General features: G+C 33.6%; 13 protein-coding genes and 1 long non-coding RNA gene across 21 annotated transcripts; 4 read left to right on the top strand and 10 right to left on the bottom strand.

Annotated features, from left to right (window-relative positions):
• Positions 1–6,038: 6,038 nt before the first annotated feature.
• Positions 6,039–86,019, bottom strand: LOC119080715 (serine/threonine-protein kinase NLK2). Its single transcript, XM_037189197.1, is given in 9 exon segments — positions 6,039–10,585; positions 10,588–10,616; positions 16,024–16,117; positions 16,223–16,424; positions 16,485–16,883; positions 16,956–17,148; positions 26,815–26,870; positions 29,498–29,627; positions 85,786–86,019. Coding segments are annotated over 9 exon segments (1,479 nt in total). The 5' UTR covers positions 85,983–86,019; the 3' UTR covers positions 6,039–10,406.
• Positions 85,988–108,599, bottom strand: LOC119080669 (ubiquitin-protein ligase E3B). 2 transcript variants are annotated; one of them, XR_005088365.1, is made up of 15 exons: positions 108,423–108,599; positions 107,996–108,185; positions 106,816–107,683; positions 106,559–106,748; positions 106,251–106,496; positions 102,751–102,919; positions 102,574–102,692; positions 102,050–102,505; positions 101,677–101,987; positions 101,497–101,612; positions 101,308–101,437; positions 101,079–101,243; positions 100,934–101,011; positions 100,068–100,875; positions 85,988–86,124 (listed from the first exon to the last, which is right to left on the bottom strand). XR_005088365.1 is itself a non-coding variant. In XM_037189100.1 (14 exons), exons 2-14 carry the CDS (start codon positions 108,154–108,156, stop codon positions 100,669–100,671), a joined length of 3,216 nt encoding a protein of 1,071 aa, XP_037044995.1. In that variant the 5' UTR covers positions 108,157–108,185; positions 108,423–108,599; the 3' UTR covers positions 99,473–100,668. The 2 variants fall into 2 exon arrangements, 1 of the variants encoding a protein (XP_037044995.1); XM_037189100.1 differs by lacking the exon at positions 85,988–86,124 and having other exon boundaries at positions 99,473–100,875.
• Positions 108,600–112,439: 3,840 nt separating this feature from the next.
• On the bottom strand, positions 112,440–113,327 carry LOC119081115 (sensory neuron membrane protein 1-like). Its single transcript, XM_037189858.1, has 3 exons — positions 112,994–113,327; positions 112,697–112,845; positions 112,440–112,637 (listed from the first exon to the last, which is right to left on the bottom strand). Exons 1-3 carry the CDS (start codon positions 113,325–113,327, stop codon positions 112,440–112,442), a joined length of 681 nt encoding a protein of 226 aa, XP_037045753.1.
• Positions 113,328–114,004: 677 nt separating this feature from the next.
• On the top strand, positions 114,005–119,692 carry LOC119080668. Its single transcript, XM_037189099.1, has 3 exons — positions 114,005–114,023; positions 116,321–119,459; positions 119,530–119,692. The coding sequence occupies exons 2-3, from the start codon at positions 116,336–116,338 to the stop codon at positions 119,643–119,645; spliced, it is 3,240 nt and encodes a 1,079-aa protein (XP_037044994.1). The 5' UTR covers positions 114,005–114,023; positions 116,321–116,335; the 3' UTR covers positions 119,646–119,692.
• A 5,342-nt stretch (positions 119,693–125,034) lies between these two features.
• On the bottom strand, positions 125,035–132,674 carry LOC119081147 (tyrosine-protein kinase Src64B). 2 transcript variants are annotated; one of them, XM_037189894.1, is made up of 7 exons: positions 132,135–132,674; positions 131,848–132,064; positions 131,661–131,782; positions 131,458–131,589; positions 130,865–131,336; positions 130,603–130,800; positions 125,035–129,305 (listed from the first exon to the last, which is right to left on the bottom strand). In XM_037189894.1, exons 1-7 carry the CDS (start codon positions 132,337–132,339, stop codon positions 129,053–129,055), a joined length of 1,599 nt encoding a protein of 532 aa, XP_037045789.1. In that variant the 5' UTR covers positions 132,340–132,674; the 3' UTR covers positions 125,035–129,052. The 2 variants fall into 2 exon arrangements, with proteins under 2 accessions (XP_037045789.1, XP_037045790.1); XM_037189895.1 differs by having other exon boundaries at positions 131,848–132,061; positions 132,135–132,662.
• Positions 132,675–136,036: 3,362 nt separating this feature from the next.
• Positions 136,037–138,685, bottom strand: LOC119080641 (adult-specific cuticular protein ACP-20-like). Its single transcript, XM_037189055.1, has 3 exons — positions 138,587–138,685; positions 136,585–136,887; positions 136,037–136,519 (listed from the first exon to the last, which is right to left on the bottom strand). The coding sequence occupies exons 1-3, from the start codon at positions 138,599–138,601 to the stop codon at positions 136,190–136,192; spliced, it is 648 nt and encodes a 215-aa protein (XP_037044950.1). The 5' UTR covers positions 138,602–138,685; the 3' UTR covers positions 136,037–136,189.
• A 3,412-nt stretch (positions 138,686–142,097) lies between these two features.
• On the bottom strand, positions 142,098–159,399 carry LOC119080650. Its single transcript, XR_005088360.1, has 3 exons — positions 159,229–159,399; positions 156,131–156,135; positions 142,098–142,112 (listed from the first exon to the last, which is right to left on the bottom strand). It is a non-coding gene; the product is annotated as an uncharacterized LOC119080650 (long non-coding RNA).
• Positions 145,811–148,928, bottom strand: LOC119080637 (phosphatidylcholine:ceramide cholinephosphotransferase 1-like). 4 transcript variants are annotated; one of them, XM_037189047.1, is made up of 8 exons: positions 148,608–148,927; positions 148,471–148,541; positions 147,145–147,338; positions 146,748–147,079; positions 146,400–146,689; positions 146,169–146,344; positions 146,030–146,082; positions 145,811–145,965 (listed from the first exon to the last, which is right to left on the bottom strand). In XM_037189047.1, exons 3-8 carry the CDS (start codon positions 147,286–147,288, stop codon positions 145,875–145,877), a joined length of 1,086 nt encoding a protein of 361 aa, XP_037044942.1. In that variant the 5' UTR covers positions 147,289–147,338; positions 148,471–148,541; positions 148,608–148,927; the 3' UTR covers positions 145,811–145,874. The 4 variants fall into 4 exon arrangements, with proteins under 4 accessions (XP_037044942.1, XP_037044945.1, XP_037044943.1 ...); XM_037189050.1 differs by lacking the exon at positions 148,471–148,541 and having other exon boundaries at positions 147,145–147,306; positions 148,608–148,928; XM_037189048.1 differs by lacking the exon at positions 148,471–148,541 and having other exon boundaries at positions 147,145–147,494.
• Positions 152,621–157,053, top strand: LOC119080649 (cuticle protein 19). Of its 2 annotated transcripts, none has more exons than XM_037189063.1 (4): positions 152,621–152,846; positions 152,923–153,027; positions 156,644–156,836; positions 156,903–157,053. In XM_037189063.1, exons 1-4 carry the CDS (start codon positions 152,835–152,837, stop codon positions 156,977–156,979), a joined length of 387 nt encoding a protein of 128 aa, XP_037044958.1. In that variant the 5' UTR covers positions 152,621–152,834; the 3' UTR covers positions 156,980–157,053. The 2 variants fall into 2 exon arrangements, with proteins under 2 accessions (XP_037044958.1, XP_037044959.1); XM_037189064.1 differs by having other exon boundaries at positions 152,623–152,862.
• A 5,938-nt stretch (positions 159,400–165,337) lies between the features above and the next one.
• LOC119080640 (glutathione S-transferase 1-1-like) lies at positions 165,338–166,402 on the bottom strand. Its single transcript, XM_037189054.1, has 3 exons — positions 166,031–166,402; positions 165,603–165,951; positions 165,338–165,403 (listed from the first exon to the last, which is right to left on the bottom strand). Exons 1-2 carry the CDS (start codon positions 166,370–166,372, stop codon positions 165,640–165,642), a joined length of 654 nt encoding a protein of 217 aa, XP_037044949.1. The 5' UTR covers positions 166,373–166,402; the 3' UTR covers positions 165,338–165,403; positions 165,603–165,639.
• Positions 166,403–170,969: 4,567 nt separating this feature from the next.
• LOC119080639 (probable serine/threonine-protein kinase samkC) lies at positions 170,970–186,703 on the bottom strand. Of its 2 annotated transcripts, none has more exons than XM_037189053.1 (5): positions 186,445–186,631; positions 183,536–183,770; positions 175,629–175,822; positions 174,689–175,145; positions 170,970–171,475 (listed from the first exon to the last, which is right to left on the bottom strand). In XM_037189053.1, the coding sequence occupies exons 2-5, from the start codon at positions 183,554–183,556 to the stop codon at positions 171,380–171,382; spliced, it is 768 nt and encodes a 255-aa protein (XP_037044948.1). In that variant the 5' UTR covers positions 183,557–183,770; positions 186,445–186,631; the 3' UTR covers positions 170,970–171,379. The 2 variants fall into 2 exon arrangements, with proteins under 2 accessions (XP_037044948.1, XP_037044947.1); XM_037189052.1 differs by having other exon boundaries at positions 171,040–171,475; positions 186,551–186,703.
• A 29,218-nt stretch (positions 186,704–215,921) lies between these two features.
• Positions 215,922–223,144, top strand: LOC119080642 (larval cuticle protein A3A-like). The gene is made up of 5 exons (XM_037189056.1): positions 215,922–216,128; positions 217,560–217,656; positions 220,592–220,660; positions 220,726–220,887; positions 222,916–223,144. Exons 1-5 carry the CDS (start codon positions 216,024–216,026, stop codon positions 223,080–223,082), a joined length of 600 nt encoding a protein of 199 aa, XP_037044951.1. The 5' UTR covers positions 215,922–216,023; the 3' UTR covers positions 223,083–223,144.
• A 4,051-nt stretch (positions 223,145–227,195) lies between these two features.
• On the bottom strand, positions 227,196–230,510 carry LOC119080644 (cuticle protein 8-like). The gene is made up of 4 exons (XM_037189057.1): positions 230,351–230,510; positions 230,129–230,212; positions 228,110–228,275; positions 227,196–228,034 (listed from the first exon to the last, which is right to left on the bottom strand). The coding sequence occupies exons 1-4, from the start codon at positions 230,360–230,362 to the stop codon at positions 227,721–227,723; spliced, it is 576 nt and encodes a 191-aa protein (XP_037044952.1). The 5' UTR covers positions 230,363–230,510; the 3' UTR covers positions 227,196–227,720.
• Positions 230,511–236,345: 5,835 nt separating this feature from the next.
• LOC119080648 lies at positions 236,346–237,002 on the top strand. The gene is made up of 2 exons (XM_037189062.1): positions 236,346–236,849; positions 236,894–237,002. The coding sequence occupies exons 1-2, from the start codon at positions 236,521–236,523 to the stop codon at positions 236,955–236,957; spliced, it is 393 nt and encodes a 130-aa protein (XP_037044957.1). The 5' UTR covers positions 236,346–236,520; the 3' UTR covers positions 236,958–237,002.
• Positions 237,003–245,709: the final 8,707 nt, after the last annotated feature.

Here is a 245,709-nt window from a genome sequence, read left to right as displayed (position 1 = left end):
TATCGCATTAAATACTGGATTGCTTTGGAACTGATAACAGATGGTGCAGCAGGACAATATAAACACATTTTCGTTCTTTGGTTTCGAAATGTAACACTTTTTGTCGTTCATGTTTGAGTTTGAAAAACGTATCAGAATACAAGCAAACTAAAGAACGAAACACTCGACGAAAACACTTGTTTAATATTTAGTAAATCAAACCAGTGTTCATAAACTCGACTGCGGCTCGCATTGAAATAATCACATTTGGGCAGTAAAACACCTCCAACGAGGGATATTTTTCCGCTCTAAATGAAGGTTACAAAATTATGTGCGTTAGCGTTAGGAAAATTCCTGCTTTTCATCAAAAATAGCTTCATCCAATACAACACATTCCGTTATCATAAAGTTCATCCCATCTTTAATTTTACGGTAAAAACAATTAGTGCGCAAAAAATCTTTTTTCTAAGATTTATTATCATCGAACACATCAAATTCTTTAAGTAATTGGTTTTTAATTGTATCCCTTCAGCAATATTTGTATTTAATTTTTGTTTCTTCAATATTTTCTGTGTAATTTGTTTGTGTAAAAATTGTGAAACAACTGGAAACAACAATATGCCGATGGCTTTTTTAACTTTCTCTATTTTCTGTTTTTATTAAATTGTAGTGGCTAAATGCGGTAAAATTACTTTGGACCATTGCTTGAATGTACATTGATGACTAAGTTCTGCTTTTTTATTATATTAAAAGTACAAATGATAAACAATATCATCACATCATTTTTGTTTGTTAGTTTAGCATTATGTTACTGTGTTCTAATTTTTTTTGTTTAGAATCATCTTTCACTGACCACGGATTATGTACTACTGTGCGTATATTTATTTCTTCATTTTATCTCTGATCAAATGAAAAGGAGAATCAACCAACAAAGGAGAATCAACCCTTTCTGGAACTCATCTTCATTCTAAAACAACGTTTTTCATTATTTATTTTTATAATTCTAAATAACTGGAAACTCTTCAAACGTACATACCGGAGTTGTGCTTGATCACTATTATGCTCAAAATGAACTCAGCCTTGTCAACAAGAATGTTGTTTGTAGTAACCGAATCTATCACTTCTTTTTCTGTAAATATTTTGTGCATATGATAAATCTTTTACTTCATCAGTTTTAACATCTTTTTTCGTATATAAACCCGATGCCAGGTAGAGTTCATTGATTATTACTGTCGAGTCGATAACAGATGCTAATAATTTGTCTTTGGGTTCATCTTTAAATTCAATGATACATTCTAAATGACCAAATAAATATATGCACGTCAGCTGGATTGCGGTTTTATGGACAATTTATGTAGACTGTAGCACGGAATACAATATCAAATAGTAGCTACCAAAGGCTAAGCGTTGATTATAAAATATTTAAATTTCCATGAGATATTTTAATCATGTTATACAATTGCTACCGAAACGTCTATTCGTTTGTCTATAACCAACTATTAGTTATTATTTCATCTAAACAAAAACACATTATACGAGCAAATTGAATTGAATCAAATTTTTTGTTCAGTACATTTAATGAACTTTATCATTTTCTATAGTTTTCAAATTTCTTTTGTTTTGATTTACTTCATATGAAACCGAAACTTGTTGTAAAACCTTGCTTTTCTGGTAATATCTGACCGAAAATTCACTCTACATCCCTGAAAGTTTTTCAGTGTTTTTTCTTGTGTGTGCTAAACAATGAATTTTATAAAGTCAAATCTGACGAAATTTCTCTAGAAGAACATGCACCAAGATTCAGCTAATTTCCAGGAGACAGAACAAGTAGTAAAAATAATCTTTCTGCAAAATCGGATTTCTTTTAGCTGATCTATATCGGATTGTTAGAACTAGACCCGTGAAATTGTCTGAAACTCAAATCAAACAAACATTCTACGAGTAAGAGTTAAAAAAATAAAAATCTTGCATATTTTGATAAGAACCTTCTCTCATACTAAAGTATAATTTAAAATTGGATGTCATTTCGTCAAATAAAGTTTTGAATGTTTTTAAGGAGTAAATATCTGCCTGACGACTCTTTAAATTTTACAAACGGCCTAGTTACGAAGAAAATGTGTTCTAAATTGCTCTTTAAGTTAAGATTTTTAAAAAATGTGCTAATTTATTGTGCTAAACAACACACAAAGAATACAAATCGAATAACTCACATTGATTGATTTTGTTATTGAATTTTTGTTTTAAATTAATCTTCACATTCACACTGTCTTGTTATGCATCTACGTTTTGTTTTTATCTCAAAAATTATATCATAATGGAGGACATATTTTTCTTACATTTTACATTTAACGTTTATTGTTGAGGTACAGTGATTTTATTTTTCATTTTTTTTAAATTTTCCTTTAAATCATTTTTTTTAAATTTTATTCTTTTTATTAATTATTGTTTATGCTCCTATTTGATACAGACACTAATTAATTATATAAAAAAGTTGTTTTTTTTTGTGTTAATTATTTTCATTTTTATTTTATTTTTATATTTTAAACTCTAAACAGCCATTCAGATTTTTTTAAATGAATTCATATTTATTTTAATAATATCTTTTTGTGTATAGTAATTTTTGTGTTGATGAAGTTTTCATAATATCAATTTTTATCTTTGCAAACAGGCTACAATCTACCATTTATTTGTTACTGTTTGCCTGATTTTATCGTTCAATTTATTGGATTGTACATATAAATTACAACAAAATTTACATTAAATATTTTACTTCATTTAAATATCAATAAAGGCTACAATGTGCTCTGTTTATTTTATTTGTTGCTAATTTGTTTAAGTTTACATTGTCCTTTTCAGAACTTGCTATGTCCTTTTTATTCTCAATATAACTTTACAAATTTTACACGTTTCCAGATAAATATTATTTTTTTAATTAATTTATGTTTGATGCATCCTATTCCATTAATTTTTACATAAAAATTTTTCCAATTTTTTTTTTATTTTTAAAGTTTTTTAAATGCAACTGCTGGATTCAAATATTTTGTCCATTAATGGATATTTACAAAAATAAACGTTGATTATTCAAGCGTGTTTTTATGAAAAGTATTCTAAGTGTAGGGGTGACCAAATAAATCGTTTTCAAATTTAAAAAAGCTTTACTTCCTCTTCCGACTTTAGGCACGTAAATATAAATTATTCATATATCAGACCAGACAAATTAGTACCAAATTTAAGTTTGCCAATTTTTGTTTTGATGTAGGTGACTTTTTGGGAAACGCACCAACTACACTAATAATATTGCTAGAGTAAATCAGTAAAATTAACACAAAACTTACCACTTCCGTTAATCTTGGGAACGCCTAGTCTTCTGCTATCGACAATATCGACAAAAATAAGTGTTGATTCCCGATTAACATGGCCCTTTATAGCAAAATTTAAGTTGAAACAAATAAAATATTAAGATAGGCGAGGTTCACATTGAACAAAAAAGAAAGAGGTTAAACTGTCATATGGCCGTTTCTAAAAGTTAAATCAATGCGATTTCGGATTTTGGATGGGAAAAATGGAAAAAGTGTGTTATATTCGAAAAAATGTCATAAAATATGTTGGGTAGATGACTGGTTCTTAAGCGAAGTTTACTTTTGATTCTCGCTGCACCACTGTTAGTTTAACTTTGTTAACGATTTTTTTTTTGTTTGAAAGGTTTGATTTGATCATTATGCGGCTTCTTACGGACTTCTCGGTATATATATAGGTATTACTTGAGAACATTAAAGCGACGACCTAAATCCAAAAGTACTTGTACTTGTAGTCACTTGTACATTTTTCTAACAAAACCTTACCATATTTTCCAAATTTTCTCAATTTTTTTTTTTAAAAAGGTAAGTAAAATCTATGAAATCGTAGGAAAATTTTGAATAGAATGAAAAATGTTTCTCTTTAAATAGTGTGTACGGAAATTTTCAGTAATAGTCACCTCTGTCCATATGTTTATTTAGACACTTGGGGAGTTATTGCATGAGCCGAAGGCGAATGGTATAACCCCAAGTGTACTATTACCAGTATCTGTATCAATGCAGCTCCGCCTGTATCCGTAGATTTACATCCATTATACCAGTACTATTCCAGGTAATGGTTCGCAGCGTCCCATCACATTTAAAGATAGTGAAACGTGAACATGTAGAGAAAAACGAAACGAAAACCAAGAAAAACCAATAAAAAAAACCAAAATTTTCTTTTTACAATTTTGTATACGCAGCATTTATTTACTTTTCGTTTGATGAACAGAAAGAGGACAAAAATTAAAAACAGAAAATTTTTAAAACTAAAAAAGATTTTTCTACCAAAAAAATACACTAAAAACCTTTCATTGCTCTTCGAACACAATCATTTTTTTTGTTTTTTTACAATTAAACTAAAATAATTAAAATAAAAAAAAATTAATTAAAGAAATTTGAAATTATATGTTGGTATAGTTGGTACGCTAAGACTTTATTTTACTTAAGGTGCCATTTCGAAATATAAAAGGGGAAAGGAATATCTTTTTTTGTCGATATTCCGTAAAGAGTTAATATATAATGCGTGTCTGTGGTGTCTGAGAGAGTTGGCATGGATATAAATATTTACAGTGTTACGTGTCGTCTCTGATCTTTTGATCTTTCATTCTCATAACTTTATTATTATTTTTATGGACAGAGGATACTTAATTTGATAATTATTGTTACAAAATATTTTGTTTTAATTTCACAATTTTTTTTAAATCTTTTGAAATTAAATTTTATTTATCTTTTAAATTTTATTTCTCTACTTATGTCGGTAAATCACACAATCAAATATATGTATTTGTTTTCCAATAGACGTTTGATTTTTGTTTTCTTGTTAGTTGTATTTACACATCAATTGATTAAATTTTTCTGTTATAATTTCTTTGCTTTTATTCATTTAAATGGGACAACATTCTACTTTTCATTAATACTTTCGCGAAGAAAGAAAATGTTTGGTTAAAGGTAGAACATCTAGTCCCATTATATTTACTTCTCCGTTTAATGCAACAAACTTCTTTTTTTATCTACAATTTTGATAAAATTAAATTTAAATTCTGTGTGTGCTCTAAATAACTTTGCCCGATATAAAAATAATAATTTTTTTTTGTTAAGTCTTGAATCCACTAAATTTTTCTAAAAAAAAGAACATTAAACTCTTACGCGCTAAAGGAAATAGTTTACAAGCTATTAAAATCAAATTAAAAAAAGACAAAAAAATACTAAAAATACTTTTTATTATTATGCAAAAAGCGATGTGATTCTGTGGAAAATTTTATTAAAGAAAAAACTAAAACATCAATCGTGTTAACACTCGAATTTTGGGTGAATTTGATCAGCCGATCGGAGCATACAATAAATTGATCTATGCTGGATCCTAGTCCTACAGTCAGTGCTGATCAAATCCCGACACGCAATTCAAAGTGTCAACTGATATTTTCCGACAGATCACTAACTGAGATCTATATGAAAGATTGATTGAGAGTGATGTGAAAAGACAAATTACAAAGAGACTTCTAATTCACTTTTCACACAGGCGTTTGCGAATTTGTTGTTCAACAAATTTTTTTCTTTTATTAAATTATACAAAAAAAAAATATTTTAAAATTTTAAAGGATAGAAAAGTTTTCATCTTTGTGATATTTACAAGAAATTTGTTTTCCTTCTCTTTAAATTAAAAGAACAAAAAACTACTAAAACTTTATTTGAGTTATTGTGTATGCTGTTTGCTCTATTCCTTCATTTATTAATTTCACTTTTGAATATAGTTAAATCCTCCATGTGGTTGACGAGGTGTTTTATTTCTTTTATTGTTAAATCAAAAGAATTTTCACTTAAATTTAAAAACTAATTTTCAGTTCTTTTTTCTTTGTTAAATTTTATATTTTCCATTTTTTTTAAACTCATTTTATTTTGTTTCTCAGTCTATTTATAATCAATAATCATACCATATCTAGTTTAATAGAAATAAAAAGAAGTGTGCGAATGAAAATGAAAACTAGAGAATTTTTTATTTCGTTTCCTATTCCTAGCGTTACACATTTCTTTTTGTCTTTCATTCTTTCTTGTTTTCCCATATTTTATTTGGTTCCAAAAATATATATCAATTAACATCTAATCGCTACGGTTAAACTTTCATGCACGGACTGAAAACAGGCAATAACTTCGAATTTTACCATTAAAATTTATTGAAATTTTTTCAAAGTTTTTCTTGTAATATATTTGTTAGGTTTGCTATCATAGACATTTAGATTGAGTAGCAAGATTGATTAAAAGTGTTGCATGAACATTGCAAAATGTTGTACAGTATTTTAGACCCCATTCTCCTAACTAAATTTTGACTTTTAGCTTCACATCAGTTGTTGTAACCTTTTGCAAACAGTATCCATCTATTTATCAAGTCTATTACTTCCTTTGATCTAAATTCTTTCAACAGAGAATTATACAAAATCTTCTATTTCAATATTGTTAACCAGCAATTTGCTATATTACCGTGATAAGCCAAAACATGGTATCGCATTTGTATCTTTCCTTTTAAAGAGCTTTCGAGAGCTTACTTTGCAGAAATATTTCACTTTTCCAAAGGAATCGTATAGTAGCTCAAAGCTTTCGAAAGTTCTCCGAAGCACACAAATAATTCAGTGATTTGGCTCAACAAGGCAGTAAATAGGACCGTATTATCCAGAGTTCATGGGTCGTAGATGTCGTTTTCATCAAACATCAGGAGCGATAAATATCCTAGTCTGCAGAGGAATAACTCAGATGTTTCTCGCGTCAATTGACCGAGTGTGATTATCTTACATCGTCCCGGAAATGAGGTCTGAAAATAATTTCGCATATATTGGTCTTTTCTCAGCGGCGAGAAAATTAAAATTTTGTTCCCGTCAAGCAGGCGAGAAATTTTGTTGATAATTTCAAATTTCTCACGAAAAGTGACGGAATGACATTTTGTCCCACTTCCGCTTTGAAAAGAGTAAGTAAATTGCAGGTGGGTACGATTATTGTTTGCAAATTGTGCGATTACTACAATCGTGACACAATTCAAAAGCAAACAAAGTCCCACTCACTGGTTGTAAAATATAATTCACATTCAACCTACTAAAATAGTGACGGGTTATTTACTCTATGAAATCTATTTCGTTTATTTGTTGTGTATCTCTATAAACTGTATTTTTACGGGGAATAACTATCGAATTGGTTAAGACAACATTCAGAAAAATTTTGTCGAATATATTTGAATGAATTTATCGTTTGTGAACATTATTTTTGCGTCACTATACAACATTCATACTGTATTCGGCTGATTAATTAAAAACGAATAAGTGCACGCAAAAATACACTGAACTAGCACAGAAGGAAAAAAGAAAAACTGAAAGCCTACACTCTATGTACACTTTTTTGTAATCGTCGCATCACATTCCAAATTCAGGATGAACTTAGATGTGATGCGAATTGATAAACTGAAATGAATGAAACAAATGAGTGTTCCAAATGATCGAACATTTTCTTTTTCTTTGCAAAGTGTATACACAAAATCATTTCTATAATTCTAATTAAGACACGCTATATTTAGGTACAAGATAGGTATGTATTGTAAAAATATTTAAATATTTTAAAATTTTACACAATTTATTTTTTGTTTACATTTTTTATGTTTTACACTTTTTTTTCTGTTGTTGTTGCTGTCTATTTACTTGTTTACTTTAGTTGATTTTCATTATTTTATTTACTTTATTTTTTTTTCATGTTTTCAATATTTAAAGAATGTTTTGTGCATCAATTAATTTCAATTTGTTATTTTTGATCAAATAATATTTGAATGGAACAATACAATTGTTGATTTATTTCTATACACGAAGCTCTATTTTTAGTGTTCCGATAATTTATGTTGTCAAAATGAAATACAGCAGTCATTCAATCGAAGAATAACAATAATCTCATCATTTTTCAACAGTTTCCGTTTCTATTCCTATTCAGCGTTTTTCGATATTCTCCCAAAACGTTTCGGTTATATCGAGCTGCTCGATAACGTCAATTAGTAAAAAAACCGATTACAAGATACAGTCACCTCAAAAAGTTTTGTTTAGAAATCCCCAAGGCTTCCAATCATTTGCATTTCGAACCCTGGATAACTGTTGAGATTGCAAACTTCGAGAATTAAAACCCTTTATAATTGTGTTCTTCCTGAGTTGCATTTCTTGAGAGTTATAGCCTTGAAGAGCCTGATCACCTTGAAGAGCCTGACCACCATAAAGAGCCTGACCACCATGAAGAGCCTGACCACCATGAAGAGCCTGACTACCTTGAAGAGCCTGATAACCTTCTGTAGCCTGACTACCTTCTAGGACCTCGATATTTCTAACTACTCATTTCCTTATCTTTTTCCTTTCTTAAGTGTAAAGATATTTTTTTTCTCTTTCGAGTTTGTTGCTATCTGATCAAGTTTTAAGATGACCTCGCGTTTCAGTTGTTTTACGTATGGGAATAATTTTCTGATATATACATTGTTTAACTATTAAAATGATTTTAAGGACATTGCCGTGTTTAATCAGTATCTTTCAAAGACAATTGAAAAAATTGTCAGAGTTTGATTGAACGAGAGCCTATTTGCATTTATGTGTAAAGATTAAATAAAACACTTTTTGCACTTTATCCACATCCAAGTTAGTTTCACATTTTAATAAAATTCTAAATTGCTTTTTTTCACCAATTTATTTACAAAGACAAAACTAAGATTTCTCAATTTTATTCCTTCCAGTAGAATAATGTCATGAGGTTCAAATAACATGGGCAGTGTGTCTTTTTCGTTAGAGTTTCAGTTTATACAGTGTTTCGGTTAAATGGTCTCCATTTTTGACTTAAGTATTTGATCTTTTCTCCTCGGTACACAGTTTTTTTGCGCGTGAATTTTCGTCAACATTTTGTCAACTTTTCTGGCTTTGAAACTGAAACTATGTATGTCAAAGACAATACGATCATAATCAGGCAACTCTTCCAGTCGAGATATATTTTCGCAATGACTGTTTGCTCTCGTGAGGGTCTTATGTTTCAGAAGTAGTGTCACGTAACATTGCTTATCGGTCAGTCGTTCAGACATTACGAACGGAGAAACCAAATCGGCCATGTCGGTCTTAGATATGAAACCGAATTATCATCCCTTTCTTCAGAGAATCTGTTTCAGAATATCTGTAGAGATTAAGTAATTTGAGTGAAAGATCACAGTGAATACTCAAACAGGTCAATTGGAATTGATGGTGAATTTACCCGAAAGCTTTTTCATTATTTAAGAATTATATTTGCTTACGTCGTTATCTATTCAATGCACTTTTCTTCGTCCGCTTCAAAAATCACAAAAATTAGAAAATTGAATTTAAAATTAAAAGAAAAAAGAATTTTAAACCTAAATACCGAAAGGATTACTAAATTGGTCAATCCTATCAAATAAATTTTCGTTTTATTTTATCACAACATCTACACTCTGTCCTAAATTTCTGTCGTATCTTGAACACAATTTTTCAAAGTTGACTTTTAAATTTTGCTTTTCATTTTTTTTTACAAATTTTTTGTTAGAATTTCTCTTCATTTCCTTTTCGCTCTCATAGAAAAATATATTTTGTTTTTCTGAATTATATAAAAATCATCAAAAGAAAAGGAAAATTTTAACTAAATTTACGAAGACAAACAATTTGTTTTCAATTTCAGTACACTAAACATTTCGTTTCCTTACCCACCCCCAAAAAAAGCTTAAACCCTTTCTCATCTTCTCCATTAACTTCGGTGTCTATATCATTAATTAACTATGTCTCTAAATTTGTTAAAAAATTGAGGTAAATTTGGCAAAAAATAAGTTGTCTACGTTAGCTGTATAATAATTATCTTGTCTTGTGTCCTACCACCGTTTTTTACTTGTATGAATTTAAGCGGATTCTCATTTTTTTAATTAACTTCCTTTATTTTGCTTTGTTTAAATTCTTTAAAACACTGAGCACACAATAAGCACTGCTAATAACTATTAAACGGCGGTTTACGTTTTTAATATTCCACATGGGACATTGTTGTCTTCCCATGACCTTAATTCAAAATCTATCTGTTTAATAAGTGATGCATCCAGAATTTCTGTCCCGTTCCACCATCTGCAGATGGTTTACGTTGTTCATGTATTTTCGATAGATCAGTTGAAAGTATTTAAAATAAATGGGAGGCAAAGATGCATTTTAGTCTGATGACGGAATGGTTATCATATATATTCACACGATTAACACAAAATAGACAATACAGATTGTGTTGAGATGATCCGACATTATTTTTTTGGTCAATATTTCAATAAATATATTCACTGATGGAACAAGTGTATCAACCGGAAACACTGTCCATTTCTTAATTCAACTATTGATGAGATCTGTGGAAAACGATGACACTTCTTTCATTGATGTCTCTTTGTTGATTCTGAATTTTGATGGGTAAATTCACCTTCATTTGAATAGTTGTCGATGAAGGTTTGATTTTAGTAAATTTTAGGCAGCTATCGCCCCGTTGTGATGTCATTCCCATTGATGTGGTGACGGTGGTAGTTCGGAGGGATGAGCAACGTTTGAGCTAAAAAGAATGCAAAAAATTGAAAAAATGAATAATTTTATGGATACGTTCTGGGTATGAAAGGTGTGACGACAGCGGCGCTAAGATGATGGTATATTTGATTTTATATTTGCTTTTGTATCATTGTTCAATAGGACAACCTGTCGAATCTATAAAAAAACGACTAATCACCAGTTATTCTTTCATTGGTAGCTCATAAGCTTCATAAGTTGAGATCTTGAGAGATAATCTTTAATGGAATTAGTTTGTCATCGTAATGACACTGAAATATAACTCAACTTGACCCACCGGCCAACATTTCGGAATATCATTAATCATCTGTTATTGACATTTAAAGTTAATAATTAGCCATGAGCTTGTTGGTCTTTTATATAGTTTGTTAAAAACATTGAAGTACAAGATTCACAGTTTACGTTAGAAGAGAGTTAACAGATTTGGGTATTAAAAGAGATGGTAAAGACACATACGAAGGCAGTGGATATTTTCTATATAAATAATTTTCATCTCAGTTCGTTACCTGCCAATGCCTTCGTGATCAACTCAAAGGTGTATTAAATTCAGGTTTGTAGGAGGTTAATATTGGTAACTACACCAAGCTTACAGTGTCCATTATGTTCCACTAATTTTAACTTTCTTCTAAAAATGTGTGTGGCTTCAGTTGTCCAGAATACAAGTACGGTTTTCACGTTTTTAATGTACTTTTATTCGACGCAACCGTTCGAAAGAATGACCACTCATATAAATTAGAACTAAATGGTAATCTTATCACCATCATCTCAACGCGTCCATCGTATGTACAACCTTTTGTAATTAATTCTGGAATATTTACAATAAAATAAAAAAAATGAAAGGAGCGACATGAAACGTGCATGTGGTTACTGAATCAGTTTAATTAGTGACGTTATGCTTTATTTTTAGTTGTTAAGATTAAAAGATAAAGTCAAATGACAGTCGATCTAGGATTAAATGAGTTTGTTTTAAATTATGTCTACAAGTTAGCCGCTATCGAAACTTCGACAGAATGCTAGTTAGTCGATTATAGTGAAGTTTCACATGTTGTGTAAATATATAAACAATTAAAAATTCAATAAAAACTCTCTATAACTTTAGCACACCTAAGACCACAATGAATGAATGAGTGAGTGAGTGAATGAATGAAGTTCTACAAATTATAATGTAATTATATCAATATTTGACGAATGATCACAATGGTAAAAAAAACGAAACTGTTGAGTCAACATAAAACAACAAAAGATTAAATTTAAAAAAATTATAAAAAAAACTGACCTGAACCCCCCCAAGCAATAAAGATCACGCGGCACACAAAAATACAACGGGCAATAATACGACTTTAAGTGCAATCTTCATCGGTGACGTCATACCGAAACAATCTTTTGGTTTTGGTCTGGAATTGAATGATATTTTTTTGTGTTTTTGTTTGTCTTCTTTCAAGTTTTGAATTTGGAAAAACATTTCATTGAAAACATTACGTATGCAACGACTGATGATCTAAAAACCCGTTCAATTCCAAGTTATTGTTTTTAATGATAGGAAATTAACGTTACGGAGTCAAGAACAAACAAAAAAGGAAGAAGACTCAACGCAATATAGTTCATGCAATGAAAGAGTTTTACATGCAAAGGCATGGTACAGACTCCAAAACGATTACAATTCAAAGAAAATTCTTGGAAATCTTGTCAATATTTTGGTTAAAAATGACAGAAAAATCCATCTACCTTCTGTCAATAATTAATTTCATTCTGCATTTTTTACCCGCGCCACCGATATAAGAATACCAGATAGACAAATGTCGAAGAACAAAATCCATCCAATTCAAAAACTTCTAATCAATACACAAAATACGGAACATAAGACGTAAATGATTTTAAACTAAAGCAACGCAGCTGAATTAGCATGCATTCAGGCTGAGTCTTAAGGTCTCGAGAGAGATGAGTTCGTGGTAACAACTTTCTATAATTAAATCAGCAAAAGGAGCGCCATAGAATACATTTTTCAAGTTTTTTTAAACGAATGTTTCTTATTACCTACATACTTTCATGCATACCGTACGCCTGAATATTTTAGCAATGACTTTTAATTTACATTAAACTTGCTCTAATCAGATGATCCCGACCTGACTAAGAAACTAAGAAAAAACTATTTTCGACTCATGGAAAATTCTTAGTTTTATCACCTATTTTCAAGATCATGCTATTTCGGCATGACATACAGATAAACTGAAAAGAAAAACTCCCTTTCGACCTGTTACCTGATCTATCACTCAACCCTTTTACTGGCCGAATATGGCGGCTATAGTTAAAAAAAACTGTTACGAGTCAGCCTGAAAGTATTCGTTTTAGCAGGAGTCATTCGGGTGAGAACTGATGAAAGTCCAGATAGGCGAAACCAGACAAGCAAAAATTTGAAATAGTCTAGATTTTATGAAAGAATTTAAGGATGATAGATGATTTAACGTTCTCTTCGGAATATTTGATCGACAGAAACAACATCGATATTCAGAGAGTCGGTCTCAAAGTTTAGTTATCACACAAAATTCATGGACCATACGATTACATGTTTTGATGGATGCGAATTGGTTACATGAATTAGATGAATTTACATTTTCCCAAAACTCAAAACAGCCGGTACACATACACATTACAAAGCGGTTTAGCAACAATATAACCCAACACCAAAATTAAAATAGCAACAGTTACACAAAAAACAAACAAAATTATCGACATAATAAGGGTAAACCACTGTGGTTCGTAAAGTTTGTGAGTTTGGCGATTCCGTACACTTTTGACATAAAATATATGTGAGAAATGTCAAAGATTCACGAAATTGCCATACTTACGAACTTTAAGAACCATAATGGTTTATCCCTAATATTATATCAGTATGGCATTAAGGATAGCTACGAACCGATGGGTAGTCACTAAAAATTCTAAGTTAGTGCGAACATTATTCATTATTATTGTTCAGCTTGGTTCTACGGTAAATTAGTGATCTACCCTTCGTTCCACGGCCGAGAAATCCACATCTTAGGGTGACTGGGAAGTTTTATCTTTAATTTATTTATTTTACTTATAAGCGAAAGTTAAAGTGAAAATTTTGTGACAAAAGGGATGTGATGAGGATAGGATAAAAGGATAGGGGTAATTTGCACCTAGATTGTCCTTTGTTAGGCCGGTAGGTAGTAATATTTATTTCTTGTGTTAAGAGAATCTGATCAATTTTTTTTCCGGTGACATGAGAAGCATTATTTAGGTCTTAGGATATTATCTTTGGCTTATTTAAAATGTATTTTCAAGGGTAATTAATTCAACAATATGACGCAAATTAGGGTGGCTCATTCTTTCGGATTTTTCTTTTTCTTTTACGAATTTTTGTAAATGAAATTCTTTTGCAATCCGAGAAAATAAAGTTTCGACGGACTTAAATCTGGACAAACAAAAATTCGGACGATCATTAATGAGGGTATTTCCTTACACCGTTTGCGAAGACTATAAATTCGTAGACAATGAATTCCTAGGCCTGCAGTTCACAAATTATCTATTTCGGATTTTTGTTTGTGCCAATTTTTTACGACATTTTTATTACTGTGGCAGAAATCAATGTCCCACCCGTTTAGACGATGACTTTAACTCAATCGTCCATACTAGGGATTTATTTCAACTATTCGGAAAATGTGTGCCACCCTAATATATGGCATAAGAACATTGTGTAGTCCACATTCTGGAAGTGTTTATCAACAAATTAAATGACTATACTTAAAATCACATGACAAGCTAAATTATTTTGTTTTTTGCGATAAATAAATGTACAGTAAATTAGAGTCGATTATTCAATAAATTTTTATCTAAAAGACAAGAATTATTTACAAAATATATTTTTCCATTATAATATTGCATCCATGGATCATCCAGCTAGTTAAACCATCCATGATTACAAACATTAAGTCAATAAATAACAATTATAGTAAATGTAAAAAATAATATTGCAAAATGTGTGTGGGGTGGATTGGTATTCGAAATGCAGTGTTCAATTCGGTCAAAATATGAAAATTGTTTCGAATGTGGCATGATACGGAATTGCAACGGAAGGAATTTCATTATCGTTCGCAATTCGGATCATGTAATGGGTACGAAGACCAAAGAATGTCATTCTTTTTGAACGTTCAGAAGATGTTATTCCTTCACACGATGTATGTTGCTCAGATATACAATAAAATGATGTTATTGATATAATCGAATATAAAAAAATGGTCATTGTAGCACTATAGTCAATAGTAATCGATCAACCTTGAAGGGTAAATGTTAAGCAAGTCCTTTTGTCTTAGCTTCCAAAATATCAAACATCGACACATTCTGTGTCTGAATTGTTAGCTCAAAAATTATAGCTAGGAATTTTTCGTTGTAAGTATACTGTTTCTTGTCGACAATTTCATCTGTTAACGACAGCGACGACATAAGTAAGAGTTGACATTTGACTGATGCCACTTTTATAATGACATTTTTGTGTAAACAAAAGAAGTAAAGATCAGTCTGTGGAATTAGTTCTTTGATCAAATGAAGTAATAGATCCGATATTTTATTATTGCCGTCTGATAAAAATGTGATCTATTAATGAACAAAAACCTTACAGTTATTTATAAGGTAAGCCAGATATTGTCAATTATTTGGGTCCAGAATCAAGTTCAGTCTTTCGATTGAACACAGGGTTTGACAGGATTGACAGGAATATTTTTTTGGCGTTTTTTGTAGCAAAATTCACATTTTGACGCTGCATTGAAAATTAAAAGTAAAAAAGCGAAATGAAACCAAACATTTTTTGTGTTATTTTGGTCCGAATGAGCATGTCTGAGGTGATTTTTTTCGGGTAAAAGTTTTGGTTTTAATTTTTGAGAACATGCAAAGATCTTCAAACGAAAATTGTTGTTAGCCAAAAGATAAAATTTATGTAAAAAAATGTCGTTTTTTTTAAGTGAAATTATGTGTGTTGATGGGTGAACGAATTTGTTAAAAATCAAAAATTAGAGAAAAAAATTCATTTTGGTGATCATAAAATAAAAACATTGAAAAAATTGATTTGATTTTAAAAACAGAAACAAATATATGGCCTTTGACAAAAAACAATTTGGGACAGACCTAGGCGCCTGGAGTTGATTTTCTTGGAGTTTTGATGATGTGTAATTGATTATCGGTTGGATGATTTACAGTTGCCATGGTGGGTAGATATAGATGCGAAGAATTTTATTTTAATTTTTTTTTTTCACTTTTCGATTTTTTCTTTCTTTTTTTTGCTTTTATTTTTGATGATTTATGTCGAAGTAGCTCGGTAGTTTTTTTGTTTGTTTTTATGTATTTTCTTATCGCATCACTAAGTAGAAATCCATCCTTCTTACCTAGCGAAGCTTTTGAACGCTGCACTCTGTGGATTAATGCACAATGGAACCCGACCGGTTTGTAATTGTTCGGCAATAAATTTGTGCATTTCCTCTGTTGTGTTTGTGATTATCGTTCGGAAAGAGAAAGAGAAACAACAAAAAACCAAATCCATTAAATTAACCGTCTAATTGTTCACAATCAATGTTTCAACCATACCTTTAACTTGCTGCACTGACGTCAGTTTTCGTTCCCACAAATCGTCAAACAACTGACTAGCTGCTGGTTCGAAATCACCAGTGTATTGGCGCATACTTGACGATGTTGTGAAACAACATTTACACATACATGAATGATATCGCAGTCTTCCTTCATCGAGGTAGGGGTGAGCAAGAGCATCAGTGACCGATATTCTCTTGTCCTGGAATCGAAATTATTTTTCAGAAAATGGAAATTGATCGAATCGAAATGTTAGCCTTACCGGATCAAAAACTAACATCTGGCACAGTAAATGTACAGCTTCATGAGTCGCATGCGAACTGAGTGTGTAGAGAGCGGATAGTGACGGTGGTTTCGGTGCTCTCCGTAACATATGAGTTCGTGCTCCTTCGCACGCATGTCGCATATCAGCCAGCAGTGGTGTACCCAATAGTTCGGTAATTAATTCTAATTGCTGCACAGGACTTTGTGCCTGGAACAGTATCCGTCGGCCGAGCAATTCACCGAATATACATCCCACCGACCATACATCAACAGCGGCAGAATAATGACGAGCTCCCATTAAAATTTCCGGTGCACGATAGTACTGTGTCACGACCTCTTGGGTCATATGCTTTGAGGTGTCTGGTTCTTCAACGCGGGCCAATCCAAAGTCACAAATCTGCGGGAGAAATACAAAATAAAATCGGTAATCGACGTCGCAACTAACTTCTTAATAATTGATCGTACGAACCTTTAAAACACAATTACTGTTAACGAGCAAATTTCCTGGTTTGATGTCCCTGTGCAATATCCTAGCCGAATGTAAATATTTAAGTCCACGCAATATCTGGTACAGAAACACTTTGATGTGGTCGGCTGACAAATGCTGTGGTGAAACTATAATTTTATGCAGATCTGATTGCAGCAGTTCTGTTATCACATAACTGTTGGTATCGTAATGGGACAAAGTTAAGGAAAATTATATTTCTGGGTTGAATTGAATTAACTAACGTTTCCCGTTATCACACACATCTCATTCACACTCATTTGTTGCTTGCGTTATGAAGGTACTAAGTATATGGCAAACGTTCCACGAAAATAAATTTATTCAACGAAAATGAGAACATGACCTACGAACCGCACGTAGGCAAGGCAATATATAGTAAGAAACTTTAACAATGCAGTGAATCAAAGATCATTTTCATCTCTTATTATCACAGTCCCTTATCGTCACAAAGACCATGGACCATGGTTCATTTCTCTTTTATTTTGTTGTTTTGGTTAAGTTGCTCCAACATATACCTTCAACCTGAACAAGTCTAACTTAAGAAATCATAGGCTTTGAATATCTTTTCCCTAATTTGTGTTAAAAGGCAATATTGAAATTGCAAACTGATCGTATAACGCTCATAGCATCCCAGCTTAATGTGAAGAAGTCAAATAAGTCGCTTCAAATCAAATATACCAACGAAACACTTTATGGTATTCGTAAAGCATTAAACTTCGTCTTGTTTAAATAATAAAAAAACGCAAAATAATCTCGTTGTCACTTTAACTACGAGTCGAAAGGGAATTTATGTCTACCCCCAAATTGTATACTTCCCGTTTTCATATTTAAACAAGAAGATTTATTAATTTTTTAAGAGGCAAATACGATTTTCAATTAAAAATGATGAACATTTCCCTGTTGTTGTGGATGCGAATTTTATGCGAAAAATATATTATCAACGTAAAAAGTTGCTACGTCTCTTTGTTCATGTATCACTTTACGAATTACGAATATCCCAACAACTCTGACGAAGATATTTTTTTTTTAAATAAACAAATCGAGTTAACATTATAGCTGAGGATACGAGGACACAGTGTACACTTTATCACAGCCAAGTGACATGACGATAATAAAATAAAAAAATTACCGTTGAAAAATGAAAGCTGTTTTTCCCTATGAAAACACAGTCATTTATACATCAGAAGAAAGTCAAAAAAATATCCAGTACAAAAAGCTAGCAATGATATGGATAGCTTGAATAATGTCGGCGACAAATTTTTTTTCGATTTTTTTCTCATACTATTTTCTTGTGACTATGGCGTTTTCGTTTCCTTCTTCAGCTTTTTTTGGTAACAAGAAAAATTTCGTCGAAAATTTTCAATTTCTTTTTTGCCACATCAAATGTGTGGTGTACAGTCATCATATTTGATAAAATGAAAATGATGAGGGTGGTTTGAGGGAATATAATACACGAAAATGCGAGTTGAGAAGATATTTTCGGTTGAAGAACAGAGTTTGAAGATGTTGAACATAAGAGATTGTTCACTTTACATTTTTTTTTACTTCTTCCTAAAAGGAGAACGGTGGTGTGGCTGGTTGGTTAGTGTAACATTTTGATGAGTTGGTTTATGGAATATTGAATACTCGGCTTTCTCGAATGTTGTTACAACGAAGTGAATGAAAAATGTAAAATTAAGCTTTCATGACATTGACTTGTAGGTTTGGGTATTAAAACGAAAAGTAAAGTAATCAAACGTGGCTAAAATTCATTTTGTGGTGGAGAAATTAAAAAAAATTTCGAGCTATTAGCATCAATGTTCAGCAGTATTTTACTAGGTGAGAGCTTTACAATAAAGATTTTCGATTCCCCGTGTTCTCTTTTATAATCAGAAAAATACTCTAAGTCCAATCTATACGAAGTCGTAGCAAATAAAAGGCTACAGCAAGTTCTGTTTAATTGTCTAATTAAGCTGGAATAGAATACATTTATTCCGAGAAATTAGCTGTTACAATAGGCTTATAAAACTTTCTTGTCTGTCCCAAAATTCTCCTTTTTTATTTTTCCCTTTGTCAGACATAGAGTTCTGTGAATGCAATAGAAGAAACAATCATACGTACACATAAAGCAAATTAGAGCTACAGTTACTATGTAATATTGCTATTCAATATAGCGCGGCCGCGTCGCAGCTTCCTTTCGACCGTTGGCATAACAAAACACGTTTTTTTTTCTGTTAGCAGCGAAAGTCATGCTATTTATATTAATGAGGATAACACGGCCTGTTAGGCCTGTTAACAAAACTATACTCCGACTAATATAAAAGGGATTTCTCAACCCAGTGTATGACAGAGAATATTTTTTTCAATTTATCTTTATCTTCTACCAGGAAAAAACATATAAAATACGTTTTTACAGAATGTAGATGAAAAATCTATATGAAAGCTCCATTTTCTCTATATATTTTTTATGGCAATATTTCAGCTTATGCCATGAAATATGTACACGACTATACACATAAGCAATTTAAAATTTATGAAATTTATTACAACGAAATATGTTTTAAAGTGGAATTGTAACTTAAACAATGCGAGAACATTTTAATGTGATTGTTTCATACAGCCTCGATGGGCATTGGAGTGGGACAATGGGAATTATGGCTGAAAAAGTGATATTTTGTTGAATTTTTTATGGCTTTTTTAGTGTTTATCATGAAGGACCTAGGGAAAGTTTATCGTTCGAAACGGATGCAAGTTATTTTTTAATTGATGTGGACTGACTGACTTTTCATGGAAAAAGCGAAGTATGTGTACATTGTGTAGAGCTCTATATCATCTAAATATACGATAGATTTCCCATTTTCAGGACGTAACACGCCAATCTTTATGTTTACTTTGTATTAACGTAGAAAAATGAAGATGTCGATGAAGTTTTATAGTTCATTAAAAATGCGGTCAGCGTTTAACTCATGAAACTTGTTTTGAGGACATCTTCTGATGGTTACAAAATATATTTCACATTGTGTCAAAAAACCTAGTTTAATAGAGAACAAATTTGAATTAACCTGTTTAAACAGCAGCATGTTGAGAAAATTTTGTCAAATCATAAACAAGTTCAGGTCATTTTTTACTCCAACACCACACCCCAATTACTATTACAAAAAGGCCAAAAAGTCAATATTATGATATGTTTTACGACATCAAACCACCTTGGACATGGATCGGTCGTCATGTTCTGGAGGATAACATTACAACCGGAGAATAAAAGTGGCATTAAAATTTTGTGAGCCGAAAGAGGAGAACCGTAAAAGATACGACATCCAACATGTCACCACCTCTAAAACGAGCGCGAAGCATCCATAATTTTCAATTTACAACCATAAAGTGATAATTTTAGTTGCCTTTAGGCGCTTTTAAATTGCAATTGGTTAAGTGATAAATATTCTCCACGCTTTCGTTCATCTCGGTCTCGGTTCGAAGGAAGGAAAAAAAAAACTTTTACTCATCGGGGAAAAACTATATACCTACTATATGCATACACAGTGCGTATGTTCGAGTTGAAGTATTCGTTTTCTAATAATTTATTCTTCCTTTTCCCAATGACTCACTCTATGTTCTCGCATACAAAATGGCTTATGTTCTATGGATTTTGTTATGTTATATAGATGTACAAAAAAGCGACTTATAGAACACGTCGTAGGTCGTGTCGTATAATATTCGATATAAATGGATGGCGCAAATATATATATTGTATAGACGTAGCAGCAGAAACACCAGTGTGTTTAAGGGAACATTTTTGGGGATTGGTTTTTCAAGTACATTTAGAGGGCAGACGTCTCTATGTGTTTCTTTATACGTCCTTTGTACTCAAAGGATATATGAATGAAAATGTATTGCGTACGTTAGAACTTATATAGACTTTGTTTTCAATGGGGTGGTTGTCATTTCGAGAAAGCTTAGTCGTTGATGGCTTGATGGATAAGTAAAAAAAAAAAATTAGTGAACTTGTAGAATTAATGCGAAATAAAATAATTGTCGCGTTGATGGTATTTAGTGTTTCAGGGTTTTTTTTTGTTGGTATGGTCACGCCACATTTTTACCTTTCAATATCTGTTTGTCACAGAACAGGCTATTCGAAATCACTAATACTGGCACGCCGGATAAACAAATAGACCGCTCACTCTCACTGATGTTCTAGTACTTACGAGTACTCACACCATTTACTAGAAATTAATTAAAAAAACGTGTTGTACAGAAATAACGTTAACTGCTCTTGCTACCTGAAAGCTTTTCTGATCGATTGTTCTAATGTAATTTATCTTTAGTGTTACCTAAAATAAACCAAGAAAGACAACTTGCGGTCAATGTGGTTCTTTTACAACCCTTAGAAGATATTTTCTCAAGATATCGAAATATTGTTTCTGGAATTGGAAAATATTTGTGAAAAGCGAAACCTATAGTTACCCGAATTTATGAACTCTTTGCAGAAGACTTTTCCTCTTCTCAAGACGTTGTACGAGTCAGGTAATACCACGTTCAAATATTTTCGAAGAAATTTGTTCCGAAAACATTTTTTTGATTATTCATGCCATATACGTGGTATCACATGTCGTATGTTTTCCCTTGAAATATTTATCATCAAACGATAGTACATGTCACCAAAGCTCTATGTCCTGTCACAAAGGAAAATTCTTAAAATCACATCATAACTAAGTATTTGAATGTAAAAACCAGATCCAGCTTTCACACAGTCATTGCGGTTAGTGCCTTTCATATTTGAATTGTAGCATTAATTATCTTTTGTCGGGCACAAAACATTCTTTAATATCTTCTCATTTTACTTCCATAACCCGAAAGCGAATGTTTGTTTTTGGCTTATACAAATTTTACCAGACATTTTCATATTCATGCACACAAAATGTTGCTACGAAAAATTTCAGTAAATATGAAAACAAAAACGTTAACCCGAGATGTATAATAGATATACCTATTCCACATACACTTTAAGTATACCGTATAATCTAAGCAAATTTTTATATGAATGAAATGCCAAGAAAATACGACAGAGCGCTTTTAAGTTTCATTGAATGAGTCACTGGATTTTATGAGTGATAAATGGGAAACCATTAGCGATTAGCCTAGTAAAATTTATGAATGGTGAACTCTGAGCCTAGAATTTTATATGTCGTTATTCCAAAGAAAAACCTCAACCAGGTGAGACATGAGAAACCTTTATATATTGAAATTTTCGAGTACCATTCGTATTGAAAAAGGAACCAATCCATACTTTCATTATATTTACGCTCCTCAAAACTTTACGAAAACTGATTTGATCAATCGATACCGATGCAAAAAATATCTCGCGACAATCAATTGAACGCAAATATTTACTAAAGGTTATGTTGAGGTAGGCCAACCAAATAAAACCTACAACCGCCCATAAAAATTCGACTTTCTTTTTATTGTCAATCAAAGCGAAACACAGAAAACAAAACAAAAAAATCATTTTCCAGTGCGAATATTTCGCATAGTCCTTCAATACAACACTAGGCTTACTGTCGCATATATCCACAATCTATACATTTATTTGATTCGTTTTATATGGAAAGGAAAATGGCTGAGCGATTTATTTTACTCGAAAAAATCCTATTTCCTTTTCACCATCGTTTCTGATCAGGGTTCAAATATTTATGTATAACCGAGAAGTTTTCCTATTGACTTTTCAACAACAAACTGTACCTATATGTCGGCAATACTCTTTATGCGCGGAACAAAGTTCAATGAATTTTTGATTAAGAAATTTTGTTGGAAGAGTCACAAAGTGTGTGAAAATTGTGTATTAAAGAATAACGGATAAGATTGATAACAGAATGCTTTGTGACTAAATGGGCTTCGGGTCATATTGGGGCAACTTATTGAAGGAAAACCTTGAACAGTCCTAACTTTGAGGACAAATATTGAAAACATTTTCATTCGTTTAATTGTAGAAAACAATTAAAAGTAATTATCGTTTACATCCACCGCCGATTTAGACTGTGTCTCCAACCGGATCTTGATTGGTAGCGTTCATAGAGAAAGTTTTTCCTTCTTTTAAATTTCAGTTCTTCTGTAGTAATCTAAAAGTAAATTTGTCTATACTTGGACTATTTACTAAATTACGTAAACTCTCCAGTCCCCATTTACTTTAGAAAATTGTTTGAATTCCAAAAAACTTTCAGAAACTATTTACCCAACGTGCTAGTCTCGGTTTTGGCAGTGTTTATGTACTCTAATTTGGGTGTAAGCTTTTCCATTGCTAAAAACAATCGTGTACCGTTAAAATAAATTCGGAACCTTGTACAAAATATACAAAGTGCACAGACAGTGTTCATTTATAGTTTCTTCTTTTGTAAATTTATTTTCATAATAAAAGTTTCATCAAAATATCCACGTTCTTTTGATTGGATTATTTGCAGTCGAGTTTTTATGCATTAACAAAGGAATGGATAATCATTTCGAAAGTGTTGTTAAAATAAAGTTTTTAACTCAATTTCGTTGAAACCTTTTTTTTTCCTGCGGCCCAGCAACACCAGAATAGGGTGTGTGCAAACGAATGGAGAAGTCGTTTTTATTTTTAAAAACCGCAATTTACGTTTACACAGAATTATGCTCAATCTATATTAACTATGTTTGGATTTTATGCCTGAGTTTTTCCATTCCCTTTTCAGCGATGCTATACGTCACAGGTTTCGTTTAAATTTTATTTTTCAACTGAATATCAAATGAGTTTCCTTTCGTTTTTGTGTAATTCTTTTCCTTCTTTGCTTTATTCAGAAAGTTTAACACACGACAGGAATAAACTTTGTTTACATTTTAATGATTTCGCCTAATGGGCATTATGGCTTTACATGGAATCACGTTGAAGTGTATAATTGTTTATTGACTATGACTAGTCATCAGTTATGTCCAGGACATCAACGACTACAATAATAAGCGATGAGTTCTGATCAGCATTATCGTCTTAGCAAAATTCAGAAAAAGTTTAACGATCATGTTGCATAGTTACGAATAACCGACGATTTTTCTATATTTTACACATAACACCTTAGCTGCCATATTGTAATAAGAACCGTACTATGTGAGCGTTGATATATCCCTAACCCCTTATCTTGTATACCCCAAAGATATACACAAAATAAACTTTTCCGAAAATCCTATAACACTTTTTGGCCATATATAGCATTTGATTCAATTTGCTGTTATTCGACGTCAGACCTAATATTTTCAGTCTTTTCTTAGAAAAACAAATGAATTAAAATTAGAGAAGATGTTATTGAGTTGGCGAAAGGATCTTTTTGAGTTCACGTATTTTATTGTTGGGTTTTTTCTTTTTGTTTCTGAACTGAACTGAACAACATTGTCTGGAACGTGTTTTCTACGTTTTACAAACGTCTCTTACTAACTACTAGCCTTCTAATACAACCTACTGGTGTAAACCTAAACGTTTAGCTGATGGTAATCAATCAGTAACGAAAGCGTTAGCGAAGCAACCATGCGTCCATTAATCCATTTGGTGTGTTAACAAATAAATTTCATTTTCACGAAATAAATGTAATCAGAGAATGAATTTTTTTTTATTTCATCGAATTTTACCGGAAAATTTTTTACAGTTTTCGTCTGCACGCAAATCTAATAAGTACATAACCGAAAACGTCTGTTCCGAAACGCTGTTAAAGAAAACGAAAATCGTTTGCACGCCAAATTTGTCTGTGATTTTTCTTCCACACATCTACACACATTTTTCCCCGAACGAACGAAATGTTAAATTTGCTATGCATAAATCGTAGATGGAAAAATAAATTGAAAAATTGCGACGATAAACCTTATTCCGTCATCGTTTTTTTTTTACAATGTGATTAAGGGTGTTTTTATTAACATAATTTAATGATGGCTGATTCAATGGGGATTGTCGTTTTTTTTTTTGGACTATTATCTTTTTTTATACCTGGACTGAAGGTATCAACCTTGTTTAATTCACTGAAAGCATGTCACAAGTGAGCTAGTTAATTAATTATAAATGAATTTTTGATCGTTTTTTTTTTAACTTTATCGAAACGTGAGAGGAAGAGTGTAATCGTTATGGAGCGGCATTATTATATATCTACGTTACACAATACATAAAAAATTCGATTTGCATAGGCACGCCAAAAAAAAACATTTTGTATCCCTGGCTAACGGTTTTAGAGCCTTTTTGTATTCTGAATAAATGTGCTCACTGTTATCACAATGAGGGGATACCGGTAGACATTTTCCATAATTTATTTAGTTAGGAAGTGAAAATTAACTAAATAAAAGTCAATTTTACTGGAAATGTCTGAAAAAATATAAAATCAAATGAAAGTTAAAATAAAATGGGTGGATGCCACAAAATCTGTTAAGTACTGTCGAATGTTGTTATTGAATCTGAAAATTTTAGAAAAGGCAAGCCTATCTCGTTCTCGTATCATTTAATCTATTCCTCCTTTTGTTTAAAGTGTCGTTTATTGTTTCAAGAAATCTTTTGATTACTTACTTTTACAGTACGTTTTCCTATATAAGACGTTACAAAGTATAAGTCATTATTTCAGTCATCGTTGTCGATACCAGATGACAAGGCGTTTCTGAAAGGTAATTTTTTTCAGCACAGTTCACTCAGGAAATAAATGAAACTCGCATCTAAATCTTAATTTAACATTCATCCGTGTCCTGCTTCTCGTTTGTCCCTAAACATACATAGAAATGTTCTTCGACAACTCATCAACTGACTGTTTTAATTAAACTTTTATTCTCTTTCTTACCTATGCTCACCGATTTTCTTCGTTGAAAGAAATTTATTGATACTTTGGGACTATAACAAGCGGTATTTTACCAGGATGTACTATTCCGAGGAGTATTCGACGTGTAGAAAAATTTACCAAAACATCAACATTCGCTCTTAATTTTCTTGATATTTGCCAGTCAATTCGCACCGATATTATCTATTTTTCCTTAGTTCCTCAAATTAACTTTTCATTTACCCAACTTTAGAGTAATTCATCCATTGGTATTTACTCGAGTGGGTTCCTGATTAGACCTCAAATCGTATCATTATATCGAAATTGATAATTGCTTGAGTCACCTGGTTTGCAACCGAATTATATCTCGATAGAAATCCACTCATACAAATGCTACTAATTAATCTCCACTATGCAAAATCAGTAAGTCACTCAACTATTTAATGGTCAATGGTCACATACTTTAGATAATAATAAAAAATTACCGTCAACCACATCGTTAAGAATATAAAATCGTTTAACGATACGATTGACTTTTCTGCTTACAATCAAAACCTCTTCAATGTCAACGCAATTTTCCTGGCTTTACTTTGAATAAATAATTTTATTTTCGACGCACATGTGCTCATACTCATACATGTGATAAAAATATCAAATAAAAATAAAGAAATGTTCCTCAATAAAAGTGTTTCCATACGCAGAATTTATGTTTCCTGAATGGGTTTATTTTTTCCATTGAACGTACAAACAATCTACGATTTTCATTTTGATATGACGCCACTACCGAAGTAAACAAAAAAAAATTGATTAAAAGTTGACTTAAACCTGAATGAAACACAAACGAATAAAAAACTGAGGCCATTCAACTGCTATTGACGATTAAGACGCAAATAAGTGACGAGCTGCTGTTCTTTTATGTAGTAAACTCTATACTACAAATTGATGTAAACTATTTGGTCTACATCACAAGTCACAACAACCTTACTATTTCGGAAAAGGTCATTCTCACATTACCATCTGTATCACAACTAAATTATGAATTTGAAAAAGGATACATTTCTTGGAAAAAGTCCAGATGAGGTGGTTGAAGAATGTCAAGTGCTGATAATACCTGGAACAAAAAATATTTTCAATTAGTTTTAAAATCAGAAAAGTTCAATAAATGAAAAGACTTTGAAGGAAAAACTAGACCATCGGTAAATATTAATGATAACACCCGAAATGACCTTGAAATTCGTAGGAGGTGAATAGCTTTTGTAATCTGTAAGACGCAACCTTAGGTTAGGACCTGACCTGAAGCCCTTTACGAAGCTTAATTAAGACAATGAGAGCGAAATAAAATTGGCCATTTGATTGACACTTCTCCACGAATTTTCTGGTCCTTGGTAAAATCGATTCAACAATTTAAATGTCCTTGCGTAGTCATAAATTCATAAGACCCCAAAAATTTAATTCTCATTGCCACCGCTCACAAATAATTTTCACAATCAATGTAAACAGGTCCACCGATTTCGATCTTTATTCATGCAAAGTATAGCCCGAGAGCTTACAAAACTAACAAAACCCATTGTTATTACCGTCGTCGTGTTTCAATTGTCTTATTTTATAACCCAACCCGAAATTCCCCCACAACGATACACATTTTAGCTAATCTCATTACATTAGACGATGGGAGGCAAAAACCAAGACTCTTACAATTACTCCATATCATTCTATAAGTCGAATAGATGCAGTCTCCAAAATTGTAAATAAATTCCGAATTAATGGGAATCAACTTGATTCAATCAAGTGAACGGTTCGGTTCAAAAAAAAAAATTAAACACAAAAAACAACAATTAAATGAAGCATAAAATTGATGTCTTAACAGCTACATCATTAACAATGGCATTACGCCTTCTTACACACTCAACTCTCAATTCAACCTAAATCCACAGCGTTTTAATTGTTCTCACATGCTGCTAAAAATAGTTTCTGAAATGCTATTTACGTCTTCACTTTATTAAAACCATTCAGTTTTTAGTGTAGCGTTGTGCACATTTTACTATATTATAATATAATCGCCGTACGAATGAAAGAAAGAAATATAAAAAAAACTTGCTCATCATCGTGACAGATCCGTTACAAATTTTTCAAAACGAAATAATTCATATAATTCAGACGGTGCGTCTAGAATCGAAAATTTATTTTTACATCTTGTGAATTATTGCGTTTACCGACTTTTTTTTCTCTTCTTAAAATTTTCTCGTTTTTTTTTTGCCTCCCATATAAATTGCGAATAATTTATCAAAAAATTACGTTTCTGTACGATTTTATTATTATTTTCAGAGGCAAGAAATTATTTTCAAAGAAAATCATCTGAAAAATAAGCAAAAATAAATGTCGTGTGCATACGCCAACAGTTTAAAGACATTGAGAAACACTTTTCTTTGTTTATTACGCCTATAAAGTGGATATCAGATGTTGGGTGTTCTTGACTATGTCTGACTGATGTATGTTCACTACAAAAAGCTAATCTGAGTTCTTAATATTTTTGTCGATGTGAGTAGTGAGTAGTGAATATAAAGAAAACTGCTCACTGGTTAATAATATATGTCCACAGCGTCTGACGAGGGCATTACCATTTTGATTTATATTTATTGATCTTTGTTGTGTTTTTAAACGATGAGTTTTTTTCTCCTGTAAATTTATAAACGATCGTGTTTGGTGTGCCTTCTAAAAATGGTTTTAATGTCACTTGAGGTCGTTTCTTTTGTTAATTTTAATGGTTTTTTGGAGTTTTTTTTTTGTGTCACCATTGTGGGAAATTCATGGGTTAATGAATGCAAGAGTCTGTTGGCTCTACACATTTCTTTGTTGAAAATTCCAAGTAATCTTCTTTACATTAAATTGTCAATAAGTTATTCACTTAAAAAAAAGAAGACTTACTGACTGAGTAAAAGGTTTACAAAATCAATTTTAATAAATTATTTTCACAAGACAACGGACTCTGTGGAACGAAGAAACATTTGATAGATTACAACTCATAATTACCGTTGCAATTTCTTTCGTGTCTTCTTTCATGATATTCTACAAAATCATTGTTGCCCATGCTAATAAATCGTTTAATGCCTGAAACGTAAAACTCATCGACCTTTCGTCTAGTCACGATTACTCAAGGCTAATTAGATGTTACGCTGTTCTGGCAATAATAGGAATGACACATACTATCATGGCTTATCATTAGGACAGATAGGTAGGTAGGTACCTAGACATTACAGACATAAACTTCTACTTTTAAGTAGCTATCTAGCCATGTGATCATTATTTCTATCCACCTGCATGTGCATGTGTAGCATTTAAAGTTAAGGACTTTACGGATGCTTGAAAATTGAAGTCATCGAAAATTGTAATCTTTGAGAATGGTAGTTTTTGAAAGCTAATGTAACTGATTCCACACGAATTTCATTGAAAAAATGAAACTCTAGATTTTAATTTTCTAAATTTTTGTCAGGCGCGTTCGCAACAAGAATGAAATACTAAAACAAAAAATCTAGATTTTCATTGCTAAACAAAATTTTGTGTGGAATCGTTTACAAACTACAACAACTCTCAAATCAAAAAAACATGTCGAATTTCACTTTCTCCTTGTACTACGGTCATTGTAACGTACGATAGAGAAATGTAGTCAAACCAAATATGACGTTGCCGGGAAGTGTTGTTAACAGCTAAGAACCAAATAAATAAATTTTTTCTACTTACGTTTTCGTGTTTGAAAAAGCACAACATTTTGAGTTCTCGGAATACTCTTTTGGATGAAACAAGCGATTGAAATACATTTGGAAGCTTCTTAAGTGCAACACGTCTACCATCTCGAGGATCTGTGACAGCCCTGTAATAAAAGATAAAAAAAATTATTAATTAAAATTCAAAAAGAGAATTCAATTTCAGAGAGATTTGGAGATGAACTTATACATTAATTATAAATAGCAAACTTTTGCAAAAGCATTTGCAAGTCTATTTACTCACAGAACTCATTTCAAATCATCCAATTTATTTGCGAATAATGTTTATTCAAAATTCAGTTAATTAAACCGGAGGCGTTCCGAAAGACAGCCACTAAAGCAATTCAAAACACAATAATAATTGTAAATAAATTTTCCGTTCCGAGCCTTTTCTGTACAATCCTGTGAAATGTTCTAATCAATATTTGGCACAATATTTTGTTTGGTTTATTCGTTTATAGGTTTTGAACAGTGTGTTTGGATAAAGCCCATAAATATAAACTTCCGGTTTGAATGTTTCATATTTTTAATGAAATTAGTGTTTGATTCTCAGTTGAATTAATACGAAAAATTGAAACATTTAATTGGCAAAATGAGCATGTTTATAATGAATCAATTAGTGTTTGTTAGTTTCGAGTGGTTTACGTAATATGTTCAGTGACCTGCGATGAAATAAGCAAAATTTTAATTTTATAATCGACACTTGACCAGGGCCTATTGTCGCGAATTATATTTCAGGAAAAAACTGAAAAAACTTCACAATTTTTCGGAATTTTTTCTGAGAGTTTCGGAGTTTCTAGGATTTTTAAGCATTAAAGTTCCAAAAAAAACCCTTTACTTGACCCCACAATTTTTAAATTAATTTTGCATCTTAAAGGACGCATTCACAGGTCGCACCAACATCATGATTTTCCTTTAATCACTTCCCTGCTCATATTTCTATATTAATTGAATTTTGAGCCGTTCGTCAGTAATACAATTATTGTTAGTAGTGAATAAATTTACGATGACGTGTTTTATTCAAGTTCATTTTGTAAGACACCAAGAGTTTCGCTTTTTATTAATATTTTTGTGGGTAAAATTTTATTACATGTTTTATGAGTGAAGACGGTTATCAACCTCCATAAAATATGAATTTCGAATATCGTCCGAATTTATATCACATCCTGACTTTTTTCAATTTTTCATTTTAAAAGATAAATATTTTGCTCCAAAATTTAGATATACCTAAACCTAACAGCGACTGGTAGTGAATATGCTATGTCCGTGTTTTGAAGCTTTTAGAAATATTAGAAATAAGAAATAGAAAGTGCGAAATGAATGTCTCACCCCCGAAATTATAAGTTACAGGTGGTCTCACAGTTATCCGTTTTGTTTCCATTTAATAGGATCATTCCTTTTTCTATTGTTTAAACAGAACTGTCAAGTTATTCGAGCAATTCGAAATGAGTGTAACTATTGTCTTTAAACAACAGAGGCACAATGTAAACGGAATAAAATCGAACGACTGTGAATCCAATTTAAATATTAGAAAATTGTTAAAAACAACATCTTGAGAGTTGGTAATTTCGATCGGGACCTCTGGACCACCCTTCGAGTCACTACCATTCATAAGGTATTACGCTTTAAGCTACATATATGTATACAAGTCCGAATTAAGTGGTGAAAATTAACATTCTTTACATACATTTACTCTGCGCACATGATCAACAGTCATTGGTAATATAATAAGAAGATTATTTGTTCAGTATCTGAGTCGTTTTCCGATGATATTATGAAAATATTTACATTTTTACGTTTCAGTTATGAATACAATTATTTAAATATTTTTATCCATTTCAAATGGAAGACAAGTCGGTTGGAGTAAAACTTTATATTATATTGGATGAAGGCATAGGAAAACAAATACCAAAAACAATATTTTTACTTAACCATTTTTCAAAAAAAAAAAATGTTTGAGTAGACAAGTGGTAAACTGGTAAATGATCGATCAAATAAATTTTCTGTTTTGTTGAGTCATCAAAGTGAATTATGAATGCATTTCCATAATTTTTTTCTTCTCTGCCTTAATCTTGAAAGTCTCCAATTTCGAGTAGGTATAACTTATAAAATTAGAAAGAATATAAAAAAAAACTCATCAAATATTCCAATAATTGTACCATATTGTTATCGTCTTTTATATACTTTATGACAATAAAAAAAATTATTTGTTAAAGTCGAAGAAAAAAATAGAAAAAAAGTTATCCTCACTTCACTAACAATTTATAAAAAACCGATTTTTCAACGAAAATCTGAAAGGAGGAAAAAAATTGAACATAAATAATGTGGTTTGATGTATATATAGATACATACATGCATCCATTACATACGTGCTCTCTCTCAGCTCATATATGTGATGGGTCGTTTTCCATTTTAAAATCAAATAATTCTTATTACACCATAACGTACCTCTCTTCGGTTGATGCTGAGTGATGTGCGGTCATATAAATTTAATGATTTTTTCAACGGAGATAATGCCTTTTCATGTATGAATTGTATAGTTTTGGTGTAATAAATGTAATGTAACAAAGACGATAAAATTATAATACCCAAAGCCATCGTTCATCTACTTATCATTTCTCATAAAACGGAATAATTTTTAATAATTTATAGATCTTTTCAGTGAAATGGAAATAAGAAAATGACAAGTCAAACAAATCATTTCTGATTTAAAATTCAACGAATTTGATATGGATTTGAGGGCAAGCAAGTCCATTAATATTTATGGTTACGGGGGTATCATTAGAATGCAAGTGTTGTAACTTTTGTTACGTAGATGTAAATTTTGGACATTCCGTATAACCCCTTTGTAAAATACTAAATCCGGAAAATCTGAAATTTTGTTGGCAAAAGAATTTCATTCGAAAGTAAATAATTTTTGTTGCACATTTAACGATTCTGTATTACTGAAGACTTTGGTATTAGTGTAAATAGTAGGAAACAGACGCCAGCCAATAGAAGGAAGTAATACGCTAATAGATGCCAAAACAAGGTTATATACAATAACTAAAGGGAAGTAGAGCCAATAAACGGAAATGGGATGGACAGAATTCTACCACAGATCGGTTACTATTCTACCCTTCATTCCTACAGAAGTCACTATAATATCGTCTGTCCTAGTCCTATCCTTTTCAAAGTAACCATCGGAAAACTACAAAGAAAGTTTTTATTTAAAAATATCAATTTATCAGCGACCAGGAATGATTTATTTACTATCATGATGGATAGCCGGTACTGAACACAGAAATGAGTCTATTACAGAAGTAAAACCAGTTCAACTTGATGCATCGTACCGGTCTCGTAAATAAAAAAAATTATTTTACAAAATGTTTCTTGTCTTGTCTAAAGTTCTTCTGTGACTGATATACTCGTTCAGACTTTAAGAAATACGCTGAAGCATTGAGGCGGAAAACTTTTATCACCTGGTAACATAAAAAAAACATGAACAAACCAAACCACAACTTAACAACAACAATAATTGAAAAAAATTAATGAAATTTGAGCTCAGTAATTGCGGCTGCTTCCTTTAAACAATGGTTTCAATTCGAATAAATTTAGTTTTCAATGACACATTACAAAAACGAATTATTGACCAAACATTTACACTGTTTTTTTCGTCAGTGCGTTCATGTAACTGTATGCTACCTAAGCTTAGGGGTAATCTTGAATCAAGCCAGTAAAGTTCTCAGACAATTGTTACGGAAACTGAATAGTGTAATCGAACAACTAACGCCTTATGTTGCATTGAATTCTACAAAATTTTGTATTTTGCATTGGTAAATGCTTTTAAAAAGAAACACCACGGTGTAAAGCAGCCAAAACGCAGAGGAAGAGACAGAACGTGCTGTGCATATTAGTAAATTTTATTATTACAACAAAACATAAATATTAAGCGAATGTATATGGAGTGGAGCTATACACACAATGTGAAGTATATTTACCATGAAATTGTGTATACATGAAAGGCGTTTATCATTTTTCGAATTTCATCTCTAAACTGTTGTAATGTGGATAACGTTACAATAAGACAAGAGAACAAAAAAATGGTAATCTAATTTTCATGGAAAACAAACGCTTAACACATAAAAATGAGAAAAGAAAAAGAAAGAAATCTGAAAGAAGATATGGTCGAAGTCATTAATTAAATTTATTATTATTTTTCGGTGTATGCGGTAAGATGTTCGTTCGAGTTACACGGAAATCTGTGCTTGTATCGCAGAACGATTTTTCTTATCTGTTCGAAACATTTAAAAAAAGAGTTGTTCGTCATTAACGAATTATGTTGGTTGGTCTTTTTATTGTATCATTAAACATTGACTGTGACCACGATCATCATCTGTAAAATGTGCGGTATTTTCTTGTGAACGTTTATCGTCGTTGGATACTTGCACAATCGAGCCATTAATAAGCGATGGTACTCGAATAAACTTTTATATATAAAATGCACCTGTTCGTCGTCTTTTTGTTTTAATCCGAATCATTCAAATCAACTGTTCAAATATGGTTAATCGACAACATCCTTCGATTTCTTGTCTTGATAGACTAAAGGAATATCTCTTTTCATCACAAACTTTTTTATTTAATACTGAAACTCAGGTAAATTTTCGAGAGTTATAAACAAATACCGAAAAAAGATCACAATTTATTTTCGACGAAAGAACTGGTTTGACACAGACAGACAAATTTGAATATAAAAATGTTGAAACTCCTTTGTCCAAAATTCAGTCAAAACTTTATATCTGGGTTTTCGTAAGATACCTGGATGCGAATGAACGTGGGACGAAGAAGGGAATGAGTTGTCAAGGTATAAGAATCGTTAATACATTTTATATTGAATGAGAGACACTTGAAAACTGTTGAAAATGTGATTATGTAGTGACTACCAAACACTTAAAATGTTTGAATAGTTGTCAAGTTGTTTGCTGTTAATTTATGTCAAACGCAAAATGCAACTGGAGAAGCTTTATATCCAAGTGCAAATCCAAAGCATCTGTTAGTCTTATCACCATCCATTGTCACTAAATTTGCACTCATTAACTTCATTCTACGTCGAATAAAAATTGCATGAACGGCAGGTGAAGATTTATATAATTGCTAGAGTTCAGGTCAAGGGCTATATTTGCTTTTAATGTGTAATATGATGAATGTGAGGGGATGAAAAGACTTTATTCAAATCCGTTTAGTGGCTAGTGTGTCACGTCCACAGTAAACGGTTGAATAGTCGTTTCACCTCTGCTGTGAAATTTGAGAGTCCCGAGTTGAACATTTGGGATACAAAACAAATGGTAATTGTTCGGAATTCATACGAGCAGAAGCAGATATATATTGCACAATAAAATGGACAGGCCGCCGTTCGGCCGCCCCCAAAACCACATGTGTTCTTTTACGAAAAATGGCAATTTAAAACTCAATTTATAATTTGCTTCTTTATCTAGCTGAATCCGTTGAACTTGGTAAAAACATCGCATGCAGTTAATTGACGTCCCGTTTCAAAAATATTGCTTGATTTGTGCACCTTTAGTTGTTCGATTCTGTTAAACAAAAAGGTATTCATTCGACGTGATATGTCTTTCGGCGACGAATATAATTTTTATTTGCCCCATCGATATAGCAAAAGTTGTTTTTGTTCGGTGCGTGTGCCCAATCAACTGATATTATTCTATTTGTCTGTGTATTATGGTAGGATATATATGTATAAAAATTGAATGAAGGCATTTTGGTCAAAATAAATTAAAGTACAAATTGACGTCTCATTGTACCATGTTCGTTGAGTAAAAACACTAAGAGCATCACACAAAAATGTCATGTGCAGTCTGTGCAATGTGTTTCAATTCATTTAACTTTATATATCTGGCACAACGTGACTGAAAGATTCGTTCGCATTTCATGTGGCAGATGTTTTTTGCGGCTTATCGATTTGTTTTTATGCAAAAGGATTTCCATTTGGATGTACTGAGCTGGTATAAATTTTGTTAAATTTTTGAAATATGAAAATGAATTTACTTTCGTGTATCAGCCGGCACAGCTCGGTTCATTTGAATTGAATGTGACACCGTAAAGAAAGAAAATTGAAAGGAAAATTTACCGGATAAGCTTTTCAGATTGCGAATATGATTTTATTACTGTGCATTCACACGAGGAAACATCACCGTGTTTGGGGCTTTATCCATAGAGTGTAGAGATGAAATTTGGTTGTTTGAAGTTTGCAGATAAGAACTCAACTCAAAGAGCTGATTTTCATTAAGATTTTTTTTGAAGAAAATGAGAACGTAATGAGCTTAATGCTCTCCAGGTTTACCATAACAGAGAGATAAAAAGAAACTAGCAAACTTGCACATTTTATTCCTCAAGCTTCGTTCAAGTTTTCATGTTAGTTGGAACAAGTAAATTTTAGAAAAATGAAAATTGCTTCTTACAATTGCTTCTTTTAACGTAGCTCCTTAGAATTGTTTACATACTGGAGCTACGCGGGTCGTTGTAATCGATATATTTTTTACGGAAAATAAATGAAATGACCTAATAGGTTCACTTACTGAACTAATTGTTCCAGTGTACCACAGAAAATTTTAATCATTTAATCTATTATGGCATGCTCTGTTCGCTCCTTCAGTATCTCGTTTCTAATAAAAGTGTCTCATTTCAGCCTTACTATCACAATTTTGCATCTTTTTCTCCCATTAGATACAAAAGCACGTCTATTTAAAACGTATAGAAAACACTGACTATTCGACTAACAGAAAGTTACTCTTAAATCGCATAATCGCATAAATTATTGACAACTTTAAAAACAATTTGCGTAACATTGACCCAATCTTTGCTTCTGCTTCTTATCAATTTCTGACAAAACCAGTTGTATTTTTAGCTCATAAATGTGGTTCAAGCCATTAAAAAAGCAAATTATGCATCCCAGAAAGCATCTGCACGTCTGATTTAATTCTTCTTTTTTTTTTGTTCGCGATAAATTAATACCGCCACACTTGATTATCGTATCGTTTTTTTTGTATTGAAATAGTGTAGACAGACAAAATAAATAATCGAAGTGAACTTTTAATGCTTACAAAGTCATTGTTCGTTTTATAGTTTGGTGGTTACGTGACATGAGATCGTATTAATCCAATATGCGGGATTTGATGGTCGCTTTTATTTGATGTATTAACATAAAATGTAAACGAAATGGTTTATGGATACATTACCACTGATATTGTAGTCATTCGTAATGGTTGGATTGTCTTCGGAAATAATTAGCGTGAATGACTCTACACGAATTAATAAAAGAAAGAGAGAAATAAAACACCATTTATGCATTCAATTTCGCACAGAAAATGTAAATTTTTAATTCTGTATTATACGATCATACGAACGTCTTCTGTGGGAAATGGGAAAAGTATTATGCTAGTTGAACCGTCAGAAGTGAGACCGTTATGACAATCCTCTTTACCCGGGGCTTTATGATTAAGTAGATTACTTATTCGAAATTAAAACTACTGCTTCAACATAAACCATTTAAGAATTCGGAAAATTGAGAGTCATTAGACAAATGAAGTAGAAGATCTTCAAACAAAAACTAGACGATTATTTTAACAAAAGAAGTAACAGATTTAGTGATTATATCGTCATAGGTTTGCTCTGTTTGTAAAAACTTAATTACCCGTACCTCGCGCAAACTTATTTCGTTTATGAAATAGTAATGATAGATTCGTGTGTATAAGATGATTCAAGAGTTTGAGTGAAAAGTTTTTTGATTTTTTGTTTATTTTCCAATTAGATTTCCCATCGCAAATGAAGGAGTCTCTTCAAATTTTCTTTTTCTCACCTCATTTACGGTAAGCAATAAGTCTTATTAAGTATTGTAATTTGTAGCCACTAACAATAACAACAACGATACGATTCTAACACGTTATAAATCTCCCGAATCGCTTATTCATACAAGGACTACTATCTTAAATCAAATTTGCATATTTCACTACAGTATCTGAAGAAATACTGGGCGATATAAACGATTGTACGAAACTTGAACAATCTCGATTATACTATATTATATAGTTACATGCTCACGTTTTATTTGAGTTTATTCTAGGAAAACCTAAATTAGAATATGTTTCATTAACAATGCGGAATGATGATTCAACACAAAAGCTGTGTAAAGACAACAAATATAAACTTTGAATGGGGTCATGGATCTCAAAGCTATACTCTACTGATATTTAATAAAACTATAAATTACAAGACTCGATATCTATATTGAAAGTATATAGCAGCAACGACAGGTATAACTTTCCATAAACTTCTTGTTGTGGTGCATCCACTTTATATGGAAGAACAATCTACGATGCACTTGAGTAAATTCATTATGAACTGCAAAACAAGTTGCACAAGCAATTTATGTCTCGTCTACCATGCACTGCATTATATACACTTTTGTTGAAATAACCCCTAAGACATTAAACGTATCGATTGAAAGTTTTGCGAAACTATTTTCGAAGCGAATTTGTGCATCAGTCGTTATGAAATGTCGACGCTGTTCGTCAAGGAAATTATTGCCATGATAAACAGACAGTGTAGAAGTGTTAATAACCGACTGATGAACTCAAACATAGTCATGAAATTTTAGACGAGCATATTAATTAACTTTGCAACGTTCTATATTTTCGACCAATTTTGTTTGTAAATAAAATTGAAATCAAGTTACTAATCAAGGAAACACACAGGAAGTGTTGTTGGTCTTGAATTCTATACTCTGACTAGCCAAGAATATATTTTAAAGAGGAAACTTTATCTATTTGAAATAGGAGTCGATAATCATTTTTTTGTTTTGGTAAACAAGGTCGACAGGTCCTGAGCTCCCCACTGGCACACTAGCTGATTACTTTATACTTTATATTACTTTATTGATCACAAACTTCGAGCAAAAAACTCTGTGGAACTAAATAGTTACTTAAACTTCGAACAATAAGAAGGTTACCAAGTCAATGAATTTAGTTAACATTCGATACACAGAAGAATACACGGAAATGACCGTTTGCTTTGTTGGTTTTTCTGTACCACAATTGACAATTTCTTTTTGCTTTTTTGGTGGATTTCTGGCTAGAAGGCTGGAAACGTGTATTTATGTGTTAACGATAGTCATAATTCTTTTGGCTTCATGCCTCTTAAACTGTCTATGGTTATCATTATCATAAAATGCCTATAATTCTATACGGCTTTGTGCAATTCGTTCCACAAAGCTGTGAGTCCAATTGAATATATATGGATTACGCACGTGAGTTTGATAAGATAAGAACGATGAGTGTCTGTCAACTTATATTTCATGTTTATGTCGGATCGTCTTTTCGGTTGCCGATCACCGTACAGAAGTGCTCGTGCAAGCGGCTATATTATGTAATTGTGATTACAGCCCTTTGCCTCGGATACCGCAATAATTCGCACTTATATGTTCTACACCCAGGCCCGGACTGGCCATATGGTGAATTCGGGGAATTCCCGATGGGCCTTTTGGATTTTTGTATGAGAATTTTTAATTTGTGGGCCTTTTTAAATTGAGTTGCATGTAGCCCCCGATGGGCTTTTTCGAGCCAGTCCGGTACTGTACACCGTTTACATTACCTTTTACTATCAAAGTTCTCGCTTGCAACAAAGCTTAATTGAAATTGATGAAATTTGTGCTCCTGTGGTAATTTCATTTAAAAACTTTTTAATTTTTCAAATAAACGGTAAATAGATTTCACAAAACTCCAACCCTCCAACACAAACAAAGTATTTACTCGTAATTTTATGGTGCAACTGAATAGATCAACAAATTAAATAATTTTCCGTTGATAATTGACGGGAATGATGTGAGTGATAGTATATCATGAATGAACTAACAAAACCTACTGCACCTTGTGAATGGGAAAATGTTTTCATTGTTTAAAGTTTTATATTTCAATTAATGTCCCAAACACTTCGTCTCCCTAAAGCACAGCAGCTCCGACTGTAGAGTCAACTTTTAACGAGCACTGTTGGCAGGTACATGAAATGCTTTTTATGGCAAAACAATGGAAAATCACTGCACTGATGAACTATCAACATATTAAGCAAATAACATTGCAAATATCACGTTACAAAATTTATGAATTCGAAAATTATTTAATTGATTTATAGGTAAAAAACGAACGCGAGTTTTCAAACTATCATTAATTCAGCAGAAAGTCGATTAAATTAGCGTAATTTGTCAAAACCTGCAAGCTAATTTACAAAATATAATTAAACGTATGAGTTTTAGCATTAAAGTGAGTAAACGTATAATCAACGGAAAATGTAAAATGTTCTATTAACATGTAAGGTAACATGCTGAACATATATGCAGTCTTTGTAATTATTTTTATAAAGTTTTTCACGCATACAAATATTAAGTGCCCATACTAATTTATGCTAAATAAGTTTTTTTTTCGAAACAACAACCTTTCAATGGATTCTCCCACAAATCACTTAACTTCAGATATCGTTTTTCTCAACAGAACAAAAAAAGCTTTTCTTTTCACAAAAAAAAAGTTGTACACACAAAAGAATAATAAATTCCTTATCTGGAACATCTAAAAAGAGATGAGAAATCCACGAATATATCACGAATACTTAACGCTAAAATGAACTTGACTAAGATGATGTTGGACGTCTTATTGTCGGTTGTAGTGCTGCTTTAAGAATTTTTTAATATTATGTATAAAAATTACTGAAGGCGTCGTTGAAAGGCATTTTCGGATCTTAGTTTGCTGAAGAAATTATCCTATCGCTAATAGCAAGAACACTTTGGTCTTGTTGTATCCAACCGAAACGACATTACCACCATCACCAGTAAGCATTTTATTTAATGACATTTAACAGCTCGTTAAATCAATTTCAGTAATTCAGTATCAGATATGCTCTGCCTGTACAAATTAAAAGAAACAGATCGAGAAAAGCGACATGGGTACCAGACAGATTAATTGAACACTAAGGATAGCAGAATTTTATGTTTTGATTGAGCATTTTCTTCGAATAAAAATTTCTGAACGCAGAAAGACTCACGCTTCTGTTTGCATTGATTTTATTAATTTGTTATGATTGATGATAGCCGATTTTAGGTAGAATAAACTGGTAAGTCGTTTAATATTGGAGAGTTTTTGTTATTGAAAATTTGCTCAATTAATTTGTGACGTTCTTAAGGACGTGACCTTGGTGATCTGTACTCTGTCACCAAGATAACGCTTTTAGTTAGATTTGATGATGAAATTAACATAGTTCGAAAAAATCCTGTGGTTCGTTAGACAACATCAAAATTAATGAAAGGTTTATAACTAGCACGACGTGGTAAGTGTATAAATTACCTAAAACCTTATCCTACAACCATTAGAAAATCTACCTAACAAGCTCCAGTACAGAGGCATTTTCACTTTGTAATTTATAGAACTTTCTTATACCCGAAAGGTTTGTGTGGGAACTTCGTTTTAAAATAACACTCTCCATAAGCCCTGGGTACACATTTATATCCAACCCACATGATACATTGTACAATTTATACAGAGCAATCGCTATATGAGTACAGTTTCAACTAACGACAAATATAGCTGCAGGGCATATAATGTTAATACACAAAATTGCATCCGAGACACTCGACTGCGGCACGTTCGAACAAAACTTTTCCACCCAATAACTTTTACCATTTTCACATAAATGGCGTCCAAATATGCGTCTCGACGAGTTTTTCATATCCAAAACTGAGTTCGTAGTTCGTACACAACCAACAAAGTTAAATTTTTGGTGACGACGACACGGTGAACGAAATTGTGTGTACCTAGCCAAGAAAACATGTTACGGCTGTGTATATGAACACATGGAACATTTTATTCGAATGAAATACACGACCCCAAAAAAGGAAATTATGAAATTATTCGTCGCGACATTTTCATTTTTTTTTCGTCGTTTCATTAAAGTTTTACGAAAAAAATGGATATCACGATAAATGGAAAATAAGGTTTTCCCAACTAGAGTTTGAGGTTCCATAAACATTTCTAGAGAGGTTATTCCTATGACTTTGTTGTAGCCTTCTCAAACTTGTATGCATATAAGTTCGGGTATTATGAAACTATTGAACATATACAGTCTACAGAAATGTGTCTGAGGACAACGTTGTCTTGGTTGCCAGGGAAAAATTATTCAACTCTAAGATAAATGAGTTTTCTTCGGAAAATGGATTATGGACGATTATGATATATAAATCTATATAACACAAAGAAAACGGATCAACTTTGAATTATGAGACCGACATCATGCTTGCATCATTTATCTCAATAGAGTAGAACAATATTTTAACAAATCCTCCTTTCGGACAACCTCATGTAAAGCTTTATTCAGCTGACTTATTCGTATAACGAAATTTGCAAACTCAATTAACTGTAATGCTGATGTAGTCATCCGTGTATACAATGACAAATGGATCTTCAAAGTAATACGGAACAGCAAAACTGAAATTAACAGCTTTAACAGTAAAAATTCATAAAGCGGTAAGATTCACGGTAGAAAAAATGATGATGGCTGATAAAATGAGTTAAGTAATTAGAACGCTCGTCAATTGCACCGTTATACATTACACAAGAACTGCAACTACTAAAATATTAGACTTAATCAACGACCGACATGTTCAGTCGTCTCAACGCTAAATTGAGACTTTGAAAACTAAAAAAGCTCCCAAGCTTCCCTTGGTGGCTTTTATGAGAGATAACTTTCGAATTTTAATATGCAATAAGGCAATAAAATCATATACGAAACAGGTGTGCCAAGAAGTCACATTGCATAACATATTTAATGGTATGATGTGTGATTGGTAAGTTTTGAATAGAATTTTCACTGAAGTTCTGGGTGAGTCAGATCTAAACGACACTTTTTTTAAAAAATGGAAGGAAATAAAGCTCACAGAGGAAAATGTTAGTGCTTGGATCAGCTGTAAATTTAAAATTTAATAAAACGACCGTGGATATTACGTCACTATTGGTAAGTACGATTTTCGTTATTTAAGATAAAGAGAGGCAGCAAATTATTAGGAAATTATTATTTATTCAGCAAATCTTTCTTTAACGAGACGACATAGCCGAGGAGAGACTAAATGAAACTTATTAGTTATTTCATGAAAGTTTAATGGGTACAATATTCAAGTAAAAATGTCTCCATAAATTAATATCCAAGTATACGTCGCTACGTGTTCCAAGCTTTTACAGATAAAAATCGATGAAACGTCGACATTCTACACGTCTCAGTGACATGAATGACATAATAAAGACGCTTTGAATTAACACCTTGAATTAGTCCTTCATATTAAATATACAGAAGTCAATATTGTAGGTACGGATAGTCATCTGTTATCGACAACATTGACAAAAATGAAGCACTGAGCTTAGGCTTTTGTTCTCTTTCACAGTAAAATGTAGAGTAAAACTAAAGAAGTACGGAAGAATCAAATGAAGTAACAGATTTAATCCTTATTTATGGCATTTATAGAAGCTTCTAATAAAGTGTCTGCAGATGGCTGTGTCATTGATAGCCAGTTCCCCAGGTATATGCTATGATTGTCATGAAAGCGGAGAAAAATTTTCTAATGAAATAGATTCCTTCACTTACATCTTGAAATTCGTCCAGCCAAAAAGAACCTCATTATATTTGGTTGTTAATGGACATCCACAGAAACGAAAGATTTGAATCAATTCGCAAAACTGGAAAACATCAGAATCAATACAGGGAAAAAACTAATCGTCTCACAACCACATACATTCATCCAGTAACTACACGCATAATAGCAGAGACAATAATATTAATTTATGAATTATAATAAAATATATATTAACAGCACATCACGAATACCATCAGCTTTCCAATATTACATAAAATCGATTTTTGCTTCTGCTTCAAATTATCACGCCAGATCGGTCGATGTATCGGAAAAATATTCAAATTGCATGTTGAGGCAATTAACGTTAACGGCTAACCATTTATGATTGGAATAATATTGTTATTGCTATAATTCGCATAACACTTTTTAATAGGAATATGAGACAGAGTCTGCCGGCAACAGCGGCAACAACACCAGCAAAGCAGCACCGGCATCGGCAGAGCATAGACAGCATAATGCAATTTTGGAATATGAAGCAATCGAACCACATTAATTTATGACTTTTTTTCCAACCATTTTTAATTAATATTGACACATGTTTTGATGATGATATGGCAAACATTGGTATAAAAACGATCAGACGGAAAATAAAACGAAATTGTGTTAATTCCTAAAATGTGCGACTATATAAAGCGGCTATGAATACAATATATATATACAGTGTGTGTGTATAAAGCTTTGCCCTACAAAAAATTCCGAAGTTCGTCGTTTCTTTGTACTCAACGAATATTTATTTTAATAATTAGTAATCAGTATCATGCGCATAAAATAAAATTTTCAGCGAGAAAATTAGTTTTCATTGTTTATGCAAATAAATCGCGCGCGGGGGTATTTGTAATGATTTGTAATGTTACAGTTTGAACAAAATGGTTTCTTGTGTTACTTTACTTCGATATTGATGTTTGCACTACTAACATATTTTTTCGAAGCATTAACGTAGGTAGATTTCAGATATTCGAGATTCTTTGGAAACAAAAAGCCCGACCTCGATGCAAAATCTTTATCATAAACAGTTCTTGCTGAGAATTATACATGGCATATTTGGTATCATTGGAAAGCTTAGACTTCAGGCTAACTGTTACAAGGTATGTCGTGTTGAAATATTCCAACCGGCAAGGTATGGGAATAGCCAAAGTTCACCGAGGGTTGCAAAAAAGTGACTTTTCTGAAAATGTACCAAAAGAGACCACTTTCAAAAAAAAAATATTGCCATTCGAAAGAGCACATTAAGTTTGTCTAGAAACGCTATTAAAGTGCTGGATCAAGAACTTCGTCGAGGAGGCATCACCCCTTGAAGAGGTGGAATTTTAGACTTTCAGCTTCTATTGCTCTGCGACCAAATGACCGAGAGCAATAATTTTTACATGGTTGTTCTTAGAATTTGTCCCTCTACCGATTCCAGTTTCAAACACTCGTCCAGCAACTTTCGCGGAGCCAGGCGACGATATTCCTAGTTCTCAGAAACGGCTCAGCGGTTGCGCCCGCAACATGTGCCGTTGGATAGTACACGCCTCCCCTAACTCAGCTATGAAAAGAACCGAGATGGAAGTCGACATGTTTATTTAAAGTTCGTTCAGCCCCACCGTGCCAAGGGACATTGTTAAGCTTAGTCGGAACGTTTACAAATTACTTCAATTCTGAAGAAATTTGAATTTTCGTTTTATGTCAAATGATTGTCAACGAATGTTCTTGCTTGTCGAATAAAAAAAAAATAGCGCCTTATCTCAAGTATCCAACCACTAGGTGAAATGAGCTGGTCATACATTTTTCCACACTAGCTGAAAATTTTGACAGATGACCCACACAGTTTGTGTCAAAATTTCATTTCACCTGGCATAACCAGGCCGACTTTACTTAAATTCAACCAACTGCTGAAACTGAAATTTAGTCATGTGCTGCTGCAGAAAACAAATTCGACATGCGTGCGTACAGCATTATGAAGATAAATTTACCTAAAATTTGGTTTGCATGTGTTTTCGCGAGTTCGTATTACATTCTGTGTTTTTATAAATTAGTTCTCACCTAGACCTTGTTGGTATTAATAGTCTGCGAATGGGCGTGAATCTACATATTCCATTTATTTCCTGATGATTCAGAAGAATAAGTCTGAACTGTGTAGATATTAGACAAGCGGCTTACCCGATTAAAATGTCCACACAACATACGCGATGTTAATTGTTTCATTCACATAAGGCTCATCACTATTTCATAATCATCAATTCAAAATCATGCGCTTTACATTTCAACACAAATCTATGTCTATCAATAAAATGTAAATACGAACTGAGTGACACCTTTTGCCATATTGGTTTCACCTTCATCTTCAATATAAATCTTCTCGTTTCATCAAAGAACACACGTTGAGAACAATTGTATAAATACCATTTGTGATTTGTTTAAGGAAATGGAATTGAATTAAAAGCGAGAAATGTTTTTCATTGGGTAAAATAGTAGATCGTCGATTAAAATTAATTAAAATCATTGACGTGAATTTAATGAGACACTGCACCATCATTTCGTAGTCATTCACTAAACAGTTTGACGAGCATTCTCATAATTGTGGATGTTTGTTTGTCTTTTAAATATAATTATAATTAGAAAAGCATATCTCGTTAGTATAACGTAAGTTGTCATAAATGAAATTGACTATGAAAGTTCATGTTAAATTCATATTAAACTGTGAGTACACAAAGTTATTATATTGAATAGGTGTAGCCGAGCTTTTCGTCTCATTAACGCCACACATATCATGTTATATAAGTGAAATTATACGACCAATTCTTATGTGTATTCCTCGTGTAAATAAAGCATTTAGAACTTTTAAGTTAATGCTCATTTCATATACGCTTGGCTTTTGTTATTACAAGCATACAGAATTAATTAATTTTCTACCAGAGCATGAACCGAAGGAAAGAAACATTTCCACTATTTCCGTTCTAAGATAAAGGTTTCTTTCATTTCACCATGATTCATTAAAAAGAAATTATTTGATGATTACTGAGTAGCTCAAAAGAGTTTGTCAATTGTTTATTAAGTGCAATGTCATATCATATTTATTAAAAGTGACCTTGACATTGGCTACTTACCAGTAAATCGAAATTTATTGGTTTTGTATTTTGGACGAAATAGGTAATTGTTTAACTATATACCCAGAAAAGCTATCTTCTCGCTAAGGCGAGGGCTTTGGATTCGTTATAAACGTTTCATCTTCATAACAAATTCCATCAGACTTTAAACTGATAGAGAACGGGTGCATTGTTAATCTAGTACGTAGATGTTAATAAATATTAGGAATCTACATTGTTGATAATAGTATCTTATGCACCAGCTCAAATTTTTCCTAATTTCGTTTCCATAGAGCTGTGCGATGGAGTACACGATGTAGGACTTTGTTCGAAGGAGAAGGATTGAGGGATCGTTTGTGTAATAACTGCACAATAACTACCAGTGCCAATGCCGATCATTAATTTTTGCTAAGATATAACTGCTTGGGCGACCCTTCTTATAAGATTACGGTAACACCAAAATGATGCACTTGAGGGACATCCTTAACTACACTTGCTGTGTCTATTGGAAAGGTTGGAAGGAAAGGAAGTGCATCGCTGGCACCAAAATTTTATTGACTGCTGGTACAATGGGCCTACTTGCATGTTTTGGGGATCTATTCCTGCTAAACGCCCTATTTAATAATACTGATAATGATAATAATCCATAGAGATTGGTAATCTCTTTGCCACTGTCGCCATGACCTGATGAGATGTGGTTTCGTTTTGAACAGTATTATTAAATGCAAGACATTGTAAAATGTTTATCACATATCTCACAGTTCGAAACAATGACAGAAACAGTTATCAATTGATTATCAAGAAGTAGCAAGCGTTCTGATTCGTGATATTTTTTCTCACTGCCTATGTATTTAAACAGAAGAAGCTCAAGTTATAGCTACTTTTCAGACACAAGTTAAGTAAAGTGCCAAGTAAATAATATCGACAATAAAGCAAAACAGTTGAAAGTTGAAATCTAATAATTCCACCACTAATATAGTTCCACAGGCACTCTTGTCTTATTCCATTTTTTTTTCGTTCTCCAACGCGAGTTCCTCTATTCACTCAAAAAAAAAGTTATTGAAAACTTTTACTGCCTCGGCTTCTAGAAAAACTTTTCATTTGAAATAAAACAACGAAAAATTCAATGCACCCAGAAAAAAAAATTATTTTTTTATGGAAGGGTTTTATGGGAAAAAAGGGAAGAAGAAAATGTTTTTGCTTGCGGATTGTTTTTTCATAACTGTGGGTGATAGTTTAAAATTACATTTGTTCAAATATTGAACATGGAGTATAATGCGAATGAAATGCATACTTTGCGGAATGCATTAGAATTTTATCGATACTGAAGTATGCAAATGTATCAATAAGCGAACCGAGCATTTCACTACTTTATTTACCTATCAATCACATATATGCAACGAATTTCCCATAAAATTCTATTCACAAAAGAGGTTTTTTTCGCTCGTTTCATTATTGATTCCACCGTACATATATCGTACACAAACACAAGACTTCGTAAATGGAACAAATCTTTATTGAAACTTTAATATTATTAGGCAATGCACATTTGAAATGTTAATTTTCTCCTATTGACAAACTGCATCGAAGCGTAGTTTTATTCGCATTGAAAACTGGAAACTTTTCAAATAAATTGAATAAAATTGAAGAGAGCTGAGACATGATTTGAAGATATTGATAAAATAAATCGGAACGAATTCAATGACAGTGAAGCATCGGTGATAAATGTTCATTCGAGAATGATTTTGGGTTTATTGTACAATTCATACAATGAGATATTGAAGACTGCAGGCAATAAATTTAATTTAGAAATATTCACTGTACAACGCAAAAATTGTGACTAACTTTTCTTTGTGTTTAAACATCACAGGTAGATATAAATACGCGAAGGATAAAATATCCCAACCGAATCCCAATCCAACTTTTCAAAGGCCAAAAATAAATTCGTTAAATTCCATCGATCCACCACATATGCTGGTAATTCTAACTCAATTCTTTGTGGATTAAAATTATTAAATTGATTAGAGCATAAAAAAAACTTCATTAAATTTATCCACTCACCAGTAACATTTATTACTATCTGCCTTCATGGCACAACATCACAAAATTTAGCTATCAAACTCATGTGAACGCTATTTTTAACCAGAATTGATTAAACCACGAATGACATATTTATTAGTGCGCATTAATGGACAAAATTTAATTGTTACCATGATATCGATGCGAGCACTGGATTCAGGACAAGCTGAAGTATAGGCATAAAAACTAAATTATTTATCTGAAAATTAATTTGAACTATTCAGGCTCATAAAAATCGTTTCATTTTACTTAATATATTGAGTATAATCTTCAGTTGTACTTCAACGATTACTTTGCTGTTTCAACTTCTATTCGTAAAATTTGTTCTTTTATCAAATGTGCCCAATCTATCTTGAATTCTTTTCCCTAGACACTATGACCACAGTATACTGTTATTCGTTGATTATGTTGTGTAGATTTACAATTTTTTACCGACATGGTGATGCGATAAAAAAATCTTGTATGTAACCAAAGGTCGGTCAGCATGCACATCACGCAAAAGCTAGGTCGAAATACCCACACAAAACTACATTTGACCATGAATCGCTAGATGAAGTTGCGTCCTACTATTTTTTAACTATTTACCCGATCTGTATATCTTACATGCTATTTTTGCGTCCTTCACTGCGGTACTATTTTTATAAGCTTCAAAAGTAGATTCATTCGTAGGATGTTTGTTGTGATTGACATTTTCCATGTGCTATGGTGGTGGGCGCAATTCATTCAGAAGGAGTGAGAACCATGCATTTTCCGATTTAAAATTCAGACGGCATTGAATATGGAAGGAAAAAAGAAACTATCGCTGAAACTGTAGCGCAACGCATCGCAAATGTTATTCATATTGAAACTTGCAAGACAAAGAGTTTTCGGATATCATCTTGTTCTGAATTTCTGAAACAAAATTTATGGTTTCAAGAGAACATTTATATTTTCCCATTTTACCAATGCAACCGAAATAATTTATGAAAAAGTTTTGTCATTCAGCATCAACATCATAAAACTTTAATGGATTTCCCGGGTAGTAAAAAATATTAATTTCCGAAACGAGTATTGATCCGATGGAACATTATTGCCAAATTGAGATATACATTCCAATAACTGACATGCCATTAAGTGGCATATTAATAAAATCATTCCGAATAACTGAAATCGTTCTTCTTCCATACATTTCATGATTTAATCGAAATATCAAAGCAATCAATTATATTGGCAGAAGCTCCAACAGCGACAGCATGTGTGGAAACAACACTGCAGCCAATAGATTGTCATTGTCTCCGTTCTAATTTGACTCGGAAATTGTTACCCAAAAGGATGAGGTTGTGAGAACCGTTAATGTGGAAAATATTGCCTGTGGTGATTCAAATTTTGTAAAAATACTTCCACAGACTATGACTGAGACTGTCTGCACATACCACTAAATGATAAGTGAAAATATTAGCAGGTCTTTCGATATCTAATACGTAGGTGATTTGAGAAGGAAAAGGGATAAATTCAACGCTCTTCTATACTAGCAAAAGCGGTAGTCATAGATAAAATTTTCAATAAATATGTATAGAGGTCGACGATCTACAATTCATTGTCGAGGCCAAAAACACATAATGTATCAAAAGCCGCAATTCGTATTGAAAGGTTAACGAATATCAAAATTCATGCGAAACGTTTGATGTTTTCATGTTCTCATAATGAAATCCTGCATCAGACAGAATGCCAAATCTGCAAACGGAAATGCTTATGTGTTTACGCATTCCTTCATTCTCATATTGTTGTTGCAAACTGTACGACACAATATAATGTTGGATGATGGTGGTGATGATTCAACAATCAACAAGAGTCTCTATCTGGGAAAAATTGTTTTGTAGCGTAGTGAGAAACGGATTTTGATGATTCACAGAATGGTGTGCGGTTATATTTATATTATACAAATCAAGTGAGTCCTAAGTTCGTCATGATAAGATAAGATGTTAGAGAGAATGCAGGAGGATAGCACACATTTTGTTTCATTTTTTATTGAGAGACAAAGATTGCTTAGAACAATACAAAGTTTTACTAGTTATATGTCATGGTTTCCACTGGTTTATCGATACAGAGCCCTTGTAAATTTGAAATTCATTCATGTACATTTGTCGATTGTTCCTTTTCCGAGGCAGAAACTGTCAAAGTAGACACTCTCATCACGTAGTCTATCGATTGTAATTAAGCTTCTGTAAATGCCCCACTTTGGTCTGGCATATTCCGCCTCATGTCTCCATAGGTTAATTTCGTTTTTTATCACAGACAGAATAACCTCATCGTTATCGATTCTGGAGAGCTCAAGTTTCTGATTTTAATACCGTTCGATGGACACCATCCTCGTTATGGATGACTTCCAGAAATGTTTTTCTACCCCGACTTCTTGCGTTAAGTGTTATTATTGGTAGAGCATCATTTCCTCCGTTTATCTTAATTTGATGTAAACAGCAAAAGTTTGGACTGACTTGAAACTGGGAGTCGAGTCGAAAGTTCCACGACAAGGAAACTGTTTCGCCAGCATATCCCTTTAAACTGTCTTGAGCTCCTGTAGGTGGTTTTATTTCGACTCTTTGACGATCATATCTCTTACATCTGTCATTGTCCGAATAGATGTGGATATGAAAAACGAAAACAGAACGATTCAATTCTCCATCCTTTTGCTGGGTAATGTGAGGCCCAAAGCTATTGTGAGGACAATCTGTGAGTTCAAGTGCATTCCCTCCAAAGGTAGAGTTAATCAAAGCGTATGGATTCGAACTATCATTCGCCACCAACCAAATTCTTGCATGTATTACTCCAGTGATCATTATGGCGACATAATATGCTAATTTTAGTTGCATTTCTTCAGATGGGAAAGTGATTTCATTAACTATACCTCTTATGTTCACCCGTAAAACACTTAGGAATTCTACTTTCGCCACTTAACTACTACTACTTTAAGGGGTCGATTCAATTAATAAATTGTGAAAACTTAGTTAAGAGAAAACCGCAAATGAAAAAGGAAACAAACTATCTAATGAGATGCTGACGTACAACTAAGAGCATGTCTTACAACTCGAGCGGAAGTTACTACTTTGATTGTACTCTACGAAAGCGCTTACACATTACAGAGTTTTAGTGCGTGATAAACTAATGACTGATATATAACACAGTTGAAAAAGCCATATCAGACAGAGAAAGCAACGCTCGTTAAACATGAAAACATTGACAGTGAAGGTTGCACGAAGCTCTTGAAAATTTACTGATAATGCTTGAACCTTATATACATTTACAAGTTGTGACCACACAGTTATCATAAAGTCGTGTTGCTTTCAACAGCAAAATAATGAAAGTAATGAAGTACAAGATTTCACAGTCAAACACCACGCGATTACTTGATCGAAGGTGGTAACATATTTATTGATTGTATGCTATTATATTGAATATATTTCATTCACACTTCCTGAACTTAAACCTACAAGTTCTTCAACTGATTGTATTACAGAAAATTCGAGAGAACAAAAAAGATTAAATGTCACGTTACATCATCGATTTTCTGTGCACATGTGAAAATTATTTCAACAACCATCGACAATAATGCATTTGCGGATACATAATGCAATTTTTCATATAATATCCAATCTATTAGGTATCCACTTGATTTTTTTTCCCTCTTCGTTTTCGTACAGGACGTTCTTATGTTACCGAGATCGTTGACCGAACGCTTGAGCAACATTTTTCGCATTGATGCTGTCATACAAAAATGAGAATCGTGTTACAGGATAGTAAGACATTTAGAGGAAGTCCTAGAACAGTTCAATATTACAACAATGTAAATGTTATGTTCGATAAGAGTAAGAGACGCTTTCATGATATTGTCTTATTTTTTTTCAAACCGGATAGAGGTTGAAAGGTCGGTGAGAAGGTTGTGACGGGATAGTAAAAGAATAGCATGCAATATGGTTGTTGTCATTGTTTTATATGTGAGTTCACCTTTTATGGACATGGAAGAATTTATGATAAACGATTGAAGTAACAGATTTGAAGATTTGTTGAAAATGCCGTGAACGAACGACGTACAGAATTCGATAAGTATCCTATGAGTTGTTTCTACAGATGAAATGTTAACTCACAGTATTTTTTTAAATGAAATTGTAGAAGGTCTGACGAGTTCTGGAATCGCGTTACTTTCTAGGCTACCTACTGTTTTACAAGCTTTTAATCTAAAAATATTTTTTGCAAGATTTACGATTGGGTTCGATCATGTGACTGGTATACCGTAGACATTACAACATTAATTTAGATTCGTCTGGACACAATTTTTACTGTACATTTTTTAGCAGACAGAACACAAGGTCTCACCCATTTTTTCCGTCAGTTCTTTCAGATCAATTAATATAAACGTCAGCGAATTAAAATTAAATTTCATCGTTTTCAGATCTACCATCAAGATCGGCATAACAGAAAGGCGAATATGATTGTCGTGAATGATATATATGCGTTTTTTGTTGTTGCTGTTGTTGGTTTCTCAAATCTCTTTGTTACAATCGTATCATTAAGTAACAAAACCATATTATTATGTGTAGAACCCAAAATCTTAGAATTCTGTCTGATGACATTCTATATAATGTATTTATACAACGTACACAATGTGCTGTGCACATATTAATATATATGTTGTGTTGTTGTTTATAAAAAGCACACATCAGATTGAAATAATTAATTATTATTAATCGAGTCCGATTGAGTCACATATTTAGAACTAATATATGGTTAAATTGCCAACATGGTGAATATTTATTGAAACAGACAAAGTCGATTTTATTGTTTAATTCATCAACGTCTGCACTTTAATTGAAATGGATGCAAACGTGATAGTCGTCACCTTGTTTATGCACATAATTAATACTTTGAATGTGTCAACTTTTAATCATTCGAATGCCATTGATTGATAAATTGGTGGAAGCACTTGATATGATAAGCGGTTGCGAGATTTGCATTTAAAGTGTTAGTCGGGTCTTGTGTATATGACAGACCTTATGAAATAATCTTCTTGCGTTGGAATTGGTCTAGACTCTGAAGTTATGGTTTGAAAATGTGTCTCTCAACAAAAATCTTACCGAAGATGGTGAAAGTCAAATCGCAACAAGTACATTAGTGAAACACAAGGCGCGTTGACGCAAACGATTTTTTTATGTCATATTGTTTAAGAGAAACTGAAACGATTATTTCTAAAGTCTTATCAAGATGTTACGTTACATTATTCAGCCACGACTTTCATCAAAAGATGACGAACAAGAGAGACAGTTTCTTTTACTGAATAACAACAACAGCAACAGAAAAACATTGAACAATCAAGTTGCAAGTCAACTCGTGCTATTCCAAGACATATTCTTTTTGGCTTGTCGAAACAAACATAGTCTATAAACTAATGACTTTCGTTCGATTTTCCTCTTGTGTACTGAAAAGCCAATTTCAATTTATCTAAACTTTACCTAACGTATCGTTCGTGACACGAACATCCATGATAAATACGGTGCCAGACCCATCGTTTCGGCCGAACCCATAATTTACAATCCCAATCACATTTAACCAATAACAAACAATTTTCAATGCCAATTTTTATTTCATTTTAGTTGCACACAGTTTGTTGTATACATTTTGAAATCTTTCTCTTTTTTGGCTATTATTTCAGTTAGTCAATGCAAGCAAAAGACAAACTTCTCGACATACTCCCAGGACAATTAAAAGGTTATTTAATCTTAGCATATAAGAATGGGAAAAGCCTCGCAGAGTATTTGAAGATTTATGACGATAATTTAACTTCAATGTCTCGCTGAAAAGTCTGGCTCAAGTTCAAGAACCGTCCAACAACATTAAACGTGCAAAATACGTCGTTAGCTTTTCTGTTTACAAATAATGTTTTCGGCGTTTTGAATAACCAATGAGTGCGACATATTTGAATGCACTAGATTTGGACGATGAGGCGGGTGTTTACGACTTCAAGTTTAATGGTTTTTCCAAAATTTATCGTAGGGTTGTTGTGGGGGTGCCCATAAACTTTGTAGACTAAATAATTCGAACTTTTCTGCATATACTATAAAATACGAGGTTGCGAGCCAATTTCGCTGATATACCATCGTCGCACAGTGGGTGTGAGTTTGGGAATTAGTTCGAAGCTAGCATTAGATACACACACCCTCTCTGAGGGATAAAACTTTTAACCAAATAAAATTCCGAAAAATGGCATTTTTGGGATTCCAGTGTTGTTAAATCGCTTTTGGTAGAGGCTGGTCAAAAATTTGTTTTAATTAAATTTTTGTCAAATTACAAAAATGTGTTAAAGATTGTGGCTCTAATTAAATTTATTCATCAATTACCAAACCTGATCGAGACAGCGGTCTGATAAATTATGTTGCAAGGCCATCGAATAAGTTAAAGTTAGTTTAGAGTTGATTTGGCATAGAATTGAAATAAGCATAATCAAGTGCTGCTGCTGAGAGTTGTGGAATTTTGTAATGAATTTCAATGAAAAAGAACTTTCCATGAGTCCAACAATTATATTCCATTATGCAGAATCAATTGTAAGTTGAGTTTGACGTGAGGAACTTTTGCCATTTTGGCCAAAAATAATGAGTCTTCGGTTTCTCCTAATCGTTTGAAGTTTCTTAAACCACATAAAACACTTGTTGAAATTGCATTTCTTCGCCTTGCAATGTTAATCTTTCGTTCCGTTTCATCAAAGAAATTACACTTCAATACCAGTTGGAATACGCTTATTACAATCACTGAATACAAAAACGTAATACCCACATGTCAAATTACTTTAATTGTGTACAAATACGCGGCAGTTGTTGTACATTTATGCCAACTTATTCAAGAAAAAATATGAAACAATCAAATAAATAAGGTGATACCCTCTACAACTTGTTTCCTTCTCCTGCAAGTACTTATTACATCCTTTCAAATTCATGCAAAAAAAAGAATCATAAATTACTCTCGCACATGCAGGTTCTTTGGTCTCATAAATTATTGTAGCAGAAACGAAATTTTTTAAATTACAAAAATAAGCAACATACTTTAACATCTTAACCACCTGTCATAATTTTCAGCTACACGGTGTTACCTGGAGAGCAACGTATGTTTTCGGATCGAAATAATATATGAAAATGGAATATTTATTTCTGTTGTAATATTTCAATTCTGATTTTTCAAAGAAAGGTTTTACTTTTCGCATATACGTCGTGAGCGGTTTGTACACATTTATTGTGTTGATTTGAACAGACTGTCTCAACGTCAAACAATGAATAAATAAGCGAGCAAAGGAGTTCGAAATAAGTGGCCATTGATATAACAATTTATTGAGGTCAATTTAGCGAATGAGTTAAATTATCTTGAACTAATTCGATTGAAAAATTTGCAATTAAGCCAATGACGGAGCTATGAAGAGAAACGAAATCGTTCACCTTGAGATATGATGAAATTATTAGCACAACACCGAAAAGAAAACGTTATCACTCAATTTTCGGGGAGAAGACGTATATAACATTGCCGGAATATGTAGTGAAACATCTCTGAACTTCTGCAAAATGTAATTAATTTGTTTAACCTGAATAATAGTATATTACTTCCGATTATTGGGACCATTTGAAGGCTGTATTTTTTACGTTGCAATATGGCAACGGGCTACCCACATATATGTGTTGCTCGGCAAGCCTCGACTTCTTCGTGACAAGTGTGTAATATATTTATCAGTAGTACTACACATTTTTTGATGCTACATTACGTTTTAGTGGTCATTAATGTAGAATCATCTGTTATTGACAGCTACAAAAAAAATGAGAGATAGTCGTTCGCTTATGTGTTCTTATATAATAAAATGTAATGTCACAACAAATGAAGTAGTAGATTTTGATTCAAACAGTAGGCAACACTTACAACAAAAAAGCACGTAACAGATTTAATAACCACATAGAAATACGGCTACTATTTCGAAAATATAACCATTTGACGAAAAAACGATCCAGCAAAAATTGTATATCAATCAATGGTTGAGAAAATGTGAGACGTTATATTAAGTGTTGTTACACTCACTAAATAGCTCAATAGAATTAAGATAATGGCCGATATTGAATTTTAAATCTAATTTCATTTTCTACTTGCAATCGCATTCACATACAACATCTATGCCGAAAATTCTCTATTGGATTACACACATATCATTTGGATACACTTGACCCACTTTAAATATTATCCGCCCAAAAATGATAGAAAAAATTTATATAGAAACCAAACAACATGTTGACTATCAATTAATTGATAAAAACACTTCTCCACCGAAAAACTCAACGAAATTGCCTTGTAATTCGACACAATTTTTGTGTGCACGAAGCCTATACATATTACAACGCTGAGAGTTAAAGTTCGTTTTTATGGCATAAATCGTTGGTTTCTGATTAATGTTCGTTTAAATTCAACAAATAGATCAAATAATTTCATTAGTTCGATATGTTTAGCTTCAATTTGGGGTAAATTGAGACATCATATCGACAGTTCGTATCGTTTTTGGCTGTGTCAGCCGAAGTTAAACTCAATTAATTCGATTACATATATATACGTCCTCTCTGTGGTTACATAATTTATGTTCTCAAATAATCCAACATTATTTCTTATTGATGATCGACAGATTCTCTTTTTATTAGAGACGTTAGAGACATGAAGTGCATTCAGATTAAAAAAAATATTTTCCTTTTAAATTACATTTAGCTGGTTTTGTATTATGTATAATACTGTTCCATGTAGGATGGAAGCACTTTGTACATTTAACTTAATTATATTTTTTTTGAAAGATCGACAACCGAATGGTGATGGCAATAAAGTATTCGAACACAAATTAAATGGAATATTATACGACTTGGTCGAACAGATGATCAATCAATATGTAGTCATTACCTTTTCGTGCATTTTGAAATACTCATACCATCGAGACTGTATACACAACAACAGTATAAACGTATAGAATAACACTTTTTTTCGATGTTCGATTTATATGTAACATAATTTCCCATAAAAATTGAATTAAAATTTTTATCTAAATGGTTTGCTTTTGTTACCGTTCATTATAATTTTCTGCTTTTTCATCGCGAGGCGGTACATTTAAGTTATATTCAAGCATTTTTACCGAAAGCCGAATATGTCTGGGTTGTTGATTTTATTATTTTAATTTGGAATTTGATGGTTTGAGTTGAGATAGGTTATACTTATTGATTTTGATTTTCTTACCCATTGAGAACGAAATTCAACTCTTTTCTGGTATTTTATTTCGGTATGACCTCATTTTGGAAAATAATATCAATTTTGATGGATCTATGCAGTTCAAACACTCTAAATGTAAAGACTAGTTAATGCACACAAACGGAATCTAGTGAACTACAATGACTGTCTGCTGATCGATTTTCTTGCCTAATACGGAGTCACTTTTACATCTATTACATCTTTGAAAGACATCAACGTCAAAAATAAGGAATGAACTGTAGGTAATATTTCAATTAACTCAGGAAAATTTCAATTAACATTAATGAAGTAATAGATTCTGAATCAATACGTTGAACATGCTTCAAACAAAATAAATAAAAGACCAAAAAACAATCATTGAGGTGATATGGCTCTGTTGTCTGCGTTTTACGTATACTCATAGAAAATCTCAAAGAAAACAAAGCACAAACGATCTGTACAAAAGCTCAAAAGGAAATGGCATACAATAAGCAACCTACTACTTTTCTGGCGCTTAACTATAATGTAGTCAGTTAAGGGTAAATTCGCTTGCAAACTCTTATAAAGTAAGACTAATGAAATTATATAACACATTTTGAGCTTTCACGTGAAAGTTTAAAGGAAGAGAAGTTTTTCTTTGACTGGTATATCTAGGAACATATCCAGTTTGAATGTGCCTACAGTAGTAGGTTGCCTAATCACATGTGTGTGGCGTATACAATTTTTTGAATTATGTACAGCAACAAACAATGCAATTAAGAGCGCCTGTTGAAAACATTTGGAGTTGTAGTAAATGCGAGATAAGTGGTTTATTTCATAACAATTTCTTTAAAATAATAATTGCACAACAGTTGCTTCAGCAGAAGCTGCGACAAGTGTGTTCATTACTTCAACTAACAATTTGTTTATGATAGTCGTCAAGATATTAAATTTTTGATTAAAATACGATTACAACAACGACCATCTAAACTTTATGTTAAGTGGATAGCAGTCATGTTCTTACCACTAGAAAGGTGTTATCACTTTCCTAATTATTATTCAGAAGCAATTAGATTTTTATAAGATGATCATTTACTCCTACGAGAAAACTACAACAAGACATTCATAGAGTGTTACCGGTCTTAATTATCAAATTATTTAATCTTCAATCTCCCACACAAGTCTGACGAGAAAATAGTCTACAAAAAAAAATTGAGCGTAAACATCTCATGATCTGTTTTAAATAAAATGTGAAACGAAAATGAAAATATCAAAAATAATTTTTGAAGAAAATCTTAACCTTCCACATTTCTAAAATCATTTGGTGAGGCGAACGAAACGCGACTCATATTGAATGCCTGGTACCACACCACGCACTACACACTAACAATTTTTTTTTTATTTCGATTCGTTTATGTTACACGACCCAGAGATTAAACGCTTTAAAAATGTTGAGTGTGTGATGATAATGTGATATTCCATTCATTAACATTGAATCTGGTAAATGTTTGTCAACACACAGCACATAATATATTATTGGACAAATGTGTACTTGACACTTGAATGTATGAAACCGTGTAACATTGGCCGTTTGACAATGATAGCACACTGTAGTACATTACTGAAATATTTTTTTTTAAAGTGATGTTATATTTATACCTTTTTTAAAAGGAAAATGTTTTTTTTTGCATTTTTCAAGCTTGTTGACCAAACATTTACATGGTATTGTTCGCTTGTTCAGCAGATAGTTTCAATATTGGGATGACTGCAATTAATTGATTCAGTCAGATCACTTTTGATAATATAGAAAGTGGAACAAATGATTTATTTTCGGTAGAGACAAACGAGCGCGAGTACCAATTTTTACAGGATGTACTTAACACGATTGACAGTTTTACATGAAAATGTTTTGAGGGCATGGAAATTTCTGTGATAATGTACCGTTAGAGATTCATCTGAATGTGAGGTTGATTTTCGATCAAACAAAAAGTTTCATGTTTTCTAAAACTGATCTTATAGCTTTGTAAAATTCAAACTGATCGTAAAAAGTTTTCGAAATGTAAATGTTTTGTTAGAAGAATTTAAAAAAAACTTCACACACACAAATTGAGTGAGTTTCATTTAAAAAATAATTAAAATTTATATTTTCTTTTCGTAAATAAAAGAAACAACTAACAAACCGAACTAACTAACTCAACTAATCACACAATTTACACACACATTCACACTTGTTTCACTTAAATTTAATTTAAATAAATAATTGAAAAAGAAGTATATGTGAGAAGCATAAACAAGGAAAAAAAAGTAGTTCTTTAACTTGCTTGACTTACCAACCGTAACATTCAATTGATATGAACTAATGTTGCAAATTTTATATGACCATGCATGAGACACTTACCTGAAAAGAAGAAATTAAAAAAAAATTATTTTATTTTTCTACACATAAGGGGAATGTATTTCATAGATCAAGATGCGAAAAAAAAGTATTCAGAGAGTGACGTTACGTTGATTGGCTATTTAACTTAACAAGTAAACTAAATTCGACTGAAAATCCAATTTTATATCGTTGTACTTACACTATCGAGCAATCAGAGAAACTTTATTTTCTTTTCGTTTTTTTGAGTCTTTACAGATAATAACTAAAAAAATGAGGGTAACCATTTTACATGAAAGTCTTATTAGGTGTGCATGTAATATTTTCATTGACAATGTCATTTCTCGAAATGGAAAATATAGGTTCTCGACTTCGTCTCGAACCATTTACCATTCCTCCAACATAAAACACCCTTTACAGTTCGATAAATTTTATACAGAACCAAATGAGTCGAACAAAAAAAAGTGAATTTTCTCGCCATAGACCTAACGAGTGAGGACCAACAATAAAAAACGGGGTAGTTTGGTGAAAGAATTAATCGATGAAAACAAATCAACGAGATACAGAAACAATTAAATTTATTCAGAGTAAAGTTGCCACATTAACGATTGCCTACGGCATGTAAATGCAAATTGTTCTCTTTTTTGTACATATCTTCGACGCCTGTTATGCAAATTATAATTTCTAATGTGTGAAAGATATTTTCATAAGTAGACGAGCTGTGAGAATACATTAATGTTTAATTAAATGTAAAACCATATAGCTCAGCGTCAGCAACATCAACTAATCGCTGAGAAGGAAAATGAAAACAGAAGTAATTCATTTCAGTGTTATCACGTCCACTAAATAATCGTCTTCCGTTTTGCAGATGTAAATCTAATAATTATTGTAGGTCAAAACACAAAACTTTATTGTCCCGATAAATTATTCAAACTGAACATCACAACAGAAATTCTAAGCAGAGCGCAGAGCTTTTGTGTGAAGTGTTTCATTCAAAATAGCGCCCCTAAAACACTGAAATTAAAGTGTATGACATTGAAAAGGTCGAACAGACTCATCAATAACGCAAAATCAAATTGAAATTGTGTAAAAGCTTTTCGTCGCCTTTGCAACCAAACGAAACGTACAAAACTGATTTTCACAACAAATAACTACCCCTGAAAATTAACTAACAAAATATCCATCATCAACCCTTAAAAAGCATCAAATATTAATCCGGGAATATCTACATCTACAACCCGAACGAATAGTTTCATTTGAAGTTCTTTCACCTAACACGTTTTATCCTCCTCAAAGTGAGTCTCAATATTATTTCTCTCACTGGATGTACGACTGGGTGTACATGTGGTACCGAAAATATACCCTCCAACAAAACATCATACAAAATACAACCTACACACGATACGCTAACTGAATAGCAAATGGATATTCACATTCACAAATAGAATCACCCCAAAAATGTTATTTCGGAACCCCTGAATTAACTCTAATATTTATAGAGAAATATCCTTCTCGTTGTATACTCGACGCAATAATTCGAATTTCGTTGTGTGAGAAAGTTCATTCACACTCAAAATATATCCGTCCATGTACCACGAACACATATATAGGGAAGTCTAACTCATCTTGAATTTTAGTTATCGCATCCACACAGTTCAGCTCACGCATTGCCAGTGTATTTCGATGCACATTAATTTGACCGTAACTATACTGTAGAACTGTAGACAGTCTGTGGTCGAATGCAATTCTAGAAACTAACAGCAATTAGAGAGGCAAGAATTTTCCAGAGGAATGGCTGGGCGCAAAGAAATTAGCATATTTAGTGAAAGGGTGAATGGTTTTTCATGCGATGGGGCTAGCTATGTTAAGTTATTGGTCATTAATCATTTTGTGCATATGTTGAATTATTTCAAGTCATTCGTTGAAGATTAGAAGTGATAAATATTCCGCACATAATTTTCATCGATTTTGGGTTTTGGTTTTATTAATATTCCAGTCACGCATTTCAATCATCTTTATACTCACAAAACAACAAGATAAAGCATCGTGTCGATCTATCTTTGGTCAACTGTTCGCAGACTAGTCCCAGTTCTTAATAAAAGGTTTTCTGCCTGAGGTGTTCTATATCGAAATGACACCATAAACCGGGTTGGCAAAACTCGGTTTGATTTTTTCACCAAATAAATAATTCTCGTTATTATTGATGTAGTCTTGATAAATAAGAAACTGAATCTGTCACGTGTTTTTGTATTTTTTGCGATTCAGCCAGCAGTTACACGCATGTGATCACTTAAAGGTTCAGACGTCTAAACGAAAGTTTCCATTTTTATGTGGATTTGTATATAGCAGCTGGGCGGTGTAGTTTATCAATCATTAGAGAGGCAAGGTTATTTTAAGTATAACTAGTACATTAAGGTGATGGTCAAATTTGATAATAAATAAAGTGCTTCTGTCAAGGTCCTACTTCTAAGGGCTGTCATCGGGTGCGCAATATAGGCATAAAAAAGAGTCAAAACTACAAACGGCTCAGAGAGCCAAACTACCTCTAGGAAATATTTAATCAAACCAATGGACTTTAATTTTACTGACGATTGCAATTTTATAAAAATAAGAAAGTAAATGCATCAAACATTAAATCAATTTCATGTTAAGGGAATAAAACCTTTCAATTAAAAGAAACATCAATTTACTTCCTGCAATGTATTCAGTCATTCAAATTGTAGTTCAATATTGGTTTCTAAAAAAAAAAATCTCACGAAATTTCCACTTTACACATTGCTTATAAACCAACCCCTTTAAATATTTTATAAGGCAAGAAAGAACCGATATTGCATTTTAAATCGTCGAAGTGATCGACTATTGCTAAAGAATTAGCTTTTATCTGCACACATTTAAATTCTTGCAATTCTTTCGGCCAGCAAAAATTGCATTATTATACAGCAACTGACACGATCCAATATATCACACCAGACAAAAAAAAAACTTTGATGAACTAATTAAACATTTCTCGCCTCCTCGACGATTAATATATTATGTATGAGAGATGTGTTTCAACAAAAAACAAAAGAGGAAAAAAAACACAACAAGAAGAATGTTATGCGTAAACAATATATGTATAATTTAAGTTGGGACAAAGTCATTGAAAAATACTGTGCATATGCACCATCTGCTATGGAGCTGGTTTTTTTTATTAAATACTTTTGTTACTCTTATGTACTTGGTTAACGTTAAAGTGTGCGTTAAACCAGCACTACCACTGCCGATGGTGTAATTGAACTTTAATATCTACAGCAACTTTATATTCTCTCTTTTTCATTCGCTCTCTCTTTCTCTATCTGCCTGCTCAAACGTAATTAACGTACATAGGCTATCTGGTTGGTTGCGTATTATACCAACTGTGCGAGTACTGTATATTATATTGGGTTAATGTTTATTATTTTCAATGCTATTTGTTATCGTAAGCTGCGAGTTCTTTGTCGCGATGGAAATTTATATTTGAAAATTTTTGTTGTTGATTTTTTATTGTTGAAAATTTCTTTCGTTCTTCTGCCCATTTTTCCAAATGGGTTTTTGTTTAAATAAATATTGAACTTGTTAAAATTTATACTTCCGCTCAGAAAAACACGACGAACTTACGTATGAATCGTCTTTGAATTATCTCCATACGTGACAATAATGCATAAGATGCTCCACACCACAGAACATTCATTTAAAATTTAAAAATAATCTCAGGTTTATTTGTCTAGTAATAATTTAGTGGCTTTCGGGAAAAACAAAGTGAAGCGTTGAACTAAACAGATTTCCAAATCATCTTGGATTTGAGGTAAATCTACCATCATGCAGTGATTTCTGGAAAACTGTGGGGTATTTCCATTAGAATATAAAGAAAAAATAAACCATTTAAAGTACAACACGATTTAAATCACAAATTTGGAACATAAAATACATTTCTAGCGGTAAATGCTTTGTAAATCTAAAGGGTTTTATTTAACTCTAAATCCAATCGTATTTGTTAATTTGATTCGAAGTCAACTAACACACCAATAATTAGTAATGGAAAACCATTAGACCATTCAATTAGAATCTATTGAGAAGAACAACGTACACTCTGTTCTGAATGTGTAAATAAATTTGTCATTGTTTGTCACCCAAACCCAACTTCTATAAGAAATTGGTAATTTCTTCAGAAAACGATGTCCAAAGCTCTCTGAACAAACAGATGACTGTTTCGCGAATGACTCGAATTTTAAAAAGTCCAACTAAAGATCGTCTCAGTTACGTTTTTTATACAAAATCATTTGTTATATTTCAGCCTGAAGAGTATGCAACCGAATGCAAATATGAATTTAAACAAATGTTAACCTAAACAAGACGTTTTGATCAGTTCCAATAGACACTTCTTTGAAACGGTTGGTCATCTGTTATCAACGACGACGACAAAAGTAAACGTTGAGCTCTGATGTTAGTTTAAATTATGTATGTTTAATGTTATGACGTAATTGATTTTGTATAATAGGTTATCCAACATTTTAAACAAAAGAAGTACCAAAATTAGAGATCATATTGCGATACTTTATCGCAAAGAATATAGTCCTCTTACCTCAGCCTCAAAGTACTTCGATTATATTTAGTTTAACATTGGTTTTCGTGACTCTTTATAAGTTTCATTATGTTCGATATAGGTGGAACATTATATATTTTGACTTGTTAGTTCAGTCAAAATGTAAATTCCCTTTGAACTTCTTTCACATTCAAACTTATTAATGGTTGGTCATCAATCATAGGAATGAATCAATAAGATTTTTTCTGATTTGATTTTAACTAAGAACTTTAAGGTTTTACTTCATCTTCAATATGAATCAATCTGATATGTTTAGTTTCAGAAACATGCGAAGGCGGAGCGAGGCCTCAAGCATCGATACAATATTAATAATTGTAAAACCATTTTGAACAGAAAACAAATCAAAATTACATCGAATTGCTGTCATAAAAGTGTCCATAATCTTTAACATTCGGATTTTTTTTTTAAAGTGTAATGTGTGTTCTCGATAAAAGTTTCTATTTGAAAATAAAAAATAGTAAAATACATACAGCATTGATATGAACATGGTCTAACACAAATAAACTTGATTAAGTCCCATTCATTAACAAAATAAAAAATGTATTTTTATGGCGAGTGAAATAAATATATTACGCTCATTAATATTATAATCAATAATAACCTTTTTTTCGGTAGAAAACTTACCATTCGATATCGATAAATGAATTCACTCACATCTAATACTTGACTATCGAAATCAAATTAAAAATAATTGAAGGTGAAAACACACCTCACTTAAATAAACAAGTAAAAAGAGTGTATTTTTAGTCTATGCGGCTCTAATGAATATTTTTGTTTCTTTATTTGCTTTTGAAAAGGGAATTGGGTATCTGTTAGAATTCACTAAAATGTTAATATTTGTTTAGCGATATTACACATTTTGAATTTTATGATTGTATCAATTCGGGCTATAAGATTAGAGTACAGAAATATTCACAGTATTTGAATGAGTGTAAAATTGTAGATAAATGTAGAGGCAATTTCAAAATTCTCTAACAAAATTTTTGTGATTTTATTTTCTTTTTCTTTTTTCTAAATTATGTTGAAGTAGAGATAGGTTCAGCAAGGCCGCAACAACGGTTGCAGTTACGAAAGAAGACTTTTACCAAATACCACTATTGTAAATTCGTTCTTGAAACTTTACTTTCAATCGATGCGCACAATGTACCCTAATTGTCAATTAGGCTACAAAGACTGCAAAACTTCAAGTTATGTTCATTGATTCATCAATGCATTTGATTCCTAAACTTGAAAAGGATTTGTGTACATAACAGAAGATTCCTAAGGGGTCGTTCACAAACGACATCATGCTATAAAGTGGCAATTAGGAATAGTGGTTCTGTGTGGAGTTGTGACTGTTATATTGCATTGGACGATATTCGACACTATGTGCATGACGACTGGGTCTTAAGAACTCAATAAAATAGCTTGACGTTTTTTGCGAACGAACGCACGGCCCCTCAACTAATGAAGACCTTCCGTTTCAATATTTCTTACTTCTTAACGCTCTGTTTCGAGTTTGAAATTTTCCAGCAGAAGTTTTTTAATTAACGCTTGGTATGTACGAAACACTCGCATAGATTAGACAGCTACGTTGATGAGTTAGTCAAGAGTAATTAGTAATTAGTAATTATTGATTTCTGTTACAAATAATGGAGTTTAAGAAAATTATTTTAGAGAAGGACATGTTTTCAGTAATGAGAGTTGTATTGATTACTTATTAACAAAACTAAATCCGACAATAAAAAAAATGTAAGCGCCACTATGTCATTAAATGGAATAAAAACTAAACTAAACATTACATTTCCTTTGAATTGTAACATTTCCAACTGTGACCTTACTGGAGGTTATGTACATCTGATTATCACTAACGATGCGTGCTCAGAATGCGTTGCTCTTCGTATTTGGAGATGATGAAAACAGACTCGACAATAAACTCGTTAGAAAATCATACTCCACTCCGTAATACAGTTTACCATTTCGTGACAATACCTCTAACAGAATTATTAACATGAAACGAACATATACACATGTGTGGAAAAGGATATAACTTAAAGAGCATTAACACAGCAGTCATCAACCAATGCAGCAACTACACAACGAGTATTATTTCTCTTTCTCTATTTTTTTTTATAAAACTTATTATATCCGATGGTTCATGAACTTGCACGTAAAAATGAATCTTTTCAGTTCATTGTCAGTGAAAAACACTAAAAAAAAGATATTTCGTTGCGCGCACACCACATCAAGTGTATAATAGAAGATAGCCTTGAGTAAGTTCAACGTTTTCGAAGAAATAATTGTATTAAATTCGTATTAAAAAGAGAAGAAGTGAAATGAACAACGTTTTGTTAGCTGCACACACTCCATAAAAAAATGTGTATAATATGAAGAGACCCACTAAGTGGTTCAATTATTGTAGTTCAGTAATTATAATACGAGATATGAATTGGCAGCAATTTGTTGGTTATGCGATTCAGATGTGTACGTATATAAATATACAATGTAATAAGCTGGGATACCTGCATTTAAAAGTTGATTAGCTCGACAATTAATGAATTTTAAAATATTGTTTTTGTTTTTCGCTGATAAATTTACACAAATGGCATAACGTTACAACCACGTAAATCATTCGCAACTTTTGACCCCATTCCATGGCATACACGAATAAAATATATCGGATCGGAAAAGTCAATGGACTAATAATTTTCTTGCCTTTGCTAAGCTGTTATTTATATACACCCATTCTAGATTAACTTTAAATTTAGGTATGCACGTACACTACATGCTATGCTCGATGCGTGTACGACTATAAAGTTCGGTTCAATGAAGTAGAAAATTGATAGTACCTCCTCTATAGTCGCACATATTGTGAGAAAATGTGGCAAATATTTATTATTTGCTAAGGGAAAATTGTGAGAATGGAAAATGACCAAATAAGCAATAATGTACTTTATGTGAATTAGGGTCAGTGAAACAATATATGGACATAAAATGTAATTGTATTGGTTGGTAGGTGATTGTTCGCTGACAATGTGAACAGAATGACGTCCGGTATTTCTTGTTCCTTTTTTATGAGTGACTACGTTACATAGATTTAGATTTTTTTTTTGGCCGGTGTTTGTCCAAGTTTCGTTCTTGATATGATATGATATGATTGCTTTATTAGTTATAAAAACTACTCAGAAACACATTTCATTTAATACTAAGGAAATTTACAACAAATTAATAAAATTTCCTCTTTCCGATTGATCCATGTATTGACACTTGATACACATGTCACGTTAACTTAATAATTCCAACTTCTCTAATTACTATTTTAGCTCAATTATATATTTCGCACATGATTTTGCATTCCCCATTGAAGATGATCATACAGTACTCGCTTCGTGACGGTTATACGTACATTTAACTTTCCTAACTTTCAGAAAATAACCTTTCCGAAACAGCAAGTTATCTAGGTAATGAGCTCTAGTTAATATCATGTTAATAGCCAAAATGTACTTGAAATTGATGAAGTAATAGATTTTGTATCACACATTAGACTAAAAGTATACAAATGAAGTAACAGATCTACTTATTGTGGCATAACATGCCATTGTCATTTATTAAAGGTTTTTCTATCATTAAGAATTTTATAGTAAAATGCACTTTGTATCTTTGGGTTCTTCTGTTTTAGTCGCTACGGAGAAGACAATAACGACACAAAACTTTCAAAATACTCAAAATAACATTCTATTCAGAAAGATTACTTTATTTGACTTAAAAATGCTTTTGCAAATGTCCATTGGGATGTATAGAGAACGCCTTTTCCACTTCTGTATGCTAAATGAGCTAACTGTGATAATGAACTTTTAAATTCTCAAAAGTGTCAATTAGTGTTGTTTATAAAGTTTAAATGACACAGAACAAAATAGGTACCCGGTTACCACATCAGTGTAATAAGCCTTGTAGCTTTATTTCCGACAATTTTTTTTTTGTCTAATTCAATTATTTCCCACGTTCGAAACAGAGGAATCTGGATGGTTAAAATAACAGCACCATAATCCCTTTTTATACTTTGTAATTTTGTGGTTTGTTACATTATGATAATGATGTGGATACACACTCTCGAAATATATAACTCTCTGCTCAGCAATAACATTAAATTCATATTAAATACAGTAAACTCATGTAATCTGATGAGTTCAGATGAAAGATGATAAACTTTAATATTACTCTTTTAAGGGTTGAAAATATTGATTTTTTTTGGAAGAAACCATCATTGCGATTAGGTTTTTTTTAAAAGAACAATTCAGAAAAAATGAATTGCTTTGAAAAGAATAATTAGGGGATAATTTGTTCATTAGCTGAGCAGACAATATGAGAATAGGCATTCGTCTCCGCTTTAACGAGTCAACTTATTTTCGTAAAGGATGGCATTGTCTGTGGGGATTTATCTTTTGACTTTCGCAATTTTTAATGACCGTATCTATTTTTAATGAATTTTCTGTTGCTTGAAAGTTCAAATGTCTGTCGAGAAACGCCCTATCGACCTTTATTTTCCTTGAAGACATGCTAGTAGGAGTAGGCACATTGAACGAAACGTAAATTTCACAAAAATTTTTTAAAACAAATTTGATCTGTAGAGACAATAAGTTTGTCGAGAAATGTCTTATCGACCTTCATTTTCCTTCAAGCAAGGCCAGTAGACACATAGAACGAAACGAAAACTTTAAATATTGATCTTCTGAGACAATAAGTCATACTTTCTCAAATCATCTGCTATCGATATTTAGCATCAAAAATTGAGCAGGTAGCTCCGATAAATGTGAATTTGAATAATTTGAAATATTTAATCTAAATACTAAGATCTATTAATATTACCTAAGGCCAATCAGGCTTAGGATTTTACATACTCATTATTTTTAGCACATTATTTTTACTCTTAAGTTACATTCCGATTTGAAATCTTACATTCAATTGATTGATAAAACCCCGACCCAATTGCTTATCATTATTGGCAATAATAAAATAGCTTTCTTATACTTAAATTTCAATATTTCCACCTCCACCTCCCCTGCTAAACCTTTCTTTCGGATAAGGATTACGCTCTATAGAAAATACGATAGCAATTTTATGATAAAATCTCGTTCAATGTCTAATAAACGAAATTAATTCGATAGAATTAGTATATGATGAAAATATAGGTCTTCATGACATAACAAGTTTTACGTAAAACTTTGTGTGTATAATTTTCTGTGAAGCAAAATATTGGAATACATAACAATTGCTATACGAAAAATTATGTGTTCATTAATATTATCAGTTTTGTGTAAATGTTTCCGATACAATACATATTGTCATATACAACACTCGATACCAATCTCGACTGTGTTTATCGTAAAGACGTAAAGCTTTCAGTAAAATGTTCCTAACTCAGCGTCATATTTACAAGCGAACCGCTACACTTTCCCATAGTGTTTTGTGCACGGTTTTATAGTTAAATAGGTCAAGAATTTCGTTCACTAGATTTTTATTTCGTTTTTTTTTGTGTAAACCGTGTATCAAAAATAAACTAACGAATATAAGAAAATGAAGAAAAAAACATTTCAGATGAGCTTTATATCTGGGTGTACGTTCAATATTATAGAAGCATCAGCGCTTTAATTCTGTCTGTTTACATGATTTATGATTTTTCGGATGTTCGTTTCATTTTTCACCGTATGCAAATGCTATGTTAATCTCATTAAAGTTTCGTCGTGAATTCTCTCACATTTTTGGACGATATGATGCATTATTTAAACGAGGAAATATGATTAGGAACATAATAAATGCATGAGCATTTACTTTACATGCTGAAGACAATGTTTATGGACGGAATACAGTGCATGGGAATATATTGGGGATGTGTATACAGTTAGCTTTCCATGCTGCGCTCAACCATGAAATTGTTGGATTTGTTGCATGAGATTTTAATTGAAAGTAATTTAATTTAAGGAAATTTGTGTACGGATTTGTAATGAATACATCGAATAATTAGCAAACTGATAACATGCAGCAGGAACTGTTCGCAGAGAGGTTTAATGCTATTTTATTTCATCAGTTATAAGATAACTTGAGTCTGAGAATTTCTATTACTTCTTGTACCGATATGGGTAATGGTATTCTTATAATATCAAGTGAATTGATGGATCTCTGAGATCGCTGAAATAATGAAATTTTTCCCTTTAGTCAGTAGTGACTGATGTAATTTTTGTGGAAAAATTGAGTGACTGATTGATTAAATGAGGATCACCCCTAACCGCTTTTGAAATTATGAATTCAACAGCGACATATTTCAAGAACTCTTTTCTTTACATATCATACAATAACTTACAAATAAAAGCTACATACAATGAGTAAATGATTTCGATGTGCACATCTAGCAACAGCTGCTGAACTTTGTAACGTCTTTGTGTTTATATTGTTGTTCTTTTTATACATGTCTGTGACGGGTAACAAATGCTAAATGCAGATCTTACTAGCAATGATGTTGCTACATGTGCATACCGAGATTATTTACTCCCAGTACGTACATGTAGCTGCATGAATACTGTTTTTATATGAATTTTTTGTAAACTGAAATCTAAAAAAGACGCAAAAATCTACACGGAAAATCGGCCTCTACAAGAAAGCTCTATTAACATTTTAACGAGATGAGGGTATTTCGTCTAACCTGTCAAAGCTAAGCATCTCGTAATAGAAAAGTACAGGAGGGGGAAGAAATATCCGAAATTTTCACACAATTAACTTCCACACATCCATTACACATGGTCATATTCACTTCTTAGCACCATAAACAACACAAAGCAATTTTGACAGAAAATATCTTGGATTTTTTGTGGTTCCTCTTAGCTAATGCCGAACATTCGACTTTGAAAGACCTGCTGCAAATACGAACGATTCTTCAAATTTCTGAATTGATGCATTAGCCCACAGAAAATGTGAAATAAAAATCTTGAATTCTCATTTTTTTTTGCTTAGTGCTGATTTTATGTTTCAAGGTAAGTGGTTCTAAATATTATTATTTACCTGAAGGCAAAATAACAAAAGGTAGATTTTTATAAGACGAAGAATAAAAAAAAATGAAGACGGAATAAGCACAGTTGTATAATGGAAGGTAGATCTCTTAAAACTTAAATGAATAGAGAAGTTGAATGCTGGTAATAATATAGAAGCAATGCAGCAATTTATATTATAAAAAAATTAAAGTTGCAGTTTATAAGGTTGAATAGTTCTGTCTGATTTTGTTACAGTGAACGGCACGAAATAAAAATCTACTTTTCAGAGATGAAGGTGAATTTTATGCATATACATATACACACACCAACTGTGGATGGTATGCACAATGAACAATTTATTTATTGTCATATTTCGATATTGCATTTATGTAACTAGACGAGGCTTTAATGAACAACATAAATTGTTGCATCAGGTATTTCATAATGCGCAATGAAACTAAAAGGAGATTAATATTTAAAAAAAAATAGAAATATCCACACAAGTATCTGCGGCATCATCATAAAAATCATATTAATGTCATCACTAGCATATGGCAAGAAATATATAAATAAGATGCATGCTGTAGCGCAACAATCAAACCGTCGTTTTGTGAAACGATTTTCTGAGTTAGTCTTGAACTGTAATGAAGTAATATAAGACGTTGGAAAGCTCTAGCGTACTTATCATTGGGAAGTAATATCACACTAGATTTGTTTTCGGAATAATCGTCACTTAAAACGGTATGGAAACAATCATTTTATACGTTACCGATAGTGACGACAAATAATATAAGTGATGGACCCTGACTAAATGCTTTCTAAATACCAAAATGTACGTTCAAACTAATGAAGAAACAGATTATGTATCAATTTACTGAACAAAAGAAGTAATAGATTTGGTCAAGTTTGATGAAAAGTTTGGAACCCTATTTTGTGAACAGTTATGATTCTCGACGTGTAATGAGATTCTTGATTGAAATATTTTAGTGACCCGTTAACCGTTTCTTATGTTCGTTAAGGGTCAATGTTTGTATATTCTGTGATTGATCTTTTGAGATTTATTATATGTTTATGGGTGGGTGAAAAGATTGTGATTTAACGAAGAAGTTAATATAATAATACGGTTGATGGTTGAATAAAGAAATAAAATTCAGAAATGGCAAAATAAAATTTAGTGAAGGAAATTACGTCAAATTCGAATCGAACAGAGTTTGAGAAGTTGATATTGAAATATTATGACTGTGGGGGTGTAGAAGTAGTGCTTCATTGCTACTGGCCGAAGGAATGAACGTCAACTGATTCTCGGTAGCTTTTGATGATTATATTTAACAGTAGACATTCTTATCAAGCTCTCAAAATATTCAATGGGGAAGGAAATACTGAAAGTAAGTTCTCATATACCCAACCGTACCAGTTGTTCTCACATACCCAACCGTACCAGTATACAAAGACTGCTTTCAAAACTTTTTTATTTTTCCATTGGCGGAAAAAAAAGCTTTTGACTAGAAATACATTATATTTCAAAAGGCAAAAGAAAAGTTATCGACAACAACTTAATCAACACAACACGATACCATGGCATGACATTTAAAATGCCATGTCCTCTCTCACAGCTGACCCTTTCAGAATCAAATAATTGATTGAATATATACACAACATTCCTCATATCCAAAACGTTATTACATTTTATCAATACCCATAACGTGACAAATAGAAACGTTGCAAGAAGTTTACACATTGGATTCATTGGATTTAAAATGGCATCAGCCACTTTTCGTTTCGAAAATCGTTACAAATTGGAAAAATATTTTTGTTAAACGTTGTGAATGGATATGTCGCAATATTTCAATAAAATGTTAAGTGAAATGATAATGCCGACAGTGACTGTCATGGACAGTGGGTTTGTTAGTCGGATTATTTTTCTGGCAAAATCGTATATCCTTGACATGTGAAGCCAATTCGAGGAAACATTATCTTGTTTACGCTGAATGAAAACGTGTTCGCATCTGAGTCAATGTGATTTGAAGTCCACGTGACTGGAATTGTCAAAGCAACAAATAAACTCAGTTCAAATGTTAGCAATATCGACTGTATCTAATAGTGCAATGGTGCTAACGAGAGGATATACCTGAATGAAACGTGAAGTGAGCCTTCTTAATCGCAAGCGAAATATCTGAGAGTTCGAGGTTTAACAGAAATTATTATTTTTTGATTTTCTCTCAAATTTCTTAAGCTTTAATAAACGCTCAAGATCAAAACGCAAAAAAGAAATTTTTACTATTTTATGTACTGTGAGTGATACTTCATAAAGCTTGACTAAATGTGTCAACCCATCTTCGCATGTTCTGTCTACTCGTACATCGTCGAGACACAAAAATATAAAATGTAAAGAAAATCAAACTTCAAGGTGAAAACAAATTAGCAAGAAACTAAACCGTAAACGGATTGCATTATTTACAGATTCGGTAACATACTTATATATGACCAGACCATACAGACCAGCTTTTTCTTTATCAACATTTCTATTCATTATTATGCACACGAAATATATACTTGCGTAACCGTCTATCTCTCGTCTATCAATTATGTTTCAAAATTGAATAAAAAGTCATCATCTCAAAACCGCAATGTCACAGATGAAATATTGTATTGTAAATGAACGTTGATCGCATTGTTGCTTTTTCACGTATAGTATGCATACATATGCCAGCGTTATGGTATAGTTTGTACTCATTTTGTATAGTTCAAATTAAAATGTAACATCCGTCGCCGCCGGTGCCCAGATTTACATTTGAAAATTAAAATATAAACATGCGCGTCTCGTGTCAAAAAGTGTGTATGTTGTATGAATGAAAAGTTTCGGACATGGAAAAAGGCACAGTCGATAATGGGTGGTTTAATTTACCGAATAAAGTTTGTTACATTGAAGTTTTGCGGTTTTGACATCGTAACAGTGTACAAACAGAGAAGTAAATTAAATATACAAAACGAATTTCGATTAATTAACCTCGGCATTAAGAATGGTTTACGGAATTCTAAAACGTTGAAATGAGATCTGAGAATTTATTTATTTATTAACACCAACGGGTAGAACTCTACTGGCGAATCCAAGAACAATTTATTACTTTAACATTTTCATCAATTACATCGAACAATATATCTAAGCAAAGCGCAGCGAATCAAACACATAAGCTAAAAGCGAAAATTAATAAAAGAAGACTCAAACAAAGTTCAGCTGATGGCTCTTTTCACTTAAAACACGAAGCTCGAATTCCTAATTAACAAATCAAATAATTCTAAAAGAGTAAAATCCTAATTTTCACAGCAACGAGAAGAAGCACAAGTCAATGTAGAATATAAGTTACAAACATAAAAAAGTCAACGTAATACGACAGCCTTTAGGAAAACGAGTCGACCATGAATCGGGCGATAATAATCTTCGAACGAAGATTTATAAACTCGCTTAGTCGGACAGCCTTAATAAAAGGTATTGTCGGTAGAAAGGACGTTTTTAAAACCGGGATAAGTTGCAATTTCGATGTCTATTTAATTTACCTGTTTCAATTACAGTGTGTTTATCTTTAGAAAGCACAATTTTAGATTTATCAGAGTCGATGAGAACCATCGATGTTCCCAATCAATTAATTGCATCCCAGTCTATGATATTTTGGCGTGGAAACACTTTGTTGATTTGTTGTTCATCGATGTGTGACTTTTACAACTCTAAAATATCTCAAATATTTTTTTTTATGCATGACGACGACTGTAAAGACAACATGATAAATTGAGAACTTGGAAATAAAATTTTTGATTATTTGTTTGTTCAGTCCTGTGGTCTCTAAGCAAGAGAGGTCCATTGTTCAAATCTCGTTGGTCGCATAAAACAAAAATTGTATTAACAAGTTCTAAATTTCTCATGTCGTCTTTACAGTCTTCATGCATAAAAATTGATTCCGACATCTTTCAAAAAGTCCAAAGCAAAACAACATCCAGAATAATCTCAAATATGTTCCGACCTAAGAAAAGCCACTGTAAACCATTACACCGCAGACAAGTTTTACGAGTGGTGATCAGGACTATTAGAGGAAAAGTGTTCTCTTCATTGCAAACAATTACCTGAAGGAATCATAAACATGAAGAAAATCCGGCAACGAGACAATCAAGTAGTTTACATGAATTCTGTAATTGAAGAGCAAAAACGCGAACAAAAACGATACAATAAAAGTAGAAGACAACCTCAAACATCTAGGACATTATTGTCATTTCCGACTTTGACTCTACAATATTGAACCGCGTCTCAATATGTGTTCTACCCGCCGAAGGCAATATCTCTTTATTAAAAAAATCTGCATGCATTGAGGAAGTGTTTCTCATTTTATATTCTAAACCACACCTGAAGAAAATATTGATTTTGTAATTTCGTGAACATTTTTACTATCCGATTCGCGTATAGGTGCAGCCATTATAATGCTAATCTTCATTTCTAACATTAAATGTTTATAATGAAAATTGAAAAGCTTAAAAAGAAAGATCAAAACCAAATTTCCATAAAGAATGTTTGTGCATCCTTATCCCAAAATTATTTTCAAAGCAAACATTGAATCGTTACAGATCTCCGTTCTTTATGGCATAGATCATCAAACATTTAATTTTTTATTATACGAGAGACATTCAAAAATACTTTTGTTGTCTCAAAGACATCCTCTTTATAGTCGAATGTTTTGGTATTTTATTCTATTTAGGAAATTGTTTTTATCTTCTCTCTCTCTCTTTTCGTTCGCTTTCTCCCAATCCAATGTTTGTGTATATTTTAATGGAGGATAGGTAGATGTAATCTAAACGACTTCATTTCGTGTGTATAATGAGAAAAGAAATCAAAGACATTCTTATCGTTCCCATCCCTTATATCGTATCCACTGTGTATATATTATAATACACCAGCATAATATCATCCACCAAAATTATTCCTGAATTTTTAACGATAAATTAATGGTACAGTGTCAGATCAATGGGTCGTTCACAATGTTGTCTGTTTTAAACGTTCGTTGTACCAACAAACAATATTGTAAACTAATTATTTACGAATGAAACGAAACCGGTCTAATCGGTCCAATCAACCCTAATAATTAATTCAAATTCCCAACATAAAATGATTTTCGTTGTGGTTCATCGAAAACAACAGAAAAAGAATAAATAATTTCTCGTATCTCCTCTAGTTCTTTTCATTTCACTACTTATTGCTCTCCGATATGCCTCTGTGGCTGTACGTACAATATTATACAGAAAATATTTAATAGTGTGTCTCGGGTCGGACGTGGGGTATATTGAACCCATGTTATTTGATGCCGGGTGATGTGTTTGTTGTTCGTCGTATACCTTACGAATTCTCTATCTGAAAATATATTTTTTTTCCGTTTTATGATATAGACTGTTGATGCGCAATGTGTTAACGCGCAGACCCATACCGTACAATATTACTGAGGGTTCATATATTTTATAGTCTGTATGGTAACATGGTATGTATTATATGGTAGATTTTTGTATACGATGATGGTGTAACTGTGCTTCAAACACATATATTTATTTCAGAGAACCGGGGAAAATGACGACGAAAATAATAAAATTAATGATTAAACGATTTATTATATTTATTATATAACCAAAGTATCTCAGAGAGATTTTCATTTTAAATGCCAGGCCATTGCTGTTTCGTTTCTTTTGTTTTAATAAATAAATTATTTTCAATAATATAACGTGTGATTTTATGGGAATTTTCCGAACCAAAACACATTTTGATCTTTTACGACCTAACCTGCACAAGCGGTCTGCTTTTCATTTAATTGTTTGTTAGGTGATATTGCTTTGTGTTCAAACAACTTTCATAATCGAATTTTGACATTTCTATAAGCAGCAGCAGGTAGCAGAGTTGGAAAAGTATGTATACGTTTTCTCCCAACACGTTGAAGTTAATTGCGGCTTGTCAACTTTCGGCACCCTAGTAGAGGTCCTTAGCATAAAAATAGTTCACTTTATAGTAGAATGGTGCGCTTTGGACCAGTAATTAATATTGGTAGCCTGAGTCCAAAAAGATTAACACCCCTCAAAAAACCCCACCCCACCACTCACAACCCCTCACCAAAGATTTTAGTGTAAGGGTCACTTCAATGAATTATTGTGAAGCGTCTGTCAATGCTAGACTGTCGATATGGGGCTTAAACGAAAGGTAAGGGTTCATACTTTTTTTATATGGCCAAACGCTTTTCAATTTCTCCATTTTCCTCATCAATTTTCCGAGTTTTCCATGAAAATCTATGAAATCTCAAATATGAAGGGTAGTGAATACGTTAAAAAAAATTTGTGTCTATATCTTTCTGCAATTTGGTTATCCAATGACTTCTTCGCTAATTTGACGAAAAAAATTTAAATAATGTGCCATAGACTAGGAGATACGCTCAGTTTTCCACCACCAGAAAATTTCATTGAAATACTTTTTTACATAGAACTGATTAAACATACGAGCAATGTCATTGAATTTGCGAGATTATCATAGGAGACTTTACTGACGCATTTATTGAACTCTAGGAGAAACCCATACACCATTAACATCACATCACCCACCACCCACTCCTCCACTATTGAACAAATTGTAGAAAAATTTTAAAACAGAAAGCAGACTATTTATGAACTTACGAATTTACGCTGTAAATGTTTGGAATATTGCCTGCAATACCTTTTTCAAGGTGACAGTGGAAATAATTAAGAGTAAGTACGTAAAATACTACATTTTCAAATAAATATCGTTGTACAGTTACGCTGCAAAAATGGTGCAGAGGCAGTTTCTGTCTACGTAATAAAAATGATTCAAATGTCCCACATTCAGCAATTCTTCACTCACATTCCACATTATGTGGTTTAATTATTTGGATATCTTTTATGAATCAATTATATTACGATGATTTTTGATCGATGCACACAGATCTTGTGATCCATTGTACTACCCTGTCATCATAAAAATTTTGTATCCGTTGGACATTGGATAGTGAGATTATCGAGTTTTTTATCAAAAGCAGTTAAGTCCATCATTCTCTTAACTCTTCTAACGTTGGAAGAGGAAATATAGTTGTCTCTTTCTGTCTCACGTTCTATATGGGCAGCGGACTTAACTGCTTTTGAAAATGGTAGATGCTTGAAGATGATTATCGCGAAATAGACCGCCATAGCCGCATCAGACCAATAAACAAAACCAGCCGTGGAGATGATTCCATCAAACTTTCTAGGAACGAAATAATCTCCTAACATCTCCAAACATCTGGTGTACCACTAGTAACCACACTCTTCATTTCATCTCCAACTAACACCATTGCCTTACTCCAGGAGAGCAAATAGGTGCGTATGACTAGCTAATTTCTAGGACCTACAGACGCACCTCGCAGTCCTATGGAGATGGCTGACGTCTTAGGTCTTCGCTAATGATAGCTGATAAGACAACATTATTGCTCTGATCACTGTCCCTATCATATGATTGAAACATTTAGTCCAGGCTTATATTTCACAAAACTAGCCTGTTCGAACGTCACGTTTCTTTGCATTGAATCAACATAACAGCCGAGGCCGGGCACAAAAGCCACTGGCGAACTAGCCACCTTCGAGACCATGATCTTCGGTGCCAAAAATAAGTGACAGCGTGTCCAGATATTGTTTTTTCTGACGTATTTGTTATCGTAATATCATAATGTAGATACATTTATTACGGTATCAGACGAGTATTTTTGATGGTAGAGCAAATCAGATAGTTTCGAGCTTCTCAATGGTAATGTTCCAATAAATCAGTTGTAAATAAAATAAAGAGAATGTAGTGCTACCAGAAGCTTCATTCATAAAAGATATCCAAATAATTAAACCACATAATATGGAATGTGAGTGAAGAATTGCTGAATGTGGGACATTTGAATCATTTTTATTACGTAGACAGAAACTGCCTCTGCACCATTTTTGCAGCGTAACTGTACAACGATATTTATTTGAAAATGTAGTATTTTACGTACTTACTCTTAATTATTTCCACTGTCACCTTTAAAAAGGTATTGCAGGCAATATTCCAAACATTTACAGCGTAAATTCGTAAGTTCAAAAATAGTCTGCTTTCTATTTTAAAATTTTTCTACAATTTGTTCAATAGTGGAGGAGTGGGTGGTGGGTGATCTGATGTTAATGGTGTATGGGTTTCTCCTAGAGTTCAATAAATGCGTCAGTAAAGTCTCCTATGATAATCTAGCAAATTCAATGACATTGCTCGTATGTTTAATCAGTTCTATGTAAAAAAGTATTTCAATGAAATTTTCTGGTGGTGGAAAACTGAGCGTATCTCCTAGTCTATGGCACATTATTTAAATTTTTTTCGTCAAATTAGCGAAGAAGTCATTGGATAACCAAATTGCAGAAAGATATAGACACAAATTTTTTTTAACGTATTCACTACCCTTCATATTTGAGATTTCATAGATTTTCATGGAAAACTCGGAAAATTGATGAGGAAAATGGAGAAATTGAAAAGCGTTTGGCCATATAAAAAAAGTATGAACCCTTACCTTTCGTTTAAGCCCCATATCGACAGTCTAGCATTTACAGACGCTTCACAATAATTCATTGAAGAGACCATTACACTAAAATCTTTGGTGAGGGGTTGTGAGTGGTGGGGTGTGGTTTTTTGAGGGGTGTTAATCTTTTTGGACTCAGGCTACCAATATTAATTACTGGTCCAAAGCGCACCATTCTACTATAAAGTGAACTATTTTTATGACTTTTGTTGTACAAGGACCTCTACTACCCTGGACTTTACTTAAATCGTCGAGGAATGCCTCCAAATAAATTTCTAAAAATCCAAAACGGAATTCTAGATTTTTAGAAATTTATTTGGAGGCATTCCTCGACGATTTAAGTAAAGTCCAGGGTGCCGAAAGTTGACAAGCCGCAATTAACTTCAACGTGTGGCCTTAAGTTAGTTGAAAACAAAAAATGTTTGCAGCAAATGATTTCTATAAATTTGTTTCATTTTGGTGAAATTAGCTGAAATGTCTCACATACAGTCCAAATTTAAATCTTTTGAACAAGGTCCAGCATACAGAGAACTATTTTCCGACGTGATCTATGACGCGGAATTATGTCTTCTTCTGACAAAAATACAATTGACGATTAGAAAATGGAAAACGTATTTCAATGACTCTAAACAGATCCCATTCAAAAGAAAAACGTGTCCTTCAAAATGCTTTTAGTTATTTACTAGCAACGTTTTTGTAGTAGGCACGTTGTGGACGCAATTCTGCACAGATATAAAAATTCTTTTCGGTTTCGCATTTAACATTTGATTGATCCAGGTCCGATCTCTACGAGATTAGTACTATTTGCATTGGTTTTAAGAAACAGCTAGTCATCTATCATCGACTTTAATAATAAAAAAATAAGCCAAGAACCTTGGTTAGTGTTCTCGTAAATAGAAAATTGTATGTTAAACATAATGAAGTAAAAGATTTCTTATCAAACGTTTGATCAATACTTTGAACAGAAGTAGTAACAGATTGACTTTTTATATGACGATACATTTTGCTGTCTATAAAAGATTAAATGATAAAGAGTTTTAGCTAAACGTAAGTATTGAACCACCCTACATTGTATCCATGCATGCTCCATATTGTAATTTCGTTAAACGAATAAGAGTCATGTGGGAAAAGAATGTGCTACAAGGGAAATATGCATAAGACGATGTCAAAGCATTTTTGTAAATATTTTTTAAAATTTTATAAATGAAGAAAAAACTACGTCACTAAGTCGGAACGGATGGCATAGCTTTATATTTCCGAGTGCATTCCTGTCGATGCGTTGTTCAAAAAACGTTTATTTGATCATCTGTTTAAAGAAATCAACCTTCAACGATGAATTGAAGATAAATTTAAAAAAATAATAATAATTTCATATTCATGGCCACATATGGGGGACGTAAGCGAACGTGAATGTCACATCGTAAATTGGAAACGAATATGATTTTCAGTTTCTATCATATAAACCCATTATTCTGTCTCTTATGAATCCCTTTTGTTTCTCCAGACGACATATCGTTTGTATAATAACAGCTTATACATAAACAGTACGTTCGTCGCTACACCGACCGATACATACATATACACAATGTATCCCCCAATCCCCATATATATATACCCGAACATGTGTCCTCGAAAGTGCCAAATCAGTAGCATAGGCAATTTATCAATCGTTTTCTGAGAAAAGTTATTGGATTCTCCGAAGAAGTTGTAGACGAAATTTATCTACTTTCTATGTGGTAAATCGATAAGCATGAAAATGTTGCCAGCACGAATGGAGTAATAAAGTTCGGTTAAGGATTTTCTCTCTCATGTTTATGTATTAAGTTAAATGTATCTAAAATCTGATCAATTCAACAAAATTCGTTGTTTGGATTCCCATTTTTTTCTCTACTTTGTTCTCGGGGTTAGATCCAATGCATATTTAGTGCGGTTTGTGGGATTTTTAAAATGCCAACCTTTTTGAGTTAGGGTTTGTTTTAATCGTAATAACTGACAAAGCCTATCTTGATCGACCACATAATGGATGTTTATTTATAGTCGAAACGTTAATCGATGATGAATATAAACTCCGGCACCCAGACATTCTATCGTAAATTATATTCGTATAGTTTCCGACAGCGAAATGGGTTCAGTTTAGAAACAATGTACATTGCAGGTCCTTTAACGCATTTTAAAATACAATTCTGGTTACCACTTAAAAAACAATTTTAACTAAAATGAACGTAAATCTCATGGGTTTGTGTTTTGTGAGTGCTACGTGCGAAATTAAATTAAATTATTGTGGAATTGTGTGTGTGTATACTTGAGACCAACAAAAAAATTTTGTACGAATGGTGATTCAGACGATAACAATGAAGAAAAAAACGAAGAGAAAACAAGTCGAATTTGTGGATTTGCTAAATATCTTGTGAACTGAACGACTCTTTGTTTCAACTACACGTATTGCCAAATAAGTTATCAAATTTCAAGTCCAGACATACGGAATAGCCGAGTACGTGTTATGTTATATGGGGAGCGTGGACATTAATAAAAATAAAATTACGTCTCTTTGGACGTTCGGCTTTGTTATATTATTTGGGTAGATCATGGGTTATTGACTGAGGTTTGTACATGTAGTTCACAGAAATGATTTTTTTTTATCAATGTCAATGTGCTCACATCTTTTTTCAGAATCTTTATTAGATTTAAGCAGACCAACAATTTTTTTTTATTTCAGCAAAAACATTTCATTAGCATAGTTACTCGAATAGAATGACCAAATGTTGAAAACGACTATCATTAATTGGTTGCTTGATTTATGTTTATGAACAATAATATTACCTGGAAATACCATAGACTGTTGTATCTCGAATTTGAAGTTTTACAAGACCAAACAAGACATGACAAGATTTTCTTGCCAACACCAAATGTCTTCGTCAAATAAAATTTTTGCAAATTTCCTCCTTTACCAATCACATGTAAATTTCTTTCGTTCTTCAAGTAGCCAAAGAAAATGTAATCGACAGAAAAAGAATACACCGTACATCCGCCTTTACTTCACACAGTCATAATTCAAGCTCCATCTAAATATTAACCGTACAGGTCACCGATGAATTCATAACATCAAAATCATGTTTCTTTTTCTAAATTTGGTATCAACTTCAACCGACATTATAATAAAGCAGCATATTAGCATACAACACACAACGATCTTGATTATGTATATACATCAATTGGCTATCAGTGAGTGTTCATGAATTTTTGATGTACTCGTAATTAGGTTTTATGTTGAATTATTGTAACAGTAAATGAGATGAATATAACTGATTACGATCCACAAGATTGATTGTTATTAAAAAAAAGTGTGTGTTGAGTTGGTTGTAATTTTAAATTGCAGAAAGTTTAAATTGAATTTTTTTTCTACTTTAGTTTAGTAGGTGGGATCATTATGGTTCTCATGGATGATATCTATGTTTCCGATTTGATTTCTTAAGAACAAGTCGAACGAAATGGTCTAGGTGCGGCTGCGACAAGCATGCAGTGCAGTTATTGTATGTATTTACATTTGAAGAGTAATTTTTCATCCGCGTCGTGTTGCATTAACGAATCCAACCATGAGCTTAAGTTGTGAAAAATATCGAATTTTCAGAATCCAATTTCAGAATGAACTTTATACTACTTTTAAATTAGATCAATCGACATCGAAAATTGCAAACAACGAAAACAGTATGTTCGATAGAAAGTACTACCTCAATGTTGGAAGGTACACGAGAAACGGAAACTGAATGCACTTTGAAAGTAATCCAATATTGCTTGATATGATTTTCTTTCTTTCCTGAGGACACATAAATTAAAGTGACTAACAGACATAATCTGGGAAAACGTCTAAAAAAATAAGAAACTAAAATTCGAACAGTAGGTAAACACAAGTGTAAAATGTTTAATTAATCCAATAGAACAACACAGAGAAATTTTAGAAACCAGAAAAGCACACTGAAATAATGTTACAGTATATATAGCTCAGACATGACAGCCGAAACTTAATTAGTTTGTCAAGCGGTAGCACAGCTGAAATCGTGAAATCGATTCTCAGCTGACTTCCACTCGCTTTTATACAGGAGAGGATGCCTTTTTGAATTGAAAATGTTGAATGTAAAAATGCAAATAAAATGGTGCAATATGAAATGCTGCTTTACTTCAACGGTTTACGAACGTCTTGACGGAAAGGACTTTGAAGCATTTCACTTTAAAAGTAATTTTTCCTTTGCATACATTACAGTTGAAGTACATTGAGGTACACACCACTTTGTACTCGGTTGCTTTATTTAAAAAATGGTGCAAGAATTGCAGGTAAAACAACGGTTCGGATCACAAAAAGAGAATTTTGAGTGAAGCCTAAGATTTTTGAACATAATTGCGCACGGAACATGGTAACATGCATATTTTGCTAACAGGCACCATAAAATGACTGCACATATTATCCGTAAGCATAGACTATGGCTAAGAAAATTGCTTGTATGTATATGCCACAACCAACATTTTGTTTTCATATACTGTCACGTCTATCCTAAAATGAAATGTCTCATCTGCATACGATAAGACAAAATACCCAACAGTGTATTTTTGTCAAATATGAAGAGCATCGATAAAGACTTCATCCACAAGCATTTGCTTTTCAAAAAAAGTTAAATAATAAAAAGTTTCACTCGTTTTATCTTATCTGAAACAGCATTTAGCGCACGTAAAGCAACCGAAGTTATACGTTCTGTTTATACATCCGTCATTTATGTAATAAAATCATAAAACTATCGAACCGTCAGTATCGTCATAGTGAACATTTTCAGAAACCTGTAAAAGGGGTGCAAGAAATTTCACGTTTGTGTTCGACGACAACACGAGTACAATATTTATAGGTCGAACCGAAAAGAGGCACAACGTTATGTTATATGTATGCACAAGAGAATATAATTTTCATTTAAACACATAACTATAAGTTGAGAGAAAATATAATGATGACAAAATATTGTAAAGCAAATATAACGTTCGATAAACAGAAAAGGGGGAAAATGTATAACGCACACATTTTTCGAATATACATGTTAAATGTGAAAAACGAGGCACCAAACACGTGATGAATGCTAGATGTTTTAAAAGGTTTAATGATACAACATTGGCCGTATATATATTTCACGGAATTGATTTTCGAATAAAGCGCATAAATAATGAAATGTTGAAGAACATCTACGGTATAATACAGTCAACGTGAAACAGAATGTAAATGTAAATTCGAATGAATTATTTATTTATTGAAAATTGCCAAAATTGTCACTATTAATTAGTGTAACAAATTAAATGTTTTGGAAAAAACACATAAAACATGTAAAAGGTAGAAGATTACGCACATTAAGTGGTAGCACCCTACTGAGGTTTTCTAAATTATGTGTAGCGTACACAGTATAGGATAAAAATAACCTCGATTAATCACTTCCATAGTCATTGTTGAAGTAATAGCCAATCTATACATTCTTGCACCCACCACATCATCTGATACTTTTTAACGAAAACTATTTTTGTAAAACAATTGGCACTTACCATACGACACCAAATGCTCCATATCCGATCGGTCGATCTGGTTGTACATCTTGTGGTACAGCCGGTGGTTGATAAAATGGAGCTGCTGCTGCCAATATAGCTCCTTGCGGTGCTCCAGCAGCGCCTCCCTGTACTAGTGACATCGAGACACTCATGGACACCCTTGACTGTCTAGTTGGACCGCCGACAGCCGCCATTAGCAATATTCCGAAATGACAACACAAAACTTTAAGAATTTATCAAATTCATTTATGTTGGGCGCGGACGATTAAGATCAATTTCGTTTTCGGAAATAGGTTCAAGGGATTTTACGGCAAAATTAATTGAAAATGAAAACAACTGAAAAATATGAAGAAAATGTTGGGTTTGTTGGGTCGGTATTTCCGCTGTTTTCTTTGTTGCTTTAGATCTGAAATTGAAGAAAATTCATTTATTAGTTTGAGAAGCAAAGTTCATTCATCAACAGTGATACGTTCTAATTGGAAGCTTTTGTTATTGCTATAGCGAAAAACAGCAGGTTGGATAAATCAAATTCGACGTTAAGTTGATTCTCTTATTGTTCTACCTGCAGAGAAACTTAATAGACAGTCCTTTCGTCTATGTATATACAGGTAGAACAGTATAACAGCAGATGTATTCAGTATTGTTTTCCTGAAAGCCTTATTGATCAGATTGTTTTCAATCAAATATTAGGTAAAAGCTATCACTTCAACATATAGTTTTACGTTAACTAGAAAATTGTGACAGATTTAACTTTTTTTTTGTCAAAGTGGTCCTTGATGAATGATGATGTAGTTATCATTACCTGGTCACTCACATTTATTAAAGTTATCGAGAGTAAGTGATACTTTTTTAAGCTCTTGTAAATATAAAAAACTATAAGTTATCCTTAGTCAATCTTAAACTTTGTGTGTCTACGACTACATAGGTCTATGCTAATAAAAATCTGGATGATTTCCGTCTCTTATCGCATATTAGCAACGCTGCTTGTTCATGAAACAATCGTAAAGAACGCAAAACATATTCATTAATTCAAAAAGTTTTATGCGAAAAGATTCGTCTGATTTTCCAACACGACTAATTAACTTAATAAGCAAATTTTCAATGTCATTACAACTCGTATCTTCCAATAGCAACGAATTTCCCTTCATTTTTCATTAGCCAACCCTGGCTACTCGAATTTAATTTTATTGTTTCATTTAATTTATTAGTATATAGCGTTTAGCTTTGCTGATAGAGTTCCTGTTTATTATTTTGATTATAATACGGTTAACGTTATTTCGTTAATACCGCTCCCCTCCTGGTCAAGGCTACTGAGAAAGTAGGTGTCGGTTGCTAAAGTTAAAGCTTTCGTGAAAAAATCAATTGTAAAAATAGTTGTGAAATCAACATGGCTGGTATGGACAGGTTGTATCTGTTAATATTGAATGAACGTTTTTATTGTGACAATTTAATTTATAAATTTCAGTTAATTTCCTATATTAACCAGTTACAGATGGTTAACTGTCATCTGTTTTCGACAACAACAGCAATAATAAACGACAAGCTCTGGCTAATAAAGTTTTATATAGGAAAAAGTATGCTCAAAACAAATGAAGTAAAAGATTTCTGGAATCAATATCTGAAAATTTTAGATCAAATGAAGTAATAGTTTGAATAGTAAAACTGTTACTATACTTGCCGCCTGTGACAGGTTAAAGTACGTAACCATTGATAGCAACAAACGGTGAAAAGGATGACGGTGTATTATCAAGCGCCGGTGTAAGTTTGGATATGATAGACTTTAGATCGACCAGACCACGAGCCTCTCAAAGAAAATGAAAGGATATTCGTACGGTGATTTGCTAGAAAATCTTCGAATCACCAGTGACGAGCTTCATATTATTGATCTCTTCAATGACCTATTTTTGACAAATTAAAACCATTCGTCTGTCTCCTATTTGTGCCGTTACTAATTATAACATAAATTATTGGTTACATGTTCCTCATTGTTCTGTCTTTTTATGATGGCACCGTTAGCCATTCAAACTAAGTCTAATCCTAATAGTTTCAGTTTTAAGTATAATGTCCTACTCAATGAAAATAAGACTATAAATCTTACACCAGGGCTTCCATAAATCCAGAAGAATAACAATAAATTTTGCATTACAAAAATATGAAAGCAAGAAACTTTTATTCTGTAATCGAAGCACTTCTATCTCGAATTGAGAACTAAATGTGAACTAAGCAAGCCACACATTTTTTTTCTTTTGCTTTTGCATTCAAAAATAACACTGAAGTATGTTCATAGAACTGAGTTAAGTCTGATCAACTCTAGTCTGTAAAAAAAAGTAATATCATCCAATATCCCGACCTCGATTGCAATCGCATTATTGTGATTCCAACATAAAGCCAATTGTAGTAAAGAGCGATGAAATTGTGCAATTTTTGCATATTTATTATTTATTATAAATAAATTGTGCCCGCAGTTGGTAACGTTTATCATATCACATTTTGCATTGTAAATATACACACACTTAGTGGTTCGAAATATAAACGATGAAAAAATAATAATATTTGCATGGCTTGTATGCGATATTTTCGTTTCGATTCTTGAACGAATTGATTGGAAAAAGAAGTACTTTGAGTAGCTAAATGTAGGTAAAATGATAGGTCTGTGATAGGTGTTTACTCTGAGTTGATTTATTTATGTTAAAACATGTTGAGAAAATGTTTTAACTTTCCTTTATACCGCGATTCATAACACAAATATATATTAATGTTAAATGGGAGCATTGGATCGGTTGGTAAATATAGTTTGGACAGCTTGGAATACAAGTTGTTTCGATTTTTTTAACCACATTTAGGAAGGGTGAATTTTACGTGCTTAGATAGAAGAACGTACTCATAGAAGTGGTTGAGGTTCATTATACACCCTAATTTATTCACAGGATTCAAAATTCGTATTTCTTTTTCAAAAAGGAATGTTACAGTGTGTTCATCTTTAAAAAGCACAATTTTAGATTTATCAGAGTTTTAAAAGTCATCGATGTTCCCAGTCAATCAAGTTCTTCCCAGTCTATGATACTTTGGCGTGAAATTTGAATTTGCTGAGGGATTTTCAAATTGTGTGCCAAAATATCATAGCCTGGAAACCCTTCGTTGACTGGGAACATCGATGACTTTTAAAACTCTAAAAAGTCTCAAATATGTTCTGAACTAAAGGAAACCCACTGTAATATGGTCTCTATCGTCATAAATCCACACCCCCTAATATAATACCCCGTAGAATATTGACCGACTCAAATCATGTGATATATTACAATCGTAGCATCTAAACTATACGAGCGTTATGATAAACTGGTGTAGGGAAGATGGGTACATACAATGTCCGAAAGAAATGAACCATCATTTTCCACACAAAATAATTTTCCCAGTGGGTTTAATTTAAGCTGGGACCTGGGACAATTTTCCGAAATTTCATCAGTTTTACCGACAGTGGCGTATTTATTTGTTAGTATTAAGGCTATTGACAAAACTTAACTTTACCAAATATTCAGCATATTTCAGGGTATGAATTCAAGAATTTGTCTATTAATACCAACATGGTATACATGTGTCCCATCTAATTTATCTTGAATTTTATTTATTAAATTTCACAGAACATTTCAAATTATGTGTAATATCGAAAATTACAATTCTAAATTATAATAAACGCACTAATTATTTAGTGTTCCGTTGATCTTAACATACTTATGACGAGTTAATTGCATATTATTTATACATCTCCTTAAATTCTGGCACTGTACCAATAAAAATGAATTGCCTACACGTTCAATACTCTGCCCATAGAAATATTCACCTTTGTCTATTCAATACGATCTAAATTTGCGGTTCGGAAGTATTTACTATATATGAGAGTACATGTGCGTAATGAGGCCAAACACTTTTGTGCAAGTTATTTTTAATCGATAAAGAAGCATATTTTCGGAAAAAAAACTTGCTCACCTGCATTTATCGTGAAAATGTATCGCTGAGTGTTATCGTTTGCGGATTGAATTTTTTAATTAGGTAAAATTCATTTTTAGATATTGATTTTCGAAAACGGTGTTACATATAGATAGAAATAGCGCGACAGTGTATTTTTGCAGCATTGATTTGAATATATAAATGCAGAAGCAGACAGTTGCTATCTGAACAAAGAGTCCTTTGGAAAATGATTTGGATGAAAAATATGATGTTATCTAACGGGACAACAATCTCCTATTGTATTTAGGAAAAAGGAAAAATATCTAAGTGCAGCCTTGCTAAATTGAAAGAGATGAATTTATTAAACTTGAAAGAAATCAGGAGTCTGTCGTAAAACTTAAGTGAAATCCTTACACAATTTGGGTAAAATTATTTGTTTTTTGTTGACTAAGTAAACGATAACAACTGTCTCTGCTTCGACCGTTGAGTGAAGTTTCACAATTTCAAGATGTTTTCTATCATTCTGTTATCACTTAACTATGTGTAACATTCACACCAAATGGATATAATATCCGTTCTAACCTGTTACAGACTGTAAGTATAATGTCCACGACCAGTATTATAATCGGGTCTATTACTTCCATCGATGATCAAAGTATTTGAAATCGGTTGATTTCAAATCTTGTACTTCAATTTTTTTAACATTCATTTTACTGTATTACCCAGAGTTTGTCATTATTTTTGTCGTCGTTATCAATGACAGATGAATAGCCGTATGTTTCAAAATTTCGGACAGCGTTTTCTATTTCCATTCCTGCCTTCTCTGTGAACTTTAAGCAAATATGCTGAACTCTGTACTAACCCAACAGCCTCTCACATGATATAGAATTTATATTTTTTCAGACAATCATGCTCATTAAAATTGGAGGTCCCTTAGTACGGGACTGATCCTATAGGCGTTCAAACGATGCCCGACGATTTTTCGTATGAACAAAGGGTCTTTTACAAATTCAAATCCGGTACTGAGATCCTTTGTCAGCCCTTGTTGATTTACGTGAGTATCTCAGTAATCGGGTGAAGAACGACTGCTCAATTACAAAATTTCCCTCTTCCTAATGACCATAGCTTCCTTAACTCGGGAAAAGATAGATTATCAGAAACATCATTAGGGGAATACGAATCAATTTTTCACGTAAATTCAATTGAATCACTTCGCTGAATCCTTATTAATTTTTCAATTAATTCAACGCAATGTGCACACCCAATATACATACCAATTTTATAAAATGAAATAATTTAAATGGTTTGGGGTATAGCTAATGCACCTGAAAACGTTTTTATTGAAAAACGTGAGATCTTTTCAGTTGCTAAGTAACACTGCATTCGTGTAAAATTGGATGGTGCGCGAAATGAAAGAAAACAAGAAAATAATCCATCATACATCAGTAAATAAAAGTTTGTTTTTTTTTTCTTTCGTTCGGAAATTTATCCACCGTCTCTCAATAATACATGTATTCAGAGGCAGGTAAGACAATATTTTTTATGAGAGAGAAAAAAATCGTAAGATCTTTAAAAAAAACCATTCAGGGCAGGTATAAAAATTCACTAAATTTGTTAAAAAATTTTGTTTTCAATTTTTTTCCTTTACAAATATTGACTGCCACCACCACCACAACTGTATACTGTCTACAGTCGTGCCGGCAGCAGATGTTTGATATCTACCGTAAAGGCCTGGTTTTAAACAGACTTTAAATGTATATTCAAAATTTGCTCACCTTTTTTCATGCATCCACCAATAATATTAGGAATAATCCTTTGTTATCCACTATAATCGAGACTATGATTCTTAATTTATTAGCAAACTTGTACACTAATTACATACACATACGTTAAAGATAAAACAAAGAATTCGTTTGGGAGTATTACACTTAGAAATTTTATTTATATTGCAACAAACAACGGATTTTACCTATGTGTTAGTTGCTTGCATTGATTAAATTTATATATTGCCACACACAAGACACAATTCACAATGGGTGTTATTTTTCACGAAATTCAAGTTTGACAGGTCTCTTCTAATGAAAAAAAAAAACTTCATCTGTATCCTTGTCTCTAGCAGAGATTTTTGTTCCAATATTCCGAAAACTCTTTGTTTCGTTCACAATTATTTACCAGTTTACTGAAGTTTACGCTTTATTAGAACATGCTTAAGAGGTTATAACAAAGGTTTTTTGTGCACTTATCATCAACAAAGAGTTCATTTTTTTCCTGTTTGTTTCAAATTATTGTTTTTTTTTATTATTCTCAAAAGCTTATTTTACACGAACATTTAAATGTAACTTTGTTTCTTCTGGGTGTGTGTTTGTTGGTACGATCTTGATGCACTTTTTTTTGTCTCGGTACAAAAAATTCCTCCTTCGTTTCGCTTTTCTCTTTAATTCACTACTAATTTGACAGTAGAATGTTTTGCACTTATGGCCACTAGTATGCCCATAACAGACTTGAAACACTACAACCGATTTGTTGTAAATTTTATTGATAAAATTTCTAAATATCTGTTTTTATTATTTATCCCGTGTAAAGCGAAGCAATGCGGTCACGATCCGCACAGATCGAACTCAAGTCAAACACTGAAAAACTTTTCAGTTCGACAAATTGAATCGGCTTTAGTGAATGGGTTTCTGTCAGTGTGTTGGTGTGGCTGTGTTCTGAAGGGGAAATATATGTCTGGCTGGGACCGAATGACAATACGAAATGATTCGACGCGTAGCGACTGTGTTGTGCCTATGGATTGCATGTGTGTTTTCTCTTCTTTTTTACTTTTGCTATGTGTTTGGCGTAATAAACATGGTACCACGATGACACTAGCCGAGGTGCAATGAATGGTTCGCTTTGAATGTATACCATTCATAGATTGTAGCCAGGCACATCACCATCGCCAGAGTAGTTACTAATTAATTGTTTCGAGTATTTTCGACAGGTTGACACAAAATACGGCTTATTTAAGATAACAAAGCACCACGTTTTTCCTTGAAAGCATCTTTACACACTTTACCAATCTAAGTCGCTTGCATTCCGCATGAAAATTACGGTTTTCGTTGCATTTAGCATGTTTTGCATTATGTGGATAAATACGGGATTAATCGTTCTGCTTCTAGGCAGATAAAGGATCTGAAGTGCTTAAAACATAAAAAGAACGGTTTCGACGAAAGTAGTATGTAAAATTGACAGACATGACAAGACTTCCCTTTATTTGTGATCCAATTTAGTTAATTTTTAAAGCTTTCCTAGCGCTAATGGTGTTACCGTTATATTACACTGACGAAAAAGGAAGCTACCATTTTCGCACTGAACGACTTAACACTGACGGTGACAATGATTTCTATCAATACGACGTACTAATTACCTCAGCTGAGTTTCTTTTTCCCTATTACCTGTCACACTTATTTTCAGGTAGAGCAAGAAATCTATATCTAGACTTTGCAGTAGGCATACTATACGATAAAGAGTAATGAACTTGCAGCAATTACTTCTTACAAGTAATTTTACCAAATAATTATCTATGCCTGGTAAACTTAGGAATAAGAATGCCTGCTGCCAAAGTACCCAGCATATGACCGTGTCGTATTACCTTGGAACGGTGTAAAACTATGAGTTTACTTGGTACACTGTCGAGTTTTGCTACTCTTTTTTACTATTAGATTGGTGCCTTGCTCCGTGCTCTTAAGTATGCTAGACGAAGCCTCATCAATTCCCCAGAACACAATGGTCTTATATGATCTTCTAGCGTGCCCAATAAATCGTTTTTACGTTCAAGTTCCTCACAGTAATCCCCGAAGTTTGGTGGATTGCTGGTAAAAATCGCTGATGCCTTGACAAGTATTGGGATTTATACATTGGTCGATGACTTTCAATTTAATTTCTTCGAATAGACCGTCCAATTTATCCACTATTTTTAACCTGTTACAGAGGGCATATGTCCAGTATTATTGTCGGGTCTATTACTTCCACATGTCGAAGTATTTTCAATCTGTTGATTTCAAATCTTGTACTACAATCTTTTTTAACGTGCATTTTCCTATATAATATAACGGACCATGTTACCCGGATCTTGTCAATATTTTTGTCGTCGTTATCGATAACAAATGAACTCCTTCGCTGTGTTGTGGGCATACGAATTTTTAACGACCCCGTATCTGATCAGCTAAATTCAAACTTCACGTTGGCATTCTGTTTGGGCGTTTGGCTTTTAAAGTCGTTGCTACCCTGCAATCTTTTCACTCTGTTTGACAGAGGAAATGAAATCGTCGTCATCTGGAACAATAAGTATTATATTGAAAAGGTCACGTCAAACTCTTTTAAATATTGGTTTTTATTTCTGAACATACAGACAAATATAAGATATTTTCATATTATGCTAAAATTGGAGTGCGTTAATAATTGCGCCATAAGAAATACATGGCGCAAAAATATTAGCGCAATTACAATTAATATAATCAGCAATATCAACAAATTAAATTAAAAATATTCAATTAAATTCAATTCAATCAATTTACACTTAAAGGATGAGTTCAACTTTTTTATCTTCACGCTAATTTCAATCATTTTTCCATATAAAAATTTACTGATTACTTTTCATTTTTTAACTTACTTAAAGTGTTCAACACAATATAGGCAACTATAAAATATCAAGCGTCGCGTCGTTGATTTTCTGTTTCAGAACACTTAATCATTCATACAGACGGCCAATATATCACCAGGATATCTGGTATCGGCAATAGCTTGTGGTTTGGGATATCCAAACGAAATATGCATCACTGGGCTACAACTTGACAAACTACGAGAAAACGTCTTCTTTTTTGCGATGATATGGATAATCACGTGGAATTGCAGAAACAATGCGTTCCAAATAATCCGTAGGCTTTTTCTAATTGGTGAGTTTGATTGACGCTTCTAACAAAATATTTCGTCTCAGATATCGGACCATTAACGGATATTGCAACTATTTGAAAAATCCCAAAATGGGAGCTCAGCTCACTCCTTATGGTCGACTAATAGCAGCTAATTTTGACGATGGTAGGTTTTTCCTTCCATTTCAAAGAAGGAGAGAAATAGTGACTTGAGTGATCTCACTAATAGGTGGTTAAAATCCACGATTAAGTACGTACAACTTCCAGAACTTGCCAAAGCCAAGATACATCGGAAATGCCTTATTTTACAATTATGTTGCAACTGTTTCGTCACAATCTAATTGTTTTGCTGTGAACTGACCAAACGTTCAACGCACACGATTACGGAGAAAGAGCATACTATCAGATTGGTCAGATTTTCTATCTACAGAATACTTGCTGATTTCTATGATTATATCTTGATTATATAGATGCCGGTGGTCCCGATTTTCAAGCTTGTACGGCCGACAATAACCCTTCTTCTTAATTGATCGCCAATTTTCATTTGGTACTGTTCCTATTGAAATTCCAGCAAACGATCCGTATCATCGGAATGATTGTAAATTTAGCGAACAGCAGCAGCAGCCGCAGCAGCAGAGGGTATTGGCAGCAGAGTTTGTACGATTGATGAGAAGTATATTTTTTGGATGTCTTGTACACCGTTTGCGTTTTTTAGGGCAATACACGAACACATTGGTTGGATTGGTTGGTTACTTTTATTGACGAGCATATTCCATATTCAAATATAATTTTAGAATATACAATACAGCACCGAGGCCATCTTCGTTGGGCCCATTGTGAAGCCCCTTCTAATGAAGCCCCTTGATGATGTGTGTTGGTGATGTGGTCATTGGTTGGATTTATCTAACATATATGGAAATCTGCCAGGAGTCGCTACATCCCTGCGACAGTTTAAAAATGGAAAATAATGCCAAGCAAGGACTTCCGAAGTGGACGAATAATGGGACGTGTGACTATGATTTCTACTACTCAGGTTCGATATTTGACTTCTTTATGTAGAGTAACATGCAAAACAAACTTTTCAAGAACAATAGTAAAAGTGCGCGCTTTAATAAAATTAAGAAAATCGGAGACAAAATACGAACTAGTTTACTAGACACTTGTGAGGCTGGGCTCACATTTGCCTCTTCAAAGCCTGAAGACCTGTAAGAAATCACACTTGGGCTTAAGATAATATTCTGAATCTCTAGTTTTACGCAACTAGTAGTCAGGAAGTTGCCAGGGCAATTTTAATTCGTTAAATTCACTAATTTTATTAGAACTAAAGTTTTACACTCGCGGTAAAGGAAAGTGAAATGCAACATATTTTCTGATTTACGAGTTGTGGCCTGTAATAGGGTGTGTCGATTTCAATTATTTTTTTTAGTCATTCCGGGTTCCGCCCTACCGCGATTCACCCTCGCACTAGCAATAATAATCAGCAAAAATTTTTTTTTTTCTAAGTCAATATAAGCTTGCACCGTCACTTTTTCAAAAATTTTCGAGCTACACGAGATAGCTGGATTATGGGTCCGAACCAAAAAAAATCTACAGATGCTTTTGCAAAGTTTTCACTCTGTACGGCATCTAGAGGGTCTACTAGAACATACAAAAATTAAAAAAAGTTAAAAAAATGTTTTACCGTCATTTTGGTATAGCATCAAGTTTCACCGAGGTGGAATTTTCAAGAATTTTGTAAGTGGAAAAGTCATCTCTTCTGGGTGAATTTTTTTCAAGCTATTGTTGTGATAGCTCATTTTGTAGGTATTTCAATAGCGCATCCAGCAAACATACAGTTTAGATAGATAAATTTAAATATTTTTTGGTTTCGCTGTTGGAAGGACCAAAAATTGTGCATTTCTTCGAGTATGGAGACAATTAACATTTTAAATACAGCAAGTAAATGAAAAATTTTGACAGAAATTCAAATATTATTCATGAATAACACATTTAAAAGCTGAAAATAGTAAGATTTCGTTTTTTAAGAGAAGCCAATTTGTTATGTTTTCGAAAATACCCAAAGAAATGCCCCATTTTTGGGCCTTCCAACAGTGAAACCAAAAAATATTTAAATTTACCTATTGAAATACCTACAAAATGAGCTATCACAACAATAGCTTGAAAAAAATTCACCCAGGTGAGATGACTTTTCCACTTACAAAATTCTTGAAAATTCCACCTCGGTGAAACTTGATGCTATATCAAAATGACGGTAAAACATTTTTTTAACTTTTTTTAATTTTTGTATGTTCTAGTAGACCCTCTAGATGCCGTACAGAGTGAAAACTTTGCAAAAGCATCTGTAGATTTTTTTTGGTTCGGACCCATAATCCAGCTATCTCGTGTAGCTCGAAAATTTTTGAAAAAATGACGGTGCAAGCTTATATTGACTTTGAAAAAAAAAAAATTTTGCTGATTATTATTGCTAGTGCGAGGGTGAATCGCGGTAGGGCGGAACCCGGAATGACTAAAAAAAAAATAATTGTAATCGACACACCCTAGCCTGTAATTCCACATAAGTTTCGAATGACAAATTTAAAATCTAGATTCTACATTTTTCTTATTGATTTATGCAGATTGTAAGTAATGCCGCGATATATATTAGTAGAGAGCGACAGAGACAGATCAGTGTTTTTTATGAAACAAAACTTGTAAGCAGGAAACAACCACAAAAAAGCTAAAATATTTTGAATTTTATTTAATTCATCATTCTACAAGTTACAGTTTTCCTCATTTTCTTTTACACATTTTCTGACTTCCAAAAACGATATCCTCGTTCACTTTCGTATTTGTCATATTCTTGTATAAGCTTAGAAGTGATGTGGAGTAGTTGAAAATCAGGAGTGTCAACATCCTTCAATTCATTTTCGAAGTCTAACTTAAACCAATCATTTTCTATCCATTCCATGGCAAGTTTGCAATTTTTTTGAAAGTTGTCATCGAACTTACTGAAATCCATCGGCTGAGCCCATTTTTCAAAAATTTTTGTCGAATACCATCCGGTGATGTCATCACTATCTTCAAGACTCGCTTCGTCAGATTCTCCATTGGCAAAGGTGTCACATAGATTGGCGTTCAGTTCCACATATTTTAATGCAAGTCTTACCATCAATTTGGCTTCGGAAAAGATGCTCTTTAGATCCTGTTCCTCAACTTTACGTTGATCATTGAACAATTTTTCCATATCCTCATCCGACACTTCTTCGATACCTTCAACATCGTCGATTGTCTCAACTGACTCTCTTTCGTTCCTTATTTCCTGTTTTTCCCCAGAATTAGATGCACAAACTGAGACAGCAAACAACATTAAAAGAGAAGCAAATTTCATTTTAATAAATGATTGCACAACAGAATCGTTGAATTGTACACACTGAATCTGAGTAATATTTATATTTAGCAACTGTTATACCTTGCTTTGATAGACAAAATGAAATAAAAAAGACAAAAATGTACATTTCTAGCAATTTGTTCCAATACAATTGTATTAGCTTAAGATTAATTTTATATAATAAGTTGACCACAATCGTCAAGTGGTCAAGATGATAACAATTGACGTTGCTGCCGTCTCGACTGAGTCATATGTGATTTGTCATTTGTATGGATTCTTACAGTCCACGACATCTCAATTATCTTTTCATGTGTCGGGGCCGAAAATGAGGGAGTTTCGAGATTTTTCTCGGGTTTTCGACCCCTTACATGAAAATTTTTTTGAGTATCTGTTTTGGACGATTGTTTTTAGGCACTTTCGCATGTAGCCCTCACTTCGTTCGGAAACTCACGAAATTGCCTAAAAACAATCGTCCAAAACAGATACACAAATAACTATACATCTTATGATTTCCACACTGACAAAAAAGTTTTTATATTATTACCTGTGACAGATAATCTTTCCCCGGGTAATGTAATTTCTCATACAGCATTACCTGTCACAGATAATGTGATTTTTGTATGAAAAATTACATTACCTGGTGACGCAACCGTCAACTTTTTTCTCAGTGCACGTTTTCATTGAATTCAACACATTCCACACAACTCACACTCTGTATCAGTATGATCCACTGTGGTTGTCAAGGTTGTATATTATTAGGAGGTTGGGCCAACAGGCTTTTTCGTGGTGACAAAAATAACTGGTTGCTACTGTGTTGCTGTTGCGTTTCAAATTAGTTAAACTCTTCGCTGTGGCATTAACGCGAAAAAATAAGTGACCGCTGCGAAGAATTCACCTAAATACAAATTCAGTTTCATTTGTGATTTTGTCGATCCATAGAGAAAAACTCTATATGTCGATCGGCATCATTGACGTACATATTTTAAGTTCTCATTAACTACTTTGCCTGTCCAAAGCACTAGGTAGCGTCAATCAAAACTCTAAAAAGACAGGCTAGCTCACATCTGACTTGATCACGAAGCAGTAAACCAATTTAGAAGAGATTCTTTGTCTACTAAAATGTGTGTATTGAAGCTATAGAAGCACTGACTGCACTCATCATATTTTCATGCCAGCTGCTTTTACGAATGTCTTAACCTGTTCTTTCAGAACTTATTCGTCAACTAAAATTTGTAGGTCAAACTTGGACATTGTTGAGTTTAAATTAAACAAAATACTAATCATAAGAGATTGTGTAACCAACACACATCTACCAAAATGACCTAAATTCGAACTTCACGTCGGCCTACTGTTTGGCTTTTAAAGTCGTTGCTGCCCTGCAATCTTTTCACTCTGTTTGACAGAAATCGTCGTCGCCCTCGCCCGGAACAATCAGTATTAATATCGAAAAGATCACGTTGAATTCTTTTAAATATTGGTTTTTATTTCTGAACATACAGTCAAATATAAGATATTTTCATATTAGGTACATTACAACTAATATAATCAACAACATCAACAAATTAAATTAATATTCAATTTACAATTAAAGGATGAGTTCAACTTTTTTATCTTCAAATTTGTTCACGCTAATTTCAATCATTTTTCCATATAATAATTTACTGATTGTTTTTCATTTTATAAATTTCTTAGAGTGTTCAATACAATATAGGCAATTATAAAATATCAAGCGTCGTTGGTTTTTCTGTTTCAGAACAGTTAGTCATTCACAGACGGCCAGTATATCACCACTGTGGAATCTGTTTCGTCTTTTGAATCGTGTTTGATACGAAATCTGTTACTTCATTTGTTTTAACATACATTGTGCTATAAAGTATCACAATACACAAAACAGATAGCATAGCCGTATGCAAAGAGTACGAGGATATGTGGTTGCTAAGTTTGTATTTAATTATAATTCAATCTACTTCACACATTTTGTGCCGGCATTGTGTTCACTGCGGGGATTTACTATTTTCTTTACAGAGTTGAGAAAACGTTGTATGCAACTTGGTGACAAATTATTGTTTTGTCACAAGATGCGTATTGTCACAATTGTGGCAATTACACACATAGTGCCAAGGAAAGCATCACTCGGTGGCATCAATAGACAATCAATTGATAACAATATAAACCAGCAAGGGAACTTCAAGCGACTCAACATATCTTGATGCCAGTTTTCGTGAGTGCTTTACAAGAAAGTAAAGTAAATAAACGATTATCAAACACCAAAATCCTCACTGTTTGCCCTGACAAATAAATGCCGGCTAAAATTACCAAAAGAACAAAATTTCCTTCGCGTTAAAAATCACTTGATCCAGCAACAATGCAAATCAGTCGTTTTCAGTAATTTTGTAGTTAATTTTAGCAAGTGCCTCACTCCACCACATTAAACCGGCGACTATTCTTTTTCCAAAGTAAATTTTCAGCTCAAAACTTTTCTGTTCACTTTCCGTTCCTAATTAAGTCTTGGTGAGCTGTCCGAACATTTCAATTTAAATTTGTGTTTGCTATCACAGTCGTACGATTTGAAATCAACGATCGATTCATTCGATAACGAGAATAGAAATCGATTCTATCGGCAAAATCTATCCAATATATCCAATCGATCGTCATTGTTTACGATAATTCGAATCCGGTGTTACTGGACACGGCATACCGCAATTTGTCTCTCAGCGTGCTCTTTTTCTGATAATTTGGCAATTTGAGTAAATTGAAACAAGTCGAAGACGTAGGCAAACGATTTAGTGGATCTTTTTTACGAATTGTGAAAAATCCACGAATGACACTGCCAATGGTATCGCCTGTATCCTCGTCATCTGATAACTGAAACAAAATCAGATTACAATTCTGTCAGTTTTCGAAGGTCTAGCTGTCAACTCACTTCGACACATCGAATCGAAAAAGGCGGTTCGAGATGAGCGAAGCCCAGCAGTGGTGGTTTCGAACAACTAGTGACAAACTGGAAGGAAACAAATTGTTCTTTAATCTTTGCTAGACAGGATGCTAACCCCGTACTTCAACAATACCTTCAAAAATAACTTCCTTTCCTCTTCTGTGAAGTCACGCGATAAAATGTCCCATAACCAACTGACGACCCGATGTGAGTCGTGGAATCCACCGTAATATTGTGTATGTTTTCGTAAATCTTTCAAATCTAGTGGAGCTGTATCGCCCGATATCAGTCGTTGAAGCTGAAACGATTTTTCGTCGCTTAATGAAAGGTTCAACGAATCGTTAGTATTTTAATGGTAATACCTCAGGGGTTGAAAATAATAAGAGCCAGTCGGGTATCACAATGCTTCGAAAACCACGAATGAAAGCTGCAGTCTGTTCACGAATTTGCGTATGCATACGGAAATAGGCCATGTAGTGGATGTAGTTTATTCTGCAGAAACAATTGTTACTTCCAGTGAATTTGTAAAATTTGAAAATCTAAAACATTACTTGTTGTCATTTGTAACTGGTTGTGCCCTACCACCGGGATGTAGCTCATGCGTCACAATTTTGCCCATTTGGTCTTCATCAACAGAAAATGTCAGATCCAGTTCAGCGACATCACTCTGTTCGTTTTACATAGTCCAGTATTACTCAAGAAACCCTCGAAACTTTTAATTCTCCACTCACCTGATAATGTTTGATAAATGTTAAACTCCGATACAATTCAGTGTCCAACGATGGAAGCTCATCCATACAACTATAAAAAACTTGCTGGGTCTGTCCCAGTAATTGTGACATGAAAAACGATGCAAATGGAACGTCCACCACAATACCCTCGTAAACAGCTTTGCCCAACATCCGTCCTACGAATTCGAATAGCTGCAAATGATTTTCTTGCATATGTGACGTTGGTGATGGATACAGTCGTTGGTCAGACGTGGTTTTGAATAAATTTAGAGAGGGATCGAAGACCCGCTTGATCGTCTCCTCGAGGAATTCTTTGCGATAATAGAACGCGTCAGTACGAAGAAAATGCACACAAAAGATTCGGTGTTCCTACCTTTGAAAACGCCATCTTGATCGATACCAGCTTCGTCGAGGCCTTGTTGATTAATAAATCGAACGCGAATGACTCCTTTCAGAGCATGAGGAGGAAGTAGAGCTAATTGGCGGTAGCCGTCTTCAACAATTCGATCACGATGAATCGTGATCAGTGCCGAACTCGGGGATGCACAAGCCGATTCGGTGAGTCCCAGTACAGCCTTTTCGTTCTGTACGTACTTGCGAAACAATTTCACTCGATCCTCGTGAGGTATGATATGCGGCATTTTTTGCAGCAGTACGAGCGTGTGTTTCTTTCCTTTCTCTAGGTCGGTTAAAAAATGTGAAGGTCGAATTTCGTGGATCAACCAATGATTTGGCGGTGCAAACGTTCGTCGACAGTCACGTCGATACAAACATAATAGTAGCGTGTGCATGGACTGGAATAGCGGATGTGATGTGACGGTTCGAGGGTCTGTTTATTTAAATAGAAACTTTAAATATGAGTGAACGGACCTATTAACTGAACATTTAACACGTCACCAAAAATGTTATCCTGGATGGCTTTGAACAGAAAATTGTTCAGGAAGTAGGACAATCCAATGTAATCAGCCAATTCGAATGGTGTTTGTTGTTCATACATTTCAATGTCGTCGAGAATCCTTGAAAATGGAAGATTTTTCTCAGTGGCAACGAATTGATTGATTCGATTTTACTTACGTTACGTAATGAGTCATAAGATCACAGAACAGCCAAAGTATCATTAATGGAGTGGAATTACTTATACCATTGCCTAGTAATTCCAGCATCACTTTTAGGCCACAATAAGGTCCGAACGATGCCAACAGAAGAAATAGGTCGTGCAGCAGAGTGTCATTGTAGCAAAGACCTGAAAATTTAAATTCAATATAAATCATACACTGTATGCTTCTGGAGGTATAACTGAGGCAAAACAAAGTTGAGAAGAAACTAATGTAACAGCTGCTGTGGCTGTGGCAGGCGAAAAAAAAATACGCGCTAATAAAGAATACAGAGACTATACGTTGCCACATAGTTGAAATCGTGCCTTCAAGTTTATGACGTAGCTATAGAAAATCTAGCTAAATTATACGAGACTTGAGTTAATCCTTTACAAAATCTAACATTCGAAAAATCTGCTCAATCTTCCAGTGATGCGAACTTCAACCTACTTAAGGTCGTTGATTCCAGATATTTTTATTATTACGCAAACATTTATTACACTGGAACTATTCACATCGCTTCCTCTATAAATATACAAGCAACGTCTTCACACCGGAGCGATAACAGGATGAGTGTATGAAACTATTCTCCAGGACTTGTAGTTTAGACGGTATGAGCTTGTTAGTGTCGTCTCTCATAATTTTGCAGTATTTCACCCATTTAGTTGCATTTACTGTGTTTTAGTGTGGATTGCTTTGCTTTCCTCTCAAACTTACAGTTAAATAATCTGGTCACATTATGATAATTAAACATCTAAAAATCTGCAAAGACGTTTCAATCACCTTGAACACAGTTAAAGAGCAAATACCTCCTATATCTGTTAGAGTAAATACAGTGAACTTCGCGTATCAGATGTGTTTGCTTATATATTCCAAAATAGCAGAAACATTTACGACATAATGACATTGCTAACATTTTATATTTAAGGGAGTTTATCACGTTTTTGATCAGACGTTTTTCAACCTTAGTAACAATGGGAACCTGTGGGAATATTTTCGGCAACACTTGCTGAGTATAAATTAATTAATTCAAATTAAAGATTTCTTTTAAAAGATTTTCCTGATTTTAATAATCCAGTGAAGTTATGGATCCCACCTTTGCATTGGCTCAAATGAAATTTGACGGTTTGTACGGGGATCACCACAAGTTCATCGCAGCGGGGCATTCCGTTGCAAAGGGTCAGGTAATGTTCAGGTTTAAACTTTACGCAATCTATCTATTTTCGATCAAGGAATTGACTCACGTCTAAGCTTAGATCGGTTCGGCACACTTCTATCGGGAAGGTATTCCCCAAGCGGTAGTTAATGTATATAACGGATCTCTGATATCGGCAATAGCTTGTGCTTTGGGATATCGAACGAAATATGCATCACTGGGCTACAACTTGACGAACTACGAGAAAACTAATTTTTTTTTGCGATGATGTGGATAATCATGTGGAATCGCAGAAAAAAATGCGATTCTTTGATCAATATTGGGCAATGCGTTCCAAATAATCCGTAGGCTTTTCTAATTGGTGAGATTGATTGACGCTTCTAACAAAATATTTCGTCTCAGATATCGGACCATTAACGGATATTGCAACATGAAAAATCCCAAAATGGGAGCTCAGCTCACTCCTTATGGTCGACTAATAGCAGCTAATTTTGACGATAGTAAGTTTTTCCTTCCATTTCAAAGAAGGAGAGGAATAGTGACTTGAGTGATGTCACTAATAGGTGGTAGAAATCCGCGATTATGTACGTACAACTACCAGAACTACATTTGCCAAAGCCAAGATACATCGGAAATGCCTTATTTTACAATTATGTTGCAACTGTTCCGTCACAATCTAATTATTTTGCTGTGATGTTTGGTCAGTTCAACGCACACGATTACGGAGAAAGAGCATACTATCAGATTGGTCAGACTTTCTATCTACAGAATACTTGCTGATTTCTATGAATATTTATCTTGATTATATAGATGCCGGTGGTCCAGATTTTCAAGCTTGCACGTCCGACAATAAAAAATATTCTTCCCGACGATCAATAGGCATTTGGTTACTGTTCCTATTGAAATTCCGGCAAACGATCCGTATCTGTCGAAGTACAACATTGGATGTTTAGATTTTGTACGATCGCAACCAATTTATCAAAATTTTTGTAAATTTAGCGCAGCAGAGTTTGTACGATTGATGAGAAGTATATTTTTTAGATGTCCTGTACACCGGTAACGTTTTTTAGGGCAATACACGGACGCATTGGTTGGATTGCTACAACATTTATGGAAGTCTGCCAGGTGTTGCCGCATCCTTGCGACAGTTTAAAAATGGAAAGCTTAATATAAAATTAATGCCAAGCAAGTACTTCCGCAGTGGACGAATAATGGGACGTGTGACTATGATTGCTACTACTCAGGTTCGATATTTGACTTCTTTATGTGCAAAACGAAGGTGGACTTTTCAAGAACAAATAGTAAAAGTGCGCGCTGTAAGATAACGGAAAAATAAAATTTGGTAGGAGACGAGTTAAATTTAGTTCGGTCCTTAAAGACAATGATCCCAGGCGTCATAAAATCGTGCAGATCTGGCAATATAATGGATGTATAATTAAAGCAAACAAAGAATACCGTTCGGGAACGCACCTCGCACAGCCAATTACTTGATAACTGACGGAATAATGTTATTATTCTCAATACATTTCAGGATCACCCTGAGTAATATATTTTTCATGTTCAGCTGAAACCCGAGGTGCTCCCTTTTATACATTGGCTGTTATACATTCAATACAAATTCATTGAATTCCTTTGAAGCGCCGTACTGCGGTAGTTATAATCCAAACATATGTCGAAAATGGAGCATGAAGATCCCCTTTTAAAATTTGCTTGACTTTCAGGTCAGTTAATCGAAATCAATCAATGGACCCTGGGCCGAATATTATGCCAGACAACGGATATTGAAAATACGTTGCCCAAAGCTTTCCAGACACCCAGCAGCACAAACAGATGGACTAGTTGCAAACTGTTCCGACCACTGAATTTGAGTGCATAGAAGGCATGAATCGATTCAAATCAACCGAAAAATGAAATTGTCAAAGGTTTAGTCCTCTTTAGTGTCGCTATTTCAATCGAGTAGTGAAGTTTGTTAAATAGCTGCATTTAAATGCCAGAAATTTCTATTTTAAAGATTGGAGAAAGACAGGACACAGATAAATTGGTTTCAGATTAAATTTGGAACTTCAAGCATGACTGGTTCTCTAAATAGGGTACTGAAGCTTGACAATGTGTTACACAACTGTAAAACACTGTAAAAATCCATTTCATACAAAATAGTACTCTATTTGACAGCTGTCGACTATGACCTCTTTTGCTTGAAGTGCGTTGAACGAATAAATCACTTTTGGGATATATTTTCGATACGGTTCATCTCGCCGCTCCTTGCATGTACCGCATGCAAAGCATGTCCCCACAGTTTCACCGATAAATAAACTTCTTCTTACCTGATAGAATGTCCAGCTTCAATTGTGATAATGTGTTCAATGCGGCATGATACATGCTACAGACGGCGACCACTTGCTTAGTTTCATCGCTAACGAATTTGCGCCATGGCTTGTTATTTTTGCTACTGTTATTGGCTTTTGTTGTTCCCAGTTCCAGAGCCCGTTTGAACAGGTTCGACGATATGTGATTAGGATTGGGAAAATCAACCTTTTCATACCCGACAGACAATTTTTTCAGTTTGTCGACTGTAAATAAATGAAATGATTAGAATAGATCCGACCGTTTCCGAAGGATTCGCTGCACTCACCGAGTAGCAGCTTAACAATCCGATGGCTCCAGAGCAGATAAATTTGTTTTTTGATGAGCGACAAATTTTCATTTGGTGGTGCATCAGGACTGGGAGAATACCATCCGAGTACCTCATGCCATTGTGATACCGCACCACCCTTAGGGCCAACGGTATTCGGTATGCTCTGGAGAAGTTTCAAGCAAATCGTCTACGGGAATAAAATTCAAAACTTTCATGAATTTTCCGTACTCTTCCTCCGTCAAACACAAACGTACCGTGAAACTCGGATATCCTGATTCCAAGGCATTTTTCATTGGTTCCAAGTAAAACAATTGAACAATGTTAGCGAGCAGAGCCAGAGACTGTGTTCCTTGCATACTGTTGGTGATGATTTTCATTGAATCGTCTTGGATAAGAAGTTGTAGGGTACGTTGTAATATGTCGTGTGATTGTAGCGACTGTAAGCTATCGTTGGCATTTTGTTCCAAAAAATAAATTAGCGCCGGCATCGATAGAATCTGTACGACAAACATCGATAGCAAATTTTCGCTAAAATTGCCCGATATCAGTGGCCGCGTTGATAGTGTCACAATGGCTTTCAACGAGATTGGCTTTAGGATGACATGCGTACGGCATGTTCCTTTGACGAGCACGGCTCTAAGCGCCTGGAAGAAGCCTTTCTGCACCAAAGCACCCATAATATTGCTGCACAGCTGTGTCATGCCAGGCTTGAGCGATGACAACGCTTTAGATTTTAGCAGGACCCATGTATTCGGAGATGTAAATGCCACCAATGTGTGAAGATACAATGCTAACGATAGGCTTTCGGAATGAATTTCCGGCTTCAATTTTTGCATATGTTCGCAGCATTCGTACAGTAACATTTTGATGTGTCGAATCCATGGTATGCTCAAATCTTTATTCAGGGTCACACCGATGAAACTAGTTTTCGGCGATTCTGACTCGAGGCTGGCGATGAGGTAGCGACACAATCGTTCGAGGCGATCGTAGTACAAATGTTTGGCCTTCACAAATTGAACGAGGAAACGGCTGGATGCGTGATAGATGTCGATGCATGGTTTCAGATCGGTGACATTTGTGGATAAGTCCAATGATTCCGGTATAAGTTCATCGAATTCGGATCTGTTGAATGGAAATATATTGGTATTGAGTATGAAGAAACAGTTGGTTTGAGGAACAGAACTCAAGGATTGCAACGAAACGAAACTGATTGATTGATTGCCACCCTCTTAATTGAATCGTCAACCAATTAAATACTTTCAAAGGGAAATGTATTTCACTCGATATCACATTCATACCGAAATAGTCTGACAACTGCTACATAACAACAGTCTTATCTTCTATTCATAGATGCATAATGATTGCAGTGAAACAAACTTTTCTCATTCAGAAAGACAAACGACCCATTCAAAAATTCATACGAGAATTACTTACAAAACTCTTTTCAGGTAACTCCGACGAGTTAACCACCCGCGCACTTGAGATTGAATAACGATGATCGCATTGTCGCGTTTCTTCTCCAACGCTCGTTCTTCTCTGGCTGCTTTAGTCTGTTCCAAAAATGAAGATTTATGTGACTCTGCGCCAGTAAACATTTTGTTCTTTGTTCCCGATTGTTATAAGGCTAAATGATCGAAAATATTTGGTAAGTTTCGATCACAAATTTAACAAGAATACAAAAGCAAGTGAAATTAATAACAAACAAACAAGCTCCGATTACAACACAATTATAGTTTTGATGTTACAGTAACTGCATTCGACAAAAAAAATAAACAAAATAGAAAACAACAAAGTGTCAATGACACTTCATCATCACTGTGTCTAAACTATTTTGAAATTTCTATACACAAAATTACCTTACCTTCAGAGTTATCCGAAAAATGTGAGTGCTTCCCTTGTATTTATCTTAATGGCTACAATATTGCCATAAAAACAGGCAAAAAATTATTAGACTTTAAAATATTTAATTTGGAAGAATGTATAAATGACTTTCGTTTGGTATTTTACTTCGCACTTTGGGTAGACGTCAAAATCATATGTTAACGATATGGATTGGTTGTTATTTTCACTACATAGATGGCAGGATTAAATGAATACACGGAGAAAAGCTGGAAAACCGTTCTTTCATAGCCGGCAAGCACATCGGTTTTGTTCTAAGGAAAACCATTTTATGATTAAAGAAATGCTTTGCCAAAGCAGCTTTGGTGATGGAAGAAGTAAGTTACATGAGCCACAAGCGAAAATGAGTAAATTTTTCTGGGATTTTGGGTCTTTCCGCCAAATATTGCAATTCGATGACATTATCAAACATCAATAAAATCAATATGTTCACAGTTTTTCAATCAATTAATCATAATAATTTACATATTACATGCTTATGCACGGTAAAGTGCACTTTACATCACTGTTTGTGACAGGGAAAATGCACTTACCGCCTACAAACATGTAATAATCGAGTACCTCAACGGATTGAATTTCTTCAAAGGAAACCAGTTGGGATTTATCCGCCATTCAAGTTGTCTGTCAGCTGCCTATCAACTCGTCGATATCCTTCAATCAACATTCAGGAAAAAATATGTGGTTGTCATATGTCATATTCATTGACTTGAAACGTGCCTTCGAAACCGTGGATCCGAAACGATTGTCACTCAAAATGGGACGGATCGGTCTTTCCGAAAGAGCTGTTGATCTAATGATGAGTTACCTCTGCAATCGAACCACGGCCACCGTTATTGGCAAAAATTGTAGCAGTTTGCGAAGCATCTCCGTGGGAGTAGCCCAAGGCTCGAAAATGGGACCGTTACATTTCCTCATATATATCGCCGACATGCTAACACTTGGGTTGCTGGGTAAAATACTATTGTATGCTGATGACACCGCGCTGTACTACGTATTTGATACCCCAGAGGAACTTGAAAACGCAATGCAAAGGGACACTTTAATATTGAATGACTGGCTCTGCCGCAACGTCCTGACTATGAATGTCGGTAAAACGTGCTACATGACTTTTGGAAAATCGAGGCATCTTCCAGACTTCAACATCAAAATAAATGACGATTACATCATACGAGTCAGAACTTTTAAATATCTCGGCCTAGTTCTGGACGAAAATCTGTCATTTAAGCAGCACATCGATCATGTGATGAAAATGATACGTCCGTTTATCCCACTGATGTGGAAAAGAGGCAAATATGTCCCGATTGAAAAGCGGAAACAACTTTACTTCGCGTATGTACAGAGCCACATTGCATATATGCTGCCGATATATAGTGCCGGATCCAAAGCAAAATTGAATCGGCTGCAGACTACAGAATCGTTGCATTAAGGCTCTGTATCGTTTACCACATCTGACGCGGTCAACGTATCTTTACTCAATGAGTTTTCTACCTGTTGAAAAACTTGCTGTCGTCGAAAGGGTCGCTCAACTCCACAAGATCGTGAATGGACTAACTAAGCACAATTTCACAATTCGACACAATGGCGATGTTCATTCCCACCATACTCGCCATGCGGACAACTTAAGATGCCCCGACTATCATCCAATCTTGAAACAAGCCACGCATGAATACAACAGCCTCTGTAATAACCTTCGAAGTTTGAAGTGTATAAAAACTTTCAGGTCTAAGTTGAAGATCGAAGTGATGAAAGGTGCCAGTGATTATAATGTGATATCGCCTTACTTTTACTTGAATTGAGATGTGCAATTTGAACTTATTTATTTATTTGACTGTGATATAGCCTAACGCTTAGACAAAGATTTGATTTCTAATCGCTGAACTAAAATTTCTTAGACCAAGTTTTCGATGAAAATGTATTTGTATTTATCTGTAAGATTAATTTGTGATTTGTTTCGCATATACTAATAGTATTCCCCACATTATAATAAAGGAATGATAAAATAAATGAATTAAAAAAAATAATAATAATGTGTTACGTCCCTGCTTGTAAATGCACGTGTGATTACTCCACTCGCCTTCAGCTCGTTCCGCAAACCTAACACTTGCCTAAACAAATATTTACAAACAGTGACGAAACATACTATAATGTTTTTGATGTTTTTCTCGAATTGTGAGAATTTCTAAGAATTTTTAGGAATTAATTCTTAATACTCTTAATACTCTTAAATCTAGACTCTAGAGTTTTGGAATATTTGAGAATTTAAAAATAAACATTCCGAATATATTAGGCCCTGAATTGAATTGATTGAAATATTTGTCGGAAAATAAATTAATAGTTATTTGTGTATCTGTTTTGGACGATTGTTTTTAGGCAATTTCGCTTGTTGTAGCCTAAACTAAGTGAGGGCTACATGCGAAAGTGCCTAAAATCGATCGTCCAAAACAGATACTCAAAAAAATTTTCATGTAAGGGGTCGAAAACCTGAGAAAAATATCATTTTCGGCCCCGACACATGAAAATTAAATTTTAGCAAAGTTAAATTTTAGGTTCTAGTTTAGCTTACAACATTTTCCCATATTTTCCAACATTTACTAATAATTTCAAGAATTTTCCAATAATTTTTTTTTTTTTGTAAAAGTTAAGGGAAATATGGCAAAGTCGAGAAAAAGGTGCGAAAATTCAAGAAAATGTTTTCGCAAAAATTGCCTCTTTCTCATAAGATTTCATCAAACATAGGGTGAGCGTACCAATCCTCTGACAAGAATGAGTCGTCGGACACCTATTGTTCTCTCATTCATAAAAAAAGTTTATGAATTAAAGAACAATAGGTGTCCGATGACTAATTCTTGTCCGAGGATTGGTACACTCACCCTATTACATTTTTAATAAAACGTGTTTCAAGTGAGTGATAATTTTAATTTTACTAAGTCGGAAGTACATGATTTTTAACATTGCAACTCAATGCAACACTTAAACGTAATTTTCTACTAAGACGATTCACAGACGGATCGCTTCACTTTTATCGAATATTTTTTTTTGGTTTGATTTAAATATTTTTATTAGGTGAAACAGCCGATTGTGAAAGGTTAATTCAAACTCAAGAAATTTTGTAAACGGCAGCATTCGAATTCGAAGTTATCGTCGCATTTTCTCCTCCATTCTTAATATGTATTACAGTTGTGGCTCTCCGAATTTTGAAGTACATATACGTTGAAAATATTGTACCAACTGTACCAGGAATAATTGCCAGCCATTGTATTATTTGAAGAATCCTTTAAACATAGAAATTGGAATAATATACATTTATTTTCGTTATTATTCGTTACTTTTATGTTGGTTGCGACAAATGATTATGAGTATTCAAATATAATTTATGCAACTAAAAATCATAATGCTCGAAAACTGCGACATTTAGATCCCTCTGTATGAATTTCGGTGCGATGTACTTAATTAGGCTCACGATGTGTATTATGACACACTGCCTGCGACCTGCGTCAACTCAGTATCTTAATGTTTGAAAACTGCGAACTTCAGATGTAGCACATTCTTCATTACTCTCTCGATGTGCGGCCTCGTGTCATAATTACACATGTAGAGCCTACTTTGCCCTCGATGCCATAAATACCCATAGGAATTACTAGAGAAAGTGGTCTGTAAACGTAAAGAGCCTGTTTTAAGTTGAATATTTGAGCTATTTGGAAATAGAGGCCTTTCAAATAAAAATTGTATTTTTAAATTCCAATCGTCATTTGGACCATGGACCAATACCTTCAATGTAAGTTTGTGTGCCGGCCGAGATATATACTTGTTAAGCTTCTTCTAGGACTCAACAAAACAAGCGGTAGAACAAAAAGGCTTTTCATGCAGCCTTATGAAGGACTAATATGCTATGCATCCTGGTTCTCAGTCCATTATTTCATCACTATGCTTTGTTTTAGTTTCAGAAATCTTAGTCTAAATACTTATTGTAAAACATGACTCACAAATTGTATTGTTGGAAATTTTGCGTATTGGTGTGAGTATAGTTTTTAAGTGGCGCTGATGTTGTGATTTCTTCGATCCAAAATAAAGGCATTATAACTTCCGGTAAATGCTTCATTGATTCAACCTCGTCTATTGGCACAACATCCATATTGATTTGATATCGTTTGGCAGCATTAGGTACACTTCCTGAGGCCTATTAATATCAAAACAAGAATCTCAGTTTCGTTCACATACACTTTACTATCACCGAACTCTTTCATAATCCATATAGAACGCATGGTCATTTTGATTCGGATTTAGCCCGGATTGAAATTGGCAAAGTATTGATGGATCGGCATTGTAGAAGTGTGGTAAGCTTAATATGAGTGGTGCATCAATACAATCGAACAAATTTCGCGTTCCTGAAAGAGAATTGGCTTAAAGTGATCCTTGACCTCAAACAATTAATTTAACCGAGGAACTAATTCCTCCTCGACAAACTATTTTTATTTCGTTTTTTTCGACACTGAACTGAAGCCCGAGAGCCATCAGATATAGTTCGATAATCACCTCGTCTCGGACAATCGTTCGGTGGATCTCCACAATAGCATTGCAAATCTTTATTCTTTCTAGCATCACCAAAATCCAATGCGAATCGGATAGTCGGTACTCCTTGGTAATTAGATTCCTTATCATAATGAGCACCAATTGACATACATATCTCCGGTTCATAGCTCCACAAACCATCTTCTTTTTGTATATCACGTGGAAATATAGTTGAATCGGTGCCCTTGTAACGATTACATTCATCTCCGCCCCATACATCCATTTCCGTTTTGTTATCAAAACTTACAATTCGACCAACGTCACGGGAATTCTTTACGCCACGTTTAACTTCGTACATGTCTGTTCCAGTTCCATTCATCTGAGAAAATTAAATTTTTGGACCTTAGGACTGTACTGCCGTAATTTTCATAAGGGACTTAGTGAAAATTGAAACAAAAAATTATGGCAGTGTAATTTAAGTCAAATGAGTGTTGCACTTACACCTCCCAAAACTGAAAACTTGAAGAAATTTTCGCGTAATGGTATTATAGACTTTATGTCGCCGGATTCAAAAATTGAACACACTGCTCTGGCTCCAAAATATTCCGATGTGCAGTCAATTTCGATACCATCAAATAAATAATCCATAACTCGTCCAGTCCAAAAGGGATCGGTTGTATTGTGATACATTGCGTTGATGACATTGTTCACGAATTTCAGCATTGGTTTCCTTTTAACGTTAATAGTCAGTGCCATTCCCTTTGAAGAAAAAATATGGTACGACAATGATCGAATTGTTTTTTTTTCGTGAAATTCTTAATTATTTAAAAATGAGATTCAAATTCAATCTCTTTACAGACATTTCGTAAAAGTCTAAAAAAATAGTTAAGACCAATTTGAAAGTCGACTGCTGCCAAGAATTCAAAACGTTTGTCATATGTGGTGAGTAAATAGTAACAAAAAAATTATGGGGAGTTCGCTCTGTCAGTTTATCTGGTTTATCTGAAAATTGCATTCCTTGTGTTGAGCTCGTTGGTTTGATAAGCAAACCGTTGTGTGTATTTCATTATTTTCGTTTTTCGCCTTTGTATGAACTGACTGAGAGTTTACAAATACCTAACATAACAGTTATCGATACTTTTGGATTTGTATTATTATTATCGGTGATTCAGCAGTGATTCGCAGTGTCATAAATTAAAATGTAATGAAAACTTTAATACGCCACGCATCCAATCCAAACATAATATATTCTACAGGTTTGTTCCAAATAACTGTAAACACGAAGCTTAACAACCGAACAACGACGACTTTGATCCAAATGGACATGCACGATTTTTCATTAAATATTATGCAAATGTTGATGAGGCTATGTCCATTTGGATCAAATTTTACAGAAATTTGACAATTTGTACGACATTGGAACAAACCTACACGTCGTCCCGGGGAATCACACGGTTTATAGATTTTCGTTGTTGTTGTTGTTGGAAGTGTGAATCAATATACTGAAAGTAAATCGTTGTTATCGTAGTGGTGAGCCGAACATTTGAATTTAAGTGCGATTTCGTGCAGGGCCTATTTTTGGAAATTTTTACCAAAATTTCCAAAAATTTCCTAAAACTGCGAACGTCCAAAAACCGAATTTTTCCATCTAGTAGAGGTCCTTGTAGAACAAAAGTCATAAAAATAGTTCACTTTATAGTAGAATGGTGAGCTTTGGACCAGTGATTAATATTGGTAGCCTGAGTCCAAAAAGATTAACACCCCTCAAAAAACCCCACCCCACACCCCAACACCCCTCACCAAAGATTTTAGTGTAAGGGTCCCTTCAATGAATTATTGTGAAGCGCCTGTCAATGCTAGACTGTCGATATGGGGCTACTTTTTTTATATGACCAAACGCTTTTCAATTTTCCATTTTCCACAACAATTTTCCGAGTTTTCCATGAAAATCTATGAAATCTCAAATATAAAGGGTGGTGAATAAGTTAAAAAAGTTTTTGTGCATACTTCCTTCTGCAATATGGTTCTTCAATGACTTCTTCGCTAATTTGACGAAAAAAAATTAAATAATGTGTCATAGACTTGGAGATAAGCTCAGTTTTCCACCGCCGGAAAATTTCATTGAAATACTTTTTTACATATAACTGATGAAATATGCGAGCTGTGTCATTGAATTTGCGAGATTATCATAGGATAGTTTATTGACGCATTTATTGAACTCTAGGAGAAGCCAATACACCATTAACCTCAAGTCACCCACCTCCCACTCTCCTATTATTGAACAAATTGTAGAAAAATTTTAAAATAGAAAGCAGACTATTTTTGAACTTACAAATTTACGCTGTAAATGTTTGGGATATTGCCTGCAATACCTTTTTCAAGTGGACAGTGGAAATAATTAAGAGTAAGTATGTAAGATACTACATTTTCAAATGAATATTTGATTACACTGCAAAAATGCTGCAGTGGCAGTTTCTGTCTAGGCCGATGCAATTCGACACCGTTGCATGCATGTTGTGTGGCTGTTCGACACCGGATGCGAATAGCCAAGCAACACAGTGCATGCTATTGCATGCTATTTGACACCGGTGACGAATAACCAGACAACACAGTGCATGCTATTTGCATCTGGTGTCGATTAGCCACGTAACACAGTAGATGCTAATTGACACTGGTGTCGATTAGCTAGGCAACACAGCTGATGCTATTCGACACCAACCTTTGAGACGCAGAAATAAATACCACATTATCTGGTTTAATTATTTTGATATCTTTTGTAAATTAATCATTTCGAACTGTTTTGCCAACTCCTGAACTCAGCCTTGCGTTTTAGCTGACTCTCAATTATTTTGTTTGATTCTTGACACTATCAGCTTTCAAATGAAGTCGAGCATGATAAATTAATAAGATGAGAGCGTCAATAATCAAACAAAATCATTGAGAGCCGGCTAAAACACAAGGCTGAGCTCAGAAGTTGCCGAAACAGTTCGAAATGATTGAAAAAATCGGTTTTTGGACGTTCGCAGTTTTTGGAAATTTTTGTCAAAAAAATTTCCAAAAATTGGCCCTGGTTTCGTGTTTTCCGTAATCCAACTTTTCAAGAATTTTGTTTTTACCAATCAATTTTTTAGTTTAATCTTAAGAACAACACAAAGAAACCGTGACAGACTGACGACGGATATTTTGTTTCACTTTTTTTTTATTTTCAATTGCCCACGTTAACAGTCTATAGCTGTGTAGTACCTTAAAAATAGAAATTGAAAAAATTTACTTTTCAGTTGATTTTTCAGCCAACGTTTGACTACATTCCCTGCTGCGAAACATAAAATTTGTTCTTTTCATTTCGTTTAGAAAACCAGCTGTACCATGTCCGCACCGACGAACGAAACGAGCCTGAAAAATTACATCAAATTGCAAATGCTGATGAAGCAAACGTGTATCGTTTTGCGCGCCATATTTTGTGAACGCTGGGAACTGAAAACCAAACAACAGTGGGCTCATGTGCCGGATCGTAGAAATGAATTGATGAACGGTTTCGGTAGTGATGTGTTCAAGAAGTCTGGCAAATTACAGAGAAAAGTTTTCGAGGATGGTGACATCAATAAGTTTGATGCAACGACGCTATGCCAACTGATTCAAGCGATCGACGTTAACAATGTCGAAAACAAGAATATAAAGAACATTATTGAGGTGCGTAACAAGTTAGCCCATCATCCCACACAAGAAGTGGATGTCGACGAATTCGCATCGTTGTGGCGCAAGTTAGGCGATGCGCTGATATTTTTCGGATTTCCGGCGAGTAAATTGAACGAGTTTTACGTTGCTAAAAGTTTCGATGGGATTAGCTTGACAAATACGAAGGCAGTAAGTGCCGAAAACGTTTCTCGCGCAAATCAACTCAAAATGGAAGCGAATGCAGCGTTCCGCAGACAAGACTATAGCCAATCCATTGATTTATACACAGAGGCTATCGATTTACCGGACCTGTCTGAAGACGTGCTGGCGATTTTGTACTCAAACCGATCATCTACTTACCTAAAATTGTCGAAGGACAACATCCGGCAGGCGGGCGATGATGCGAAAGCAGCAATCAATTATCGTCCGACATGGTGGAAATCGTATTACCGATTGGGATCGGTGTACGAAGCAAAGAAAAAGTATGACAAGGCAATCATTGCCTACAATAAAGCGCTCAGTCTTGATCCAGCGCAATCGCAGGTGCGTGAAGCCCGAGACGGTTGTCGTGACGAGTTGGCCGTTATGGAACGAAGCGAACACTTAGACCCACAGAAAATGCCGTCGAGTCTCGACGAGCAACTCCTAAAGATATCAAAACGTACGGGAGCTCGCAATACGACGGGCGATGCGTTGCAGCAACAAATGAAATTGGCCAGAAAGTCAGGAGATCCGTTCCTTATTGCAGCTGCGGATGTTTTTCTCGCTCACAGATATTTAACTGGTATGGATAATGTGCCGAAAAGTTACGAAGAAGCTGCTCGGCTGTTCGCCAAAGCTGCAGCGACTGAAAACGCAGAAGCGATTTACAATCTTGCCATCCTGACGAAGCATGGAAACGGAGTGAAGAAAAGCATTCCTGAAGCGCTGAGACTGTTTCACCGCGCTGCAGCACTGCCTCCGAAAATCGCCGACACAATGACAAACATCGGCGTCGCAGAAGCTCAGCATTCGCTCGGACTGTGCTATCAGGACGGTGTTGGAGTCGATCCGAATCCGGTGGAAGCGGTGAAATGGTATGAGAAAAGTTCGGAGAACGGTTGCAGCGCTGCCGCCCACAATCTTGGCTGGATGTACGCCGAAGGTAGAGGTGTGAAGGCAAACATTGAACGTGCAGTACAATATTGGAAGAGTGCGGCCGCTGGTGGAAATGTACTTGCAATGGAGACATTAGAACGTCATTTCATGAAGGTGCTAGATTTTAAACAAGCGAATCATTGGTGGCAGTGTGCACTGAAAAATGGAAGTGTCACGGCGTCGCAGCGGGCGGAAATTCACTCCAAAACAAAGAACGTCGAACCGGAACACAAAGATGATTTTTACGAAGCAAAGAGTGCCATCGATGAACTGGCGTTGATATCGTACGGCAACAATAAACAGTCGCCTTCGAGAAGCGGATTCAGTCGTCGGCCAGACTTTCCGGAACTTCTTCGACGGGCGCAGAATGGTTCGATTACCGCCAATAATCTGCTTAGGTCCTTCGACCACTTCATTAAAGGAACGGACTTGTTTAAAACGAAATTCGGAGCGCAGAACCAGGTGACAAACTTAAAAATGATTCATCACTTCGCAGAATCGTATCGCATAGAGTACATTGTGCCCATATGGGTACCGGAGGAGAAAGATGCACTGCAACGCTACATTGAACAACAGTTGAAACAAGTGGCAGCTGCGCAACCGCCCAGTGACTTTGAATTAGATCTGCGCGTCTGTTACATTTCGTTTAGAGTTGAGGCGATGGAAGAAATGCTGGAATTTGCCAATGTTTCCATGCAACGATTCCCGAACGAATCTTACTTCCATGACATACAACAATGTATTCTCGGTTTTCTTAGCCGATACGACGAAGGACTGCGCAAAGCGAATCAATCGCTGAAGCTGTTTCCCGATTGCATTCATCTGCGGTATAACCGAGCCGTTCATTCGCGCTTATCGTTACCTAAAGATCAATCGCATCGGGGTGTCGAAGCGTACAAAAGTTTCATAGAAGTTGCACCCTGTGATCATCGTAAATTACCAGAATGTTACTATGTCTTGGCAACGTATGCGTTGGACGATATCGCGGTATGTCGAAAATATTACGACCTCGGTCTGCGTGCAGAAAAGGAGCAACTGTCGTGTTTCCTTCCGTACGAATCGAATTCGAAGAAAGTAGTAACCAATTTGCTACGAATGAAGTCTGGGATGAAAAGTTCGAATCGTCGATCGACAGCCCATACCAGTTCAAATGTTGACGATCGAGTCAACGCAACGAAACCAACGGCGATCCAATTGAGCAGTCCGTGTCGCGTACAGCTCACTGTTCCGCATCGGAATTACATTGCGGCCATTGCGAGCATTAAAAACCCTGTTTTGACCACCACAAAGGCACACAAACAGCAACGATCACCAGCTAGTTTGGTTGGCCTGAAGTCGATCACGTTCAGAGAAATGGATCCGACGAACGATCACATCTACGAAGGTTTCGTTTTGCAGGTGACATGCGTTGACGATATTGCTGTTGGCAGCTCGGTGAAACTGATTTTAGCTGACGAACATTATGACTATCAACGCTGTTTTGTGTACAATGCTACCGATATGTGGAGTGCTGATCAGATCACGGAAAAATTGGGATTCGGTTCCAGTTTCAGCATTCTGAATCCGTACATGCGAATGGGTGCGTTAGACATGAAGCCGGGAATCCGAATCGATGATCCACGTTCGATTATCAATTATTCGACAGCTCAATCCAAAAAGTGTCGCTTCTGTTTCACAGGTGAATTTATCCCCTCCTTCTAACACACAGGCAGTACTAATTATTCAATTTTTCACTCATTTTATTGCAGTTGACAACAATCATAAAACTTGTGCTCGTTGCAAGCGCGTTTGGTACTGTTCCAAGGAGTGTCAGAACAACGACTGGAAGCTGTTGAAACACAAACTAATTTGTACCGCCACTTAATCATTCTGTTACTCAAAAATCTGTCGCAACAAAAAAGAATTTAAATTTTCATGAAATCAAAATCCGCCAAAAAACCCTAAAGAGTAAAAGTGTGACGCAAGTCCCTGTTTCTACTTACAAAATAACTGATATCGCTGAGGGTGACGCATTCTGCGCCTCAACGCAAAAGTGTTATCAACAAACAATTGACTCAAACTATTTTAGAAAGAAAATTAAAAAAAAAATTGCGTCACAAGTGGAAATAGCACTTTTTGTGTGTTTACCGACCGGTAATGATGGAAATGGCACTTCTTGTGTTTTTACCGACATACATTTGATCCAATGCAATGTCAATTTCACACAATAAGAACCATTTAAATCATTTGTCGTATTGGTAAGTAATGTACTAATACTCAAACAGGGCCGGGCTCGCTACTGAAAGGCGCTCTTGTGAAAAGCAGGAAAAGTCGCCATATATGCCCAGTCCGGGCCTGTACTCAAAAACTTCGGGTTAAGCGTCGCACTTTTTTACTTCACGCTTTTGAGTAGTGAACTTTTCAGATATTTAGGGTTTTATCTCACTCTAATCAAAGTACATTTACACAGATTACATACCATTATTAGCGGATGAACCATTGTTATATTTTCATTTCCAGTCAACTCTTTAGATAAATCTGGTCGGAAAATGAATGTTTTTTTCATTTTAAATGTTAAAGTATCGTCTGCATCGTTATCAGTTATATTGAATTTTTCCATCCACTCTCTAGAAACAAGTGCAGTCAATTATTAACAGATTTTTCAGATTACATTATCTAACTCACTCGAAGACATACGGACCGATTTCTTGTAGCATTGGCTTAGATCCATTAATAACCTCGACTTTATTTGTTACATGAAACAGATATATTCTGAATTCAATTGGATCGGGTGATTTCACGTAGAGTTCACGAACTTTAGAACCTGGTAGACCAATTTCCTCTATCGCAAACCAATGGGGTACGTTTGGATTTGCCGTATTAAAATATAGTGAAGAAACACAGCCCAGCAGAATTCCGAAGAGAAACAGTGCACCAAATATTGCTACGAATTTTTTGAAATTGACTTCGGAGAAGTAGGAATTGTGTTCGTTTGTCTGTTGCATGGTTTACACTTTCTGCTAATAATAAAAACATATGGAGGACCTCCTACAGTCGAAGGCAGTCAATTTTCAGCATAAATTAGCTTCAGCTGTTTTTCAGCTGATCCATACAAACAATCAGCATCGTTTTACGTCTTTATACGGTTTTACCACTATCATGCGCGTGCGTGTAGCAGCTTCAACCGTATAAACAAGTATAAACCGTTTTGATTGTATGTGTGGATCAGCTGAAAAACAGCTGAAGCAAATTTATGCTGAAAATTGACTGCCTTTGACTGTATCATTAAATTTTATGGAAAAATTATTTTTTACATTTTTATAAGTAATTTGAGATTTAGAGAAGAACAAAAATCACACAAAAATTTCAACAAAAATAATGAACAAATAAGACGATTTATGTAAGTAATGATCGCAGCCTATCAAAATGAATGTTTAAACTAATGAAGTAAAAGATTAAAAATACAGCAGATTTCAATAAGCCAGGCAGAAGCGGTTAATTTTTGAATGATTTAATTAATTGATACTAGAGCTCTCTTGATGAATATTAAATTGAACGGAGCTTAATGAGCTTGTTCTTCAAATATTTTCTATAGTCAAAAGGATATAGAATTCGATACTGACCTTTGAACGACCTACACTTCTTCTTCAAGCGGCAGTAAATATCCTCATTCTATTCTATTCACATTCAAAGTGGACGACTGAAAGCTAACTGATGTTTTGTCAAAACACTAAAAAATCTTCAATTTTGAACTTGAATTTTCCGTTTTTCATTCAAAACTATGAAATGTGCATTATGCATCAAGTATTTATTTCTTTTTCTATTGTTTTTGGAAAATTGCTGGTTGTGTTGTTTATTAATTGTACGGTTCGTTCTTTGGAGGCTGTCATGTTGCAGCATAATTAAAATATCATATATTGTAATCTATCATACAATGGTGGTGTACATAGCGCACGAATAGACAATTAATGAAAATGTGGAACTTTCATTTGCAGCCACTGTATTCAAGAAGAGAACACGTTTAATTACACTGTTATACATTGATATAGTTGCAACGCAGCACGCAATCGTATAAAAATGCTTTGAATAACAATTATCCTAGGCAAGCATGAGTGGTACCATCGCACGTCAAGCATGAGTGATCATATTGGTCAGCTGCAGAAAGTATTCTATTTTACAAGAAAATGTTTTTACATTGTTTTACGTTTGTAAGATACACTGTCCAGTTTTAGTACTCTATTTAGAGTACCACTCTTGCTTGAAGTGTGTTGGTGGTACTGAAATTTGACAGTGTGTCACACAACTGTAAAACACTGTAAAAAGTCATATAAAATAGTACTATTTGGCTGCTGACTATGTATACTTTTGCATGACGTGCGTTGGTCTAGGTCTTAAAACGTAGAGCTTAATGCAGAGTATACCTAAACCATGTGAGATTCTAATCTTTTTTGGTACACAATGTCAGGAACAATTGATGTTTTTGATCCCTCAAAATTTGTCTTAGAATAGCATTATGTGACGCTAGGGTATTTGGGTAAGTGTAGGTGAAATTGTCATGTTCCTTTACGTTACTTACTTTATAAAGTACCGCTTGCAAAGCCGTTTTGCCGAGACTTTTGAAATTCACAAAGGATTTAATTTTTTTATTGAAGGCAGTAAAGACAACGTTAGGATCAGTGAGTACATGTTGTACCTAAATGATAAGTCGTTAGTCTATTACGTTTCATTTATTTATTTACAAAAATTGACGAAACTCAATCATGTTCATCGCTATCTACGGAACTGTCGTCATCAAATGCAATCGTCAAACGGATATCGTTTCTCGAATTCCTCTTTAGTCATTTTTTCTGCTGCCTCTAAACACAATGCGGTCAGTTTCTCATTTAGCACATCAATTTCGATGGGTACGGTTGTTTGCAACGAATGATGATCAGTATGTTCCCACAGCAATTTGAGTTGACGACTTCTTATTTCTAAACCCTTCGGTAGTCTGTAGATTACCGTATTGTCATTTCGAAACGTTCGGATGATTTCTTGAAGAAATGGCCCGTTCGGACGCAGTGACATTCCATTTGGTCCCAAAAAATGATTACCTACTGAAGGTTGCACCAGGCCATTGCTATCCAAAACAACGTCGAACGCTGAACGACCTTTTGATCGTTGTGTTTCAAAATCTCGAAGAATTACATTAACTCCCCCATTGATACGGAATAGTTCGCATGGCAGTCGGTCGTAAACACCCAGCAATTTGCGCGTTTTTTTAACATAAGTTCGTATGTGTTGAAGAAGGAGTGGTGCTGGTTGTAACATTGTTTCGGAAAGAACTTTTCACTGATGAATTTAAACAACCGAGATCTAATATACAAAATTCAACAAGCAAAACAACCGGAAAATATGACAGTTGAATGTCAAAATAAATAGAAAAAGAAGCGAACGCATACGCAAAGCAAGATCTCGTTCAAATTATTTGAAATTCAGAAGGTTCTTGAATCGTTTCCTGAAATAAGGAACTTCATCAATTAAGGCTGACTGAGATGTACAGATGGTTATACTAATTTTCTAAAATGTGTGCGATATATAATCTTCAAATCCGAACCGTATGCAATTTTTTCTCGGCATATTGCGCATATTAGGACAGTAAATTGGCATGACTCAATATCTGATTAAAAAACGTCAACAGACATTTTTGAAATCAGACTTACAGTTACACGGTTAGCCTCTAACTTCTAAAATGGACTAAGGGATGAGCTGAACATATGACTAAACCTGTACATCTGTTAAACTACCACTGATTTCGCTAGCCGTTAGAGGACCCCAAAAATATGTGGAAATCAGCTTTAACCGACTCCAGATACACGTAATTAATGTAAGAATTGCTTCAAATAACTTAAACCACTTATTTATGAAGACTGAATAACAATTCCACTTATCCTAAAGGAACGAGCACTTGAAGATAGATGATAAATTGAAAATTTCGTCATACAATGACGTTGCTGCAAAGAAAATGTCGTAATATATACTCGTTGTAAGGCTGGTATAGCAAGTCTGGTATCGTTGTAAAGCTTAGACTGCAGGCTGATCAGGCATTACTGTTTTGTTGCACACAGGGTCAGCCTGTGTATTACAGTGGAGTCCAAGTTTCACCGAGGATGGTGAAAATACAATTTTTCAAATATTGTAGAATTCAGGCAAATTTTGTAAAATTCATTCTGGGCGTTTAATAGAGCATGGAATCCTCTACCAATATCGTCATTCAAAGATTTTCTTCATCTTGGACATATCACGATTTAAAAATGTCGACATTTCGACTTTAGCGGGCTGTGGCTACGTGGTCAGGTTGTCGAGGGTAGCCATTTTAACACTAATTAGCTTAGAATTAGTCCCTCTATCCGTTGGGATAACAATCTGTATTAAAATTGACTCGTCGGTCCCGCACGGCCGGATGTGTGCCGGATCTCCGAAACGGCAGGATGGATCTGCAAAATAAGTGTGGTTCCTTATAGTACTCGAGTCCCTCAATAAGAACATGAAGAAAAATCAGAGGTGGTGTCGCCACTCTATTGAAGTTTTGTACAACCCCACAGTGTACGACGACAGAGTTATTGAGAAGTATTTCATTAAATTTCATCAAATTGAACTAAAATATTCGCTTAATCTGGTAAAATTTAGTGAAATATTTCTAACTGATTTTTCTTTACTTTCCCTGTTTTTCAATGTTGATTGACAACATTATTCAATAGAGAAAACACTTAAACCATAGCAATGGTAAAATTGTCATTTCTCAATTTTCTTTAAGAGTTTGTTAACCTAGAAAAAAAAAGATGGAAATTTCATTTCGAGGGTGTTGTTTTTGGCCAGATCTTAGCTACGTCTTTCACAGCTCCTCACGACTCCCGAAGTTTCAACTGAAGTGAGAAAATGACCATTTTCTCGCCTGCATTGTAAAAACATGAAAGACAGCGTAGCGGTCAATTCAATTGTTTCTTGTATACATTTATTTTTTATATTTCATTTATATCAGTAATCGATTTATATATACAAAATATCCTTAAATGTAAGTTAAGACATAAGAATATATAAAAATTTCATAAAATCTACAAATAAAAAATATTTTTTTCGAATATAAAATGTGTGGTACATTTGTCTTTTTTCAGTTTTTCGTTTTAATTTTAATTTTTTTTCTGTTAATTTTGTTTACTTTTTATTTCTTAAATTTTGCTTTATTATGTGAAACAATGCAACTGCAAATGAAAATGGAATTTTGTTTGTTTTTGTTATTATTTTTTATCAGACTTTCAATTTTTATTTTCAGTGTTTGCATTGGAATATAGCTCATTAAATCGCTTCGCTAAAATGCTTAATAAGTTAGTTGTGTTCCGTGTGTTAGTGACTATTTTAAACTAATGTTTTTTTGTGTGTAAAAGTCAAAGTTGTAAATGTTATTGATTGAAGTTTAGAATGTTTATTTATTTGGAGACTATAAACTGGATTCTATAGCACTGTTCTGAGACCTGTTAATGGCATTTGATATCGCTTCTTACCTGTGTTCGAAAATAAACGAAAGGAAATTTCAATCCAAACAAAGTTTTGAGTCATTACTAACACAATTAGTCTTTCAATCGCATATAAACATCAAGAGTCCTTCGTACATTTAGAGGAAAATAAAATCCTTTGGAAGTCTTTTAAAAAATGGAAAATACTCGGAGAGAATCTTTAGTGAACTCACATTTAAGTTAAGTTTTCAGAAACGGCTAATCATCTGTTATCGACAGCAATGAAAAAATTAAACTCCTGACCGCTGTTATATCGCGACAAGATTGCATTTTCTAAAATTTTATGCGTCTTTGAAATTCAATTTTCAAAAAAGCAACAAATTCCCGAGAAATCATGCTGTAGATATGTTATGTATATGCCAGGACCTCTATTTTCGAGAATTAAAACTGTTGACAATTCTTGCAATTTTCGAAGTATTCTTCAAGAATTTTAGGTAATTCCAATTTTCAGAAAAGAACTCTTCAGCACGTTGGTCAGCTATCAACAGAAATTGTGAAATTGATTAAAGGAGCAAGGTATTCAGCTTCACTTACAACTAATCCCACTAGTCATAAGCTTTTGTGTGCGGTCTCCATATCAAAATAGACGACATAGCTTGCGGCTAATATTTCATCTAAAAATTATTAATTGCATTTGTCTTTGTCAGTGTGAAGTGAAAGGAATTATTCTTTTGAGACCATTATGCTACATTGATCCATCTATTGTTTTTGTACAGGTGAAATGAATAACTTTCGCTCAAAATAAATTCATTTCTCTTTTTTATCTTAAAACATGAAATTTTCAATAAAATGATTTTTCGTTAATCATCTTTAAATTTTGTGATCTAAAACGTTTACATAAAAAACTCACATTACTAACTACAACTTACAATATTTAGAGAATGAAAAATTTGATTTTTGTATCATTCGAATTAGATTTTGGTATTTTATTGTGTGATTCCATTCAACAATCTACCGGTAGTAAAGTATACTAACCAATCAACATAAATATAAATTAAAATAAATTTGCTTCTTTTCTTTGTCTGATTGATTGATTGTAATATGCAAAAGTAAATTCGATCCCATTATCTCAATCGATAAAGAGATTCCGGAAAGATCCTTTTAAAACATTCGTATCCCGTTTGTTGCGCTTCTGATTGATTACAACTGCTTATCAATTTTATGCTTTTTATACTAAGAAGACTTGGATGAGTGTGTGACAGTCTAAGAATAGTTGTAAACCGAAAATGATATCAAGAAAATAGGTTGTACGTCCGTCAAGTGTTCGACCGTGCGCTAGTCTATGTTTTCAACGTACCGTTTATCGAAAATCTGCGCATTTTTTTAAATTTTAAAACTTAATTCGAATACAATTACAGCAACGAAAGTTGATGAACCGATATAGTTCTGTGTATATCTTGTAACAGTTTGGTCATTTGACCATTTTCACTGCTAATTTTACTACAACTATAACGTTTACACTTAAAAGAATAGTAAATTGTTTATAATAATGGATGTGCAACAATTTTCAGTCAGAAGTCGTTCAAGCGAATATATAAAAAATGTTTTTTGTGATGCTTTCATCAGATCTATGTGTCCCATATGAGATCATTAACCAGGCTGGAAACAAGTCACTTTTCAGGTCTTAGTAAATAGTCTTTTGGATGGGTAGAGTCTTTACAGTAGAAGGAACGTAGGCAACTTGAAAAATCCCTACCATCACCTTACAACCATTCATAACTTTGACCAGTTAACAACTTTGACCGTATTTCGCTCTCTTTATAATTATTCAACTGACAGAGAGATAAAGGCAGTCGAAGTTGTGCAACTGATCAAAGATATGAATGCTTATTACAGTCGCGTCCTTACGCAAGACTAAATTTAACTTATTTAATAAGACCCGAACTTGACCTGTTGCCATCATTAAAGTGATGCAATAAAATTTTCGCTTTCATTTCTCCTTTAAAGTTTAATTTCGTGAATAAATTATGCTTTGGTTTTGCTTTTCATCAATTCATCTTGTTTATTCATTTACTTATGTTTATTATTAAATTAAAAAAAATCATTCGTTTAGAGATTATTTAAATATTCAAATATAGTTAGAAATAACGATTATAACTAAAAACAAAAGAGAAAAATTGGGAAAACTCAACTAACTAAAGTAAAACGTTTTCGTATGTAAGATACGCGTGGTGATGGATTATAAGAAGGAAAATCACTTTTTAAGACAAATCTTTTTTGTATATTTGAAAGAAAATAGTGGAGTTCCATTTGAAATCAAAGAGCCAACCGAACATGAATATCTTTACTATGGTAAGAGAAAAACAAATGGGCGGAACTCTTGGATTGGGTAATACGGTGACCCATTTAAAATTGCAGGCTTTCCACTCAAAAATTCATTGCTAACTTTTACAAATACTTCTTCTCCATAAAGAAGTTGTACACGTATTGTCTATGGACAAGGGGATAGCCACCAGTTTTGAGTGGGTTTTGATTTTTGTTTTCACACATTGCCACACATTGTTGACAAATTCAAGTTTTTTTAAACTTGGAAGGTTATGCAGCTTACTCAGTAAAAAGGACTGACTCCATCTAGCACAAATAAAGACATTTGGCCACATATTTGACATTGCAATGTGTGCAACATAGAGAAGCTTAATTTCAAAACCCATCAAAAGCCCTCCATAGAAACCACATGCCGAACGAGCAATTTTAATGTGGATGTGATTTTGATAAATTTTCTGTAAATAGTATCTGTAGCTCAGAGAATGTAGATTAACACACTATAGCTAATGGTAACACAGTATATTTCGTTAGAGTCTCATTGTGTTGAGATATCCTGTAGCATTGGTTCAAAGTGTATTGGCGAAATTTACTGAAAAATTACCCGAAAAATTGCCAGTGAAACTAATTTTATTTGGACCAGTGTGGTAGTGGTATGATACCTCTCGACAATGACTCAACTGAAAGATATTACTGAGGTTACCAAAAGTTTACCGAAGTCTCTATTTTCACCTTACGAGGTTCGGAGGAATACTTTCTAAGAGATAATAATTCTTTTAGCCGTGCTGGTATGAATAGTCGAATTAAGCTCGTTAAATAAATACGATTGCGATTTGTTCTTGCAATATGGAATAAAAATTCAAAATGCTTGTGTTCTACGCATTAGGAGAGGTAGAATTGGCAAATCAATAAGACTTCCAACAAGACCGAACATCAATCAACTTGATAGAAACAATAGGTGAATGTGGGAAGCCTGCGAATGTTTTTTTTTTCGGTCCCTTCATAATTCATATTATTACTTGAATATTTACCGAGTTGTGTTAATGGGAGATAAGGCAAAAAAAAACGTTGCCGCATAACGTAGCGGTCTTGATAGTTGCTTAGATTCGAAAAATGTCTTTTTTAGCTACGCTTTCTTCAAGAAAAAATTGCTAGTGATTTTTGTGTGAAAGTGTGTTCTGTGTATTTTCTTTTACTGTATAAATATCTAGTTTGTATGGTTCGCATACATTAGTCATTTTTTTATGTTCATCATCCATCAACAATAGCTACCATTTCTATATGCTTCTTTTTCTTCTTATTTAAGTACAAAATGCTAAATTGTATGTCAGGAACTAATAAAACGTTTTTCTTTTCTTTATCTTCTTTTATCTTGATTGTTTAACCGTACGTGATTTATCTCATTAAAAGGAAATCCAACTTTTTCTTCTTATTCTCTGTTTTGTCAAATTTAACTTACTTTGGTGTTTTTGTCTGTTTAATCCTGTACCTCCCGATATGGGACTTCCGACGTGACCGTATATCCTTCGAAGTAATGGTTCAGATATTCGAAAGTTGGTCGTTTCTCTGGAACACCATCCCAGCACTGTAGCATCAGCAGATAAACGACATCCGGCACTGGATGAGATGTGGGCTTCGGCATACGATAGCCTCGTTCGATTTGTTCTATCACTTCACGGCTATGCATACCTGGATACGGCACTTGTCCATAGGTGAACAGTTCCATTAATCTGAAACAAATGAGAATTTTGTTACTCTTATGGTTCATGCTTCAAATACGATTTTGCTTTCGACTCATTCATATGGTCAGTTATATTGTTAAGATCTCCCTTCACATCATAAAAGACGACATTACCCCGATTTCAACGTCAATATTGGACACCCCTGTTCTAGTGTCCCTATTGGACGAAATAGCAGTTACGTCACATTAATGGCATTGAACTCAAGTCTCTTTCCATATCCATATGGACACTTTGGGACCGAAAAAAAAACTCGAAGACTGGCGCCCGAAATGGCAAGACCAAAATTTTATTTATTTTTCAAAAGGCCCGTCCGTGGCGCCTGAAATCTATTATCAATACTACTAAATTTCTAAATGGGCCGTTTCGGAAAGATTATAGTTTTCTAATAATTGAAATCACATGGTAGGACTAACAGGTTGTTCGTCACTGTTCTTCGAATTTAATTGTTTCTTCTGTGGACTTTCGACTTAATTATTTCTTTTCGCTCCACTCCGCTTCTCAAAAAAATAAATAGTAATTTAACCCAACGTCATTCATAATATTCGTTTTCGAAGGGTTCCTCGTTACAGACGGATAAATTATCAACCTAGTGCAGTCCTTTCATTTTCGATAGGTTCACTTTTTGTTCTAGCTGAATTTACCATTTGGAACAGATAGAACCAAGAAATTCAGAGATCTATGAATTTAAGCTTTCTACCCATGCCATACCGAACGAAGGAAAGCCAAGATGGAAACGATTTTTCAAGAATTGGCACAATTGGGACAATGAATTTAAAATATTTCGAAAATGTGGCAACGTACAGTCACAGGCAGCGAAATTTCAGCAGGAACTTGCTTCAGCTGTTTTTCAGTTGATCCGATCCACGCATACAAACAAAACTGTTTATACGGTCGCAGCTGCTACACGCACTCCCGTGGTAGTGATAAAACCGTATAAGGTACACAGCTTTGATTGTTTGGATCAGCTGAAAAATACCTGAAGCAATTTCATGCTGAAACACTGCCTCTGACTGTATGAATGGACGAACAGAAAAATTCTAATTGATCAACTTCGAAATGTAAGTAGTACATTACTGTAACACGGAACGAATTAGATATTTCGTATCAAAATGAGTAAGTGTTCTCATCGTGATACGAAATATCAAATTATTTACCGAGTGTAGTATGACATAACGGAAAAGCAGATCAATCACTCCCTACACTTCCCATGGGTCAACCAAATTCGGTAAGAGAGTCATTATATAAGAGTCATCGTCGGTATTTCAAAAAGCTTTTGTCTACTTACAAAATTCCATACGACCAAACATCAGACTTGATTGAGAACTTTCCATAAATGATGGCTTCGGGAGCAGTCCATTTTACCGGGAATCTAGATCCTTGCTTGGGACAATACTCATCGTCTGCTATGACACGTGCCAAACCAAAGTCGCAAATTTTTGCAATATTATTTTCGCCAATCAAGACATTTCGAGCGGCCAAATCCCTGTTACACGAACAGCAACCGTATTTAGCAACACAACAATGGTCAAGAATAGGTCAAAGGTTACCTGTGTATTAATTGCTTGGATTCTAAATATTCCATTCCCGATGCAATTTGTGCCGCAATGTAAATCAAGTCTTCGAATTGTAAATATTTTCCGGCTCCTTCTCGCAAAAAGTCCAGCAAACTTCCCTTCGACATGTATTCTTGTACGATGTAAATGGGTTCCTCGTGCGAGCACACAGCGTACAGTGCAACGAGGCGATTGTGACGGAATTTTTTCATAATGGCAGCTTCTTGAAGGAATGCTTGCGTCGACATTGTGCCTTCGCGTAGCGTTTTAACGGCAACGTCTATACTATTTCGCCATTTGCCGTAGTAGACTTCACCGAAATTGCCACGGCCCAATTTACGTATTAGTTGAATTTCCGCTCGGGGAATTTCCCATTTGTCTCGGAGTTCGGGTCCGAGATCCCACATCTGCGGTTGTGGTTTTGGACAGGCTCGCGACAATATGTGACATAATCCGAGTGCATTTTCTGGAAATGGATTTTTGAAAATTATTTGAAGCCATTCACGAGTGCTGACGGTTAGCTGGTCAGATTTAGCCAACACGAGATGAAGTCGGAATTTACTCAAAATTATCAGAACAGAACTTACTGCTATATGCTAGAACAAGTGCAGGAAGTGACGGGAACGTCTGATTCGTCGCAATGTAGTAGCCACCGTTGTCTAACGGTTTGATTTTGTAATGTTTCACATGATAACCGCGACCATCTTCCCAGTCTTTCACTGTAACGAAATGATTGATAGGCTCGTTAGATAGGTGCTCAAGAAAGACCACTTTTGATTATATAGGTCACCTGACAGCGAGTATCCATTAGGATTATGTTCAGATGGACGGACTAAAAATGTTCCTCGTGGATTCTCATCGGCCAACAATAGTTTGTCGGCTTCTTTTCTGGAAACACTCTCGAAGTACCAACTGTAAATTGGCAGACAAAAGACATTTTTAACTGATCAAACCGTTTTAGCGATGATATCACTTACTCTTCGCTATTGACACTTTTCTCTTCAGCAACAAAATTCCATGGAATCAAACCTTCCTGTCTGGTGGTCATATGGACGACACGCCACCAATCCGATTCTGTGTCATCGAGCACCTCCATTCGATCGCCTTTCACAAAACTGACGTCAGTGTCTTCTCTTGCAGCATAATTATAGAGAGCAACAACAACTCTACGTCCCATATGACCTGGCAAACCTACTTTGTATTGCAATAAATTTACCGTAATTAAACCCACGAAATTTTATCGGAAAGCGTTAAATTGACTTACGAGGATTGGTTCGCGGTCGTATTATGTCTACGCCTGGTTTATTTGGTTTCAGCTGCTTTTGATTCGGATCGGGTGTATATCTGTCCAGCGAGCCGTTTTGTTTTGATCCAGACGGTGGATAACCGGAATCATTCTTTTTATAGCCACCAGAACCCGCTATGCTTACACCCTGATCCTGTCTCTTGCTGCAGCATTTGTTTCCCATCTTCGCACTTTTGAATTTCGATTTTATCTCATGCAAAATTTAATTGAATATTTTTTTGTCATCAATATACACTTTTTCTACTGCACTCTCTGTGTACTATCCACCACCACATAAACAAAACAAGTAAATTGTTTCGACGATAAAACGGTCTATTTTGCGCACTCAAACAATAATTTTTTGACAGTTTTTTACACAAATGTTTATAAACATTTCATTTCACTTCGTTCTTCTCTCAATTTAATTAAAGTTTAATGATTTTGATGAAAAAAAATCAGAACAAAGACCGACGACAACCATTTTTTCCATTCACCATTTTCGATTTAACACATAGACACAAAATAATATGAAGGGTTGTCCAATAATATCTATAAAATGTACCAGATTGACATTGTTTTCGTATGCATGTACAAGATTCGTGGTGCTAATTTCAAAAACAAATTCACGAACTGAAAAAATTGCTAATATGATCTTGGGGCCGAGCGATAATTTCTGTGTACTGTAATCTTAGAGTACTCTAAGACTGTAATAATATAGTAAATATGTCTTGATTCTGGAGTTTATCCAAGTTCGTTTTCTTGTTCTAGGTCCACCAGTATGTTCATATCATTCAATGATCAGTTTCATATTAATTTAGAATAACTATCTGCTGAGGAAATTGTAAGCAATTTACATTTTTCGATTTTTGATGTTACACAGACAAAAATATGGGATTAGAATTTTTAGGTCCGAGGGGATTACTTTCAAAAAGTAATCCTTTCGGGATTAGATTTTTAATCTTCGCCAGAAATTGACAAAATGTAATTCCATCAGGGATTAAAAGCAGGTCTAAACAATAATATTGGGGATTGAATGATTACTGCTTATTATTTTCCGTTTATAATTTGATTGTCTTGAAATCACACCTTTGAGTTAATTGAGTTCGAACACGATTTACGAGCAAGATACGGTTTTGTGAGAAAAACTAATTTGGTCTTAAAATGTTGCAATGGATTATTCTGCCTTACGTTACCAGGCTCAGAATAAAAATGTTAAGTCGGTTTGTAATGATACTACTGTTGGTTTTTCTAATTCCGATTCTATTCGTATGAAAAACTTCCAAGTTTACAAGTGGAGATATTTATTGAAAAACGATCTTTTCCAGACAATAATTTGATGAGAAGTGAGAAAAACTATTCAACCCAAAGCATACTAAATCATAACGAAAGACTACTTGATTTATACAAGTATCTGAACACACAACTAAATTCAACACCCCCTCTTAATTGTATAAATTCAAGTATTCCATACATCTCTTGAATGTCACCGAAAACTATTTACAGATCAGCTCTATCGTCTTTTACCGACTTCATCCAGTTTCCATCGTAATAACTTTCCGACCGTGTACTATTACTTCCATAGTGGCATTCCGGTCGTGCATTTTCCGATCGTGTACCATGATTTCCATAGCGCCATTCCGATCGTGGATATTCCGATCTTTCACCAGATCGTTGATATTCCGACCCTACACCAGGTCGTTGATATTCCGACCCTACACCAGGTCGTTGATATTCCGATCGTCCATCATTGTCTTTAATGCGACAATCCGATCGTTTATGTCCAATTCTTCCACAGTTGTGACATCGATATTCGTTTGATTTTGTAATCATTGCAACGTTATTGTCGAACCGATTATACTTCCCATTTGCATCAAAACGCTTATCATTTTCATCGAGCAACCGTGACTTAACAAATTCCAAGCTTAGCGTTTCTGGTTGCATAGTTTCCAAAGCTGTGACTAATGCTTCATATGATTTTGGAAGTGTCAGCAGCAGGTGACATATTATGTCTACTTCTTCCATTTTGGCTCCGATAGACTTTAGTTGCCGAACCGTTTTATCGAATTCTAAAATGTGACCAGCGATGTTTCGACTATCATCGTACCTCATTGTTATCAATTTCTTTCTGAGCTGTAGCTGGCTGGCTATACTTTTACGTTCAAACATTGCTCGAAGTCCGTCGTACATATCTTTCGCCATTATTTTATCTTTAACGTGCTCCAGCTGGCTGTCAGTAATATGTTTGACCATAAGCGATTTGCATTTCTTCTCTTTCTTGGCATGTTTCGGTCCTTCAAGCATTGGTGCTTCGAAAATGATGTCATTCAAATCAAATTCCACGTATTCCATTAGTCCTTTTTCTTCCAGGATAATGTCCATTCGATATTTCCAGTCATTGTAATTAGTTCCATCGAATCGAAAATAACTTTTAGCGTTTTCATCTGCCATTCTTGCGTATTCTGGGCCCATAACCTGTTGGTTTTTCTAATTCCGATTCTATTCGTATGAAAAACTTCCAAGTTTACAAGTGGAGATATTTATTGAAAAACGATCTTTTCCAGACAATAATTTGATGAGAAGTGAGAAAAACTATTCAACCCAAAGCATACTAAATCATAACGAAAGACTACTTGATTTATACAAGTATCTGAACACACAACTAAATTCAACAACTACCAGATTCAATAAATCATTAAATCAATGTAAACATTACAAAGATAGTATAGAGAAATTCTAAATCGAAATTGGCAGGAAGGCCAATTTTAGCCGCGAACCACGGGAAACCAGACATTTTTGAATTTAAATTTCTTTGAAACAACGGTTCAAAATAAGCCACGTTGGGATTAAGAACAAATTGCAGCAGTGGTAAGATCGTAGACTGAAGTGCAGAAGGTCCCGGGTTCAAATCTCGTCAGGTGAATAAAAAAAAAATTCTGTTTAATAAAAACATTTCTCATTCCAGATTCACAAAAAAGCTTCTTCTCATATCAGACGTTTAGATAAAAACTATAATATCACAAAATCCGTAAAAATCGTTTTTTTAATTTTTTTTTTCTGAAGTAAAAGTAGTTAGAATATTTTTTTTATTGCATTTCAAATAACATTTAGATCAGATTAAAATGAGTAAACTAGTAAACAAGCGTCAAACGTCAGGGCCTAAAAGATTAAAATTTAATTCCTCTAGGGATTACTCATTTGGGGATAAGTTCAAGTAATCCCTGAGGGGATTAAATTTAAATTCTAAAAAAGATTCGGTGTCGCGTACTGTTAATCCCAAAAAGATTTAGATCTAGGTTAATTCTTCTTCACATTGAAATTATTTGCGGCTTGCCAACTTTCGGCACCCTGGACTTTACTTAAATAGTCGAGGAATGCCTCCAAATATATTTCTAAAAATCCGAAACTGAATTCTAGATTTTTAGAAATTTATTTGGAGGTATTCCACGACTATTTAAGTAAAGTCCAGGGTGCCGAAAGTTGACAAGCCGCAATTATTTTGAATGTGTTAAACGTGCGTTTTGAATTGAACAGATTATTTTTAAACGCTTTACGCGTATTGAAAGAAGCATGTTTAGATTATACGATTAGTTATATTGCAGTTTCCCTGATACTCCGCTCTCCGGTAAATAATTGATGGAAATACAAGAAATTGATGGAATTATAAGGAATTGGCCAGAATAGGCTGGAAATACATTATAGGGAATTAAGGGAATTGAAAGTAAATTAGACTAAATACAGATAAGTATGATGATCGGAAAAAGTAACACGAAATTGAAGTACTAACAATCGATTTTCGCAACATCTAGTGCCTAACAAGCATTTATCACTTGGTTGCATAAATAACTATTCGTCACCGAAAACTTATGTCCTGCTTAATAAGACAAAATTGTTTCTTTGCAAAAATAAATTTATTTAAAAGATCTGCTGACTATTATTTACAATAAGATGAAAACGAGTCACAAGACTACAATAAATAATTTCACTTATATCACATAATTAAAAGAGTTATAGGAATGGGAAAGGTGGTAATAAAATCAATGATGTCCGTGATGGTCCTGATGTAAATAGTTGTAACTTGTTGCTTCGTGATGTCCATGTCCACCGTCATAGCCTCCACTGAATCCATCATAACCATGATGTTTGGCATAGATTTGTGGATGATGAGCATGTCCGATTTTCTTTACGATAGCATTGAAACCACTGTGTTTGTCGGATTTGTATTCAACGACTCGAGTAGTACCGTCTGGTTCATCCAATGTATATCCGCCTTTCACAACATCACCATCACGAGTTTCCCATTGCTTTTTATGATCACCGGTGTGAGGGTCCTTTACTCCATAGTCAAATTTATATTTAGGATGTTCCTGGAAAATATAAAAAATGGTTGTGCACTGTGCTCCTTGAAACGCGATTTGTTTCTATATATTACATAGTAGTCATGATGACCATAATCACCACCATATCCTCCTCCATATCCGCCTAGATTACCGCCGCCGAAATTACCGTTGCCAAAACTACCGCCGCCGAAATTACCGTTGCCGAAACTACCGCCGCCGATTCCTGACCCTTCTCCGCCACCGAATCCTCCTCCTCCATATCCTTCACCACCTCCATAACCACCATCATTCTGACCGTAATGATGGCCATGCTTTGTTACAATATGATATCCATGTTGTTGATGATCAATGATTCCCGCATATATAGCTCCAATCGATGCAAGTGCGATTGTGATCTTAAATTAAAATATAAACATTGAAGGTCAACAGAAAAATAACATAAATTTATAATTGCTCTACGAGTGCATCGATATAAATTAATTTGATTTATACATGTATTATGCGTCGCACATTACGTGTATATACTAGGTATTGGTATGGATATTATCGCTTTATTCGATTTATTGAATTAATGATGATATTATTTTTCGCTCCTATAATGTGTTATTATTTCGATGCAAAAAATGTGGGTGTGTTGCGTTTCGACTGTAATTACAGAGAAGTCTGATTTACTTAAAAATGATTTTTTTTTTATCGTTATATCAGACAATGAAGATGATTCAGGTTTCTATTTAAGACTTGTATCAGTGATATATTGGGGCAATAATTTTTCCTTGACAACATTAGACGCGACTCATTTTTCAGAATAAAAATTCTGAAAACTTATTTATATTCTTGCAATTTTGACGAATTGAATTTTGATAGCGATAATTTTTTTACGATCGATTACTACTGACAGCATTGATTACACCAGTCGACGTTTTATTTTATTATTAATTTGCCACTTTAGGTTCGACATAGTTGTTATACATCCCAAGGCACTGTGTGGTTGCATGGAAAATTAACCTTTCACGGACGGCAGGTATTATTATCGAATTTATTACTTATTTTCTTCGACGTTTTTGCGACAGACATATCGCATAGTTTTTTCGTCTTTGTCTTTGTCGATAACATATGACAGAGCTGTCTCAAAGTCTCTAATTAAAGCCGTAAATTATGATGTGATTGGTGGTTCGAAGTCTACAATTTGATTTTGTCTCAAAACTTGCTTTGAAGACTCTAGTTTGTTCAATACTAAAAATGGAAATGGAAAATATACTTCCCTTCGTTCAACTTAAATCTTGAATTTTCATTCATTCGAAAAATTGCTAGTCTGTTATGACATACAAATCAAAACTTTGATGTTAATAGGAAGCGCGTTTTTTTTAAAGGGAAATCAAGGAAATGTCAGCTATGTCTTTTTTCGTTCATATAATTTTCTGCTTCAGTTTTTGGTACCACTTTCACACCATGTAGTTGCCATGCGATTACGTGATATACCCAATTCTCAACCTGTCACATACGGCTATCATCTGTTATCGATAACGACGACAAAAAATTTGACTAGCTCTCAGTAATATTGTCCTTTATGTAGGAAAATGCATGTTAAACAAATTGAAGTACAAGATTTGAAATCAACAGATTAAAAATACTTTGATCAATGGAAGTATTGGAATCGATAATAATACTGGTCACATGCTTGCCGTCTGTAACAGGTAATAAAAGGTTCTTCTATACAAGATATTCAATATTCCGAAGTTACAAAACTTAATTTTACCTGGAAAACATACTAATTTCAGGGAAAAATTTTGTAACTTCGGAATATTGAATAGTCATACTGTTATAGAGAGGTTATTCTTGCAACATCGCCTATACGAATAACGTCTATAACTTGGGTAATACAGTGGTAGATTATTCAGTAAAATATGGAACATTGCTCCTTCCATGAAGGTTCGTAGTCGTTTTACTGGTTTTGAGCCGCAAGTTTTGTTCTAGCACTTAGCGATAAGTGCGACAGAACTTCGTATAGTTCAAATTTCGATAGTTTCCAAAAATGTTATCCTCAAAATTTCGTTTTTCAAGCAAGAGATAGTCACAATGTTGATGGTTATATACCTTAAGGCACAACATTTTCTAGTTATTCACAAATCACTAACTTAATTGTATTGTTAAACAAATTTACTGAGTCTACCGAACCGTTCAGTACTGCAAATTTGACTGACTTACAACTGGCACCCATCCGCCTTATATACATCAAACGATTTGAACCAAAGAACACCATCCATATGAACATTTCAGTTAATTGGTCAAGAATTTCATAAAATTACATAAAAAAAATTGTTTTATTATAAAATCAAATAATTTGTCCATGTTAATCATTAAAAACGGTTTATTTGCTTAGCAAACCATAAACTTTTTTTTGTTAGCAAATTAAATCAGAAAAATGCACATTGCATGTAATTCACCTCCAATAATAATAACGATAACAAGCAAATTAACGTGAAGAAAATTGTTATTGTTTTCATGAAATTCCTCCAAATTGTTGCTGAAATTGAAATTGGACAATATGTGGGTTTGTCTAATCATGCCAGAGACTGTTTAACCTTTAATTAATAAATTTACTTGTGGGCACCAAATTCCACGAATCATGCGCCTTACAGGAGAATTATACAATCAAAGTACAGAACAGGTATGTCCGAACGGCCAATTAAACTTAAACGCACTCACAATTTACGTCAAAATAATATGAAAGTGAGAGCGTTTGATAGCGTAAATCAAATTTTTATGTCCTCGGGAAATATTTGAATTTACTTCTTAAAAATTGAGATCAATTTAATTAAACCCTCTATTTATGGTTTAATGGTTTATGGTCAATATCCTGTTACCGATGGCTTTCATCTGTTATCGATAATGAATTCAGGAATAAGCGACAAGCTCTCACTAATGCGTTCATGTAAAGTAAAATGAAGTGAAAGAATTGAAACCAATCTCTTGAAAACATTTAGATCAAGTGAAGTAATAGATTCGATAGGAAAACTGCTGAAATATGTGTCCAATTATTTATGCTAAGAAATATTTGCGCGGCTTGTCTTCTGTCTTACTTAGTTATATCTCCTCTTTCCAATGATTTAATAATTTAATATTGCGATGAAGTATGAGCTTCAAAGTTTTTATTTATGCCACTTAGTCATGCGTGCTTCTTTAAGACGTGTAGATTGTAGGCCTCCATCACTCCATAACTTTACTTTTGTCACAGAGTTGAGAAAAGAATACTTTGCTCAAGCCATTCTAAAAGTCATTTCCACACTAGTGCAATTTCGTTTTGACTGACGATTTCTGTCTTGCACAATAATCTACTATTTCCAATTATTGTACATTGAAAAACATATCTAATGAACTTTTGCTCTGTATGTTCTACGTATGTATATAAATATACACCAAATTTACCAAAACATATATATGGGCATGGGCAACAAACCATGGAGGCATATTATTTGATTGCAAAAATTATTAATAAAAAAAAATTATAATTGAACATTTCATTCGATTTTATTGAATAAAAACAGAACTTACAAAATAAAATTCGATGATGCAGAAACCATATCACCGCGTTACAGATGTGCTAATTTGTTCAAACAAATTTTAAAATTCCAATGCCAAAACCGAGCTTTTTTTTAAATTAATTCGTTGCATTTCGATTATTTGAACACATTGAAATATAAAAGTGCAGTGGAAAAGTTGCATAAAATTTTATGGAATTTTCTAATGGTTGAAAATTTGATTACAAAAATTAATGGACTGCATAAAATATGAATTTTAGTTGTATTATCTATAGGTTTCTACTGCTTTTCTATTTTCTATTTATTTGTCAATTTTTCTTTAGCGCAATGTCCTATTTCGAAACACTCTGCGAAGATCTGTTCGTTTTAATCAAACGACCACATAATGTCACAAAGAGTCTATTTTAGTGAGTTAAAATCCCTAAATTCCTTAAAATTTCCGAAAATTCACAAATTTGTTCGTGAATCTTGAGAATGATCATTCAAAACTGTTCGACTGGCTTACACATGGTCGAAATCAGCTAAAAAATCCAGAAATTGTTCAATATGTGGCCTTGGAAATAAATAAGTAAAAAGAATTGAGGAATTTTATGGAATTAACTCTCGAAAAATAGGCCCTGGTCACATAAAGGAAAGCTGAAAGACTAAATAGCATTGGTAAGGAACAACGTTTTTCCTAAACGACGCTGGACCTGTACGCCGATATTTCAACTCTACTTAAAGTTTTTTTTACATTTTTCACCTATGGAAAAAAAAACAGCAGCAATTAATTTGGTTTTTCGCATAGAAAAACATACATTAAAGGTTGAGTTCCGTTTCACACTAAAAGGAGTAGTAATATCTTCTTGATCTCCTCTCACACACACTGCAAAATAAACTATTTTTTGCAACTCAGCATCATATTGTTCGAACGCTACTTTAGATGCCGCTGTTGCATAAGACGTTGTATGAATCTTGGTGCAAAGTACCTGCGGACCCGTGCCACAATTGCACATCTAATGCCTTTTTTCATACTATTATCGACATCATCGTTATCACACATATCATATCACTATTGCCGAAGCTTGGACTATATTAATGTGGACTTCGATTAAAATTGAATCATATTTTCAGACATAAAAAAACCTCTAACTTGATCTTTAAATGCCTTGTCCCATAATATTCCGATAATGTCAAAAAAGACGATTATCGTAAGTTAAATCTTTTTTTAAATAATTGTCTAAACGAACTACAAATCAATCAAAAACATTTCTTACCCAATCTTGTATCATGCATCTAATGAGTTCCACAGTTTTTTTTACGGATTGCACGTTAACCGTCGGTATGGGTAACATTTACCATCAAACCAATAATTATGAGATCGTCGAATTGATTAGGTGCACTCTGTGCTCTTTCGTACATCGCGTAAATAAGGTTTCGAAGAAGATTTTAATTTCGAAAAATTATGATTACACTTGCGTAAAACAAACAAAATATTAAGTGAGATGTATCAGATGGGTTGTGCATAGATCGTTTTTTTGTAAATGATTACAAAATTTTATGTAGTCCGTTGCTAGTTGAGTTATAACAGTTGTGGATAGTACTTGATAGTAAAAAAACTCGAGAAATCAAAAACTTCAAATAATTAGGGTAGCCCATTTTGTGTATAAAACATATTCAATCAATAAGACTACCTGTCAACCTGTCATGGTAGACTGAAGAACTGAAGAAAAGAAATAGTTCTTGAGACATTACCACGACAATATGTAATGCTATATTTAAACTTTCATCAATTTCGTCCTCACCGAATTTTGAAAATAATATTTCAATATGTGCCGAACAACTCTCTTAGTGTAGCTAGACTATTCGCCGGATGATCGCTGCGAAATGTTGAGATTGATTGATAATTTTCAAAGATTGGAATTAGAAGTATTTAACGCTTGAGTATTGAGTCTCTCTTGATTAAGGTTACGAACATTTTTCTAACGTTTAGACATCAGCTCTTCAGCAACAAATTATATAATATTTAGCTTAGAATTATTTCGTTAGTCGATTCAAACACACCTCAATAACATAGTAAGTTCGGTAAGTTTTTTTTTATTCTTCCAACTCTAAATCGGAAATTTATTCAGCGTTCACAAAATGTTGTTGTCCGCGAATATTTTCAAAAAGTGTTAGTGTTAGGTGTGAATACTAAACATCAAGTGTAATGAATCTTAAAATCCTGAAAACATTTTCTTCCATGGTGCAAATTTCTTTAAGAATTCCGATGAATAAAATTTCAGTGTAGCGTGCATTAGTGATTAATAATATTGATTACAGATTTTCACGTCAAATTTGCATTCAAACTGAATTAATGTGATGTGATATAGATATAGTAGTTAATGTGGGTAAACTAGAAACAGATCGAAGAGGTTGGATCTGTTTTCAAATTTGGTAGCACACTCGCTCTGTACTTGTGACAGCATTTTACATTTGCTAGAACAAAGACGGGCAATATAGGCTTGTTGTAGCCCGAGGTTACACCAGAAATTGAATCAAATCACTTCAGCATTGTATATGTTTCGAATGCAACATGCTAGAAAATTCGTATATGTCGACGCCCATCTATTTGTAATCCCTATTCACACTTAGGTGCATCCATTCGGGAGCTATGTTTGGATGCATTTATGTAGTCTTTATGGAATACAACAACAAAGAAAAAGGTTCTGTGCAAGCGATGGATATACTGAATATTTAAACAGGCCGTTGATGTCACAACTACCAATAACACGATATTAAATGTAAAGCATACCGAAAGTCGATTATTTATGTATCACGTCCAAATATTACCACAATTTTTCGAACATAATACGCATGATATGCTGGGCTGGGTTAAAAAGCATCTCGCCTCTTTTATGTATTGTTGAAAGTGGAAAAATGAGTTACCACAATTTAAAAAACTGAAGTAAAAGATTTTGTTTCATATACCTGGCGATACTTTAATACATAGAAGAAGTAGTGGACGTTATGATCGTTATGACGTTAAGCTTGTTGTACAAGAAAAAAACAAAGAAAGTGTCAATAAATGATGTTCAGATAAAACGAAGTCACGCTGAATGTACAGGGACATTGAGATTTAATCTTGTAAAAAAACCAACGTCGAGTCTTCTTTAGCTGGGCCGGTACTTATTGATTGGTAGAGTTCATAAGCGGTCAACATCAGCAATTTTTAAAAATGAAATTGAATATTTGCAACGAATATTCATACTTATGTAAATGAAATATTATTGTTTTATGCTAAATGGTCCTTGCCCACCAACCTACCTACCTGCCATTATCGTATGTAAAGAAGAAATTTAAATAAATTCAAAGGCTTAACTTGCAATGATCATAAAGTATATTCAAACGAAACCACATATCTCTTGCTCAATGATAATAATAAAAAAAAATTCACAACGAAATCGAATACAATTTATGTACGCAATGTGCGAATAATGTCTACACAATGCATTATATGATATTCAATGGACGTGTCCTATAATCATTTTACAATAAATTTATTCCAAAAACCACCACTTTCTCTCAGTTTTTGTTGTTGTACTTATAGCCCGTTTTTTGCGTGTACTTCGCAGATCTCGGACAGCAACGACTATTGACTTATTAAAAATTCAAACGAGTTCAACTGAATTGATAATATCCGCTGTTTTCAATGTGTTGATTGTTGATAAGAACAATAATTTATGATAATATCACACGTACGTTACACCTTTAAAAAAACAGAGTAAAAATATTTGGATTCTCTACATGCTAAAATTCGCTACATTTTGAAGATCATAAACAAAACGCCCACAAAATACCTCCAGCAGTGTTCTTGGAAGACTTTTTTTTAGTAAAATATCAGGTGCATATTTTACGAGTAATAAAAATGGGCTTCTGATTTAGTTCAACTGATTACGATATTAAGTAATGTTTAGTTCGTATAGGAAATGCACATACAGGGTGTTACAATCACGTGGACTATTCGAAACTTTAATCTCACTTTATGAAATACTTCATCCTAGTAGTAGTAAATAGTTGATATAATGTGACCGCTGGGAGTGGTAACATGTTGGCGCTGGTTAACATGCAGTAGATTATCGACTTCCTACTATCGATTATTCGATGTTACAGAGAAAATAATGTTAAAACTAATGAAGTAACAGATTTTGCCTCGGATTTTGCATAAATCGGTCGAAGCTGCTTAGGACGATCTGAAGGTGTATCTATAAAACATTTGTATATCAGAATATAGAATAGGGTCCCTGTAAATCAAAATTTACCATAACAATTTCAGCTGTTAAGTTGTTTATGTTTCTATTATTGTAAAGTTTGGCTTGTACTTTTTGTAAGAATAGGCCGCCTATATTCTTCAAAATGGTCAATTAAATTAAACGACTTTGCATTATAATGCTAGTCGTTGTATAATGTGCTAATACATTCAAATTGGTATTAATGTAGCATTTCCTCGAAAGTGGATTAAATAATATGCAACGAAAGAGTGCAGTTTATCAATAAATTATTTATTGGTCCATTTGCGTGGCATGAGGTTTTTATTAAATTATTACTTTAGTCGGTACATGCAGACATGTGAGAGCAACACCGATGTTTAAAAGTTTTATAATCCGAATTAAAATCAGCAGACTTCGAATATTTGAAAGGTAATAGAATTGTCTCAAAAAAAAAATATTTATTTATGATGGACTTAAGACCACTGTCAATAATTTAAAGAAAAGAAGATTCTACCAAGAAGACAAGCCACCGAGTCTGCAATCTTTGTTAATAATCCACATTTTTTTTTTATAATTGAAAATAAACAAATTGCCTCTACCTCTAACACACGACAAATTCAGAACATTCATTTAGTCAGCTCTTATCTACTTTCAATTCTGATATCAACTGTTTAACGTTTGACATTTAAAATAAAAAATCATTTTTCGGGTTTATGATAGATTTTGTTGTCTTGTTGCCAGAAAACGACTCATTACCGTCTCGCTCAAAGCCAGATTTTCTGGCCGCAAGACAACAAAGTACAATGTAAGTCTCGACGTGTCAGATTCATTCCTTACCTTCGGCTCGAAATACGACCTTCCCACAGCAAGCATATTTTCACTGCTGAAGTTAATCAATTGACGCATGAAAAACATCCACTTTTCGCTACTTTTTGCATAACTAACTATTTAGGCACACGACATGTGTGTACTGCCACACTCAACCTACTTCCTCGACTGAGAGTATTTCTTATTTTTAATATTTAGGCAGCTAGATTTCACTCTAGCAAATTGTTCTAAACATGAATCTAGAATAGTAAATGTAAATTTCTAATATGAATGGAACCAATGGCTTCTGGTCTTTATTTCCTTTGCGATATTATAGCATAACAGGGCAGTATGGTCTTCACGGATCCTCTTTGAAAGGGAAGATCGTAAGAAAGTTCTGGTAACGTTGTAAAGTTGTTTGTTTGTCTTATTTGTATTTATATTGGATGAGCGTCTTTGTCACGAGATCGACGATATGGATCACGAATCTATAATATAACTCCTGAACAACTCCATAATCGAAGAATTTTAGAGAAAAATAAAGGGAAACATAATTTCGATCGACGAATTATTATATGACCAGTATTATTATCGGGTCTATTACTTCAATCGGTTGATTTCAAATCTTGTACTTCAATTTCTTTAACATGCATAAAAGACCATATTACCCAGAGCTTGTCATTATTTTTGTCGTCCTTATCGATAACAGATGAACAGCCTTATGTGACAGTTTAAAGCGCCATTTATGTCCAAAACGTCAATAAATAACAATTACAATCACAAAAAATTAATTATGCTAACAAAATTCTATCTAGATGAAAATGTCTGTATTCTTCTACGCAATCTGGAAATTGAGTATTCTTTTGGCAATTTTCCTGATACATTAACTTCAAAGTATCTGCAACAGAAAATGTAAAATATTTTTTGCATAACAATATTCACTTGTGAAACAGCAAACTCACTGAAAGGCACGAAACCACCAAATATTCGACAAAGAATTTGCTGATGATCTTATCTACAAAATTATTTTGAATTTATTTTGTTATATTCGCTATTCAGAGAATAACAGAATATGAAGAAAACAAGTTTTATTCTCCCTACCTTCAGATCAGTGTGGTTGGAAAATGTATGATAAATCCAAAACAGTCTAGTCGTTGTGTAGTAACCAACAATCACATCAATAGTATAATGTCCATGCGAAACCAACAGACAAATCATTCCGATCCAAGCGGTAATCCAGGACATCCAGTGAAGTAAATTGTAACGCTTTGGAATATCTTAATCGATTGGATGTAGTAAAGCAACGCAATTTAAAGTATTTGTGATACTAACATTCACTAACAAGAAGATTGGCCATCATCAGGATGATTGTATGTCCGGAATAAATGTAATCTCCGCACATGGTCTTTTTGCCAGTTATTGGCAGGCCTCCAGATTGCAATAGCTTCAGAACCTCTTCCGCAATTGTAAGAATTTTTTGTCCAATTGAAAGGGATTCACTCATTTTTGGAGAACAGTACACATGGTCGTTCGCTAGTGGCAATACTGTTACGTACATTGTCACCGATCTAAAGCTGTATAGCATGGCCAGGAGCAGGAAGACTCTTCTGCATAGTATCCACCTGAAGTAAATTCAAAAACTTCATCTCTATACCACACAAAATTAGAGGAAAATCTTACCGATGCCTATGCAATGCAACAATTGACACAGACAGTAAAATTGATAAAATGACTAAAATATCAGCTACATCGTTCAACCATCGAACTTTCGTAACATTATCCAGCATAATATCGGGCAACGGCGGATGTAATTGTTTATCGGGAACCTTTTGATGAGTTAGAACGATGGACACATCATTGATAATGAAACCGCCAACCATTGCCAGAAAGGCGAATAATAATTTTCGCTTTTCTTTCGGAAATTTTGGATCGTCTTCGAAAAATTTTTCTGGATACATTTCTACCTTTGTGTCCGGAATGTGGCCATTTTTGGTTACTCCAAAATCTGCTGGCTGCTGATGGATCATGAAATTTGAATTTAGTTGAGCAGAAAAGGAAAAAATAACGGCGCACTTACCGAAAATTCGAAATTGTATGTGTGGTTTCCATTGGTTTTCGTTTCGGTAACCGATGTATTATTGAAACAATTTTCATTTTCATCGAATTCGTCCAGCAAGGATACTTTCTCGTAACCTCCATTCGAAAAGCTGTTTGCAGGCATTTGATTATGCTTTTATTACTGTTTGAAATTTGCTCAAGTCCCTTAAGGCGCTGAACACAAAAGACACAATTGACAGGATTGAGTTGAGTTTGAGCTATTTCGATTTTGAAATTTAAGCTTTGATAATGAACAACAGGTCTGTATATTACAATGTAGGAGTTATCAACTACAACCAGTACTCTTCGGAACTGTTCTGTTAGTACTACCTAATCTGGGTATTGATTTTCAGAAAAACTTAAAACTGCGTCAAAAACCGAGCCTATAATGGATATAAAATTCTCAAAAGCAAATAACCTGTCGAATCCGGTCGTCAATTTTATTCACAAATTTTGCAGCAAACAAAAATTCTGATAACGTTTTCACATGTCTCAGCAAATATATTTTTTTTAAAATACCAATATGTATCGACAGTGCGAATGCATGATGGTGTCATGAGGTGTGTTCTAATGTTTTTGTAGATGCGTTTGCAATATGACAAAGTGGAATTCTTAGGTCATTTTATTGTCTTCAATATTGCATGTAATAGTTGTATTGTGAACATTTTAGTTTATAGAGAACTTGATTAATTGACATTCTTTGCAGTCAAGCAGAACATTGCTGTAATGACATTATAAATATCGTTGTAGGCTCTCTATAAGTCCTTTGAACAGCTGCTTGACGTTTTTCACTCCCAATGTTCTAATTTGCAAAGAAGAAAGATAAGAAGTCCTAATTTAGGACTCTCGACTCGCAATTATTATTATACGTCGAAGTACGACTGATAATGGATAGAGTCGTATGGAGAAATTGCTCTAATTTACTAGCGAACGCTATCCAAATCCGAAGAAGATCTTACACGCGGTTGTCTTTAGAGAATTAAAACAAAAATCATTTTATGCAATCCACTTTCTAAAGATGGTCAAGCAGCAAAGTACCTATAGAGACGTTTTGATTTATATAGTACCATTGTTCCTACTGTTGTTTTGGTATCATGTAGATGAATTCGCACTACTGCAAAAATGCCTATTTCAAGCAATTTAATTTCTCAAAAGATTCCTGATATTCCCAAATATTTCACCAAAATGGCAGTGTAGCGAAAACTTTTATTGCCAAAAAATTTCCCAACTTTGAATCATCTTCACAAAGTCAGCATTACAGGCAAAAAATATTTTGTATTGATGACGTGCTACTTAAAGTACTAACAGTCGTATCAGGTATGAATAATCTGCCAACAGTGTCAAGAGTAGAAGATTACATACTCCGTATGGATTAATCTCAAAAACAAAAAGCTTAAGTTTATGATTCAAATAGAATAGGTCCTCATCACACTCATCACTCACTCAATTTAGATCAATTGGTCAATATAAAGGTAAATTGTATTGAATCACGTTCCCGGCAATGCCACAACAAAACTTGCTTATCATTCCATAATCAACGTGACACTGCACTTCAGCAATATTTTCCGAATTTCGGTATTTTTACGCGATTATAAATAATGTGTATAAAAAATAGACTTAGATTTAAAACGGTACTAAAGCATCGTAAATAAACTTTTTAAGTTTGATAACGATGCAACAATCTAACTTCAGGTAGACGGTTAACACGTTAGGAAATGTTCGAACAGTTACACTTGTAATTTGCGAATGCGATGGTTTATTTAATTTATCTGCTCTGCATTAACTTTAAAAAAATTTTGTTTCTTATCGTATCAATATGACTAAATGGAAAAAATCGATACGATGAATAATGAGCCGATTATCTCAGTTATCTTTACTTATCAATTTCATATGAAATTTCGGTATTAAATACTATGCTATGGAGAACATATTCGTTGGGGCCTGCGAAAAGCCATAAAGCGTTATCTCCGTCACTGTCCCACAACATGTAATAGCATCGAAAATAAGAGCGAAAAGCTATGTATAAAAAATTCAATAAAATAGTAAGTTGTTACAAGTATTGTAGGAAAATTCAAGGCTATATACTTTGAGGATACGCGGGAACACACCACTTCTGATGATTTTATATGTAAAAAAATTGACTACATCATCAAGACGACGAGAATCATCAGAGTAGGTGAATTTTTGTATGAAATCGGCCATTTTATCATCAACTGTGGTGTGTAACCCGCGTATCTGTATCTGCGTGACCTCCCCAAAGTCTATAGCACATCATGCTTTGTGCCAACCGAGAACTGAATAGACAAGAGCACAAAAAATCATAATTTTCATTGTAAACAATCACTCTTCAAATTTGATCGATCACATTGCTCTGCATTTTCTCAAACGAATGCTGTAAGAACTCATACAAATTCCATATCAACACTGCTTTGAGTCGAAAGAAATTTAATTTAGAATAAATTCTTACAAACATTGATCACTAGATTACCTCCGTATTCTCAAGCAATAGTCGGTGACTATGATTACATCAAATTGATAAGTTAACACACCCTCTCAATTTGATATATTATACACCCCCTCAAACGATTGATAATTTAAAATTTGATTAAAAACAATTTCCGAAAATGTACATTAAAAAAATAAATCAAATAACACTGTACCACTCATATGACCTGGAACTGTCCATGTGTACTCAAAGTACAAATGAATCACTTTTCTATATTACTGCCATGTCGTTTGGTTCGGTTCAACTGTTCAATTCCAAATAGCCAACTGCTAAACGAATTGCATCTGCACACACGATTCGATTCAGCCGCTGCAACCGGTGTCATTCAGCCCACTGCTAATATGATTTGACTCAACCACGACTTTCAATTGCGACAACCCACTGCTGCCGGCGATAGCCCACTGCCATCGACTTTTCGTTTGTAATAGCCCACTGCTATTAGCGATGACCCACTGTCACCGACTTTTTGTTTCGGTTTGCAATGACCCACTGCCATTGACGATAGCCCTCCACTATCGATTTTCGGTCGGTTTGCGATGGTCCACTGCCATCGGCGATAGCCCCCCACTATCGATTTTAATGCGGATAACGATAGTCCACCTATGTACTATCAGTGATAACGCTCCGCTATCGACTTTATATTCCATTAACTTTCACTATCACAACTGCCGTGTCCTGGGCCCATAACCTGTTGGTTTTCCAGGATTGGGGAAGCTACTGAAGTATCAGAAAGAAATAATTTAGAGACAAACACGTCTGTTCCGAAAGACAATTTAATTTAGAATGAATTCTTACAAACATTGATCACTAGATTACCTCCGTATTCTCAAGCAATAGTCGGTGACTATCATCAAATTGATAAGTTAACATCTTTATCCATTGTTATGTAATAGTAGGTTACTATACAAGGGAAGTATTTGCTATCTCGAATTCAGACACTCTTTAGTAAGGTAATAGTATGTTGTGTTACAAGTATTGTAATGTTGATTTTTTCAGCACTATTAAGGAAAATTGGGTCGTGTGCTGAAAAAATCTCATTACAATACGTGTAACACATCATGCTTTGTGCCAACCGAGAATTGAAATAGACAAGAGCACAAAAAATCATAATTTTCATTGTAAACAATCACTCTTCAAATTTGATCGATCACATTGCTTTGCATTTTCTCAAACGAATGCTGTAACAACTCATACAAATTCCATATCAACACTGCTTTGAGTGTTGTAATATCACATCAAATGGGTGCTGAAATAAGTCACTTTACAACACTTAAATGAGTGCTGAAAAGAGTCGTATTTCAATTCTCGGTGGCACAAAGGACTCTTCTCTATTTTCTTTCGGGGATTTTAACAATGTACTGCAGTATACTTTACGTAATTCGTTATTGCATTATTTTAACGTAAAAAATACAACATTCGTATCGAAGCTGTTCTTCTTGGTTTGTCTTATTTGTCATTTCAAATAGCACACGAAATCAGAAAATTCAGAGAAACAGCTGTAACAGCTACGATACGAAAATAAGATTTTTTACGTGGGCAAAGTAGTAAGGCTTCAGTAATATAATTGCAGTAACTAGTAACTCGTCAAAATAAAAATTAGGAAGCAAGTTTGTACTGTGGCTTACGTGATTAAGCAACTTAAATGCATATTCCATATGAGCAAAGTGCCATTTACTGTTACATGTAAAAATGATTGTCAGCAGTCAGCTGTAGTGTAGATTCAGATTAAGCTTGTAACCAGAAAATTTTTAATTTGATTCTTGTTATCCAGTTTAATAAGAGAAAAAGACTTTCAATCGAAATTTGTTGCGTTTAAGGAATGATGGAATTTACATTTTGAGCACGAGACGACAATATTACTCGTTACTTTCGACTTGTTGTTTCCTCTAAAAGTGAATAAAACTTTTAAAAAAATACTAATGACACTCGTGTGGGAATAGTAACTCTGTCAAATTTATAGCGTGATTTCATTGTGAGCTAATTTTTTTATATCTTTTGATTGTATAAATTCCACATAAGTCCCGCATTTTATGGCTATAAGTGTTCAAAATTCACACCTTGTTATTATATTTTTGTAACAAATAATTAAAATGATGCTGCACGTGGAAATTTCCCATGGACAGAGACATGAACTTCGTGTTCATTTTTGAACTGATGACAATGGTTAATGAAATGAACACACACACAACTTGCTTAAAAAAAAATCCAAACTAAGCTAATCAGTGCTACTCATAAGGTAGAAAACAGACAATATGTTTATAGATTATACTATTTAGTGTGTGTATGTCTTTGGAGCCATTTCGTGAATTCAGTTGAAGATTGCTGGAGCAAAATTGCGCAACTCAAAAAAGGATCGACTGAAATAGTCAATTTTGTCGCGAAAGTTTTCTTTTATAAAATACTTTGTTTTGTTGATCATGAAGATCTGTTGTTCCAATAAGAGCTTCAAAATGTCATTAAAGTGCAGTTGACTAAGCGAGTTTTTCTCACTGTAAGCAGCCATCAATTTTTCAACCTGTTGCGAATGCATTTCTTTCGTCAGCTATACAATTTTATGTAAATTTATTTAAAGGAACGAATTATATTAAATACGTTAATTTGCCACAATAAAGCAAATAATTAGCACACTCATACGATTACCAAGGGACTTATTAAATTTCATTCCACGTATGGTCCGTATAATTAGCATTTTAATTGCTAATAATTAGCCAAAATATCCGATGCTTTTCGCCGGAATCAAATGTCAGCTTCTGCCCTTTAAGAAGATTGTGTACGCATCCACCAGTACAGTCGGTATACGTATACTTACTGATATAATAACGTAATAAACCATTGAGTAAAAATTGCTTCATTCATGTTTCCATCGAAATGGCATTATTATTATCTTCGTCAGTGTACATCGTATAAAATGTTCGTAAATGTCTGACATACGCACAGCAATAATTATATGTCTCGGACATTAATGAACAACAAATCAAAAAACGAAATGAAACAAATTGGCTTTACTTTAAAAACCAGACAGCCAACGTAAAGGGTTTCATATTGCTGCGATGATGATGCCTGAAGATTCATATCTTCCAGCATCGAACAGTGTCCATATAAGGAACCCCATTGAAATGCAATAACATCTCCGAATATACACTATTAATATACCATTCGTTTTTATGCATATAAACGTACCTACCCAATTACGTGACAGAAGTTCTTAATTGCATTATTGGCTTTTATAATTACATATCATTTTTTTTTCAGATGCATCAACTGTCGATTATTTTGATGATTTTCTTTATGATGACACGTAACTTGACATTTGGTCAATTTACCGAATTTTCTGCCGATTACAAAGATAACAATGTTGTAAGTACTACCATCCCATGATATTATTTTTCCTGTGTAGTTATTTGTATAGTTTATGAGTGAAAATCAAAATAATTTGTGATGATGTAACCATATTTAAATTAAAACATTATGTGAAGAGCATGTTTGTTATTAAACGAATTCACGTGCAGAGAATGGTAATTATTTCGTGGATCATTTAAAATGATGAAAGTCGAACAATTAGCATCGAAAATGTATCAACGGTGCTGCTTAACATGGTATGGAGTCAGGTGGTTTATTTTCCCGGTTAATTTAGTAATTTGCTCACTCTTATCGTCTTCATTAAATTGTGTTACACAAAGTACCGCTTTGTAACACTTTATGTCAGAGACGTTTTATTCGCAATAAGGGACTCAAGTGCGAGTTCACTTGTTGACCAAATTGTTCAGATGAAAATTTTATACTGCAGCGCTTTACTAAATGATGGACGACTTTGTCATCTGTTATTGACAAAAACTACAAAATAAAGCGGTGATCTCTGGCTGATGCCGGCTTAAATAGCTAATTGGTTGACAAAACTAATGAAGTAATAGATTTTGCATTATTCTGTTAAAATTATATCAAAAGAAATTGCAGACCAGATATATGATATGTATAATATAGACAATATGTTAGCCGTTATATGTAGTATGTTAGCTGTGAAAGGTCGAATTTCTACCACGTGCGACCATGTTAGGTAATTGAAACGTTCAATACAGTTCAATGTTGGCAAATTTTTCGGATATATGCTCATCACTACCACAAGCAATTATTTTACGAAATACATCATCATCATCATTCCCGCCGATGAATACAGCATAATAACAATGTAATAAATTGCGTTTTGGTAAAAAAAATATGTTTATCCATGACCAAGGCCATTTCTCGCTATTCATGTTTTAAGTTCAATGCAATTTTTAACTTGTCTATCGCATTTTTTCTTCGATTTAAGAGAATTAAAATAATAAATAAATCGCTCATGCTATTTAAAGCGAAAACGATACTGAAACCAATCCGATAATTGAATCAAAATGCATAATTCGAAATGAAAAAGTGTGTCCCATCGAATGAAAACGAAATTATGTAGGCATCACATTCATAACTAGTTTAACAACGCTTTTATACGAGTGCATTAGAACCAAGACGTTTGACTTGTGCGTGTTTCCGAAGGTTATGCCATTTTAAAGTGACAGTATTGATTCATATTCCCCAACGAGATTGGTGTAGCGCAAAAGACATGTTATTTCATTTGTATATAGATCTTGAATGCATATGGATGTGAATCTTTTATTGTTGAAACTTGTTTTTAATTGCCTCGAGAGTTACAGAAGATGTTGTTTTAAAAAAAACAATGCAACGAACAAGCACTTTATGGTTCAAAAGGATGAACTTGAACAAAAATTATAGCTGCAGAAATGAAAGGCAAAATCACCACCTAGAGTACGCTACATTTATGTTGTGTTTATTGTTTTTGAGTTGTTCCATCAAGAATTTTGCCATCAAGAAAGCGATAGGTCTACAACCCATCAAAATTTTTCATCAATCTTATATTCGTTTGATGGCCCTAGGAATTCCCTACGAACCGAGCAAAACACGATGTTTTTACTTTCCATTCATAGGAACTACGATACTCTAAAGTATCAAAATTTTGAAAAAATTCAGAGTCGGAAGGGATATTTTCCGTGCGGTAAAACCATTTTTTTGAACTCTACAGTACTCAAAGTTGAAGCCACAGTCTTCAGTAGTAGTTATCATACCGGTACAGTAACTTTCTAGTTACACGTGTAGGAGTAAAAATCCTAAAATGTCACTCGGTACCAAAATCTCAGTTTTCATGAGTGCGTTTGGGAAGTCTGAACTTAAAAAGTTTGTATTAGCTGTTTCATAACCAATTCTGGATGGAACATACTTCTTTAAAAATAAAAAGCTTTTTGAAAGACGCTACACCCGAGTGTTCATAAACTCTTCATAAAATCCTTTAATATAGCTCAAAATGCTCAGAACATAATATGTAGCAAGAGTCTAGTAATAATGGACTCTTTATTGTACCATTGAGTTCTAGCTTTAAAGGAAAGAAGTCTGTCGGACTAGACTCTTTCTACAACCAAATATTTTTAATTACATAACAATATTCCAACATCAAATCGTGTCTGCCGGAGATGTTGTTTCTGTCCTTATTTACGCCACTACAACATTCTAAGCGAAAGTGAAAGCATAGAGTTACAAAGATGATTAACAAAATACAATTTAAGCATAACCATAGTTTCAATTTTTAGTGCTATGATCTTCTTGAATGAATAATATCTCTTTTTTTTATTCATTCGTCGTGATTATATGAAAAACCATACAGCATACACATTATCTGTTCTATAAATCAGGCAAGTTATACATTTGAAATGCCAAAAAGAAAACGATAATTACAATGAACATCAAGTCGCTAACGCCAACAGAAAAAAAAACAATTATCTCAACAATAATTCACAAAAGTAAATTTCATTTCACGTATATACGATTTAAATTATCCAACTGAACGTTGTGTCATCTTATATTCAATAGATCACTCACATTCTAAGACACTCACGATGGTTCGTTGAATTTACATTTCACTCTCAAGACTGCATTGTGAGAGATGTATGTCTGTTAATGGAAATTGGTATTTTACGTCGCCAATTCGATTCGGCATTGATTCGAAAGCCCGAAAATTCGGAACAGACAAGCGTAAAATTGAAAACGCTTTGAAGAAAAAGGTCCGATTTTGGTGAAGTGTTTTTCAAAAGAAAATCACTAGCAACGTTTTACTCAAATTCCTAATTTCATAATTTCTACAGAACTATGGGACTGAACGGATATGGTATAATGATCGGTATAGGTGTACAGAATCGTAATCAATTTTTTTAAAACTAACAACTCCTTATGTAGCCCGATTCCGATAGCACAAGTCAAAAGATGAAGAAAAATCTTTAGAGCAAAAGTCCATTTACGATCAAAGGGTATATTGAACTAAAGCTCATGCATAAGCTGCTTTCCAAAAAAAAGATTTTACAACAATTTTCAATAGAATTTCTGAAAGGAATTGATCTCAACATTCACCACAAGAACTGACGAAAACTTCGATAGACTACATTTTATATAATTTAAAATCCAGTCCACAATCTCGCATGCATTATTTACATTAATCAGACAATATCGAAAAACAGTCTAATACATTAAAGCTAGTGTGTGGTGGCGACGGAGATGATGTTAGACATTCGCAATTGATTTAAATACAAGCAAATCAACATCTTACGTAACACATTTTACCGGTAATAAATCGCTGTGCAATTTGTTCGTAGCTAATTGGCCGAAAAAAAAGAAAGAAAAAGAAAGAAAAGTTACATAGAAAAGCATTGCTTGATCTACATCTCCACCGGTGAATTATTATAGTGATTATGGCAGAAAATGCTTCGACTATCATCGATATTATAATTATTTTGCAGCACTCTTACACTTTGACAGTAATTAGCTAAACGTACGAACGATGTAATTTTATGAGGAACAATAAAAATTAATTAAATTAATTATACAGTCCGGTCGTTGTTCAGAAACTCATTACGAAGAATTTTAAATGCTTTTACAGATTGATTATACGTTCCGATATTATGTTGATGATGAAAAGTTTGGCGTTTCAATGGATCATTGGGAAGAAAAGCGAGATGATCGGGTAATTGGTCGTTATGCACTGTTGCAACCCGGAGGATACGTTCGATCTGTTTATTATGTTGTCGATGGTAGAAGCGGATTTCGATCGACTGTGCAGACGAGAATGATAGGTTGTTGTGCGGCCTTTCGATTTCATTTGAATTTTTTTTTTTCATGGATTTTATGTTTCGTTAAAGGTGCTCCACCGTCGACACATTTTCTACAAAAATCATCTGTACCATATCAACACCATGTACCGATCGCTGTCATTTAACAAGGCAACAAACTCGCTAATGATCTTGAAATGTTAAAATGACAAGGAAAGAAGTTGAATAAATGGTTCAGAAAAATTTTACATTTTCAGCAAAGAATTTTTTTTAAATATTTCTTCTTGACTCTTTTACTTTAGTAACTATGGTTCATTTAGTTAGAGTGTAACAGTCGTTTTTCATCATTTCTAATCGATTGATTAGTGGGTATAATACAGGTTGCAAGTTGTTGATCTATCATGAACTCATTCACGCTGTAAGTGCGATGAAAATTTATAATGCAAACTGAGAATTGTAAACCTATGTAAACAGGTCTACCCACACCTCCAATCTGTGTGAGAGACACTGTCTAAATCCAGATCCTTGATTCATACTCCTAAGCCCTACTCCATCAATCACTAGAGCTTACCACGTCTTAACAAGAAGTCTAAAGATGGCAAAAGCTCATCGTAGAGTTCATTACACCCACCCGAAGGTATTGAAGTCCAGTGTAAAGAGGACAACTGAGAATGTGTAGTTCACATTGTGTACACCAGTCTAAGGTGTAAGGTGAAAAACCAGAAGAACAGATAAGATCGTTGTTCTCGGTAACAGATGATTACACTACCGAGAAGATTACCTGGAATATTCATCACATTTAAAGGCACAAACTTTATGAGACAAGGAGGCTAAGAGGACTGTATATCGTTAAGGTTACACAGAGAAAAACATAAAAAATATTTACCCATCGTTTAGTTTTTGTATGCCATAATATGTCTGTCTAAAAAGCAATTAATTTTAATTTTAACCGGTCCAATCTTATAATTTTGTATCAAATCAAAACTGACATGGATGGCGTTTAAGCGATAACCTTTATTATGATAAATGTGATGCTGATTTAAATAAATTCCGTTTGTGTTTTCATTTTTAAATTAATCATTAAAATTGCACAATTTATTGTTAAAAAGTTAAGTCAAGTAATAATGATCACTACACGCAGTCGCATTCAAAACAAATTGCATAAATTGTGCAATTCTCAGTGCTTTAATCGACAGACTTTTTATTTGCTAAATTAATTTCTGAACAAATTATCATAAGAAGACCATTAATCTTAATTTAATTGCCAAATATATTATTAACACAACACGTAGAGGTATATGCGTGTATTCATTTGAAACATTAAAATATCTGCAATATATTTAACATCTAACCTGGTACATTGAGACCCCCGTCCAAATATCATCAGCAAAATACAAAACCGTTTTTTTTTCTTCATTTAAAAAAAAATTACATCTCATCAGATATCGCATCATCTTATAGCCCGCAAGGCACATTTTTAATAACAAACAAAAGCCATAAAAATATGTGAAAAGAAGTAGTCAACCTTGATAAAAATCTTCGTTTATTCAGTTCACCATTTAAGACAAGACGCGTTTATTACATTGTTGCTACATGTATATATATTGACAAAATTGTTGTCACACCGACAACGACAATAACCGACGATCATGATCGTAAATTTTAATGTGCTAAGAGCAACATCATTTTTAGATTGCACTCTGAAATTACAGCAACACCTTCGGACAGAATTTGACTCTTCGACGTGTTGAAGCTGAAGCAGCCCACAGAATTGCGTTTCATTGAAATAAATGTCTCATTTAAATCAGTTTTCAACTTCCAAATGAATAAAGTTTTGCTGTTAATCAAAAACAATCTGTTGATGAATATCAGTCGTTCACCTGTTATCGATAACAACTGCACTGAAGTTCTGACTAATGCGGACTTATATATTATAAAATATTAAAAAATGAAGTAAAAGATTTGAAATCAATCTTTTGAATATAATTAGATCAAAAATAGATCCGATAGTAATACGAAGATGGAGTGAACGTTTCGATACAAAGTTTTACAGTTCTTTTATTTTTATTGATTAAACCCTAAATTAGTATCAAATCATGAAACAAATTCCACCCATGGAGTGGCTTCTATTCTTAACAAAAATTGCCCTATTATATTTATCCAGAGCCATGGAAACTGGCCTGATTCAGGAGAAACAGGAGAAAAGTTTAACTTAAAACTTAACTAAGAAACAATTCAACAAATCATGAAATCAATCAGAGTATATAAAAAATCTCGTCCAACCGTCTGAATTACAGTTCTAGTATCATAAAAAACTATAACATATCGAGCGACTTAAAGTTCGCATGTTGTACCGTAAACTGCACTTTACAGTAGAGAGATACACAATATTGCTTACCGTCTTCGATTCTTAGACCCAATAGATCACTGTCAAATAACGGTTTCTTCCCTCAAAATAGTGTCAAATGAGTTGTCAATTTCACAAAGCTAACCTGAAACAATGACAGCTCCATATAAATTTTTGTAACATTGTGGTTTATAGCTTTGTGAAAATGACAGCTCATTTGACATCTCAAACGACATTGACAATGATCTATTAAGCCAAACTCGTGGCTGTAGGTGATTCTTTGACTTCTGTCTGATGAGCTTGTTTGCATATATTGGAAGAGGGGTCGGTAAATTTAATACTAAGAAATACCCCGAGTTTACTTAGTTAAAACAATGTTCTGATGAAAAGGTTCAGTGCTTTGAATTTCCCCTTATTGGCTGGGACAATATGACATTGGGAGGAGTAGTAAAAATGGAAAAACTTAAATTTGTTAGTTCGGCTTAGTTGACTTAGGACAATTTTTTTTGTTGACTCAACAATTATAGCCTGTACATTGTAATTTTAGAAAGAAAAAAATCTAAACAACAGAAAGAATAAAGTCACGACAAATAAACTGGAACAAACGAAATTAATAAAATGTCGTTTTTCTTTGCGCTGAATCTGATTAATTAAAAATCAACTGAAAGTAAAAAAAAACGATATGTTTACAAGTCCATTTTTCAGTGATGGTTAAATCAAATATTTGATGATGCGGGTAAGGATTAAATTGTTTTTTCCTGGGTATAAATGGTAGCGTACGAGATAATATAATATTTTAAAAGGTCAAGTTTGTGTAGTTGCATGTAGTGATGTTATTAATTTCTTTAACGTGTTGTTGAGATATTTAGCTCAAGTCGACTTATCGAATGGACTTCATGACCATGATATTTGGAAACGACTATAAAAATCTGATCTGGTAAAAGAAAAGAATTCGCACACCATTCGGATATGAAGCATTAATTCTAACAGGAAAAACCGACAAATAAATAAACAATTCAAAGAGCTGTAAATACGAGTCAATGACCTTTATCTGATAAACAATAATAAAATATCTCTTTATTTGTATTTATTAATTAAAAGACCTGTTCAACCACACAAAATGACTACCCGAACAACATGACCAAGACCTAAGAATTCGCATCAATGATGTATGCATTCTTGAAATGTATTAACGCTAAATAAATCACATAAATTTATTAAGCCGTTCGATCTTAATGTGGACCCATAAATTGCGCTCAAAGCAAAACATTTGCTTATAATATTGAACGTAGTATTGATATAACACCAGAACGAACAAATTTACGATCGATTGCATTCTGTTTAAAAAAAATGTTTACTTAATGGCACTAAGAAACATTATATAAATGTATATCGAGTGAATAACTCAAATCGTATGCAACAGATAAAACATTTAAATAAAAAAGTAAAATAAAAGCAACTCTCAATGCAATAATCGCAATATTCAATCGGTGATCAATAGATTAAACGAATCGATTTATCTTCATATCTTCAATCACACATAAAATGACTGTTTATTACATTGTGCAACATCCAGAGCCTCTAGTGAAGGCGCTTTTGAAAATACATCAAATTAAAGACCATTATTAGTAGTTGCGTGTCTGTAAAGCGATCAATCAATGGTCAATTATGGTCTTACAATGACTATCGATGGTCAGCAGTTGTGAGCTAAGCCGTTCACCTCAATTCTAGTTTTAGTGATAGAAAAATTCGTTCAACCGAGTCTGTTGCCATTTTATCTCAATTTAGTCCAACGAATTCCCTACTAACAATGAGCGATAAATATATGTGATAAGTATAGACGAACAAGTTATTGTGCATTAGAATTGTTTTATTGTTTTTGTCGAGGTTTTCGTTACAGGCTACGTAGTGACTAAAGAATGTGTTCTTTTACGATCACAAATAATTTTATCTGATGTTACCAATTTACACTGTTAATTATTTACCCCATTTTTGCATAGGCAATCGTATTTTTGAACGATTTAAAGTCCATTCTGCAAACAACAAATAACGTTTCATCTTCCTATGACTTGTGTGCATAAAACTGTAGATGAGTAGATGCGATTTTTTTTAAATTTTCTTCTTAGACTCAAAACTTCAGATTTAGACACGTTCTTGTCTGGACCAGGAGGTTCGTATGATTTAACGTGGTGACCGAAAGAAGTAATAAAGGATCGAGGGGTGGATAAACGTAAATTCCGTTCGAACCTTGTTTTTTTACAAATGTTTTCTTGTTTTTTTCTGTTTTTTCTTTCAAAGAAAAAAAAACAACAAAACATGGTACTTCTTTCGGGTTTTGTATTTTTAATTTTGTTTTTCTGTTTTCTTTTTAATTCTTCCTGTTTTTAATTTGGTTTTTCAGTTTCTTACAGTTGTTTTTTCGGTTTTCTTCTTGTTTTTTTTCGGTTTTTTCCGTTTTTAGCCCCGTACGAAGTACGAAGGGGCTTATAGGATTACGATGCCGTGTGTAATTGATGGAATTCGAAGCAGACGGTAAGGGCAAAGTGTTTGCCTATGTTCATAGATAACGAATCCGCAATAAAAATTTTGTCTGTCCGTCTGTCCGTCTGTCCTTCTGTCCGTCTGTCCTTCTGTCCGTCTGTCCGTCTGTCCGTCTGTCCGTCTGTCCGTCTGTCCGTCTGTCCGTCTGTCACGTCGATATCTTGAGTAAATCAAATCCGATTTCAAAAAAAAAATTTTTCCCTGAAAGGTAGTTGAAATAGTGAGGCTAAGTTCGAAGATGGGCGATTTTGGGTCGACCCCTCCAGAGCTGGGGCCCCATAAGTGCTTTAACGTTTTCCAAAGATTTCTCTGGCCATTTAAAGGCTACACTTGTAAGTGATACATCAAATGAAAGGTATTTACAATACCTATCCACAAAAAAAAAGTTTATGGAAATTGGATGACCGACTCGTGAGTTAGACCCCTTGGTGTGAACTAGGTACAGGGCGGCAATCCGTTTTTGCTTGTAGGTTAGTCAAATTTGAACGGATTTAGATGGATTTTAATTTATTAGATAGGTATTGACCGTACCAATCAGGGAAAAAAAAGTTTATGAAATTCGGTTTACCGGAGCGTGAGCTAGGTCTCTTGGAGTGAGCTTATATGTGGCTACTCGGCCGTACAGTGAAGGTGGTGTTTTTTGTTAATATCTCGAGTAAAATTTAACCGAATTTCATGATTTTTTTTTGTTTGAAAGGTACTAACGAATGTAAAGCAGCCGTTGTACTTTCCACCTCCTAACAAAATGGCCGCCGGCCGCCATTTTGGATTTTTATAAAATCAATATAAATCGGTGAAAATGATAATTCCAAAATCACTGATCAGTGGGAAGTGTAGTTTGTGTTACTTTTGAAAGGAACGTCGTACGGGGCTTCGTAATTGCGCTATGCGCAATTTTTAAGACGTACACATTGCATAAGAATTTTACGACGTTTACGGGCGCAATAGGCTTACGGTAAGAGTAGGGCGACGGACGAAGTAGGGTCACGTGCGCAATAGATGTACGGGTTTGTACGGGGCTCAGTCGCAGCAAACGCTCCGACTGTTCTGACGGCTCGTTTTTCTGTTTTTTCTTGTTTTTGTGTTTTTTCTTGTTTTTCTGTTTTTTATTTGTTTAGCAACAAATTTATGTTTGTTTTCTATCCCTTCCAATCTTGTTTTTTATGTTTATCCACCCCTCGTAAAGGATCAGCAAATCTGTATGTTTTTTAATCTAATTTTACATCATGATACCCTTGCGGGTTTTGCGTTGCCTGTTGCCATCTGGTTTATTATTTGATGATAGACATAAAAATCACAAGTGTTTATGATCGGTGATGCTTGAAAGTTTAGGTCTTTCTCACATTTAATATTCAAATGGGCTGGCAAATACACAAGCGATGTTGAATGGATCATTTACGGAAATCGGTTCAATAATTTTGCTCATTCAGTTCAGTCACCTTGAATTTAATATTTTTAGTCTAATAATGTTGAAACAATTAAGTATAGCAAACATTCGTACAGTCATGGTAACCGTATACATGTTGGCTTAACAATTTTAAAGAGTTGGGAGACAACGAAATGTAATATGTAGAATGTAAAGTGCGGATTGATGGATACATTATAGTACTGAATGTTACCTGATCTTTTGCACAATAAAGTGGAGTATAAATTTACTTAAAATGAAAAGAAACAGGTCGAACGATTTGTTTTAGAAATTCGATCATCTCCATATTGCTGAGTTGAGGTACTTACGAGTTATACTAACCGGTACTATCAAGTACCGTTGAAAATTCCTGACAACTTGGTTCGGTTTGCATCTTAAGCTAAATTAACATTGGTACAAATTTGAGAATCCAGATCCACTAGTTTTAAATCTGCACAGTGTCTGTAGTTCAAGTATAGCATAATTTTAGAATAGTTTTTTTAGTTTACCTTTTCAAGTATCAGAGTTATATTATCGAATCTATTACTTCAAATGACTGCTACTCATCTGTCTAAAATAATGTCGAAAATGAGCGATGAGCTCAGACAAACATGATCCTTTATGCTTTATAACGTAAATGAAGTAAAAGATTTTGTATAAAAGTAAATATTTTCCATCTTTAGATGTGGTAAGGTTAGCCGCCAGCCATTTGACTTTAATTAAAATTAGTCGACACACAAATAATGTGTTGGCGAAGTGGAAAATCTGCTTATTATAACACTTAACATAGATTTGTTTAGTATTCGATAACAAACAGTCCATTCAATATGTTGCTTTATTATTTTTGTAAATGATAAGCCTATTTATATAAATGCCACACATAAATATAGTTCATTCTACATTTCCAAGCTGAAAATCTTAATGACTTTCTCTTGTCCGCATTAAAAAAAAAACAAACTTGCTGTACGTATGTTTTGTTGGATTGCTCAATCGATTTAAATATTTATGTGCACAATTATGAGCTCTAAATGTATTTTAAATTCGTATACTTGAGCACCTATTACAACAAGGAAAATGGTTTTTTAGCCCCCTTACGAAGTACTGGGGCTTATAGGATCGCTATGCCATTTGTAACATGTGGAATTCGAAGCAGACGGTAGCAAAGCATTGGCCTCTGGTTATAGATGACAATTCCACAATAAAAAAATGGGCTACTGACGGATTAGGGATACGGACGCACTAGGTTCACGTACGAAATAGGTCGCTCCGACTGTTCTGACACCTTGTTTTAAAATTTTACTGCTAATGGTCTAATAATGAACTCACGCCCTATATGTTACGAGTTCGACTCCCGTCTCAGGCATAGTTCATAGGGTTTTTCCTATAATAGTATGTGAGTAGTAGCTGCTAATAGCTAATGCTAATTAGCTCTATCGGCCGAATTAGACTTCAAGAAAAATTAGACTTTGAGCGCAGTTCTCATAATTCACAATCGTGTATTATGCCATGCCATAAGCAACACCTCAATCACATGATTAACAACTCACAAAAGTAGTAAATTTCACAAAAAATGTGGAAATGCAACCAGGCCACAATTAACGGCTTAGGTGCTTGGAAACCAACGGCTTTCCTGCCCACCCTATCCCAATTCTATCCTAGTGCTATAGAATCTTGTACAACATCTGCAATTCACGCGCTCTTACAGTCCTTGTGTACAGTCAGATGTGATTAGCCTTAGCTCAAATTCGAATTTGTGCAATCATGACTCACTTTCTTTGTATGTGATATACTATTGAAGTAAACACTGCGCGAGAATTTAAGAGCCATCAGTGTTTCTCCCAAGACACACTCCAACACCAGTTGGTACTTACGCCATCTGACAATTATTATATATTACACACTTATCACGAAGAAGTCGAGGCTTGCCGAGACTGATAGTGACAAGTGTGTACTCTATTTTATCACATAAGCGAAAACGAGACAACAACATAGACCTGAAGTGTAATTTTTGAATTAAACTTCTAGTTAAGTAATTTTGACATCCGAGCACCGTGCGTATGTGATAAGATAAAAAACACATAGAAAATTCGAAAAAGGGCAATACTTCCAATTTTAACACAGATAATTGTACAGTAGTGTATGTACATGCTCGCCTGAATTTAATCATAATTTTTGTTCAAAAGCTTTAGCAACAGTCAAACACATTCTGTATTATCTCCAACAAGTGGCTAATGAATTTAGCTTATCTCGGCAGATAAGAAATTTTTCTGCTTAGTAACTTTTATTATTGATTGCGACCAATACTCTCTCTAGCAATCAAACTACTTTTTTAAGGTGGTGAAAGGGTCAAGCTGCCTTTTTAATTTACATGTATTTACATATATTACGGCGTAGTCAGTCAATATGTAGAATAGTGTTTGTAGAATACATAGAAATAAGGTATGAATTTGACTCAGAGAGCTGAGAGTTTGTTTGCTATAGAGAGTATTGTTGCGACACATTGTACGGACACGGACAACATAATAATTTTATCTTCAAAATATTGTGTCGGTCTTGCTCTTCACAATGGAAGCCAATAACTTAGCTCCTTCTAAATTCTCTTCAAAGCCGTTCAGCGATTTGCATTGCTCATACCAACGATTTAAATTCATATGTTGCGTCAAGTCATATCCAAATTCGACTATGGTTGAAATGTTAGCAAGAGCGGAGAAATCGGCGATGGTGAGATTATCGCCAGCGATCCACTTTGAATTCTCGAGGAACGTTTCAATGACTTTTACAGTATTAATGACAGCGTCACGTGCTTGTGGAACAATAGCCGCAATTTCACCGAAAATGAGCGGTCGCTTCAAAATTATTGAAAGTATTTGTTAATATTTTTCGATTAGTTACAGAATGTTAGTTCGTTTCAATCTGTGCACTTACATACATCGATGTGTTTTTGTTGAACAAAACATGATCGTAATTGAGACGTTGATCAACTCTCGCTCTTGCCTGTGGATCTGTTGGATACAGATCACTTCCCGCTTTTCTAGAGTTGATCAGATATGCCAAAATTGCTCGAGATTCTGTCAACACGAAGTCTCCATCGACTAGCGTTGGTACCTCATGGGCAGGATTTATTTTTAAAAACTCCGCAGAATGTTGTTCACCGTGAAACAAGTCGATAACTTTCACTTCAACGTCCAGATTTAGATGTCTAATCAACAGTAAAACCGCTCGGCATGGCTGCGAGCCAGACGTAAAGTATAAAATCGGTTTTGCCATGTTGGTAGCCTAACTGAAACTGAACGAAGCAAATTGTTTTAACCGGCAGAAAAATATTTAGAGATACACCGGTTGCCGCTACAATTTTTGTATTATTTTGAGATAAGAATGGCTTGCACGAGCGTTTTATCATCAATTGCCAACACATATTCTCTTATCATCATTCTTTGGATAGATTCGTTTTTCATGTTTAAGTTTGATTGAGGCTTGACTGTAGTTATTCCATCGTCTATCGCGGAGCATGATAAAATTTATGAAATTAAACTTTTTTCAATGCTTTGCCAATCGATATTTAAATAATCGCAAAAGTAACGATCTTTCAATGGAAAAGTGTATGCAATTTGTCACTCAACTAACACAATACAAGTCAAAGGCGTAACGGCTAAAGTGCCCATTCCACTCAAAAAAAGTACTCCGTGAGAGAGCCGTGAGAGAGCAATCTGTCAAATAAACAAAGAAAAATTGAAAAAATTCAATTTTGTCTCTCACACAGAGTACTTTTTTTGGTAAGAGGAAACTAAGCATAACGCTTCTGCTTTCCATTGCATGATTGAGCTGCCACTGCAGTTTGCAACTGAAGCAAAAGAGTGTTTCTCGGGACTTGCCGGCAAAAGCATTGTTGACAAAATCAGTATTCAACTCCTACTTGTTCTTCTCCTCCCAACAATCCATTTCTAAAGCAGGAAAGAAAATTTTTACAAAGGTTGGTAGGTGCCGTATGAAAGTATTTTTCTTCCTGAAGTACCAAAACCGTCACATTCACTCACCAAATTTAGTACCGAAAGAGCAACATTCTCCGACACTTTTTTCTCTCAATTTTCATTCCCGCTTATGTCATTTTCGATCCTATCTTTATTCTTTTCCAGATGTGTCATGTACTATAACAAATGAAAATGCTACACATGTGATATTAAATGCGATCTCGCATCAGATTTTGTGATATCGCATGCGATCTCGCATTATATTTTGTTATATCGAATGCAATCTCGCATGTGATATTGTGATATCGCATGAGATTTTGTGATATCGCATACGATCTCGCATGTGGTATAGAGATCGCAGCTGAATATGGCGTGCAAATCTGTTGTTATGTTTTGTTCGGAATGTGACTTTGGTACTCCAGGAAGAAAAATAGTATACATATAGTATACATATAGTATACATATAGTATAGTATAATAGTATACTTCGCGTCGCTCCATCCCTGGACGTTTTCACCACCTGGGTCTAAAACACACCTTTTCGATCCTTGGTATGTAACATACTATTATCTTGTCGCAGTGGCGCCGACTTACAAGTGCCAAACTCAACAAAATACATTGAAAGTAAAATAAACTTTTCAACCACTGAAAGTATTCACTAATCAACTTTTTGCCCAAAATACACCCCCAAAATACACCGAAAGTGTTCACTGATCTACTACTCTTCGCACAAAATACACCGAACGTGTTCATTATTCTATTTTTCACCCAAAATGAAAGTCACGTATTCTGTAGAATTGAAAGACGAACCCAACGAGCATATAGATCAGTGACCTCTTGTTCCCCATTCGCCTGAAGACTTCGTGATGTCAATCTTAAGCTAGTTTTAGTAACGGATAAAATTGCTTCCTGATTATTAATTAAAGAGGTTTGTTCGACGAATAGGAAACAAAATTCAGAAATTGTGTTCCAATCGAAACAGACAAAATATGAGCACAGCATATGCGCTTATATATACGCACCTCAAAATCGGCAAATCATTAAAAATATCTAGAGACACATAATTATATTCAGATGATTGTTAGTTTTTTTAGAAGTATGTTCCAGCCCCGTACGTGCAGAAAATGGAATTCGGCTAATGGGTTTGTTATCGTCTGTCTTTTGTGTTTATGCATAAATGCGCAAGTGTTAAAATATCCCATTATTTTGCGTAAATATTTCCATTTTTGATACACCTTTGGCGCCGATACGGATGTCGCCTCGTCGGGGTTGTGTAGGTATGACAACTTAAAGTTAATTCTATCAGGTTTAAATCATTTTTTCCTCAAAAATAATTTAAAATTATTTGTAGAATGTATAATGAAGGGAATAAATTTCTGGGAACTTTACAATTTTTTTAAAGTTTGTAATCACGATAGTGTGCTAGATAATTTCAAATTTTTACACTGTTCAAAAGTTATATTATTAGATTAGAAACTACGCTTTTGGATATATACCATTTTCTTCTACTTCGCTAGATGCTAGGTGAATGAGCCAGCTGGTGAAGCTACTAAAGTAAACTTAGCATATATTCGGTTGACCCTACAACTAAATTCAGAAAAAGTAGATTTTAGTCTCAGTGTCGAATATTCTATAATGTGAACACTTAATAGCTTGGCTCGTTTTCGTAGGAGGCTTCGCGTTGCCGTCTTATTTAATTACACTACTTAGCTTTGGATGGTTTCAGCCAGAAAACACTTCACACTAAATCAAGCGGCAGTGAAACTTTTAATGAGTTCGAATAATTAAATCTAATTTAGAGTATTGACAAGGTTCTCGGCTCTTATTTGGATTTCGAAACCAAATAATCATCGTAGTTAATCGCTTTTGTTTTTTTTATAGCATGAGAAGCTATAACTCGAAAAACCACTTTAACTGGACGTTAAAGAAGAGTATTCAAAAATCATATTAAGAACAAGTGTTGATTGGGTTTATCGATATAATGAGTGTGAGTGTATAATTTTATGCACAAACTCAATGACGAACTCCATTCGTAAATGAAAAGGAAGAATCAAGAGTAACATTACGTCGTAAATAAAAAGAATGTAAACAACATGAGGCAACGCATATTCGCCTCGAATATTTTAATTTGTTTACTTAAAAGATTTACATTCTTCAAGTTCTTCAATTTGAGTTTTTGCGTATACGACCAAAACAATTCCATTTGTACTTTAAAATGCCACTTATCCTACCGGCGCGGCCGCCGTGTTAAATATATCCAGCACTTCGAACAACTTTTACAAATATAAAAGGTTCATGTCGCATAAAAAATTGTTTTTAATTGACCATTTAAAGTGTGTATAAAGATTCCATCGCATCGATACGAATGGTGCACAGAACCAAATAATATTTGAAAAAAATAATCTTCACGCTTTTTTTGCGTAATGTTCAACATACCATCAATAACAAAAAAAAACAGGTAATTTACTCCAAATGACCTTGGATCGTCTGGTACGGAATTTTAAGTGTTGAAGTAATAGGTGCCTTAAATCTGGTTTATTTTTATTCACAATTATTGTATAAAATCATGGAAAGATTTCAATTTCGTTTTCATTGGATGTTTAGATAGTTCGAAAACAATTACTGGTAATCGATTAACTCGGACGCTCGGAGTAATGTCGTCTATACGTAGCGAAATAAATGTTAAGACTTAAAATGAATGTTAAATCAAAGGAAGTAATAGATTTGGGTGTAATTTCCGGTAAAATTTCAGTGTGATACTCTCTAAAGCAATAAACACTAGCACTTGGAAAAATAATTTAGCTAGCTGTCCACGTTGTTCAATTTTTTTAGAGTTTAAAGAGTATTTGGCTAATTTTCGATATTGGATCGATTAGGCGATGTTTTGGCTTTATGGTAATGTTTTTTAACTGCCATTATTTGGAAAATATTAGTCAGCGCGTGATCCAGGGCTTATTATTTAGAATTTTAATTCTGAAATTTTAAAAAGTTCTGAAAAATTCTGAAAAAATTCCAAATTTTTTTAGTCAAAATTTTTTTCGAAATTTTTCGATTTTTTTTAGAAATTTTTCAGATAAAGTTCCCAATAACGACTCCTGGCATGATCCGCCATAGCGTAGAAAAGTAAAAATGCTGCTAAGAGTCAATTTTTGATGCTATTGAAATATTCATGGCAAATGTAAAAGAAATGTGAGCATTGTATAGTTAAATTTACATTACGAGTAACATTTTGACAACATTCTTGGACTGAATCATTTTTTATTCTTCCAACATAATTTATACGTTGAGATACATGAAACATTATTCTACATTATTCCATTACCTGAAGTAATAAACTTTATTCAAGGATGAACCCGAAGGTATCGTTCCCAACACACTCGCCGAGTTCCCTCTTTGTATTGCAATGCTCACCCTTTGTCGAAAGTAGGAAAAAGATTTCGGCTCACCCAAAGCAGCCAGCAGGGTAATAGAAAAAAATAAAGTTGTACTTTAATCGAAGTATCCGAATATTTCCATAACTTTTTTTCTTAATGTCATTGCAAAATTACCATTAAGGCTGCTAATGGTATTATTGGTAAAAAAATACTACTCTATTTGACGTTTAAAAACCTCTATTACCCTGCTAGGTGCTTTGGCTCACCTGTACTAAGTTTGAATTTTCTTCCTAACTCGAAACCGAATGTCTGCGCCTCCTTGGACCAACCACCAAGACAATCGACGGCGAACGCTACAAAGTGATATATGTTGCTGCAAACCGTCTTGTAGTCGTTTCTCTTGTTCACTGACAACATTAAGTTCTCTTTGAACAATCGTATGTGACCAGTCCTTCTTCTGGGACAACTAATGTGGCTTCCTGTAGATTAGGCAATTACTTTCCTTATAGACAAAATACGGTACATCTAATTTTGGTGTTTATTTATTCAAATTTTCTTTTTGTCATCACAATTTTGATATTTTTACATTTCTTTTAAACATATTTGTCACTTTATGTACATGAGATTTCTTTTTATAATTTCCTTTTTAATACTGAATTGAGACCACACAAAATTTTTTATCAAAATAATGTTTTACAGTGACCACAAGTTAAATTTCATCTTTTCATGTCACCTGAAAGATATTCACTCATGTACCGAACATTTACGGAAAACATTGAATCAGATATGGGACGAATACAATTGAGAAGGCATCAAAAGATGAAACTCAAATTTTGGTCATGGTAAATGTACAAAAAAAAGATATCCGAATAATAATTTTCAATTTAAAAAAAAAGACTCTGTGACATAAAATGCATTCACTCGGTAAAATTTTTAAGCGCTGTTGTAGTATTGATTCCATTGGGGTGGTGGCTGTAGACTCGGTAGTTGTTGATAAAATTGCGGCGCTTGTGGAATGTAGTTGTATACCTATGAAAAAGTTTTTTTTTATTGTTTTGTTATTTCTGATCTTTGGAAATCGTTTGATTTAGGATTTTTTTCGATGATCTAATGCAATGTCTATTTATTTGTTACAGACAGCAACGACAAAAATAAGATATGAGCTTTGTTCCCTTATATAGCAAAAAGTATGGCTAAACTAAAGAAGTAAAAGATTACTGATCTCACTCAAAACGAAGATGTTTCATCGCACTATAAACGATGCTTCAAACAAAAAAAAAAAAAACTAACAGATTTAATCGAAATACGACAACAATTGACCCACATGGTATTCATCTGACAATAAGTGGTCAAAATGACAAACAAAATAGTGAAATCTATGATATAATCCATGTCAATAAAACATTCTTGTAAACACTATGTGGGGACGACTGTGTCATAATTAATGTCCAATCATTACGAGTTACATTTTGTGCACTTCGTTATATACGGCAACAAGTCAACGAATTGTATATTATGTAGCTATATGTATCTATGGCACACTGAATGCATTGCTCAGGATGTATACCACACCACGTACATAAGTACCATATAATACATGTTTCGCATAAACAGGCAATATGTGCAGCATTGTGCATAGTGTAAGTCGTTGACCAATTATTTTTATAGACATCAAAAATGCCACAAGACATTGCTAGGCAGATAGGTTTGGTTTTTTATCGCTTAGATCCAAATGCTTAATGACACGAAAGCGCAGAGTTTATCAATTGAATGCAGGAAGGAACAAAATATTTCGATGTCTTGGATAATAGTTCTTCGTAAAGCTTTAATGCAGTAGAAAAAAACAAACAAAAAATCCTATGAACTACTGGCCAGACATAGATATAATTGAGCGTATGGAATTTTACGATGTGATACCATAGACCCGACCCATAGACTTTCGTTAAATTAGTGAATTCATATTGAATTTTGTGAGATTGCTGGTGCTTACATGTATACGATTATTAGTTTAATTTCTTGACCAAACCTCTGTTACTTCAGCGAAATATGGTGCTTTCTTTGCACTATGTGTCGAATGAAATTTTCTTGAATAACTCATAATCGAATGGCTTATGAATAATAGATGAAATGGAAATGGAACAAGTTTAATATTGTCTCGTTAAAGAAAAAAATGCGGGCACATGCACGCGATAAATATATGCAACATTTAACTGGGTGAAACATCCGATGATGCGGGAAATGATTTTGCATTGAACTGAGATTATATACCGGTGATTGTTTCTAAATTGGCATTAATTTGTCGTAGATTATTAAATATTATTTATGACGTAATGTGTACAAAGTACAATCCATGCAACTCTGAATCAATGCAATCACAGTGTTTACAGAATATTTAGCTACATACTCGGTCGGTCAGAGTTCATTGGGTACAGGAAAATTTTAAGTTTTGTTTTTGGAATAATATTAGGTCTGATAGTCGAGCAAAACCAAAAAAAAAAAGTTTTGAGTCATAAGACCTGCTCCTCCTCCTCCTACTCAGTTTTAAAATTGAATGCTGAGAATTGTTCAAGTTCAATTCAAGTTTAAGAAAACTTTAAGGAAACATTCAAGAACCTGCATGGGTTACGCGAAAAATTACGAATTTCGGGTCCCGCTCCCCTTCATGGCCCTTTAGGATAATGCACTGGTTGCTCGTGTAGATTGAGTAGGCCTTTCAGTTGTTCTTAAAATTTTCTCTCTAAAATTGAAGCAATTATTTTTGGACGAAAGAACAGTACGGCAGGAACTTATTCTTATTTGCAAAAGAGTTGCATCAGAAAATGCTATAAAATATTATCGTTCGTTGCTACGCCTCGTTACGAATAAAATAAAATTATGACGATTCATTGAAAACTTTTAATTTTAATGTCTCGGCAGGTCCGTTGAATAAAAATCGTTTAGTGTATGCCATCAAAATAAACCCAACCCAGACCTCCACGAATTGAAATGAACAAATTACTTTTTCTTTATGAGTATGATTTGGCACAATGAAATCATCATAACAAAATTACTATTATCATGTTGTTGAGATCAACGAAAATTAATCACATCATTGTGTGTTCGGAAAATGTGGTTGAAGGATTATTAGCAACCATTCAGCGGTAGTAACATAAATTTTTGGTTTATACCACTTAAAGATTCACCACTGTAACGTCACATATGGAATCTCCAATCTTCTCCAATTTTGTTCAAACTACGTGAAATGGGAGCGAAAACGGTTAGAGGAAATATATGGAAATCATGATAGCTTTCGACCGAATTCAATTTCTTTATACTTGTTTGGATAGACAACAGTTACGTAATTCAACTGATAAAAAATCAGTAAATAGTTGCAGTGAAACATCAACCTAACACGTACAAAGGAGTTTCCAATTTTTGCGGGTATTTATGAGTAAACAAGAGAACGAGTTGAGAATATAATCAAAAAATAATTTTTTTATTTATATGCGAGCCAGATTGTAATCACTCATATTCATTATCATTAATATTAATGTACATACGGTACACACACTGCGTTTATTCGTACAATGAATTATTAAAACCCTCATTCAATGAAATCAACAATGCAGGGATTTTATCTCGATTTGGTGAAAAATAAAGGTATAAATCAGCAGTTGCAATCACTTGAGCTTGAAAGATATTTTTAGAGATTTAAAGCTCTAAAGTCTGTATACACGAATGTTACATATAGGTGGTTGTATATTGACATAATGAATTGATAAATAACGTCGTAAGTATACAAAAAAAATGTTAAAGAGATTAATCGAAGAAGCTTACAACATCCAAAAAAATATATTTCTGGTATCATGTTGTTACGTAATTATTATTCGTTTCAATAAGCATTACAATTAATTTATCGGTCATGAACAAAGATTTTATGAATCAGACAATCTTGAGAGTTCGTTGTTGAACTAATGTCTTTCATTTTTCGGTTTTTAAATGTCTTCCTTGGGATATTTTGTTTCAATCAGTGCTTGAACACTTCAAAAAATTATTAGGGAGACAAGTGGAATCCCATCTACCAAGTGAAGACCGAGAGGCCACATGCAGAACAGTTCCCCACAAGACCAAATCTATGCCGTATTGGCATAGGCTACAGAAAGTGCTGCGAAGGGGACAAACGACAACATTTCTATCATATTCAATCCATGTGACGCATCCTATTTACCATCGAAAGAGATTTTTAAAACAAAATTTACTTACCGGTTGGTAATAAGGCACATATTTCACTTTTTGTTGTTCGTACGCCTTGAATTTCCTCAGTTTCGCCAAATATTTGTCATTATATTTGTCGTATTTATCGTATTTGCCAGAATTATCATAAACATTGTTATCGTTCAAGTAATCGATTTTTTGATACGTTGGCACCACTGCCACATATTGATTTCCGTAGTTCGGAATGTATTGAACAGCCAAACTGCTAACGGGCTTATTAACATCTTGAATCTGATTCGGATGATGCACAATGGTTCCGTATGTTGGTGCTAATGTGGTCGTCGTTGTAGTTGAAGTTGCTGCAGTTGGACTTGCTGCTGTTGGATCCTGATGTAATTGGTTTTTGTGTTGATTTTGTTGTTGTTGTTGCTCCTTTTGCAATTGTCTTTGTCTATCATCTTCGGGGTTATTCAACTTGGGCCGGGATGGTGGTGGCGGTACATATCTGGAAAGTATATGAGAAAAATGACTCAAACTTTATGAAATGATACAAACATTCTGTTATGATGAGATATATTTCTGGGTTTAGGCTGCAACGACTGATACTCAAAACTTGTTCAACAGGTATGCAGGTAAATTTGTTATTTTGGCAATTGTAAGAGTTTAATTTATTTTTTATGTTTGCGGGTCGAAAATCGTTCTTTTCATGAGCGTTCGACTTCGACGGCATTCCTAACATATACATATAGGCCATTACAAAACTCAAGATAAAAGTAAAAAATTCGTGTGTTTCGGCCTCGCCTCGGATAAAGCGGGCTGGAGCACATAAAATTTAATGCCTAGAATGTTAAAATAACTTAAAGTCTTTAAATTTCCCCTCAAGTCTTTGGGAAATTTCTTGTTAAATTTTTGAATTGTCTTTGAATTTCAGTAAGAGACAGAGAAGAAAGCTCTTAGTTTTTGAGTGTGATGATAACAAAATACTCACTTGTATGTGTTTGGATTAGGAATATCATGCGATTGATCTTCCCACACAGGTGCTGGTTCTCGGAATGGTGGTTTTGGTACTGGTGGTAATGTTGATGTTGGCGGTATTATCGGACCAGTATTTGTATTCCAATCTACTCTTATAGCTACTGTGCTGGATAAATATGTGACTATGACTAAGGTAACTAATTGGCACTGGAATGAAAAGAAGAAAAAAGAAAAGTTAATTACGAGGAAAGCATTGCTATATCATACTGAGCGGCTTTAATAAACAATAAGTTCCCATAATTAAGAACTCTTCTCAATAAAACAAACAATGAAATATAATTAATCATGCACGCAAAATACTTCGACCGTCTTCGAAATTTAATTGAACCGTTGAACATGTAAAACATGGCTCATCCATCTAAACCGAATGATTAATTGAACAATCATGTCCGAGAAGAGTCTGACATAACAAAACATTAAAATCTTCAAAAATACAACGAGAAAAGAGAATGTAAAAATTAATTTGCGCATAAATTTAGCTGCTCTATAGTTATATCTGTTTGTGCACAGTAATCGAAATGTATACACCATCTCTCACCCACGATTCCATGAGCATTGAGCATGTTATTTCTTATTAACAATTTGATTTCAATTTAGCAATTCGCTAGGTAATAAACAAAAACAACATTTTCATTCCTCACAAAATAATAAAATTAAAACCGAAAACATTTAACTGAAATCAATTATCATTCATTGGGTGATTTAGTGTTATTATTTGTCTGGCTTGTGTGGCTATATTCGCACCTTCAAATGTAAAATGTAATCCTGCGATGTAATCGCAATTACATAAATGCATTGCATACGATGGTAACAACACTTTGGTTTCTGTGTGCAATAAAATATCTACATTGATATCTTAATAGAACGTACGACTCATTTGGCGTAAGTGATTAGATTTTTAGTCTGCTCTGTAATAAGAAAATTACTGGAGAATTGCTGGTGTATAAGGTGATAGTGAGCTGATAATGATAATGTACCAATGCTTCTTGTGGATGTGATTCGAAGGTCATCGTGGCAATTGATTTAATTAAGGTATTAATAGCTCAAGTAAATGAGTCATGATTGCACGAATTTGAGTGTGTGTGTGAATATGTATCTGAACTTGAACTTCGTAGCCTTAGGCCGAGGGTCACAGTATACGTATATATTGTGTGTCTAAAAAAGCATTTATCACTATGAGTTGTATAAGAATGTTTTCTCAACTCAGTGACGAAAATTTTCATTGCTTTATTGAGAAAAATGTTGTGCGCACCTCTGTGATAAATACAGCCTTTATTGCCTAAAAATGTATTTATGACTCTGTGGAATAAAACAATTATTAAACGTAAAGCTTTTGCAGGATCAGCAACAACTGAACTTCACCAGCTGATCAAGCACACTCTACTTTTATAATACGCAATCAAAACACATTCTAAACAACGAAGTCATACGTGTTATGTGCGCACATAGATGACCTTAACGTATGTATGCACTGTATGTAGCTTGTCTTTGAATTGTTTTCTTTACAAAGGTATTGTCTTTGTCGACAAACTGGAGATGTTCAGCTGTTACTGATTCTGCACAAGCTTTTCTTTAATGATTGTATTTATTTGTGAAATGAGGTATATGACAGTAATTTTCCTAATGAATTCTAAAAGGTTTATTTAGCGAATGAGAGGTTTCCAAGTCTAGCCGGTGGGGACTGCTGGAATCGAATTCGCTAAAAAAAAGTTAGGCACAGCGTTTTTCTTAAATGACGTGGAAAATCAGGAGATAAACTCGCTGTATTTCAACACTAGTTAGGAAAATAAATATTTTGTCACTAGATACTTAGATTGTCACTCGAGGCCTTTACCACATTGTAGCTGGGCCTGCTTTGAGTATTTGTCTGATCCAATTCATTTTCATTCGAGCTAACGTTCAGCTAAAAGGTTCTCAAGATGCGTCTGGAACAACTGTTCAACCGAGTCGCCTTTCACGTTTCACAACCACTGAGAGGTAGATTATCATGAAACTGCACATCTGCAGGTTGCTTAAAATTTGTGGTAGGGGCCGTCCATAAAGGACGTCCGCGATTTTTCTGGAATTTTAGACCCTCCCTCCCCCTTGTTCGCACTTTTGCACTACACACATGTATGGCGGTCACACTTTGGCGAACCCCCCCTCACCCCTATAGTGCGGACGTCCTTTATGGACGGCCCCTAACCTCCAAATGTTGATTAACTCTCCAGATGACTGTCGCTCTTTTCAGTCAAGAATGACTCTCCGCAAAAAAAATGATTCAGCGCTCGAAATTATGAGATTATTATCGTAATCTGAACAACAATATAATAGTTGCTATTCGATGAACTTAAAAGCCAAAAAAAATTATTCTCACGATCTCATCGCTAAATTTATTTAAAATAATTTTATGAAGTGAAAATGTACATTAAAAAATCATTTCCATCATCTTATGCTTAAAGCCATTATTTGGTTGTGCGAACAACAACGTGAACCTATTCTGATATTTTTTTTATTCGTTGAACTGATGCACACATTATAGTAAATCTACATTTTATGGAAGTAAGGCACGATTAATGAAATTCTCCTGCCAAATATTGTGCGCTTTTAAAATGATGCAATCACGCGTCGTGTAAATTCACTCTCGTTTGCTGTAAATTAATTTCAATTATAATAATGTCAAAATATTATACCCAATTTACTTAACAAATGTGCTGGTAGTTAACCTTATTGACTTCGTCATATTTAAACTATCCGTTCCGTTGCTTAACGTTTTCAGTGAGAAGGAAAAAAAATTGTAAATTCTGCTGCAACATAATTTTCTGCTCGTCATTTACATTCAGAAATTAATGGAAAACGTAACCCGATCAGAATGGTCAAATAGGTTTTTACTGTGAGATATTAATGCTTTCTGTTAAAAGTGTTGACTGTTGACTCGAGTGTTGCACTTTACTTTTTTCCCATTGGGATACTTATGAATTCATGGCGAAGCAGAAAGTTTTTGTTTTGCAATGGACAACATTGGTTACGTGTAATACAAATTATGTTTCTTGTTGGTCTTTTTCTCTCTCAATATTTTTTATCGAAAAGAATAACTAAGACACTCTGTTTCTGCATTTTTGTTAGCAAATCAATTTTTTCCTGACAAGAATTAATTGCAAAAAATTAAAGCACAGATAGAAAGTTGACATTCGATTTAAACACCCTGAATTACATTATACGACTTCCTTTTACGGTAATTGCCTACATTTATTCAATTTTACATAAATGACATGTAAATGTCTGCGTCCAGCTTCATTGAGCTTCGATTTTTCAACCTAATCATAAAATTAATTTGCTAAAATTTACTTTTAATGAAAACAAACTTGACTTGACTTGACACTGCAAGACCAGAAATGGTGTCCTTTGAGTTTACCTTAAAAAATCTCTGCAATTATTTTCTTAAAATAAGGAAATAACAAGTCACATCTGGCGTTTCTGTTATTGGCCTCGATAATGACCTACTTGAGGTTAATTTATTGATATTCATTCAGAAAAAACTTATCAGCGAATAATATTAATTAAAAATCTTATTAGAAAATATTACAATAAATTGTTGCTCGCAGATGTTTAGACTGCAGTTTTGCAATTTCAAATGAAATATTTGAATAAATCGTATTATAGCAACTGAAACGCCGATGCAATTGTTTAAAAAACAAAATTATAAATTATAATCAACAACAAATTTCAAATCGGAAATTGCCATTAATTTTAACAACGATAATGTGCAGATTTTGCTATTAGTCTTCGAAATAGCTAGTCAAAATGATAAAATTGTTTTGCAGACTAAGAAATAAAATTATTATCAATTAGGGGACGTTCAAAAATGACGTCCTGAGACATGAGAGATAGTGATATTCACTAACTTTCAAAGCTCAATATAACAGCGTAAGTCTTGTCTTTATTTGTTTACAATCCCTTCCAAACTTCTCAAAAACGGCACCAATAGTTTAAGCTTATGAAATGATCTGGGTGGACTTTGACAGCTTTTGCTTACAAAAATGATGCGAAAGTCAACGCATCACACCTTTTTAATATTGGGAACGAGATTGAAATAGTCATTTGTGTACCTGATTTGGACGATTGATTTTAGGCAATTTCGCGAGTTGTAGGCCGCTTACAAGCGACAGTGCCTAAAATCAATCGTGCAAAGCAGGTACAAATGTGAGTTTTCATGCAAAGGGCCGAAAACTCGAGAAAAAATCAAAAATTTCCCTCATTTTCGGCCCGAAGCTGGAATTGCTGAAACCACTTACTTAAAATCAAAAATTAATGAAATTTACCGAAAAGCTTCTAGGGATCGTTCACAGATGCGAACTTATACTCGAGTATAATCAAGAATATATGCGTATATCCGGTGAATCAAATATAAATCGTATAACGACAACTGTCAACTGAAAAATAATTAAATAATTAAATTTCGAGTCGACGGATTTTGGTCAATTTTGTTTGCAAGTAGATTACGTGGTTCAGTACTTATTGAAAATTATTTTAGTGTTTCGAGCTTTCTCGGGAACAAACAGTTTCCTTCATCAGGGACTTAAATAGAATGAATTTTCTTAGGTCTCTTGCAACGGTGAATTTTGGTAGATTTCAGTTAATTTCTGTTAGTTTTGCTAAATTTTGATAAATCTGCAACAGTTGGTATATTTTGTCAACATGTAATCAATTATCACTAAATTAAGTTGAAAAGGCGTTTTTAGGCTAAACTCTTGCTGCCAGCAAGTTGCTGCAGTTGAAATATTATTATGGATGGTGAATCGAACATTATTAGTTTTCGTTGAGCGTTAATAGTATATTACTTCCGAGGTTCCAAGTTGTGTATTTGATAAGTGGGGTGTTACAGCCCGACCCGAAGGGGAGAGCTGTATTCCCCACTTGTCAAATAACTACTTGGAACCTCGTAAGTACAATGCTTTACGTGATTAGGCAATGTAAATGAGAATGAAACATGCCGTAACACGTAAAAATAATTCCATTAACCAATATTTTTATTTAGCAGATAGACACAAAGTCTTTTACTTCATTAGTTTTAACGTTCTGTTATATAATTAGGCAGTGGTCAGTGGTCATAATTTAGTTTCGTCGCTTCAACTATTGTTAACAGATGACAAAGCTGTTTATGAAAGTCGATTTTACTGACATTTTTAAGGACGACAAAAAATGTAAAAAAAAAGTTAAGTAATTGCCATACAGTGGCCGGTTTTAGAATGTTAGTCACTGTATATCAGCTAATGCACGTTACAAGACGATGATCGTAGATACAGTATGTAGTTTCAAAACAAATACCTTTAGGTGGTCTCATAATTGGTCTTAAAATTCGAATGGATTCATAATTTAAAATTAAATAATTTTGTGCACGGTTTCATCATTTTATCATCCATATTCCAAATGGTTTGTGGTTATAAATATGGAGAAAAAAAATAATTGAAAATGTGTAAAAATTCATGAGAATTTATTAAGAAGATCAATTTTATAGATTCAACAATTGTTTCGCTTAACTCTTGCTTTTTTTAGGCAATGTCGGATTTTGAAATGTACATTTTAAAAGTAAATGAATGTAGTTTTTTTTATCATGTTGTTTTCCAAACAACTCGCGCGCTTGTGTATACTCTGGGTATACAAGAGAACAGAGCACATTGGCAATATTTATTTTATTTATTCGCGTAACAATCATTTACATGGAAATTAAAGCAAGATTCAAGGTCTAATGAACAATCTCGTTTAAATTTTACGTTAAAATTACAGCTGAAGTGTATCATCTACTTCACAATCCATCGCTATCTTCAATTCTTCATATTACACTCTTTTAACATTCATTCAGAAACAAGATTGTTTTTCTGTCACGACTCGCCGCTTCTTTTTTTATATTTTATTTTAGCAAGAAAAAAAAAATGAAAATGGTTCTATGCGTCACTTTGCACTATTACCTACAATTTTGTGTTGCTCGAAACATTATTACGTTTATGGCAATTCGTTTCCATTTAATGGATCGATCAAAGTTTATTTATTTATTTCATTAAAATTTATTGACAATTTGATTGATTTTGTGATTGGTTTTTTCAATGTAATAGGCAGAAAAATTGATTATTTGGAGTACATTACGGGGTTCATTAAGTATTAAGCATCAGTTTAAAGCGCAATGACTATTCACGCCATTAAACAAATGATTTTTTAAGCACGTAGTCTCATTGATATACAGAAAACAATTATTATTTCTTGCACAATAATCAGGGTATTTCGTACTGATGCGGGCGTGATGAAAGTGAAGAAAAGTGAAGAAAAAAGTTTCAGTTATTGAGAGAACGTTTGAAAAATCCACCACACCTTCGTTCTATTACTAGTGCCAATGGAAACACTGAACCTATTTTCACCATCGCTTAAGACTAGCAATAGGTTAAGTTTAGGTGTAACCTGAAATTGACCTGATTGCCTGCTTAACCTTGAATTTACTCAGTACTGAAGCACTAATATGCGCAGCGAAGTGCAACTTATGAGGACCGCAAATCATACTATTTTCGATTAAATGCAAAAAACGATCGACGTAATTTGAGATTGTTTCTTTGCCTCCCATATTAGTTAATCTATTATTAGCAACAAGAAGCAAACGGCTAGTCGTATAATATATCAACAATAAAGACAAAAATAAGCGACGAACTTTGAATTGTGTTCACATATATGGTAGAATGTATGTTGAAATGAAACAAAAGATTTGTATCAAACGCTACACAGCAAATACTCAGCGTAAGTTGTCCGTCGATTGTTTACTATAACGTAATTATCAAGTTTTATGTTTACTTATCACAATTTAAATATTTTGGCTTGTTTTAATGATATTTTATTGATTTTTCAAAGAAAACGAACATTATTATCTAAACAAAAAAAAATATTTACATTTGGTTACAGCACAAATAAACACAAAAACTCCATGATTACGAGCAATATATCGATTCATGAACGAATATTCATTCGCTTTATGTCTTTAATGCGTTCTGTTGGTACTTCCAGTTGTTTTTTCTGCGTTCCCTTAAAGAACATATGATTTAAAGACGTTGTAAGTTAAGCACTACACAGGTCAACTTGAAGTCTTCAGTTCAGGATCAATTTAACGATATGACAAGTCAACATGAATTTGACCCAAATGAAGACTTAGTTGACTCATGTAGCGCCGATATAAACAACGAGAAGCTAGTACTTTCGATCTATTGTCTAGGTCTCAACGCGGCGATTGAGTTTGTTTTACGTGATGTGAATTTGACTTGTACCAAGCCTTTTGAACATATCAGATATCAGCCACACACCTGCGTTGTCTTCGCACAATTAAAAAAAAAAATGAAGATGTCTTCGATAAAAAATTGATTGCTGTAAGAGAATCACATAATATGAGACTTGAGGACAGTTTCCAGGAATTGAACGGTTTCTTATTTTAGATCATCATTTCATAAGTGGCATGAACAATAAAGATATCATATTTATACTGCAACAGCAAAGATGATCGAAGAAATGATGAAGTTTCAGTAAACTCTAAATTGGTAGCATTTGGCGTTTAATGCAAGACTCGGGCTCATTCTTATCTCAGCACAAAATCTACATATATTTTCAACTTCGACGAACTGAGTATTTATATGTTGAAGAGTTCTTAGAGGTTAATGTCAACCGAAACTGTGTCAGTTTGCTTCAGATGTTTTAGCATCAGCTACGAAACCTGTGTAAGAAATTTGTTTGCTTGACCATCGGGTAAAACAGCAGCTGAAGTAAACTTCGGTACAAATTTGGTTGGCATTTACTGTATTGGTAACCGAACAATTGTAATTTAATATTATAAATAAAAGTATCACTTACCGCTGATGACTGACAAATCATTTTCGCTAAAATATCGTAATGTCCACTTTAAATTTATTGCGATTGATTGCAGAAAATTATCCAAAAGATTCTTCTTTTTCTCAAATAATATTGTTGTTTGATTTATTATGTTCACTTAACCTATTTATATGGTTCACTAAACTATTGTTTTTACAGTCATTTAGTTTACAGATGTTGTTATTAATCCTTTCAATAGTTGATCGCTTTCAACGTGCTTTAAAATAGAAAACGTTTTCTCCGGTTAATTACAAATTCTTCATTTTGTCTAGTTTATGAACAATTCGGTGTTGAAATATGAGTGTATCGGAATCGATGCTTATGTCGTTACATTTAATGTTGACTTCGGTGGATTTTTCAAAATAGAGAAAGAGGCGTGCGACGTTAGCGAATTATAAAGAAAATGTCCAACGACAGTTGTTTGGACCAGTGAAATATATTATGTACATTTGGTAAATTCTAAATAAACGTTGACACTTTTATTATAGTTTACTATTAATTCACATAAATGTGTATTATGCCCTCATCTATTCAATTTTATTAATCACTTGATCAATTCATAATCATATCTAATTATAACTATTTGTGAATTGCTTGCTCATTCAATTTTTTTTCCCAACTAAAAAAAAACAAATCTCGTGAACCACAAACATTAACTGGCATGTTAATATTATGATGAATATTATGATTATCTTCAAAAAATAATAAAAAGTGTACGTGTTATCCAACTTGAGTGTTTCTTAATCAGATTGTATTCAAACAGCTTATGGTTACTCGAACAAAAAAAATATTTGAAGATTTTGCTGTAAGTCATTCATTCATATACAATAACCGATCTATCAAAACCGTTCAAAGCCACATTCATTGCATTCGAAAGAACTTGTTTCTCACGTAATGTGACCAACAATTAAATTATGTGCGGTGTATAGTTTTAGATAGTTTTTAGGTACTTCGGCGCACCAGTCTGAAGACGAAACGATCACTTCTTTGCCAATCAGACACAGGTATAGGAAAGTTAGATCTAGAGTAAAGTTATTATGGACCAAATGCTCCATCGCAACAAATTAACTCGAGATCCTTTCGATAGATCAAAAAATTACCTTTCAAGAAAAAGTTTACGGAATCTCCTAAAAACTTGACGTAAGTCAAATTCAGTAGAAACGAAAGCTGACGAAGATAAAAAAAACAACTACGACCTATTGACACATAGGTTTCGCATCAGTTCAGCTCGAATCTTCATTTCACCTTCATCGGGTTTGTTGTGACTCATGTGCACGAAATGTTGGAAATCGAAGTAGTAAATGAAGATCCAAAGATAGATTGAAGGACAAGTGTAGCATAAGTAGCGTACGGTGTAAAAAAAACAGCGAATAAGGTTAGTGTCTTGGTCATAGCGATGAAATCTTTCGTATTGCGAAGGGTATGCTCCAAGTTGTTCGTTTATACGAATTCATTGAGCAATTTTTGATACGTTGGGCTAGCAGGGACTGTTTTTAAGATGACATTTTTCGATATTTTTCAATTTCTCCTAAATGTTTCCATAATAATAAGTTAATAAAATATTTTTGTGAAATTTCGAGGGAAAAGGACAATTTCGCATATTTAAATAAAATCATTCGATTCATTAAAAAATTTTTTTTAAAAAATGTGGGAAAAAGTTTTCCCAAAAATAGTCCCTGTGTGCTTGGAACCAAGGTCCGAAGATTATCTCCATTTTTTTTAAATATTCTCGAAGCGTGATGTGAACTTATGCAAAACGAATAAATGATGGGTTAAACACACACTCAATGTACCTTCATTCCCAGTAAGTTTTATTGATTCTTTCAACCAGAATGCGCTTAGACGTACAAGAAAAAAACGACATCGAAACAAGGTAAGCGATATGTTTATCAAATCGATCGAATAACCTCTAATTATTGATGTCATTAAAAACTGTTGCTCATATTTTATAACAACCTGACCGTATAATGTTTGTTAAACTGAGCTAAACTGAATATTTACAACGATACAAAATAAAAATATCAATTTATGGATCAGCTTTTATATTATGCAGCGCAATTAAAAGTAAAAACACAAGGTGAGTTCAAAACAAAATTTGTTCATTTTGCTGATATTTTTCGTTGTATTAACGAACACTGTACTTTGTAATGAACTTGAACTTGAACTCATGAATTTTATACTTTTGGTTGAACAGGCTTAGGTGTCATTAAATTATGACAATTGACCATTTACGATGAATTCACTTATAATTGGAAGATATGTGAGCTTATTGTTTTTAGGAAAATTAGATTTGTTGAGACTTAGTATTTCATAAAGCTTCAATTACTAGAGGGTGATCCAGTATTCACGATGGAAATGTGTTCCAGGAAATTTCTATCAAAGGCCTTACCAATTTGAAATTTACCAGCCTCAGTTTAACCATCCACTGACTGCTTGCCATAAACAATTTTACTATCAGACCTATTACAGCATTTGATCGAAGTATTTTTAGACGATTGACTTCAAATCTTTTACTTCATTTTTTTAAACATTCTTTTTTAAATGATGTAAGATCTCATTCAAAGCTTGTCGATGATGTTAACAGAATAACATAGTGTCAGAAATACTAAGGCTTTCACTTTTTCCTGACGATAGAGTCAGTAACTCATCATTTTCTGCTGAATTTATACAAACAGCCCAAGTAAATGGCACGCACCTTCAGTAGGTCTATATACAAATTTTGTTATCTATAACATCCAACTAATGTATTCAAGACCAATGTAGAAACTCAGTCCAGAAAATTAAAAACCGTCGTCTCGTCGCCGTAATTATTATTGTTGTCGATCCGATTCGATACACTCATTATTTCATTTTTGGTATAATCATCACAATATATTCATAAATTAGATAACTTCTTAATTATTTGCTCAAATCACACAATTCCGAAGTGAAACATCACATCGTATTGTAATACATTCAAATTGTAAGTAAAGTTTAAAAAAAGAAATATTTTTTTACACGACGGATTGATGAATTCCCAGTGTGTAATATAACGCGACTGAAATCGGTTGCGTGACAAACGCGCTGACGACAACAGCAAAACTAAACGAATCGTACGATGATTACACTATGTTAACCGAACGACTCAATGTAACTTTTTTTTTGAAGATTCATAACTAAAGATTCTACAACTGAATTTTCTTCAACATTTTGCCAGTGTTTTACTCTCATCACCGCGAAGAGTGCGGTAAATTGTTGGTAAATGAAGAGAGCAAAGTCATCATGTATATTCAAATGAATATTGAATTTATACATTAAAAGGCAAAGCTAAAAGATTTCTCGTAACACTCTCTTTGAATACAAAATGCTGAGGATTGGAACTGTTGTTGGTATATTATCAGGTAAATTGCAATATGAGCAGATTATAGTGTGTTAGATGACTATAGTATGAGATGAATTATTGCAATATAAGTGAGAAGAAACGGAAATCTGAGAATTATGTAATTCTGTTTTGAAGAGACTTAATTCTCCTAAACATTTTCAAATTGTTTTTCTTCGTATGTGTCTTCGATGTATGATGTTAATGGTTCATATGATATTACGATAAGCCTGACTGCCAACACCAGCAACATTTATTCTTTTTTTCCTATGTTGTCAATCACTCCATCCTCCTAGAAACCACACAATAAAAAATATTTAATAATTTATGAATCGTCAATTTATTCGTGCGGTTTTTTTTCGCCTTTGTAAAGTTAAGTAGATTCCAATCTTTTCATTTTTTTTGCTTTAAATTTTTTGATATTAAAGAAGATCTTATAATTTATGGTTAATTGTTTTGCGCAGTTGGTAAGTTTTGATTAATTTCGAATGACTTAACAACGAAGATTTTATGTTCATGATATTCGTAAGAAGAAGAAAAATTACACGAAGCAGATAAAGCTCACTACACCGAATCATCCAGGTCGAATGTAAAGTTAAGCTGAAGAGTTACTAAAAATTTTAAATGTTGATTATGCGATGGCTTTCCAAGGACAAAAAATATCAAAATTGTCTCATGGCGAGTAAACGTTGACTTCCTTGGGTAAAAAGACAGCGAATTAATTTCGAACATGTAAAATATGACACACGGATGACGCAATTGATTTTTTTTAAATTTTTTCTTTATTTAGATCGTGAAACAATTGAAAATAGTATAAATAATGATCAAGAACATTAAGGGTATTCCAAATTCCAAGACACGACTTTATACTCTAGTTTTTTCACCAGTCGACCACCTCCTTCAACAGTGATTCTTAACGTTTTAGTTCTGAGTTCCAGTTTTTTTTGTGATAATTCGTAGATGCTCGGTTGCCATCTACGTCACGTTACAACTCTCATCTAATTTTTACCTAACGTTACAAGTTCAAATAACCATTCTGGCATCGTACAGCGTCGGTACTGTTGCGGGCCGTAACTTAAATTTTTCCTTCTGATCTATCACATTACATCATAATCTTGAACCGTCTCTTTAAAGGTAATATGTCCACTGATCGAAATTTTTGCATTATCAACTCGAACAACTCAAATTCTCTCCAATAGGACTTTGGATTGAAAAATAAATTTGCAACATTAATCAGCATGAAGATAATTTAACTTATTTCATCCGCTCGAAGTCAACGGTGCGTTTATCACTATCTGTAGTTGCTGTAATTGCACAGCCCAGAGATGCCAAAACAGCAGTAAAATAAATCCCCTTACTTTATAAGTCTTTTGAAAATTATTTTGTTCGTTTAGTGAAATTGAACAATGTCTTTAGTAGAAAGGTGTGCATACAAAATGTCAAAATTTTGGAAAATAATCGAGAGTAATTTTAACATTTTTTGCAAAACGCTACACCCTAATGTGTAGCGTAGACACTGCGATTGATTCCATTCTAAAGGTAAATTGTTCGGAATATAGTTATTCATGCAACAAGTTGCAAGATAGGGTTGATAGATGTAAAGTTATCAAATGAACGAAGCAAGTTTGATAATGACATCGTGTGTGACGAAAACTCCAAATTTGGCAAAGTGTTGCATACAACGTTTTCTTGTAGTTTTTCAATGACTTACTCACAGTGGGGCTGAACAACGTTTTTTCGACAAGTCAATGTACATGAAATTTTATTCATGATTATGAAAGGACGTCACCTCACCATCACCATTACTTTAAGCCCAAATTTAAAATATTTTATCGGGTTTCCAGAAAAAATTGTTTTCTTCAAGAGCTGTACCTTTATATGTACTTTGATGAGCTCTGGCGGGCGTCTATCTTCTCGTTCCAGCCTACGTTCATTACTTCGTCATAGGCTGATCTGGCACCATTCAAAATATACCAAATTTGTCATAGGTTCCTAAAACAATAAAACTGTGGTGATACCCAATATGAAATATTCAACCTGGTTCACGTAATTTCGAAACCTGACCTGAGTCTGACATGAATCTATCAGGTTGAATTTTTGACCTTAAAAACCTGACCTGATGACCTGTTGCAATAACCACAGATATTTGGTCGGATAATAGAGTTGAAGTAACGTAAGAACAATAACATGCAGTAAAAATTGGTTTAAATTAGTTTTGGGTTATCTAATAATACAAAAATGATCAATTATTTTTTGTCAGGTCAGGTCATGTCACTTCGGGTCAGGTTTTTTCAGGTCAGGCTTAAAAGTGGTTCAGATAAATTCAGGTCAGGTAATTTCATGTCAGGTCAAATCAGGTCGACAGGTAAATCCAGTCAGGTCTCAGGATGTTCTGAGCTTTAACAGCAAGTTGGCATACTGACAAACTCGTTTCAGAGATTTGTGCAAACGACATCGTGGTCTAAATTAAATTTGAATGCATCCTGAAGGACAGCTAACGACATGCTACGTTCGCCTGGCAGAAGATGAATGCAGGTTAGAATAACTAGATAATGGTAAACGTTCATATTAATAGGCAATTTAAGAGTCCCATTCGAATGACATCAACGTTATCTTGTAATACTTGTGTCACATGTGATCATGTGAACTACCTAATTGATGTTTAGAATTGTAAACACAGCTCGTCTTATCGGTTTTAAAATTCGGACCGGATTTAACCTGAATCAATTAAACGGGGGAAACTGTTTGGCTTCTGATTTTGACTTCCCTATGTGATATGACTTTTTTTCGGACGAAACAACTTCTGGACAAGTTAACAAGTAAAAACAATCTGACTTTGATGACGATTTTCTTCGTAAAACCATGTTTGAATAAGTTCAGAGTGAATGCGATTTGGGTGTGAAATTGAGTGGGACGTGCTATTTTCATAGATTATCTTTTTGTAAAATTTTTTAAATTAAATTTTTCGTGTTCCTACTGATATTTGACACACAAAATCGGTTAGCCCCTTCCTTATTGTCAAATATAACTCCAAGAGTCTTGGCCCAAGACCGTTTACGTTGTATACGAATTCCTTGATAGAAATGTTACATTGTTCGTACAACGACCTCAAGGATTCATTTGACCATGTACATTTTTTGATGTTATTTATAAACCTATATCTCTAATGCCACAATAACACAAATATCATAATTTCCTGTGCAATAGAAATGATTTTGAAGATAAAATGGTTTTTTCTGGTCACCCACAAAAAAAGTCTAACTTCAAGATCTTATGCTTCAAAGCATTTTCGCCGATATATTAATAAATAATAAATAAATAAACAAACGAAAAAAAAACGCGATGAGAACCATACTCGATTATGAGGTAACAATGCTGTAAATGTCCTTCAATCAATAGTAGCTTCTTTAACACATCAACTTCCGTCGTGATCGTGCATCAGAATTCGTATGTGTGATTTTTTGTTTGTTTGTTTGTTAGAAGCATCTACTTGCTATGTATCGAAATGAAATAATGGCCTTTCTGTAATCACTTGCCATCAAACAGACAGAAGTCATAATTATTCATATCCAATTACAGCGAGAAAAAAACAACAAAGCTGGACATGTACTTCGTTCATATTTTTCAGTATTAATGATTGACTGAATGAAGCAAAAGTAATTACTCTCTTGTTAGAGCTAATAAAACGTATGCATGCATATGAATAGCATACCTATTTGTGTAGCCCTGAATCGCAAAACCGTTTCGTTGTAATAATTCAGTTAAACAAATCCGACGACTGAAGCATTGTTTCTATTGTGTATTTTCATTGGGGAACATGTCGGAATCCCAATTTAAAACAACAAATAAAATTTATTATCAAAACGTGATCGATCTTAATCACTTTCAGTATTGGTTTAGAGTGAAACTGATCATTACGGAAAGCAAAGAGTTCTTCATGAATCAGGTACAATTTTGTTTGATCTTCTGGTTCTCGGGTCCTTTTAATTCTACAATCACAGAATTTTTTACTGTTCTGTAAAGATAAACAACAGGTGTGCTGACAGTAAGGGAATTTTAAATCTTTCACAGGCGCGAATTTTTTCAGTAACAATTATTGAATCTATTCCGTTCTAAGGAATTTCAACAGATTGAAATCAAATCTTTTACTTCATTTGGTTTAACATAAGTTTTGCCATGCCCTTCGGCACGGGCTGCAAACTTCACACCTTTGAATTTTTTTAATTTCGCCTCCTTGTTATGCAAGGACCCGATCCAATATGAAAAATACTATTCGTACCACGGACTAAAAGTCTTTTTTACCTTATTCGATTCCAGACCTCGCCTTCGGCTATGTCTGGAAATTTCTCACACGCTAAAAAAGACTTTCAATCATAGGTACGAAATCTACTATTATCAAAAGAAGTATAGATTCGACGAAGTTATTCTAAATTCTTACAATTTGTACGGGCCTCTCCAACCATGTTGAAGGCAATTTAACCCGCCGATGTCTAAAAAACGACTAACGTTTATGACTTTACCTTTTAATTTCGTTTTGTTGAATCTAAACGAAAGTAACTGAAACAATTCCAACTTGGTTTGATTATGATTAGTCGTTTATTATGTGACTTATTGCTTTATAAAACAAAATTGGTTCATTAAATGAAGACGTGATCACCAAGTTAGAAGTAGGCACTAGCTGTATGTTGTGTTGCATGTTTATACATATTTTGCCATGGTAATTTTGAAATGCAGGTAACATTGAAACAAGGAAATGCATAATATCTGATCCCAGCCAGTAACTAAAAGAAAAACATTTTGCACAAAGATTTTAATCGTAATTTCTCGTAATGTAGGTATAATGTACTCTACTATTTGAGCGTAAAAGGTACATTAGGTCTATAACGTAATATGACCACAATGAGAGATTCGGAAAATTAAATTGGAGAAAGTTTTGTCGAATCAAAAATGTGCGCAGGTTCGTTCTATTCAGGTATACGTCGTCGTAGATATTTATAATAAATTAATAATTTCCAACGAATATTCTCATACGTGCACAGTATGTGTGACATGACTGACTAAGTACAATAGGCATAATAATATCCGAATTGTATCCATTCATGATGTTTGATTTCCATTGACGCCTCCGTGGTAAATAAATTTATGAAACTGACAATACCTTCAATGTCCTCAGCATACAGTGCGATGAACGCGCAAATAACGTATGCACATTATAATGCGTGTATGCCTAAAAATAAGAAGTGATTTCAGCATTTTTTTCTTCTCTATTTCTAAAAATTAACAAAAGAAACCTTTATGAAAATGCAAAAATCAAGGACACACAAACAAGCATTAAACTCCAAACCATTAAGACAATAGATTAATTCAATAATATTCTCTTTTATTCTTTGTCAATTTATGTAACTAACCGCGCGCACATACCAAATTAACAATGAAGAAAAATAATTTAATGCCAAAATGACTGGGTTATAAGTTGTCTGTCACGCAATATCATAATTTTGAATATAATTTTTTTACTTCTCATTATTTCATTTCAAATGAATAAAATTAATTAAAAAATAATGTTTATTATATAGGCGACAAGTTAGCATTTAAAGCTTCGTGACAAAAGAGCCACCTTACAATAGTAAATCAGACAATACAGTCGTCTCGGCGATGGTCAACACTTGGTTCAGTTTATTATTCGAAGAGAATTTTTCGGTGACGCTAAGTTTCATGGAGGACCACTGGACCACAGTGATTTTTTCTTCATACTGAGGTGAGTACAAAACCCATTCCAAATGACAGCTGTCATCGCTTGTCTTAATCTTCGGTAAGCTTGAAACAATTAAATCTGTTACTTCTTTTTTGTATCGCTTAGTATTAGATTCTAAATCTTGCACTTCTTTAGTTTCACTGTACTCTTAATTATATATAAGAGAAAGCTACAGTGAGCCTATCATTTATATGTATTTGTCGTAGTTGTAACAGCTGACTTACCATTTCGAAATGTTTCTTCTGTGTTTCTCTCAACACATTTAAAAAACGTATCAGACTAGAGATTAATAAATTATTGAAAAGGAATTCCGAAGTTCTTTTTTCCGTCGGCTTCAATGTCTGACATGAAAAATGATGAATTTACATTATTTCCTTTTTAGAATTGGGCTGAATAATAATTCCATTGAAATTTAAATTTGTCACCGTATCAATACAAAGGTGAAAAATCTGTGTATCACGATTGTTTTGTTTTCGGGTTTTGATAACTAAACCAGATCTTCTGGTTAACGAAACCAAATTCTTAATGCAAATAAACACCAGAAACCATGTCCGGTTGTAGGATTAAGTGCCTAAGTGATTCACAGAATTCACTATACTATTTCCTATGATCGCAAAGAGAGATTAACTCGTTTGTTGCATTCATATGCGACGTCAAACTGCAACACCATTGTGAAACCCTGCAAATCCTTCATTTATCGAATTCAGATTTTACGGTAAACATATTTTCTATTTCACTTTCAGTATTGAATAAGAAAGAGTTACAAACAACCACGCAAAATAATTGATTTCATCTGTGACACGTCCATTGACCTTTGCATGCATTGATCGTAAATCGATGAAGTGATGGATGTTGTGTATTGTTTTCTATTCATTTTTCGGTGACTGCCATTGAATGAAATTTCAACGTAAGGCTAGAGTTCAATGTGCACAGGTTCACACTCATAAATACATCATCCTCCGTTGAGGTTGTTATGTTGTTTTTTTTTTTTAACTGGTATGCAAGTCGTTGGTTTAATTGTCGTTTCCGTAGATAAATGAATGGAAGGCTAAGATTTCTCATATTTTGATGGGCGCAAATCCAAACTCGGCTGAGTATATTTTGTGATTGTGAGTGAACAGTTTAAAAAAATAATATCTTAGGAACGGGTCCTAACGCGTAGAAAGTAGAAGTATGTGGTTTTGGTCGTTGCCTGAACTTGAAAATTGTAAAGAGATGAAATCTTTTGGGATAATAATTCAAGATACTCATCATAGTTAGTATTTACTACGTCTACATCTACAGTAGTACCTACGTCCTACACACCTGGAGTATATTTTTTTACCAGTTTTCACACACTGTATATTGAATAGCATAGTGCATTATTTCCCTTCTTTCTCTTAATACATTATTTAAATCGATTTTATGCGATATTGTTCTCAATTTAAAAAAACATTAATGCTTCATTGAACGCATAAAATCAAAGCGAATTATGCTGATGAAGATATCAAAAATGATTACTATACTTTTCGAAACCGATTCACCTTCCAAAAATATCGTAAATTTTCGTTTCACTTGACACCAAATTTCTCATTGCATTGTTTCAAATATGTGCCAGGTCTACAGCAACATACATATATTTCGATCTTTAATGTCTTTTGATCTGAAATGCGCCTTTTGTTTTCTTTGCCGTTGAACAAAAGAAAAATAAAAAAAATAAATTGGAACCAACGGCAACATCGGCAGTGCAAACAGCAATCATTAAATTATAAATGTACATAACAGAAACCATAAAGTCAATTGCAGATGAAAGAATTTTATTGAAAAGGTTAAACAAAATTGCAAAATAATTGTTTTGACCAAAACTGATGAAGAAAAACTACATTTTTTTCGGAAAGGAATCAATACTTACTTAGCCATCACATCATTGCAAAAATGTGTCTTCTGTCATGTAAATATTCTTCGCCAGTACGATATATGGACACACTGTACGCAACCATTTATATTGTGCTGCATCGCAACAACCAGTTGTAACTCTATATCTATATATATGTTTGGATAAAAGTAAAAGTTTATTATTATTGTTTAAATATGTATGCCATTTATGTTGATAAAATTAAGTTCAGCTGGTTCGGATTCATAACAATATATACACGGTTTTACGTCATATAGGTGAAGAAAAAATTAAATAAAGAGTCGAAACCATCTTCAATACACACAGCAGGTCTTATGGGTCAGTTGTGCGAATAAAATAAAATGGTTAGGTGAGTGTCGTAACGATTAGCGTAGTAATTTGTGAACAAAAATGTACTGATGCAGGCTTTCAATTTGGATAGTAAGAAAAGTATCGAGATGATTGAAATTTGATTTTTAGTTTGTTCATATTATACTTTTTGGAATGGAATTTCCGCGAAAATCAAGCTTTTCTTCACACAAAAATTTGAGACTTATAACGGCACGACTGAGGGACCTACAATTGACGATTTAAAAGATTCTTTAACATAATTTCCCACCCATTCTATTTTCCGTCTAAACGTAGGGTAAAGTTAGGCCTCCTAAGGTGGTCAAGATACAAAAGAGGTTTTCATCTGTTATCTTCAGCAACATCAAAAATGGGTTAACCTGTTACAGACAGCCAACATATGACCAGTATTGTTATTGGGTCTATTACTTCCATCGATTTGCTACTCTAAATTCGTCGTTGTTTAAATGTGTGATAGTAAAGCTTGAAGCCAAGCACCCTATTCCTCGGATGAATTTGCCAGCAAACGTGCCTTGTCAATTTTCTCATTAGGCCATGAATGTATAACTTACAATTTTCGGGTTATTTCAAAATTTTCCCATGCACTCTGTAGTGGTTGTAACGACTCCTCAGGTAATTGTAAATTGTTTTCTAAAAAAATGAATTCCATTGCAATAGCAGTTTGTGCTTGGGGGCCATTTTGATAATCATACTCAAAGTCTCTTTATGAACTGTCCTTGGAAATACTGATACGTAATGAATACCACTCGACCAGTGCCTATTTCAGGGCATTTAATTATTGAAAATTCCCTGAAATTCCTGAATTCAGGTTTCACTTTAATTGTATAAAAATCATCCGAATGTAATCGATTTCGCTCAAAAATGCTATAAAAACAAAGGACTCATTTCAAAATATCTATATTTCAGAGAAACCGATAAAACATGTCTTTAAACCTCTAAAAGAGGCCCTGTTCGACATTATTCTTATTAATAATTCCACAGTCTTTGTTTTCGGCGATTAAATAATTTAATTTATTGAAACGATTTAGAAAAACAGACTTGAATCGATCGAATCCATTTTATAGTTCCCTTGACTGTAAGTCATGGGTTTTACAAAAACAAATACACCGTACATAACACGTTTACTATGATTAAAAATGTATGGAAATGTGATAAAAAAACGTTAAATGTTAAAATTTTGTGCCCTTTGTTAACACGATAACTTGAGCAAATCTCAACCGATTTTCAAAAACTTTTTTTTATTCGATGAAGCATTGAAATCCTCAGGTCCAGTTTGAAAATGGGTGGTATCGGTTCAGTCATCTGGTAGTAGTTCTCAAAAGAAACCTTTTCTGCTCTTTGTTAACACGATAACTGGAGCAAAGTTCAACGGATTTTCAAAAACTTTTTTTTTAATCGACGAAGTATTGAAATACTCAGGTCAAGTTCGAAAATGGGCGGTATAGGTTCAACCATCTGATGGTAGTTCTCAAAAGAAGCCTGTTCGGCTCTTTGTTAACACGATAACTGGAGCAAAGTTCAACGGATTTTCAAAAACTTTTTTTTAATCGATGAAGTCATGAAATCCTCAGGTCAAGTTCAAAAATGGGTGGTATCGGTTCAACCATCTGGGAGTAGTTCTCAGAAGAAACCTTTTCTGCTCTTTGTTAACAACGTAACTGGTGTAATTCTGAGCCGTTTAAAAAAAAAAAAAGGTTTGATAAAGTACAGAATTCTTGAGCTAAGGTTTCAAGATAGATTATATTAGTCTAACGATCTAGCTGCTGTTGCTAAACGAATTTTTGGATCTATTTCAATAATTGTTTCTTGTTTATTTTGTCTGTTAACCAAAGCGAATAAATTACAAAAAATTAACGAGTGTGAAGTTTGCAGCCAGAGCGAAGACATTCATAATTTTATAGACAATAACGTTCTAATATGAGCATAAAACCATACCAGTAACAGAAAATGAAATGTGAATCAAAAATTAGTATCGCTTTGTAACGTTTCAAGACTTTACGAAGATTTTCAGTAAAACTAAACAGAATTAAATTATTAATGAGAGATTCAAACCTAGCAGTTCTAGCAGTTCTTTTTAATCAACCAATAAATCATTCCAAAATGACCAAAATCTATTAAGGAGTTCAGGTTCAGACAGTCAAGCGATCTGACCCACCCAACAGGTGGGACCTAGTTTAGTTAGATAATTAAAAATATTTTCATCGTTTTACATACTTAATTATTGATCAATAAATCTGAACAACCAAAACAATTTCTGTTCTCTGTATGAAACTCATACGCCGAATGTTCATTGTAGCAATATTTTTTCAAAATATTTTCACGTTCGAAACCGGATGCAAATAGCATCAACAACACAGCTGATGCTATTCGACACCCAACTTTGGGAACCAGAAATAAATTTAGCGCGCGCCAAATTTATTTCTGGTTCCCAAAGTTGGGTGTCGAATAGCATCAGCTGTATTTTTCGACTGCTTTCTTTATCTATGGTATATATGACCAAATTAACAAAAATTCTCATGTTCGAAATAGCATTGTAACGCCAATCTTCTTTACAGCGTTGGACAGTAAGATTTACCATCGTATTTGGTTTCTCTTGTTTCTCTCTCTCCTCTGATTAGTCCACATATTCGTACAGCAGAGAAGGATATGATATCTGATTCAAAGTATATAAACAGTGTTTGTTTATTTACTTTGATCTGATTGAAGTTTATGATCTATTCAAAGATTTTTTCTGTCATTAGAGGTGGGACCCATAGCATTACTTCTAATTTGAAAATTTTTCAAGTAAATTGTGATGCGAACACATTTGTGTCCTTCAGGTGAAAAGGATTAAATGAGGGACATGATGTGGACGAAATATGTTGAGGGATGGTTGGAAGAGAACGAGTTTAACTTTCGTGGACTGTTACTGAGGAAAAAGAGTTGAAAATATCAACTGTAGCTGGTAATTTTGGGTACAAAATCTACATTGATGTTGAGTCTAACGAATTGAAAGATTTAGAGATAGACCTTAGAAATACATAGATAGAATTGGAATAAAAAACTTCTTGTCTTTTTAAAACTTGAAATTATTTTGTATTTCATACGATTCGATTCCTCAATATCTAAATAGTGCAGTTGATAAGGACCACTTTTATGAAAACGTTTATACTCGTATAAAGGCTGGGCTACCTTTCTAAAAGTTAGTTTTTCTCATTGTAAAGTTGGTCAAATTATCAGTGGGCCACTTAATGATAATTCTACCTACTTCACAATGAGAAAAATTAGCTTTTAGAATAACGATAGCTCAGCTTTTATACGAGTGTAAACGTTTTCGTATAAAAGTGGTCCAACTGCACTAAAGAATTTTTCGCTCATCGACCGATATGAACATTTGAGGCATATACGTTGTATTTACTACCATAATATTTGAGGTGAGACAATTATCGAAAATAATGAGACATAATTGCTTTCAATATTTATCATAAAGAATTTTCTTATTGGGAGGCTCCACAAAAGGCTGATCTTTGTAGTAACCATATTCATTTGAAACTTGTTACGGTTTCGAAATAGTGTACAAAATTACGTAAAGGTCGAACAACGAAATAAACTCAAAAAATAGAAATTAAATTTGGGGATTCACCACTCGATATAATGTTCTTGCATAGACGTTTCGGTCAGGGTTTCGGTAGAATTAAAAAATGGATTGTTATCCAATTAAAGTTGGACATGGACTTTAAAACATTATTCGAAAAAAATTCTGAACTCTTGGGCATACTTGGTATAAAAATAATTACCTCCTGTAGTCATCTTGGAACATCTAATCGACATTTATACGATGCAAATAGGTTTAAATTTTCAGAAGAAGAGCTTTACGTCTTGGCCAAATCTTCTCAAATTTTTTGTGGCAATTGTTCCGCTCATCATTGGAAACATTCTGAATGTCCGAACAATGTGGATGGAAGACATGGAACTACGACAGACAATTATAAACGCATGTCACATTGTCGGTACATTTATGGTAAGGCAACTCATATAGTATTGGATTGTCTTCTACTTTGATATCACCTGCTATCGACATCGACGGCACAAGTAGGTAATGAGAACTGTGTACTGTACAGCAAAACGTACAGTAATACTAAAGAAGTAAAAGATTATTCATCAGATGTAACAGATTTAATGACTATATGCTAGCCGTTTGTAGACGGTTAGCCGAACTCGCTCTTAAGTAAGGAGAATATAACGGTTTATCTCGTAGCAAAAAGCTAATTTGTCTTAAATTTAAAAAAGGAAATTCTGCAACTAGGTCTTAGGCTTCACATATTTCTACAGGCACTTCATCGAGTGTTCCATATTTTTATTGATGCTAAAAAGTTGAATGACTTGATCGATTGGGCCAACCGATCTACTACAACATTTATCATATCAAAGGATTGGGAAGAAAGTACTACCAAACAATATGCACGGTATTCCAGGTATAGTGATTACGGTTTAAATACATGAAACATTCTGAACATCTCAAACATTCTCAGGATTATGTCGCTAACATTGTCTTGTGTCTATTGGTTACTAACCGTTGCAAATGCATATGTGCCGATCTTCTTCCAAGAATGGTTCATGCTGTGCCAGCTAGCAATACCCGGACTAGAGTAATGAAATTTTACGAATTACAATGAAAATTCATTTAGGAATATCCACCACATTGCAGTGTTCGTTCTCATCCCGGATACGAAGTAGCTCTATTTGTGAACATTTGCTTAGTTTATTACATGGTAAAAATGTTGGATGTCTATGATGCATATTTCTACTTCTACACGCTGTACATTGTGATGAGACTAAAAATTTGTTGTTACATGGCATCGAAGATTGGAGATTTCTCATCCGAATTTGATACGCCCAACAAACAGACCGAATTGCTACTGAAATTGAGCCAGACTCATGAGGATGTTAAAAGGTTGAGTATATATATATTTCAATAAATCCAGCAAAACACAATTTCTCTCTTCTCCATTAAGGTTTACAACCGAGTTTTCGAAAAGTTTTGTAATTTTAATGTTGGGTGAAGGCATGACCGCCATGGCCCTGCTAACATTGGCATTGTTGATAAATGAATTGGTTGGTTGGATTTTATGTTTCCATTTTTTTCGTTTCTTTTTTGGGTCTAGTATAGAACCAACACCATATTGTGTTCTTCCATCTTTATCAGGAAACACTCACTCTCTTAACTTTTTTTTTCACAATTATTTCCAGGATCCGTTGTATAGTCTAGCAGTTGTGGTAATTACGACAAATCAATTCTTTCTGCTATGCTTTTTCGGCGAACTCATTCTACATAATGTAACAAAGAATTCAATTTTTAAAGAGATTTAACTTGAAATGACCTATTCTAATCAGGGAAATGAACTTTCCAAAGAAATTTACTCGAGCCAATGGTATAACATTCACAGGAAACAAGACCGTTTGACTGTCGCCTTTCTGCTACAAAACGCTCAGAAAAATTCTAAATTCTCGGCTTATGGGATGTACGAGTTGTCATTGGAAACGTTTTCAAATGTAAGTAAAGATTTCGGGTCGGTGTTGGGTCCAGCCGTTGCTCTGCTCTTAACATTAACATAGAAAATATTTGGAGGCTGATAGTACCAGAAAAGGCTTTGCATAGACTCTGGCAGGAATCGAGTTATTGAAATGTTTTTTTCCGCATATTTCAGTTTGTTAAAAATGCCTACAGCTTCTATGCGCTAATCAGAAATATGGCCTAAAAGTGGATAGGTACGAAAAATTAATGACCACGTTGACAAGTACTTCACATTACATTTTGAGGCCACAGATTTGGATATTGATTTAATTATTACCTAGATTAAATTTGGATAATAAATAAATGTAGAAAGCTCAAGCAGTCGCCTTAAACTTGCTTTCGTTGCCAACAAAACCCAAACAGATTTATCACCATAAAATTTAGTGGGCTACAATGTTTTAGGCATTTAGATGTTGCTAAGTAATAACTTAAGAGCTTTGAGAAGTAAAAGTTTAAATTAGTTTCAGCTTCGCCTCATGGTATAATTATCCAAAATAAATGTTGTATACCTCTGCACTAACACGAATGTTTTAAATCGCCTGTGGTTATGCTTTGTCAGTGCAAATTGCTGCAATGAAATGTATGCCTCTCCGGTTATATGAATTATAGGAGTTAAAAAATATTGGCTTCAGAACGGTTACAAAGATTAGTTCAGGAAGCTGGACATTTATGTAATTATGATGTCCACATATTTCTTCTGTTTTTTAAAGCTTCTTGTATTACCTAAAATCTTGTTCCAATATATTGAATATCCAGGGAAGGTCCTACACCCTGAATGTATTTGTAATAATTGCACGACCGATCGAGACTTCTTCAGGGCCGGATATTCTCGAAACATTTTAAAAGTTGTGTAAAACAGCGTAAGTTCAATTCATAACGTCTTGTGATATCGTCGAGTCAAACATTTGAATTTACTTTGATCCGATCATGACTCAGAGCTATTTGAAACAAAATAACTAGCTTCCAGTCTCCATTCAAACAATTTACGTATCCGAGAGAACCTATTTAACGACAACTTTAATCAGCTTAATTATTTTGTAATAATTCAGTATACATAGGTGTATCGAATTCTCTGAACAAAAGAGAGAAAAAATCTTGAAATTTAATCTATGACAAAATACATAATCGACTTCTTGTTAGCCACTTAAATGTTTAGAAATTAAATGTATTTGCATACGATCTTGTTCTTTATATTTCTTTGAGTATACAATTGAAAAGGTCTATTCGAATTCAAAGTTACAATCACATATCGCACAATGGAATCGTCAGTAGATCAGATTGGAATTGAAGAAAAACATTTCGTTTAATTGTTGGTTGAACTTGAAAATGAAAGTTAATCAAACAAAAAAATGCGTTGAGGTTGTGCATGTTTGTATTACAGGTTTAAAATGTTGCCTTAAGTAAACTGAATTAAAAAAAACTGACACAATGAAACCTAAGCGAAATTCAATTCAACGACTGAAGTAGATCATTTTGTGGTAGATTATTTCAAAATTTACGAAACAATGAATCATATAGCGCGATGACGAATTCTGTTCGAAATTGTATCGTTTGTGACAAAACGTTGCATCACAGATTCTTGATATTGAAACAAGTTTCGAGTTTTGAAATTTGGTATAAAAATTTGGTTTACAAAAAAGTGGTTTTGTTCTTGATTTACGTTCTAAAATGTCAACTTGTCTTGAAAAATATGGAAGAAAGTGATCCTGAAATAAGTTTATTAATTTGTGAAATAGCTATTGCTTTCGTAAAAAGGTTTTGTTCATAAGCTGTCTGCGCGCACTCTTAAATTAATTGTAGTTTGTTTGAGATGTCTGTCGTAATTTTTATAAAAAAAAACTTTTTCGAAAAATAAAAAAAGCAAATTACGTCAGATGTTCTGGCAACTCGAAGTTATGCCGTTACGAGAGTATCCCAAACCATAATTATAAATTTACAATATGGACCAATTCCAATTACCAATACCAACAATCACTCCCAAATTGATCAAATGTATAACATAATGGTGTAGTAGCGATTGAATCTGTTACTTCCTTTGTTCAAAGTATAGTATTTGGTGAAAAAATATATCACTTCATTCGTTTTGACACACATTGTGTTATATAAGAAAACACCAGCTCATCTTTTATTTTTATCGTCGTTATCATCAGCAGACGAATCGCATTTAAGGGTTACCTTGAAGCATTCTTTCATATTTTTTTCCTGCTTCCCCTATTACTCCGTGCCAACGTCAACTTTCTCAGCTCAGTTTAATAACGAATAATGAAAAAATATGGACCGGTTATAAAGTTCAATCTTTGTTTTCTCATAGGTTTTATCAATCAGTTTTATATCATATGCAATTTCATTTCATTTCACTATTGTAGTACTATGAAAAACTTTACTTTCAATGTTGTTGTCTAAAGAGACGGTGAGATGAAGTTAGCTTTTCCTCTCAATGCATTCGTAACGTTTATCTAACTGTTCAAAGTTTAAGTCTATGCAAAACTTCCACCCAAATAAAATAAAATCTTCATTTACCGAAATAAAGATAAAGTTGTTGATGATGTTAATTTTCGAATATAACCATTTCGTCACGTCGCGTCTACTGTATAATAATTTGCATAGAAAAACAGAAGTCCACTCCACGACCTATCATTATAATAAATGGCCATTTTAATATGCCATCGAAATGATGACATATGTTCCGCAGCCGCATTTAAGACACTTCTGAAATTGTTATTAAATAAATATTTTCATCGTACGTGCTCTGAGACACCATTATTTTCACGTATGAGAACTTTTTATTAACAAATAACATTTTGCCAGTTTTAAGTTTCGTTTTTTTTCTTCGCTGGTTACCAAATTTATTCATTTTTTTCGTATTTGAAATAAAAAATTATTTGTAACAATCGTGTGTACGTTTTATGAAAAATCTGTTATATATGTTGGATACGTAACGCTCTCGCTCACCGAGGCATTTTGTAATTCGGTCAATCCGTCACTTTGATAAAAATGTTTTACGAAAAGAATTACAGATTTTTCAGTATGTTAATACTGAAACACAGATAAAAATCTGGGGATTTGATGGAAATTTCATCGAACAGGCCATCCATTTAGAATGAATTTCGTCGCAGGAAGTTATTGAGAAAATACTAATCTGCAGGGAATCAAACGAAAATCCCAATTTGATTTTCATTTGGTTTATGAAGATTGATCGTTTCTGATGGGATTTGAACATAACTTCGAAAAAGATTTTCAAAAAATAATTGTGCGAAACAATAAACAAAATTTCAGATCCACATTCTTCTCGGTGAACGTTAAACGTAGTTGTTTCAGGTTCATGTTGCAAGTGATGGTTCATGATGTGATCTTAGCTGGAATTTTCATGACCACTTGATTATGCGATTTACCACAACTCTTTTTTTCTACTCGTTGATAGAATAACGAGTTGACCATCAAAGTTATTATATCGGACGAAATCGTGTATTGCAAATTACCAAAATGAAAAACGATTCTTGATTTCGGATTAATTTGAATCTTTAATGTCAGGTTAACATATAATACACAACAAGACACAGAGTGATACAATAGAATATGCTCCGTATCTACCATTCATTCCTCTGTATTATTTTTTTTTAATTAAACATTCGTACAAGTTTCTTTGAATAAAACATTTTTACTTTGCAAGCCGAGCTGCAAAAAGATTACATATATTATGTGATAGGTCGAGGTGGTTCAAACAATTAAAACTGGTGTACCATGTGAATAACATTGCAAGGTACTTGTTATTATGTATACAGAGCAATAATTTCTTAACAAACGTTTGTTGTTTTCTACGATACGAATTCTTGAAACAATCTTTTTGGATCGTTGTTTGTTTATTACCACGACAAAATACCCGACTAAAATATAATTAGACAATTCAGTTTTCTTTTCGATCATTTTTGTTTTGTTTTTTGTTTTGCCTTCTTATTATGAAATATCATTATGAGTGCGTTCGTTCATATTTCAATAAGACAAAAACAGAATCAACATTTATATATGTATCGCGGAAGTATAAGGAAATCTGCACCAAATAATCGGTAAAAAATGTACCGTAGGTGTTGCTTGCTATTTAGAATTGAACCTTTTTTTTCAAACTTTTGAGTTATGGATCATTGTATTAGATGAGGTAGATATTGAAGCCAACGGATATTTTTTATCAGATTACAAATTTTATTGTTTTGAACACGACTTTATGGAAGTTTTATTTGTAAAGTCTGAGCACGCGTAGGCTAAATTATCTTACCATTGTCTCAATAACTAATATTTTCCAGAAGAGTCCCGATAAAACTTTTTGGACGTAATAATAAACTTGGATACCTGGGCTGACCTGAAAGTTGAGTTTTGTCCGTGCAGCTTCAAGTACTTTCACCTTTCCCGAGAAATATGGTCAGGACACCTGAATCTTCACTCAATTTTGCTAAAGTGGTGTCTTCCTGATCCTAGTCTGAAATAATTCAGTTTTTCAATTTAAGATCTGGTCCTGATTCCATTCTAATTTCTGAAGTCTAAATATTGCTTAACATCAAGATTAATCTGTTTGTGTTATCACGCATTTCACAATATAAAGCCGCATTAGATGCTATTCATCGTTTATATTTGTAGACATTGTCTATAACAGATGAACTGGCGGCCTAATCATCTCAACTGTCTACATACTGCAACGGCTGGAAAATGGAGTTTATTTAACCTGTTACAGAAGGCAAACATATGACCAGTATTATTATCATCGGGTATTTTACTTCCATTTAGCAAAGTACTATTACTCTGTTGATTTCAAATCTACTACTTCAATTTTTTAACATGCATTTTACTATATCAAGGACCATATTACCCAGAACATGTCATTATTTTTGTCAGCGTTTAGTGTAGTGTTGACGTAAAAACACGACTTTATATTTGAGTTCTTTTACCTCAAAATAACAGATTTTCTGTGACCAATTAAAATTTTGCACAAAAAGCTCAATATTTTCACGATTTCATTACGAACAATTTTCGTTGAAATTTTTATGCAAACGTTTGTGAAAGCTCACCGATCAATTTTTAAGATTAAAAAACGTATTAATTGTAGATTTGTTGCACAATTTTCAAAGATCCAATAATATTTTTCTCGAAATTGTGAACAATCATTTAAAGTCCCAATCGGGTAAGTCTTTTGCCTTTATAGGATCGAAAGTGTTTTGTCGATATTTAAGGTCGTTCTTGTCTATTCATCATCGATCATAATCTTCGCAAAAATTTTTATTTGAAAATATTTTGCAGGCAAAATTTTTTGTTTAGATAATTCAATGTACAATTTAACCGAATGATCATTATTATTTGTTGTAAGTAAATGAGTCGACTTTATTCGATTGTCCTAACACAAAGCAATTATGTCTTGCAAAACAAATAAATGTCCGTAAGTCCGTAAGGTTTAAATTACCGAAAACAAAGTAATTTTAATTTAATTCTTAGCTTCCACAAATATGTACAAAACAATTACAAACGAAAATATTATTAACAATAACACAATTTATTAAAATTCGGTTTGTGCGAAATATTGCTAGTCGAGGAAAACCTTCCATGGTTTGCTTGATATAAAATTCTTTCTTTTTTTTGGTATAAAGTATGAGAGATTGACTTAATTGTGTTGCTGTGTTGCATTATTATTTCTTTAAGGTTGTTGTATGTTGAAATGGCTGACTGACTGACTGGTATGAGTTTGTGATTAATGTTATTTTTAATTTAATTAAAATTTTACAAATTTCATTGCTTAATTGTCTGAATCACTCGCAAAAAAAACCTGTCCTTCCCAATTATTTACTATTTTGATATAGGGATTTAAAAGATGACTTGAGCACCTGAGTCGCACTGTAAAGGATGCAGCATTTATTTATGTCCGATGTAACTTTCAAAAAATAATTATTTATAATCAATCAACGACCAACAACCAATGGTCAGCTTAAATCAACTTCTTCCTTCTTTAACTAAATATACTTTTCGCATTTTAACACTTAGGTTCGAATCTAGAATATTTTGAAAGCATTTTCGTTCGAAGTATTTTACGTCATTGTCCTATTGTCTTATAGAACCATTTTTACTCAATATCTTCTGAAGAACTTGTGCGATTAACGTCTTTATAACGAGAAAAAATCCGTGCATTACAGGATTCAAGTACGTAGGTGAGTAAATAACTACTTAAATTAAGACAAATAATGTACTGTCCTACCCATGACATGCGCTAAATTTAAAAACCCGTAACAAATCCGTTCTAACACGACATACTGACAGCATAGAACAATTAAAATGAAATGTAAGGAAAAAATCTCTTGCGAATGTATTACACTTTTGGTCAGTTAACATACCAAAGAACCGGAGGTATGAATGATCAGTGCTTACCTGAACGAAAATAATAATAAAAAAATAATTGAGATATACGTTCCGGATGTGTGAAACAGTAAGTAAATAAAAAAAAATGATTTAATTTAAGGTTGAAACTACGACGAGCGCCAAACATACACAATTAAGATTAAGCAATAAAAATGAAGCAAAATAAAAGGAAAATTAAAAAGATTGTCATAATAATTTTGCATAAATATCGGATTTTAAAACAGTATGTAGTTGACGAAAGTATGAGCGAATTTATATTAAAAAAAAACAGTCATTTTAGATTACAATTTTGTCTTCCCTTAAGTGTTTCCAAAGTTCGTACCCAAAAGCTCATCTTAAGTAAGGATAGAGTAATGGATTTTATGTCGTGTTATCAGAAATAACTGCGTGAAATAATACGTCAGACCGATCGAACAATGGAAATTGTTAGTTCCTCTGAAAGACAAATTTTATCAATACGTTGTAAACTTGGAAAAATGTAGATACGACAGATATCATAGCGTTAGTTTTTTTAAACAAGGGGTCGCACTCTGTGCCTTTTCTAGACAAGTCATGGTTTACTGGTCGACTCTGAGTCGGATCTGGGTGGAGAATATCAACTAAGATGACGTTGAGAACCATTCCGCAACTCATAAACGTGTATGAGCGTCTGAAAATTTGCTGACTCTACTGAAAAACGACTTTTACAGACAAGATGTAGTTCTCTAAAATTGTTTCAGATATAGGTAGGTAGACCTCAATTTACAGCCCGCCTCTTTAGAGTATGTCAATGTTGTAATTGATTAGCATGGAAAGGTCGAAAGTCGAGTTTTCTTGGTAATAGTATATTAGATCCGAGGTTCCAAGTTGTGTATTTGATAAGTGGGGTGTTATAGCCCGACCCGAAAAGGAGGGCTGTATTCCCCACTTGTCAAATAACAACTTGAAACCTCGTAAGGACAATGAAACATGTCGTAGCACGTAAATATGATTTAATAGATCCTCAACTTACTTAAAAACGTTTTTTTGGCTCTTCTTTGATGTCGTAGTTTTATTCATTTTTATAAACCTAAACTTGTATCAGAATATGAAACAAATTCCACTCATGGAGTGGCTTCTATTCTTAACAAAAGTTACCCTAATCTATTTATCCAGAACCATGGAAACTGGCCTGATTCAGGAGAAACAGGAGGAAGATATGTTAGCTCAGCGAACTTAAACTAAGCTAATCTTACACAAACACAAAAGAAAAATTACAGAATATAATAGACTTCATCTAACGTCTTCAAATCCCCTTCGAACGTTCCCATTATACAAGCGGCGTTAGAACGTTGAAGTGCAATAGAGATTCTTTGCTTCAAATACATCTTCGATTTCTTTTCGTTCGTAACATTTGCTAAAAATTTTCCAAGATGTCAATGAATTGAATTGCTTCAGTACACCATGGACCTAGAGTCTCTATTGCAAATGGAATGATTATGTAATTGTCTTCTTTAAAAACGTTATGTTATCCTTAGACGAATAATTCGTCTAAGATGTAATCTACCATTACGGACGGGTGGATCAGTACTAGCCTTCGACTAAGCTAATGACAAGCTCTGAGTAATATGGTCTTTTAAACTATTTTATACTATTCTTGCCATCTGTAAAAGGTTAATAAATGAAATGTTATCTTGACTTTTATAGAAGAATTGCTATTGTTTTCCTTCCTATGGTGAATAGTTTCTGATTTGATTTGAAGGTGAATAGTTCCGAATCAAGTATGTAATCTACTATACAATCACAGACTCAAAAGTAATAAAAATGATGAAAAATTATCTCCAACAAAAAAAAACGATTCATTCATTTTTGTTCGTTGATTCTTTGCATAGTTTATTAGTTCAAGCCAATTGAAATGTATAATTATGTGTGATTTTTTAATTACAACATAATTTAAATAAAAAATTCTAACGACTTAAGAAATTGCATGTTTAATTATTATTAATTCAAAATTATAAATTAAAATGGTAAGATGTAATATTCGCGAGAAGACGAAATAATAATATTTTAACAAGTTTTTTTTTTACCATGCAATGCAGATGAAGAGCTTTGAGATAATATTATACACTTCAAATATGTGGTACAGAATCGGTTTGTTTATGTATCACAATTACATATATTTTATTATGATAACTTTTCGGAATGCAATTAAATTAGAATAATTTTGAGGTTATGCGATTAATAATACTTGTTGGGCTCAAGGTGGATTTATAGAAAATTTTGCTCTAATTTTTTATTAAAAATAAATAAAATTTAAGAAAAAAAGTCAATAAATATTTTACGATCGTAATAAATTATGCAGAGATAAATTTTATGTCGTGCTAACTAAGTTGAAGACAAATTAAACAGATGTTACCCAATAGACCAATAACCAGCCACACAGTTCTCAGCATCAAAAATGATAAAACAAATTTCCGAAAATAATTATCTCGCATTGTATAAGTCATTTATTTGTCAAATTATGTTTGTGTGGCCGTCTTTTTTATCGTTGACACGCACGTAATGACTCCTCGTCACATTCAGGTTGAAAATGGTCTCATAATAATTTATTTAAATGCAAATTAGTAACACATTAGGTGTCATCTTAATCACGACAATGCCGCATACAGACGGGCATACAAACAGATACAAAACAGAGATTTTAATCAGCGTTTTGTCTTCTTTTTTTCGCGTTAGACACATTTTTATGATGATCTGACCGATTATGATATTTTTCTTATTGTAAATGTATAAAATTGTGATGGTTATGAGATGGGTTAATTGTCTTGTTGATTTTATTACACGTTGTGTAAGACAACTTTATGCATTTCTTATTTATTTGCAAGAGTTTACATGATCTTGTTTCGTCTGAATGAGAACGCATTGTATGATATACTTTACGCTGTCGTTTGTTTCAGCCACCATTACCATCAGCCATACCCCACTTCTCTATCTCATTTGTTATCGACAACGGCGACAAAAATAAGCAATGAGCTCTAGCGTCTAACTTATACGGTATTACAATAGCATAATTTGTGCTAAAAAAATTCAAGTGAAAGATTTTACATCAATGAACAAAAGAAGGAATAGACTCAGTAATTAAACGGGTGAATGTGATTTTTGGCGTCTGTGAAAAGTTAAATTTGACATGAAGGATTTTGGTTGCAGATTGGTCTAAAATATTTTGGTGCAAAATTTCATAGGCTGGGCAACACTTAATTGACTGGGAAAATCGATGACTTCTCAAAATCAAATTTGTGTTTTCAAAAGATAAGCACCCTGTAAGAATATTGCACAACAACATACGTCAGGAATAGTACATTACTATACCAGTGAAGTAATTTGATATCTCGTATCCAGATGAGTAAAAGTATTCGAGGGCTTCAGCCCGAGGTACTTTTACTCATCGTGATACGAGATATCAAATTATTTCACGTGTAAAGTATGGCGTTTTACTTTACGAGCGAGGGAAAGGGTCTTCACTAGTGAGGGAAAGGCCACATTACCTCACTAGTAAAGTAAAATGATTTTTTTAAATAATTCATTTGCATTCTTTTTGCAAAGTAGAATGATTCTGCGTTTCCAGAATTTCTCTACGATTATTAAAGCATATTTTAAAAAGGACTTCTTTATAATTTGGTATGACTCTTTTTAGGACAGTTTAGAACACGTATTTACTAACACCGACGCACTTCAAGCATGGGTGGTACTCTAAATAGGGTACTGAAACTTGAGACTTGTAAAACACTGTAAAAAACCATTTCATACAAAATAGTACTATATACAGCTGCCAATGTCGACTATGATCACTTTTGCTTGAAGTGTGTTGCTAACTCACGTAAACAATACCAAAGAGGAATTGGAGCCATGTTAAAATGTAGCCGATATTTGTTCAAATTTTGATATAAGTATTGATGGTTTTTAATTCCATTTTAAAGATATAAAATGTTGTTTTTTCTATGTGTTGTTGAACAATCAATTTCTTAAAATGAAGTAATTTATCAAAAAAAAGAAAATTCTGGTCATGCAAACTTAAGACGCTAAATTGTAACCTAAGTTTCTGAGAAAAAATGATGTATTTTCGATGATAACTTCGTATCCGCGTCCATTCTGGAAAAAGCAAGACCATCGGTTTGTGTTAAAATGTGTTGGCTTTGAGAAAAAATAATAAATGTTTGTGGTGGTGTAACCTACTTACCAGAAAACGAAATAGTTCACCAAAATTGGCACAAATCTCCTATTTAGAATTTCTTTTATTCCTTTATAATTTTCGCTCGATCATCACCTTTTTCACTCTCAATATACTATTTGTCTTAAATTCCAAGTTGCTTTTGCAGAAGCTTGCAAGGAAAATTTAAATTCAACCTTTTCGTAACCTCTGTCTGAATCATCTGTTATTAATAACGATGATAACAATAAGCGATGAACTCTAGCTAATACCTTCTCATATAGCAAGATGTCTGTGAAAACGGTGAAAACTAATGAAGTACTAGTTTTTGTATGAAAAGAAGTAACAGATTTATATTAGTGATACTCTTGCCAAATTAATAATTTGTTTCTTTAATCACTCCTCCCTCATCATATCATGCGATGTGTGTATTCTTTTAGTCATCAAAGTTGCGTACCAAGATGATGCAAATTTGGATGTAAACTGTTGAAAAATCATTTCAATTTGCTGTTAACAAATATTGTCCACAATAAAAGGCCGTCAAATGATAGTAATTATTGGAATTAATTAATTTCATTATTGAGTTGTTGTTTTACTTTATGGCCAATGTAATCATTATTTTTTTCTGCATGACTTCGTAAAACATTTAGTAATCTACGGTAATGTGCAACGTGAATTTTGTTTTGCTGATATTGTCGATAAAACGTTTTTCGTTTTGATTGGAATTTTGTAGAAAATATCTATAGGCTATCATGTCTTCTTGTATTATTTGCTTAATTATCTGGTCGATGGTTGACCTCTTTAAAGAAAAACAATTTCAGATAATGCTGAAAGGCAGTATTATCTATTATCATATTTTGTGAACTAAATTATTTTTAACGGGTTAATTATATTCTTTGCAATGTTTATCAATTGGGATTGAGTGGAATGTTGTTTAAGTTTAATCTCATATTCAGTTGATTGAAGTGTTATAAACAGGGTAAATTTTGATATTTTGGTTTTTTCTAGGTTACTATTTATTTTTGAAGTTCGTTCACTGTTCATTTGTCATCTGTTATCGACAAAGACTGTATAAGTATGCGATGAGCTGTTATTAATTATGCCTTATATAGCAAAATAAATGTTAAATGTTATGAAGTAAAAGATTTTGTTTCAAACTCTGAAAAATAGTTAAACAAAGTGAAGAGGTAGATTTAAAAATTGGATTGGCTTATGTGTGCCGTTGAATAGAGTTTAAAGTCTCTTAAATTGAAGTTAACATATTCCCAACATTTTAATACAATATTGACTTGACTGTTTTTCATAAACGACTTTATACTTCAAGTTTAATCATTTTCAATTCACTCTATTGAACATTGGTGCGTTATGGTTGAACACTTTTTGCTGAGTCAAAATATAAAAAAGATTGGCTTCCCGGTTGAATGAACTTTAGGTATCCTTGGAATTCGAATTGATTTAAAAAAAGCTGAGAATGAATTAAGCAAAAACATTTCCATGTTCTTTTGCCATCAAATGTGTTTTATAAGATCCTTTCGGAACAGTTGACTTGATTTGTGTGACAATAAATGCGTTTGTTAACAACTTTTTTCGTCACAAACTTCTAGTCAAACCCATCAAAAGGCCTTAAATTTGCTATAGAATCTGCTATCGATTTTGACTATGATTTGTACACGATGACGACAATTTGTAGACTTTCTATAGCTCCCTTGAAGGAGTAAAAAGTCAGATGATGATGATGATGATGATAAAACTACTAAAGTAATAGCTTTTCCATGAATTTCATGAACTGTTTTATTGGAAAGAAGTAGTAGATTCTGTGACGCACTTGTTGTCTGTAAACGGTTAATTTAATTTCTGCATAAGCCCTGATCACATAATAGGTATATTAAGCAGTTGTACGAGTATTGAGTAATCTGTTATTTACGTTCAACGTTCTTAATGATTTCATTGATACCAAAATCGATGTTACTACCTTGCAAATAAAAATTGTTTCATCTCGAATCATTGATTAATAAATGAACTTAACGTTTTCTTGATTAGCTTCATTTTTTTTCAGATAATTCTTATAAAATTCTAAATTCCTATTCACGATGCACAAAGTGGAACAGAACTAATTAAGTGATTTTTTTAAGGTTGTACGCTTTAGTTTAAATGTAGACGCACGTTGTGACACTGGTAACGAATGCGTGCTGTTGTTGTGTAAAAAGCATCTCATTAAATGGTGTATTTATTTGTACCCGTTTTATGTACAGATTTTCATTTTTTTTGTTGTTATTGGTTATAGCAAGATCATGACATTTTGACCTAAATTATAATACAAATTGCGTGAGATGGGTGTTTAGTGAATCTTTGGGATTATTGTTTTTGTTCATAATTGATTTGGTTGAGACAGTAGAATTAAGATTTAAGAAAGTTCAAGGATAGGTCTTTAAGTTAATTTATTTAGAATGTAGCATTATTATAAATTGGGAGCACCATTTTTAAGACTCTAAATTCACTTCTCGTTGACGTTTTATTATGTTTTATTATGTATCTCAAGTTACACTATCCATGTCGTGTACTTCAGAAATATTACGAGTTTTATCGATGGGGTATTTGTAGAATTGAAAAATCTCGAATCCTAGCTCCTCTTGATTAACACTATAAATCCGAACAATCGGAGACGATTGGATATGATTCAAATTCTATGAAAATAATCATTTGCTAACATTCAAGATTTTTCTTGGAATGAAATTGGAATTATTCCAACAAATTTGGTCGTAAACCTTACACATAAGGCCGCGGCTAAAATCCTCGAATCTATTTCAAACCTATACATAATGTCTCATCGATAATTACTTTAAGAATAAACGTCAGTTACTGACTATAAGACCGTAATTATACAACAAACATGTTCATAAAAATGAAGTAAAAGATTATGTCTCTGTGTGGTATAACTAACATTACGCATCAGCTCGGAGAGGGAGTTTGGGTTTATCTTTGCATAAATACATACAAAATGATATGTACCAAATGTTTATTTTGACGAGTTGGATTATGATTCGCACCTTCGGCTTAGGATCACCAGCACCATCTAAACATTTGAACACAGGTGCATAGCATTTTTTGTAAAATTCTCTTGAAAATACGTAGATCAAATGAAGTTATAGATCCGATAGTAAATCTGTTGGCCGTCTGTGAAAGATTAATCTAAATAACTGTAAAAAAGGTATTTGAGAGGAACTTTGGTGAACAAATAAAATCATCATCATCGTCTCTTCGATGGCCGTATAAATTCGTTGATGAAATATTTGAGTAAGTGCTCGTCAACGTATCTATACTGCACGTAATCAATAAATTGCAATGTTCTTTAAAAGAGAGCAGAGGTGGTTGAATTTGTGTAGCACAATTTGTGACATAATCTCAGTTTTTATTGGACAAGAAAGAACAAGTAATTCTAATATTCAAAAGAAATAAATTGATACCCACGATGCCCACATTTCTATATATACTTTTCCAGCAGAAAATTATTACTTCCTCAATTATGGTATTTTTAAAGAGCAAATTGTTTTGTTTACAACTGCAATGGTGTAATATTATACCTACAATCTAGAAGAAATAAGAAGGTTCTTTGATCTGCGAAAAAAAAACAGTGACATTTAACATAAAGACACAATAGGCATGATAGGCATACCGGCAATTTAATTTAGCACTAAAAATGATTTTTATAGATTTATTAATGCAAACCAGCAAAATAAACAATAAGTTTGAGATGAGGTGGTACCTATGAACTTTTATGACCGAGAAAATTTTCTTATTTTTGTGACTGGCCGGACACCGATCATATTTTTTTTTTTAATTCGTACAGCCTTTTTATCAAGTCCAAATCTGACCTGAATCAGAATTTTTCCTGTTAAGGCAGATAAAATTAAAATTTTCTCAACTCAGTAACGAGAGGTAGAACCTGCTGTGGATTTTATTTTTATGTCAGCTGAACGTTTCTGTGTTATTGGTCCTAATACTCCCATGATAATCTAGACACTACATGAACTATGATGCACTTATGATAGTCTGTCCATGATTTGTGTTCTAAATTGTTCAAAATTAATGCCAAATTTAATGCTGATGTCGTAATTGATGTCCAACACTACCATCAAGAATGAATTATTAATAATTCAAAAAGAAAAATTATTTTCAATAGAAGGAACCTCTAAAAAAATGCCTTTCGTTTAAAGCTAAGGCTAAACTTGATTGATCTGCTAAGACAAAGGCAAATAAACGATTTTTAATTCATAAATTCATTTTTTTCTTCTTCTATAAAACAAAAAAAGTAATATTCGACATAATGAGTTGCTTTAGCAGAGCAAACACAATAAATTATATTTAATGCGCAAATTTAACATCCGAAAAAGTCACACAATTATAACATCACACCGTATGTAATGTACTGTAACCATAGCAAATCCTCAAACAATTTCATGGTTCAATCTAAAACAAGCATCTGAAATTTAAAAAAAAATGTGATCAATTCATCGCCATAGACCACAAAATACCATAATCAGCTTCTCACATTTCCATTCGCGAATAATAAAATTCACGTCTCTGTTTCGCTACAATCGTAAACTCTACTTGCTTATGTGCTTCTTTTTTCCACATTAACCGCATAGCCATCATCATCACTAACGAATGATCATCATTAACGTCTTGTTGGAATTGAATATATATGAATATATATAAGACATCCATACAAACGATATTCGCCATATACGACCTCCTCAATCTACCACATTGTAAGTATGATTGTGTTTAATATCATTATTATAAAATTCACTTGAATCCGCACGCGGTGTTCATACCCCCGTCTTAACAAACATAATTTCGTCACCGTGAAAACAACGAGTTACTATAAAATCTAAAATGGTTGAGTGTCTTCGAACAGTGGTCTGTGAAACTTTGAATTGAAATTATTGTGTGCATTTTCGTTTAAGTGAAGCAATTAGCAAAGGAAATATCAAACGAAAAAAATGGCAAACAAAGTGTGTACCGTCTTAGTTCTAGCTCTAGCTATGTTCGGAACAGGAGCATTAGCGAAACCAGGATATGCCGCAGGATACGCTGTTGATTATTATGTGAGTGTATACAAAAATAAATAAATTCGTGTTTCTTTAAATGCAAAAAGATCCATGTGAATCGGTATAATTTTCGAAGGACTTTAAGGACTCCAAATTTTAAGATTTTTTTAAAAACTTTACCTAATTTTGAGATCTGTTCAAAAACTGAAGTTGAATGAACAATGAACTGAAAATTGTAATTTTAATTAATGATTGAAAGCAAAATCTTATTGTTCTTTTGTTGTTCTTAGAGCTAAAATACTCTTTGTATAATAAGGTCACTGCCATTTGTTTGTCTTTTTTGTTTATTATTTAAGTCTTGTGTGGATCCTATGGCAGATAGAAGATGAAAAGAAATATTTTGTTCGATTTTGCTCAAATCTAATAAATTTTTTGATTTAATTTATTTCGAATGAAATACCATCAAAAAATGTTAAAATTTTGTTTGTGATTGAGCATATAGATTGCGGTGAATAGAGCAATTTGCATTAGAAACTTTCATATGAAAAGATAAATCCTCTCATTTTAGTTTCATGAATATAATTCTTTTGACTGTCTAACCAACCTTTCAAATAACAAATCTGTTACTTCTGCATTTTGATGAAAAATCTTTTACTTCATTTATTTTAACGTGCATTTTGAAAGAGCTAAGCGACTATTTTTATCATTGTTGTCGACAACACATGACATTTCTGTCGATACACGAAGAAAAATCTATTCGTGTTCTTTTGTTCTTTCAAGCACGACAGAGTAGAGTTAACCAGGCAGGAGCGCTGATTTGACTAGGGACCTGAATAATCTAGTAGTCCTATATTTTTTGCGAATAAAATTTTTCAATTTATGTCAGTGTTCATTTGAGGTCATTTTCATCCAGTGTATTAGGTCCCTTATTTGACGTTTCGAAAATGAACCGCTACTGCCTGGTTTATATTACTCTACCGTGTTACAAGTGACACCACTCGTGAGGTTTTCGTTCAGTTTGCCAGAGAACATATCAAAAAATTTGCCATTAAATCTATTACTTCTTTGGTTCAGCGTTCGCCGCAAAATCGATAACCTCACTCATAAACACTACATTTTGCGCTATATAAGGTTACATCAACCGCAGGTCGCAGCTTATTTCGTCGAGCTATCGATAACAGATGATGATTCGTTTCTGAAAGGTCTTGGTCGGCCGTTTTGGCTTGTTTTCGTAGACAATGCGATAACAAAGACACATTTTAAGTTCGTTTGAGAACCTTCTAAATCCTTGTTTTACGCATACAAAATGGCGTATACTGTTTATTTTTGAAAATAAGCGAAAAAAGAAAAGAAAAAAATATCATTAACCATCACGCCGACGATGTACGCACCTAAACTCCAGATACTTCCACCAACAACTAACCTTTATGAAAAATCGACTTACCAAACAAAATATCAAAATAAATTCATTTTCACCATATCCAACAGGATCATCCAAAATACGCTTTCAATTACGGTGTATCAGATCACACAACTGGTGATCATAAATCGCAGCACGAAACTCGTGACGGTGATGTTGTAAAGGGTAAGTAGAAAAATTGCAAATAAATTTTTTATTGCGCAACATTCGTCTGTTAGCTCTTTCGGCTTCCACGAATTCATTTTATTTTTGTAAAACAGAAATGTTGCCATTGCACTGTGGTATATATTTGACCTGAACCTGTCAATATCGATCGGTTGGAAAATGTAATTTTGTAGCAGAGTATCTCCGTTTGATTGTTGTATTTTTTGTGTATGTGCTAATTTAGCATGTTACATGTCACCGCTTATAAAACAATGTTGATTCATTACATTATTATTTCCAATAGAACCGGTGTGAATGCATATTAAACGATCTGCGAAGAATACTGTAAATCTTAATGAAGTGATTAAAGAAGAACGACTTGCGCGACCGATAGTGAAAACGGTTATAAAAGATGAACGATGAAAACATAAAAATCGTTTACATCACCACTTCGCCGATCCATAAATTAGATGAATTTATTGGAAAACAATTAACATTTTCATTTCGTACATAAATTTTCGATGAAGTGACTTCTTCTCGTTGCACTTCTTCATAAAAAGGAAATCGTTGCGAGCATTTTATGAATCGATTGATATTATTTAATAATCCAATTACTTCATTTTCTGCAATCACGTAACTTTTTCTTGTTGCACACAGTGCCGCGATGTGCATGTCGCTTTTGTGTGTTCTTCTTGCTTTTTTTTGTCTCATTCAAATTGAAATTCATTACGTTTCGTATTACTTACACCTTGTGATTTATATGTTTGGATGAAGCTCAGTGATCCATCCATTCTTGTAATAAATTGATGTATGGCAATCACGACTTTTATCCGATTTAATCGATCCGTATAATACTCGGTATTACAGTATGTGATGCAATTGCATTGATGAATATTGGACTTTGGTGCGTTTCATTGTAATATTAATAAAGTCGGAATATGGACCCTTTTTTAAGCTTTAAAGCTTTATTTGTCTGAGATATCTGAGATATATTAAATTGTCTGCGCTAACATCGAAACAGACGATGCATAGTCTTTCTTCGATTAATATTTTCTTAGTGAGTTGTCTATAAAAGGAGGCTGAACCAAACTATTTGTTTTTGAGAATAAATTTAATAAAAAAAAGAGCAGACCAATTATGTCCACTACACGAATCCAATCAATATTAATACAAATCATGGTTATACTTTAAAATTAATTTGTATTCTCCGTTTCGGTGGGCGAACGTAATTTGAATGAGGAATGTCATTACCTACATTGAGAATTTACATAGCAAATTGTATTTCATTGCTATGTTAAGTTGTTTCTGTTATTGAAATGGATTCCTACTTCGAAACAGTGAAATAGTTTTATCTGTTGAGTTGATACGTTTTTGCTTAATGAATCATCATTCCATGAATACTGGAAATCAGATCAGTCTGGTAGATTTTCTGCTTGTTGGCTCACGTAACACCTTTAGCAAGATTCGATGATGAAATCTACTACTTCATTCAGTTATGACGTAGACAGCATGTGTTTCTTGGCTTTGCCACATCGAAGATATAATAGGTTTTGGGTCAATTGAAATAAATTACATTGAGTCTGTCTTCCGAGCTGCTTTAGCTGAAATAAACCAGCTGATCTATTTGCTGGATTTTTTTGTAATCGAAGTTGTTTAGGGATGGAATATTTTTGAGCGTAAAAGAATTTCGTCTGAATAGGGTCTGCTTAACAGAGTTTTGGCGCTCCACCATATACGCATAAGGAAGTACATTGTACTGTACATAGAAGAATAGTGTCTAACAATTTGTGCTTCCACGATTGCTTTGTAGTCTTTTTAAATCAAATGAACATATAAACTACCAAAGAAGACCTCTATCCGAATAATTACAGAGAAGTAATTGCACCCGCATCACTTAAACCAATAAAAAGATCTAGTTGCTTCATACATTCCATTGATCACATCCATAAATTCCAAAAAGGTACAATGCCAATTTAATGTAGTCGACGAACTACAACGAATTCAAAGTAAAATTTTATTTAAATCATCAGACACCTTCCAATTCTATAGGTACCCAACTGAATCGAAAATCATTTTCCTCAACCTCTTCGCCGTTGATATTATGCAACGATAAAAATTCCAACTAATGACACGAACAACCTTCTAAAAATATAAAAAAAATCGCACGGTCGGACGAATATTTATGTTTGTTTAGATTGGATTTTAATATGAATTTATTTTGTTGAGGTATACGCAAAGATTGTTGCGTATTGTAACCAGCGCACATGCTATTTATTCATTATGCAGTTTCCAACAGGTATATAACGTAAAATGCTTCATTACGTTCATTCCGTGAGAAATGACCTTAACCTAGACCGACCAGCGAAATTTTTTTTCAATATTTTTTTATATTGGTGCGCACCTTACCATGTCTAAATAAAATTGGTATATGCCTTCGTTTAGTTTTTGAAAAGAACTTGATTTGGTGATAAAAAAATGTGTTGCAGAAATTCGGAATGTACTTGAAATCACCTTGCATTGAACGAATGTTAATGTACATATCCGTTGAAGTATACCCTTATTGGTTGATTTTAAAAAGCGTTTAGTCATCTGTTAGGGACAGGGACGACAAAAATAAATTGTGAGCACTGATTATGTTAAAACTAATAAAGTCCAAGATGTGGGGCAAACATCAAAAAAGAACTGAGATAATTGAAGTAACAGATTTTACGTGTTACGACATGTTTCATTTTCATTTACATTGCCTAATCACGTAAAGCATTGTACTTACGAGGTTCCAAGTTGTGTATTTGACAAGTGGGGAATACAGCCCTCCCCTTCGGGTCGGGCTGTAACACCCCACTTATCAAATACACAACTTGGAACCTCGGAAGTAATATACTAATAACAAAATTATTTTGTTTCATTTTTTGTTCAAACAAACACCACGTTACCTTATTTTCAAAAATCATTACAGGTCAATACTCCCTCGTTGAACCAGACGGTTCCGTACGAACAGTAGATTACACAGCCGATCCAGTCAACGGTATAAATCTATTAGATTCGAGTATTATTGAATATCAAAATCAAAATAACTTTATATTTCAATAGGTTTCAATGCAGTCGTTTCCAAGAGCGCTCCAACTGTTCACGCACATGCCGTTCATGCCGCACCAATTGTTAAGGCTGTTCCAGTCGTCCATGCCGCTCCAATTGTGAAACATGTCGTACCAGCTGTACAAAAAGTTGTTTATGCATCCCCAGCACCTATCGGTAAGTAATGAGGATGTTTTCTTGCGAAACAGATCCAGAAGAAACTCTAAAAATCAATATGAAGTCCTAAACGAAATTGTCTCTAAACTCGAATTCTAAGCGATGTTATACTGTATGCGACAACAATGTCAAGTTTGATGTTGTGGTCATAACAAATTGATTTACGATTTGCTTCAGCGACGTGAAGTTAATTAAGTTCGACTTAAACGGAAAATTTAATTGAACTGATTTATTGATTGAATATGCGTCTTCGATAGGTAATGGCACAAATACCTAGAAAATGCTAGAATCATCAAGGTTCGTACGTTGTTGATGTCTTTCGTATTTAGATCCGTAGACAAGGGCATTTTTAAGTCTGAAAAGATGATCGATCTCTTTGACAATAATTTCAAGCTTTTAAGAACTTTATGCAATGACATTCGCGCTTCGACTTCATCCCATCATTTTGCATAGTCAAACAGTATTTTCAAGAAGTCTGCACCAACAAAACCGACTTTAGCACCGGACTGCAAAAACGTCCCAACTAGAGTTTCAATCGGTTAAATTCTTGGCATACCGAACCGTTATATAATGCAAAATGCTTAATGATTAAGTGAAACATGCGTTGTATTACGAAATACGAAAAAAAAACTGAACAGGCAAAAAAGACTGGATTCAACTCAAATTAAAACAAAGAAACAATTTTATCCGAAAAGATTATGCAATCACGCCTTGCCACATATTCAAGATATTATCGTAAAAATATCAACAATAATCTTAATCACACCAAAGACAATAGACCATTCATAGAGGTTATGGTAAGAAAAACCGCGACGACATACACTGCAAGACGTGTGTAACATATGATTATTATATGACATGTGATTCAGAGAAAAATTGTTCGGGAAAATATTCAAAAAAATATTTCGCATTTTTGTTTACATATTGTTTGATGTGCTCTTGATTTCAAGAAATTTGTAAATTGTAAATATTTGCACGAAAAAAAGTTGGAAGATAAAAATGTGTAAAATCGCTAGCAAAATGGTAGAAGAATGGAAACTATCTCTTCTCACACATGATGTCTACATTTGTTTTGTACATCTGCCTATTACATGAGATAAGAAGTGTTGAATAATATACATAACATCCGACAAGACGTTCATCGATTGAGCGAATATTTGAGTTGGTTTCTCAGATTTTCTGTTTTAACATTTAACATGTTTGTTGAGTGAAATTTGTCAATATTTATAAGCCGTCTTTTCATATGGTAATTGCCATTGTGGAGATGAATGAATATGTAACACATGTGGATGGTGTGCGCAGTGGAATTTCATTCATCTAAAATTATATTTTGATTATGATTTTTGGCTTCTTTTTAATATTTAATTTCGGAACAATAACAAAATCATAATTTGAATAAAATCGAACGCTTTTAGAAGCATAATACTTGAATATATGTCGCGATTGAGTAATATGTTAAATAATACCAGATCGGTTTTGTCATTCTTTGTTTGATGCTTTAACCTTGTTAAAATTGTGTTGCATTTTCTTGTAAATACTGTGAGAAATTCAAATCAAAATAAGATCAAAGGCCACTTACGGGTCCTTACGGACTTTGGGTTATATGAAAGGAATTTTAGTGTATAGGCTTATTGGTTGACGTGGCTAATGGTACGTTGGTAGGTTAGATAACAAACAATCATTCTAAACAACTTTAGTAATAGATTTTGTCTTTTGTTAAAGGTTGTAGATATTGAAGATTGTGACTTTCTTTGGAAAGTGGTCAATATCAGAGGACTTGTTTTTTTATCTCTTGTTGACTTTTTAAGTATATTGCCATCTGTGCTTAAGAGCTTTAATGGGATGTATAATGAAAATTACGTTACAATTGAAAGACCGTTCATTGAAATTAATATTTGGTTCCCTGTATCCTCTTGACATGTAACTAACCGAATTCCGTCCGTTGTCTTGGATTCGTAGAGCAATGTGGAGTGTTTTTTTTGTTGTTGTAGTTACAGAGAAATATTTATTTTAAATTTTTTTTTCTAGTTCATGCTGCTCCACACTACGCTGCAGCTCCCATCCATTATGCAGCACCAGCTCACTATGCTACTTCAGGACACTATGCTGCTCCAGCTCACTATGCCGCACCATCTCTTCATTATTCCGACTACGATCACTACGATTACGAACCACATCATTACTCACACTATTAAACATGTATACGAAATGTTTTCAAGCCAAAAAAAAACATTGAAAAATGAAAACTCCTTCACTACAATAAATTATACACCGAACCACCAAGCATCTTTCCCATGTCTCGCTCACATTTTTATCTAAATGGATCATACTCACCATCAACTTTTTTCGAATTTATTTTTAGATTTATTTATTTTTTTACTTTTCTTAATTTTTTTTATCAAAAAGAAAAATGGATGGAAACTGTAAATTTTCTATTTTTTTTTTAAATTCCATCAATGAAAAACGAACTCTCGCAGCTATTGATAAATTAATAGTTTAATTTGTAAAAAAGCCTAACAATTACTAAGAGAGAAAAATGTTGCAATTTCCATTTTTTTTTTGCTTCGTAATACACTTAATAAATGAAATACGAACATCCGTTTTGTGAGTATATTAAATAAATGTCTATGTTGTGCAATGTACATAAAATACAAGAAAAATCGTTTTAAAATCGTATCTGAGATATTAAAATTTTATTATTTTTATATTTTAAGATTTTATAATAAAAGACAATCTGATTTTTAAGCTACGAATTCTGGTTTTTTATTTCAAAAACTCTGCTGAACCACTGTACTCAAAGATTCGTGTTCGTATTAATCTCGATAGGCAAAAACACAATCCTCTGAGAATTTAATATGAATTTAAGAGATTTTTCTTAAAAAAATTTTACTGGATTTTTTCGTTGTAATTCTTGAAATTTTACTAGATTTTTACCTCTTCTGTGGATTTTTTGATTGTTTTCTTTGAGTTTGAGCATTTTTGTGAGCTTTGTCTGTTTCATTCGATCTATTTGTTCCACGTTCCACATGCCATTAGCTAACAATACTGCTCTCTTCATATTTTTCTTCCATCCTACAAAGGCACATTCACTGACTAACATCATCAATCTGTAAAAAAATTGTCAAATATTCGATACAATACCAATCGAATGTTTTATCGATAAATATCGACTGATAAACGAATTATCAGTCAATATTATTTAACGAATGGGAAATCTTTTTTTATCAGCAAATTTATTCTTTTAGTTCAGCAAATTTATTGCTATTGTGACCAAATTTAATTCTTCGTCTGCAAATTTATTTTTTTGAAGCAGCAAATTTAATCTTATTTTGTCAGCACATTTATTTTTTTGCAATCTGCAAAATTAAATATTTTTTTAGCTATTTTTTAGCAGCAAATTTATTTATTTCTATCAGCAAAGTTAATACTTTTGTCAACAAATTTATTTATTCGTCATCAGCAAAATTAATTGTTTATTTTAGCTATTTTTTAACAGCAATTCTATTGATTTGCAACAGCAAATTTATTCTACTTTTGTCAGCAGATTTATTTCTTGTCATAAGCAAAATTAATTGTTTATTTTAGCTATTTTTTATCTATTTTTGGTGAAATGGATTTTCATATATGCTTTTCGTCACTAGTGGTGAAATGGACACCAAAACCCAATGCTTATCGAGCAACACCTCTAACCATTCGGCTATTGAGATATATAATCGCAGTGTAACAATTTTCAAAAGTTCATTTTTCGCAGCTGGTTGCAGAAAACGTTGTATGCAACACGTTGTGAAAGTGGTAGTTTTTGTCACATGCTTCGCTCGCTTCGCACGTTTGATAACATTACATCTAGTGACACAAACTACCACTTTTCGCAACTAGCTGCAGAAATTACTATTTCACGTCTTACGTCAACGTAAATAGTTATTGACACTACACGGACAATTCATTTCTTTTTACGAAATGGATACCAATTTTCATTGCACTTAAAAAGCGTTTTAACACGCCGAGCGATCCGGCCCATTGCCCCGGAGCGAAGCGGAGGGCCGCAATGCGAGCCGGGCGCCGGAACGGTGTCGGTAACTTAGGAGTTAATTTTTTTTCTCTCGCATCGTCTAATAATTAGTCTGTGTAATTCATTGCCCATAAAGAGCGTTTTAACACGCCGAGCGATCCGTAAACTTAGTTAAAGTGAAATTATTATGAAAGGTGTGCATCCTAGAAATTACGCATAGCGAAATTACGAAGCCCCATTCAAATCGAGGGATAAATGCTTTTTTAGGCACTAGGTGTGTAGATTGTCACTCGATACCGCAGGTCGAGCGTGACAATACACATCGTGTGCCTAAAAGATCTATCACCGAGTTGTGTACAACGTTTTTCGCAATAAAGGCAACGGAAAGTTCTACTTTTCGTCGCTTGTTGAGTTGACGTTTTCGTGTTAGTGGTGTTAGTGATATAATTTTATATGTCCTACTGCGGGACATATGCTGATTGAAGATAGTAATTTTCCTACTTATAAAAAAATAAATTTGCAATTGAAACACTAATAAATTTGCTGACAAAAAGCAATAACTTCGAGGTATTAATTTTGCTGTTCGAAGGCATTAAAAGTGCATATTACAAAACAATAAATTTGCTGACTACAAAGTAATAAATTTGCTGCCAGGGATTTGCTGCAAAAGAATTATTTTTGCTGCTTAAAGTCAGTAATATTGCTGCTCAGAAAGCAATAAATATGCTGTTCGAGTACTAATAAGTTTGCTGAAAATAAGACTAATTTTGCTGATACAAAACACTAAATTTGCTGATAAAAAAGATTAAATTTGCTGCTAAAAAAAATAAATTTGCAGAAAAAAAGAATAAATTTGCTGATGAAATAAATAATTTTGCTACTAAAAGAATAAATTTGCTGACAAAAAAATAGATGCCTTTAACGAATTATCAGTCAATATTATTTAACGAAATATCAGTTGATATTTACCGACTATCAGTCAATTTTAACGATTATCGATAAAATATTCGATTGATATTCTTGAAGCCTTTTAGCATAAGTTAGGAACAACGTGTTTCCTAAACGACGTGGGAAATATTTCAACACTGATTAGGAAAACAATGTTTCGCATTCACGTGTTGCGGTTACAGGGTCCTAAATCTGGTGCGAAAATATTTGTACCCAGTGGTAAGCCCAGAAATTGCGTTGCTGGAATGTATTTTCCAATTTATGTTTTAGCATTATGGTATAAATCTGAATGAATATTGGCTCGATAGATTTGAATAGATTTGAAATTAATTTTCATTTTACTCCAGAGGCAGGATCGCACATTTTCACATTTTTTGTTTAGTTTATTAAGCTGCTTCATTTTCATGTAAACGTGAGATTCATTGAGGACTTGGTTTAGGTGGTTGTTAAACCAAGAATTTTGTATCTAACCTGAGTGATGGAATCAAGTGTATACCTGAGCATTTAGTGTTTTAAAGTTTGTAAGTGGTAGATCAGCCATGCGTTGATTTCATTCAACTTATTTACGATTGAAAACTCGATTGCATTGAGTTTATAAGCCCTAAACTGTTAGACAACATGTAATGCAAAAGGTATATTTACAAAAATTAAGAAAAATCGCCAAAATGTAGACTTTTTTGTGGTATAGATTACATAGAGAAGTAAAGCTTGAAATAAATATACTTGACTTTATTATTCTTTTTCATAAAGCCTAAGGGCATGGGGCTTATAAATCAACAGGTGTTGCTTTTTTCATACTGCAATTATGCAACTTGAATGTAAGGAGATTCTGTTGTGAACATTACTGATATAAGTAGTTTGCTGTTCATTTCTTTCTGCAGATTACGTTTCGTATGAAGAACTCTTCATAGCCAGCAAACAACCACTACACTACCCGAATTAGTTAATTCTGTTGATTTACATATTTTCAACAGATTGATACAAAATCTTTAACTTTATTAATTTGAACATACATATTGTATCAATTGGAATTAGTTATGACTAATCGTTCATTTTTGTCATCACTGTCGATAACATGTAACATATTCCCATATAAAAATTCTTCTTTCGTACAACGTGTCAAACCATACATTAATCCAGCCACTATTTTCGAGCAAAGCTAAACATCTGTTATCGATTACGACGAAAAAATAAACGACAAGCTCAGGCTAGCGTAGTCTTCTTTTATAGCACAAAGTATAGAAAAGCAAAGAAGAACTGAAGGAGTAAACATTGTATCAAAAACAAAAGAAGTAGCAGATTTCTTCTGTGATTTTTACCCTCGTAAGTAAATAAGAAATATAAAAAACAATTTTTCGAGTTCATATGAGTACAGCTCATAAAAAATTCATTTATTTTGATTCTCTTTATCAGATGAAATTCCTATTAATAAAATATAATTTACAAAACATTTTTTTTTTAAATTTACATTTACGCTTCAATTATAAATAATGAAAATTTGACACCGGCACTATTCAGAAAAGTAATTGTAAAATTGAGCAATTAATTGAAAATGCCGAACTATCGTAGTAAAGCTGTGATTTACCAAAGGCAAAAGAGAGATGTTCTAGACAAAGTGAAAGTGTTTTATAAATTAAAGTAAATGGAAAAGGGATTGGAACTCGTCTGGTGGTTGTACAGCTGCAATATTAACAGCCGCATTTCCGTTAGTCACAATATAGAATTAAGAACAAGAAACACATAACAAATGGTGTGAAAGGGACATATTTATGATAAAACCGTAAATGCAAATGGCAGCTTTGATGCGGGTGAATAAAATTATTATGCATAAAGTTGGTGAGTATCACAATTCCGTTGTCGTTCGAAAATTTCCAAATTACCATCCACCATGGGCATAACCGTAATGGGCAGCTGGAGCGTATGAAGCATAATGCGATGGTGCGGAGATGGATTGATGCGAAACGGCACTGTAGTGTGCTGGGGCAGCATGCACAACATGAGCTGGGGCAGCGTGCACAACATGAGCTGGGGCAGCGTGCACAACATGAGCTGGAGCAGCATGCACAACATGGGCTGGGGCAGCGTGCACAACATGAGCTGGGGCAGCATGGACGGCATGTACTACTGGAGCAGCATGGACGGCATGAGCGTGAACAGTTGGGCCGGTCTTGGAAACGACTGCGTTGAAACCTATTGGAAAATTACGAAAATATGAATCATCGATCCACTTCGGTGAAACAATAACATTTTTGTAAAATTGTTTACCATGGTGGTCATCAGCGGTGTAGTCAACGGTACGTACGGAACCGTCTGGTTCGACCAAAGAGTATTGTCCCTTGACAACATCTCCATCTCGGCTTTCGTGTTGGGATTTGACATCTCCGGTATGTCCATCATGAACACCATAGTTGTATGAGTAGTGTGGGTGGGACTAGCGAAACATAATCGTCATAATTAGATCTTCAGTCTTCATAGGACAGAATGGTTGGTGAACAATGTCGTTTTCAAAGCTTCACAGGTAATTTGAAAAATTTGTATATTGTAATACCCGCGCGTTATATCGCTTACTAATGCTCGATTGAGTGTGTACGATCGATTACAAAAATATTAACCAACATCAAATGAGTCAATTAAAATAATTGTTCGTTGGCTGTATTCAATAATTAATTATTTTATTTATCATTTTTTTCACCACGCATTAAAATGTGTGAATGGACGAACAGAGAGCATAATAGTTTATCGTAATCGCACGTAGGCTAATTAAGGTACGGTATGATGTCTATTTATATTAAATAATAAATATCTTTCTACCGGCAAGGTCGTTCAAAATGCTCAATTTATTATGGTTAATAACAACAAGCGCTATAAGGAAATGAACATTGTGGTGCTGTGTAAAATATTTAGAGCCCATTTACTATTTTGTCTTAGATGAATTTTTTTCCTTTGAAATTTCGTTGTTATGTCGAAATTCGGTTGTAATGAACTAATTGTAAAAAGAAGAGAAAAAAAAAACTGATTTTTGTTTTGGTACTTAAAGGTACGCTGATGAATAAAACGTGTGGAAATCAAAAAGGTCTTGGAAGTGAAGGATTTTCGGTGTACTTTGCGTAATGATATTATGTGTTTTGATTGAAGGTTTAACTATCCGATAATCAATCTGTTAAATCGACAATTCGTTTGGTACGGTAGTCTTGACCCGGAAAAAAACCTTTGTTCAATAATTTGAAAATTCATATTGAAAAGGGACAGGCTGGTTGTAAACAATTTGATTTCTTTCAAAGGATACCCTAAATTAAATTGAAAGTCTCACCGAACACAGTTTCATGAAATTTAATTTTGCGTCAGTTTGAAATGGACAAAATTATGTATTCTTTGAGGTTCCTTAAGGGCTATGATATTGAAACTAATTTAACAAAACAGTCGTTACTTTTATACTCATTTTTTGACAATTTAAGGTTGTCTGTTACTAAAAACAAGAGAATAGTTTTTGTAAAAAAAAAAACAATTAAAGTGAAAATGGTCCTGTTTTCAATTTTCTGAGGGAATATCAGCTGCTGTAACCGCGATTGAAATTAATGGTTTTCATTGACTGACCTTAGCGATTAATTTTTATTGAGATTTTTACGAAAGAATCACTTCAACAGATCGTTTTTATGGCTTTAAATTACGTCGGACTATGGGATACTATTTATTTTTTTGTAATACTCGAGACGGTACAACAATTAGTTTCTTATTAACAGAAATAATTTTCTGACAAAATTTCTGCGTGCTTTCGATGCATGCGTTGGTTGTCGCACAACACTTAAGCCACTATTTATGACCAAGTTTACGACAAGGAAACAATTTAAATGCTCTGTGCATTCAAGCAATTAATTTCCTTAATTACACAGAATGCAGCACATAAAAAATTTAATTGCATAAAATGATTCGTAGACTCGAAAAGACAACAACAACAAAAAAAATGATTTTTCCGTAATTTCCACACACTAAAAATAAAGTTTAATCTGATGTTGAAATTATAGCATTAATATGCCTTCGGGGTAAATGTTCGGTTACGAACGAATAATAACAATTTTCAAACTATCTCCTTAACGACTTTTTATCTGTTAACTGATGCGTGAAGAATTCATTGGTTAAATGAAAATTATGCAAGAATTTGATCTAACTTAATGCACAACTATTCCTGCTGTTCCACTATATACCAGAGAACTTTGAATGCATGACTTAGACCAAAAAGGTTTTCTAACAATTTATGGATCAATAGAGAATAATAAAATCACTTACGTATTCGTCGTGATGTTCATCGTAATGGGCCACTGGGATATAGGATGCAGTTGCAACTCCCAATACAACGAGGCATACAAAGGCCTGGAACGAATAGAATTCACAATTTAATTTAGTTCGGTAAGAATTAAATTTTTGTTGAACCAAAAACAAAATTGGAAAATTTAAAAGCACAAAAAAAAAAATCTTTAGCAAAATTTAAGTCCACAGAACACAACTCACTTTGGAGAACATTTTGAAAATGTTTATGATTTATTTGGTGACTGATTGAAAGTAATGGAAACAACCACTTCAAATTGTAGCTAACAAGTAACTGATAGCTGACCATAGATTTGAGGGTCCCTTATATACTAGACTCCACCCGACGCAAAGCTTATTAAAAAGTGAATTTGAGTATCCAGATGCATGCATTGTCCAAGGTTGCCCCTAACGCGCGCGCCAACACTCATATTATTACATTGGTACGATTTCATTTACACAAAAAAAAATTGTAAAATAAATAATCGTTCATTCATTATGTCTATTACGTCTGTATGTATATCCATTTCAATATTCCATATCGAAACAGTACTCTTAGCTCCACATACATATATTTATCTTTTAAACAATAATCACCACAAACATTTTCATTATTTTGTTCATTTTACGTTTTATACATACCTCCATTATTATAATATTGTTGACGGTAGATATATCTCTTTATGGTACCCAGAACAACACGAAGCACTGGAAATCCATTTGCTCAGCATCTATACCAGAAAGATTCAATTTTGTTCATTGTATCGAGAGGAAACAACATAAAAAAAAACAAACAGTTAAGTTTCTTGACTATCTGAATCGTTACCATAATTTTACCATTTCATATCGAATTTGACCATGTTCTTGTGTACTTCGTGTCCATAAGTTACAGCACATGTTTCAAAGTTGAATTAAATTCGGAATTTTTTTTGTTGAAATATTTTTTTTAAACGCACGAAATGTTTAAATGCTTTGGTGTAATCATATATTAAATTGAAGAATTTCAAGAATTTTATAAAATTTCATTGTATTGCTGGTTGGTAGATTTTTTTAGTGGATCGAAAGTCAGAAATATCTTATTTACGATGGTATTTAATTGAGCCGTTTCCATTATTAGGGTTGTTAGTATGTTCCATTCACTCTAAAATAATATTGCGCCCTATAATAAATACAAGGTGGACTACAATGTTCGTATTAAATTTATAATTTTAACTTGTGGCTCTTAGATTTTCAATAGACAAATATTGATTGATTCACTTTGTTCGTGCAAAGGTTCTTGGTTTTATTTACATCATGTGGAATTCGTGATTTTTATTTTTCATATTTTGTTAGGAGCACATCCTCAAAATATTTGTTTTCTGTCTGTGCTTCATCACAGAAAATTGATATGAAAGTAAGTGCGTCGCTATAGACCGTGTGCGATTTTGAGAAAAAAGTTTCATATTTCGATAAAAAGAAGATTTACCATGAAAACCATTGAAAAAAATATTTATTTATTTTTATAGAAATTATTGAAAAATATTTTTGCCATCCCGATGCCATCCCACTTATTAGAATCTTAGTGAGAATCCAATTAGAATGAATTAGAATGGTTCGGATATCCTTTTAGTTTCATTCAAATTACAGCTTTTAAAGTGAGATATAAAATCAAGCAGACATTTTTCAGATATTCTGTTTACACTTTTGTTCTACAGAATAATAATCTAAATCAATTAAAAATAAATTATGTATACTGCACACAGTCTAATCGCAGAATAAATAGCAGCAAGGAATTTTCCCAATGTTGAGATCTTTCTAATAACAATGTAATCATTCAATGTTTCAGAAACAATTCATCAATTTTATAAAACTATTTTCTTTTGAAGTGTTCACAAAATATTTCCTTTTCCTGGTTTGCCCTACAACGCATAATTTTTTTTTTTGCTTTTATGGGTTGTAATTTGTTGTCAATTATTTGTTAGCGTCTCAACGTAAAAATAATGAAACTGAATAAAAACGTTAAGTCGAATTTGTTCTGTCTACGAATTGCATAAAAGCATTAAAAAATGAAAACTGAGACTTAATACAAAATATGACAATCTTTTGTGTTTTCCACCTTTTCAATTTTAAAAATGAAAATCCGGTTGGTAAGGTTTTTACACGTTGTCCTACAACGCAAGTTTTTAAGGTTTTTATAACACATAATTTTGTTTTTGGCTGTTATGCAACTATTAGACAGAACAAATAGGTACGTTCACTAAGTCGATGAAAAAATATCGATATAATATCAATCGAATGTTTTATCGATAATCTAATTTATGGGTAATCATTATCGATCATCGATGATTAACATTATGGTCGATTAACATTTCATTATCAACATTCGATTCTTGATTATTTTTGATCATCGACAAAACATTCGGTTGATGTTGATTTGATGAAAATATCGATAATCGATTGTCGGTGGATAAGGATAATGAATATTATATCAATCAATTGATTTATCGGACATGCCTAAGAACAAATCCCATACATGGTTTTTATTTAATTTTATGCACTGAAAACACATCAAAACCAAAAGTGCGATAATTAACAACAAAATATATACAACAGTAATAACCTAAGTTTTTTATGCGTTGTAGGACAGTGATGGATCGAGCTTAATTTTTTTAATAATTCCCTTTTGTCGAATTTTTAAGCAAAATTAGAATTCTCTGAGAATTATCGAAGAACGTTATCATTTAACCTTATAATGGAGGCAAGTATATTACGATCAAAGATGGTATCCCATAGTTTTAGAATCTACTTTTTATTTCGACCTAAATTGTACAGCTTTTCTCAAGTTTAACTGTTGCTTAATCGAACTTCTGTCATTTTCGATTAACATATTGTGGGAGAAGTCACAAGCATCCTCGAAATTGTTCATCACAAAAATTTTGGAAAGAGAATTTTCATTGTTCTTATCTTAGAGTAATTATACCTAGAGAGGTATTTCGTACGATAAAATGTGGTCCCGACATCAGTTTGTATAAGATTCACATTTCGTACAATTTTACGTAGAGCTTTTCACTAACACATGTAGGCGTTGAAAATACGTAATTCTGTTCGTCATTTCCTCTCTAGGTATAATTACTCTAAGTTAGCAATAAGAAGATTTCGCACCATTTTGTTTATATCATTTTGGAGTTACTATTATTGTCTTAAAAGCGCTTTTACGAGCCCGGCTTTTTTCAGTGATACATTAAAGAAAATGATGCAACGGTCTAAATATTGACAACGTAGAACATTTATACATTTGCTACGATTACAAAGTTCGGTGAACAACGAAAGACCGTGTGAAAAACTAAAATATAAAAGATAAGTCAACGCACTTCAAGCATGAGTGGTACTCTAAAGAGAGTACTGACACTGGACAGTGTATCATACAAACATACCATTATGATCACAGAACACGACCTAGAGACATATAAACGCTTCAAGTCATTTAGAATAACATCATTTTTCTCACAGAAAACAACGGTGCCGAGGAGTTTCGCACCGCGCGAGATTCCTACACTAGAGTAGACCATACATTTTCGATTTTACATTTTCAATATAAGGAAAAAGTAAAAATGGATGCGAGCTCGATTCTCAGTATTTTTCGACCAGCAGAATATTGGATTTGGGTGCGAACTTGATTTTGGGCACCTTTCGAATAACAGAAAATTTAAATTGGGTGCGAACTTAATTTTGGGCACTTTTCGAATAACAGAAAATTTCAATTGGGTGCGAACTTAATTTTGGGCATTTGTCGAAATGTAAAGAGAAAACATTTGTTTTAATCGTTCCAAAATATAAAACCGAAAATATATGGGCGCGAGATTCCACCTCTAGTGTAGTTCTGTTACAGACGGCAAGCATATGACCAGTCTATTACTTCAATCGATCAAATCATTTTTAATCGGTTGATTTCAAATCTTTCATTTCAATTTTTTTACCATGCATTTTACTTTATAAAGGGCCATGTTACAAAGATCTTTGTCACTATTTTTGTCGTCGTTATCGATAACAGATGAATAGCCGTATGCGACAGGTTTCCACTTATTTTGTTCTTCCATATTTCCGCATACTACTACACTCATGCTTGAAATGCATAGGATGATATATTAAATAGAGAAATATAATACTATGACAATTCACATTAAGGTCTCAATTTTATGTCTGTGGTTCACCTGATCCAAAGCACCTAGCAGGGTAATAGAGGTTTTTTCACGTCAAATAGAGTAGTTTTTCGATACCAATAATACCATTATTAAAGTACTACTTTATTTTTTTTCTATTACCGTGCTAGGTGCTTTGCCTGATCGATTAGTTGTTTTTTTGATACCAACATTGAAAAATGATACTTTCGCCCCGCATATGAGGGGCGAAAGTAAAAAAATGCATCCTACGGGGAGAAAGTACTTAACGAAGAGCGAACGCAACTGAACGAACAGCGAAAGTGACTGACGTCACAGAAAATGAGAGAAATGAGTCGAGTTGTCAACAAAATCCGCTCATATTATGCAGAATACTTTGATCAAAATTGTAAAACACTGTGCGCCAGTGTTCTTATTGAAATTAGCATACAAAGTTGATACTTTTTGTTACTGAATGATTTGTTAGTTATATCTTAATTTTGTGTGTGTTATTGTTGTGATGGCTAAATTATTAAATTTTTCATATACCAGGGGGCTGCCGCCCCCTGGACCCCCGCACTTTTTGGCTAAATGCCTTTTTATTTCAACATTTTGTTGCGATGTTTGCGATACGTATCAATTTTCAATGTTGGTATCAAAAAAAATAGTATGAACGACTTGGGGCAAAAGTAAAAAAATTCAACCTGTGCGATTGAGGCCCTTGCCTTCGGCGCGGGCATCAACTCTCGCACACGGTTGAATTTTTTTACTTTCGCCCCTTGTCATTCAATGTACTATTTCATACACTTCTCTATGTAATAGTTATTTACGTATCTGTTGTGGACGGTATATTTTAGGCAATTTCGCGAGTTGTAGCCCGAACGAAGTGAGGGCGACTAGCGAAAGTGCCTAAAATAAACCGTCCACAACAGATGCGTATACAACTTTTCATGCCGAGGGCCCAAATTACGAGAAAAATTCCGTAATTTTTGCCCAAGGCATGAAAACATACTTCTCTCTATCCTCGTATAACGTTGAATGATAGATAAAAAAGAGCAAACAACCCGCTGAAGCCGAATCGAAAAAGTGTGACCTTGATATTGAATCTCACCTAATTTTTTATACACTTTTGTTATTTTGAGATGATTGACAAGAACTGAAAAATTATAAAACCCACATGAAAATGTCTGGACGAAGTAATAAGACGTTTTCAAAATTTGATGACAGAGCTTTTAAAACAATATCAACACAACTTTCTCAGCTAAATACTCTTACTGATTTCTAAAACGCAAATAAAAATTAATAGTCACACCAGTCACACTCAGTGGCGAGGTCTGCGCGCGCATCTAAATCCAAAAAATTTGAGACAATGACATTGCGGAGATACCGACTGTTTTTCTTGCATTAGCACTGGTAAAGCTATCATTTTCGCCTGTTTTAAGCGGTGTAAAAGTACTTCATTTCAGACCGGTAATATATATTATGTACCTGTTGCCAAGATTGTTATTTTGACGTGTAGGACATTATTGCCAGAGCCGAAGGCGTGGGCAGTAATGCCTACACGTCAAAATAACAGTCTGGCAATAGGTGCATACCATATTTTATCTGTCGAGAACAGATATATCGAGATAAGTAAAAACTCGCTAGGGAGATAAGCTCGAGATTATCGTTCTAGATAGATAAAAACATTTCAATTATTATGTTCGCAGTTCAGTTCAGCATCAGTCGTATCGTCTCGAGTGAATCACATCTTTCTGGAGTAAAAATTTTAAATTCAAATCCAAATTTATAAACAGACTCGGATGATTAAAACCGACTAAAACCGCTAACTGTAATGTCCAATTTACGTTTGTTGTTCATTCGATGGCAACGTATACTAAAATGCGCAATCTCATCGAGCTGTTGGCAATTCACAGGAAATTGGTGATAAGATTTCAATTAAGTTTATTGAATTCATTGAATATTGTAGGCTTAAAGTAAGCATAATTGTAACGAATCATCATTAAAGACAATAAGTCATATCACGTTTGTCAATTGGAAATTATGTAGGATTAGTAAATCGGTAAATGCTTCTGTTTTGTCATTAAAATGATTTTTCAGAAAGTTATCGAATTCTTCGCTATCTAATCATACAAACAAGTCAACTTAGTATAAAACTTGGCACACTTGGACGTAGAGAGCGCAGTACCAGAGTTCACAGTGTTTCGCGATATTTGTGATTTAAAAAATAATACGAAAATGATTTCGAAAAGTTTGTTATTTGTATTCCTGCTCAGCGCACCATTACTGGTAACGGCTCAAATGTGCGAACATATGGACATTACACCCCATCCGCAATGGTGTTCGGCATTCTTTGTGTGTAGATTTGGTTTTTGGGCAGTATTTGTGTGTCCCGGCGGCCTAATGTACAATCCAGTAATTTTCCGTTGTGATTTCCCGGAAAATGTCGATTGTGTTAACGACCCTGAACTTACAACACCGGAATGGACCAGTCCTACATTCAGTACACCATCAGTTCCAACACGAACTATTCCAACCCGGACTATTCCAACGCGGACTACTCCAACAACACCAACCCGGCCTACTCCGACTACGCCGACCTGGTCTACTCCAGCTACACCGACCTGGACTACTCCAATCATACCAACCCGTACAACCAGGTTTTAAAGAACTAAATATTGAAATAGATGATAATGGACTAATAAATTGTTAAAACGGCAGTTCTAACTGTTTCGATACTGAAGTCTTAATCACAATATAAAGGTTGATTTGGTTTTTAGTTGAACACAATAAGAGTGTATCTCATCAGTTCCTACGTGATCACTTTAAATCCTGATGATTGATTCGTCAGGAGATTAGCAGCACACAAAATTTACTATAACAAAGGCTTTAACTGTGGCAGACGAAGAAATGTTATCACGGCAGAGTAAAAGTAACACGGCAGAGTAAAAGTAAACCTGGCAGGAGCGGTTCATTATTGAAACGTCAAATGAGAGACCTAATACACTGTATGAAAATGAACTCAAATGAACACTGACATAAGTTGAAAAATTTAATTCGCGAAAAACATAGGGCTACTAGATTATTCAGGTCCCTAGTCAAACAAGCGCTCCTGCCTGGTTTACTTTTACTCTGCCGTGATGTTATTCATTCATGTTTTACGATTAAGAGTTGTGGTGGTGTTTGTAATCCATATATTATTACATTTCACAACTGACGAAATAGATTCATACTTACAAATCATAAGAATCTAGGATTTCCTTCGTTGAATGATATATGTGAATATATGTGTCCACCTATCTGTGAGTGTAAGTCAAAACTAGATAATTACTTTTGTGCTAGCCGTTAATTATCTCTTGAATATTCTTTTGAAGTGTAAATCGTTGAGAGTCATAAAAATTTGTCAAAGTCCTGTCTCCCTCGATAGTTGTTGGGTGGTCCGGAAGTTCCTTATAATTAGTTGATAACATCCTTGCTACGAACCGACATTTAACCAAAACAAATGTCTAACCACAAAGTAAAATGATAATTAATTAATATTCGTAGCATAACCCAATAATCGTACAATAATTACCCGATTGTGTATTTAACGAAATATTCTATGAAATTCGGAGGGTACCCATCGGATTAAAGGCTAGGCGAATAAGTACAAGTAAGCAACAATCAAATAGGCGTAAAATAGGTGAAATCTCAGTCAAGTTTCTATAAAGTTGATCACAAAGAGAACCCTTATTTCTAGCTAGCCACTAACATTTCTACCTTATATCTGCTAGACGTCAACAACGATCCATCAAGCGATTCAAAGGACTTTCTCTGATATTTTACGGCTAAATTACCGAGACTTGTAATATGGTTTAATCAAAAATACATCATGAGTGAACAACAGCTATTAACATTTCCCATGGGATTTACTGACGTGAATATGTATAAAATTGGTCACCGGTTAAGAGTCAAAGGCTATCCTTGTAGTCATTAGTGTTCGTTTTGTGGTATTACCGTATTTACAGCAGTAATTTTGATAGCTTCATGAATTACATCCAACTGACAACAATAATTATAAACTTTCTGTCGACGATGGTTTGGCCCCAGCAGTATCCTGTTGGTGTAAATCTCATCAAGCGATTGAATGATTTTTATCGCTTCGAACATAACATTTTTTTCATGGAGTCTTCCACTTCCACTGATCTCAATCGTTGGTTGCCTATGTCGTCATCGAGTTTCGGGACCAAATTGGATAACTTTGCAACTCAGACAGTTTACACTTTTGACGATTTTTGTGAATTTAATATTACAGAACAGACATCGTTCAAGGCGATAACAAGCAAAAATACGTTTCTAGCTATTGTTGGCGAGGGTATTAAATTTGAAAATAACTCGCAATTGTTAGCTCAGATTAAAGTTATTAGAGAGCTTGAAATCAATGTAAAAATTGGCGTGTTCTTCACTCGAAGCACCACTTCTTTGGACGTGATAGAGAAACTATTCCGTTGGAGTTGGAGTGCCGGCATTGTTAACATTTTCTGTGCATTTTATTTGCATGTTGAGGATAGTGATCCTTCATTCAACGTGTTTAGATACAATCCTTTCGTAAAATTTAACTTGATTAACTTGACGAAAGGTGAATCTCTGCGGAATTATTTTCCCGACAAAGTCCCAAATTATCGCCAACATTCACTACGATTTTCTGCATTCCGTGACACTAAGAACCAGCTTATTGAAATCAACTTTTGGAACACCGTTATTCGTGTCTTTAATGCATCAATATCAGAGAAATACATTGACGAAGCTGGATCCGTTTCATTGGAGAATGAAAATTCCGATATATTTCGTCACGAATTACTTCAACGAGAACATTTACAAGATCTTTATCCACATCGACAGGCAGTGCTGTTGATGATCGTTCCTCATGCCCAACCGTATTCTGATTTTGTGGCATATTTACAGAATGGAACTTGGACACTTCTGTTCATTTACATTTCGATTGTCATCGCAACGTCATCGGTTCTACTATTCGTATCTGGCTATTTACAGAAGAAGAATATATCCCCTTTCCAATGTGTCGCTCATGTCGTCAACCTTTTGATGAACGACAATGGAGACATCAGATATGGAGGTCTACATCGCGCAGATGTCTTCGTGGCTGTACCTTTGACCTTCACAGGACTAATTGTGATGAATGGAATTGTGTCACTCTTCCAAAGCTTTATCACGTCGCCAATTTACCAGCCCCAAATAAATTCATTTAAAGATTTGTACGCTTCCTCAGTCACAGTTTTTGTTAATCAAATTGGCTGGAGAGATTTGATTGTTGAATTGTTGGAAGACCTCTCAAATTCTGGTGGGTGGAGTGGCAAAGTACAAGGGATAAGCATGGACATACTATCAAAGAAAGTCGGAACGTTCAACAATTCTATAGCATTCGTTACGCTCGACTATGATGCCGAAGTGATTTTGGAAGTTCAACGACGGCTGACCATAGAAGCGTTTTATGTGTTAAGTGAAACTTCTTTGAGTAGATATCTGGTTTCTTATCAAGTTACTTTGGAATTCCCTTTCGTTGAGCCTTTAAACGCCATAATTCACCAGTTGAATAGTGCAGGACTGATTGAGAAATGGGTAAAAGAACATAACGAGCTAAAAATGAATGATTGGTGGAAACGAAGACTTAATTCGCAACCTCCAATGAGTAACGAATCCGATGTTGGTACATTTTCTGTACCGACTGTTGTTTGGTGTGGTTGGATTGCAGGTGCAATTATTTTTATTTGCGAAATAATTTGGAGTAAGGTTAAAATATATTCTGCTTTCAACCGCTTCTTAAGTGGAAAACTCCTACAACTCAGACGGGTGAGTCGAACTAAACACATTGGCTTCCAGACGACTAAAGAAAGCTGGCTAGGGCGTATAAGAAAAGCTAAGACGTATAAGAAGTCTTGGCGACGTGTACACGAGGCCGCAATCAAAAAAATTATTTTGATTTTTTGGACTATACCAAATGTGTTGGGCCGCTTGCTACGTAGGTAAAACTAAAAGATTCCGTGTGAATTTGTTGAAAGGACTTACATCAAAAGAAGTAATAGATTTTACGCTAGCCATCTAACAAAGGTTATGAAGTGTGAAGCAAGACTGGAAAAGTGAGGTTCGAGATATGAGCGTGAAGTTTTAAAGAAGTAAAGTACCTTATCCTAAGTGTACCTAATGTATGTGATTACTTAAATGATATTATCAACAAATAAAAATCGAGGAAAAAATGAATCAAAGACCTGATCAAATACTCAGTTCGTCTGATTGCAATCATTCGAGCTGTTTTTTTTTATACACAAAGATTGATACGACTCAACCTAGAACCACTTAAACAAAAATTAATTCGAATCAAATTCCAAGCTGTGTTTGATCTGAAAAAAAAAATAAGATCTCGACAACCTTGACGTTGAGGTGCGGTTCAGATAATTATTATTAACCGTATTTTTAATGTTTCATATATTCACAACAGTTCCGGTCAATACTCGCCAAATCAAAACTTGTAATTTTCTTTTTAAATTTGTAACAACCTTTTTTGTGGTGGTTTTGTAAATGAGATGACGTTTTTTTGAGTAGTGGCTTTGATTTCCTAGGTGGTAATTATGGATGTTAATTAATTGTAAATAAACAAAATTGTGAATTTCATCAGAAGGAGTTTTGTACTTTTTTTGTCTTTCAATTTGGTCAAATTATTGGGATTTGTTGCTGTACGACGGTCCTCTTAGTACTAGGACCTGACACTTTGTAGACATTCATCTTTGTTTGAGCTTTCAATTCACTTTGTATTTTCTACAAATGTAAAAAGTTTGTAAAATAACCGCGGACGTTTATAGTCAGATGCTATCAACTACAACGACAAAAATAAATTTTGTGAAACATTTTATTTCAGTTGGAGGTAGCCAATATCTTGAGAATAATATAAATTCCAAACTATAAATAGAGTAATCTGTCATATAAAATCCATTGCCTCTAAGAAGCCATTAAGACTGCTGATTACCTACAGACGACTTCTTCTACAGCGGAAGTATTAACTATAAATCTTTGTTCAGAATCGCGTAATTTTTGAAAGGGACATTAGGATCCACGTCTACTTGCTATCTTCCCAGTGATTGATTGCGGTAAGTCTATAATGTTCACTATAAATTACACTTAATTGAATTATTAATGTAGAGTGAATTCAATCGAAAGTGAATAATGTCGACAAATTAGCTCTAAAATTTTAATTAGCTAATATCGAAGCATTTCAACTACATTTGATTCATTACACTGCAAGCTGCAACACCACAAGTCAGCCGCAATTAAAAGTTAATAGTCGCGTAACTGAAAAAGACACCGTTTTTACCACCTGAGTTTCATATGGATAACGAAACGATAAAATGAATTGTAATCGAATACTTGCTTACAGTTTTTCTTTAATATATTGTTTGTAATACTTTTGACAATAAAAGGTTCATTATTATAGATGATTTGTGGCTGGCGGTCATACACACATATCACAGTCTAGTAATTTTTGATAATAAAATCATATAAATAAAAAAGTAAAAGGTCTCGGAATGATATGTTATAATACCGTGCAGTGCACCAGCATAATACGAGCATATAACATGAATTTTATTTGTTGCCTAATATGTCTCAACAACAACGAATGCTTTTATTAAATAATAGCGTATTTTGATCTCATTTTAAATGTTCGTCGAATATAGGTTAGTTTTGTGTTATTATTATCGTTACCTTCTGAAGGTAATATGTCCGTCATAATATGAACAGAAATATTTCAAATTCTCCGTGCTTGTTTTTGAATTTGGGCTTGATTAGGATTTCGAAACCTCATCACTTGTTTCATCTCACTTCCAAAATTGTTTTTGGCCTTAACTTGTTCAGTGTGCAACTTGTTACACAGCCCATGAATTACATATGGATCAATCAATTAAAATATCAAAAATGGTTTTTTATGCTGTGGGAAATGTGTTACAACTACAACACGTAGTTTACATCAATGAATTGCTTGTTTTTATCCATTCAGCCCACTTCCCTAGTCAAGCAAAAATTTGGTTTGTAAAACTTTGTAATTTCATACTGTACTGTAATTCTACTTGAAAGTTTTTTTTTAGTTTAGTAAAAATGTACAATGATTACAAGAATAGGAGAACAATTCTACTTACAATTGTTTTATTATAGTCATTAAATCTGTTACTTGCACGCGGCAGACTTTCTTAAAAAACTTTTACTTTTGATAGTATATTACTTCCGAGGTTCCAAGTTCTGTATTTGATAAGTGGGGTGTTACAGCCAGACCCGAAGGGGAGGGCTGTATTACCCACTTGTCAAATAACAACTTGGAACCTCGTAAGTACAATGCTTTACGTGATTAGGCAATGTAAATGAAAATGAAACATTCCGTAAAACGTAAAGGTAATAAAATCTACATACTGTTTTCTAGTTCAGTAAAATTAAATCTTTTTGAGACACCAAAAGTGACCACAGACTCAAGTACAAAAATTTGAATTTGTTGGTTTCCATTCCTTACCAGTAACCAAAATTTTTCTTTTGTGTTTTTCTATTTTTTAAACGATGCACTCTTCATTTTGAGTAAAAGAAATTGTTCTGTAGCATGCCTCTAAAATGTACGTTTTTTTTATTTCACTACAAAAGTCTAGTCCTTCAAAATAAAAATCTTCGAATTTTCAAAATTTTCAACTTTTTATCAATATACAATTTAAATCTAAGCAAAAATTTGTTTTACTGTAGCGCAGCACTGCTACTAGCATGAACGAACACTGAATTGACAAGTGTCAAATTTGGAGGCTTTAGTGATACGAGCTACCGCTTAGGATTGTTTGTATTGTATGTTTTAACTTATGCAACGAAAGCAAGTCATATCAACTGTACAACAGAAACGCATTGCCTACTGCGATTTCATCAGCCTCCGAATATTTTCTATGTTCATGCTAGAAGCAAGGCTGTGACTGTAGTGTTCAAAGCGATACTGCTTTTTTATATCTACCAACAAATGCCTGCAGGAATGCCTGGGAGCTGTAAGAGGGTTAATTCACTTTATAAAAACCGGTTCATTTTCGACGAATATCATAAAAAATTGACTATTAGAATGACTATTTACATCGAATTCTACAATTTAGCTTTTGAATCTGGTTCTTCCTTTGTTGAAAATGCAAGACCTTTGTGTCATCCTCTCACTTTACCGTATAAGAGAACAGTACTAGGCAGTATTTGATATTTATTTTCCTCTTCCCTACGACAACAGATGACTAACCTTGGTCATTAGGAATATTATTACAAGAGCCAAACCTAAAGTCAGTAAATAATGTTTTATCTAAATAAGTACCTCAATAAAATTACAATCAAAAAGTGCAATCGTACAGCGAGCTGAAATTGAACTTGATTCATATCAATACAGGACGTTAATCTGTGAAGGTCAAGCGGTATTGCTTTCATTAAATGTATAATTGGCGCGCAATGCTTTTGTTATGTTCGTAACTATCCTACATGAACAATGTTACATATCCATAACAGACAAAGTAAAACATATTTAATTGATTTTTCATGTGTCGGGGCCGAAAATGAGGGCAATTTTTCGAATTTTCTCGGGTTTCCGGCCCTCTGCATGAAAACTCACATGTGCACCTGTTTGGGACGGTTGATTTAAGGCACTTTCGCTTGTAGACCTCACTTCGTTCGGCCTACAATCCGCGAAATTGCCTAAAATCAATCGTCCAAAACAGGTACACAAATGACTATTTTTGGTTCTGTTACGTTCACGAAATGTTTTTTTAAAAAATGTATGTATTTCCAGGTGCCCATTTGACGCATACTTGTCTTGTCATGTCAATTATAACCATTTCCACACAAAATATTCAGAATTCATTTACAATAAAATTTGTTTTTCGCTTTTTTTCGCGGTTTTAAAGAATTTTAAGCTCGCGTACCTTGGTTTCGTGCTTTGAAAAATTATCATCACCACAAAGACTAATTCCTCATTCAGCCATGCATGATTAGAAATTACAAGAAAAACCATAGTGCTGGCGACCTTGCCAAGTCACATAAATTCAGTTTCGGTTCATTTGGCGCTGGTAACAATGGAGAATATGACTTCTATTCTTTAATAGAATGGACTTCAAATCGACAATCAAAGTGTAAAACGGTTAAACAATAAATTTGAAAAGAAAAAACAATTCTTTGACTGTTTAATCGCCAGCATGAAAGGTGTCATACCATTAATTTTTCAATTAAACAGATGATTCATAGTGTATAGATCTGAATTATGAGAAAGGTCCGGTTCGATTTACAATTTTTATTTCTGAATAGTTCGGTGGTAAAAACCACATTAACGTTTATACGCTTGTTTGCACGGCACATTTAGTTCGTTCCCGCCCCAATAACACGACCATTTACCTTCTAGCCTTTGTATTTTAATGGCTCAAGGGTTAAGGTAGTGTCAATTTAATTAATCATTTTGGTACACGTCGATCATGAACATACGGTATGTTACATACCGTCGTCATTGTACCGATCGGAATGTGGTGTAGGTCTAATATATTGATATGATTTCAGTTTTTATTTTTCATTTAATTGTCCACAATTGAACACCGCCAGTGGTAGCTGGTATGTATTTATTCATTTTACAATATCATTTGAATGCAATTAAACATAAAATATAATTAAATAAATTACTTTGACATGACTATGGGTAATTCAATTGAAGGATAATTATTGCTGGCGCAGAGAAATCGCATAAAGCAAGAGTTATTAAGTGCTACGTGCAACGCTGCATTTTAGTAAACGTTAGTTAAGTTGTATTCACACTTACCTTACCACACAACATATGTTATGAATGCTAGACTCATTTTTCGAAACCAGGAGATATACTCCATTTTGCTATAGGGTTTCCTTTCATCCACCATTAGTAGTACTTTCTTTCAACTATCCTTACAATTAAGCTTTAATTAATTGTAAGCGATTTGAGATAATGTTATACCCAATTTTTGAAAACTATAGTACTGCAAAATATTGGGACAAACAATTCCGCTTTCAATAACATTTCATACAACCTTCGGGACAAAAGATTTTATTTTTTCTGGAATAAGACCCTTACTTACAGTCAAGGAAATAAAAGATAAATTTAACCAACAACGATCTCGACGGGACAAGAAAACATCAGTTGATTTTGAATACAAGAAATTATAATGAAATTTCAGCTGAAATTTGCTTCAGCTGATTTTTAACTGATTCACTCATACAAACAAAACCGGCTAGGTATGTTTAATAGTAGATTACTATAACTGGGAAGTGACGAGTTATCTCGTATCCAGGTGAGTAAAAGTATCAGAGGGCAGCAGTAGGTCAGTAATGGCCTTATTACTTTCCTAGTAAGGTAAACGGTTTTTCCAA

This window comes from Bradysia coprophila, unplaced genomic scaffold (assembly GCF_014529535.1).
Source record: "Bradysia coprophila strain Holo2 unplaced genomic scaffold, BU_Bcop_v1 contig_350, whole genome shotgun sequence".
NCBI lineage: Eukaryota > Metazoa > Arthropoda > Insecta > Diptera > Sciaridae > Bradysia > Bradysia coprophila.
This window is presented reverse-complemented; position numbering and strand designations above follow the sequence as displayed.

Excerpts from the sequence above, each read along its gene's own strand:
- LOC119081147 (XM_037189894.1), bottom strand. The coding sequence starts at position 132,339 with ATGGGAAACAAATGCTGCAGCAAGAGACAGGATCAGGGTGTAAGCATA. Across the intron at positions 131,783-131,847 it reads AAAAGTGTCAATAGCGAAGA|TTGGTACTTCGAGAGTGTTT; the intron begins GTAAGTGATATC and ends GCCAATTTACAG. Across the intron at positions 131,337-131,457 it reads ACTTGTTCTAGCATATAGCA|AAAATGCACTCGGATTATGT; the intron begins GTAAGTTCTGTT and ends ATCCATTTCCAG.
- LOC119081115 (XM_037189858.1), bottom strand. The coding sequence starts at position 113,327 with ATGTACGAAGTTAAACGTGGCGTAAAGAATTCCCGTGACGTTGGTCGA. Across the intron at positions 112,846-112,993 it reads GAACGATTGTCCGAGACGAG|GAACGCGAAATTTGTTCGAT; the intron begins GTGATTATCGAA and ends ATTCTCTTTCAG. Across the intron at positions 112,638-112,696 it reads TCTATATGGATTATGAAAGA|GCCTCAGGAAGTGTACCTAA; the intron begins GTTCGGTGATAG and ends TGATATTAATAG.
- LOC119080644 (XM_037189057.1), bottom strand. Across the intron at positions 228,276-230,128 it reads ATGAACATCACGACGAATAC|TCCCACCCACACTACTCATA; the intron begins GTAAGTGATTTT and ends ATGTTTCGCTAG. Across the intron at positions 228,035-228,109 it reads CACCGCTGATGACCACCATG|GTTTCAACGCAGTCGTTTCC; the intron begins GTAAACAATTTT and ends ATTTTCCAATAG.
- LOC119080642 (XM_037189056.1), top strand. The coding sequence starts at position 216,024 with ATGGCAAACAAAGTGTGTACCGTCTTAGTTCTAGCTCTAGCTATGTTC. Across the intron at positions 216,129-217,559 it reads GATACGCTGTTGATTATTAT|GATCATCCAAAATACGCTTT; the intron begins GTGAGTGTATAC and ends CATATCCAACAG. Across the intron at positions 220,661-220,725 it reads CACAGCCGATCCAGTCAACG|GTTTCAATGCAGTCGTTTCC; the intron begins GTATAAATCTAT and ends ATATTTCAATAG.
- LOC119080639 (XM_037189052.1), bottom strand. The coding sequence starts at position 183,556 with ATGATTTGTCAGTCATCAGCG. Across the intron at positions 175,146-175,628 it reads CCTAATCCAAACACATACAA|ATATGTACCGCCACCACCAT; the intron begins GTGAGTATTTTG and ends TATACTTTCCAG. Across the intron at positions 171,476-174,688 it reads ATGTGCCTTATTACCAACCG|GTATACAACTACATTCCACA; the intron begins GTAAGTAAATTT and ends ACTTTTTCATAG.
- LOC119080649 (XM_037189063.1), top strand. Across the intron at positions 153,028-156,643 it reads ATTACAAAGATAACAATGTT|ATTGATTATACGTTCCGATA; the intron begins GTAAGTACTACC and ends ATGCTTTTACAG. Across the intron at positions 156,837-156,902 it reads TGTGCAGACGAGAATGATAG|GTGCTCCACCGTCGACACAT; the intron begins GTTGTTGTGCGG and ends GTTTCGTTAAAG.
- LOC119080669 (XM_037189100.1), bottom strand. The coding sequence starts at position 108,156 with ATGTTTACTGGCGCAGAGTCACATAAATCTTCATTTTTGGAACAGACT. Across the intron at positions 101,613-101,676 it reads CATTTATCAAACATTATCAG|AGTGATGTCGCTGAACTGGA; the intron begins GTGAGTGGAGAA and ends TAAAACGAACAG. Across the intron at positions 101,012-101,078 it reads AAAGGAAGTTATTTTTGAAG|TTTGTCACTAGTTGTTCGAA; the intron begins GTATTGTTGAAG and ends GTTTCCTTCCAG.
- LOC119080668 (XM_037189099.1), top strand. The coding sequence starts at position 116,336 with ATGTCCGCACCGACGAACGAAACGAGCCTGAAAAATTACATCAAATTG. Across the intron at positions 119,460-119,529 it reads GTGTCGCTTCTGTTTCACAG|TTGACAACAATCATAAAACT; the intron begins GTGAATTTATCC and ends ATTTTATTGCAG.
- LOC119080640 (XM_037189054.1), bottom strand. The coding sequence starts at position 166,372 with ATGGCAAAACCGATTTTATACTTTACGTCTGGCTCGCAGCCATGCCGA. Across the intron at positions 165,952-166,030 it reads ACAAAAACACATCGATGTAT|CGACCGCTCATTTTCGGTGA; the intron begins GTAAGTGCACAG and ends ATAATTTTGAAG.
- LOC119080641 (XM_037189055.1), bottom strand. Across the intron at positions 136,520-136,584 it reads ATGGTCATCATGACTACTAT|GAACATCCTAAATATAAATT; the intron begins GTAATATATAGA and ends TATATTTTCCAG.
- LOC119080637 (XM_037189050.1), bottom strand. The coding sequence starts at position 147,288 with ATGCCTGCAAACAGCTTTTCGAATGGAGGTTACGAGAAAGTATCCTTG. Across the intron at positions 147,080-147,144 it reads CATACAATTTCGAATTTTCG|CCAGCAGATTTTGGAGTAAC; the intron begins GTAAGTGCGCCG and ends ATCCATCAGCAG. Across the intron at positions 145,966-146,029 it reads TGGTGGTTTCGTGCCTTTCA|ATACTTTGAAGTTAATGTAT; the intron begins GTGAGTTTGCTG and ends TTTCTGTTGCAG.
- LOC119080648 (XM_037189062.1), top strand. The coding sequence starts at position 236,521 with ATGATTTCGAAAAGTTTGTTATTTGTATTCCTGCTCAGCGCACCATTA. Across the intron at positions 236,850-236,893 it reads CCAACGCGGACTACTCCAAC|CAGCTACACCGACCTGGACT; the intron begins AACACCAACCCG and ends CCTGGTCTACTC.